General features: G+C 33.7%; 24 protein-coding genes, 3 long non-coding RNA genes and 1 pseudogene across 53 annotated transcripts in view; 11 read left to right on the top strand and 17 right to left on the bottom strand.

Annotated features, from left to right (window-relative positions):
• Window positions 1–3,477, top strand: part of LOC129308663 (cyclin-dependent kinase C-2 C-like) — a 4,767-nt gene extending 1,290 nt beyond the window's left edge. The window contains exons 3-9 of the mRNA XM_054949951.1: window positions 397–708; window positions 813–1,040; window positions 1,252–1,349; window positions 1,592–1,703; window positions 1,789–2,289; window positions 3,054–3,186; window positions 3,342–3,477. Of these exons, the coding sequence (XP_054805926.1) occupies window positions 397–708; window positions 813–1,040; window positions 1,252–1,349; window positions 1,592–1,703; window positions 1,789–2,289; window positions 3,054–3,186; window positions 3,342–3,349 (1,392 nt within the window). The 3' untranslated portion in view covers window positions 3,350–3,477. The remainder of the gene's footprint in view (window positions 1–396; window positions 709–812; window positions 1,041–1,251; window positions 1,350–1,591; window positions 1,704–1,788; window positions 2,290–3,053; window positions 3,187–3,341) is intronic.
• On the bottom strand, window positions 1,676–4,942 carry LOC129308682 (uncharacterized). Of its 9 annotated transcripts, none has more exons than XR_008592703.1 (4): window positions 4,374–4,942; window positions 4,146–4,241; window positions 3,377–3,506; window positions 1,676–2,293 (listed from the first exon to the last, which is right to left on the bottom strand). XR_008592703.1 is itself a non-coding variant. In XM_054949984.1 (2 exons), exons 1-2 carry the CDS (start codon window positions 4,602–4,604, stop codon window positions 3,387–3,389), a joined length of 348 nt encoding a protein of 115 aa, XP_054805959.1. In that variant the 5' UTR covers window positions 4,605–4,942; the 3' UTR covers window positions 1,676–3,386. The 9 variants fall into 9 exon arrangements, 1 of the variants encoding a protein (XP_054805959.1); XR_008592702.1 differs by having other exon boundaries at window positions 3,377–3,503; XR_008592696.1 differs by having other exon boundaries at window positions 4,186–4,241.
• Window positions 4,943–5,754: 812 nt separating this feature from the next.
• On the bottom strand, window positions 5,755–9,463 carry LOC129317836 (uncharacterized; annotated as a pseudogene).
• Window positions 9,464–21,916: 12,453 nt separating this feature from the next.
• LOC129308646 (U-box domain-containing protein 44-like) lies at window positions 21,917–26,254 on the bottom strand. 5 transcript variants are annotated; one of them, XM_054949913.1, is made up of 4 exons: window positions 25,931–26,254; window positions 24,768–25,519; window positions 24,370–24,670; window positions 21,917–23,868 (listed from the first exon to the last, which is right to left on the bottom strand). In XM_054949913.1, the coding sequence occupies exons 1-4, from the start codon at window positions 25,950–25,952 to the stop codon at window positions 22,415–22,417; spliced, it is 2,529 nt and encodes an 842-aa protein (XP_054805888.1). In that variant the 5' UTR covers window positions 25,953–26,254; the 3' UTR covers window positions 21,917–22,414. The 5 variants fall into 5 exon arrangements, with proteins under 5 accessions (XP_054805888.1, XP_054805907.1, XP_054805898.1 ...); XM_054949932.1 differs by having other exon boundaries at window positions 24,768–25,608; window positions 25,935–26,254; XM_054949923.1 differs by having other exon boundaries at window positions 25,935–26,254.
• Window positions 26,255–34,357: 8,103 nt separating this feature from the next.
• On the top strand, window positions 34,358–43,443 carry LOC129308671 (SNF1-related protein kinase catalytic subunit alpha KIN10). 2 transcript variants are annotated; one of them, XM_054949962.1, is made up of 11 exons: window positions 34,358–34,605; window positions 38,328–38,522; window positions 38,828–39,012; window positions 39,359–39,541; window positions 39,665–39,796; window positions 40,340–40,525; window positions 41,016–41,105; window positions 41,173–41,256; window positions 42,260–42,400; window positions 42,584–42,820; window positions 42,977–43,443. In XM_054949962.1, exons 2-11 carry the CDS (start codon window positions 38,336–38,338, stop codon window positions 43,088–43,090), a joined length of 1,539 nt encoding a protein of 512 aa, XP_054805937.1. In that variant the 5' UTR covers window positions 34,358–34,605; window positions 38,328–38,335; the 3' UTR covers window positions 43,091–43,443. The 2 variants fall into 2 exon arrangements, with proteins under 2 accessions (XP_054805937.1, XP_054805945.1); XM_054949970.1 differs by having other exon boundaries at window positions 34,358–34,610.
• Window positions 43,444–45,599: 2,156 nt separating this feature from the next.
• On the bottom strand, window positions 45,600–47,163 carry LOC129308636 (ethylene-responsive transcription factor ERN1-like). Its single transcript, XM_054949904.1, has one exon. The coding sequence runs from the start codon at window positions 47,031–47,033 to the stop codon at window positions 45,861–45,863; it is 1,173 nt and encodes a 390-aa protein (XP_054805879.1). The 5' UTR covers window positions 47,034–47,163; the 3' UTR covers window positions 45,600–45,860.
• An 8,165-nt stretch (window positions 47,164–55,328) lies between these two features.
• LOC129287621 (CSC1-like protein HYP1) lies at window positions 55,329–75,443 on the bottom strand. Of its 7 annotated transcripts, none has more exons than XR_008587762.1 (12): window positions 75,286–75,437; window positions 73,204–73,574; window positions 72,748–72,897; window positions 71,884–71,947; window positions 71,573–71,782; window positions 70,010–70,189; window positions 68,969–69,264; window positions 66,450–66,726; window positions 64,146–64,421; window positions 63,157–63,390; window positions 61,463–61,633; window positions 55,710–55,842 (listed from the first exon to the last, which is right to left on the bottom strand). XR_008587762.1 is itself a non-coding variant. In XM_054923850.1 (11 exons), exons 2-11 carry the CDS (start codon window positions 73,482–73,484, stop codon window positions 55,681–55,683), a joined length of 2,130 nt encoding a protein of 709 aa, XP_054779825.1. In that variant the 5' UTR covers window positions 73,485–73,574; window positions 75,327–75,443; the 3' UTR covers window positions 55,329–55,680. The 7 variants fall into 7 exon arrangements, 5 of the variants coding, with proteins under 5 accessions (XP_054779825.1, XP_054779818.1, XP_054779840.1 ...); XR_008587760.1 differs by lacking the exon at window positions 55,710–55,842 and adding an exon at window positions 60,151–60,707; XM_054923850.1 differs by lacking the exon at window positions 61,463–61,633 and having other exon boundaries at window positions 55,329–55,842; window positions 75,327–75,443.
• Window positions 75,444–83,036: 7,593 nt separating this feature from the next.
• On the top strand, window positions 83,037–84,938 carry LOC129306529 (uncharacterized protein At5g39570-like). Its single transcript, XM_054947174.1, has 2 exons — window positions 83,037–83,560; window positions 84,372–84,938. Exons 1-2 carry the CDS (start codon window positions 83,093–83,095, stop codon window positions 84,612–84,614), a joined length of 711 nt encoding a protein of 236 aa, XP_054803149.1. The 5' UTR covers window positions 83,037–83,092; the 3' UTR covers window positions 84,615–84,938.
• Window positions 84,939–96,646: 11,708 nt separating this feature from the next.
• Window positions 96,647–98,005, top strand: LOC129317700 (transcription factor MYB114-like). Its single transcript, XM_054962059.1, has 3 exons — window positions 96,647–96,764; window positions 97,101–97,198; window positions 97,872–98,005. Exons 1-3 carry the CDS (start codon window positions 96,647–96,649, stop codon window positions 97,914–97,916), a joined length of 261 nt encoding a protein of 86 aa, XP_054818034.1. The 3' UTR covers window positions 97,917–98,005.
• Window positions 98,006–107,411: 9,406 nt separating this feature from the next.
• Window positions 107,412–110,519, bottom strand: LOC129306726 (transcription factor MYB16-like). The gene is made up of 3 exons (XM_054947456.1): window positions 110,202–110,519; window positions 109,950–110,079; window positions 107,412–108,685 (listed from the first exon to the last, which is right to left on the bottom strand). The coding sequence occupies exons 1-3, from the start codon at window positions 110,332–110,334 to the stop codon at window positions 107,878–107,880; spliced, it is 1,071 nt and encodes a 356-aa protein (XP_054803431.1). The 5' UTR covers window positions 110,335–110,519; the 3' UTR covers window positions 107,412–107,877.
• Window positions 110,520–112,215: 1,696 nt separating this feature from the next.
• On the bottom strand, window positions 112,216–115,015 carry LOC129309435 (uncharacterized). Its single transcript, XR_008592913.1, has 3 exons — window positions 114,877–115,015; window positions 113,488–113,659; window positions 112,216–112,866 (listed from the first exon to the last, which is right to left on the bottom strand). It is a non-coding gene; the product is annotated as an uncharacterized LOC129309435 (long non-coding RNA).
• Window positions 115,016–131,893: 16,878 nt separating this feature from the next.
• LOC129286920 (NAC domain-containing protein 92-like) lies at window positions 131,894–133,556 on the bottom strand. Its single transcript, XM_054923027.1, has 2 exons — window positions 132,770–133,556; window positions 131,894–132,654 (listed from the first exon to the last, which is right to left on the bottom strand). Exons 1-2 carry the CDS (start codon window positions 133,205–133,207, stop codon window positions 132,145–132,147), a joined length of 948 nt encoding a protein of 315 aa, XP_054779002.1. The 5' UTR covers window positions 133,208–133,556; the 3' UTR covers window positions 131,894–132,144.
• A 6,438-nt stretch (window positions 133,557–139,994) lies between these two features.
• LOC129323151 (pentatricopeptide repeat-containing protein At5g15280, mitochondrial) lies at window positions 139,995–145,724 on the bottom strand. Of its 3 annotated transcripts, none has more exons than XM_054969733.1 (2): window positions 144,380–145,724; window positions 139,995–144,158 (listed from the first exon to the last, which is right to left on the bottom strand). In XM_054969733.1, exon 2 carries the CDS (start codon window positions 144,071–144,073, stop codon window positions 140,333–140,335), a length of 3,741 nt encoding a protein of 1,246 aa, XP_054825708.1. In that variant the 5' UTR covers window positions 144,074–144,158; window positions 144,380–145,724; the 3' UTR covers window positions 139,995–140,332. The 3 variants fall into 3 exon arrangements, with proteins under 3 accessions (XP_054825708.1, XP_054825714.1, XP_054825722.1); XM_054969739.1 differs by having other exon boundaries at window positions 139,995–144,151; XM_054969747.1 differs by having other exon boundaries at window positions 139,995–144,101.
• A 258-nt stretch (window positions 145,725–145,982) lies between these two features.
• Window positions 145,983–152,080, bottom strand: LOC129323167 (KH domain-containing protein HEN4-like). Of its 3 annotated transcripts, none has more exons than XM_054969770.1 (8): window positions 151,943–152,080; window positions 150,391–150,980; window positions 149,345–149,773; window positions 148,969–149,226; window positions 148,568–148,834; window positions 148,401–148,465; window positions 147,967–148,038; window positions 147,377–147,798 (listed from the first exon to the last, which is right to left on the bottom strand). In XM_054969770.1, the coding sequence occupies exons 2-7, from the start codon at window positions 150,964–150,966 to the stop codon at window positions 147,990–147,992; spliced, it is 1,644 nt and encodes a 547-aa protein (XP_054825745.1). In that variant the 5' UTR covers window positions 150,967–150,980; window positions 151,943–152,080; the 3' UTR covers window positions 147,377–147,798; window positions 147,967–147,989. The 3 variants fall into 3 exon arrangements, with proteins under 3 accessions (XP_054825750.1, XP_054825745.1, XP_054825736.1); XM_054969761.1 differs by having other exon boundaries at window positions 150,391–151,007; window positions 151,943–152,074; XM_054969775.1 differs by lacking the exons at window positions 147,377–147,798; window positions 147,967–148,038 and adding an exon at window positions 145,983–147,225 and having other exon boundaries at window positions 150,391–151,007; window positions 151,943–152,074.
• Window positions 152,081–158,276: 6,196 nt separating this feature from the next.
• On the bottom strand, window positions 158,277–161,076 carry LOC129297227 (uncharacterized). The gene is made up of 3 exons (XR_008590155.1): window positions 160,624–161,076; window positions 160,451–160,522; window positions 158,277–158,479 (listed from the first exon to the last, which is right to left on the bottom strand). It is a non-coding gene; the product is annotated as an uncharacterized LOC129297227 (long non-coding RNA).
• Window positions 161,077–165,618: 4,542 nt separating this feature from the next.
• LOC129287172 (expansin-A10-like) lies at window positions 165,619–167,154 on the top strand. Its single transcript, XM_054923357.1, has 3 exons — window positions 165,619–165,845; window positions 165,935–166,223; window positions 166,333–167,154. Exons 1-3 carry the CDS (start codon window positions 165,704–165,706, stop codon window positions 166,640–166,642), a joined length of 741 nt encoding a protein of 246 aa, XP_054779332.1. The 5' UTR covers window positions 165,619–165,703; the 3' UTR covers window positions 166,643–167,154.
• A 4,138-nt stretch (window positions 167,155–171,292) lies between these two features.
• LOC129289762 (probable calcium-binding protein CML46) lies at window positions 171,293–172,353 on the bottom strand. Its single transcript, XM_054926519.1, has one exon. It carries the CDS (start codon window positions 171,983–171,985, stop codon window positions 171,368–171,370), a length of 618 nt encoding a protein of 205 aa, XP_054782494.1. The 5' UTR covers window positions 171,986–172,353; the 3' UTR covers window positions 171,293–171,367.
• An 18,958-nt stretch (window positions 172,354–191,311) lies between these two features.
• On the top strand, window positions 191,312–192,975 carry LOC129285824 (uncharacterized protein At5g19025-like). The gene has a single exon (XM_054921739.1). It carries the CDS (start codon window positions 191,774–191,776, stop codon window positions 192,482–192,484), a length of 711 nt encoding a protein of 236 aa, XP_054777714.1. The 5' UTR covers window positions 191,312–191,773; the 3' UTR covers window positions 192,485–192,975.
• Window positions 192,976–194,430: 1,455 nt separating this feature from the next.
• Window positions 194,431–197,444, top strand: LOC129319924 (pentatricopeptide repeat-containing protein At5g50390, chloroplastic-like). The gene has a single exon (XM_054965036.1). It carries the CDS (start codon window positions 195,104–195,106, stop codon window positions 197,177–197,179), a length of 2,076 nt encoding a protein of 691 aa, XP_054821011.1. The 5' UTR covers window positions 194,431–195,103; the 3' UTR covers window positions 197,180–197,444.
• Window positions 197,445–198,436: 992 nt separating this feature from the next.
• On the bottom strand, window positions 198,437–199,628 carry LOC129319933 (E3 ubiquitin-protein ligase MPSR1-like). Its single transcript, XM_054965048.1, has 2 exons — window positions 198,672–199,628; window positions 198,437–198,577 (listed from the first exon to the last, which is right to left on the bottom strand). Exon 1 carries the CDS (start codon window positions 199,461–199,463, stop codon window positions 198,720–198,722), a length of 744 nt encoding a protein of 247 aa, XP_054821023.1. The 5' UTR covers window positions 199,464–199,628; the 3' UTR covers window positions 198,437–198,577; window positions 198,672–198,719.
• Window positions 199,629–219,110: 19,482 nt separating this feature from the next.
• Window positions 219,111–226,766, top strand: LOC129311073 (defective in cullin neddylation protein AAR3). 2 transcript variants are annotated; one of them, XM_054953044.1, is made up of 10 exons: window positions 219,111–219,392; window positions 219,869–219,998; window positions 222,019–222,070; window positions 222,987–223,062; window positions 223,206–223,288; window positions 224,383–224,465; window positions 225,222–225,247; window positions 225,370–225,415; window positions 226,081–226,172; window positions 226,262–226,766. In XM_054953044.1, exons 1-10 carry the CDS (start codon window positions 219,335–219,337, stop codon window positions 226,558–226,560), a joined length of 945 nt encoding a protein of 314 aa, XP_054809019.1. In that variant the 5' UTR covers window positions 219,111–219,334; the 3' UTR covers window positions 226,561–226,766. The 2 variants fall into 2 exon arrangements, with proteins under 2 accessions (XP_054809019.1, XP_054809028.1); XM_054953053.1 differs by lacking the exon at window positions 225,222–225,247 and having other exon boundaries at window positions 219,113–219,392; window positions 224,383–224,479.
• Window positions 226,767–227,149: 383 nt separating this feature from the next.
• Window positions 227,150–234,274, bottom strand: LOC129311048 (granule-bound starch synthase 2, chloroplastic/amyloplastic). Its single transcript, XM_054953004.1, has 8 exons — window positions 233,648–234,274; window positions 232,517–233,087; window positions 231,893–231,957; window positions 231,380–231,457; window positions 230,772–230,882; window positions 230,449–230,493; window positions 229,543–229,716; window positions 227,150–228,402 (listed from the first exon to the last, which is right to left on the bottom strand). Exons 1-8 carry the CDS (start codon window positions 234,008–234,010, stop codon window positions 227,446–227,448), a joined length of 2,364 nt encoding a protein of 787 aa, XP_054808979.1. The 5' UTR covers window positions 234,011–234,274; the 3' UTR covers window positions 227,150–227,445.
• Window positions 234,275–234,410: 136 nt separating this feature from the next.
• Window positions 234,411–237,932, top strand: LOC129311054 (ATP-dependent zinc metalloprotease FTSH 6, chloroplastic). Its single transcript, XM_054953016.1, has 4 exons — window positions 234,411–235,875; window positions 235,989–236,529; window positions 236,897–237,210; window positions 237,306–237,932. Exons 1-4 carry the CDS (start codon window positions 235,283–235,285, stop codon window positions 237,886–237,888), a joined length of 2,031 nt encoding a protein of 676 aa, XP_054808991.1. The 5' UTR covers window positions 234,411–235,282; the 3' UTR covers window positions 237,889–237,932.
• A 1,193-nt stretch (window positions 237,933–239,125) lies between these two features.
• LOC129311061 (protein NDL1-like) lies at window positions 239,126–244,026 on the bottom strand. Of its 2 annotated transcripts, none has more exons than XM_054953028.1 (11): window positions 243,842–244,026; window positions 241,814–241,913; window positions 241,535–241,632; window positions 241,343–241,431; window positions 240,987–241,047; window positions 240,813–240,899; window positions 240,657–240,734; window positions 240,497–240,553; window positions 240,287–240,342; window positions 240,039–240,174; window positions 239,126–239,781 (listed from the first exon to the last, which is right to left on the bottom strand). In XM_054953028.1, the coding sequence occupies exons 1-11, from the start codon at window positions 243,899–243,901 to the stop codon at window positions 239,560–239,562; spliced, it is 1,044 nt and encodes a 347-aa protein (XP_054809003.1). In that variant the 5' UTR covers window positions 243,902–244,026; the 3' UTR covers window positions 239,126–239,559. The 2 variants fall into 2 exon arrangements, with proteins under 2 accessions (XP_054809003.1, XP_054809009.1); XM_054953034.1 differs by lacking the exon at window positions 243,842–244,026 and adding an exon at window positions 242,985–243,821.
• An 11,683-nt stretch (window positions 244,027–255,709) lies between these two features.
• On the bottom strand, window positions 255,710–257,787 carry LOC129310348 (uncharacterized). Its single transcript, XR_008593095.1, has 3 exons — window positions 257,642–257,787; window positions 256,524–257,537; window positions 255,710–256,394 (listed from the first exon to the last, which is right to left on the bottom strand). It is a non-coding gene; the product is annotated as an uncharacterized LOC129310348 (long non-coding RNA).
• A 2,180-nt stretch (window positions 257,788–259,967) lies between these two features.
• On the top strand, window positions 259,968–262,478 carry LOC129310338 (thiamine phosphate phosphatase-like protein). The gene is made up of 4 exons (XM_054952162.1): window positions 259,968–260,234; window positions 260,788–260,909; window positions 261,010–261,211; window positions 261,916–262,478. Exons 1-4 carry the CDS (start codon window positions 260,094–260,096, stop codon window positions 262,276–262,278), a joined length of 828 nt encoding a protein of 275 aa, XP_054808137.1. The 5' UTR covers window positions 259,968–260,093; the 3' UTR covers window positions 262,279–262,478.
• A 5,922-nt stretch (window positions 262,479–268,400) lies between these two features.
• On the top strand, window positions 268,401–282,989 carry LOC129314273 (mitochondrial carrier protein CoAc2). Of its 2 annotated transcripts, none has more exons than XM_054957663.1 (7): window positions 268,401–268,804; window positions 270,009–270,094; window positions 270,180–270,387; window positions 270,556–270,682; window positions 270,781–270,965; window positions 271,051–271,173; window positions 282,731–282,989. In XM_054957663.1, exons 1-7 carry the CDS (start codon window positions 268,646–268,648, stop codon window positions 282,869–282,871), a joined length of 1,029 nt encoding a protein of 342 aa, XP_054813638.1. In that variant the 5' UTR covers window positions 268,401–268,645; the 3' UTR covers window positions 282,872–282,989. The 2 variants fall into 2 exon arrangements, with proteins under 2 accessions (XP_054813638.1, XP_054813646.1); XM_054957671.1 differs by lacking the exon at window positions 282,731–282,989 and adding an exon at window positions 271,257–271,713 and having other exon boundaries at window positions 268,409–268,804.
• On the bottom strand, window positions 271,988–274,028 carry LOC129314264 (pentatricopeptide repeat-containing protein At2g15690, mitochondrial-like). The gene has a single exon (XM_054957653.1). The coding sequence runs from the start codon at window positions 273,751–273,753 to the stop codon at window positions 272,338–272,340; it is 1,416 nt and encodes a 471-aa protein (XP_054813628.1). The 5' UTR covers window positions 273,754–274,028; the 3' UTR covers window positions 271,988–272,337.
• Window positions 282,990–287,274: the final 4,285 nt, after the last annotated feature.

Raw genomic sequence — 287,274 nt, 5'->3', positions numbered from 1 at the left:
AATTATGCACCAATTAACATTGAAGAGAAGTCCCTGGTAGCTGTCATCTTCCTTTTGTTTCTTTAAAATGTAACTAGAACCGTTTGGCCAAATTGCATCTAATTTCCATGTTTTCAAACCAAAACATCTAGTTTAAGGCACCTCCTTATCTTACTTCATAGAAAGCCAACATGTCTTATGTTTTAGCTCATTTTGTTTATATGAACAATCTAGCTCAAAATGCCTGAAATTTCTGGCAAGCAAAGCTGAATGATTCTGATACTTGCGCTGAAACCCTGCTCACAGTGGATGAATTGCACTTCAGAGTCAAGCGTTTTAGGCTAGTGTAACAAGTGTCTTTCTTTTTGCGTTAGCTCCTTCTAGAGGTTAAATACTATATATATTTTGGTCAAACAGGTTAAATGTTACATGAGGCAATTGTTAAGTGGACTTGAACACTGCCACATCCATGGCGTCATGCACCGTGACATCAAAACATCCAATATATTGGTGAATAATGAGGGTGTTCTCAAGATAGGAGATTTTGGATTAGCAAATACCCTTAATAACAAGAACCCATTAACCAGCTGTGTAGTGACTCTATGGTATCGTCCTCCTGAACTTTTGATGGGATCAACAAACTATGGAGTATCAGTGGATCTGTGGAGTGTAGGCTGTGTATTTGCAGAACTTTTTCTGGGAAAGCCTCTTCTTAAGGGGAGAACTGAGGTACTTATCTGGGTCTGTCAACAAATCAATGCCCGTTCACTTGTTGGCGCTAGCTTTACAGTTAAGGGGCTGCTTTAAACTGATGCATCCTTTTGATTTTACAGGTTGAACAGTTACACAAAATATTTAAGCTTTGTGGCTCTCCACCTGATGAGTTCTGGAAAAAGTCTAAGCTTCCTCTTGCAACAATGTTTAAACCTCAGACTCATTATGAATGCACTCTAAGGGAGCAGTGCAAAGAATTTCCAGTTACTGCTGTAAATCTAATTGAGACTCTACTTTCCGTTGACCAAAGTAGGCGTGGGACTGCCTCCTCTGCCCTAATGTCTGAGGTTAATTCCACTAAAGTTTTGCATACGTCCTCCTAGATTCATCCTTTTGCGGAATGATTTATAAATGCATTTCTTTCGCATAACATGTACTCCAAAAAACTTATTCCTTTTTTTGGTGTATTAAAAATCTTATTCTATTATAATGCTCTCACGATGCTATCTGATTGTGTACAATTAAGCTAGATTATTGATATGATCTTTCATCTTTCAGTATTTCAGCACCGAGCCTTATGCTTGCGATCCATCAATTCTGCCAAAGTATCCACCTCACAAAGAAATGGATGTCAGGGATTTGGAAGAAGCACAAAGGTAAGAAAATTGTCGCAAGACACATTCTGGAAGTGCTGGTGTTCTAGCTATTATCGCTCGTTGTGCTTGTTGAATGGAAATAATAGGTTACGTCATCTTCTGGGACTAGTCAATTTTTCAAGTTCTCGTTTATTTAAAATTAAGTATATCTGATTTTGACTTTAAAAAAGCAAACAAAATATTTTATATCCATTTTCGGTGACAGTCAAAGCATTTTATTTTATTTTTTTGGGTACTCTCAGGAAAAAAGCTGGAGGTAAAGTGCAAGATGCTGCAAAACCAAGAAAACAGAGGCGAGTCCATAAAATTTTGCAAGAACCAACAGATGTCAATAATTCAGCTCAGAAGAAAGAGGTGCTCTCTGAGTGTATTATGTTATATATATTCTTTGTAAAAGATCACCAGTTCTTACTCCTATAATCTTTCCTCCTTGACATAGGAAGTGCAGTACATCTCTCGAAACGCTCGTAAAGACGATAGAAAAGCACGTCTTCCTAAGGAAAAAGGAGGACCTATGCATAGAGGGGCATCAAAGCCATCTTCAAATGCAATGTCAGGGACTACCCGCGTAATGGATGTTTCTCATGGCTTTAGTGTACCGGTGCCAGTCTCAGGATCCAATGGCTTTACATGGGCAAAAAACAGAAAAGCAGATGCTACATCTACTTTATCAGATGGCTCAAAAAGCAAAATTAGCGCTCTCGATCCATCCTTTGCAAAAGGCACCTATGATTTAACCAAACAAGGGACAGATGTATCAGAAAGAAAATACATTGGCAATGCAAGCCATATGGACAGGACTTCCAACCATCGACAACAAAAGCATCAGCTTCCACATGGTACGCCGGCCTCTCTTAATGAAGCTGATGAGTACAATCATATAGATGTGTCCACAGATTTTGATCCATCAGAACAAACAGATGTTGTGATCAATACTCAGGTAACTGAAAAATCTCAGGCAATTATAATCAGATGCTTTTAATCACATGCTAAAGTACAATGTTATTGAACAACAACAACAAGTCTTATCCCATTAGATGGAGTCGGTTACATGGATTGCACGATATCATTATGCTCTATCAGCAAATCAGCCTTTGAAAATATTGTTAACTAAAAGGTTTCTTTCAACAACTTTTACAAGTGTTATTTTTAGCCTTTCTCTACTCCTCTTTATAGGACTCAAGACTATCTGTTTCATTTTTCTCACTGGGGCCTCTCATAGCCTTCTTTATACGTGTTCGGACTATCTCAAACAATTATATACCATCTTCTCCTCAATGGATAGTACACTCACTTTTTCTCACATAAGCTCATTACAAATTCTATCTTTTCATGTATGGCCGCACATTCATTTTAATATTCTTGTTTATACTATTCCAACTTTAAGCTCTTAGTGTCCCTTTAAAACCCAACATTGAAGATTATAATAAAATTATCCACAAGTATTCACTTAATAACTTCAAACCTCTCAGATGTTACTGTCAATAATAGTCGTCATTGTTGACTAATCCTAATGCCACTTGTTAGTCAGAAATAAACTAGGACTCCTGCCAGCTACTTCAGGACTTGGCTACGAACACTTGATATGATGACTATTTCTCTGTGTGTAAAACTGAATATAAATGTGGATTGATGATCTCACTTTGCTTCTGGCTTATCACAGGAAATAACATCATTTTACTTTCTTTCTTGAAAACCTTACAGAGCCACAGAAAGCAAGGTGATCTCCCTGAATTATCAGGACCCCAAATACCTCGACCAAATAGAATCGTTGAGTCGTTGCAGAGGAATGAAAACGGTATTTCTCGATCAACTCGCAAATCAAGACTAGGAAGAGGTAAATAATTTGTTTTTTCTATGGAAGAAACTAATGTTAATGCGTTGGATGGTCATATAATTCTTGGGACCCACCTCTTTTTGTTTGAGAGTAAATTTGAAGTTAACCCACGAATCATTATGAGTACTGATAAATCAATGTATTTTCTTTTCCAGACAACTGATATGAGAATTCTTAAATTGGAGCTAACCTCAACTTTATTATAAGGATGCTTTGCTAAGCATGGCATCCACTGCTGAACTGTGGCACAGCATGTCTGCATCTGAAGCACTGAGACATCTGACATGATCTCTTCTGACATGTTTGGCCGCGTTACCCTGCTTCAATTACAAGAGTTTTATCAATTTATCATAATCAGCAGGAGTAACACTGAGATGTAGGATTGCAGATATAAATGCCCACATTGAAGATGGTCTATTTTAACAAGAGCCGTTTAATCTCCGGATAAAAATTTTGTTAATCGATTAACCCAGTTCTCTTTTTTAAACATCACTGCAGGTTGGAAGCACACTTGATGTTTGGGTGGGAAAGGGCTGGGGGTAGTTAGTTACACTGCTCAGATTAGAGAGTATCCTATTTTTTTCTAGGAGAGTATGCTCTCGTCTTCTAAAATCTAATTTTCTTTTTGATAACATGTATATAATAAAACACGCTCCGAGTCTGAAACACAACTCTCCTACAAAATGGCACAAAAAAACTTAAAAAACAGAGAAAACTTCGAATCAGATACAACATTTTTTTTAACAGAAAAATAAGATACAACATGAAACCTGAATCTTCGAAAGATGCTATCTTTATCTTAATGCAAAGTAGCTATAGAGTTGCATGAATTCCCCTATCACAATATTTATCAATATGATCCAATATGCTGCATTGACAAACAAATTCGAAAACATGCCCATACAACAACAACGACAACAAAGAAATATTTGCTAGAAAGTTAATCTGCAGATTTGTACGTTGGAATCACCCAAAATATTGCCACAAATAGTCAGCTACCTCACAATTGAAAAACTTTGTGGTGCGTGATCAACGATCCAGTTTAACTAGTCGTCCTGGGTATACATGGCAATTAAATTTTCAGTGGGAGGCATACCTTTTGAATAGGTGCCTACAAACTGCTAACTAAACTAGTCTAGTCGATAATCTGGATACCGAAACTCATTTAAAAAAAAAAAAAAAAAAACCTCATGCTTATCTGAAGATTGGGATTCCATGTAAACAGCCCTTAACGAATTCTCAGTAGCCCAGGATCTATATAATAGAACATCCCTTAAATCTTCGGCTGTTTGAAACTTGATGACGTAAAACTTTCGATCACAAGTGAAACCATCTGTCACTTGAAATTCAACTTGAGGATACCATGCAGGTGAAGAGGAGCGCTGGGAAGAAATTTCGCGCTCAGATGAAGCATGCATTCCGAAATTCCCTTCATCAGACTCTTGATCGAAGGTAATATCTGGACCTTTTTTTTTTTTTTTTTTGATAGAAAAGAGGGGACAGAGCCCACAAACAAAGAAATTAAGAAAATTCTGGGGATTTTGGTCCCATGCAATCCTTTCGCACTAAGTCCCTCAGAAATGGGGGAGCTGAATCAAAAAGAGCGGAATTGGAAATGCCAAATTTTGCAAGGGACGCTGTTACCATGTTTTGCTCACGAGGAACAAAATTAATACAAACGCTCCAGCTATATTTGAGTAGAAATTGGATCTCCAAGAAGACAAGGCTTCCACTATAGCTCCGTTTGGTTCGGGGGGAGGGGAGGGCTCCTCTTTAGGGGAGGGAAGAGGAGCCCCTCCCTCCCCTCCCCTCATTTGGTTAGGAGGAGGGGAGGAAATTTTTAAAATTTCCCTCCCCTCCAAAGCCTCCCCTCCAAATTGGGGGGGAGCTCCCCTCCCTCCCTTCCCTCTCCTTCCCCTCCCCTTCTCGACCTCCTCTCCCCTCCCCTCGAACCAAACAGACCCTATATGATTGTTCAGGATAATTATTAATTAAATCCACCAAATTTTTTAATATCTGGACCTTTTGACAACGAGTACTTTGTGCTAAAGCTAGCTTTCTCCCCGCAACGCCACTTTCAGATTTCAGACAAACCAAACTCATACGAACCACACTATTAAAAGATGAGGCCCAACTTGATCACAAAAAATGAAAACAGATTAGGCCCAACAAATAACATTACGGCGGCACCACCTAAAACACAAAATAGAGTTTAGAATGTGGGCTTGCAACCTTTTCGCGGCCATGCAGGAAGAAGGCTAAACTTTTTTTCTTTTGACCAGCCTGGCCCGTTTATTTCTTCTGCAGATATCAGAGGAGGAGCCCTCCCATACTTCTTCCCCTTTCTTCTTTGTTAAACTTACTAGATATTAAATTTTTAAGGATACATGATTTTAAAAATAAATTTAATTACAATAAATTTGATAAATATAAGTGCATGACATCATAAAATCAATTTATCATAACCTACAAGCCAGCAACTATAATAATCTTTAAAAATTAAATCAAATAATACGTCAGAAAATTTTAAGTTTAAGCTTGAATTAGTTATAAATTGATAATCTCATAATTGGTTTTGCTCTGCATGTATAACAAGCCCATTATGCATCCCAAAAAAGCAAGGTCAATTGAATCATGGTAAGAAATGGGACATGCCTCTTACATGACACACAAAATATTTAAGTTTCTATTAAAAAAAAACATAGCCTAACTGTAATACATGGAACTTTGTCTTTTACTTTTAACTTGGAAGAAAAGTTACCTTGCGTTCCTAGCTATAGCATCTACATAGGATATGACAGGTATGAAAGCTTGTAAAATGAAATGTTAAGTGCTATACAATACAATTGATTGAGGATCAAGAGTCCATTAATGTGGGTATTAGGGCATTGCCACCAAAATCAATCTTGTTCAATCTAATGCAGCACATCTTGCTCTGGCAATTCTTGTGGCTTTTGCGCCTGTCATTTCAAATTTTAAACTGGTCAGTCCTAAGTTCAATTACATCCCTCAAAGTCACCAATTTAATCTCTCATATATATGTATATGGTTTGTTATCAATATGAAAAAGGGTCATATAACACAAGCCCCTCTCAGGGGATTGCATGAACACTGAATCCTACATGTTCAACATGACAACATAGTACCTGAATGGTTAAACCCAGATCAACAATGCCATCTTTCAGATGTTCTCGAAATGCTTCAAGCCCTTTACTTGATATGTAGCTGAACCGATGAATGTCCAGATCAATCTCAAAGTAGTTAGTGCCCTGTCAGCGACAAGACCAACAATGTTAGAATTTAGGGCTCGCGAATCAATCCCTCTCCACAGACATGGTAATGGGCTACGCGCGCGCGCTCACACACACACTCTCCTTCCAGTCCTTAATGTAAGGCAAACTTAACCAACTTCATGCTTAATAAAAAAGGATAGTTGTATAAAATTGTTTTAAAAATGTAACTTTCCAATTTTTCTCTTCTTTACAATTAATAACCATATTAAATTGCTGTCTTGGAATTCAAACCGTAATAAATAAACAAAGGGTAAAATTAAAAATTTACAATTAATTACTCCAACTTTCCTTAATTAAGGACAAAAAAAAGCTTTCAAAGTTTACCTTATTAACTATCGGAAGGAATATATATATGTAGGCATGTTTTACCTTATAAAAGCTGTGTTGAGGGCATGAGAGTACACGTTTTTCATTGTATGCATGCACCAGCTTCCTTTCAGCAGAGCTCAAGTTCATATCCTGAGGATTGACTAGTCCGGCCATGATCTTTAGCCTTTCTCTGAAAGGAATACTTGAATCTTTTGTGAACCCTTTGATCTTTTCTACCTCATCAACTAATTTCTGCACAAGCTTATAACTGTTTGTAACATTACCTGATGAAGTGTCTTCAAAAGATAAATGGTCAATCCAGTATAAATGGAAGACTTTTCTTTTTCCCATTTCCAATTGATACGTTTGATTTTGTTTGGACCTTATATAGTATCATTTAACTCAATGAATAGCAAAAGAAAACATTCAAAGTACCTTTATGCTTTCCTGAAATTGGGAAGAAATATGTTGGTCCGGAGTCTCAGGAACCTTGAAATATAGTACAAGATTCATCCCTTCTCCATCACTATCACCAAGGAACATTGCAGCTGGATATGTAGGCATCTGCCACATGACACAAAACAAGGTAACATGATCCATCACAGCCCATTCAGCAAAATCCAATCTCATACTAAAAGATAACCAGCACCATAATTATTATATATAGACATGCCAGGATATTTACAACCAGAAGTGGGGGGATTTTTCCGGCAGATTTCAGATTTGGAAGCTCAAGTTTTTGGGCCATGTGGTTTATCTTTCGCGGGCAGACAAATAAATCAACACCAATGGGAGCATATGGACTGTGATTTGGAGAGCAGACTTGCACTTGTCTCTGGAAATTGAATCATCAGATCAGACAATCATGTAATTATGTTATTCTGTAACAAACAAATATGAAAATTAATTCCAAAGTCTTTATTCCATACTTGAAATAGTTTTCACTGCGAAGTTTGAATGTCGATGGTGGAATTTCTGACCAACATCCAGAGGATGGCTTCTCTCCTTTCTGGCAAGGAATTATGCATCCTTCTCTGGGACGATACAGATATCTTTTTGATTGACCTTACATGAAATTAATTATAAGATCAATGAGTTTAATCCATAATAAAATATCGATGCCTCATCTAAAGATTATAATTGTGGATAAAACCCACAAACTAAGCAACTAGTAGACATACTTGTGTTTCATTTTAGATTTTATGCATGACTCTCAATACTATAACAAGTTTTCTACACTGATAGTTAATTTTTTTTTCATTAAAAAATCATATTTTGGTTATTGACAGATAAGTATACTTTCAATTTGGTTCTGCATGCATTGTTTTATTCAATTTAATCTTATAATCCAATATATATAAGCTGTAGAAACCTATACCTTTCATAAATAAAAACAAACCTATGCAAATTCCAAAATTGCCTACCAGTGACCAACTGTGAAAGTTTTTCTCCATGGAATGAAAAATGAATGTCTTAATAATTTACCTTATTCAGTTATTTCTCTCTATCACAGGATCTTTGCTTGAAAGAAAGCTTGAAAATCGTTGTCTGCATTTTCTGACATTGGAGAGCCTTGCTTGGCGGATATCGAATTTTTTCATTGGAACTTGCTGAAGGAGAAAAGCTCAATTTGATCGTATCATCTTGAGTTTCTCTTCCACTTCATGTTTCTGTTCTTGAACACCTTTGAAACTTCCATGACTTCTTCCTACGTGAGAAATTTCACACTTACTTGCATCAGCTTTAACGTAACTTTCACAGTACTCTTTGCACATAAACTTGTCACCTCCATGTATGCTAGCATCGTCATCATCTGAATCAGATTCCAGAACACTGACAGTGTCAAAATACGATTCCTTCTCAGAAGTCTCTGCAAGTCATGAAATAACTAACAAGTCAATATCATTCCTAGGTACAAAAGCAAGTTCTTACGAAACATTCATTCCTTAAATGTATGAACATGAGTGTCAGCTGTCAAGTGCATGAATAAACACATGCTTTCACAAATACTTCTATACTAACAGTGACGCTACACATAACCTGACAAATTGAGGACCGATTTGGCTAGGCTGGACATAGCCCAAAAAAAAAAAAAGTGTCGGGCTGGATCACAGACTTGGGTCAACCCTTCAGGTTAGCAAAGCCCAACCTGGCCTGGTCTTTTTCAATATCCCAACCCAATTCAACAGGTGAACATCCCTAATAGATAGTGAGATCTATAATTTGAAAGTGCAGAGCTAAGTGGACAAACATGCATGAATGATCAATGTATACCTTCTATGTGTTTCCTAGCTCGGTTGTAAGGAGTTGACTGACGGAAGAAAAGGATCATAAAGATTGTTGCATCATATTGAGTGTGTTGCCATTCAAGCTGAGTAAGTTGAAATGCTGAATTGGACACTAAAGATCGCCTGCAAGTAGTAGTCGAGCCATTCTCAAAGTCCATATGAAGAAATTCACTAACAGAACAATAATCTGTCACACATGTCCCTGCATCGCTATGCCTCTTCTTAACACCAACATTAAACACTACAGAATTTGAGACCTTTCCACTACGTTTCTTGATCCAGCGCAGCTTCTTCCTTCTTCTATTATTTCTTGAAGGTACTGGCACACAATGACCCATTGTATGTTGTTAAATCACTCAACTTTTCCAGACTTTCCAAATCTGTTTTTGTGTGGATAGTGAGCCTCAAAAGAATCTGTATACCAGGTTACAAAAGTACCAAGGGATAATTTAGATCAAAGCATGACAGCATCCAATGTTTCTGACATTTTACATTTTACTGAATACAAGAAATCTGCAGACATAAGTTCACGCAATACTTGTATTGTACAATAGCTTCCAAGTATAAGTTATCAAGCTGAAAGATAATTATTAAAACATAGTGAAAAAAAACTTTTGAAACATGTATGTAGTGTTTTAAAATATAAGAGCAATAGTTTCTGCTTATCCCATAAGAAGTTATCAAAATGTTACACCTTCTGTGATTCAAAGTGACATAATTTCATCATCAAGTTCAAATAAAAGGAAGTAATAATTTTCATGGAATGTATATATATATATATATATATTTGTTAGCATCAGTTGGAAAATCATAGTTTGAGTCGTGCCTGTGGACACTGTCCTTAAGAGCTATTCCGCCGCATTGGATTGATTGTACTATAGCTCTCCAAGATTAAACAGCCTCTTTCTGAAAAATGAACAAGGACACAGAACAACAAAACTAGTAGAATAATACTTAGGCGGCACAAACATAGTGTAGAGATGGAGGAGAGAATAGAAACTCATGAGTCTGGCACTGGACATACTTGGCACCTTAGGCTATATATGTATAGGTGTAGCTATATGAATGACTTTTCAACACCAATTAAGCACCAGTTTTAAGAAAAAATAATCCATAAAGTCACTTTATGTTTTGAACATTGAGGATGGAGTTTGCAACAATAAACAATCAATGAAAGTTACTAAAATTTGATAAGTGCTGAATAAAACTCCTCTTGGGCTGTAACTCAACATTTAAACACAACAAATTTGTGTTTTTTTCCAAAAAGCTCAAAATACAAAATTAATTTAACAATTTTGCAAAACAAATCTGGTAAAAAGAACCGTGGTTCTACAACTCACGTATAGGGGTTGCACAAGTTCACTTCTCTTTCAAGCCCATTTACTAGCCTACTTTCATTCTTTAGCATATATACACTAGGAGCTCTTCTTATGTGGGCAATTGGGACTTCTTCTTTTGAAATAACTACAACATATATGTATACACCAACACACACACACACAAAGTCACATACCTCCGGACCTGGTAGGTCGAGATCAATAGATTTCCCATTCCACAAACAGAAGAAAGTATTGCTTCTTAATTTTCAATAGACAGAGGAGGTTTTATATTGGCAAAAGAATACAAAAGTTGAGCGAATAGACATAGTGAAGCATGTGATTCTAGCCTCATCTAATTGATATTTTTGTTGTCTCTTGAGAGACTCCCTTTAACTAGAACACGTCGCTACTTAAATTAGGTTGCCTGCAATCTAAATATGGAGTTCATACATTTCAAGTTGAAAGTATAGCACATGGAAATGCCGCACTTGTTGATGAACTTCAAGTTCAAGGGGTTTTTGAGCCTGACATATTTTTTTTGGCCACTGACCTTGATATATTGAAGAAGGTTAATCGAGATATATTTCTCAATATAATTTTCTCTTTTATTATTACATATATGATATGTTTGTGACTGACTTATTTATAATCAATTTCTTTGCTAAATAGAGCTTATCATATTATGTCATCATGGTTCTTATTATATTATTTCACATTGTACTACCAAGTTACTAAGCATGAAAAAGATCATCTCAAAATATTTCAGTTATCACTAAAACAGTAAAATTATTGTAAAAATAAAAAAAGAAAAGTTGTATTTTTTTCCTTACATTTCCCCCCTTTTGGATGACAAGTTTGTGGTTTGTCCATATCATCATCACCTTAGAGCTGTACTTGCTTTGCAATCATGAACTGGCACTTTAAGGAAGCACACTTGAAGTCTTTCGCAAATTGTTTGATAGGTTAATTGGGAAATCATCGCTGGGTAGATCGCCTCAAGTAGACAAACTTCATACAAGAATAACTTGGGCAACCATTATATCAATCTGCATTATATGAAGAGGAGGATTCTTCTTTTTCTTTTTCTTTTTTTTTTTGGTTAAATATTTTTTTATGTATTTTAACTTGTATATACAATATTGTCCTTTTTTAGGATAATTCACAATCCACGCTCATTTTTCCTATGGATTGTGCGTGCATTCCCATGAACTGAACCGGAGTGGTAAATAAATGTTACTATTTGATATGAAGCTGTTAATTAGTACGATGGTTTCTTCTTGTATGAATCGAACTAGAGAAGTTGTTAATTCTGATTTCATAAAGGTTTGCATTGTTTCCCTTAATCAGCATCTTATTGTAACATCTACCTAAGACTGGGACAGATAACCAAACAAAATTGCACTGCCATGATTATTTATATTGATACTCATGCATATCTGTGGTATATGTGATGGTTCTAGCTCTTAAAAAGAGTTGCCTTTATCTTCAGTTGTCAAGTCCATTATCCATGGGATCAGAAAATGTTTAGCTTCAAGATATTGGAGGCATAATTCTGCTATATTTCTTGTAAATCTGTTACTTCTGCTTTGTCTATAAGAATTTGATTATTGGCTTTATTCTATTTGGCTTGGCAAAGGAATAAGATCAGCAACCATAATAGAGGTCGACTGTGGATGTCTTGCTTCACCTAACCTTTGACCATAGGAAAGAATGACGGCACAGTTGCTTTGGTAAAATCTGATCCTGAGAAAGTTAAGTCAACCCCTGCAGGTGAATATCTAACTGTTGTACTGAATGACTTCGATCCTGAGCAATATGAAGGCCTTCCTTCTATTTTTGATGGCATGAACAAGCTTTTGATGCTGCTATGCATAATGCATGATTTATTGTTTCGTTGGCTGAAGTAGTGTATTCTTACATGCAGAAATGTTGCCCTTTTCATTTATGCTATTTTTTCCCTTTTGGCAGATGATTATTGCTTTCAAAATCCTGATCTTTCATGTATTATTTCAATTTTTTCCGATATTTTTTTGTGAAATGTTCATAATTCTGTAACCTCATACTGAATTTTAATATTTTTCTCACATGATAGTATAAAATGACAATGTTGCTATTAAAGGTATTATTTAACTTTTAGTGACTATCATGACTTTGCATGTTTATAATCTGTCTTGACCAAGTTCAAATAGTTGCATCTTGATAATATTCACTTCAGCCTAGAAATTTATTAGTTGCATTTTTTAAAATAGCAGGTTCTAGCTGCTATCATCAAAGTTGGTGCATCTAGAGAACATGAAACACTTGCTGGAATGCAAAATTATCCAGAGTCAATATCCACTTTGATTCGATGGAGGCACTATCTCTTATTAACCGCACCTATTCTAAAAGTTATCCTTTAGCTAACACTATCAGGAAAATCAGAGAACTTGCTATAAGAGATTGAATGGTTACCTTCGACTACATTTATAAGAAAGCAAATAGATGTGATGATTTCTTAGCCCACCAGACACCTCATGTCACCTTTGACATTATGATTTCTCATGTTCTCCCACATGGTTGTAGAAACCTCATGTGTCACACCCCCAATACTAAAGGTATGACCGGCACGGAATATGAGATAACCTCACATTCACAAACCTTAATTAACTAAAAATTTAGTCGAATTATCGATATATAGTTTATATATATAAAGTTTGTAAAGTTTTAAATATTTTTATAAAAATTTCAGCAAAGTCTCCTTTGTAACTTGAACCTCCCCAAATTCTTATAATAATAAAACCAGCAAATCATTCCAGCAAAGGAAAATAGATTTACACTAGCAGATTATATATTAACAAAATAAAACTAAGAGCTTATTATGGATACGTGGAGCACTAAGTTACAATTTCATAATATAAAATATATTTACATCAAATCAAAGTAATTAACACATACTTCTACGGTTTCAAAAAACAATTGTGTCCTTCAGTAATCAACAGGAGATGCAAGGTCAATTTCAATATCTGAGACCAAAGAAATTTTTTCCAGTGAGTAGCGTCCCAATTCATAGTTGAAGGAAATAATGAAAAGAAATCAATGAGCCAATTATGAATTTACTAAAATAATCAATTAAAGATAGACTTAATCAAAAACAATTAACAGGCGTGGACACATAGTCCACGAGAGTAAATAGCATATCCGGCGTGGCAAGAAGCCACGAAAAAGCAGGCACAAGCACAAAGCTCACGAATAACAAACGTGGATTATTTCCACGAAACTACATCTTCCATTCCACGTGTGTTGGCCCGTATATGGGGCTAACACCTCTCCAATGCACCCTGCTAGCTAGGTGTACCATAGCGCGCCAAGGGCTAATGAAACTGTCGTTAGCATCCAGTATTTTGAACTCAGTCCCTCTAATTAAATCAAACGTGCATGAGTTTGAAACATTTATTGAAAATCATTCCTTTCAAATTATAATACTCAACTGTCAAATTTTTTTTCCATTGTTTCTCCATGCACAAATCACCATATTAACAACTGTCATATAAATTATAAAATTTAAAAAGTAAAATCTTTAGAATAAATAATCAGGTAATAATGTATCAAGTCTAAACATTTTTTTTTAACAATAGCATAGTTCGTAATGAAATAAAGCAAATTCCATAATAAACCAATTAATATAAAAGTGAGGTAAGTAAGAAGAATTGCATAAATCATAAAAATAAAATTGACAAGAATATTTATACAACTTATAAAGAAATGCTATAAAAATTCAAATAAAGAAATTTTATAAATACTTTGCAAGAAATTATTTGAGACACTACCCACTCACCTAAGAGTTTTTTAAGAATTCTAAAGCTTGCTTCTCTTATTTTCACTTTAATTCTAATGATGCCATTAATTCCCTGACATATAAATTATAATTCTAAAATCATTTATCAAGTAATTTTCCAATCACTTAGTGAGAATTTAAATTCACTCCAAATAATATTATAAATAATACTCTAATTATTATGTTCCAAAATGCCTTGAGTTAGTTAAAACCATTTGACAAATCTCAATTCATTCTTGTACCTCCTTATGACCCATTCACTACAAATTCAAATTCTCTTAGTACTGATTTCTCCTCATCCTTTAATTTTTAAGTCAAACTTGAGCTCAAAGGAAATATTTGAATTAATACAGCTTCCCATGATAAATTCCTTTAACAAAAATCAATTTTTAACTCTAAGGATACCAAATTCATCCATCTTATCTTACTCTTGATTCTAAAATTTTCAATTTGAAATCAACTTGCCCTCCCCATTAAATGCACACGGTAATGAAGAACAAGGAAAAAATTTTACAATCTCTACCTCTTAATTATACACACAAATCAATGATGAAGGGAAAAATTTGAAGGTCCTCACCTCGATCAACCACCACAAAGCAAGAGAAAAATTTAAAATTCATTCAAACCATAACAGCATCACGAACAAGGAAGAGGAAGGGTGAATTCCACACTCCAGCACATGAATGACACCATAAAGAAGGAAGAAGCTTACATCGTTGAGAAACGAGAAGGAGAAAGGATCAGCAGTGAAGCAAAGAAAAAAAAATGAAAAAGAAACAGGGTGGTGGGCAAGGCAAGATTCCGGTGACGGCACTCTCCTACCGGCGGACGCGACGGCAAGGAAGAAGAGAGCTGACTGTGGGGGTCGAAGGAGATGCGACAGGAAAGAGGAGAAGAGCTGTGAAGAACCGACATGATCCCTCCCTCTCTCATGCTCTGTTATTTGAATGATCGAGAAGAGAGGGAAAAATCTGGACAAAATGGAAAATTGGGAACATGCCAAAACTGGCACAACTTTTTTTATTATTACATAAAAGACACAAGTACTTTAATAATTTTTCCAAACTTTAAAACAAATTAAAGCCAAACTTTTGCTCAATATGATTCAAACTCTGAACCTTGGGATAAGCTTCTAGCATTGATTTCACTAGGTCACTAATCTTTGTTTATCATAGAACTAAAACAATTAAATAAAATATCAGTTGAGATAAAAATTTGTGTAATTTAAAAATTAAGGTCATTATATCATAGTTTTAGATATGATTAAATTTTAATCTCTTTGCAAGGTTTTTGCCATGGCCTTGTAATAATAAAAAAATACTGGCTGGAAATAGGGACGTTGTTTTCTATTTTATCTAAAAAATGGAATCAAAGAGGGTAATGGACACCATGTTTATTCTTTAATAATATTTTACTCATTTACATGATTACATGATTGATCTCTTAGCTATAGGACTTTTCTACTCTTAAAGGAATTTTAGTTGGTATTCTAAAAATTTCTCAATATTGACTTAAATTTCTTATATTATAGATGGGTCATAGTGTATCTTTTTGCTGCCTTAACGATCCCATGATAGTAGTAACAATGTTGTCAAGTCAAAAAGTTTCCTCAATTTTTTCAGGGTACTTTTCAGCTGGCTTTAGAATATAGCATAGATTTGTAGTCCACTAAAAGCTCTGGATATAGTTTAGATTTGCGGCTACCATCAAGATCTCATTGTTAGATAATGTATTTTGATGATTATAAAATTAAGAGAAAAGATGTTTGTTATGTGTGCAGATATATAAAGAATCATGGATGAAAACAAAACCTTAAGAGTATTAAGAATCAAGAAAAGATAAAGATTTATAGGATAAGTTATTTAATTCTCTTATATTTAATGTGAAAACTTTAAGAGCTTAACCACAAGTTGTTATCTTTGAAATGAATGCATAATTTTTAACTCATAAGTCTCATTTGTACATCTTAAAACTCATCTTAGTATATTCAAACTTGTGAGTTATGTCATTTTAGCTTATATTCGATCATAGAAGTTGAGCTTTTCATTGTCTGATGATTCATGCGTGATTCAATATGGTCACACGTGTGATTTGTCATGTTAGGTACACCAACTGACATTGCACACTTGAATTAAGAGTGATCTATGCGTGATTTGTCACTTCTATTTGTGTGATGCCTTGACAAAGCTTCCATGCTCCATTTCAAGCAAGTTACCCTTAGGTACGTACGCTTGAATTGTCATCTTGTACTCCCTTACATTTTGTGAAGTGCCATTTTACGCTTGAATGAGAAAGTATCTATGTGTTATTTGTTACTAAGTCTATTGAACAATTTTGTCCAATTGAGTCTTAAGCCATTTCAAACTTGTTTCAACTTGTACACTTATGTGATTTGTCATTCATTATTCTATATGCTTTCAGTCATGCAATTCTTGCTCGAATGCATATTGATTCAATATGTGATTTGTCTTTTATAATGGCTTAGTTTTGTAACTAGCCATTTCACGCGTGAGTCTTAGAGTGCTCTATACGTGATCTGTCTTCCTGAATAGTCTAGGTTTTGGAATTAGCCATTCCATAAGTGATACAGAGTTGGTTCCACATGTGATTCGTCTCACAGAATTGAGCTTGGTATTCGGCTAGCCAATTCACGCATGAGAACCTAAGGGTCATATGCTTGTTTTGTCACACTTAATGGTTTACATATTCTTATCCTCCAAAACACAAGTGAGACACCTTGATGTTCACACTTCAACTGTCACATGTGCTTGACTGAAACTTGGCTAGCTCTATTTCATGCGTGAAATGTGTGGTTGCATGCAAGAAATGTCACCAATAGCTGGAAATATTGTTCCAACAGTCTATTAACTGCCAAAACTATATATGTGATATAATTTAAGTCTAGAACAAGAATTTTGATCTTAGAGTGAACTATTTATCTTTTGAGCATTATAAAACGCTTTCAACTGTGCTTTAAAGTTTAGCAGTCATTTATTATTCTTGATAAAGTTTGTGAAAAAGCTCTCACAAGTTTCTAAGCTTTCATTTGTAATCAATCTACTCTTCAAAAGAGTTTTTCTATGAAAATTTTGTTTTTCAGCTGAAATCTTGAAAATGTGTTTTTCAAGTAATTTATAATAACTTGCTACTTGTAGCTAGGTTTGTTGTTGAATCAAGATAAGTTAAATCTTAAGAATTGTACTGTGGTAACAAGCACCCATTAAAAGTTGTGAGTTTAATTGAAAACCTCAAGTGTGATTTTAAAAACTGGACGTAGGCCAAGTTTTGGGTTGAATCAAAATAAATATTGTGTGTCTTATCTCTTCTTTCCTTGCTCTTATCTTCCTCATGTTTTAAGTTTTTCAAAAAAATTTAATGTCACCCAATACACCCTTCTCTTAGGTTCCAGCCTATCCAACACTCATTACAAGTAATCTTACTAGAAGTAATCAAGCCTATTCATTGTAGTTGGTAATGTACAATGTTTGTTTCATTGAACACTTCACGGTTGTCATAAGCTATTGTGAACACTTATATGCTAGGTGGTTGGTGGTCCATGGTTACTTTTCAGTCCTCTCTTCTGGTTTTTTTTTTTTTTTTTTCAGTGAAATCCTTCTTGGAATAAGTAACATCCACTGGTTTATTATATTTACCTGTGGCTTAACTTGTTACAGAAATTGTAGTAGGTATTCTAAAGATTTCTCAATATTGACTTAAATTTCTTATACTGTAGATGCATCAAAGTGTATTTCCTTGAATGTCTTTCTGCTGCCGTGATAATCTCAAGTAAAAAGTTCCCACAAGTTTTTTGGAGTACACTTTTCTTGTATCTAAGAAAGTTAGATTTTTAGATATTGAAAGAAAAATTATTGCCTTATATTTTACTTGAACAGGAGATGTAGGGGTGGAAAAAAAAAAAAGGAATTGTTATAAGGTCTTAAGTAGATTGAGGTTATAGAGGCAAGGTAGCTCAGTTGCTTTTCTATCTACCACTGTATTGCTTTCTAGCTTGGTCAACATATTTTAGAGAACTAGGTGATTTATTGACCTATCAATCAACTTACAAGACTTAAACTTTCTTTATAACTCCTTGCAGGGAAATGTTCTCAGAGAAATTGCCAACTGACAAGACTTCTACTGTGTTTCTGCTAAAAAGAGTTGAACAATTGAGTTCTTAAATAAATGACAGCAAAGTCATGCTAAAAAGATTTAAATTTAAAACCTGGACTATGCTCATATGCTGAATTATTTAAATTTCACTTTTCATTTGTTATGCAGTTTTGAAGCTTTTTGTAATCAGTTGACAAGAAGTATACCTACACAGCTTGGTGCACTGAAGAAGCTTGAGTTCTTGCTTTGCAGTCAAATTTTTCAAGCCTTTTTTTTTCCCCCAACTCTTTGTTCAGCTGTTGGAAAAACTCAACAGAAGAAAGCTTTTGTCAAGACTTGTTTAATGCAGTCGCATCAATTCTGGCCAAAATATTTCCATACTGATCTATTTATGTTTTATGAATTCTTCATCTATGTACTCTTGAGAAGAGGCCATGACAGCATGTTTTGATTGCTTGAAACCTATTTTAAAAACTATCATTGCCCTTAAGCTATTTGGTGGCTCTTAAGCCTGAACTTGTCTTTATTTTTCGGCATATATATATTTTTCGCAGCTTTTCCCATCTATGGATGGGAAATGAAATCGAGCAACAAATCGAAAAAACAATCAATTTCTTAAGATCAGTATGCAATAGCAATTTCTTCCTACATTTAGTGGTTGGAATCTGGAGTTTGTAAATAATTTCTATAAAACAAACAACTCTAAGAACATGACCTTAGGGGCGAATTTCTTAAAATTAAAAATATATATTTACACATTGAATATTATTTTTAAATATGATTGTTGTGTGTTTGAGTAAACATAATAATTTGAGAATGAATCATTGGATAGAGTTTAAAGAAATGCATTGAAGTTTATTATAAAAAATCAATTGTTGGAGATTATAACCTTCGAACCATTTCTTTCCAATTCATTGCGTACATTATTGCATATCTTATTTGTTTAAATCGCAATGCTATATATACCTGTGATTTACCCTGTGAAAATTTTTATTGCATTAAAAGAGATGTACCATATAGCGATTCTTCATGCTGTGATATAACAGTCCCTTAAATTATGTTATTAACCAAAGATATTAATAGCTATCCGTAAAAGTTATTGTCTTAAAAGCTTTTCTGTTATGTTGTAGTAGTCAAGTTTTGTTACAAATTACTATAGCATGTATTTACTTAATCTTTATTTTTCTCCTTAATATCAATCATTAGTATAACATATTTTATTGTTTAATTACTATAATACTATTAATGCTTAATCCGTGAGACTGTGTGTTTGGGCTAACACTATGATTAACATCTATTATTTTTAACAATATTAGCAAATATATATTTAGTTGGCCATTGATTTTAAAAAAATTATAATGTTGCACAGGGAAGGTAAAGCTATTGCAAAATAAGAACTTCAAAACTAAGTCTAATTAAAAATATAGTGTGTAATCTTTTTGTATTGCTCTTCTCTTGAGTAATTAAAGAAATGCAGCCCCTTGTATTGCAATATAATTCATGCTCCTTGTATTGCCTCTCATTACTCATTATCTTTTTTTTTATTTATTTATCTAAATGCAACCTAAAAATGATAATGTGGATAGTTGACGAAAATTCATTGCAAATTTTTGGGGAAAACATCTCCTAAAGATTAATGCACCTTATGTTTTAGACTACATACATCAACTAATGATAGTAAAGTCTTAATATTTAAAATAAATAATTGAAATTAAAATTCTTTATATTCCACTACTATTTTTATTATTTATTTAATAAATGGAAAGCCATCATCCTCTTTATTTTAATTGACTTAACATTTAATACTTTATTCTCTTCACTATTTAAAAATAGCATATCAAATAAATACAAATGTAATCACTCCCAAGTAGAAGAACTTGTCATTATATTGAAATTAGTAAAATTAATATTGGTATTTGGAGAAATTTTATTGATTGCAATAATTTTTAATTTTCCTTTATTTTAATATAATGAAAAATGAAACTTCAAATCGCTGACCATAGAAAACTTATTTTAATTAATGATTTTGTTATAGCTATTTATTTAATTACGATGCAAATCTATTTTCCTATGCATTGCATGAGGGAGTAAATGTTAAACCTTGCATTAGTAAAGAAAAACATATTAAACAAAAACAGATATAATCATCTCTAAAAGAAAGGATTTATCTTTACATTCAAATTAGTAAAGTAAAAATTGGTATTTCCATATAAAAAACAACTAAATTTGTATGATGCTCATTAATTTCAGAATAATTTCACTGAATGCAATATTTTTTTTATTGTAATATAATTAGTGGATAAAACTTCAAATCACTGATAAAAAGAACTCATCCATGAATTTTGTTGTTTTACCTTTATATTATTTTATATATTCATTTCATGCAAACAAAACTAATGAAATGAATACTTTCATAAATATTTGTGGGAGAGTTTTTTTTATAAAAAATAAATAATTTTAAAAGTATTTATGTGATATAATTTTTTGAAGTTAATGCTCCTGTGCATCACTTGGGAGTCAATGCTAGTTCTCAACTAATGTATAAATAATTTTAAGTATATTTAGTAGATTTTTAAATGATTTATTTATAAATTAATGGAAAAAAATTATAAATAACTGTCTTATGATTCGTAATTAACTCCTATAAATTTCCAACTAACATTATAAATAATCTCAAATGTATTTATTTGATTTTTAAATAGTTTATCTATATATTAACATCAAAAAATCAAAATTTACAATTTACTTTTATAAATTTTCAACTAACATTACAAATAATTTTAAATTTATTTAATAGATTTCTCAATTTACTATTCACATTTTATTAATTGCAAGTGGTTCTATTGGGATTTTAATAATTTAAAATTTATAATTACCATTAATATTTTTATGAGGTCAATTGGAATTTTAACATGTATTTTATTATCATGGAATCAAAGTATCAATATTCATCTGTACAATAAAATGTATAATGAGTCCCAGAGTCCACGAGCTATAAACATGTTACTATTTATAAATGTATGAAAATTTGTCTAGTAAAATATTACAAAGCAAGAAGATAGCGACCAAGTCATTTTCAAATTCTCTACTTATTTATTACATACTTCTGAATAATTGAACAGTAGAGGGATAACGTTGCCTTTAACAGAATCAACAGCACGTGCACATTATCATTGTAGTTTATAGACAGATAAAGTTCAGTGAATGAGAATGGGTTGAAAAGGGGAAAAAAAATTTGAGAATGGGTTGAAAAGTTCAATGTATGAGACCATGTTAAATGCCTCGCAAGTCACAAAGACACAAAATTTAAGGCCGATTCACTTACATGATACAGTGCACGTGGGAATGGCTTGGAAGAAGCCATCTTTTTAACGACGCAAACTTCAGTTTGTCTTGTTATTCTTGGCTTTCTCATTCCCGCCCCTTTGATATTATCCTCAAGTTACATTCTCCCCCGGAAAAATCAAACCTGGGCTAGAAGCTAGCTGTTAGATGTCTTGAAATGGGACTCATCATGCATAAAAATCTAATCTGACAGTAAGAAATGAGTGACGAACAAAAACACCATTCGTGAAGTAGCTTATTTCCTAAACAAAATTAGATAAAAAATAATAATCGATTCCATAAGATGATGAATCAGCCATAATCGAATATTTTTCGCCAATCTTGCCTTCTAAATTAATATCAACATTGTTCCACTCATTGGATTATCCACAGTGGTAAAAGTGCACGCATGTACAATAAAGAATTTAAATGAATGGGGCAAAAAACAAAACGAGAGAAGACAAATACACGATCTGGCCCAGCAATAACCCTTCATAGCTACTGATGTGGCTGCATTTGAGTTCCACCAAACATCAAAATTAGAGTATCTTGGAGATCTGGGCCTTCTAATGTCGAACAGATAGACACGGTGTTCGGCCCATCACACTTGTTTGTTGAACATGTTTCCCAAATTTAACTCTTGGGTAAGCAGCAATACACAGATGCAACCACATCAGAAGTTGTACACTGTTTTTGCTAAAATAGAAGTGTAAGAAGCATCACTGAAAAAAAATCATGGGAATAATGTTTGCTGAAAGAGAATGAACCGTTCTAGAAGTAACTTGATTGAACTTGTAAGAGCTCTAGCTCTGCCAATACTTTTGCAACTGCTGACTTCAATCTAAAATCACTCTTCTGAGCAAGATCAACAAGGACAACCTGAGCAGATTCTCCAAATTTAACTCTATGTTCTTCAACCCTGAATATCCTCTCCAACATCCAGAGTGCTTTCTCTTGAATCTTTACGTCCCCCACTTCTAAAATCTTTATAATAGCCTGAACACCTGAGGATTTAACTATGAAGTTGACACCACCTTCCCATATTTCATCTTGCAAGAGAGTTGAAAGGGCAATCAAAGCAGCTTCAACAGCTTCCTCCTCTTTATCTTCTAATATTTGGATAAGTGGAGGAACAGCACCGGCTTTGACTAAACAAAATGTGCTTTTCACAAAGCAATTACTGTCATGAACTTCACAATGGGCATCGGCTGAGGGAGGAACACAAAACCATCTTGATTTTCTAGACCTCCCAAGAGACACAGAATTCTGGGATAATTGAGCAAGTGAGATTGCAGCCTTGGATTTCGTGATTGGTGAGCCAGTTGAGAGCAGTTTTATGAGCAAAGGGATTACCCCTTGCTCTGCTGAGAGAAGTTGTAGTTTCTTGTCAGAAGGATTTGTAAACCGGATTATAACACCCACAACACTCTGCACTAAGCCACTAGTTGCGGGTGAATTACTTCCCGTGCTTGAAGACATAATGGATATTAAAATAGGGAGCAAATTCGCCCTCTTCAATACATCTGTCACTTTCTTATCACTAACGGGAAGATTACTCAGTAAACCAACAGCAACAGTCTTTTCACTCTCAGATGTTGATGATGAGATAACATTGACAATATTAAAAAGATGGGTGTCATCAAGATGTTCTGTCAACTCTTCTGTTAGATCTTTGGAAAGAGTGTACAGCAATTGCAAGGCCCTGCTCCGTATTTTAGGGTTTGTTTCCATCAGAAAAGGTAAAAGAAGCTGAAGTGCACCTTTTTCCTTCATTTTTTTTCTCACTTTCGATGCACCTGGATGAGCAGCAATGCTATCTAGTGCTTCTAATAAATGACTCTGAATTACTGGACTGGAAAGATTCAAAAGTGAGAGGATCTGCTGAGCTGCTTCTGGATTAATAAGTAAGGGCTCTGACTGAGCAATTCTTGCAAGAATAGCTGATACAGGCTCCCGAAGAGTCATGAGCACAGATGTTACAGAGAAAAGAAGTTGAAGCAGAGATACCACAATTCCAGATCTGGTTAAACGCTGTGCATTTTCTGTCAAGCTTGACAAATTTTGCAGTGCATTTAGGGCAGACAACTTGGACTCAAGCTTCCCAGAAGTAAACATGTTGACTAAAGGTTCAATCACCCCATCTTCTCCAAGTGTGAATCTGCTGTGATCGGTGAGCTCTAATCTAGACAGTGCTGTTGCCATGAGGATCTTAGTCATGTCAGACCCTGCAATAATTTGATTCAAAATTCAGGGTAGGGGAATTGAGAAAACTTTTTCTTCAGTTCTGATCAATGTCAGAACCATACACAGAAAAACTAAAGACCAATTGTGGCCCGCTGATCTCATTAAAATTTTATACGGATAAAAGAAGCAGTTTACACATTATCAAAACATTTATGTAGCATATGGATAAAAGAAAATACATCCACATACACGTTCGGACAAAAAACGTACATTTTAGATACAAATAATGGTGTAACTAGCCAAGATTATTAAAGCTAAATAAGAGTTGAGACTTGAGTGCAAATCATGTTTTCCTACGCATTGTTATTTTCATATATCACAGCCCTACTTATACCGGACTTGAAAAATCCAGTATATATATTTATTTTTATCAAATATCATGAATTCAATAACTTACTCCAATTGTATAGTTATCAATGGATATTCCAAGCCAATAGAAAAGAAGAAAAGAAACCAATCAGTTAAGAGGAGTTCTACATTACCTTCCTTCAAACACTGCACTAGTGGCTTGAAGTAACCGGCCTCTGCCATATGAAGGGCATTTTGAGAATTACTAGACAATATATCCAACAATTTTGATGAATCATGTGAAGCAACAGGATCATCTCCATTAAGAATAGAGACTAGCATAACAATACAACCTTGAATTCTTCCTATTTGTCGCTTAACTGAAGGAAGCTTAGAGAGGTCTAGTAAAAGCCCCACTGCTTCTCTCCTTTCTTCTGCTTCCCTTGACAGAGACTTCACCACAGTTGATAAAAACTCAATATCTGCCATCGTCTCCTGCAAAGTACTCTTTTATGACTTAACATAACTAATAACTAGAAGCGCAGACAGAGCCGGTGTTTACAATAGACATAGCCTATTTGTAATATCTTACCTTCTTTTCATCATTGCCAAAAGCTATGCTTCTTAGTAGTTGAAGGATGTTCAGCCTATTGTCAGCCTTACTTGAACCTAGTCGATTCATTAGAATGGCAACAAGCACCTCCTCATCAATTAAATCATAATCTGCTTTTCCATCTCTGATGAATTCCTTTAGTCTCAAAAGTGCAACTGTGAATTCTCGATCATTACCATGTTTAAGTTGCAATATAATATCGTCAATAGTGAAGTTGACTATTTCTTCTTCTATTTCCCCTTCAAGCTTCACATCACTGACAAATTCTGATCTTGAACTCGAAGTTGAACTTGTATTTCCACCAAATCTTGCACTCATCAACTTTCTCTGCAAGGCACTGATCTTTTCTCTAGAATCAGCGGACACCTCAAGGCTGGACACAAGTAGCAGCCCCAATGATCGACCAAGATCATGAGTTATGCCCTCAATCTGTTTAATAAGATGTTTCTGATTAAGGCTTATTGTCAAAGCCTTAGCACGCCTAAGCTCATTCTTAAGAGATTCCAACGATTTTCTAATAGGTGGCTTGTCCATGATCGTGCTTTTGTCTCTCAAATCACTGAAAATTGGTGCCAATTCCTCTACTAAGATGGCGAACTCAGGAAAAGCATTCGTCTCAATTTCGCAGTTCTGAGCAGAGGAAGCAACCTCATCAGCCAAACCTATTAGCTCAGACAAGAATTCAGAAAAGTTTACTTTTTCTGTGTTATCCATCTGTGCGTGAAACTGATCTGTGGGGGTAAAAGCAAACTCCCTATCAGCTATGGAAGAAGATAAACTCCAATAGATAATACGAGAAGGGTAATCAGAAATTAAACCACTGGAGAAAATAGAAACAGCGTCAGACTGATAACGTAGAAAAAATTAATCAAACACAGAACAAAGAAATTGAGTGAGAGTATAAACTGAACCTACAAAGCTAATGCAAAGATGACAGACAAGGAAAACCAATATAAAGTTATAAACTACGATAGAAGGGTAATTAGAAATTAGAAGAAAGAATCAGAGTCATACTAACAACGGAGAAAAGATTAATCAAGTAGAGAACAAAGAAATTGATAGAGAAGATGAGCTGAATCCGCAAAGCTAATGCGAATATGAATTGAGTGAAAAAACTGATAATTATACTCCTCAGCTCTGACCTACATGGTGAGAAGTAAACATTTACAGAAACGAAGTCAGAGAGCAGCGACTATGGTCTTCTTCTTCTTCTTCGACTTTGAACAATGTGAGGGAAGAGGTTGAAGCTTGATATTTGGAATATAATGAAATGATCCCCTCAAGGTCATTGTCAGACGGCTATGAAACCCATTAAATTACATCAGTAAACTGTAATCTAGTGCATAACCTTCCTCGGAATTGCCGTCCTGTCCTTGCAGTTTCTTCAGAAGCGAAAAAAATATGGACAGACCTAGTCAACCATTCTCCACCTGACTCCTGCATTGTCAAGTCAAGAGTCCTTCAAAAGTTGTGTCTTTTGTGGTGCCAAGAATTCAGGGTGCTTCATTGGAAGAGTAATTTGCAACGCAATTGAAAACTAGGTCAATCTAATGGGTTGAACTAAAAAATTGTTGAACTCATATTTTGATAGGTTCAATGTGTTTATGATGAATGTGACCACTATTCAACTATAATTTTATCATTAATATTTAAATCATCACGGTCGAGATTTTAATGTATTAATTGCTAATTCATCTAATCTAAATGTACGATAAAATATCCAGGTCAAAAAAAAAATCCACGATAAAATATAAAAAAGCAATTGTTTAGGAGAATTTTACTATCCTTCAATTCATCTTGCCACTCAAGCCAAAAAATTCATCTTATCACATTTACTTATCACTCCTTCCATTTTAAATTATAAAATATTTTTAAATAAAAGTTTACATACTAATAAATTTCATTAAGTACATTTAATAATTTTATTTTTTTCAAAATAAAAATATAAACTTACAAAAACATCTTTCATTTAATAACATTTAAATCGACACTTAATTAGTATTAAATAGAGAGAGAAAGAATAATATTAAAATAAATCTATTTAATGAAACCTTAATCTTTTTAAAATATTTTATATTTTAAAACAATAAATCTGTTTCAAAAATGTTTTATATATAATTTGGAATGGAGAGAGTGGTATATTGGTGATTAGATATAGAATATATTTTAGCAGCTACATAAAGGTATTTCTAAAATTGGCAGCCATGAAACTAATTTTTTAAATATTTGAGTGCTATTTAAAGAATTGTCTTATTTAAGAAGTACATTTCTATACACATCTCCAATGTTTGATTATGATGATAAGTTTTTGTTGTATGTGTGTCAAAAGTGTGTGTGTGTGTGTCAAAATCTCACATTGATTAAAAAAAGAATCTCCTAGTGTATATATACTAAGGAATGAAGTGGGTTAGTAAGATGGACTTGGAGGAGAAGTGGCCTCACGCACATGAGATAGGCCAACTCAGGGTAATCGCAGTTGAAATCAGCCGATTCACCCCCTGCGTGCCAGTTTAAGAGGCAATGGGTTCCTTTTACCGGGTTATTGTTACAAAAATAATTAAATAAATAATTATTTTTAGCTTACCCAAAAATTAATATTTTAAACGTTTTGTCTGCCAATGTTTTCAGACAGAGGATTAACTGAGATTTACGTTTGCGTAACTCCTAGACAAGTGCTTAAACGTGATTTATGAGAATGTAACCGAAGCTTTAATCCGGTGATTATGAGCCAACGTTCATGTCTCCTTCCCCGGGCTATATATAGCCATGGGTGCGGATAGAATAGTGTGCCAGCCTCTTGAGTTTTTGAGGCAATTCTCTCCTTCCTCTGTCTTCTGTTTGTTTATTTGTCTGTGTTTACCTTTAGTCTCTGTTACTCTATTTCCTTGCTCCACCGCAGGAAATGCTTGTTTAATTTTGGAGAACTGCCAGTCCGTCGTCCAGATGTGTCGGAATAGTTCTTAAGGACAGTGTCCTTCCGAGCACGACTCAAGTAATTTGAAGTTTACTGTTCACATCTGCCGCCAGTGCCGCCAACAATCTTAAGAACTAGTCAACCCAATGGTGACCAACAGTGCTGAGAATGTCACTCTCGAAGGTATGCCAAGTGGTTCGGTTGGAGGTCAATACATCCCTGCTACTGCTGCGGTCCCCCTACTGAGGCCATTCCCAGACATATCAAAGATAGAAGTCTTTGACGGTAAGAACTTCAAATGGTGGCAAGAATGAGTCTTCACCATTCTTGACATACATGGTGTGGCGACTGCTCTTGCTCAATCCGTGCCTCATGTTGATACTGATCAAGCCCAGAGAGTTGCATGGACTCATGCAAACAAGGTATGCTGACACACTATCATTAGCACTTTATCTAATGATTTGTTCGATGTCTACTGTGTCTACAAGGAAGCTTGTAAGATATAGGAGTCCCTGGTGACAAAGTACACTGCTAAGGATGCCAGCAAATAAAAGTTCGTTGTGGGCAACTACTACAAATGGGAGATGACCGAGAACAAGGATGTGAAGGAGTAAATCAACAAACATCATAAGCTGCTGGAGGAGCTTCGTGCTGAAAACATCAACCTTCTAGACGAGTTCGTTGCTGGGATACTGATTGAGAAGCTACCAGAATCATGATTTGACTACAAAAAGTAGCTGAAACACAAACAGAAGCAGCTATCCTTGACTGACTTGATCACTCACATCATCATCGAAGACACCAACCGTAAGGCAATCTGTGCAGCTCGAACAAGAGAAATGACATCCAAAGCCAACTTGGTAGAGACAAAGCCTTACAATATGATTCTAAAACTAAAGACAAGAAGAATAGGAAATTTGATTACAAACCTAATGCTTCTAACCCCTCTTTCAAAAAAAAAGGAGACTGTTTTGTCTGTGGTAAATCAGGATACTATGCAGCACAGTGTAGGAAGAGAGCAAACTGTGATAAACCTCAAAAGCTAAATGTAAATTTGGTACAAAGAGATGGTGATAGTGATGATGGCATCATTACTGCAGTGGTGTCACAAGCTCTCTTGATTTCTGATGTGAAGAAATGGGTGGTAGATTCCGAGGCTACCAGGCACATATGTACTAGCCAAGAGATGTTTACCACCTATAATCCTATAAAGGAAGGGGAAGACCATGTTTACCTTGCTGATTCTCAAACTGCTAAAGTTCAAGGAAAGGGAAAGTGGTTTTAAAGCTCATATCAGGAAAGACTCTAGCTCTAAACGATGTTTTGCATGTACCTAAAGTTAGAGCAAACTTAGTGTCAATTGCTCTTTTAGGAAAAGCTGGAGTTAAAGTGTCATTTGAATATGACAAGATTGTAATGACAAAAAATAATGTGTTTGTAGGCAAAGGGTATTGTAATCAGGGACTGTTTGTTTTGAATATTGATGAAATGAATAAAACTGAATCTTCTGAGTATATGCTTGTTTATATGGTTGATTCCTTTGATCTGTGGCATGCTAGACTAGGTCACGCTAGTAAAGGTTATATAAATAGGATACGAAACTTGGACTACTTTTTGAAATTAAAAACAATGATTTTGAAAAATGTGAAGTATGTGCAGAAACTAAACAAAGTAAAAAACCTCATTTTTCTAGTCAAAGAGAATCTGAATTACTATTTTTAATTCACATAGATTTAAGTGACTTAAAACAAACCATGTCTAGAGGTGGTAAAAAAATATTATATCACTTTTATTGATGATTTTTTAAGATATACTAAAGTATACTTGTTAAGAAACAAAGATGAGGCTTTTGAAAAATTTCTTTTATATAAAGCAGAGGTTGAGAATCAGTTAAACAAAATAATTAAAAGGGTTAGATCGGATAGAGGAGGAAAATATGTTTTGTTAAATGACGTTGTGAAAAAGAAGGAATTATACATGAGATAACACCTCATTATTCTCTCGAGTCTAATGGTGTTGCAGAAAAAAAATAAAACATTAAAAGAAATGATGAATACTTTGCTTGTAAGTTCTTCTGCCCCTAATAACTTGTGGGGTGAAGCTATTTTGTCTGCATATTTTTTACAAAATAGTATACCTCATAAAAAAATAAAGAAAACACCTTATGAGTTATAGAAAGGGTTTACTCCAAATTTAAAATATTTAAAAGTGTGGGGGTGTCTTGTAAAAGTTTTATTACCTGACTTAAAAAGAGAAAAATTGATTCTAAAACTTCTGATTGTATATTTATTGGGTATGCTGAACAAAGTGCAGCATATCGCTTTTTAGTTTTAAAAAGTGATATTTTAGACCAAAATACAATTGTAGAGACTAAGAATACTGAATTTTTTGAACATATTTTTTCCTTGAAAATTAAGCATGTTTCTCAACCTATTAAGAATTCAAAGTTTGAATAAAATTTAAATGAGGATTTGGTTTTAAGGGAAAGTAAAAGGCAAAGGAAAGAAACAAGTTTTGGAGATGATTTTTTACACTTATCTAGTACAAGATGAACCGTTAAATTTTTATGAAGTTATTTCTTCTCCTGATGCCAAATTTTGGAAAGAAGTAATTAAAATTGAAATTGATTCTTTAAGGAAAAATAAAATTTGGGTTTTATCAGATTTGCCCCAAGGAGCTAAGGCTATTGGGTGTAAATGGATTTTTAAGAAAAAATATTTTCCAGACAGTTCAATTGATAAGTATAAAGCAAGGCTTGTGGCTAAGAGTTTTACTTAAAAAGAAAATATAGATTATTTTGACACATTTTCTTCTGTGACTACAATCTCTTCTATAAGAGTTCTTATTACTTTGGCTTCAATTTACAAACTTTTTGTTCACTAAATGGACGTTAAAACCGTAGACGGTAATTTGGAAGAAAAAATTTATATGATACAGCCTGAGGGATGTGTGATTCCTGGGCAAGAAAATAAAGTTTGTAAATTTATAAAGTCTTTGTATGGCTTAAAACAAGCGCCTAAGCAATGGCATGAGAAGCTTGATCAAGTTTTAACAACTGGTGGATTTTCTACTGTTGAAGTAGAAAGATGTGTTTATACAAAGTTTGTGAATAATAATTGTATGATTATATGCTTGTGTGTGGATGATATGCTAATTTTTGGCTTTAGTATGTGTGTTGTTAATGAAACAAAAAATTTTCTTTTTTCAAATTTTAATATGAAAGATATGGGTGAAGTCAAGGTAATCTTGGGTGTAAAAATCATAAGGAATGAAATGGAATCTTGTTTTCCTAAGAACATTATGTTGAGAAAATTCTCAGAAAGTTTGGATATCTTGAAGATGCTCCTTTGAGTACTCCTTATGATTCGAGTGTATAATTAAAAAAATACAAGGGTGACTCAGTTGCTTAATCTGAATATGCACAGATTATTGAGAGACTGTTGCATTTGATGAACTTTACTAGGCTTGATATAGCTTATGCTGTAGGCAGATTGAACAGATATACCCACTATCCAGGCAATAAACACTGGAAGGCTCTGGTGAGAGTCTTGAGATATTTGAGAGGTACCATAAATTATGGTATATTATATAGTGGATTTCTCGCTGTATTGGAAGGATATAGTAATGCTAATTGGATTTCGGATTTCAAAGAGACAAAATCCACTAGTGGTTATATATTTACTCTTGATGGTGGTGCAATAACCTGGAAGTCTGTAAAACAGATAATCAACACAAAATTCTCAAGGGATTATGAGTTCATTACCATGGAACTGGCTGGGATTGAGGTTGAGTGGTTGAAAGACTTCTTAGTAAGTATTCCAATAGGTGAAAAGCCCACACCATCAGTGTCCTTATATTGTGATAGCCAGTCTGCAATAACAACGGCTAAAAATAAGACCTTCAATGGCAAAAGTAGACATATTCAATTGAGACATAATATTATAAGGCAGCTACTCAAAGACGGGGTCATCTTAATCGATTATGTGAGATCAGAGTTAAATCTGGTGGATCCATTAACTAAACCCTTAGGGAAGAAATTTATTATTGAAACGTCGAGGGGAATAGGACTTAAGCCTGTTTGAAATTAACGGTGATGGTAACCCAACCTTTGTGATTAGAGATCCCATGAAGAAGGTTCAATGGGTAAGAACAAGTCGCTTGTTAGTTCTACTAGCATTGAATTTTGTCCCTTCCTATGGCTTGAGAAAGTGCTAGAATGCATTGAAGGGAGGTTGAGCGAAAGCTCTTAATGTTTTCATAATCCTTACGGATGGTGTATTTATTGCAGATACACTTAATGAAAACACCTATACAAATGTGGAGTGGGGCCGCTCCTATGAGATCGTGGCAAAATTTCTAGAGCATTTGTTAAAACCAGGCATGCAAAATAGTCATTAATAGCAGAGACTATGGGGGTATAATCTGATTAATAAGACCTCTAGCACACGCTCAAGATCTGTTAGTTCAATAACGAAGTTACACCAACTTTTCTGTGTGCTAATTTTATTATTAGTCTAGGTTTGGTTCAAGTCGACAGACACCAAATTCGAAGTAATTATCTTCCGTGTGAATAACACAGATGAACATAGATCCTTTTGACACATGTGGGGGATTGTTGTATGTGTGTCAAAGTCCCACATTGACTAAAAGAAGGAATCTCCTAGTGTATATATACTAAGGAATAAAGTGGGCTAGTATAATGGGCTTGGGGAAGAAGTGGCCTCGCACACATAAGATAGGCTAACTCAAGGCAATCGCAGTTGAAATCAACTGATTCGCCGCCCTGCGCGTGAGTTCAAGAGGGAATGAGTTCCTTTTATCGGGTTATTTTTACAAAAATAATTAAATAAATAATTATTTTTAGCTTACTCAAAAATCTCTGATTTTACTGTTTCAAATTTAAACTTGAAGCCTTGGCAGTTTTTCAGCATTAAACCTCTTCTAAAAATCGATTTTGTGAAGTTAATATTTTAAACGTTTTGTCTGCCAACGTTTTTAGATAGAGGATTAACTGAGATTTACATCTGCGTAACTCCCAGAAAAGTTCTTAAACGTGATTTATGAGAATGTAATCGAAGCTTTAATCCGGTGATTATGAGCCAACGTTCATGTCTCCTTCCCCGGGCTATATATAGCCATGGGTGCGGATAGAATAGTGTGCTAGCCTCTTGAGTTTTTAAGGCAATTCTCTCCTCCCTCTGTCTTCTGTTTGTCTATTCGTCTGTGTTTACCTTTAGTTTCTGTTACTATGTTCTCTCGCTCCGCCGCAGGAAGTACTTGTTTAATCCTAGAGAACTGTCGGTTCGTCATCCAGGTGTGTCGGAGTAGTTCTTAAGGATAGTGTCCTTCTGAGCACCACTCAAGCAATTTGAAGTTCGCTGTTCACGTCCGCCGCCAGTGCTGCCAACAGTTTTCTCACGTCATGTTAGAATTTTTTTAATTTTTTCCATTTCCATTTAAGTAACTGTTTAAGATTGGACTTTTTTGTATTTAGTAAAGCAAATGTTATTAATTGAAACGAAACAAGGTTCGCACTCCACAGCATCAATCAATCTGTTTAGAAAACCCACATAACCTTTGCAACAAAAACAATAGAACAGCACAAGATCTAAATATACCAAGAACACAACCAAACAAATCTCAAGACAAAATATAACATTTTCACATAGCAATTTTGAAAACTCATCTTATAATAAATTTAAAAAAAAACTTCTACAAGTCATCTTCATATGAACTTTAATAAACCTAAACTAGTTATCAACAAGCAAAACAAACTTATTGGAGGAGCCATGAGCCCAATAATTCCTCTATATTATCATTGCAGTGGCTTATGAGCTTGCTACTCAACTCAAGCCTTTAGCAAATTCATACACTACCTAAGCACTATTATAGTCAAGTTATCTTTTTCATTGAACCAACAAGCAAAACCAACATATAGCTCAATATATTTAGTAATTTTAACACTTTTTGTAAAATCATCACATATCATAAAAGTTTTACACTCTTCAAATCAGTAACTCTATTAATTAGAAACTCATTGTGTAATTTAATACTGCACACATCTCAAACCTTTATATCCAAATTTCTTTTCCTGATGCCTTGTTACTGTAAATTTGCCAATGATCTAAAGGTTATCATTGATCATGAGCTTTTGATCCATCCTTCGATTTCCTTGATCACCACATTGCCAATTTAAAGATCCTTCTTTCGTTTTCCAATCCACTGCTTCTCACTTTCCGCTCATGTTCAATAGGCTTTAGACAATTGGTTGATGCTCATATATTTAAAAAGAGTGACTTTAAGTTTGATTTAACTTCAATAAATAACTAACTCGACTAATGTCTGAATTTGATACTTAAACTAATTTTTTTTTTTAAAGAAATCAAAATAAATTAAATTATCACTTTTTTATAAAATTACTGCTTGCATTTCAATAAACAGAAAGGCTGATTTAAAAAAAAAAAAACACTAGTCAAAGTAAAAGCATAAAATTGAATAACAATATATACGTGACAAATCAGCTGGCGCAGCATGGCAGACATGTGATAAAGATTCATATTTTATTTTTCTACATTACAATATGACCTTTTTTTTATTTTTATTTTTATTTTTCCCATTAACACAGCATTGTAAGATTCGTTTCATGAGGAAAGCTTTTTGTGTGAGAATTGGGAACCTATTTAAATGTATCGTCTGTAACGTAGTAGCAGTCAGTCCAGTGATGCGTACAACGAAGAAGGAGAAGCCGATGGTTTCTTGGTTCCCTTTTGCTGTTCCCAACCCTCTGGTTTAGGGTCCTCCACTTGCCCATCAATCTCAGTTTTCTCACCTGTCGCATCGTTGCGGTTCGATTTCGCTGCTGCATATCTAAGCATCTTGTAATATTGGTCGATTCCCTCGCCAGTAAGGTTTCGGGGTTCTCTTATTCGATTACCAAAATTGATTCTTTATTTTGTACTTCTTTGATTCCGTCTAGATTATTTACTGCTGAGATTCTTCACATTTCTTCCTCGTTTAATATAAGTTAAGGTTTTCAATCGGAAGGTTGCGTTGGAAATTTAGGGGAACTGGGTTGCATTCTATTTAGGAAAGATGGACTGTGATTGCAAAGATGATATTGGATTGTTTCTCTTCATTTATATTCCGGAAGCTAGCTAAAGGAAAGATGATTTACTTTGCTTTCCATTTCTTAATGCTTTTATTCATTACTCTTCCCGTATGGAACTTTCTAAATTAATCGTAATCTTTTCTGAATCTGTTTTGATGATTAAGGCCCCAATGTCCTTAAAGGGAATATTCTGATAACAATAAATTCAATGTTAAACACTTCATCCTCGTTAAAAGTGATGGGCAAAAGTACAGTTTTTTCCCGTCTTGCATGGACGCTGGTACAGCAACCTGACAAAAGTTTAAGAGTTACGTTTGTTGCATTGTGTCTAATATGAGTGCTGACACAGCGACATGCCAAAATTTGAAGTGTTGCGTTTGTTGCATTGTGTCTGATATGAATGTCTGACATGTTTAAACATGAACATGGCACCCTTTTCAAGTGTCTGATCTTTATTTTTGTACCAAGTTTTATTTATTTCCTAAGCTCTAACACTGTTACAATCATTGAGATAATTTGATGATGCAGATCCTATATGGGGACCCCTGTGTGAAGACAATAACAAACTGGAAAATAATACTGGAAATCAAAACTCTGTTTAACCCCTTTGCGTCCTTCAAATTCCTAGTTGCAAAACAAAGGGTACACAATTGGTTGTGAACTAAGCATGCCCAAATTGTACTATAGGATCATATAATTGATAAGCAGTAGCAATCATGGTGTGCGGCAGACTGCTGTGAGATTCATGCACTTTACATTCTAAAATATGGCTGGCACTTTTGAAAATCCTGGTTCGCATTCTGGAGTTCAATCTCATGGAATATGATTGGTTTTTGATTAAACACGCTGAAATTTTATACTAGTATCATATAATTGTTAATTTTTTGCCAGAGCAATCATTGTATGTGGCACATTGCTGAAGTTCTGTTCCATGTGACGTTGTCACACAGGACTCTCATTATATGCCACTGTGCTGTGTGGGGCATGAGGCATTCTCTATAGTTCATTGTGTATGCCATATCTACTACATGACGATAAGGCCAAAAGAGAAACCCTATGTTGTGTTCTGTTTTCTCCTTTCTGTTCTCTTCCTTTTGCTTTGTGATAACTTATGTTGATCTGAAGGACTCGCCCTTCTTTTTTGTCTTTTCTTTGAAATGGGACAGAAACTTAGGATTGTTGAGATTGAAATGGGTTTTGTCAGATTCATGAGGGAAGTACTAAAATATTGTTAACTCTATCTTCTACTGTGGATTCAACTCGCTGTGTCCCCTTGACTGATTTTTTTTTTAAATAATGTTAAAAAAAATTCTGCATTTCCCAGAAAAAGGGGGAACAATAACCTCAAAGTAGGGGACTTGTTCACCTCTCTCTCCATCTCCTTGATTCTTCATTTAAATATAATTTCTTAATTAGCAGAAGAAAGGGGTAAAGGAAATAAGAAGACATTCTTTTTTAAGTGCTCAGGACTACAAAAGCCCTTTATGCTAATTGCTCCATCAATAACTGCTTTATTGTCTTTAATTGCAACTTATGCCATGCGGATGAGAAGGAAAAATTGAGTATGAAATGGATAGGAGTATACAGAAATTTTTGAAAATATAGGATATGGTATGGGTAGATATGTCAGCATAATTCTTAAAAAATAAGTTAGTCATATTGAATGATGTTCATGCTTTGTTTGACATACAACTAATATGTGTAACACATCTTTTGTTTGAACAAGATTTTCTTTTTAACATAATCTAGATCTTTACGATCCATGACCACACAGTCACACAAACTTTTACAAGTTATAATAGTTGAAGCACATGATACATGAAAATTTATGCCTGCTGTTGATGGTCATTTCAACTTGATAGGTTAAGTTGTTTATGAAGGCTTGTAAATAATTTTGTGATAATCTCTAACATGCCCCTTCACACAAAAGCCTGTAGGGCTACAAGTTGTGGACAAAACAAAAGTTTGTTGTACCTAGTGTTGAAAGTTGAAACTTTAATTAAGAGAATGAGAGGTGATAATGATTCAACTCTAGGCTTCTTGTTTATGTAGGCTTTAATATCATATCGATGATTGTTTCAACTCAAAGCTTAGGTCTATAAGAGAATGCTTATGAATATTTATATTGTAGTCTTTTGGCACAACTTTCTAGATGCTTTATAATGCATTGATACAGTATCAGAGAAACGGGACACTGCATAAAGGATGGTTGCAGAGAAAAGAGGGGAGATGTTTGTGATCTTTTCTCTCTTGCCTGCCTCCCCCCCCCCCAACAAAAAAAAAAAAAAAACAACAGCAAGCCTTATCAATCAAGCACGTAAACAAAAACCCACATACACAAACAAGCACGTGTGCGCATGCATTTATTACTTTCCTACAATTATATCTTGCTTCAATTGATAAAACCGGATAAATTTGTAGTAAACTAGACTCACAAATGATACAAGTTACTGCCGAACTCATCAAATTGAAATACTACAAATGAATATACTCATCTCAAAATGAGTATTAAGAGAATATAAGGTATAGTTGAATGATAACGTCAAGTGAGATTGAAGAGCCAATAAAATCCAAAAAATGGAAGATTTATACCTCATCCAATGGAAAATTTGAAACCAAAGATATTAAATGCTCCTAAGATAAAGGACTATATAAGAACAAGATGATGAAAGAAGGTAAAATAGAAATTTAAACATGCAACAAAATTTCCTAATCCTTAACATCTCTTAAGGGAATCTTTCCTTGAAAAAAAAAAAAGTTGAGGCTTGAGCTAGCATCAAAGAAGTCACTAACGTTATCCTATCAAACCTAGCACATGATGCATCCAAGGCATGGGCCATCCTTGAAAAAGGATCAATTTGCTTGGACTAAATATTTCAATTTGCGACAAAAACTGCGCATTGTCACAAAATACTACCCTTTATCATCCCTCCAAACCTTTTAACTAAATAGGAAAAGTTTCCCTTGTTTGGGCTTGGGAAGTTGATTATAATCCTTGCTAATCATGAACAAGAAGTAAAACATCAAGTCCCATCCTACTTTTGACTGCAATTATATATGCAAATGAGACAAGGCCAGTTGCAAAATGGGAGTTCAAGCTTAGAGTTATGTTAAATTGGGCTTATCCTTTTGTTCAAGTCTGGTTCTTGAAATGAAATATGGAGTCCAGCCTGAATAAATAAGGCCTTGTCCGGGTATCCCAATGGACCAGGCCTTAAAATCTTGCTTGGCTTTAATGCAATGTGAATCTGCCTTGATATGCACATTTATTGCATTAAATTTAATGTCTCTTGAAGACTTTGTATCTAAGACTTTATATCACTTGGCAATTGGGATTCATATTCAAGTTCTGTGAAAACCCCAACAGAAACTTGATGTAAGATTTCATCTTTAGTGAGTGCATGTAATATCTAATGAAATCTTGATTTCGTTTCTTCTTTGTTTGTATTTATACATGTACTGTCGCACAAAGACATGTTCAATTTTGATCTTGTTTGTTTCTTAACCATGCCTCTAGATTTGAGAATGGATGGTTCAACTGGTCGTGCTAGCAGTGCAGATGTGTTTTTACCAAATTATAAGTTGGGGAAAACACTTGGGATTGGATCCTTTGGAAAGGTGAAAATTGCAGAGCATATATTGACTGGCCATAAAGTTGCCATTAAGATCCTCAATCGGCGCAAAATAAAGAACATGGAAATGGAAGAAAAAGGTTTGTGATGTCTGCTCATGAATAATCTTCAATTTTCTTAATGAGCTGAGATTTTTATCTTTCTCAAATTTTCTGCAATTCTTGATTTATATGTTCAAAGATCACCAGGGTATGCAATGTTGTGATATCCATAATTTTTGTAATGGTACATATTGTTGGGGAAAACATAATTGATTTCTTATGCTTTTGTTTTCAAATTCTGCATGTCTGCTGTAGGCCTTCATGTTAATTAAATATGCTTATCTGCTTTTATCATTGTTTGATTCTTTGCCCCCTGCTTTGTTTTCCTCCATACCTTGCTGCAGTGAGAAGAGAAATCAAAATTTTGAGGTTGTTCATGCACCCCCACATTATACGACTTTATGAGGTCATAGAAACTCCAACAGATATATATGTTGTTATGGAGTATGTAAAATCTGGTGAACTCTTCGATTACATTGTGGAAAAGGGCAGGCTGCAAGAAGATGAAGCCCGTAATTTTTTCCAGCAGGTAGGATTGACATCTATTTTGTGGATCTCATCAACTAATACTTTTTGTTTGAGATATGAATAAAAACAATCATGGGCTTTCTCTTAATAGTTTAAGCTTTGGGATAAAGTGGTCCTTGACACAGAGCTTCTATGACCAAGTGATCTAGAGTTCAATCCTTGTTGAACAAAATATTTGGGTCTTTGCTTTGTCTTGACTTCAAACCCAAAGGGTATTTCCAATAGGTGGTGTTTTAGATTAATTAATAAAACTAATCATAGGCCTTCCCCTAACAGCTTAAGCTTTTGGAATGAAGTGGTTGTTGACACTCATGCCAGATTAAAACTACTTTTTGTGTTGGAGGCAGATAATCTCTGGTGTGGAGTACTGTCACAGGAATATGGTGGCTCATAGAGACCTTAAGCCAGAGAATTTACTTTTGGACTCCAAATGCAATGTCAAAATTGCTGATTTTGGTCTAAGCAATATCATGCGTGATGGTCACTTTCTTAAGACAAGTTGTGGAAGCCCAAACTATGCTGCTCCAGAGGTTTTGTGTTCTTTATATTCTAATGCAATGAGTTAGCAGAACTATATGTTAGAGGATTACAGAATGTATAATTTCGTCCTTTGTGATTCCATCTTTTCTTGGTTTCACTGCTGTGTTTCTCAGGTTATATCTGGAAAATTGTATGCTGGACCTGAAGTAGATGTCTGGAGCTGCGGTGTAATTTTATATGCTCTTCTCTGTGGTACCCTTCCTTTTGATGATGAAAACATTCCAAACCTTTTTAAGAAAATAAAGGTATTGCTGATGTGTATTGTGTAGAGAACTGTCTGACTATTAGTTTTGTTCATTACTTATTTGCACATTGCTTAATTTAGCTTGTGCAAAGAAGTGCATGGTTCAAAGTTCAGGGAGATTTTGTATAATTTAGGCTTTTGTTGGAGGGGAGGGGCTCCCCTCCCCTTGTTTGGTAAAGTGGAGGGGAGGGAAATTTTTTTAAAATTTTCCCTCCCCTCCCCTCCAAAACCTCCCCCCCAAATTGGGGGGCTCCCTCTCACACCCCTCCCCTCCCCTCCAACCAAACATAGCTAGTCTCTTTCTTTTTGATGGGTTTGAAAGAAGTGATGCCTAATGCTACTTAAAGTGTTTGGAGGCTGAAAATTTGAGTTTAGGCTGTTGCGATGAGACAAAAAAAATGGATGATGTTCTATTTTCATTGATCCTATTTGAGAACTCTCCTTCATCCAAATAGATTTGTCCTTTCCATAGTTTTATCTTGAAATGAATCAATTTTGCTTCCCAAGTGAACCGCCCTACTTTTTTTTTTTTTTTTTTTAACAGGGTGGGATCTATACTCTTCCCAGTCATCTATCCGCTGGTGCTAGAGATTTGATACCAAGGATGCTTGTGGTTGATCCTATGAAGAGAATGACCATACCTGAGATTCGCCAACACCCATGGTTCCAAGCTCACCTTCCTCGTTATTTAGCTGTGCCCCCACCAGATACAATGCAGCAAGCAAAAAAGGTTTATTTTTCCTACATTGGTTTTGACATTGCTTATTCTTTTTCAAGTAAGGTTTTGGTTTGTTCCCACTTCCCATCTATTTCACCATCAAGATCTTTGTAATTGGTCTATGCCTCAATGTTATTCACCTTATTTACATATTCTACTAAAAAGCCTTTCTATTTGCAATAGGTGTAAATGCTTGCATTTGTATTTGGTTTTCTACTTAATTTTCAAACCACTAGTTTTATGAAAAAGAGGCATGTAGTAGTAAGTTGTTTTCTAGTTTTATAAATGCAACATATCTGGAGTTTTCAGGCTTTCAGCTGCATGCTATCTTGTCTCCCCACTGCCCTGTTCCCCTCCCAAAAAAAAAAAGGTCATGCTCATTATATGCGTGCGCGAGAGCTTGCAGACGGAAAAGTTTTGCATATATCTATTCTTGTTACTTGATATAGCCATTGTCAACATTAAAACTGAAGTTAACCTTTGTCTGTTTTTTAAAAAATAGATTGATGAGGAACTTCTTCAGGAAGTGGTTAACATGGGATTTGACAGGAATCAACTGGTTGAATCTCTGCGGAACCGGATGCAAAATGAGGTTTTCACTCTTAATTCTCTACTTATGTCACTGCTTATTTGTCTTGTAACCCTATCATGTTTTTCAGGGTACTGTAGCATACTATTTGTTATTGGACAATCGGTTCCGTGTTTCCAGTGGCTATCTTGGAGCTGAATTCCAAGAGACAATGGTTGGTTTATCTTCTCTGTTGTTTCAATTTCAGTAGTATTACATCTTTGTAATTACTATCTACTGATCCTGTAATATTTGTTTTCCAATGTGAACTGGAAATGTTGCTAATTATTTTCTGTATTTCAGTTGTGTAAAAGGCAAGGCTTTCAAAACTGAACCGAACCAAATCGGCTGGTTCAGCTAGTTGGACTGAGAACCAGCCTAGTGTCTGATTTGGTATTGGAGGGTAAAATTGGGAACTGTTTCGAACCAATCCAAAACCATTCAAACTGGCAAACCGAGAAACAGTTTGAGCTGGGCAGATTTTCTTTTAATTTTTTAATTTTTAAAAATTCAAATCATATTTTAAGCTATATTTTATGCATATTTATACTTTCTAAGCATTGAAAAAGGAAAACTAGTGGGAAAACGTGCAAGAAATATGTATATATATTATTATAAAACTATAAATTTTAAAATAATTATATACTTTATATAAACATTACATCTTATAATTATTTTATTTTTATTTTTTAATTATAAAGTATTTACTAATTTTCTTACATGATGTTTTTGAAGAACAATGACAATATTTTTGCTAAATTGAAGAGAAGGCAACCTCTCACCTTCTTGCCTTCCAATTTTCATATACTAATAAAATGATATTTAATAATAAAAAAGTAAAAATTATAAATGTTCAAATGATATTTCATAAAATATTTCCTCTAATGTTATATTCAACACATAACAATAGAAATATATTAACTTAATCATATTCGATCCAATCATGGTCTGGCCTTTGACTTTGCCTGGTTCAATAACTCGTTCAGTTTTTAAAACGTTGGTAAAATGTAAATCATGTAAGTTGATCCAACTTTTCCAAGCTTGGAGATGGTTTCTTATGGATGATGTAATCATTTATGTTATATATCTAGTGATATTATATTTTCTTGTTTCTTTCTTTTTTAAAACAAAGCTCGATGTACGGCTAATTTGTTTTCGTATTATGATTTGACTGTTAGGACTCTGGTTTTAACCGTATTCATCCTAGCGGAGTTACTGCTCCAGTTGTTGGTCACCGCTTTCCAGGGTTTATGGATTATCCAGGAGCAGCATTAAGATCCCAGTTCCCTGTTGAGAGAAAATGGGCCCTTGGGCTTCAGGTACACTCTTTACTGAGTTTGGGTTATTGCATTTGTTTAAACAATCCATTGATTGTGAACTCCTCTCAAAGCATGATCTTTAACCTTTGGTATAAGTATAATGTTCCTTTTGAGCGGCATCAGAGAGATTGAATTTTGATGAACTTGTTTGGTTAATGTTGTTCTATCTGTTAACTAATGCAGTCTCGTGCTCATCCTCGTGAAATAATGACTGAGGTCCTTAAAGCTCTGCAAGAATTAAATGTGTGTTGGAAAAAGATTGGACCTTACAACATGAAGTGCAGATGGGTTGCCGGCAATCCTGGTCATGACGGAATGGTAGACAATACTTTGTATGGTAATCATTATTACAGAGGTGATTCCACCATCATTGAGAACGATTCTGTTTCTAAGCCAAATGTGGTTAAGTTTGAACTTCAGGTAATATATTATAAATCGGTAAAGGTTCTTAAGATTATTTTCATTTCCCCACCTCTTGAGTAATGCACTCGTTGCTTATATTCTCCTGTCTATAGACCAACTCTTGTATCAGCATGTTGACATCCCAGTTTCATTCATATCATGGGTTTTTGACAGCTTTACAAAACTCGGGAGGAGAAATATCTGCTTGATCTGCAAAGGGTCCAGGGCCCACAGTTTCTGTTTTTGGATCTTTGTGCTGCTTTCCTTGCACAGCTTCGTGTCCTCTAAGGTGAAGAGGATAATGCCTTCAAGGGAGATTGACTTGTGCCCCGTGTTGCCTTGTTAATAGGAAGCTTACATTGTATATAAGTGGCGGTGCGCTTTCTATCCAGAGTCTCTCTTGAGATCACCTGTTATAACCCCCAGTTTTTATGTGGGTGATTGCTGATATGGGGCCAATCTTATTGAAATTAATGGCTTCCTTAATTATGATATTTGACTGTATTCTGCTTTTTGCATTGGGAATTGAATTTTCTTCATGTTTGTCTCCGTTAATGTTGTGAGATAATTAGGCCTCCGAACAGAACAGTGTTCTACTACAATATTCTGGCATTCTACCGTTGCCGTGCTTTAAACGACTTTATGACTCTCTAGAAAGCTTGCTGTTTAGCCTGTATTAACTTCATTCCACGGTTAGCTATGGTTGAATTGGAAAGAAGTGGAGTGTTTGATTTGATACTGGTGGCATACTGCATGTAATTGAATTGCCAAAAAAAAAAAAACATTTAGATACCTCTAACATTAGGCAGTTTTCTTATTTAGTCTAAAAATTTTCAAACAAATATAAAATCACACCATAAAATTAATGAGAGAAATTGTACTATTACTAGCACAAGTGTTTTCCTTCAGTTCAGCGGGACATATTGCCACTTTTTTTTTTTCACATTTATATAGTAGTAATAACTTGATCGAACAAATCATGTTCAGCTTTACAAAATCATGGTCCTGAAAAAAAAAAAAAAGAAGTTAACATGACCTAAAGTACCAAAAAATTTAACTACACATCAGAGACTTATGATAAATCGGCCACCAACTTCATGCCAAGGTATGAGCACAAAAAACTAAGCAAAAACCTTGACAACAACAGTCGTTATATTGACATAGCAATGAGTGTTTGCCTATATCCACCAATATGGAGTGGGAAAAGTGATGTCTCTAAATCTTGCGAGTTCCACAAAACTGATGTCTTCTAGGTCATCTTTCTGAGAAGTCTCCTCTGTTAGAGCTTTCAATACATCAAAAACAAAGCTAGCAGATTTTCCATTTTCATTTTTCCTTTCTGCTATATCCTTCAAACATGCAGCCATTGAGGGTTGAAGCACCCTCAAATTCTGTCGCTTATCACCCCCTTTCTTCTCAGAAGTTTCAGCAATCTCATTCACTGTCTGGTTCCCTCTACTACTGCATGCCAATTTCTCAGCTTCACAAATCCGACCTCTGCCTTCAATGTTTTCAATACATTCCTCAGTATTGGTTGCAATTTCCGATTGAGTGACATGGCATCCCAGATTCTTACCAGAGCCCAAGTTTTTCTCTACAGGATTCCCTGCGAAACCCAAAGGCACTTCCTTACCAATTTGAATGTTTTGTTGAGGCCGAGGCTCAGCCCCAAAGTTGCAGGGACTCTTTTGGTCAGACACCAATTTCTCTTCGCAAGTCCGCAACTTATCTCCAATTTTCTGTGGTTCAATCCCGAAACCAGCCTCTGAAGATTGAAAATCCGGATTTTGCTCCGAAGTCTTCATTCTTTTATGGGGCGACTCACCTATGCTATCCTTCGGAGACCATTCTCTCCTCGAAATCTGAATTTTGTCTATTTCGCAGTTGAAAATCTCGATACTACTATCTTCATCGTTAACGCGCGAGCAACCCGCCACAGCTGCATCTGGATCATCACTCAGATCAAAATACACAGCTGCATCTGCATAGCCAGTGAAATCATCATCAGTCTGAACCCCCTTATGACATCTGCAAGGCCGAAATTCGAATGCGGACGATTGCTTCTCAGGCGGGACAAGAAAAAGGTCTTGGGAACCCCTATCCCTACCAGGACCCAGAGCAGTCCCCGGAAGCGTTGGCGGTCCTCCGTCGTCGGGTGAGTCAACAGGCTCTCCGAGGAAAGGACAACGACGCAGGATTTCTTCCTGAGACGAAGATATTTGAGAATCCTTGATTACAAAGGCAAATGGATCGACCATCTCAGCTCAGGCGCATTGAACTCCCTCTAGTTAAAGTTTAACTGGATTATATGTAAGAGGGCAAAGGGGCTAAACGAAAATTAATGTTGAAAACTTGACAGAAACCCACGAAAGCCAAGACCTAAACAGCAAGGCAGAAACAATGAGAATGAAGCATCAAAATCAGTTTGCAACGTAAGGTAAAAAGTAAAAACCAGCAAAAGACGGGACGATGTGAGCGAAGGTGAACCAGTTGGGAGAGTGGGTGAACCGGGATAAGATCGCGCCGAAGGAGCCCAACCGGCGATCGCGAACGCGAGAAGCCCAGAATGGGGATTTTGTCTTGTCAAGCTGACGACGTCGTTTTCTTTTTTATGAAGAGCTCTCGGTACTTCCACTTATGTTAGTTAACAGATTTTTTATGGAAAATAATCAATAGTTCTTTGTAAATATTATCATAATGGTGACTAGATTTCTCCATCATCGTAATTTTCTCCCATGTAATATACAAAAAAAAAAAAAAATATTGTCATTGCATTTCTTTCACGAATCAGTTATGGACTAATGAATTACAAGCCACATGCTAAACACATGGGTCTTGGGTTGCTAGAAAATGGAAGTCATTCCAATTAGCCAGTTACTATAAAGTTTAACATTTCATTCTACATCGCTTACCACAGCATGCATATTTGTTTGAAGAAGCACCAGAAATGAATACCACTAATTAAGTAGACATTCTTCAGCAGCCTGAAAATAGTACTCATTCCACTCGCACATTTCATTCTATATCGCTTGAACATACATATCTGAAGTATCAGCAATTAGCTAACAAAGCAGATCGGAGGAAGATCCAGTGAATTCCAAATCAATTCATTATCATCACCAGAGGAAGAAGAAGAAGAAGAAGAAGAATGGTCAGAAATATCAATTGATGCTTGTGGGCTTTCTTCTTCGTCTTTGGTGTTGATGTTCTTATTCTCAATTTTGTCGTTACTGGAACACGCCATCTGGAGATTAGATAGTTGTTCAGAAATTGATCTTCCCTTCAAGTTTGACGATCCAAATTTCAACTTCAAGCATTCTGATATCCCATTGAAAGCATAGAGAGAAGCAGAGAACTTCCTCTCATACTTCATCCTCTTCATGGCCGCTCTCAGCATACAAGGCTCATCCCCACCATAGCTCTCTCCCTCTTCCTCTTCCTCCTCCTCCTCCATTCCTCGAGCCATCTCGAATGGCGAATAGGAGCACCATGAGGATGGCACAGCGCTGTCGAGAAACTCAAAATCCTGCAACCCCATAACAACCTCACTACCGCTTTCTTCCTCTTTCTCCTCTCCTGAATGGCCAATCATCTCTGCTCTTTCCTTGCGCTCATCGTTCTCTGTCAAACACGACTCGAAACTACGAGTAAGGAAATCAAACTGTTCGTTGTTATTGCTTGTTGTGGTGTAATCATCAGGATCATTAAGAAAGTCGGTAAACTGGTCCATTGAAAACTGTGTTTTTTCCTCTACTTCTTGGTTCTGTTGCTGATTGATGAGCAGAGAAGAAACAGAGGAGAAGGAGGAAGCAGAAGGCAGCGAGTTATGGATTTGGTTATTTCTTGCTTGGAGCCTTTGAAGGAGGAGATTGGTGATTTTTGAGGAAAGAGCAGGAGTGGAAGAGTTGGATTGAGATTGACAAGGCCAGAAATTTGTTCGGGTGTTGGCTCCTCTAAGCAAGCAAGCAGCTTCATCATAGGCTCTTGCTGCTTCTTCTGCAGTGTCAAAAGTGCCAAGCCACACCCTTATCTTCTGTATGGTGTCTTTTATCTCCGCCACCCACCGCCCCGAAGGCCGCTGCCGGACCCCGACGAATCGCTTCCGGGCTCGGTGGAGGCCTCCCAGCGCGGCAGCCTCCTTCACCGCCTCCTCCCATCCCATGCTTCCCTGATTGCCACTCTTCTCTTCCCCTGCTTCTTCAACATCAATGGTCTTTCTCTTTCTGGCCATTTCTGGGTGATTAATTCTCAATCAATCTCGATCTCAAGCTTGATGGCAGTGATGGTGTGCCTGAGTGTGGTATTTATATGACGAGATTAGAGAGTTGAAGAGGTCATTGGTTTCGTTAATAATAATTTGGGCCCAAAATCCAAACATTTGGAGCATTCTCTCACTTTGTAATTGGCGATTTGTTTTTTCTCTTTGACTTGGACAAACTGTACATTCGGTTTCCATTGTGTAATCTGGTTTGGCTTGGTGTTAGCCAGATTTGGTCAATGTCACAGGTTGGGTTTTTTTTTTTTCTCTCTCTCTCTTTCCTTCAATGTCTCTTTAAATGTGACAAATGTTTTAGTATATCATCAAGAAGGATGAGATGTAATTACACAAGAGAGCATTTTCCTCCTGAATGAATCAAATCATAAGCTCAACTCTCAAGAACAAAATAATATCTATAACTTATCACACTAGACTATTTCTCTTTGATTCATTACTTTCATGGTTTCCCTCCCATCCTCAAAGAACTATAGATTAGCATTTGGGGTGAACTTAAGAAATATAATAATTTAGTGAAATAGATTCCATTCTTCTTAAGTAAGATCAATGATATAAATCTTGAGAATGGGGGAAAAAATCACGTTAGAAAAGTTATTCCAGTTAAAATTGATGATATTAGAATCTATCTTAATAATATTTAAAATTAAAATGTACCTTTATCCTTAAATTATATCCTAAAATATCCAGAACTTAAAACTCTTATTGTCTTATTTTTGTTTTTAAACATTTTAGAACATTACAATATGTCCCATCTTATTAAATCAAGAACATGAATCATTAAGTCAAATCATTTTATTGAGAGACAAAAATGCGTTAAAAAAGTTTGGAGTTTTACATGCTACTAAACTTATAATTTAAGAATAAAATTGCTGTTTACTCTTAAACACAAAAGTTTTGACTTGAAAGAGCTAAAACCAGGCAAGAAAGCTAATTACATTTTTGACCCGATCAAAGATTCTGATGAAACTAGCAGACAAAGAAAAACTTTTTAGGGTTGATGATTGAAGTCTCTTTCAGCAAGGCTGCTCATTCATTTAAACGAGTCCTCCAATGCCCCCACTCGTGACCTTATCAGCATTAAATTAAAACTAAAATTAAAATTATTATCCCTATATCGTTATTCTTATCTTATCTTTTAGGAAAAATGACAAAAAAAAATTTATTTAAATTATCTAAATGACATATTGATCCCATAAAATGGCATAATTCTCTTGAAATCTCATGGAATTTTTATGTCATTAAAAAATTAAAAAAAATAATCAAATTGCGCTCAAATAAAACGAAAATCTCAAGCCTCGATACAGAATAATTGACATGCATTCTTCTACTTCATTGTCACGCTGATTTGGGGAAGGCATTCTTTGTTGGGGATAGTACGGGTGCTAACATCACTCACCATATATCGATTCGAGTTAGTTCAAAAAAATCATTGAACTTGATGCTGGAAACTTTAATTTTGGTGCAACCTTTTTTCTTAGGCGAGGAACAAACAGAGTCTGAATGGAATCAATCCACATTCGCATATGCGACAAAGTTGGATCGTCTATGGAAGTTTCTCTATCCGAGTGAGTTAAGGGGAAGTGATTCGCTAGTTAACCCAGAGAAGGATCCAAACTTGGGAAAGCTAGATTGTAAAAGAGTGCTAGTGTGTGTTGCATAGGAAGATTTGATGAGGGACAAGGGCTTGAATTACATAAAATTGCTAGAGAAGAATGGATTTTCAGGAGATATGGACGTGTTGGAGACAAAAAGGAAAAACCATGTGTTTCATTTATTGAAGCCATGATGATTTAGTCAATTTATAGAAGGTATTGATAAATTACAATTCCTTATTGCATTGTTACAAATTTAAGGACAAAAGTTATTAATATAAGAATGAAAGTTGTGAATGTTCAACACCTGATACATATCAGAACTTATAGATGCAGAGTTGTGAATAGTTATTGATTTATTGCGAATTTAAAAACAAAAGTTGTTAATATGGGAAAAAATTGTGTATGAAAAGTTGCAGATTTTCAATACTTGATGCATATCAAAACCTGCAAATGTAGAGTTACAAATGGCTATTAAATTATTGTAAATTTTGAAACAAAAGTTGTTAATAAAGGAATAAAAGTTGTGAATGAAAAGTTATAAATTTTTAACACATAATACATATTAGGACTTGCAGATGCGAAGTTGCAAATGGCTATTAAATTACTGTGAATTTAGAAATAAAAGTTGTTAATATAGGAACAAAAGTTGTAAATGAAAAGTCACAAACTTTTGAGACTTGATGCATATTAAGACTTACAAATCAGGAGTTGTGAATGGCTATTGGATAATTACAAATTTAAAAATAAAAGTTGTAAATATAGGGAAAAAAAGTTGTGAATTTTTTTAATTTGAATAAAGAAAAAAAGTGTCATTTTTAATAATTTTCTAATGATAAAAATATCCTTTGAAACACTAGGGGAATTATATCATTTTGTAGGATCAATATGTTATTTAGTTAATTTAAAGAAATTTTTCTATCATTTTCTCTATCTTTTAAATATAATGTAATGTCATCATCAATCTTTGATTGATTATTGTACAAAATTTTATGGGATCTTCGTCACTAATCAGGCTGAGATTGTGACTTTTCTGGACCAACTTAACCATTCATCGATCTTGTAGATGCTCTTAGTATTTAATTCATGTGTCAATGAATAGATGAAGTCCTCTTCCAAGCTGACAAACTCGTATTTATGTTTTACAAAGTAAACCAGAAAAATTCCATGTCTTCTTTTCGCAATTTAATTAATGAAACTATGAATAATAAAATTCTTATAAATTTTATATATAAATACTCTAAAAGTTCTATAAAATTTTCCACTTATTCAAAATTTTCTTGACCTTGGAATTATTTAAAAAAATCTCATTTAGATGTTTCCAATTAAGCTTAATAATGTTTGAATATAATCTAATACAAATTGTTACTTGATATGAGATTGTATTCAAAAAATATTACAATTATTATCGATGCAAAGTAAAGAAGTCAGAAGAAGATACAAATGCAAATAAAATAAAAAATTAAAGAGTTAACTTAGATGCAATTTTACTTGAGTTTTTAAAAGTGTCTGAAATTTTAAATTTATTTTTAATACAATTTCTTCAACTTTTAAAAATAGTGTAATTGTGCCTTTATTGTTAACTAAAAGTTATTTTAAATGTTAGTTGATAAAAAAATTATAGAAAAAGACTTAAAAATTACACAAAAAAATTAAAAAAAATTTCAAAAAAGGAACCCAAAAATTAAAGAAAAGTACCAAGGAATTTTTTTTGGTTTTTTTTTGTAATTTTTGAGATCTTTTTATATATTTTTTGGATAAACTAACAATGAAAATTAATATTTATTAATAATAGGGATAATATTACATAATTTTAAAATGTTGAAAGGAAACATTTCATAAAATAAGAAAGGCTTGTGAAATAAAACCAAACTGTAGTGCGAAATTTCTGTTGATAATGCCTGCATACCAAAGGTAGAATTAGACAAACTTAGCCTTTCGGCGTTCACAGCCCAAGAATGAGACAAGGTTTGCCTTTCGCTTAGTATTCCAATGTTCATCTCAAGTCTTCATCATCGAACCCGCTACACAATATATATATATATATATATATATATAACGGATGCGTACGTTTTAATTAATGATGAAATTTACGTTTTTCAAAGTAAATCATTGAATTTCCTTCAAGATTTGAAATAATTATTTGCACACTTTTATATTCAACTTATATATACTTTAATTGTATTTAATTTTTTGTAAATCGTTAATCTAGTACCTTAATTGGTTTAATTAAATGCTTACAAATTTGACCATAATTTAATTATAATTTCAATCATTAACTTTTGAACAGTGTTCTTCCTTCCCTTCTCTTCTCCAGTTTGCTAGTGTGAGTGAGTGTAGTTGCCAATTGAATACCGCTACCATGGGTTTCGTTAGACCTGTGACTTCCTCCTCCCCCTTCTTTCCATGCGTGAAGGCCGGGTTGTTGAGTTGCTGTTACTGAAGGTTTGCTTGATGATTTCTTTCTATTTCTTGTGTGTGCTGTTGATTTCTTCTCCCTTCCCTTGTTCCATAGGTGTTGATTTAGTGAGTTCAATTCTTCATATTCTTCTTTATGCTGTTAGTGTGTGTGCTGTGTGAGTGTTGGACATTGATGTTCCTCTTATTTTAGATGTTAAATTTTAAACTCTTTCCTTGTCCTTTTGAATTAGAGCTGTATGTGTAAGGGAAGGGAAGGATTGTTCATTTCACTAATGTTAAATTAAAGGCTTGAGTTTTGTTGCTGTATAGGGAAATCACGATATATATTATTTATGTTGATCCTTGGCAAAGGATAATTGAGAAGCATAATTAGGATTATGTTATAACAATACAATTAGTTTGGCTAAGAATAAAAATGAAGAATTTGGAGGCATAAATGAGGATGCATGCTAAGAATAAGGATTCCAGAAGAAGAGAAGCTTGATTGAAGTTATGAGAAAGAAATTTTAGGGATTTTGGTGATATATCAGGTAAGTAAATAACATTTTTCAATAAAACAAGTGATAATATTTCTCTTATTTACTTACTTTATTTATTTATTTATTGATCTATTTTAATTGTTATAAATATATCTTTTTATTGTACTTTATGATTAAGCTGCTTTAAAGTATATAATTAGCTTATTTATTATTTGAGTTTAATTATGTAGGTATTTTCATGATATTATGTTTTCTTAAAAATATTATACATGCATGGATTGGATCAATGATAGATGAAAAAAGTTATTTATACTTTACAAGTCAAAGGAAAATTTTAAATCACAAGGATTTCTGAACTCCATGCATGACAGAAATGTTTTATAGGACTGGATATAGAATGCTGATTGTTAATGACAGTTTTATTAGCCTTTGGTGCATCATGATATACCTAGCTAACAAGGTATATTGAAGGTGTTAGCCCTGTGTGTCGGCCAATACATGTGAAAGAGGGGATGTAATTTTGTGCATATAATCCATGCTTGTTATTCGTGAGCTTTATGCTTACGTTTGTTTTCCATGGCTTTTAACCACGCCAGATGTTACTTACTCTTGTGGACTATATGTCCACATCTATTGTTTGTTCTGTTTAAATCCTGACAAAATAAAAAAAAGAAGTCAAGTTATATTTTCATTCTTAAGAATTATATTTTTATGATTTGTTTTATATAAAAGACATGTTCATAATTTGTTGATTATGATTCTTTACTTTCTCTTTTTTATTTCTGTTACTAAATTATTAAAGATAAATTATGCAGTTATTTTCTAATATCATTGGTAATTAGATTAATCACTTGTTTTCTATTTTATATGTTTATAATTATCATTTTTATTTATTTTTATTATTATTTGGGGACATTATTTACTAGAAGAATTTTGGTGTTCATTCCACAAAAGTGGACCTGCTATTTAGTAGATCTCATGGGACCCTTGAGACAATAAGTGTTTTGTTGCTCCATTCACATTGTGAATTAATGTAAATATTTAAGTATTTTGCTTTTGCTTTAGAGTCACTTCACGAATCCTATGGGCATGATCCTTATTTAAAGTATTTGGTTTATATATATATACACTATATCGGAGTAAAACTTTGAATGCTACTTGGATATTCTTTTTGGTAGGTTTTAGAGATTTCATGTAGTCCAACTTATAAGGAAGACTCTACTGAATTTTTTACAACAAGCTTGAATAATTTGTTGCTATTAGTATTTGTTCAATACAAATGACAATTATATGATAAGGTTGGGCAATTAAAACATTAGATATTATATGAATTTAAGCTTATGGAATATGAGTTTTTTTGTATTCTAGTCGGTTATACTTTAAAAGTTCAAGGTGTGACAAATGATTCCTCTTTCATTAAGGTATTGACAATTGGAGATTAAATTTGAAGCATCTTTTGATTAGGATTTTTAGTGTATACATGTCGCATATGATATAACTTGCTATGATTACAGACTTGTGAGTATTAATTTTAAGTTGAGACTCTTGATTAATTTGACCATACCCTCTCTTAAGTCTTGCATATTGGTCATTAGCAAGCATGTTGATTGTTGATAAACACCTGTCATTATTATCACCAGCCATATATTTAAATTTGGAAGGACAAAATTATACTTCATTCATTCCAATTTAAATTATATAGTAAAATCCAATATATTGATTTAAGTAAAACAATCTTGAATACTCTCTAACTAATTTAATGGAAAGAGGTAGATGACGAAAAAAATATAAAAAAAATGTTTCATTAAAATTATAAATAACAATCATTTTGAAAAGTTATAAGAACTTTGAAGTGAACAACATATTTTTCATAAAACATATAAATTGAAGTAGCTGAAAAAGGTTACAAGTTTCCACCCTTGTCCGAGACAATTTGGTGGGTTTAAGGAGATTCTTACAATTTGCAATTACTGCCGGGGCAATTATAAAAGTGATACTAACATTTCACACTAGAAAATGATTCATATCATCTTGGTCTTGAAATAATCAAAGTTTTTACTGAACTTCAAGGTCAATGGAACAAGAAAGAAGGAACCCTCCATTTGGATTGGTTTCACTTGTTCTGACTTGGCAAGAATTAGAAATTAAAGCATGTATTGAAGTCATCAGCAAGCGTTAAACACAATGTCTCATCTTTGAGTTTATATGAATGCATAAGACTCATTTAAGGGAGTTACTCCCAATTAAATTTCACAATACTCAAATCTAACTCAATTGAATGGCTATATTTAAAAAAACAATTATGTTGAATTCATATAAAGAAATAAACACATAAAAATCAATCATTTCAATTGGCGATCAACTACCGACAAAATTTGCCTTTGAGCCGTTTACTATTTATTTATCCATTATTATTAATTTATTAATGATGATCTCATTGATCTTAACACCCATCGCAAACTCCCCAATTTATCTACTCCTTTACTACTCTATCATATACAAGTCCCTATCACCAAAAGGTATCTTTGAATAATGCCAAGTTGGAGACATAAAATATTGATGCGTCTTGAAGGACTCAACCTTGTTTTGTATTTTACTTTTTAATATATCCATCCCCAAATTGAACTTTAAAAAAATTAGCAGAATAATACAAGGAATATGCTTTATTATCCTTTCACGACGCCCTCCAAATGGGAGTCATGTTGTTGAATGCATCTAGAGGAAGATGAGCTGCGCAATTTCCATCTTCCGCCAAGTGGGATGTCCACACCAATTTAATTGTCTCTATATCATTTGACACTTTGTTAATACATTAGTTAGTGCCTAGTAATTGTCATTAGAGTTTGAGTTTCTTACGGAACCATGTCTTCAATTCAAAACTCATGTTCAGCGTTTAACTAATTCCCTAATATGCAGATCATCTAGATTAAAATTCAGGTTTCTTACACATGCATGCAACTAAGGATGGATTTCCTGTTAAGTACAAACAAATATTTGCTTAATAAATTAAATAAATTATACCTATAATTACTTCTAAATCATTTACAGGAAAGATTTCTCGATCAGGTTTATCAAGTGCCACTCTGAGACAACCGTATGTTATTTGTTCCTCGCAAGAATATCAGCAAACAAAAGACCTTTGCCATCTCAATCCAATGTATTCCCTCAAAAGGAAAGTGATCCTCATAATTCAATTTTTCATGCAAATCATGAAAAATGCAAATCATGTATTCCCTCACTAACATGTCAGATGTGATATCATCTATTAACCTGACTTGTAAAAAAGAAAATGTCATCATAAATGATTCCAATTATCAACAACTACAATTAAGTACCAATTACTCTGTTTCTATATATAAGGTATCCTTTTAACCGAATTATACAGATTAAAATAATGTTAATGACATATACATGAGAAACTGAATCAAGGTAGACCTGATTGAGAGGGCGTCCTATTGGCAGATGTCAGCTTTCCTAAATATCAGGTTGCTATTATCAGAATCAATGCAATAATGATATAAATGATACAGGTAAATAGCTTTAAGAATTTAAACCTTACTTGGAACACCATGACAAAAATGAGGAGGCCTCTATCATCAACCCTAGGGATGGAAAACCTTTCAAATTTTGTGATCATTGGATCTTAATTGTGCTAAAGTTGACAGTCATGCATGGGAAATATCCATGGTAGGATCAAAAGGATGCATGTTATCAGTAAATTGAAGCGAGTAAGAAAGGGGATCAAGAAAGACTACGGATTGATAAGAGAATAGGAATATTCATCGAAATTGTTACAACACACATTATGGTCACGTGCTTCAATAAAAGCTTGCTACTAACTAAGGATTAATTAAAAGGATCAGTTTTTAAACTGCAAGGACGACTAAATGGTAAATATATCGCAGTGACACACAAGTTACAGGAAACAACTGACTAAATACAAGTTCCTTTTTCATGCAAAAGAAAACCCATTACAACAAGGACCACTAGCTTACATTTGAAAAATAATTCATAAATTGAAGACACATCACCTGTAACAAACAACCCATCTGACAAACTCTGTACATTGTAAACATTAGATGCAGCCACCATAGGAAGATAATCATGGGTTTAAACATCAGAAGTGTGCAATAGAGGAGAAGCATGACTATCATTCCTTCCTGTATAATTCTTTGGCATCAGTGCTGGATCATCATACGCCCTGGTTAACTTCTCATAGAATTCAGATAAGTGAGGATCATTTTGGTCTTGTCTGTCTTTCTTTATCAAACACTGCAAAAGCATGACATTCATAAATGAGACTTCATTAAGTAAAAATGGAAAGCAATATTCCACAGGTAAAAGAATGATCAGGTTAAATCTATGACCCTAGTTTGATCCCTCATAATATTTCTTAATATTCTTCCTCGTAGAAGCATCTTCTCACTTGGCTCATTCACAGATTAGCTATTTTTCAAATTAGTGTTTCGTAAAATTTCCTTCTCCCTTTAATTCTTCGCAAAAGGGTATTTCTAAATTTAATCCCTATAAAAAAGACATTAATAATATCATTCCATAAGTTTCAATCAATCGTAAATAAAATTAAAACTACGTTAATAAGAGGGCATAATTTATAACGTTTGAACTCCCTTCAGTCTCCAACATAAGACACCTGTAACTACTTTACACATATCAAGAAAGTTAATTACAGTTAGTTTTGCTTGTTAAATATGTACCAAAATACAATTATTTTTTTCAATTTACCTCTATTAAATGGTTAACTTTCCTCTATAATAAATTGGAACCTTTTTCATAAAAAAAATTTCTCTCTCATTCATGGAGACCAAAGCTTGTTTCGTTTTTGTTGAAGAATGTTAATAAAAGGTGGGGGGGGGGGACTCATTAATGAACCAGACAAATTAGAAGAGCATCTTATATTTGAGACTGGAAGGAGTACATGCCATCATATCTCTTAAATTCATTTATAGTATATTAATGAAAAATGTCATTGATAACTGTTTTATTTGCAGGAGACCAAAATGAGAAATACCCATATGTTAGGGACTTGCTATAGAGTTACCTTATCAATGAAGGACCCGATTGATAATTTTATGAGGGACTAGACTTGAAAAATATGTCATACAATTTTACTTCACAAATCCACTTCGGATCAGACTGTACAGCCAAAAAATGTCATGTTTTAATCATTATACTGTACAAGCAATTACGTAACTGCCAGCATTAACGGGTAGCTTAAGTAAACCTAGGAAGAAAATGTAGGAGACTTGATGCAATTTTCTAAACAGGTAACGACCACCCTCATGTGTAATAGAATCAAAGTATGAACATACTCTAACTATAGCCATTGTTAAGGTTTACCAGTATATATTGTGTTGAAATTAAATTCCACATCAGGCTTCTTTCCAAGATGTCCTAGCCATTTCAAGTAAACCCATAAATTTCTGATAGTATAATGTTGTCTTCCGTAACTAGTTCATATAGAGCCAACTTAGAATCTTGGTATTATTATAAATATTATGTCATGGATATCCATAACTCATAATCCTTAGGATTCCTTTATTCTCAATGTCCTTATCAATGGCATGGAAGGAGTTTCTAATCTTAATAGCTTATAACCTTCAAATGTTACATAATACACCATTACAGGCCTCATTATATCTTTGTAACATCAGAGTAGGACTTGAATGGTTGGAGGCCTATAAATAGAGGTCATGTCCAGAGCATATGTACACTAATGAATAAGAATTCTCCTCCATTGTTTTTTCTCCATTTCTTGTATTGTCTTGTCCTTCTCTACTCTTCATGTTGGCTATATTTTACAACATGCTATCAACACGAATTAGCTCTGAAAATAAGGTACGAGCTTTTAGTTAGATTGATGTGTTCTTATATTATATATATAACTATATTTTATATTATTATTTTATTAACGTTCATGGTTATGTTGTTCTTATATTTTATTGTTTTATTTTCCTATCATTTCATTTTCTTAGTTATGTAGTAATTTTAAATTTCTCCATTTTATTAATTTGAAAATAATCATGTGATTAGTGATTTAATTTAATCAAGTCTCATTCGACATCCATTGCTTTATTTTTATTATTTGTTGTTATATATTTTTTATGGAGATTGATATACTTATTTTTCTTTCTTTATATTTATGTATTTGATGTCATCATCATAATTATTATTGTTGTTGTTGTTATTATTCATTTCTTTATTATTTATTATTTATTTTTTTATTATTTTGGTCTTCCATTAAATTAATATTATATATACGTATTATACATTTTGTGTTTGCTTATCTGTATGTATTGATCAATTTATGTTGTTAATATAATTTATTTTATCATATAAATTATTTGTTTTATCCATCAATTTATTTGCTTTACTGCATTTCTTTATATTTATTATGCTTTATTTGTTTTGTAAGTTTGGTTATTTATATTTGTGTTTCTTTATATTGTGCCTCTTTTTATTGTGTTTTATTATAAATTATATTTTAGCATGTGTGTCAAATAATTTTTTTTACTATAATATTTATTTATTATGCTTTATTTATTAATTTTGTATAATTCTAATTGTTATTATTATTTTAGTTTGAATCATGACAAATCTTACCAAACTTGAATTTACGGCCCTTGATATTATGAAAAGAACTATCTATCATGAGTGCTAGATGCTGAAATTCACCTAGACGCCAAAGATCTATGAAATGCAATTTTACCTAGAAATCAAGCAAGTAGTCAAGATAAGGCCAAGGTAATGATATCCCTTCGTCATCATCTTCATGAAGGACTAAAAGTTGAGTACCTTACAATAAAAGATACACTAGAATTGTGGATTAATCTAAAAGAAAGATATGACCACCAAAAAATGGTAATTTTACCTAAAACCCGATATGAATAGATACATTTGGGGTTGCAAGATTTTAAAATTATAAGTGAATATAATTTAGCAATTTTTAAAATAAGTTCTCAATTGAAATTATGTGGTGAGAAAATCAATGATGAGAACTTATTAGAAAAGACATTTTCAACTTTTCACGCTTCAAATGTGCTCCTGCAGCAACAATATCGTGAAAAGGGTTTTAAAAAGTATTTTAAATTAATTTCTTGTCTTCTTGTGGCTGAACAAAATAATGAGCTGCTGATGAAAAATCATGAAATTTGGCCTACTGGATCAGCTCTATTCCCTAAAGCGAATGTGGCTATATGTAGTAATTACTGTGGTCATGGCAAGGGACGTGCTAATTACCATTATAATAGTGGTGGTGGTACTAGTTATAATCCTAATGCTCACCAAAAGAAGAAAAATAATGAAGGACAAAAAGAGATAAGAGCAGCCCTTCAAAAGCTGTTGAAAATAAGTGTTATCAGTGTGGTATGAAGGGGCATTGGTCACATACCTTTCGTACGCCTGAGCATCTAGCAAAGCTTTATCAAGCCTCCATCAAAAGAAATTCAAATAATGTGGAATCAAATTTTACTTTTCAAAATAATGATGTTGAGGCACATTTTGCATACAAAAATGATGCTGTGGCACACTTAGAGGTGGCTGATTTCTTTGAAAATCAAGATTAGACAAGTTTGGTTGAAAAATAATTAAAATAATTTGGATTATGTTTCATTTATGTTGCTTGTTTTCTTATAATTTAGGTTATGTTTCATTTAGCTTTCTTGTTTTCTTATAATAAAAGCATTGTTGTTATGAATAAATTTTATTTTATTAAGTATTTATTTTAATACATTCTCTTTCTTTTGTTGAAGAATATGGATATTCCCTTTTCTTTCATTAGACACAAGAATGAAGATATATGTCTCGTGGATAGTGCTACAACACACATCATACTTAAAGATAAAAAATATTTTACTTATTTAACAATAAGAGATGAAAGCATTATTACTATAACAGGTAATACTAAATTAATCTATGGCTCTAGAAGAGCAATTATAATATTATCTGAAGGAACAAAAATTATTATAAATGACGCATTATATTTATCTAAGTCTCAAAGAAATTTATTAAGCTTTAAAAATATCCGCCAAAATGGGTATCATATTGAAATTACAGATGAGAAAGATATTAAATATCTATATATTACAGATTTTAGATCTAGAAAGAAATGTGTCCTAGAAAATTATCCACGTTTTCTTCTGGTTTGTACTACACAACTATTAGTACAGTTGAAATAAATCCAATAGTCAATAAGAAGTTTACCAATCAAGATACATTTATCGTTTGGCATGACTGGTTAGGCCATCCCGATTCAACTATGATGTGAAGAATTATTGAAAATTCACATGGACATCCATTGAAGAACCAGAAGATTCTTCAATTTAAAAATTTTTCAAGTGCTACTTGTTCTCAAGGAAAATTAATTAAAAGACTTTCAATTGCAAAAGTGGGAATTTAATCTCCTGCCTTTCTTGAACGTATCTAAGGGGATATATGTGGACCTATCTATCCACCATGTGGACCATTCAGATATTTTATGGTTTTAATTATCTATAAGATGGTCACATGTGTGTTTGTTATCAACACGTAATTTAGCATTTGCTAGATTACTTGCCCAGATAATTTGATTAAGAGCACAATTTTCAGATTATGCAATTAAGACAATTCGTCTTGATAATGCAAATGAATTTTTGTCACAAATTTTTGATGAATATTGTATATCAACTGGAATAACAGTTGAAAAATTTGTTGCTCATGTCCACACTCAAAATGATTTAACAGAATCATTCATTAAACGCCTCCAATTAATAGCTAGACCAATGCTCTTAAGGACAAAACTTCCTATTTCTGCATGGGGACATGCGATTTTACATGCAGCAGCACTTGTGCATGTCAGGCCAACAAGTTATCATAAATTTTTCCCATTACAATTGGTTTTTGTTCAGGAGCCAAATATTTCCCATCATAGAATTTTTGGATCTGCGATGTTTGTTCCTATTGCTCCACCACAACGCACAAAGATGAGATCTCAAAAAAGGTTGGGAATATATGTTGGTTTTAAATCTCCTTCTATAATCAAGTATCTAGAACCATTAACTAGAGATCTATTCATGGCACGTTTTGACGATTGCCATTTTGATGAAACAATTTTGCCAACATTAGGGGGAGAAAATAAGCAGCTGCAGAAAGAAATTACATGGAATGAATTATCATTATTTTATCTAGATCCTCATATAAAGCAATGTGAACTTGAAATTAAAAGAATAATTCATCTACAAAATTTTGCAAATCAATTGTCAGATGCATTTACTGACCTTAAAAGAATTACCAAATCTCATATTCTAGCTGAAAATGTTCTTATTAAAATTGATGTCCCAATAGAACAATTAGAAAGTGCAAATGAATCTAAGCCACATCTAAAACGTGGTAGACCAATTGGTTCCAAAGATAAAATTCCTAAAAAGAAGAAAGGGACACAAAATAAAGATGGTATTATAGAGGAGGCCGGTACTCTAGAAGAGTATGGAAACATAACTAATCAAAATACCCCAGAAGAGGTCCAGGTACGTGAAGATAATGAAGATATCTCGATAAGTTATGTCACCATAGGAAAAAAAATGGAACCAAAAAAATATAGTCGTTGACAACATATTTTCATATAATATTGCTGTGAAAATAATGAATCAAAATGAGGATTTAGAACCAAAATTGGTTGAATAATGTAGACATAGAAATGGTTGGCCAAAATAGAAAAATGCAATTCAAGCAGAATTAAGTTCACTTTCAAAACGTGAAGTTTTTAGACTTGTAATTCGAATACTTAATGGTGTAAAGCCAGTTAGATAGAGATGGGTATTTGTGCGAAAATGAAATGAAAAAAATGAAGTCGTTAGATATAAAGCATGACTAGTAGCATAAGGATTTTCGCAAAAACCTGGTATTGATTATGAAGATACATATTCTCCTGTGGTGGATGCAATCACGTTAAGATATATAATTAGTCTGGCAATTCACAGAAAACTTGATATGCGCCTAATGGATGTTGTTACAACAATATCTTGGCGTTCAACAAAACAAACTTTAGCTGCTGCCTCATCAAATCATGCTGAAATAATTGCAATTCACAAAATAAGTAGAGAATGTGTTTGGCTAAGGTCAGTGATCCATCATATCCAAAAGATGTATGGTTTGTTGTTGGAAAAAAAGATTCCAACAATATATTTGAGGCTAACACAGCATGCATAGCTCAATTGAAAGGAGGATATATCAAAGGAGATAGAACAAAACACATTTCTCCAAAAAAATTTCACTCATGACCTTTGGAAGAGCGATGATATAGATGTTCAGTAAATTCGCTCATGTGATATAATCTTGCAGATTTGTTTACTAAGACACTACCAACTTCGACATTTGAAAAGTTAGTGTATGGAATTGGAATGTACAGACTCAAAGACATAAAGTGATGACGTTATCAGGGGGAATGGAGTGATATTGCTACTAGGGGGAGACTATTGGGAGTAAATATTATGTTATACTCTTTTTCCCTTTCTAAGGTTTTGTCCCACTGGATTTTTCCAAGAAAGTTTCTAATGAGGCAACATTAGTGAATATTTAAAATATTGTGTACTATTTTTCCTTCACTAGGTTTTTATCCCATTGGGTTTTTCCTAGTAAGGTTTTAATGAGGTACAATGTTTGTTATTAATGTCCAAGGGAGAGTATTATAAATACTATATTATGGATGTCCATAACTCATAACCCTTAAGATTCCTTTATCCTTAATGTCCTCATCAATGGCATGGAAGGAGTTTCTAGTCTTAATAACTTATAACCTTCAAATGTTACATAATACACCATTATAGGCCTCATTATATCTTTGTAACATTAGGGTAGGACTTGAATGGTTGGAGGCCTATAAATAGAGGTCATGTCCAAAGCATATGTACACTAATGAATAAGAATTCTCCTCCATTGTTTTCTCTCCATTTCTTGTATTGTCTTGTCCTTCTCTACTCTTCATATTAACTATATTTTACAACAGGTATATGATTATTTTATTATTAGATTCAAGTTATATTGTTGTCAATTATTTCCTGTCTTCCTGATATCTAGCTTAGCTGAACGCTTCAGCAGCAAAGAAAGAAAATAACACAGTTCTTCCAGGGGATTAGTCCTCCCTTCTTCCTTTCTCATCTATTCTTTTCAACATAACTAAATCTTATAGAGCACCCCTATTTATGTGGTTTTCACCCAGAAACACCTTCCACCATCCTCTTATTTTGTCCCACATACTGGTCATGCTCTCTTTTTTCTAAAGTATCCCTTCACCCTGAGTATCTACTTAGTAATTGGGTGTCTATCAACACCTAAGCAACTTGCAGGGTTTGCTAAGAGCACTAATTTTTGACACTGCCAAAACAATCATGTGAAGAAAACATTAGTTAGGAAGCTCAGTCTCCAGAGTTAAGCTTCCCACAATTCCTCTTCAGGGACTATATGAGGAGGAAAGAGGGTCTATATGAGGACATACGTAGTAATCACAAGTTCAAACAATAATCTAGGGAATGTTTAAAAACATATAACCAACAGAATACAAAACCAAGGTCAGATGATTGTAAAAAATTGTACCTCGGCAGGGAAATCCTTGAACAAAGGTAAGAATCGTTTCCGGCAGTAATCATCAAATAAAAGTGTCAGAATTGGAAGAGGTATGGTGAGGCCCGATGCTAGAGGAAGCTTCTTCAGACCAAATATTCCAATAGCGATGACATGCATCAGTACCAGGGAAAAAATTGTGGAGTTGTGAACTTTAGACCAAAATTCTCCTCCAGTGTCGTACTTTGGCACATAAACATTCAAGAGCTGTCACCAAAAGATAATTAAGAGACCATAATGAAGGAAAAAAAGGAAAAGAAATTTTTGGGGAAACCATTAGATATTTGATAAGAAAGAATTTTTAACAGATAATTCTGTTCTATAAGACCATTCTCAATTTAACATTGTGGGATGACACAAAAAAAAAAAAAAAAAGATAACAATTCATCTCATGAACAGGTTGTATAATATTCTGAAATGGAGGAAACAAAGAATAGTTATTGACTTATTGTACAATCGATAAGAAAGACAAAAACCTGAATGGACTCAAAAAGACCCAAATTGAACTATACAGAAAATCTTTTTAAATTTACAACCTACCAACCTCTCCCTGTGACCTTCCCTACAAGTAAATGATCGTACATATTGGAGGCTAGAGCAATTTGCTTGGAAGTTACTACAGGAGGCCGTGTGCAACTTACAACAAGTCAATGATTATTACATACAAATTATTTTTGTCCATAACTTTATATACATACAATTTTTTTTTGCCTATAACTCTATAAGTTCTAATTCGAAAATTAAGTGCATATCATTATCTCAATGGTGCAGGGAACCTTTCAAGAACCAATATTACATATTGGGGAGTGGTTGGTTGGTGGAGCCTACTCCTATGCTAAACAAAAAAAAAAAAAACAAAGAAAAGAAATGCAAATGAAAATTATGCAACTATAATTATACATTAATAAGAAAGGAAACATAAATGCAGATACTGAAATGCAAGAAATTAGGGATTTGCAAACCTGGTTGCGATAAATGATGTATCCCCAACAAAAGTACACCAAGAGGAAGGGCAGTATCAATGGAGCAAGGAAGAAGTAAGTGATGCCAAGAAGAACAAATAAAAGAATCCTGGGGATTTCACTGTGATAGGGGATTGAAGGGGCCTCCAATTCATCAGCACTTTCCCCAGAACAAATTCTATTTTTCAAATTGCAAATAAATCGAAGCAACTGAAAGAGTTCTGATGCTATATTGGTCCATCCAGACGTCACAACATATGCTATGAAGAATGATGCCTACATCAATTATAAAATAGAAGAAATGAACTTCATATCCTCTAATGGACGTGATAATATCCTATATGCAAGATAAAAGGACGTCATTTAAATGAGTGATGTGACGAGTAGTAGCAACTAAAAGATCCATTTATGAACAGAAATGAATTGTATTCCCTCTTTTGCTTGAAATTATATCCATTTCAAACTGAAGTAGCAGATCCTCGCCCCTGCATCTTTGCAATAGGATAGTTTTCCAAGATCCTTTATGGATTGCAGCTCATGATCATTTTTTTAGGCTGAGGACCCAGGAAGCTCCTTGTAGTTAATATACAAGGACAACGACAAACCTTATCCCACTAGGTGGGTTTGTAGTTAGTATATTCTTAATATATTTGCTTCCCCCTGACTTATTTTAGGATGATTCCTCATCCTTTTCTGATATAACTTTCTATAATTTCCCCTAAATGGATTTCTTGTACAAAGAATTTAAGGCTAAGCTTCTGTGAAACTCAATTAATTCTTCAAAGCATTCTGAAAGATTGTATAGCTTGTACGAAAAAGAACCTACCTCCAGGTGCATGTCTTACATTAATAAAAATACACAACTATACGTAAACCAAGTAGGAAAAAGAAATCAATTAAATAGGAGAATAAAATGACATCTTCCAGTAGGAAAGCTCTCTCAAGTACCACTCTGATATAACAGTATGTTACTTGTTCCTCACAGAATATCAACAAACTAACTGTGATCCTCTTAATTCAAATTTTCAAGTCACCAATGCCTTTGATTTACTAATTAGGAAAAACGCAAATCATTCTTGATTGTCTCACAGACATGTCAGATTTCGGTTCATTTATCAACTTGACTTGTAAAAATTTTGAATAAGATGAATGCATTGATTGATTCTCGAGAATGATTACATGGCTATTTATAGAAATGTCATCTTAAATGATGCTTCCTACCAGCAACTACAATTAATTAATTTATCTACCAAGTACATAAATACAAGATCAAATCTACCAACCACCTGTATTAATTATAATTAACAATTACAATATTAATGACAGATAAATAACAAACTACATAATATATTCTAGCAGTTGCTTCAGGATAAAATTCAATTCTGAAATAGTTGTAAACTCTCCCAATAGTTTTATAGAATATGATCCTATTCAATAATCATTTTGACATAAATAATCATATAGACAACCTTTGCTGGTATATAATACTTTAATATGCACAGTATAGTCTTCCCAATCAGCTGTCACTATTTTTAAATATGGCAGAATAGATACCTTTCTTATAAAGGTGAGGGGTTGGTCCATCTTGATAACTATACTTTTTTTTATTAATTACTACAATAATTCAGTAATAGATTTTGGAGGATCTTCATGCTCTGATTCATTTGAACACAGGAAAAAAAATAACTTTGCACACAGGAAAAAAAAGTAGTGTACCATTTGAACTTAGTTTGGACAGCTTAGCTGAATGATTCAATTAGTCATCTTCCTTAAAACTATAAAAGGTCTTTTCAGAAAAACAAATGTCAGCTCCAAATTCAATTGTAAGTTCAAGTCAACAAACCGGATATGCTAAACTTTCACATTTTCCTTCACAAAAATCCTTTAGCCAGATGAGCTTAATAATCCCATTCCCATTCTCACCATGCTAATCCTAATAACAATGAAATGACTGAGCTACAGAACAGCTGGATACTGATAAGTTAGAATCAGAAAGCCAGATAGTGGCAAATTTTATGCAAAATTACTACTTCAAGCGTCAATATCAATCTTTCAATCATGTTTTTAAAGACTTAACTGTATTACCTGAACAACTCATTTCTCTCATACAATTTTTATATTGATGAAACTTTATTTTGAGAACTAGGCCATCAGGCCATTGGCATATAGAGAATATAAATAAAATGCAATTGACAAACATAACAGACCACCAAGAACTAAATCTCCCTCCATAAAATATTGGAACACCTTTTGAAACTTCATGCAACTATTTCGTCAGGATGAAAAAACATTAAATATTATCACCTGTGCAGGTACAGCTTCAGCCAGTATTGTGGGAATCTCTTTTGGCTCTAGAAAGACATTCACCCGGTAGAGAGCAGACCCTGATAGCACGTTTGCAAAGAATATGTTCCATATGGTAAACCATAATACTTTAGTGCATGCACTTTTCTGTATCTGACTCCATGAGATGTATCCTTGCAAGGATGAAAGCACAATCATACTAGGTGGCACAACAGACAGAAACAATTGCAGAATCAGACTGGGAAGATATCCTGTTATAACTTGGCTCACAACTGCCCTGCAAATAAATAAGAAAAGCTCTACTTCAATTGCAGTAGTTATCCATGATGGGAGAAGAAAAAGTGATGCTAACTAAAACAAAACAATAAACTATACTCTCAACTCAGAATCCAACCTCAACTGGTCACCTGACAAGGGACATAGCACACTCATGTAATCCAACAACAGATACTTGCATGCACTCACTATTAGCTTGGGTAATAGATATTCTATGTAGGATGAAATATTGATGACAACATAAATAAAAAAATAGATATATTCTGTGTTCTTATGGTGAAATGAAGACGTGAATATCATTGATAATAATGTTATCTAGACATAAACTTTAACAATAGTTATTATACTATTGGAGATAGTCATTTGATTAACTTTTGGTGCCGCAAAACAGTACAGATACTACTTGGATTATGTTCTACTTTAATGTATATCAGGTGAGATTTGAACGATCAGTTTTGCTCTGCCACATGAGAGTCATAAACACTGGAGAGAGTTAGCGGCAAAGAGCGAATCATTATAAATGTCTCTACTTTGAGTAGGTGTTATAGAAAAGCCAGTAAGAAGAACAAAAACAAAAAGGAGAACAGTTCCTCAGGAGATCACTCCAGCTTCCCTTAACACAAATAAATAAGCCCCACTTGAGAAAACCATAACAGTAAGGCAAATATGACGGAAAGAAGTCTGCTAAAAACATATTGTGCAGGCTATAAAAGCTTCCTTAAGATTCAAGCTTAATGTATAAGAAACTGCAAAGGGAGCGCAACTTCATAACAACCTACAAACATTTCTTCAGACAAATTTCTGCTTCAAAAAGAGGGGTAAAACCTCCAAGTTAGAAGGAAAAATTCAAAGCTACTTAGAAATTTTGGACAGACTCCAACTTGGAAGGAGAATGGTGGACCAACCGCCAAGCCTTTCCCACTTTCATCTCAGATGCGTGTCTATTAAATGATAATCCATATGATCACAATCTTCATATTATCATGGAAAATTGGAGCTACTAATCTACCTCTAGCAGGTCATTTGACAATTCTTCAAAGATTCTAAGAAAAATGGGATATGTGATTTTCTCAATATATTACACTGGGGCAGGGGATCTGCAAAAAACCAAATTTTCTACGTACAACTAAATTTCTATAATCTTCTGATTCAGAAAACAAGGAAACCAAACTCTAAGGAATTGAAAACAAGAGCCTCGAAGAGACAGACAAATAAAGAGACAAGGTGGGAGACGAGGCAATAACTCAAGGAGAAGGTAAAAAAACATAATATTAAAAAGAACTTTTTCTGACGTATTCATTTATCACATGCACAGTTTCTCTATATTCATTTGCTTAACCCCCTTTAGAAGTTGGTGACCACTAATAAATTTCATGTATATGGTCTGTGTATATGAATTGTTTGCTTGAAGTTTTCCTGCATTTTGGTTTAGGTGCCATCAGGAAGGTCAATAAAAAAGAAGTGCATTGTGCTTGTCACTTGATGTGTTGCTCCACATCGCCAAGATATCAATCACTAGTTGATATATTAAGTTAAATATCTGGACAGAATTTGAAATCCATCTATCATATGGCCATTCATATGCAAACAACTCTTAGGTAGTATTCAAGTTGCGTGATGGATCCTGTAACAATTGGTAGGAACAGAACCCTTCAAGGAGAAGGCCCATATAAGCAAGATGTAAGTAAAAGAAACATAGGGATCTAAAATATGACTGTTGTTCTTCATGCCAGACAAAGTAGGTAGTCTCCAAAATGAATGAGAGTAAATTTGATACATGGGAATTAGGAACAATACCAAAATTCCCTATTATTCCTAATTCCCATGTACCAAAATTACACAAGCATTCCCTAACATTTATTGAAGTTACACAGGCCCCCGTTTTATTTTCAAAGTATACATGGACCACTTCTAAAATATGAAGTTGGACTTCATTTTAGTCCAATTTAAAATTTTTAAACTAAAATACCCTCCACTTATCTAAAAGCACATTAAAAAATAAGTAAACTACCCTCTTAAATATGTTCTAATATGGAGGCCATTTTAATCAAGAAATTTAAAACTGAATTAAAGTGTGCATTGTGAAAATAAGAGGGTATATAACTAAAGAAAATATGGAGGTCTATGTAAATTACTCTAAGTAAAAAATAGACCTCCATAAAAAAAATAGAGTCAGAGACAAAATAGTGTATCAATGATGATGAAAATATGACTTGATCAAACAGGTAAAACTTCCCACTTACATTCTTAGTATGCTTTTAAGAAAAGGGAACCAGGTTTCCAACTGCTCCAGATTGGTAAGACCTTGTACTATTGCCACTGGGATGAAAAATAGAATTGTAAGTGCAGCACAGGCAAAAATAGCCACAAGCTTCCCGATCCATCTTTTAATGAATGACTCAGAAAAGAAAGGCCAATGCACATCAAGGGGCTCAGGAGCTTTCTCAGTAATCCATTCTGTGGGATTGACACCTTGAATGTTTAAAGCTATTGCAGCTCCAAATCTAGACTTAAATGAGACAAAGGCAGCTGGAACTTCCTTAAAAGTTGAAAATGGTGATCATCCTCATATCAGCTTAATTTTCAAAAAAATAGATCTATTGTAGGACAAAATGTTCATGGAATAAAAGTTAAATCTAGAAGTCAGAGATCAAATTGTATGTGCTAAACTAAGCTATCTAAAACCCAATCCAACCTCACACTGACTAAGCTCAAAATTATTTAATGTAGAAAATGCGTTGATTCAGTTAATTCATTTATGATACATTGCTCGGCCAATACAGCATATCCAAACCATGTGCTTTAGTAAGAAATTTATACTTTCTTTTCTGGCTCTACTTCCATTTATTTGATGTCAGCATATAAGTGTCCGCATGCTCACTTCTTCTGACTATAATGTCTTGACAGAATTTCTTTTGCTTTGACACTTCGCATCTTGAAATAGCAAGAAAACATCATAAAAAATGAAAGGGGGAAAAAGTGTAAACATCTTTATCATTGTTATTCTATTTTTCTCCTCTTTAATTTCTATCTCCAGCTTCATTTCGTTTAGAGATGGAATATGAAGATGTATATCCCTATCTATTGTGCTGTCATCACATATTTCAGCAATCAACCTGATCTGTAACACAAACGGCCTTCATCTTAATGACCCAAATAAGATTAAAGTTGTATTTACATTTTACAATTGATTCCATTTATATCAATGAAAATGATAGCCCAATAAATACTATAAATTTATCATCACTGGAGTCATATAGATTATGATCAGCCATTGAAGATACCTTTGCTGATAGTGAAGACTGTTCCATTCTCAAATTATCTTCTATGTCTTGCAGCCTCCTTTCTAAACGATCAACTTTATGCCCAAAAAGTCCAAAACATCCATCACACCTTTGCCTTTGAGAAGCTTCACTTTTATCCTTTATTTGTGCAAATTTTTTGTACAGTTTCTCTGCATCATTCTTCAAAACTGAACTTTTAGCAGTCAAAAACACAAGAAAGGTAACGTTATAATAAGATTGAAGATAAGTACAAGATTATATGTTTTAGAAGATCAAAACTTCATTACAATGCACAATGCGAACGTGAAAACCAAACCTAACCTCACTCCCAGGGAAAAAAACATTAGGTAGTGTACATGAAAGGACAAAGAAACTCTAATTGAAGAAAGACTAAAAGCATCCCTGAATCTAAAAGATTTGTCCTTAATCTAAGTAAATGAAAATTGATCCCTAACAAACCCCCTAATACTGTAGCAGTGAATTTGAAACCAGTGGATTATAATTATAAGAACAAGATGCATAGAATCCAATCACCACATTACTTGATAAAAATATGCAACAAAAGATTTAAATGTTATTTGATGGCCAAAAAGAGGATTTTAGTCTCCAACAGACTTGATATTGAAGATTCTATGAAAAAGCATTACACTTAAAGAGCACCTCCAGGGCAATCACACAAATCATTGAGGTTGAAACATAAATTGGATGCATAAAATCATTGAACAGAACAGGTAGAAAATGCCACAATGTTACTGACATGGTAGTCAAATAGTAGTTCCTAAGGAACCACATCCCATCCTCCACTATTTCTCCATGTAACTAGTGGCTTTAATACCCCTGATGCAAAATAGAGATAAGAAAGAGAAGGATTAAGGAAAGGGAAAAGAGGAAGAAGAGAGATAGAGAACAGAGATAGAGGGGAAGAGGAGAAAGAGGGGCAAGAAAAGGAAAACTTGTTACTACTATTGCATTAGTTCAGATCCAATTATTTACGTGCACACACCTTATACAGCTGTTGGCTTATTAACATTCACTAACTGCCTCAACTTGCTCAGGAACCACACAGCCACCTAAGTAATTCATACTCTCCCATTTATTACATAATAGAACAGCATTACAGCAACCATGAAGGCTATGAGGTAGTGAACAGTAACAATGAAAGCTGCAGCAAAATTCCTAGGCTCTGATTCAAAATGGGTTTTAATTCATTGATTTCATTGATTCAAAACTCATGTACAAAGACAGCATATATACAGCATGAAGAAGAAAAGATCAGGTCCAAAGATTCTATTCTATCCTACGTAATCTGCCTAAAATGGAAAAACATACCAACATAATATTTGACATATCTACATTAAATAAAATTAAATGCTAAAATCGCATAAATCTCGCAAGTCGTCACAATCATCTGGTTTAAATGAAAATGCAAGAATCCTAGACTATTTTTCTTCACAACTTTGACAAATACGCTTGCTTCTTTGCCTCATGGGTTTCTTTTATGTTTCTTGTTTAAGATGCAGAGGGGAGAGATTAAAAAAAATAGAACCCCAGAAAAATGCTTACTATAAGACTTTGGAGTTTGTTGCTTCGCCGTATTACAGAATGTGAAAGATAAGTAGAAGGATGATACTCCTTGAAAAACCTCTCAACAGTTTCATTGCAGGTGCTTCCAGGAGGAACAGGAATACCACGGACTAATATGGTAAATTGATGGGGCAGGGGTTCAGATGAAAAAAAGTGAGCAAGTCTTTTTGATGAAATATGGCCATACTCCTGGTGGCAATATAAACATCATGCATGAAATTCAACCACTGCCTTTATGTAAGAATTGGAAAAAAAAAATTATGACATTAACAAGATAGACATGAACTTACATAATAAAGAAGATAGCAGACAACTCCGGTGAAAACATAAGCAGCACAAAAATGAATCCATAACCTTGAAAAAGACAGTTCTAGTAATTAGACTGTCTAGATTACAGATTAGAAAATCAATACATAAAAATCAAAGAAATTTCAATGATATTCATGAAATGTATCTTTCAATTACAATTTTAGTGTAACAACAAGCTTTATTTCACTAGATGAGGTCAACTACATAGATCGCATTACACTCAACAACCAAATCTTTTTGCTAAATAATAAACAATGTAAATACAAATAATTAATAAAATTTTTCAGTACTTATTAGGATAAATTTCCATCCATCAGAGACAAAATTAGTTCTTTAAATCCAAAAATTCACTATGTAAATGCATGACACCAGTAAATCAGGCTAGTTATCTTAAAAGAACCTCAACTGCTGTTTTCAGGGACAGGAACAGAGGACTGAAAAATATTTGAAGCCAAGACAAGATTAATATGTTATCTTGTTGAATATACACTTACAGCATAGAGCTTTATTAGAGAGGGGGGAAGCCGAAAAGGTCAATTTTTCAACAGAACCAATGAGTCAAAGCCATTTAATCAAATAATTATAGAACAAAGCAAACCTACCCCCTGCCAGTAATTTTTGCTACTGATAAAGTATCCTTAAATTCTGCTCCTCACAAAGCACATTTCAAGCAGCTTTTTTAATATAACATATTTCCATGTGCGAACTTTTGGATATTAACTTAAAAAAACTTTTTAACTTTGGCATATACTCATAACAGTAATCAAGTATCAACACTTCATATATCTACTAATCTTCTTCATCAACAAATAATTCCTAAGATCAGGTTAGCTGAAGATATTCACCTGTTTGAGCCATTGTTGACATTAGAAATACTGAATGAGTCCAAAGACTTATTTTGAAAGTCTGAATGATCACTAAGCTGACTTCCCATATAATTGATTGGAAGAAGAAGGAAGATCCCAACAATTCCACCAATAGAAAATACTCTCAAACTGTATAATTATCACAAGAGAGTAAAATGTCATCTGAACCGAGTGAAACACTAAACAAGTAAAGAGAATACATAAAGTAGGTGGTCTTAGACAAGAAAAGGAAAAATAATATCAGTAAATCATATTAAAGCGACTCAGATAGCAGAGCTATTGAACAAATAAACACCACTTTCAAGAAGCTAAAACTTAAGTGTCACTTCAGGTAGTTCATATTTGCTGATGGATAAGTAGATAATAGATTTGGGTAATTAGAGAAACAGCATGATTTAAATTCAAATTTAGAATCAATAAAATGATTTCAATTACCTAAATATAAACATGCGCATGAAGATAAAAGCATCTAAACCAGATTTCGATATCAATTCTTCTTCAGAGGGCTCCCATGCTTTTTTCACCCAACTAGCAGAAGGTAATAGCTGTTCCAAGTTAAAATGATCTCCCTGTTGAAATTTTCCTTCAGTTACCAAGCGTGGAGCATAGACAGTGATATTACCAGGCTGCTTCCTCAATATAGAGTACAGGGTGAAAAATAAAAAACAGAGCCCAAGGTTGATTCCAACAGAAGTTAAAAGAGCAGAAAGAATCATTCTTGAAATTTGATTTAAAACAAGCAGATCAGTTAATCAAAGACAACTGAAGTAGCAGAACTGAAAAAAAGAATTTCATAATAGTTGAACCTGCAAAAACAATATGATATACATTAATACCAAATTTAGGACAAAATTCATGAAAATATCTTATGTAAATATATACAAAGTCACGCAGGATAACCATCAAGCAACGTTCATGAAGCAAGCCTCACTCATTTTAGCATATGATAAATGAGAATGAGTGTGGTTTCCAACAAAAAGGGAGGATTAACAAACATGTAGCAAGTTGCAAATTACTCAACCTCTTGGACTCCCCTCAGGACGAGGAATACAATTCTTAACTTTTCTTGGTTATCTCAAAGCTAGGTATCTTCATTAGGTTTTGGAAGAATCTGTGGGCTGAGTATATTTCTTCCTCTAAGACCTATTCCCTTCTTTTTTGCCCCAAACTCCATAGGTACATTTTACACTTACAGATTCTGGTTTTTCCTCAGATCTTGACGATTTACCAGCTAACTAATTTACAATATCTTGTTCTTTCACTTGTCTGTTCGATTTTCTTGAAAAAATGGAAAGTGTCTGGACCTTCGATCCTTCTTGTATTAATACATCTCAGCTAACCATCCAATACTTACAAATTCTATGAAAGTTTTAATCCAGAGAAATCCGTCTTGCCAGTCCTCTTTGCAAGCAAAAGTACTTCTAGACTCAACTCTTCCATTAAGACTGCAGGTCTCAACTTTTTTTTTTTTCCTTTTAAATATCAATTCTTAGTAGTAAAAATATTAAAATACATAAGGTCCTTTTATGATCCACGGTGAACAACTAAAATCAGAAAAAATAAGAGGTCGTCGACTGCAGTGCTTAACTGAATTAATGCTGGATGTTTAACCATCCTTTTCTTTCTTTCTTTCTTTCCTTCTTTCTATCTTATGCAGTATCCTGTTTCCTTGGGAAGATACCTAATCCTCCTCATTTGTATCATTCTTCTCTTGATATAAGATTGTTCATTTACTTATAAATAAAAAATCCACTAATTTACAATTCAGAAATTTTAAGCTGGTCACTGTTGAAAAACTGACATTCATTGAATTCAAGTGGATGCCTAAAGTTATGAACTGTCAAAAAGGTACAACTTTAACCATGACACTAGTTGTCTAGTTCTTATGGGCACCATGAATTGGTGTGTCTTTACTCCTTAAACATAAACTACACAGTATGGAAGCAACACAGGGGTCACCAAATTCAACTTTCACTTTGACTTGAAACATAATCTACAAAGAAAAACTTTGATACTTAATCATCCTAGGAAAGCACCAAATCATCAGGAATCAATAAAAGGCAAATTCCACGATATATCGACTTAAGTAAGAAAGAAAATGTATATTTTATAGCGGGAAAATCCTTCAAGTCCTTTCCGTCCCTTTTCGTTGCTAACCTTATTTCAGCTCAAGTATTTAACCAAACATCAAACATCAAACATCGTTTGGAAACGGATAAAATTTTAACAGCAAATTGATAAAGTCTAACCATGAATCTTGACATTCAAGCATGCAGTCTTCGCAATTCCTTTCCAGAGATGATACATGCATAACATATCAAAACAAACAGAGAATTGTGCATTCATTTGCAAAACAAAGCAACTGTGAGCCCAATCAATCATGGAAAAGGACAGAAAGATTAACAGTCCAACTCACTGCAACCAGCTTCCCAAACATCAATGGCAAACAGATCTATTATGGAAATTAACAAACAGTGCAGGCAATGATAAAAGTGTAAAAGCATATCCAGAACGAACCAAAACAAAAACGGAGAGAAGAATGGAAGAGTTGCGAGAACCTCGCGAGGGAGGAAATGCGGAGGAAAGGGTGAGGCACCAGAAGCAAGCGTAGCAGAATGGGAAAGCAACGAAGTTTCGATCATGAAGATGTTACAGTACGAATCCCGAGACAGTTGATTTTGCTGGCTCCCGCCTTTTTAGCTGGCGTCGCAATTCAGCAGCCACGTGCACAGTGACAGGCTTATTCCGACAGGCTTATTCCGTAACTAGATTTTGACCGTGTGATGCACGTTAATATTTTTTTTTAACTTGTTTACAAGTATTGTAAAAGCTTATTAAAGATATTTTTTCGAATGTTTGTAAAGATCTTTTATCATTTAAAGGGTAAGAATAAAATAAGAAAATTAAAATTTTAAAATAGCTTATTTTTATGTACTTGTAATATATTATTTTATGTAGATTTAAATTTCAATAAAAATTTATTCTATTATAAAATTATTTTACTATTCATTCACTGTATATGAACAGTAACAATTTAAAAGATAAAAATTAAAAATAATTTTTTTATGTACTCAAAATAACATATTTTATTAATTTACTTAAATTAAAATTTAAATAATAATTTATTCTATAGTAAAAATTGGTTTGACCATACATATTAAAGTTTTAACTATGCCTGTTAATTGTGATATTATTAAATTTAAAACTGAAAAATCATTATAGTATTATTTTGTATATATAAAAAGTACAATAAACTCATAAATAGGTCTTTTACCTTTCATTTTTACCATAAGCCATACATAATCTTTCAATGTACGATTTTTTTTAAAAAAAATAAGCCAATATTTATCCCAGTTTGAGAGTATATTTTGAAAATAAAATTAAAAAGTATTTTATATAGAATTTTTTATTTCATGTGAATTAAGATTTGAAATAATAAAAATTATCATCTAACTATACATGCATATTTTTTATAATTTATATAAATTGAGTTTCTAATTTCATTGCAATAAAACATTCTATTTTATGATTTATTATTTAAATTTATATTTTATAATATAATTAATTATCTTATACATATATACAAAATACAAGAAACAAATAATATGTAGAGTTCCTACATTTACCAAAAATATTATGCCTTGTATTATTGTTTATTATGAATCATATATTCACAAATATTTTTTATTATGGGTACCACGCTTTTTTATGGGCCTCATATGAGATTTTTTTTTTTTTCGACAACCCACATTAGATTTTAGTTTACAAGAATTATTTTTTAAAAAATATATATGGTTATTGTTCATTCAACTATACATGAACAATAACCATTATGCACTCACATGCACACACATATTATTATATTCTTATTCACAGATTCCTGTGAACTTATATTAATCGACAAGTTTTTATATATATGTACGGAAACAGATCTACGTTCAAGGAGATGGGGGTAGCTGTCCCCATTAAAGTCGCCTCTTACATGTAATAAATGGAAATTTTCACTTGCCCCTCCAAAAAAATTGTCATTTGCCACCTCCCAAAATATTGCTCTTGCATCACTTAAATTTTTTAAAAATCTCAGTTTTCACCACCTAAACATTTTATCAATCATTCAATCATGGAAGTTAATGTTATTTATCTGCTAATTTTGTAGGAGATAGGGATATTAATTCGAACAGCTAAAAATAATGCTGGCTCACATTATATAAATGTAAGAATATAATAAAATATTATTAAATATTTTTCAACTTCTCAACTAAAATACTAATCTTTATTTGCTAAAAGATAAAAAGGTTAGATTTTTTTCATTTTTAATTTCTACTCATTCAATAATACCTTCTAATAAAATAGAAGATAATTCAAATTTTTGGTAATAGAGAGTATTTAATAGTGCCTCAAGCAGGATTGCCTAACCAATAGAAGAATATTTATAAACAATAAAAATAAAAAATAATTTTTTAATTGTTCATATTGAAGATATTTATTCTAAAAGAGTAGAATTATTTTTACAACAAAAGAGCATACTTATTCTATCGTTTTCAATACAATATGCTTTTTTCTTATATCAAGATAATTTTATTTTTAAATTGTTATAATTTTATAGTTGTTTTATTTTTATGTATTTACTTTTAAATAAAATATTTTTATTTTTATTGGCTTAAATAAATTATAATTTAAAATTAATTTAATAAAATATTTAGAATTATATTTCAAAAATATTAATATTCATGTTATATAAAACTTTCTCCCACAAACAAAATTTGCTAGGTAAGTCATTGTACATGTATAGTATAACATTATATAATATAATATATTGTGTGATAAATACCAAATTCACTTCCTACTAGCATTTTACTAGAATTAATTAAAGCTAGCTAGCTAGTTAAATATTTTTAATTTATATATAGATTCGTTAAAATTTTGAACACAAAATAACTCACCTAAAATAGAGAGAAGTAGGAAAATAAATTAAAACTGACATGCAAGATTTATTACCTCTTTTATTCTCACAAACAGAGCCAGACAAAATGTACCGCCCTTTTTCTCTACCCTTTTCCGTGCTTTGAACTAAACACCTTCTACTTGTTAATTACTAGTTAGCCATCTAAGCTTATTTAAAATGGGCCCAAAAATAGGCGCCGTGTGTAGTTCCTTCCCGCCATCATTATAATTTCAGTGCATCTTGATAATATACTGTTAGCTCTAGATCCAATAATAATATAACTCTTGTTTCTTCTAAATGGTCAAGAGGTAGTAGTGTAATAATTTTTTGAAAAGTTATATTATAAATTTCTAAGTTCTTTATATATATAGAGAGAGAGAACCACCAAAAAACATTAGTTCTAGTAAAATAGGTTATAGCTGCATAACTACAAATTATTAAGTTCAAATCCATGTAAATGTTAAAAAGACTTTTGGAAGAGTTATCTTCATGAACTGGGCTCAACAATACTCGCTCAATAAGATAATCATATAAAAAAAATTTAGAGCCATCTTGTTTAATATTTAAAAAAGATCATTTTAGTAAAGCTGTCAAGGGTATGGAAGAGTTGTTGAGAAATTTAAACTAATTAAATAATGAAGGGATGTATTGGGAAAAAGAATTTGATAATTTTTAAATTAAATTTTAATTTGAACAGTGGACGCCGTAAAGAAGAAAAACCAAGTCCGATGATTACTGCGTTCGGCAGCTTGAAAGGGTGCATACGGGTACGGGGAGCTGTCAACAGAGACCAGTGATAGTTGCCGAGGAATCCCGCCCAAAAATGCGAAACAACGAATCTCACCAATAGCCTCTTGTACTGTCCAAAGTCCTACGTGTTGTTTCTTCCAGAAACCACCTTGGTAAAAAATTTCACATCATCAATATCAATATATCTATAATCTACATCTATAATAACTGTTCCCCGTAGTTTCCTTAGCTACAGTAACTCCTTTGTTTTTTCCTTATTTTGTCAGCATCTGAAATGGCATGCCACCTATACAATATTATTGTTGTGTACGCATTATTTGAAATAGAAATAGCTGTTAGAGTCGAGAATATGGGCTGACTTAATGGACTGTCCATTTAAGCTCGTTTTAATAAGGATTTAACTTAAAAATTTAATATTTTTTGGGGCAACTGAGCTTCGAAGCTTGGCTCTTTTAAACTATAGAAAAACGAGCTCGGGCTCGAGCAGCCCGTGAAACCCGTTCTACTTTTTTCTCCTTAACTAACTTAAAATACACCATATGAAGTACAGATCAAGAAAATTTATAACATTTAGCATTAGCTCCCGTATTCTCACAGAGTATCGCTTTTACCTCTTTTCAGATAACGTGCAAACATTGATTTGTACTCGCAATTGATTGAATTGTTTGGTGCCATTTTATGATAATTTTTATATTTTATCTTGTGATATATGTATAGATATATATTTGATAATAACACAATTTAATTAATAATTATTGTAGGTGACGATGAAAAAGCTGCAGAAATAATTAATATTGAGCCTCCGCCTCTATCTTCCACAAGTGGACCTACATTTGAGAATTTTAATATTTTATTTGTAGATGATGATGAGGGAGATGTTGATTGGGATTGATGATGATGTTTGCCTTCATCTTATTTGGATTTTTAATTTTTTTGTTCATTTTTTAGATTATGTGAGACTTTAGTTTGGTGTATGTTAAATTTTAAAATATTTTAAATAAATTTTAATGTTAAATTTTATTTTATTTTATTTTTATCCGGGCTTACGGGCTTGGCCCTGAGTCCTTTGAATAAGGGCTAGGCTTTAATTTTAAAGTAAAATTGAGGTAACTGGATTTTAGGGCCTAAGCCCATAAGGGCCGAGCCCATATGGGCTAAGCTCGCCCGTTTACCAACTCTAATGGCTGCACATCAAATATAAGTTGGATTCAAAGAGTCTAATAAACCCACTTGACTAGGGACCCGATTTCGGTGCTCATCTTATCAAAACACTGCTGTTTGACAGTATTTTTTTCTTTTATTTTTTAAACCACAAATTTATTATAATAATAAATTATTATTGTAAAATTATTATTTTAATATTTAATAAACTATAAAATATTAAAATGTTAAAATTAAACCTAAATAGTTTAAATAAAAATTTTGGTCTGAACATTGAAAACTATACTGAAAAAAATAAAAATTAATTTGAACAATTTAAAATAAGAGTTGAATCTAGCAAAATGAACCAGTTTCATGCACTGTAATAAATCAATGTTTAAATTCCTATTAAGAAAAGTACCTATGTTTAATACCTAACTATACCTTGAATGATATTATCTTTCATAGATAAACAACTGTGCAAAATCAATAAAATAAAAAAAATATTTTTATTTTCAATTTTAATATTTTCAATACAGTTCTAAATTGTTCAAATCAAAATTTATATATGAACTATTCAAGTCAAATTTTAATGAGTTAATCTATTCATATTTAATTTTAACATCTTAATATTTATTTATTTATTTAATATTAAAATAATAATTTTATAATATTTATTTATTATTATAATACATTTGTAGTTTAAAAAACAAAAAAAAAAAAAACTGCCGTTGGGCACCGAAACCGATTCCCTTGACTGAGATATTTTTTTCCCTTCCCACTCCAGCATTTTTTCACCAAAAGCTCTCCACCATGGTTGAAAAAAAATTTCTCCTTGTCCAGCCATTATTGCACCTAAAAGGGCATTCATGGCTTGGGTGTTATTGGGAACTTTATTTTACTGGTTCAGGCATTCTTGCATGAAACTGGCAGCCCCTGAATTCTTCTATTATTTCGATTTCTCCCGTCAAAAGCAGGCCCAAAAAAAGTTGTTCCATAAAACGAATTCGCCTGCTTCTTCACTCAAGTCAGTAGCATATGCCCACTCTCTCCCTCTCGCTTAGTCGTTTCTTTATGCGTTCCTTTCCCTCTTTCTTCTTCATCACTCCCTTCTTTCCCTCCTTCTCTCTCTTCTTCGTGACTCCTATTGAAGGAGGTTTTCACAGGAAGCCACCGACGAGAATCCGAGAGGGAAGTCGCGAACGACTACGACAAGACATTAATCTCTGGTCCAGAACGACTACAGAAAATTCATTGGTCAATCCCTCACTAATTTTTTTGTTGTGAAAATTCGTTGCCGTTTTTGTTCGAGATTAATCCACCACAATTTCCCACCCAATTACTAACAAGTAACAAGACAAGTTTTCCTTTGTTAATAAGTTTTCCCACTTTTTCTTCCTTTTCTTATGATCTACCAATAATGTTTCGTCACCTGCCTGCACCTTTTCAATATGTTTTCTAAACATTACCACATTACTTTGCATGACGAAAGTAGCATTTTGCTTATGTCTATCTTAACAACTCCTCATGTTGACAGAAATAATGCCATGGATCAGGATGAAGCTTAAGATGAACCACCTTTAGAGGGTGATAGGGATATGGTTGTTGAACCGAGACGGTCCCAAAAGGTTCGCAAGTCTGCTATTCTAGATGATTACATGGTGTATTTGCAGGAATTTGATTCAGATGCTATTGATAGCTTAGACCCAATATGTTACCAAGAGGCTATTTCTATCTCGCATTCTTCTAAATGATTGGAGGCTATGAGTGAAAAAATTACTTCTATGTACCGCAATCACGTATAGGAGCTTATAGAGCTACCAAAGGGTTTTAAACCAGTGGGTTGTAAGTGGGTCTTTAAAACAAAACGAGAAGCTAGAGGTGAAATTGATAGATATAAAGTCAGACTCGTAGCTAAAGGCTACAACCAGAAAGAAGATATTGATTACACAGAAACCTTCTCTCCAGTATCCACTAAAGATGCTTTTAGAGTGATAATGGCTTTAGTTACACAGCTTGATCTTGATCTTCACCAGATGGATGTCAAGACTTCATTCTTGAATGACAATTTGTATGAAGAAGTCTACATGACACAACCTGATGTTTTGTTGAATCTGGTAAAGAACATCTAGTATGCAGATTGAAGAGATCCATCTATGGGCTAAAACAGGCCTCTAGACAATGGTATCTAAAGTTTGATAAGTTATCACCTCGCTCGGTTTTGTTGAGAATGTCTCAGATCAGTGTATTTATCATAAGTTTGATGGTTTGCCATTCTTGTTCTCTATGTTGATGATATCTTGCTAGCCAGCAATTCAATAAATTTCCTCAATGAGATAAATCACCTATTGTCTTGCCATTTTAACATGAAGCCTCCTTCGTTCTTGGGATACAGATTCATCGTGTTAGATCTGTATATCTCAATTCATATAAACAAGTAAAGTAATATATGCGTACCTGAAGAATCCATAAGCGCTTGAGAAAGCTCGATTATCCTCGAGTGTAGGCAAATACACAACCCACAGGTCTCCAGAGCCTTCAGAGAGTTCAGAGATAATAGAGTAGAAGAAAATGAGTCGTGTGTCTGCGGTTATCGACTAATATAGATCAGATATGTAATCGCCTTATCAAATAATTAATAATTATATTATCTATTATCTCTGACTCAGTCAATTAAGAGATAGAAAATAACTAATGGGTACTGGGTTGTGGATTGGGCCTCTGCCCATTAGGCTTACTTGTGTGGTCCACCTATCACGGTCCATACAAGATTATAAAAACCAAAATATTGGACCTATTAATTAATGCTAATTCGTAAATAATATTCCAACAATTTCAAGAAGTGATTGTTACCAACATGATATGCACATTGAAGAAAAGCATACATGTTAATTCAAGTTTCTCGTCAAATATTAAATAAATTCATTCAAGGATCCTTCATTATTGGTATTCTCTCTTTACTTTAGTCTTTACTGCTAATAGATTTATATTTGCATTCACCGACTTCATTATTTTCTGAATCAAAAATACTACTGTACTAAACTAAATTTAACAAAAAAATTTGTAAACTATTTAAGAGTAGTAAGACATGTTCGTATCATGCATGCATTTTACTGGATGATTATCTTGTGGCAGTGACTACAAGACTTTTTCATCTATTAAAGGCACTCTTAAAAAACATCATTAAATTTAGATGCAATTCCCTAGTCTTCTAATTAATAATACATTATCATTGACCATTTCAAGGAAGAAACTTTAATATTCTATCGTGTCATATTTTGATGGTGTAGAACTAATCTCAGACATCTACAAAACGGGATCTCTTATTTTCCAAAAAAAAAAAAAAACAGAGGGAGAAACATATTACATATATGCGTGTGGGTGTCTATATATACACATCCAACTAAAGCAATTGTGATCCCATATCGCCATCAATATTTTTCAACATCAGCAGAAGCAAAACTCGATCGCGATCGAACTCCGAAAAGAATGTCGTACAATGACGAGGTTGACGATTACGATGAATATGATCCTACGCCCTACGGTGGTGGATACAAAATCGATGTCACCTATGGCCACCCCATCCCTCCCTCCGATGAAACTTGTTACCCAATCTCCTCCTCTGGTTCAGGTTCACAATATGGATCTAGCCATGGTTACAAGCCTAGCTATGGCAGGGAGGAACAAGATAGTGGATATGGCTATGGAGGAAGAAACGAAAGACCTAGCTATGGTGGAGAGGAACAAGATAGCGGATATGGCTATGGAGAAAGGAATGAGAGACCTAGCTATGGTCAAGAGGAACAAGAAAGTGGTTATGGCTATGAAGGAAGGAATAATGAGAGACCTAGCTATGGACGAGAGGAACAAGATGGTGGATATGGTTATGTTAGAAGGAACGAGAGGCGTAACGATGATGATTATGGTGTAGAAAACCAAGGATATCGTAAGAAATATGTAAGTAGTGTTCTCTTTTTCTTTACCCAATTTGATGTCTGATCTTGTTTATCAGCTTTCCTTCATAACAATGCATGTGGGACTTGCTTGCCTTTCTAGTTTCTAGCCCTTTTATGCATGGGTTTTTTTTTTTTTTTTGGCTACCCATATTTTAAAATTTGATTGTATTTTATTGAATTCTTTAGATCCATATGAATATATAGGATTCATTAGTTTTTGACATTAATGGTTTTAAATAGAAAAAAAGTTAGGTGAAACTTTATCTTACATTTTTTATATATATTTATATCCTTATTAAATACTATATATAAGTATTTTAATAATAAAAATTTAAATTTTAATGCATCATTTTGTCAAAGAATAATAAATAAAGTAGGAGTACAGTTGAAATACAATTAAAAAAAATTTATTCAATGTTTTATATTTTAGATCAAACAAAACTTTTAAAATATTTGCAATATTATGGTAAGGAAAGATTAATTCTAAAGCATTTGGAAAATAAAGATATGCAGTTAAGTGAATAATTATGATGTATTATAGATAATATATTTATATATATAAACACTATGTACATTCACATTATTTTTTATATTAATATTGAAAGGATATAATTTGTTACCAACACACGCGAGATGATATGTATATATAGAAGTTACGGGACTGTATGGTTAAATAATAAGTTGGATTTTGAGTGAAATATTTCTTTTTCTTTTCCAATGATATATATATATATATATATAAAAGCGAGTTTTTACAAGTGATTGATGGATTTAATGTTGGATTAATTATTTTGATTGTATAAATGATATAGGGAGATGATAGTGAGGATGAGAGTAATTACGAGAGAAGGAAGCATCATTACAAGGATAATGGGGAGGAGGATGAAAGGAGGAAACATGATCATCATCACAGGAAGAGATACGATGAGAATGAAGAAAGAAACGAGGAAGATGACGATGACAGGCAAAAGTATCATTACAAGAAGAATTACGACGACGACGACGATACTGAGAGGAGAAACCATCATCGCTACAAGAATTATGGCGATGAATAATCATAACACGTACACTTCATGACTGCTTTGTCTTCATTCGTGAATGCAAGAGCGTCATTTATCCCTTTGATTAATAACGGCAGGAATAAGTCAAACATAAATTAGGGCATGTTTTTCACTTGTTATTTGAGTCTTCATTTTTCTTCGCATGCTGTTGTTGTTTACGGTTCCTGAGTTTTAGGTAATGAAAAACCTAATATTCGGGTTGCTTACTGATACGCGTTATGTATAGAGTATTGAACTCACTTGGAAATTGGAATAATATATATTAACTGGCCCTGGCATTTATATTTGTCTAGGGCTGAATCTGCCAGGTTTTTTTTCCCTTCTGTGTGGCTGATGTGGATTAGTTCTTTCATAAATAGCATAGCAAATTAAATGATTATATAGTTAAGTTGTTCCCGCTTCATAAAAATCTAATTGATATTACAACACTGATTTAGACAAATTTGAATTCTATAAATGTCCCAAATCTTCTCACTCAATGAGCAGACAATCTAAAGGTAAGATTATTGATGCTCGTAATTTCATATTTGACAATAAACAAATGAAATAGTGATTTAACTGACAGTTTTATACATTTATATTCGAGGATAGATTTTAACCATAATTTTTTTGCAACCATATAAATTGTTAGATAAAAATATAGGGTATACAAAAAGAAAAGAAAAGATGAAGCTGTGACTTGATGTTCTCTTGAATCGACGATCTTTATACAGTGCCCATGCACGTGAGACACACTGTTGGATGAAAAGATTTAAGTTGACATTCATTGGGTGACCGGATTTAAAACACTCACCAAATCCGGATTTGTGATTTACACCTTCCATGCTTAGCGGGAATTATACTTACATACGGATAACGCAGCACTAATAATCAAAGATGATCTCAACTAATTTTCTTGTTGAGAATTTAACAGTGAAAGCCTAATGTAAATTACACACCCAAATGGATTTTTGATGAATTTTCAAATGGATTAGAAAAGCAGTCAATAAGGTAATAAAGAAAAATGATAGGGAAGAAGTGAACTAACAATGGAGGGAAGACACGCTCATGCTCTTTAGACAACCTGCGAAGAGATCCCGACAACAAAAAATGAATGACGATAGCCATATCCTATCGGCCTTCCCATAAGCATGCATGCATCTGTTTCTTGCTCACCACTTTAAAGACATAGCAGCGCTGCGACTTGTCCCCAGCAACTCTTTCCTTCATATTTTCATCGTGTTTATAAATTATTTTTCATTTTAATTTGGTTTCTTAAAATAAGGAAAATTTTAAAAAACTCATTAATTCTATTTAAAAATTTAAATAAGTTCTTGATTTTATATATCCTTACTCAATAAACATACATTAAAAATATATTTTCACTCATCAATATTTAATAGAGATAAAATAAAAATTGTGATAAATTAAAAATTAATGATATCACTTAAATATAAAGTGTACCAAAAGATTTTTTTTTTTACCTTATAAATATGACCGAAGAGATAGAATATATCGGTACACACACATATATATACGAACAAAAAAATTGAGGGAGGAAAAAAGAATCTTCCTTAAATTTACTTTCATGTTGTAGTTACTAGCTTGTGAACTAGTTAAATACCATTGAGTTGTATGATTCATAAGTGCCTTCATCAATCCAGCTATGCAGAAATTGGTTGTAATATCATCCCGGCCTACAATGACCATCTTCTATATTCTTGTGGGTTTAATTGTACCATTCAATTAATCAACCACATAGTTCCTTCGATCCCTTATTATATAGGGTGTTCTCTAGAAGGAATTGATGGTTAAGTCAATTGGTGTCTTGATGGGTCGTTCATTAACATTTTTCAAATATTTGTTATAAAAAGAATTAAAGTCGTCTAACATTTTTCTATATCTTTGATAAAAAAAAAATTCTACATATATTCTTATATAGAGGTATGTGAAATTGGAAAACTTTTTTCATTTCCAAACAAAGTTACTGAGTCAACCACATTTTCTTGATTTGCATTAGGTGTGATGACTTAGCTTATAATAAAGATGATATATTGGCACAGGAGAAGAGTGTGAGAAGTTGTTTATTTATTTATTTTTACTTAGAACCTAAATTCTCGCTGTTTTTACTTTAATTTTTTTAGTTATTGATTAAAAAAATCACATTCTCGCCGTTTTATTTATTTTTTTTAGAATATAAAGAAGTTCACTTTTATTGGATTTATAACTTTGTATCTTACCTCGTGTTTCTTGGAGCAAGTTGGTACAAACACTACACTAGACATTAATAATGGTAATTATAGTTAAGTATTTAGATAATAGTAGTTAAAATATTATTAATTATATAACCTCTTGATAGACATGCTTGTGTTACACGTGTATATATACCCTGGACTCATCAGAAGTAATGTGACATTAGATCATTCTGCACACTATACTTTCCTTCTTCCTCTCCCTGGTTACTTTTCCCTTATGGTATCAGGGCAAAATTGACTCTAGCCATGTCAAGTTCTTTTAAGTCTACCACTTCTGTTGATTCCTCTAGATTTCTCAAGCAGGACATCATCACGTTCAATTATCTTATCTCCATCAAACTTGATGAGAGTAACTCTCTGACCTGAAAACACCAGATCGTCTCTGCCATCTGTGGTCATGATCTGGAGAAATTTATTGACAAAGCAACCAAGCCACCGATGAAGTATCTTTTGAGCAATGATTCAGATGGATTCACTGTTAATCCTGATTTTTAGATTTTACATGAGCAGGATCAACTCCTCATGTCGTGGATGTCCTGCTCTATGATCGATGGCATTCTCACTAGGATTGTCAGATGCAAGACATCGCTGTAGATCTGGGAGCGCATTCATAATCACTTTGCTTCTCAGACTTGAGCTACGATGCGTCAGTTGAAAGCACAGCTCAAAAGTACCAAGAAAGGACCTCTTTCTGCCAATGAGTATCTTCTCAAGATCAAAGGAGTTACTGATTCCCTTGCTACAATTGGACAACTAATCTCTGAGTCCGATCATATTGACTTCATTTTTGAAGGTCTACTAGAGGAGTATGACCCTTTCATCACTGCAATGATTACACGCCCTAATCCTTATACAGTCGATGAGGTTGAATCGCTTGTGATAGCTCAAAAAGTGAGAACTGAGAAGAATATGAAAGCTACAGTTGCTGTTATCGCTAATCTGGTGCATACAAAGTCTTTCTGAGGTGGAGGACGTTCTAGTCGTAGTGGTCACCACAATAATAATTGTGGTGGTCGCAGACGTATGAGCACTAGTAACAGGTCGGCTAAAATCTTAGTCGACTGTCAAATCTATGGAAAGAAAGGTCACATGTCTAGTGAATGCTGGTACAGGTTTGATGAAACTTTTCAGGCACTTAGTGTGAATGTCTCTAAGAAGGAGTCGCGTTTTCTTATGGCTACTACAGATTCTGTCTACTATAAACCCAAACTGGTACCTGGATTGTAGGCATGCTCTTCAATATGTCACCATTACAAGACTTGAAGTATGTTTTGCACAGTTAATAAGGTTCCAATTTATGCAAACTCCCTTAGGAACTCATTGGAAAATAGTGAAACGTATTCTTAGATACCTAGCAGATACTATCACTCATGGCCTCAAGTTAACATCTTCTAAAGACCGGTCAATAGTTGCCTATTGTGGTGCAGATTAGGCTACAAATTTTAATGATAGAAAGAGCACTATTGGCTATTGTGTTTATTTTGGGAAGAATCTTGTTTCATGGTCATCCAAGAAACAATCTACAGTTGCTGAAGTTTTGTGGATCAAGTTGTAACATTCAGAAATTTTAAAACTCAGATTTATAAAAATAAAATAAAATATTTATAATTAAATTAAAATTTAGAATAATTTGACAGAGGTCCAGAGTTTGAATTTTACTAAGCAAAAGTTTGGTTTTATTTGATTTTTAACTATGGGAAAAATTATCAAAGTTGACCCGAGCTTTTGTGCAATAATAAAAAATGTTGAGCCCTTTCTTGTAATTTTCCCCAAAATTTTTGACCAGCATTTCAAGAGGCAAACTGGACGTAGAAAACGCAGAAAAGAAAGAAGAACAAAACACACGAGAGAGAGAGAGAGAGAGAGAGAGAAGAAAGGAGAAAGTGAGGGAGTTAGGCTTAGATCTAGGAGTCTTTGCGACCGTTGCGAGCTCGGCTACACGATAGGTAAACTCCCTACTTCAATTATCTTCCCTTTCTCTTGATTTTCTTCAATTTTTGGAAGAGGAGATTTTTGGATTTTGATCCTAAAGGCTTTATTCTTGTAAGCTTTTGTTTCTTTGGATCCTAGGGAGCATGTTTTGAGTTTCTATATAGTGATCTAATGTTTTGAGTGGATAATTGAATAAAAAGAGATGTTTTGGGCACAAAATAAACCTGAGAAATTGGGTTTTTGCTCTTCAATAGTTTGAGCTTATTGATTTAGTTATAATTTTACTATTTGAGCCCAATAAGATTTAAATTAAGGTTTGATTTTCATTATAAGAGCTAATGGTGAAAGTTGGTGGCACTAAGTAAAGGTTTTTAATTGATTAAAAATTTTATATAAATTGAAAATTTAGCCTAATGATGGCTAATAAATGGTTTTGGTGGTTAAGTGATACTATGTGAATAGTTGGTTAAATATATGGACCATTGAGATGGATTATGGCTCATAGATCCAAGTTATGTGGTATGAGTTATAGTCTTTATTAATGCTATTTGACATGATAAGTGATGTGGATCACTTATATGTTGTAAGGATTGTTGGTGGAATTTGTTCGGAAGTTAAGGAACAAGTTAAGTTCTATTTTATACAAAAGGAACCCTTTTGGTGCCAAAGGGTTGAGGTAACAAGGAAAATTTATATTTTTTATTACTCTGTTTTAGCTATTTTTGAATACATATTACTAGCTATCATGCATTACATGTTTTAAAAGATTAAATGTGATTTATAAGGGGTTATAGGGTACTAATTTGATTATAGTGCAAATATGTTTTCTAATTGTTTAACAACAATGTTTTTATGAAAACGAGATTTGTTTATATGTATTTTAATCATAAGGAATAGAAGTTGCAATTAAGGAAGTGTAACTAAGTAAGGTACCTTAGATAGGCTAAGGAACCGTTTAAGGAAAATTTATAAATGTTATACTACCTTAGAGTGTTGAGGTGGTCAATACTCGGGAAAGATAGACATGAATAAAAGGCATGATCTCGGTGGGAGTTCACCAATGAGAAGGTGTGTACTTTTGATATCCTATGGCACACTGCCAGTACTTAGTGGGGGAGGAAATCCGACATATGAAGTGTGAGATTGAGAGCTTAGGCCAAGGTAGCCCTCACATGGAGAGTAAGTCGGGCTGGCTCTGGGAGGGAGTTAACTTTGATTGCTCAGGATTCACGTCGAAGGGACATAGGCGGTTTGGTGGATTAGATCATGCCTTAAATTATGTTTTGTGCCTGTGAAGGTACAAGTAGGTATAAGGTTTACCTGTGAGTTAAAGAGTGTCAAGGGGCATTCTGTTGGTCATGAAAGGCTATACCGGCCTAGGTCATACATTCATACATTTTAAATGGCTAAATTATATATTATGTTGAATTTATTATTCGCTTATTTGATTATGGCTTGTTTTGTAATAATCAATGTAGATTTCTTTGTTACTGAGACCGTGGTTGTCTCACCCCTTTCTTTTCAATATTCTAGGTCCAAGCGAAGGATCCAGTGGTGGACGGGGAAAGGAGCAAAGCTAGGGGTTTGCTTGTGATTTGTAAAGAACTGCAACCCCTTTCTTTTGAACAAATATATTGTAATGTATTTAGGATTAGGGTGCCAGTAGGATATGATTATGTATGTGTGTGTGAATATGTGTGGATTGTGTGCTTGTGTATGAATTTTTGTTTGTTTGCAGACTTGTGGCTAGGAAACTTGGTTATGGTGTGTGGTTTTGATGAATTTACTCAGTAGACCAAGTTTCTATTACAAGCAGATATTTATTTTGATATATATGTGATTTTATAAACAAATGCAAAGTGGTTGCGTTGCAAATGATGTGCTATGGGCAAACATACACCTTGGATAGAAAGAGTGGGTGCGTGGGCCCCACAAGGAGCTCTAAGCCAAGTGAAAATGTTTAGCATATGTATTTATATAAATGCATGGTATTTAGATTGATTTGTGACCACTCTTGTATGATTTGTGCATTTTGGGGATTTATGGTCCATTTTGGGAAATGGCACCCGGGTGGTTAAATTTTGATGTATGGGGGTTTTTCATCATTTGAATGTTCTATCAGGTGTTTTTAGTCTTATTTGATGTGTCCAAAGTGTTTCCACAGGTTTGTGACCATTAGGATGAGATTTGGACAATTTTGAAAATGGTTTTTACCAAAAAGCTGCACTTTTGCATCCAGGTATCTAAATCTTAATCCGACCGTTGGATTTCTCTAAAATTTGGATCACAAGTAAAACTTTTTATAAGTTTCGTGTGGGATTTGGAATCACTCTGATCGGAGGTCGGATGATGAAATGGTGCACTTCAGAAGTTGGTCCGGAAGTACTGTCATGATAGCTTTTTAGCTGTCATGACAGCAAAATTGACCAAATTTGTAACATATCTAATTTTTAATCCGACCGTTGGATCTTTTTGAAATTTGGTACACTTATAGTACCCTTTGAATGTGACTTGTGCGCTTTAAAATTTCTTCGATCGGAGATTGAAAGATAGAACGGTGCCTCCCTGAAGTTGACTCGGGAGGGCTCATGACAGCAATTTAATACTGTCATGACAGCATATTTTTACCCTTCTTTCGCCTAACTTGCTTCCGTGCTATAGGTAGAACCTATAAATTTTTTTAAAGGCTTTACATGTTTACTTTGCAATTGTGTATTTGTTTAGTGATTTAATGGTTTGTTTCCTAAGTTGATTTTAGGATTAATTCCTTAACCACACTTAGTTTATTTGAATTGTGTGATTTTTGGATAACACTAGGGGCAAGTGTTACAAAGTCCTTATTAAGAGAGTTGAATGTCAAGACTGTCACTCCTCTACAAATCTTGTGCGATAATCAGGGAGCTGCTCTCATGATAGCAAATCAAGTACTTCATGCCCGAACAAAGTTCCTAGAGATTGATCTTGTAACACTTGCCCCGAGTGTTATCCAAAAATCACACAAGTCAAATAAACTAAGTGTGGTTAAGGAGTTAATCCTAAAACCAACTTAGGAAACAAACCATTTAAATCACTAAGCAAATATACAATGGAAAATTAAACATTTAAAGCCTTTAAAAAAATTTTTTTTTTGGTTCTACCTATAGCGCACGGAAGCAAGTTAGACAAAAGAAGGGTAAAAATATGCTGCCATAACAGCATTAAATTGCTGTCATGACAGCCCTCCCGAATCAACTTCTGGGAGGCGCCGTTTCGCCTTCCGATCTCCGATCGAAGAAATTTTAAAGCTCACAAGTCACATTCAAAGGTTACTATAAGTGTACCAAATTTCAAAAAGATCCAACGGTCAAATTAAAAATTGGACATGTTACAAATTTAGTTAATTTTGCTGTCATGACAGCATGAAAAGCTGTCATGATAGCACTTCCGGACCAACTTTCGGAGTGCACCATTTCATCATCCGACCTTTGATCGGAGTGATTTCAAAGCCCACATATCAATTTTTAAGAATACTATTAGCATACCAAATTTTGAAAAGATCCAACGGACGGATTGAATTTTGTGCAGGTTATAATATAACTACTATAGCTGTCATGACAGCAATTTAATACTGTCATGACAGCACCACCAGACCAAATTCCGGAGTGCGTCATTTCTTCGTCCGATATCCGATCGACGTGATTCCAAAGCCCACACGAAGCTTATAAAAGGTTTTACTTGTGACCCAAATTTTAGAAAAATCCAACGGTCGATTAAGATTTGGACACCCGGATGCAAAAGTGTAGCTTTTTGGTAAAAATCATTTTCAAAATTGTCCAAATCTCATCCTAATGATCATAAACCTGTGAGAACACTTTGGACACGTCAAATAAGATTAAAAACACCTGATAGAACATTCAAATGATGGAAAACTCCCATACATCAAAATTTGACCACCCGGGTGCCATTTCCTAAAATGGACCCTAAACCCCCAAAATGCACAAATCATACAAGGGTGGTCACAAATCAATCTAAATACCATGTATTTATATAAATACATATGCTAAACATTTTCACTTGGCTCAGAGCTCCTTGTGGGGCCCACGCACCCACTCTCTCTATCCAAAGTGTATGTTTGCCCATAGCACACCATTTGCAATGCAACCACTTTGCATTTGCTTATAAAATCACATATATATCAAAATAAATATCTGCTTGTAATAGAAACTTGGTCTACTAAGTAAATCCATCAAAACCACACATCATAACCAAGTTTCCTAGCCACAAGTCTGCAAACAGACAAAAATTCATACACAAGCACACAATCCACACATATTCACATACACATACATAATCATATCCTACTGGCACCCTAATCTTAAATACATTACAATATATTTTCTCAAAAGAAAGGGGTTGCAGTTCTTTACAAATCACAAGCAAACCCCTAGCTTTGCTCCTTTCCCCGTTCACCACTGGATCCTTCGCCTGGACCTAAAATATTGAAAAGAAAGGGGTGAGACAACCACAGTCTCAGTAACAGTGAAATTTACATTGATTATTACAAAGTAAGCCATAATCAAATAAACGAATAATAAATTCAACATAGTATATAATTTAGCCATTTAAAATGCATGAATGCATAACCTAGGCTGGTATGGCCTTTCATGACCAACAGAATGCCCCCTGGTACTCTTTAACTCGCAGGTAAACCTCATACCTACTTGTACCTCCACAGGCACAAAACATAATCTAAGGCATGATCTAATCCACCGAACCTCCTATGCCCCTTCGACGTGAATCCTGAACAGTCAAAGCTAACTCCCTCCCAAAGCCAGCCCGACTTACTCTCTATGTAAGGGCTACCTTGGCCTAGGCACTCAACCTCACACTTCATATGTCGGATTCCCTCCCCCACTGAGAGGTGTCGAACACTCAATACACTAACCACTTTAGTGCACTGAGCCCACAATACGTAAGACAACACTGAGTACTGACAGTGTGCCATAGAATATCAAAAATCCACACCTTCTCATTGGTGAACTCCCACTGAGATCATACCTTTTACTCTTGTCTACCTTTCCTGAGTATTGACCATTCAACACTCTAAAGTAGTATAATATTTATAAATCTCATTTCCATAAAAACATTATTATTAAACAATTAGAAAACATATTTGCACTATAATCAAAGTAGTACCCCATAACCCCTTATAAAGTACATTTAATCTTTTAAAACATGTAATGCATGATAACTAGTAATATTTATTCAAAAATAGCTAAAACAAAGTAATAAAAATATAAATTCTCCTGTTACCTCAACCCTTTGGCACCAAAAGGGTTCCTTTTGTATAAAATAGAACTTAGCTTGTTCCTTAACTTCCGAACAAATTCCACCAACAATCCTTACAACATATAAGTGATCCACATCACTTATCATGTCAAATAGCATTAATGAAGACTATAACTCATATCACATAACTTGGATCTATGAGCCATAATCCATCTTAATGGTCCATATATTTAACCAACTATTCACATAGTATCACTTAACCACCAAAATCATTTATTAGCCATTACTAGGCTAAATTTCTAATTTATATAAAATTTTTAATCAATTAAAAACCTTTACTTATTGCCACCAACTTTCACCATTAGCCCTTATAATGAAAACCAAACCTTAATTTAAATCTTATTGGGCTCAAATAGCAAAATTATAACTAAATCAATAAGCTTAAACCATTGAAGAGCAAAAACCCAATTTCTCAAGATTTATTTTGTGCCCAAAACACCTCTTTTCATCCAATTATCCACTCAAAATATTAGATCACTATATAGAAACTCAAGACATGCTCCCTAGGATTCAAAGAAACAAAAACTTACAAGAATAAAGCCTTTAGAATCAAAATCCAAAAATCTCCTCTTCCAAAAATTGAAGAAAATCAAGAGAAAAAGAAGAGGATTGAAGTAGGGAGTTTACCTATCGTGTAGCCGAGCTCACAATGGTCACAAAGACTCCTAGATCCAAGCCTAACTCCCTCCCTTTCTCTTCTCTTCTTCCTCTCTCCCTCTCGTACGTTTCCTTTCCTTTCCTTTCCAATTCAGTTTCTACGTTTCTGCATCAGTTTTGGCCTTTAAATTGTTGGTCAAAAAGTTTGGGGAAAATTACAAGAAAGGGCCCAACATTTTTTATTATTGCACAAAAGCCCGGGTCAACTTTGTTAATTTTTCCTATAGTTAAAAAATCAAATAAAACCAAACTTTTACTTGGTAAAATTCAAACTCTGAGCCTCTATTAAATTATTTTAAATTTTAATTTAATTATAAATATTTTATTTTATTTTTAAAATAAATTTGAGTCTTAAAATTTTTAGAATATTACAGATCTTCATTTTGTTAGAGAATGGGCTATCAAGAAAGAGATACAAGTCTTGCACATTCCTGCTTGTAATCAAATTGCAGATGGTTTAACCAAACCAATTTTTAGTTCTTTATTTGAAATTTTTAAACAGTACGTACTTAAGGGCTGATGAGTCCATCCAATTGTGGCAGGATATTAGATAATAGTTAAGATATTATTAATCATGTAACCTCTTAGCTTGACAGACACACTGGTGTTACACGTGTATATATACCCTGTACTCATTAATTAGAAGTAACATGACATTAGATCAGTCTACACACTTTACTTTCCTTCTTTCCTTCTTTCTCTCTCTGGTTACTTTCCCTTTAAAGTACGTAACCCAACTCTTGAACTAGCTAAGGACCACTTAGATATATTTAAGAATTAATTTATATAAGAGCGTGTCTGAAGATGGCGATAATAACGTGGACACTATTTCGTCCGAAGAACCACAAAGATGATTATTTATTACATCAATGAAGAAGCAGTGAAACCAACACACTAGTTTGGTTTCTTGTGAATGTTATTGTAATTAATTCATTAGAATATAGAGTTTCAATCACACACACACACACACACTTACTTCATAATTCAAAAATCACACACACACACACACTTCATAATTCAAAAATCACATAATTAGTCACAAAACACACAATATAATACCAAGAAGTGGTTGCCTCTATTTTTTAATAGTAAGGTTCCTCAAACATAAAAGTGATCACCTACAGTGTTCACAATATAATCTACTGACTACATTTCAGCTCAATTTAACGATTAACAAATTTGTAAATGTTGATTTATTGAAACTACCTTATTGACCAAATTCCAACCCTATCCAATAGTTAATATTGCAAACACTGACTTACTGAAATTGTTTTGTGAAAATGCAAAAATTGCTTTCTCTTTTTCTCTCTCTCAAATGGTTGTAACTCAATCCTAAATATAATCTCTCTTTCATGACCTAATCTGACATCTCTTCATTTTACTTGATGAGACTCACAATGGGCTTCAATATAAGCTAGGTCTTTCTTCACATAGGAAGGGAGTCCAAACCATTAACCTCAATTTTCCTCAAAACATAATTTAATTCTCAATTAAACCTCATAATTTATTTACTTAAATTCATGAATAAAATTAGGATATTACACCCTGTGATATTGTGAAGAATCTTTTCGCATGACAATTTCAACACTTATAAAGTTAATTCCAGCCTTAATTATCCTCTTTATGGTTCTGTGGACACAAAGGTGGCTACACGTTACGTTCCTCTCCAAGTAATTTGCACATGCTCGTTGGGCACATGGTAGCCTAGTATGGTGATTCTTTATAACATGCATGTAATTCGCAACTTAACATACCTACCTAATTAAGTCTATAAGAAGAAGAAGCGAAAGTACTCATTTTTGAGCTTATATATTTTATGATTCTTACCTTTTATATATATATATATATATATATGTATGTATGTATCTATATATTATGGAGATTCCCTCAGGACTAAGAAAAGGCGCATGGTCCAAAGAAGAAGATGATCTTCTCAGAGCATGCATCCAACGTTATGGGGAAGGAAAGTGGTGCCTAGTTCCACAAAGAGCAGGTAAATCTTCCTATCTATCTACACACGCGTAAACACGCACACACACATATATCATTACTACAAAAAAGCTTATAATACCATCTTTATATGTAGAAAATAATTTTTTATAAATAGAAGTGGAATCTACAGGAGCGTTTATTAAAAAAAAAAGTTTTCATAATCTTATCGATGAGTGCTTTGAAAGCATTCTTGTGCATATAGAAGCACCCATATACAGAGTGCTTGTGCTTTCAAAGTGCTTTCATAAGAGTGCTCCAGTGAACCTTTTTGGTAATAGTGTATATAATATGCGTATTAATTAGATAAATGTATTTATTCCTTGCTATACTTTTGCAGGCTTGAATAGATGCCGAAAAAGTTGTAGGTTGAGATGGATGACCTATTTAAAGCCAGATATCAAGAGTGGGAACTTTATTGACGATGAAGTGGATATGGTAATGAGGTTCCATAGACTCTTAGGAAATAGGTTTGCGACATGCACTCAATCATGACAACTAATTTTAATACTCATCATACAAATGAATGCTGAGAGTTCATTGTGTCTGAACTGTTTAGATATAATCTAAATAATTCATATTTACAATTTTTTACTTTTATTTTCTTAAAAAAATATTTTGATGGATACGGAATTTAAAATAAAGACAATTTCTTAATTATCCATTTTTTCAAAAATAATTTATTTATTTAGAAAACACTTTGTGAAATTATAAATCTAGACTATGAAAATTAGATTTGAATGGTCTAGAAGTGATGAGATTTTAGTTCTCATCTTTATCATGAGCATTAAAACTGGTGCCTTTGATCATGTAGTTTTTAAATAGAAAATAGAATATTGACTTGGTTTTTTTCTCTTTTCTTACATTTCCAACCACCGTTCAATTAAATCAATGATCTTCATAGTATCACATGAGAGGTGCTAGTTTCTTTATATTAAGTACAGTTAAGGATATTCTACTTCACTGAAATAACTTAAACTATTTAGTTATAGCATCCAAACTTAATTTATATTCCTGATTTATTATAATTTCTTTATCTCGAATAAAGGAATCGATATCTATATTGATTAATACCAATTTGATCTTAGATCAACCGTATATATAAATGCAGATGGTCGTTGATTGCGGCGAGCTTCCCTGGAAGAACATCGAATGACGTGAAAAATTACTGGAACACCCACATAAGGAAGAAACTGGGGTGTTCATCTTCTTCCTCAGAAAATAAGAAGAAACGACAAGAGAGAGGCATGAAAAGCCACCGAGTAATAAGGCCCAAACCTGTAACTTTGTCGAGGCCTAGGAGAAAGGAAGCACATGAATTAGCTGCAGAAAAAAAACAAGAGGCCTATAATTGGCAATGATGATAATGACAGTAAGAAGAGTGAGAGTGGCAGTGAAATGGTAGTAGGTGCAGACTCAGGGAAGGCGAAGGAGTGGTGGGAAAGCTTGCTGGATGACGACGTTAACATGAATGGGAGTGAAGGTGACAGCTTATTATCGTGTTTGGGCGGTGAAGAGCAGCACAAGTTTCAGGATCAATTCTGGGACCAAAATATTGATTTCTTTCAATGTTGATCCCAAGTCCCATCCCACAATCTCGCCTACTCGTATGTATTATATTGAAAGTGATATTATATGCATATCGACAAGTCTCTCCATATTTTCATCCAAAAACAAATAAACAAACAAATAGCGAACTGCTGTAGAACTATGTACAATTATTCTTTAATTAAATATAATTCTATTCAAGACATGTGCTACACTACAAAAAAAAAAAAGACTTTCAATGGCAACTTTCAGCAGCGACTCTAAAAAGTTGCCGCTGATTTTTAACTTTTAACGGTGACAGTAAAAGTCGCCACTGAAAATGTGACATTATACGGTGACATTTGAAGTCACCGCTGAAATAGTGACTTTCTGCGGTAACAAGATGTAATCACCGCTGATTGTCAGATTTTCAACTGCGATAAGTGCATGTTACTGTAAAAAATCACACTTTCAGCAACGACTTTTATTGTTAGTCGCCGCTGAAAGTTGAGAATCAACGGCAACTTTTTAATATCATCACTAATTGTTAACATATTTTAAAATATGTTATAACTTTTTAAAAGAACTTATGTTGTAAGTTTTAGCGATGATTTGTATGTTACTGCTGAAAATTGAGAATTAACAGTGACTTTTTAGTGTCGTCACTAATCATCAACATATTTTAAAATATGTTATAATTTTTTAAAAAAACTTATGTTGTAAGTTTCAGCAGCGACTTGTATGTCACCGTTGAAAGTTGAGAATCAGCGGCGACTTTTTAATGTCGCCGTTGATTGTTAACATATTTTAAAATATGTTATAACTTCTTAAAAGAACTTATGTTGTAAGTTTTAGTGGTGACTTGTATGTCGCTGCTGAAAGTTGAGAATCAATAGCGACTTTGAATGTTGTCGCTAAAAGTTTAATTTTGTATTATCATCATAATTTTTTATTTTTATTTATCTAATATTTAACATTTTAAGACATTAATTTTGTTATATTATTATAATTTTATAATGAATATATAAAATAACATAATGAGTTTTCATTTAATATATTCTATGGTTAAATTTTAACTTCAAAATAAGGTTAAGGTATTATTTAATGCTAATGAGCTAAAGTAAAGAATTAAGCCAAACCATATTATTTTACATATGTGTTTGTATTAAAAAATTTACAACTAAGGTTAAGATTCAACTGAGGTTAGTAAAATAAGGTTAGAAAAAAATTAATAAATGTAATATGATTTATGTTTGGATATATTTTTTTTTAAAAGTCAGTTAAATAAACTAAAATTTGTTTGAATAATTTTATTCAAAAGCCAGTTGAGATGTTTAATAGCCAAAATAAGCATAAATTTTTAATATATATTTTTTGACTAATTAATAACTAAAACAAATTAAATTTAAAACTATAATGAATAAGTAAAAAATCTTAAATATTCAAGATAGAAGAGAAAAGAGAGAAAGCATAGGTCATCGGATTAATGTAGAAGTCAATAACACTACTTGTTTATAATAATTAAATATTTGGTACTTAAATTTATTCATTCATAGAATGATATTTCATCTAATCTAATTTTTTAATTCAAATTTTGCATTTAACACCAATAACTTTAAAACTTGATGCTAGTTTAGAAACATAAATAATTATAAACTAATGTATAAATATCAATATTTTTACTATTTATTCTTAGATATTGTTTATATTATAATTATAAATATGAATATTAAAATAAATAATATAACAACTTGAAGGAGTAAAAAAATTAAAATAAATAATACAAATGATATTATATCAATTATATTTATAGTTTACTTTAAACAAAATAAGTGATATAATTTGCAATTTTATAAATTAAAAGAATTAAATTGAAGTATTTAAGAACAGTAATGATATTTTATAATATTTAATATTTAATATATGTGTGTGTTTGTATAGTTTAATAATATGTGTGTGTGTATATATATATATATATTTAATTATGCAATAATAAACTATAAGTTCATTTTAGCTCAGTGGCAAAATAGTTGGACACAAAAAGAGGAGGTCATGAGTTCAAACTTTGAAAGAGACAACTTTCAAAATGGAAATATAAATTGCTGACATGACCACACGTGGTATGTGGTGAAAGCGACATATGGAGAGTGACATAGTGCCACGTGGTACGAGGTGGGGCCCTATATGGAGACATGGCACCATGTGATGTGAGGTGAGGCGCCACATGGACGGTGACGTGGTGCCATGTTTGCAAGTATACTAACATTACTTTTTAGCGGCGATAAAAAAGTCACCACTAATTGGTAGCTTTTGCGATGACAAATGTCGCCACTGATACATAACATTCAGCGACAACAAAATAGTCACTGCTGATTATTTTTACTATTTATTCTTACATATTGTTTATATTATAATTATAAATATGAATATTAAAATAAATAATATAACAACTTGAAGAAGTAAAAAAATTAAAATAAATAATACAAATGATATTGTATCAATTATATTTATAGTTTACTTTAAACAAAATAAGTGATATAATTTATAATTTTATAAATTAAAAGAATTAAACTGAAGTATTTAAGAATAGTAATAATATTTTATAATATTTAATATTTGATATGTGTGTGTGTTTGTATAGTTTAATAATATGTATATATATATATATATATATATATTTAATTATGCAATAACAGACTATAGGTTCATTCCAGCTCAGTGGCAAAATGATTGGACATAAAAGGAAAAGGTTATAGGTTCAAACTTTAAAAGAGACAACTTTCAAAATGAAAATATAAATTGGTGACATGATGACACGTGGCATGTGGTGAAAGAAACACATAAAGAGTGACATGGTACCACATTGTGCGAGATGGGGCCCTATGTGGAGGTGACATGGCACCATGTGGCATGAGGTGGGGCGCCACATGGACAGTGAGGTGGTGCTATGTGTGCAAGTAAACCAACATTATTTTTCAGTGGCGATAAAAAAGTCACTGCTAATTGTTCTATAATGACAAATGTCGCCGCTGATACTTAACATTCAGTAGCAACAAAATAGTCGCCATTGATATGTGGTTTTTGTGGCGACAAAATGTCGCCGTCAATTTTCAACTTTTAACGACAACTTTTGTTATCATCACAGATTGAATCGGTGACAAGAGTTTTCGCGGCGACATTGTGGCGACTTTTTGTCGCCATTAAAAACTTTCAGCGGCAACTTTTTGACTTTCAGCGATGACAAATGTCACCGTTGAAAGTCAATTTTTTTATAGTGCTGAGCATTAAATATAAACACATTTTTCAATAGAGATTTGAATCATGTTATGATAGACTAATTCCTTCTATACTATAGACCCAACTCCGATCCCTTTAGTTAGCATAATTTTGTCTCTTTTTATTGTTCATAAATATCCCTATTAGAGGCAATAATCCACCTCAAGATATAAACAGGTATTAAATGTGAGTACATTTTTTAACAAAGATTTAAATTTCAATTTGTTATATGGTGAGAAATTAGCCTATGTTATTAGATTTAACACAGTGGTAGTAGAACTGTGTATTTGTTAATAAAGATGATAACTAAAGAGAAATTTTTAAGCTGTATTTATTACACTAGTATATTTAACACTACATGAACAGTTCCACCCCTCATGTGTGTTTAGGTGTTTAATTATTCAATATAGGTAGACGGTGATGATCAAACTACCTTGAGCCTCTCTTAACCAAGAAAGTTGCATGTTCTCTGCGGATTACTGCAATATCAAGTTATGTTAGTTTTCTATCACACCCTTTTGTTGCTATACTCAACTAATTAATCTTCCAGTACCATGGCCCTGAAAAAAAAAATTTAAGGTACTCAGTTTTAATATTATAAGATATTTTTATTAAAATATCATGTGAAAAGATATAAGATATTTTGAGTTTTTTCAAAATACAATTAATAATTTTTTATAAATACCTTTGATTAGAGAATGTAATTAATAATGTTTTCTAATTGAAACATTTTATTAATATGAATAAATATGGAATGAATTTGAAATTTTTAATGTTACTAAAGCTGAGAATATGAGTTTGATTATGTGAGTTGGCCTGAATAACTACTCATAAACATTATGTTGAGAAAAATTTGATCCAAATAAAAATGAGTTTTTCTAGTCCAAACCAAATAACTTGTTAACTATATACGTTAAACTTGATGTGTTAGAATTGGCCCTTTAACCCATATTATTTTTCAAAGAAAAAAAGAAAAAATGGTTGAAGCATATGACTTTTGATAAATTGATGGGCAAGATTTAGTTTAGTTAATTCAATTCATATATTTTTGTATAACCATTATGTGTTAATATTTTTGATGCTTATAGAATGAATCATGAAAGAATAGAACTCACCATGATTTAAGTGTTTTCTTTTAAAATTCTTGAAAAAAAACAAATGGGTTAATAGGTTAGCTCATTTAACCCGCCAGTCCTTTAAAAATTGTGTTAGGTTATGATTTTTATAATCCATAGGAAAATGAATCGAACACAATCCAACTTATATTTTTTTCAACACATAATGATTCGGATTGGCCTATATTATTAGCTCTAGTTATTAATTAACTCATTGGACAGTGTGAATTAGTTAAAATTAAAAGTGTCTAATAGTTTTAAATGGAAGAATACAACAATGGGATCAAAGAGAGATGCAAGCTTTTAAATCATTAATATCAAGATAAAATTTTGGTGGTAGTCATCAAACTGTCGTTTTGAACTAATAATTGTGATTATTATATAATCAATGCAATGTGGCAACAGTTTTTGACACCATACTAACAATCCATGCTAATACTAGATGCGCTTGTGGAAACAAATATAAGATAACTTTATAAGAACATAATTAATTAAGGTTTATTTTAGTGATACTTTGAAATTTAGTTAATATGCTTTTGATTATAAGGCACTGTTAGGTTCTAACCATATTTCAGCATATACCAATAAAAGAAGGGGAAGTTGCTTAAAAAGACATGACCAACATATTTATTGTTGAAAAGGACTTCGGACAATAGGTCTTTCGTTGTCAATAATTTCAAAGGATAAATGATTTAAACGTCTTTAATGGTAAAAAACAGAGAGAAGATTAAGTAAGGTCTTTCATTGTTAATATGTCACCCAAGGTCTTTCAATGACAATTTATTAAACACTAAAGCATAAGGTCCTCTCTACACCTAATGTTTTGCATATGACAAAAAAAAAAAACATTACATATTGTGGAAGAAACTTGCATCTGCAATGGAGTATTGCATTTGAATGAAGAGTGTCACATATGATGAGAAAGATCTGCATTGAGTAGAGAGTGTTGCATATAATGGTACAAATGTTGCATATCATAAAAGAAATTTGCATCTATAAGGGAGCATTGTATATGACAGGAGATTGTTGCATATTTAAGGGAGTGGTTGCATGTAATGAAGGAAATGTTGCATGTAATCAAAGAAATTTACATTTGTGAGAGTGTCGCGTATGCGGAAGAGTATTGCATATAATGGAGAGTGGTTGCATATATACTGCATATCATGAAAGAGATGTACATCTACAAGAGTGTTGCATATGACCAAAAAAAAAAATCTTACATATCACAAAAGCTTATTGCATGTGAACAAAAATAAATCATAGCCTATGTTTCTTCAATTTTCATGAAAATGCAATTGGATATCTTAAAAATTTTCTCTATTTTCATGAAAGTGCAAATGGATATATATTGCTAAAAACACAAATAAAAAGAAATCATAACTCTATTTCTTCAATTTTTCATGAAAATATAAATAGATATCCTGAAAATTTTCATGAAAACACAAATGGGTATTTTGAAAAAAATATAAATAAAAAGGAACCATGATCTTTGTTTCTTCAATTTTTATGACAAACTGCAAATAAATATCCTAAAATTTTTCTCAATTTTTATAAAAATGCAAATGGATATGCTCAAAATAAAAACATAGAGAATCATAACCTCTGTTTCTTCAATTTTTATGAAAATACAAATAGATATTTTAAAAATTTTCTCATTTTTTATAAAAACACTCATGAATATTATAAAAAAAAACACGAAAAGGAACCATAGCTTCTAACTAAATCGTTTAATTTTCATGAAAAATTTATATCATATCCTAAAAATTTATTTAGTATGACAAATATACTCACGCAAATTTGGAATAGTTTAATGGGATGGCAACTAAATATTAACATCATATCATGGAGCATTTTTTTTTTATTTTGGATTGAAAATTGAGTCTAAAACAAATACTATACAAAAACAATGCTTTCTATGCAAAAACATTCCAACTACATTACAATTAATCCTTACAAAGTGTTATCTATAGAAGAAGTGAATGCTTTTGCTCAACTTCTTTTGCTTTAATTGGATAACATTCTTCAATACATCTCCAACGAGTCATTCTTTTGCTGTGATCACTTCATTAAAAAGATGCAAGGACAAAATAAAGGCTATGAAATTCTTCTCCAATTGTACAAACAAAAGTCATATTCATTAGTGTTAGAATAGTAACAAGCATTCACAGATTTCTTAGTGAGAGTTTTATTTTTCTTAAGGGGATTATTAAAGAAGGTAATTTTTGAACCACAGATTTCAATGAGAAAAAGCTAAAAAGAGCGTGAAATTATTACAAAAATGGCGCCAAGTTGTCAATGAAGAAAACGTTAATTCTTGTATGCATAATATTTAAATAAATATTGATTATTCTTGATACAATGTCCCAAGGCATTGCTTAAGAGCAGAAAAACACTAATAGTCAAACATATAGACATTGTCCAAACGACAATCTATGGTAAGGAAATTAAATGGAATGCCATAGAGGAAACAAAAACCAAAACATAAATCAGGAAGAAGTGCGCATCCAACTTGGCACAATTATTAAGGTTGACAAAAAAATTTCGAGGAGTCAATCCAACTTGCATTTAAGGATCCTTCTGAAAAATAAGATCCCAATTACTAGATTGACACAATGTCAAGAAAGCCTTATGACTCTTCACCGTTCATAATGAATCCAAGAAAATGAAAAGAAAAGTAGTCAAAGTCTCTGTTATGCATCATAAACAAACGCCATTGCAAAGACAAGAAAAAGAAGCAAAGCAAATCTACTAAGACCAACTGCATCAGTAGAAGAATTATTTGCATCCATCTCAAGTAGGAGTTTCACATACAGCTCTGGGCTACAATACACGAACTTGAGAGATGCCCAGACAAGGCAGCATTGGGAAAATAGGCCAGTAGATGAAGATCAAATTAGACAAGGCAAAACGGCCACTATGTTAACTTGGTGGCGGTGGCACCAATCTCATCAGTCTTCCTCAATCCAAGACCTCTCATCTTTCTGCATTTGTTGAGGGAAACAAAAAAGATGACAACTTCTCCACTAGCATCATCTCTCAACGATGAATCAAGAAGAAAAGGGAAGATTGGGAGGGATTTATGGATAGGGTTGCAAGAAGAATCTGGGGAAAGAGGGAAGCAAGAAAGAATAAGACGCAACTCGAAATGAACAGCCATGTGTAAGGTCATAGGTGATGGTGAAGGAAGAGGAGGATCCATATGCGAGGTCAAGGGGGCGACGGTAGAGGAAGATGATGAGCTATGTGTGAGGTTGACGTTGCGCAATTGTGGTGGGGGCATTTTGGTAATCTAACTATCAATCTTTATTCTTCTAAAGGATCTACAAATTTCAAGTTCTTTAGCACAATAAATTTTCTAGTCAAGTTTTTACATGCAATTTTCCCATAGAAGAAGCTATTTATTTACTTTTATGAAAAAGTGATACCTCTCTCTCGTTTTGCCTTTAACCCCTCTATTATTAGAAAAAATGATAGAAAAATCTTTTTAAAATATGCAAATGACAATAAAGTCTTATAAAATATCATAATTACTCTCAAGTCCTTATGGTCTAACATTAATGATTTTTGGTGAACTGATTAAAATACTTCCAATTTAAAATAAAAAGATAAATATTAGTTACTATGTTAGTTTAAGCAATAATTACTTTTCTTTTGAAAATGATTAAAATGGAACAAGAAATTATAACTATCTTTGTGCAAATTTTTGATTCATTAAAGTCTAAGTGTTGTAAATATCATGACTATTTTAGTTTAAACAATGACTCTTTTTTCTCTAAAAATAACTAAAATAGAACAAGTAATTACAACTTCTCCGCATTTGCACAAGAAAAATTATAATTGCTTCTTTCATTCTAATCATTTTTAAAAGAAAAAATAGTCATTACTTAAACTAAAGTGGTTACTAATATTAATTTTTATTTTAAATTGAGGATATTTTAGTTATTTTATAAAAAATTATTAATATCAAAAAGGTTTTAAAGGACTTTCGAAGAATTATGACATTTTATATGACCTCATTGTCATTTATATATTTCACGAGAATTTTTTTTTGGTCATTTTTCCTTATTATAAAAGGTGAGAAGAAGTGATTAGTCAAATTATATTTCTCACACCCACATTAATTAATACAAGGATAAATTTTAAAAAAATGATTTCAAAAAAATATTGAGCATGCTCTATTTTGGACCAAACTTAGCTAAAAAAAAATGTTTTATAATTTGGATAGGAGGGAGTAATATGATATAATCATGGATTCTTTTTTATTGCTTATTAGTATCTTTCTATTGCAAACAATTTTATTTGAGGCACGGTTGGCCACTAGATGAAACTTAGCTTTATAGTATTTTTTTTCTTAATTAGGATAAGTTAATAGGTGTCATTAATATTTTTATTGGTTAAGAAAAACAGTAATGGAGTTAGAACTCCAATTTTAGACAAAGGGCTAAATTGAGTGGGCCTATAGGATATTTGAAATATTCGGATTGGATTGGCCCAAAATCTATCTGGACTGTGGCTATATTAGGTTTTTTTTTTTTTAATTTAAGAATTACTCATTCAAGAGCGATCAAAATTTTCCCAAGCAGAATTATTGCCCCCAACTTTCAGCTTTGGTTCCTAGGCCAACACTAGAAGTAGCTCAACTATGATTGCAAATATGATGATCAGGGGAAAATATGCATTTAACAAAATGCGTTCATCTTTTATTGGTGGCATGATCAACATGTATAGAGAAAGACCCAAATTGGCAAGTCTGTACTAATTGAAAGTGTTTTAAATGCCAGAATATGACGTGGAACTATCAGCAATAATCAATAAAGTCTGCAATAAATACTTCTTCTATGAGACAAGATGAGTATCAAATCGAATCTGGAAATTGCTTACGGGTCACAGCAGAAGTCATACAATACACGCATGATCGACTCTAAGTTTGTCTTAAGAAGCACACGCTAAGCTCAGGGAATCCAGACTTTGATGTGAACACACAGAAACAAAAATAAAATGGGACCAAAACAAATTGATATGAACATTTGGTGATACTAAATCGACAAGTGTGCTGGATAGAGCCCTGGTCGCTTTCAAACAATAACAATCTCATGCATTCCTAAGAAAAGTCTGAAAGCAACGGAAAGTCGAAAACCACTATGCAAGCTTACCGTTTTTCTGTAAAGATTCTGATGCATGGGTCTCCCACACTTTGAATCAGAACATGGGGGAATGAGAAGGCGAATTAGAGTTAACTAAATTAAGAATGCTGTTCCAGTAGTTATTATTATCTTCACACAAGATGCCACTGCCGGCACCACCACTACCATCCCAATTTTCAGACTCTCCTCCGCCCTCCTCCGACAAGCTCCGGTCGTCGGAGTTTGTATTAAGCAACAGATTGGTGAATCCCTGGTCCTCAGCAACAGCATCTCTACCAGTACCAATCCTTAGAAGAGGCTCTTGGGAGGTCCATGTGGCTTCCATATTGGAAATTGTCAACTCATGATGCAGGCTGGACGTATAAGACATTGAATTCTCCATACCATTACTATGATTCCACTCTCGCTGATCACCCTCGTCTTTCACCACTCCTGCCGCCTCACAAGAACCAGAAGTACCCACAAACTCAATGATAGGCATAGTAGGTGGGTTGTTCTCGGAGAGAGTTAGAGTAGACTTGGGAGATTCAAGGTCACGACCGCTGTTCCAAGGCTTGAGAGCTGGAAGAGCAGTAGTTGAGGCAGAGGATGAAGATGTAAATGATAGCGATGAACGTAGTTTGGATTCCCTGGCCAGCCTTGCTTCAGCTTCAAGTCTAGCGCTCTCCCATTGAGCCATGTGGCTAAGGGTGGCGGCAGTCTTGGATTGGCTGCCGTCGCTTGAGACAAGGGCATCGTTCTTGGGCTTGTGAGTCACCGGGTCGATTCCCATTTTGGCTAATCTTTTCTTCAGATGCGTGTTCCAGTAATTCTTGATCTCATTATCTGTTCTCTTTGGCAAGTGCGTGGCTATAGCCGACCACCTGGAACAAGGCACGAAGGACACCCACAACAAAAACCAAAGCAAAACCTGGAATCAGTCAACTCCGTACTACTACTAAAGTTCTTAAAATTAGATTTGATTTTGAACTAATATTATTAATTTGATATTATGAAAGAACCGATGGAAATCAAAAATGGGCTAAATGTTATTTATATTGCTCCGTTGGACTTTATGAGTAGATAATCACTCTATTCTTATAAATTTGATTATAAGACCTCCTAAACTTCTATCTTTATATAACTAACCTACTGTTAATTTGTTTGCTGTATCCATAACAAATTATTACATGACTGAGGTTCATCTACCTATGATTTAAACTTTAAGAGGTTATCTATATAAAATGACCGGGAGGTATATTGCCAATGACATATCATTTTTTTTTAAGTTAAATAATAGATTGATTGATGACAGAAGTTATTTACACGAATTTGCAATTTTAAGAGATTATATGTCAAATTTTAAAGGTTAGGGAAGTTACTTGTACATTACTCAAAATAAACCAATTCAAACCATGTTCGAATTATCAGTTCAGTCAATGAGTTATCAAACTTTGCAGAGCAAGCACCCATTTACCAATTTTTTGGTCGAGCTCATTAGTCTGATTTGATTTTTAATTACTAGAAATTTTTTTTTTTGTCATTTTGTCTGACGTGTAAAATGCCAGAGGAGGAATAAAAGTTGTGTGACATGTCAATTAAGAACATTAAAGAATCACATGCATTCGTTTTCGCATTTAAAACAGTCTCAAACAAACTTGTTGGGTGTCAGAGAGTAAATTTATGGATATGGCAGAAAGCAAACTTGATCTCAAATTATTGGGGATTGGAGATGTGGGTAATTGGAGAAATTGCGAGACCAATGCGACATTGCTATACTGCACAACAAAGAAGTCGAGAAAACGCAGAAATTTTAGCGTCCAGTTTGAAAGTCAGAAGTATATTTTACCAGTATCAACAAAGAATAGGAATATAAACCAATGTTCATCTGTCAAACAGTAGAAAGAGATTCAAAAGGAATATAAACCAATGTTCATCAACGATAATTTAAGGGACGATCCAAAGGGGGAAAAACTTGATGAATTTAACTTATATCTGGAATCAGTTTATTGAGAAACAGAATGATAAGAAAAACTATGGATAGAGAAACCTGAAGATCGGAGCGAATTACTCAGGGAAGAAGAGTGAAAATACATCACCTACTAGACATACAGATGGATAACTTCGTAAGGGTTAAGGTTACAAGACCTGTTTCCTAGGAGAGCATGAAGTTGGATGATGGTTTGCTCTTCTTGTAAACTGAACTTTCCTCTTTTAATATCAGGCCTAAGATAATTGGTCCATCTCAGTCTGCAGCTCTTGCCACACCTCTGAAGGCCTAATATAGTACGAGATGGCAGGAGTTTCAAGTTAATTTACAACCTTAAACTACACTCCAAGCATCAAACATTTTACTATAATGTATGACCAAAAATAAATCAGCACAAAATCAAAGTTTACCTGCTTTTGCTGGCAAGGCTCGCCAGCTTCCATGGCCATGTTCTTCAATATAAGCCAAGAGTTTCTGATCTTCCTCGGGAGTCCACGGTCCTTTCTTCAAGCCAACCTTGTCACAGCATGGTGATCGACCCATTCTTAAAAGTGGACACACTAAAGATTGTAGTAGCTTCTCTTCATCTTTTTATAGCACGAGAGAGACTGTGGAAAGAGAAGGACTTGGACTCGTAAAGGACAAGATGGCCGGGCAGAGGAGAAAAGAAAGGTTAGAGGCAAGGTATTGAAAACCGAACCCATCAAGTCAAACTAACGAATTATGGGTTAGTAGTTTAACGAGGGTCAACTCGAAAAGTAAACTAATCATGATTAAAATAATATAATTTAAATAAAAAGACATCAATCATGAAAATATTCAACCAAATTCAAGATTAATCTCTACTATAAATACAAATACAATAATAATTATAGAATTACAACCACCCAAAAGTCTAACAATAATAAAATACAACTTTCTAAATATTCATTCTTACAATTACAATTTACAACCCTTCAATCATTAAAAAAACCAAAACTAATCATCACTAACACTAAAATCATCAACAATGAAGGTCATAATTCATAAATGCTAAACAATAATCAAATAAATGAACAACAACAAATAATGAAAAATTAAAACAAATAAGGCACAATTAACTTAAAAGAATACTAAATCTTTTAAATTTGAACTTACAATTAAGGCCCTCTATTCAAGTTTAGACTGCAGACAGTAAATATAATTTAATCTTTTTTACTTTTTATTTAGTTTTTATAATTTCAAAGAAAACAAAAAAAAAATTAAAAAGTAATCCGACTGACCTAACAACCCGGCTATCAGGTTATCCAAGTTATCTTGGGTTGACTTTGGGTCAACTAAGTCATACCGGGTTAATGACTGTCCTCCGATTTAGGTGAAAACCCAAACTGAAAAAAAAAAAAAAAAAAGGTCACCGGTTCAAGAGCTGAACCGATTCGGGATTCCATACAATAATTAGAGGTATAGACAGATGCGGAATTATTTTGACAGTGTATATGTGGGTGGTCCGTAATTACCGAAGTACCCTTAACTTCCAGCTCAATTTTCTGTAGCATATGCTCTGGTACTCTACAATGATTTTGATAAAAATATTAAAAGAAGAAGAAATGAAAATATATATATGGTGGTACCAATGCTGAACTGAGCTACCAAGTTATAGCCTTTAATTCAATTGATACGTCACCAACCATTTATGGCAAAGCTAGGTCCGGTTTTAATTTTTATCATCGCATGGGTCCATCGGAGTTTCCTATTCACTCATCACAAGCATTGAACTTCTCTTTTACAACAAGTAGGAACACTTTTGTGGGTTATTTTTATAGCGAAGAACGGTGACGTGAAGCAAACTAAAACTAGGATTCACTTTAAGAGAAGCCTAACTTAGATTCATTTATTTGGCGCTTCAAAGGTGTAAATCGTATAAAGCTATTTCTTACTGCATCTAAGCTTTTCACCTCAAGTTTAGTTTGCATGTTCCCTGCAAGCTTTGACCGAAAAGTTAACTGAAACTTTTGACCGCTGAATCCTAAGCCTAACTTAGCCTTCCAAGCAATCTAATATTTCTACCAACCACAAGATTGATCCACCGGACCTCCGCTACGATCAAATAAGAGAACAGAAATCATTTCCAGGCCTGGCATCGTGGCTGCTATTTGTATGTAACATTGTAGGCAAAGAGTGGGTGAATCAAGTTAAATGTCAAAGCTAATTAGATCAAGAGATGATGTCAGCTAGAATGTCAAATCATCTCAAAGCACAGGCTAATTGGTCTTGAAAAGTATAAGATACTGAGAAAGACTTCATTTGACACGCTTAAATGTTAGGATCTTTTTCTAAAGGGGAAATAGAAAGAACAGACACCAGAGGAGGAACTTCTATCGTGAGTGCTACAATGGCTTAAACGGCTCTTGTTAGATAAAGAAATTAAAGGTTATCGAATATGCCTTTCCTTCCCAAAAATTCAAATCCAGAACTTCTGTAGTCACAAATTTGTTGCCCACAAGAATTAATGTAAGGAGAAAAGGTAAGTCTTCATATACACTCTTACTCTATATCATTCTATCTCCAAATATATGATCAACAATAAACAATCCAATTTCCGAAACTTCACCCAAACAGGAAAAATTATCACATAATTTCTTGTCAGCCTTCCTCAACACAGCCCTGTTCTCAGCACCAGTTGGTGAAATCACTACGAGAAGAGCGGGTCTCGATGCCAGCCTAGTGAAGGGAAATCAACCGGTTCCATCACACCAGGGATGAAGGAGATGGAGCATGATTACATTTAGGTCCTTGCATTACTTAGTGAAGGCCTCAAAATTTGCTGACTGAAAGGTTAAGGCATATCAATCATCATAATATCTTTAACTGCATCATTTATTTATCTCCATTGTCCAATAATGTCACATAAAGGCGGTCCCATTCCAAAGCATCTAAATGAAAGAACACCATCTAATCTAACATTAGGATGAGATACCGGATAGAGTCAAAAAGCTTAGTTACGAAGTCTTAAGCTTTTGATGATGTAGTTGATATTGTAATAAAGCACAAATGATTCAAAGTGCACTGTCCCGGATCAAGTAAGGCTGTATTTTCCTGCAATTCATTTAATTACATGCAGTACAATTAGAGAGACAGAAAAGAAGATCACCAAGATAAACCAAACAGGGAAACTTAAAAGATGATGATCGCTCCGCAGTCATTAGTTACTCAGATCAGTAACTTGGGCTGCTGAAAAAAGGTGGACGAATAGAGTGGTCACTCCAGTTAAGGGATTTCACTGAACACTTTGATAACATTTAAAGTGGGAGGGCATGATGGTAATCTGAGGGGAACAAGAGAAATTTATTGCGGTGGGGCTCTGAGGTTGCAGAAGGGCATTTTGAATGATTTGGAGCATGGAAGGACAAAAGCAAGGTTTGGTGATGAGAAAGGGCTGACGTGTGTGTGGGTGTGGGTGTGTGCACTGCAAATTTTTCGTGGATCCAAGACCCGCAATGGCTAGGGAGGACAGTGGGGACACCTCCTTAAATAATCTTTGATCTCTGCCAGCTCTAGGCATCGCAATGGTCCAACATAGTCTAAATGATCCCATTAATTGTGCCCATTACGCTTGCAAACACAGACGACTCCCACGTGATCAATTACAGAAAGATATCAAAATCAACGACAAAAACCACTTAATAAATATCACGCACAATCTCACTTGCCTTTTACCTTTACGTCAAGCCATTGGCAATGATCTCGAGTTATTTCAGCATACGCCAGAAAAATCCCGAGTTTCACTGGATTTTGGGATGACTCTTCCCACCAAATTAGTTTTTTCACATGGGCTGTGTTCAGGGTTCAACAAGTATCACAAGCCACATTCAGCAACATTAAGCGGATACTGCCAGTTGAAAATAACATCACAGCAATATTGATGAATCAATATCACAAATTACTAATATGAAAGGAGTGGGAGATTTGAAATCAATATTGCAATAGATAAGAGTGAGCATTTGAAAACTATGTTCAGTAAATTCTTTCGAGTACTTTAATCGTACATGATCTGTTCTGGCAAGGGAAATTTGATGCTTTGGAACATTATTTCAGGATTAGTGGAATTAATTAATATCAAATCATAAAGTGTTCACTTTAGCAGGAAGGCAACCAAACTACTGAAGAATCGTCACTTTATCATACCAGAGAAAAAAAATGCATCAATTAAGAGAAATAAATGAATTTAAGCTTCATACACCAGGGTCAATAAGGTAGGAAGCATAGCTTAGGTGAGTCATGAATTCATTGAATATCATGTGAAAGAAAAGCAAATCACCCCTCTCTTTCGGAGACGTTTTTAGCAGGCATGCAAGTTTGTTAATTGTCATAGCTCATCATAACACCATGCCTTTAGCAAAAACGTCATTTTCACAAGAGAAAATAGTTTCCACCATGTAATGATGCCCACACATCTGATGACACCGACTTTCTAAAGTTTTTAAGCTTAATCTTGACTAGGTTCAACCTTTTGCTGCATTAATGGGTATGATTATTACCGTGCTTAATGTGTTTCCAAATTTGGGATAGATGCTCTTACTACTAATGAAAAGCTTTAGGCATGCATTCAATATCTGAAAATGATCTTCAAGTCTTGAACAAATTCATACTAGGTTCACGTATACACACAGCACATGCCGCATCCGAAAATTTTCCATTTTAATGAAGGAGCTGTCTAATTCAATATCCCCTAAATACAGCTCCCTGAAGTGTTCGCATGACCCATTGGACAATGCTGCATGATAATTACTTCTGTCAATTATTTTTTCTCCTTTAATTATTTAGCTTGAATAACGATTCTCTTGTTCAAAGTTTAGTCAAAATCACAAGAGGAATCCATTAATCTTCACTTTGTACAAGTTCCAGGGCTATTAAAGAAAACCATTGCTTAAATCAGTCTTATAGAGCAAGAACCATTCCATGTTGATGTTCATGGTCTTTGTTATTCAAGAAAAAGGAGAAATCCAATTAACCAAATTAGTAAACAATCGTATGGAAACCTGGCAAACAGAAAGAATCACAGCAACAAGCATTTGCGACATGGTAATATCAGGGTTTCGATGTTACTTCTACTTCCGAACTTGGTCCCTGAGACTCTGACCCATCCACTCGTAATTGCTCAAAGAAAAATCGAAATCCCGGTTCCGCCGAGCCTATGAAGGTTTTCCACAACTGTTTCGCCCGCCAAAGCATCTCTTCATCTGGAATCTCCTCTTTGCGCTCAGAACTATGAATTTCGGCAATTTCATATATTGATTATTTGGGCCATATTAGCACCAAGAGGCCCAATTTTTGCCACCATTGTCTACGGAGTTTCCCAACCCGTTATTAAATGGGCTTCCAACGGATCCACAAATATGATTTTAGATTGACTTTTCAATTTAGTTTTTTGCAATGTAATTTTTAAAATTTAATCCCTTAAAATTTTGAGAAAAATTGGTAAAAAGGATCTTGTTGAAAAGAAAAACAATTCCAAAGACCAAATACAATTCAAAAATTAAGGCTAATATTTTATTCATTAAGCAATATGAACAAATGATCAAAATATTTTTTTTATTTAAACCAACAAAATTGATAAAAAAACAAAAAACAAAGACTGGCGGTTCAACACGTGCACTCCCAACCAGAAGACTTGCACCTCAATCCACAAGGCTTGCCATCCAACCAGAAGCCTTGCACCCACGCCAGAGACTTTACACCCCAAGCCAGAAGCCTTACATCTTAAGTCTTTTAATTATCTTGAGTACAAAACTTTTAATTTGGGGTGTAAGGCTTTTAACTTGGGTGTAATGTCTTTGGCTTAAGATGCATGTGTTTCAATTTTATTAGTTTAAACTGAGGGATATTTTGATCATTTGTTCATATTGTTTAATAAATTAAATATTAGCTTTAGTCCTTGAAGTGCATTTATTTCTTGGGATCAATCTTCCTTCCAACAAGGTTCTTTTCACCAATTTTCTCTCATAATTTTTTTGCATTAGAAAATCAAATTGAGGAGTTAAAACCATTAGATAATAGAACATGATTGAAGAAATGAGAAACAAAACTTCCAAGAATTACACAATGGAATATCAAGTTAAAATGTAGTGATCTTTTTTATTTCTTTTCAATTAATTGGTTTATTTAATTTGAACATACCAAATAATTGATAAATGAATTCAAAACACGGAAGAACAAAGAAAAAGGTGCATAGTGTAAGAGAAAATATTAATCAAGAATTATTGAAAAAAATTTATATCAGTCAAAAATAATTTGTTGTCAAAACTTGAATGAATGCTTGTCGATTCGAATTAGTTTTTTTATTAACAAGTATTCATTTAGATTTTAATAATATTTTATTTTAAATTAATAACAATTCATTCAAGCTTTTTTTATTCAAATTTTAACAATAATTAATCTTTAATTAATATAAACTTTTTCAAGCGGTCCTTCATAGCCAATTTTCCTAGTTTTAATGCTTACTAAATATGACCACCTAACCTAAAACGTACCAAATGAATGAGGGAGGAAAACACAGTATAGTTTGAGGGTGAAACACCAGAAGTTGTACTTTTTTACCAAAAGGAGAGAAGTACATAGTACAAGATAAATATAAATCGGAGGGAAACATTATGGGAGTAAATTGCCAAAAGAAGGTGGCTGGGAAATCACCATTAATTCACAAATAAGGTTATCTATATGTTAAAGCACTGAATTCATATTAATTATTAAATTAGTTATGGCATTAATTCAAGAGTTAATAATTAAAACTATAATTAAATCATGATTAGGTATCAGTCATGATCAAAGCATTTAATTTATTACACCAGTCAAGATATTAATTCAACGATTTAATAATTTAACCGATCAAGTTAACATGGTTTTCAATATTATGGTTTGTGTTTATAAAATCGCACAAAGCTAAGATATATAAACAAAAATGAAGTGCAAGAAGATAAGGTTGAGGTAACGTTGGACAAATGATAGATTATGTACTACAGTCAGTTCCTTCGTTCATCCATCCGTAAAAGACACTCGCTCGCGCAAGTATGATCTTTCTTAGGTTAAAATCATGAATAACCAACAAAAGGATCAATAGTTAAATAATAAATTAAAGGGGTCAATTCAAGAGGTGAAACCGTGAAAGAGTTTGCTAAAGAATATATTGAGAATGCAAAATTATACTGTTGATATGTTTGGTTAAAATGGAAAGCAAAAACACACATATTCTGTAACAATTATTGAGGCTGAAAGATGAATAAGAAGAAGAAGAAGCATCCATTACGTATTGTGACATGTCACCAACTCCTCTTTCCCACTGCTTTAATTTTCCCACACTATAATATTCTTCTTCTTTTTTTGAAACTCGTTATTATTCCAATTTGCGCGTCCCCTTTTTACGTATATTTAATTATTTATTCTTTCACACATAGTCTTCTTCCATATAATAAGAAAATTAAATCCTTGCAGGACATATATTCAAACGTCAATTATATATCATTTAATTAGGTGTCAGTAATTAAGAACATGCACATGCTGGATATTTTTTAAGAAAATGGAACGGGTTAAGAGGGTACCTAGAAGCACGATACAACAACTTAAGTTGATTTGTTCATGCGTTTTATGTAGGTATCCAACAACAAAACTGCATGTGTGATATCTACAATATACAATAGAGGAATCATTAACGTTAACAAGAGTTGAGTCTAATAAAAAAAGTTAATCATTCACAACATAATAAACTAATATTTAAATTTTTGATGGAAAACATGCCCATATCGTCTGTGTTTTGAACAAAATTATTTTTTATAAGAAAACACATATGAACAATAAAAAAAAAAAAAGTATAAAACGGGACCAGAGAGTGTGACAGTTTTCATTTGTAACGTTAATTTTGAAGCCAGTTGATCTATCATGAGAGGAAAGCAAAGGGAAAGGAATCGAATTTTTCTTTTCCCCTTTTTTGAAAAATTTCCACACGCGTTGAATCTTTCTCTGCTAATTTTCACCTCTGGGGACAATGACATTTGGAATCTTTATTACCACATTTCCCCTCTATTTCCTACTTTCACGTTGATCTCTTTATGTTATATTATGAGAAATAAATTATAATACAAGAAAGGAATCCGCTTTTAGTTCTTTTAAATACTAATTTTGCTCTCATGCTATTAATATTTGAAAAAAAAACGTGGCCTTTTTAATCATTGAGAGAAGAAATAGCCCAAATAAAATCTTTAAACTGATTATTTATTTATCTTGCAGAAGTATGATTACAAATACAAACAAGTGTATGGGACTAATTTCTAAACTCTACTGAACCCTTGCTACTGTTGGTATCAGTATCATAATTTTTTGGGTAGAATGTAGTGAATTTTAAAATATTGAATAAATAAATTTAGTGCTAAAGATATACTCTCTTCAGTCCCAATTATAAAGAATTTTAACAAGCTTGTTGAAACCAATAAAAATTATTTAAGTCATTAATTTTATTTGAAAAAAATAAACATTCAATTTATCCATATTTAAATGAAAAAAATTTAAATTTGCATTATATTCTTTCTTATAATTAATGAATTTAAATAAATGTAATATTGAAACAAATGCAATTAATACTCCACTAAATGTCTTATATAAAAAACCAAATAATCTTTATAGAAGGCTATCTATAATAAGGAACGGAGCAATAATAATTAAGTGGCTGACCACTGAAAGTTCAGTTGAATAGAACTGGTGGACTTGTTGCGTTTTTTCTTTTGGCCAAAAGTGCAATATATTTTGGGAGTTTGACAAATGAATTTTGTAAAGTTCACCAATATATAAGATGAGATAATTATTTTGAAGTTCTTAGATGCTTATCTGTTCGTAATTTTTTGTGAAGTTCCATTTCTGACCCTCTACAAAGTAGAAAGTATAGTTGAAACCTAAAATAAAGCAACCTGTGGTGAATGGAAATTGAGAGATGATCTAGCATGATTCCAGAGGAAATTGCTAACTGTACTGTTAGCAACATGGTGATTGGAAATGAAGGCTGTAGGATGGATATCTCAAGTGATTTAATTACTACCCTTGGGAGGACATTCTTCTTATTAAAGGGCAACCTCCTCTGTTGAGAGATGATGAGAATGATGGGTTCACATGGTTGCTTCAAGCTAATGGTCAGTTTACAGTGTCCTCTATGCACAATGTTCTTCAAAGTGTGCCAGTTGGAGCTTAAGATCGGATATGGAACATTGTGTGGAATGGAAGGGGCTGAGGAGATTTAAGTTTTCATGTGGATGGCTTTACACGAGAGGACTATGACTGCTCAACAACGAAATAAAATTTTTGGCTCTTCAATGGTGTGCAATATATGTTCTTTTGAAGTGGAAGATGTTTTGCATGTGTTAAGGGATTGCAAGATTGCTCGGGCTATATGGAAGAGGCTACTCCCTAGTGAAGATTGGACTTTATTTTGGCATTAGAACAAATATGACTAGTTTTATTGGAATCTCAAACACCAAATGCATTACGAAGTTTCTCCTTGGGATACTATTTTAGGACTGCAATTTGGGCTCTTTGGAAGCACGGCAATGATCATATTTTTGATAATGCTAATTCTAATCCTCTTGAGTTAGTTAAGCATATTACTAGCTATGCAAGTTTTGCTCATCATAGCTTTTCTATGAGTGATTCTTATGGTATGCTCCTGAAAACAGAGGTTAGGTGGAAATGTCCACTCCATGGTTGGGTGAAGCTTAAAGTAGATGGAACAGTGAAAGGCCAGCTCAGATAAGTAGGATGTGGGGGCATGTTTTGAAATGAGGACGGCAAGTGGTTGGCCAGCATCAAGTGGGATCTCAGAAGATGCTCTCCCTTCGATGCCTAGTTGAGGAGCGTCTACCATGGCCTCAAGATTACAAAGGATCTGAACATGAAGAAACTCATTATGGAAAGCAATTCAGTCTTCATTTGTTAACATCTGCAGGACCTCCTTGATATGGGTCAAGCTGAATATTGGAAGCTAAAACATGGCATTCATTTGTTGGATGACGAAGTGGAGATTTTGGTCAAGCATGTCAGCATGTGTTTAGAGAGGATAATGCTTTTGCAGATTGGTTGGACAAGACAAGCGTCAACCAAGCTGATTGATGCTCGATGATTATGGAGATGCCTCCTAGACACATAATGAGATTGTCTCTTTGGTGAATCGAGATGCTTGGACGATTTCTGTAACATCCTGATTTTTATATAGTAAAAAAATTATAGAATTTAAGTTTTAAAAAAAAAATAATAATAAAAATTTATATTATTTGAGGTTATTTAGAAATAATATTATGGTTAGGTGTTTAATTATGAATTTAAAAATTTAAATTTATAACCACATAAGCAATATTTAGTTAAGATATAATACATAAATAATTTTTTTATGTGTGTGTTAAAAAAAAAGAGAAGGTAGAAGGAACAGAAAAAAAGGGGGTGGAAGGTTGTTTCTAAGTCCCACATTAGTTAGATGAGGGAAGAGAAGAAGTGCCTTCATGTATAAAAAGGAGGGGGCGTGTACATTAGGAAGCATGAGAGGCTAAGATGCAATTTAGAGGAAATTGTAACTTATGGCTCAAAGGTTTGAATAATTAAATTCAGACCAATAGTTTTTTTTAATATAATTTTGGGACTCACAATCTCATTTTTATATTATTTTTCTCTCTTCCTCTCACGTTGCTCGGCGTTTTCTCGCAAGGAGGGATTATTTTCTTTTTCTTCAGGTATGTTCTAACTTTCCTGTTTAGATTAGCATTTAAAAATTTATTTAATTACAAAATTAATTTTATTGTTATTTTCTAAATAATATTAGCTTTCTAGTGATATGATTATCTTGTAGGATAGAGTAAATATTTTGATTAGGATTTTTCTATAGGATAGTTAATCTGATAATATGATGGATTAAAAATATAGATTAAAACTCTTAGAGATATAATAAATATTATAGAATATTTTCTTGAGGTTGAAACTCATGTTTAAGAATTTTTGTGTTAAAATCTAGATCTATATGGTTGAATTTATGTGGAATCTGAGATGTAGGGATAAACCTATGATTATTAAATATTTATTTAAGTATGAATAGATATTTTTGAGGTTATAGAAAGGTGATTTGAGGCTTCAGGATAATTCTAAAATTTTTAATTTATTTTTGGACGAATTTTTAGAATATAGAAGGATGAAATTGTGATACTAGAAGTGATTTGAGGATAAAAAAAATAGTTTATTAGGGTACGAGAATTTTAAAAAAGAATTTGGAAGTTAAATGAGGCATAAATCTTAAATTAGTGTTAATATGGATTATAGATCTAAGACTTTCTAACTCTTTAAATTAGAGTTATTTATTTTAATGTAAAATTAATATATAGTATTGTGAAATAATTATGTAGATTATATTGACAAAGATAGTGGTGAAAAAGGAGTTGTGAAGGGAAACTTGTTATTCAAGACATAAGGTAACCATGATTAATGTGTTGTGATAGGTGTGTTTGTGAATGGTTATGTGTTGTTTTATTGTTTGAAAAAATTATGAATTAATGAAAATAAATATTGTATATATATACTTGTTTAAAATTATTGCCAAGTGGGTCAAAAATTTATTTTTGTTTATCATGATGAGATATTATTGTTCGGATATATTCCTATTTGGATAATGGAATGATGCATGACTTGTCAGGGTATTTTAATATATGGTGTTAATGGAAATTTCTGTTCAGTTAATTATTACCACGTGGTAAGCCCTCATTGGACTCAATGAGTGGCGTGTCGCTTAGTCCAACTCACCTTTGGCCGGGTGATTTGGCGTCCGAGCATGGTGAAAGAAGGATATAAGGTGCAGTCATGCAATTAAATACTTGTTCGGTTTGTTTGAAAATATTGTTCGGTTAAATGTTTTGTGTGCCCACTTAGCAATCGCATGATTAGTTACATCCGCATGCATAATTACATATTAATTTTTGATTACTGAGACTTTTAAGTCTCATTCCCCGTGGTTAATATTTTTACAGGAGCGAGTCCGACCGAGAAAGCACCAGAGGTGTAATTATGGTGTATGAGACACCATCTTTTACGTTGCCTCTTATTTTGGATTATACAATGTATCTTGTGCCAACTTAGGACATATTTTCTTTGTGGAGCATGTAAACTCTAATCCTTTTTATTAAATGTATTTATATATTCAAGAGAATTATGTCTGTCCCTTTTAATTTATGACCTGATTTGAATAACATGCTATGAGGATCATGTCTGTCCCTCATGGTTCTAATTGCTTTTTGAGATATTTTAAAACCTGTGGTATATTGTCTTGGATGTATCATGGTAGAAATTTTTCTACCATGATAAAGGTATGATAAGGGTTTAATGAAAAAAAAATGATTTGTTGAATTAATAATTTATAAAAAATCGGTTTGTAAATTTGAGGGTGTTACAATTTCAGTCCCTCATTTTGTGTATTAATATTAATAATGTTTGGGCTTAGCCCCATTTTAATACAAGTAAAGTTATTAATATAGAAAGTAGAGGTATTCACGGGATTATGACACCCTTATCCCATATCCAATTCCAAAAAAAAGATTAAGACTGAATTTTTGACCTATATCCCGTCCCACCTTGAAAGTTATCCCATCTCGTTAGGAATTGGGACGGGATAGGGACTAGATCAAGACATCCTGCCATCCTGATAAATTGAATAATGTCAGAGAAAGATCTAAATAATAATATTCATTAAAATTTTAAATCATATAATTTATTAAGTTTAAAATCAAAACAACACAAGTATAGAAATCATAACAATTTAAAGTTAATTATTGAATTACATCAATCACAACTACACATTATGATAGCAATTATAAGTAATCTCTAGGTTATAAGAATAGCAACAATAGGCAACCCAAGTATAATATCAAATCATTATTTTTTTACTTTAGTTGAGATTTGCTAAGCTAATTACTCTTCCAAAAATAAAGCAAGAAATATGATATAAATAAAAGTTATTAAATAGATAGATATAAGAATAAATTGTATTAATATAATTAATATATTATAAAGACAGATATTGCATTGTTTACTTTATGTCATTAAAATTACCAATATAAAAAACTTTAGTTTCAAAAAAGAATTGTATGTATTGAAATTATAATTGAGATAATTAATATAAGTATAAATTATAGTAATGTAATTAATATTTTTGATATATTTTTTAAAATAAAAATAATATACATATATATAAAATATTCAAGACGAGACTGGACATCTCGATTGTAATTCATGTCCTGTCCCATCCCAAACTTCTTCTTATCCCGTCTCGTCCCGCAAAATTTCATCCCGATTATTTTTGAATTGGAACGATACCAAGCCAATTGGAACAAGTGCAAGCTGAACACTCCTAACAGAAAGTATAGTTGATATTGCATGACTAAATTGAATTTATGATCATATGTTAACACCTAAACTAAAGTTGTCAATCAATAGGCTAAAGTTATTAAAATAAGAAGTGTATTTATTATATCAACAAAGTTTGGTTTAGCTGACAAAGAATTAACTTATAACTTACAAGGAATTCATGCTGAAAAGAAAAAAAAAACTTCAACAAACTATTTGCTGCATTTGCTCATAAGACATAAGGGTAATTTTCCTTTCATAAATTTGTTAAATTTTTAATTATAAATAAAGACCGTGCTCTTTTAAAGAGATTTCACTTTTTTAAGGTTTGAAATTATTTTTATTACCTTTTTAGGTTCTCTAATTATCATTTTCCCAAAGATATAACAGCAATAAAAATTCATTTAAATGAAACTAATGCATTTTTTATTCAAACAAATGAATTTTATATATTTCACCTCTATACAATTTTTTTTTTACGGAAAAATGAGTTTTGCATGTTATCATAGCAGGACATGGTTCTCTCATCTCTGCCCTCTTCTCAGGTTCGTGGTTCTACATCTCCCCCCCCCCAAACCTTTCTTTCTTGTCCATAAAATTTTAAATTTTATAAAATTATGAATAATAATGTGCTTTAATAAAAAATAACAATAAATTTTTTTTGAATTATATAAATAATAACTTAATCCCTCAAAATATCATAACATTAATGAAATCCTTGTCGCACCCAGAAATGAGACATTGACAATGCACAAGAGCAGAGGCTTCAGCCTTAGAGGTAGAAATCGGTTGAACAGGAGTTGCTACCAAAATTTTGAGATAAATTTTGAGAAACGGTTTAAAGGAGAATAAGGATAGTCTGCGAAATCAGAAAATAGGTTTGGAAGTCGACCAACACCTGTTCGTCAGAATGATTACCTGAAATTTGTTGTGCTATATTAATATAATTTTAAAATTATTTTAATTATTCATTTTATATTCATGTGTTTGATATAAAAATGATAAGAATTAAGTGAAAAATATGTATTTATTTATAAGGAAAGACTTGAAGAATCAAACTCTAAGGTCTATCTACCCTATGATGGGATCAAAGTTCACATAGTTCGAGATTAAATATTATTGATAAAAATATTTTTGAAAAGAAATTAATTAAAAATAATCCACCATTTTAAAAATAAAATAATTTTTAAAATTTTAATATGTGTGTTTTAAATTACAAAAAGTAATTTAATTTTAATTATTTTTTAATTTTTGAATTTTTGAAATAAAGAAAAGAAAAGGGTTTAAAATTATTTTTTATATTTTATAATTGAGAATTTAACCGCTATATCTACAGAACCTTATTGATTCATATGGTAATGCAATTGTTCTAAATATCTGCAGAGATTCTAAAATCTCACACAATAAAGAGTTTAACGACTTAATTTATTTGTTTATATTTATATATATATATATATATATATTAAATGTGTGTGTATATATATATATTTTTAAAAGACTTTTAATCATTATACCTATAGAGCGTTATTGACTTACACGGTAATATGATTATTCTAAATATCTGTGAAAATTTAAAATCCTCATGCTATAAAGGATTAAATAATATACATTTAAGTAAATTTTTAATTTAATTGATTTAGTATATAACTTATATATATTTATTTAAAAACTTAATCGTTATATCTGGAGAGTCTTAGTGACTCATATGATAATACGATTATTTTAAAAGTCTACAAAGATTCAAAAATCTCACATGACTAAAAGATATAATTGGTAAATGTGATTACAATTTAAATACATTAATTAATTAATTAATTTTTCTAAATTGTATCTTATATCATTATTTACAAAAATTAGTTATTTATTATAGAAATTAAGAATCACGACATCTGCGAGGACTTATTGTCCCACACGATGATGTGATCAATTTAAGTCTCTATGAAAATTCTTAAAATTTCACATGAGACTTAAATAAATTATTAATTAAAATTATAAAAAGGGAGTTAATTTTAATGATGGGCCTTTTGAACTCATATTAACATGAGTTTTACCCTCATATCTGTGAAACCTTATTGATTTATATGATACAAGATTATTCTAAATATATGCAAAGATTCAAAGTCTCACACAATAAAAGGATTAAATAATATTCACTTTAAATATATTTTAATGCATAATTATATAATGTATATTTTTAAATATAAAAATCTTAATTGTTATACCTATAAAGCCTTATTTACTTACATAATAGTATGATTATCCTAAAGCTCTACAGAGTTTTAAAAATCTCACGTGACCAAAAGATCTAATTAAACAATATAATTTAAATTTAAATTTATTAATTTAGTTAATTAATATTATAAAAAATTTTTATTATTTTATTTATAAAATTTATTTATTTATTTACCATATAAATTGAGAATCATGATATCTGTGATGATATATTATCCTACACGATAATGTGATTAATTTAAACCTCTGTGAAGATTTTTTGAAATCTCACATGAAACTTAAATATTTATTATAAAAAGAGAATTAATTTTAATGATGGGCCTTTAAAACCCATACTTAATGTATACAAAATTGATCTTCACACTTATGAAATTTTATTAATTTATACAGTATGAAATCATTCTAAATGCCCATGAGGATTCTCAAAATTTCACATGATAAATAGGCAATCGAAATATTTGAATTTACAATCGGTGCATAATATTAAGGTTGGCTAAATGATTTATACAATAAAGGCAATGGAAGGAATTTGAGAAATAAATTATTTAGATAATTCACTATTCTTTTGACTTGAGGATATAATCTTTAAAAAAATCCATATTTGGCCTAATGCTTGGCTGATGTTCAAAGAGGAAATAACGTGAATAATGGCACCAATATATGCTTAAACTCAAATATGATATTCACATGATAACACTGCCACCAATCACCCAATTCACCTCTAAAAAAACAAATTGATATCTTAGCCTAAAAAAAAGAAGAACGAGATGCAAATCAGGTTTAAGTTGGTCTAACAATAGGATTTTCTTTAATATTTGAACCAAAGTCATCATGGAAATAAATCAAAACAACTCAAACATAATTAGAAAAGTTGCAAGAATTGTATTTAGGCTTCTTTTTCCAAATTGAACACAACAAAGTATGTATGATACATACTTTACAGCTATAATGAAAAACATCAATTGCAATAGTACAACTTAAAATTTGGATGAAGAAAATAGGAACATCTATCCTAAGTGAAGATCATGCCCATCCCCTTACAAGTTTTGAATAGATTAATCACATCAAACAAACCTTTGAAACAAGATCACAGCATTTCCTCAACAAAGTGCTAGATAATACACTGTGAAATCAACCATAATTATGAACAAAAGTATAATTTGAGACTAAATTTCTTCTACCACATAGCAAGGCAATTAAATCATATGAACAGAGTATTTAATCTAGCATTGTTCTTATAGCAACTGGCAAAATCAACCCCACAATAAAACCTTTGATGAACATTAAACCAATTATTCTTAACACTTAATCTATATATCTGATTAAGTCCTTATGAAGCATATCCTAAAAAAATTGCTTAAATAATGCAGACCAATTTCTGACCATTAGAAATCAGGCTTACAAACAAATTAGTACATTCCAAAACCAATCAAACTTAAAATCAAAAACCAAAATTGAAAGCATGTAAATTGATCTCGAAATTGTTACTAAAATGGTGTTAACTTCACTTTTAGTTTTTAGGTTCGATCAGTCCTCCCCTTCCACTTCTTCGATCTTTGCTTTAATCTCATTCCCAGTGCTCCTTGTTTCAACTCCTGATCTCAACTACATCTATCTCGTTCTTGGTCTTTTTTCTTCCTCCAGAAAATCACCCTCAATCCTAAATTCCTTAACCTCTAGATCCTCTCTTGGTTCTCTCTCTGTCTTCAGTTTTTTTCTCTCTCGATCATCTCAGAAAACCAAAAACCCCTAAAAATCCCTCCATCTCTGATCCCAGTCTCCTCTATTCTTCTTTTTGTTGTTTTTGTCATTGGTCTCCCTTTGACTCTTGGTTTCTCCTCTTTCTCCAAATCGCTCAATCTCTCTCAACTCTCAGTTCTTCCCCGCTCCTTTAAGCTCTTAGACTGTCTCCCTCTTTTTAGCTCTCTCGGTCTAATCTTTTCACCTGCCATCTATTGCACTGCATTCTCAATTTTGAATTTCTATTGGTTTTTTTTTACATTAAAAAAATTAATAAAACTATCAAAAATGTATTATTGTGAGTAGTTTGATTTATTGTAGATTTGTTAATGCCACAGTGAAGTCGTTAATTATTATATGTGTTCTTTTTTCCATAGGAACATATGTGTTCTTTTATTATAAACAATCATGTTAGAGGTATTATTAAATATGAAATTTAGCTATTTCGTTTAATTAGGATTCAAATCTTTATTCATTATGAGACATTAGTCTCTTTTTATTCAACTCAATTCCTATTGATAATTCACTTATATTTTACACTGAAGAAAAGCAGGTCTCAAGATCTTCTAGGTGCAAATGAGCTATGTACATCAATCAAGGGCAAAAAAGTATGTTGAAATATCTAAATTCTTTATGATTAGTCTTGTAAGTGTACAAGATTGACATAGTAATAAAATTCTTGAGTATTCCAATAACTGTATCTAGAGGAAAGCAATGATCTTTTGTTGTTTTCCCAGAACAATTAGTGATTATAAAAGATATTTGCTTTTTTCACCTAATAAAAGAGATTTGTTTAAATTTGATTAATTAAAATTGAAATAAACAAACACAATGAATAAACAGTGATCCAATCAATCAACAAATGTCAGCGGTTGAGTTTCACCTACCGAGACTCATACTTTTACCCAATTGAGATTTCTGAGCAATTATAGTGACGATCATTGCTAAACTATCTTCCTTATCTCTCAATAAATTAAGGTGTGTCTCATCAAAGTCAAATTAGCTCTCACTATATTCTGAAACCTCTAACAAAACCCATTAAGCTACAATCAAAGCTGTCGTAAATACTTAGATTATGCCTAACCTAGTTATTTATGTCTACTCTCTTAAGTCTAAATCTACTTTTCTCCTCTCTGTGTATCAAGTGGATTTACAAACAGAAAGCAAGGTGGCTAGCTAAACAATCCACAATGAAAGCAAAGAGAATAGATCAAATTGCATAAAACTGCAAATAAGTCTTTCAAAAACAATAGGAATCAAAAGCCAAGCGAGAAAAGAGTAAGTTCATCCCGGTCAGGCTACACCATATCTTGACACATGATATACACATGTATAATCATCATAAAACAAATAAACCTCAGGTTAAAGAACAACATCAGATATAAAGTAAAAAAAGGAATAGAAAAGCAACCTCCAGATCAAAACAATAGTGCTTTTGCTCCGTCTTCATATGTCTCTTGCTCCAACGCGTGATTTGTAAGGTCTCCATTACTTAATCATGTTTCTTGCCAAAATTAAGGTAATAAAGAGATTAACCCTCAAAAGATTACCAAAGTTATAAAGTTTTATAAAAAAAAATTTCTCAAGTCATTTACAATGGAATCCGAAATTCAACATTTTAAATCTCAATTAATACTTATAATGTTTAAATCAGTTTTGCAAACAGTATGGAAGTTTAAAAATCAAATGGGACCTAAAACCATGAGTTTTAAAAATCAAAAATGGATTTTGTGTAAAAAACAACACGTGTGCCATGGCTCATCTTTCTTTGTGTCGTACGTCGCAATGGATTACAAGAATTTAACAACATTAGTGCTGTCATTTGATAGCACATAGAGCAAATTTTTGACGCGTTCTAAATCTCCATTTGATATCCGATTGAGATGATTTCGGTGTTTACATGAAGCTTTCTCCTAGCCCTAACTCATGGCACCAGTTTCATATTCAAATTCTTTTTTTTTTAATAAAAAGTTTGAGACCCATATTTATCACTTTTCACACAAAACCCACAACTTTAGTGTCCCAACTCAATCACAAGTGCCAAAAGCCTATACCAACTACCCGACCACACTCAATAGATTCTAGTGGACCTGTGTAATGCACCACACATAATCAAAAACACATATATTTTAAAATCATCACTCAACCTTGAATTTCACAAAAACACAAGGGGGAGGAAACTCATACACAAAATCATCATTTTAATTTCAACTCTTTCAAGATATACATGTTCCTACTTGTATAAGTATTTTGGCCTTACCCATGGGTTTACAACCAAAACTCATTAACTCATGGCACAAAATACACAAGTTGCATATGATAGTAATGCAAGTAGTACAAAAACAATGACATGTGATCCTAGTTGACAATTATACAACATTAATACCCAAGTAAAGTTAAGAGGCATGAAAGTAGAATTTCATTACATGCCACCCTTATTAGTCAATCCCCTCATTTAAAATTTCCTCTCCCCTCCCTTTTCCTCAAACTAAACAAACTTTTAGTCAATCTCATTACACGCCACCTTTATTATTATACCCTTTCAACTCATCTACTCCTACTCAATTGAATCATATTCCGTGTTGTTGTTGCATGTCCCCCTCTTTTGAGATTTAAGTGTTTGATTTATTTGTGCTATGAGCGTATTGAAATCAAAACAAGGTTATTTAACGAAAGAAATTAACCGCTAAGGGGGTGGCATTTGCTTCATTTGATGATCCACCATGTTTAAAAATAAAAATGTTATATCCAGTCGAAAATGGTGCAAGATCATCAAATAAAGACATAAATGATTTAAATTGAGTAGGAGTGGGTGAGTTGAAATTATAAAGAAATTGAAGTAGGATGTGAATTTAGATTTGAATTAAATTCAAATTCATACATTTTAAATTCTCTAAAGAATGAATTTTGTTCAAATCCAAATTTAAATTTAAATCACATATGTCCAAACATAGCATTAATTTATTCTTGATGTGAATGTGTGAAGCATCTGTATCTCTAGATTTTCTCAGCCTGCATCACATTTAGAATAGATATATGGTGCAGGTTGCATATGATAATCAAATAAGCTTTGTTTTGAAAATTAAGAATTTACATGTATAAAAAAAAGAAAATTAAGAATTTACACACACATACACACAAATTTGTAAATAGAGTTACAGAATATTGATACATGCGTTGTATATATATGACAGGGAAAATTACATTGGTTTCATATAAAAAAATTTATTATCAAGAAGTCTCATAAAATTTATAAAATACTCATAAATTTCAAATCCTGTACATTTATAATTTAACTAAAACATTGATAATCGGACAACGGTCATTTACAACTTACAATTACAAGTTGTCATTTTTCTTTACAAGTTGTAAATGACCATTGTCCAATTGTTAATGTCCTTAATTAAGTTATAAGTGCATAAGATTTGAGAATATTTTATAAATTTTATGGACCTTTTGATAATAAGTTTTTTTATATGAAACCTAAATGTAATTTTTCCAATATGATAGCTAACTCTGCCTTGGTTTTTCCGTGACGAATACTAGCTAGCCATACTTGATTTTTATTTCTTAAAACAAATATGAGATCCGACGCTGTCTACCTGGCCATTTCTACCAGTTATTGAATTAAAATACTATCTAATAATTACTGTTTATCCCCGAAATAAGAGTAATTGGCCTCCTCCTTTTTTTTTTTCCAAGTTCGCTTCTTGAAAAAAAAAAATGCGCACTACTGCACACAGGCTTATCTTTTTATAAGATACAGATAAAATAAAATAAGGCATAATTCTGTGAAGAAAATAGAAATAAAATGCTGGCTCTCCCGAAAAAAGACAGGTATCAAAATTATGTATATATTTGATTTGAAGTGTTTGTGAATGACACGCCATTCATCACCATGCAACTATGGGTTGGTGGCCTAATAAAGAGGCAGGGAGACTAAGATGACGCATTCTATTGCTAATCATTCACTAACTAATCTACCAAATCAAAGTCTCCTTTTCAATTATATTCTTCCATTTGCTGTATATTCCCACTCTTTCCACTAGTTGGGTTCCTCTCCTTCGTCTTTATTTCCCTCTTCACATTGTCATAAAATAACCTTTTATATGGCTTATATTAAGGATTGACAAAATCCTTCTAGAACTTGTCCTGGGACCAGAAGGAGTATTCATCTAATCCTATTTGAATCACTTCTAACATGTTTTCATAGAATTAATGAAAATATTAAAATTTAAATCTCATTAATTTTATTTAAAAATTTAATAAGTTTTCAACTTTAATTACTCTTGTTAAGTACATATCCTTTTTGATAACATATTTTCTCTTATTACTATTTAATAAAGCAAAAAAAAATTAATCACACGACTTATAAATGAAGCAAAAAAAAAAAAATCTCTCCCTTCATCTTATAAATATCAATAAGACCGGAGGGAATACTCAACAGGCTTAACCAACTTCTTGATTCTCAATCCTTAAAGAATAATATTTGATATATAAAAAATATTTAACTTTTTTTTAAATTTTTAAATTTATTAAAATTAATGACCACAATAAAGTGTATTTGGGAATCCCAACTTGGTGTACTTAAGAATGGGGAACATGGAAAAAAAAAAAAATCAACTAGTACACTTTTAATTACCTTATGTTTAGGACCAAATTTAATAAGATTAATTTTAAAAGTTTGCCTCAGTAATCAGTATAAGAGGGATTGCTATTTATTTTTCCAAAACGAAGGTTAATCATAAGACGGCAACCAACAAATTATATATTTATACATTCACTGCTATATATAGGCAACCACAAATTTAAGATCAACAAGTTCAATTTCTAATTCCTAGTAATATGCATGCATTTCCAACCCTTTACATAACCTTTTATAATATATATATATATATATATATATAGATATGTGATGCAGTCGCAGGCAATTTATGTACGCCAATCATTTTTCTTTTTTAACGATGCTCCAAAACGCCGTTGAGTTCTCTAAGTGGAGTAATCCAAGAGGCAACCAATGTTCAGGGCCCCAGCAGCAGAAGCTGATGACGAGTATTGTTGATTCTGAAACGATCTCTGGACCATCCCATTTCCATTGCCGTTGTATCTCACAGATGATATATCTCCACCCAAGTCTCTCCATCCATTGTTTTCCACCGCCGTCGTCATCCTCATCATCACCTGCTGATCTTCTCCCAGAAAGCTGTTTGGGAACAGCGACGAATTCGAATTCCCTACTAGGGGCGCCATTAATGGCGCGGACTGGTCTGAAGAACAGGACGAAGAGCCCAAGAATATTAATGGCGTCTCCAGGCTATCCACTATGTCGTCGGAGAAGCAGGTCACGTGAGATGATTCCCCAAACTCTGTTCGATTCGGCGAGGCGTCCATTAACGGAGGCAATTCAGAAGGAGCGGCAGCGCCTCCAATCTCCATCATCATCACCTTCTTCATCAGCCCATCAGTCTTCTGAAATACTCTGCACAGAACCCACTCATTCTGAAAGGAAACAGAGCATCAACTCAGGGTGGTGTGGGGGGGGGGGGAAGAAAGATGTATAGAATCACATGAATATATAATAGAATCGGAGTTGAGAACAGAGGAGAGAGTTGACCTTGGCGGGGAGGACATTGGAGCGGTGGAGTCTATATTCATGCATGACCCAGGAGGTTTTTTCACCTTTGGGGGCTCTGCCTCGGTAGAAAACCAGAGTTTTCTTCATCCCAAGAAGAGCCTTAGCTTTGAAGATCTGCTTGTCTTTGCCGGTGGCCTTCCAGTAGCCGGCGGGGGTGGCCCTGTTTGTTCTAGAACCAGTGGGGTATTTGCGGTCGCGGAGGAAGAAAAAGTAGGAGTGTTTGTGAGGCATGTTGAGGGTGGAGGGAAGATCCCAAGGGTCGGAGGAGTTGAAATCGGCGTGGGCGATGGGGGCAGCGGAGAAGGAGGGGTCGAGAGCCTTGGGAGAGAGGTAGTGGAGGATGAGCTCTTCATCGGTGGGGTGGAATCTGAATCCGGGAGGCAATTCAATGGAGTCAGAAGGAGGAGGGATTTCCATTTCTTGGAATGAGAGGGATGAATTAATTGCAGGAAGTGAGCGAAGGATATGAATGAATAGAGAGAGAGAGAGAGAGAGAGAGAGAGCGGGAAAAGAGGAGGAGGCTTGGGGGAGTTAAAGTGGGAAGGGAAGAGAACAGAGATAAGCATGAGGTGGAGAGAGAGAGAGAGAGAGAGAGAGTGGTTAAATAGAGTGATTGAAGAGGAAGATACAAGGAAAAGGTGGTGGGGGTGGCTTGGGGCATATTTGAGCTGATCATCTCTGGTCTCTGTGCCTCTGTCTCTTCACTTTTTCATGTCATCACTACTCTCATATCATAATTTGCTGTTGCTTCTCTCCTCTCTTCACCACTCACACCCCACCTCACCTCTTCCGCTTTTCTCCTCCCTTTCTCTCCGCTTTTATTATCTTTCCAATTGATTTAATTTTTAACATTTAATTCATTTTTGTTATCAATTCACTTTTTATTATTTGAAGAGCAGGTCATCTCAATAAAATCTGTACTATTGAAATGAATAACGTATTATTAAGTTGGCAACCATGTGAATTACTTTCAAAAATATAATTATATTGACAAAAAAACTCAAATTTTTTTTAAAAAATAAAAGAACTAAGCAAAATTTTAAGAGACTAAATTAATAAAATTTAAATTAATTTAAGAATTAATTCATTTTTATTAAATCACATATATATCACATCATCAATCTACTTTATATATATATATAATGAACTTGAGAGCCAATTTCTGTTTCAAAACTTAAAGAATTAGTGCAATAACTTTTAAAAAAATAAGAAAAATAAATTAATAAAAATTAAATTTAATATGGAAAAATCAATAACAGAGATAAATTTAAAAAACTAAATTTTTTATTATCCTAACCATAAAATAATAACTTCATTGACAATATAATTTTTTGTATGAAATTATTAATTTAAGAAGCTTTATCATTGAATTTTTTAGATAAGATATTTTTATGGATCAGGTGGTCTTACGTGTTTGCTAGAATCATGTTACGAGAAGCCTCACTATTCAAATAGTCAAAATTTATAGTTGAAATGTAACTTTGAAGATTGGATATACTTATTTTTTATGTGAATTAAAGTTTAGGTTTTACTTAGCAATTCAATCTTTACAGAAACGAACTTTTATTATTAATTTGGAATTTCGGATTCCATATTAATTTTAAAAATTATTTTCAAGAAAAAAAATCTTAAGCTCACCGAATTATTTATATAGGAAAAAAAACGCTTTCACAGTCACGCACGAGAGACTTGATCAGCAAGAAGCAAAAAACCATGTGACCCAAAGAAGAAGAAAAAAAACGCGGATACAGTTTGTTATTCCTATGATTAGACAGGGTTGGTATTATATTTATATCATTATAATTAACAACAAAGTTAAAAATTGAAACCAGCTGTGTTGTCATTTCTTTCCTTTTAAAAAAACAAAAACTAAAAAAGGGATTTGGTGATGATATTTGTTTAGGGCCAGATTTTTCCCGTTAGGCACACAATGTTTTCAAGTGACAGTGCTCTGGGGGATAGGGACCAAGCTCCGCCATTTATGTCTCTTTTGAATTTTGTCAAGTCCACGTGTTCCCAATGCCTTCGAGTCCTTGATGATGATGCGCTTTTACTTCAATCATTGGGCAGCTCGACCATGTCTGTCAAATCATTTCAGTAATTACATCTAAGAAGGATTTCACCTATGAGATATAACGTCATTTTGATGATATTTTTTAAATAATATCCTTTCCTCTCAAATTATAAAATAATTTAATATCATGTTATACATATCAATAAAATATAATAATAATATTTTATAAATTTATGTTTTTCAAAACAAAACTAAAAATTTAAAAACTGTCCCTCACACACTGAATCATTATATTATATCATTTTAATTATCTCTTTATTTAAAAAATAATATTAAAAATATATTATTAATAAAATTTTATTTTTTTCAAGTTCTTTCACACTCTGACATAATAAAATTTTTTTAAAATTATCTTATAATTTAAAATAAAAAAATGTTTTTATTGTTTGACAAGCAATTAATAATAGTTTTAAAAGGTCTGCATTCAATTCCATGATTCTCACTCAGTTTGCTAAAGAGAGAAGCAGTCATGCACATTGATTAGCTTTTGGACGGCCATGTGTCCTCTTGATCTCTTACGCCGGGCTAGGCCCGTATAAAAAAAAAAAAAAATAGTGAAGAGCAAAGGTAGAGAGAAGAGAAAATTGGATGGATATAATCTTTTCTTCCTACACTTGATTGAGTGAAAGAAAATGAGAGAAAAAAAAAATTATAATTTCATCTAGACAATAATAACCTCATTATTTATAGGAAAATATTTACATATAATAAAATTTAATATTTTAATGTATTATGTATATAATTTTCGTTATATATTATTGATCTAATAAAGATATAATTGTAAATTATTTTATCTGATGCTGCCAAAAAAAATTATTTTGTTCAATTTTAAATTTTATTTTTTAAATTATTAAATATATAATAACTTAAATTTTAAAATAAAAGAAAAATTAAGATGAAAACGAAAAAGATTCATGAGTATAAGTTTGAAAACTGAGTTACCTCTTTAAAATTTCTCCACATTTAGAGAGAAAAGTTGAAAGTAAAAACATATAAGTCTTGCATAGTATTTTTCCTTCTAATTTCTTCTCCCTTTCATTTTTCTCTCATTAGCCAAGAAGAAAAAAAATATCATTTTCTCTCCACTTTTTTCTCACACTTTTTTCTATTTCCCCAGCTTTTCTCTCCCAAGCACAGCATTAATCCCTCTCCCGGAATTATTCCTTGTAGACTTCAATTTGTCAATTCACAACTGAAACTAGCCTCTTTGATAAAATAATTTTAAAGAATATTCTAATTAGTTTAACTAGAGTGTTTTTTTTCCCGTTAAAAAAAGACCGGTTTGTTTTCACAAGTTGCAGGTCAAATGATTCAATCCGCTTCTAAGTTGAAGCTTTTCTAACCCAATAGAAGGTGGGCTGGTTGGCCGGCCTGCTATAAGATCGGTCGGTCGAGGGGCCACTTTTCTTTTTTAATTATTTAACTAAAAAATAAATATTAAATATTGATTTGATGTATTTAAAAGATGAGAACATTACATGAAATGAGTATATGGTGATAATTCAAAACATATTTTTATTAATCAAGATGGTCTATTATTTATATTAATTTTCAATATATACATATATAGTATAAAAGTTCTAACAAATTATATTATTTCTGAGTTATGATGACTTATATATAGGAAAATATGAATGAGTAAAAACGTTGGATGGGCACACGTGCGTGTCGAGTAGATTCATTAGTTGTGTGTCGTGAGGCTGAGAGATGAGAACCGCGAGCAAACGATGTTTTTGTTGTTGTTGTTTCTTCCAAAGATACTTGAAATTTGCATATGAAAAATGTGTTTGTGTTTGAAGATGCTAAAAGTCGAGCTGCTTATTATCAAATCAATCAAATAAATGGTTTTGACGATTAATGACAAAATTATAGTCCAATTCTATTAGGTCACACTGATCATAAACAAAGCAATTTGTTGAACATATGAAAGCACCTAGTTCCAATGACAGACCCGAAAAATTTATCAAGGAGGGCAATATTTAAACTAAATATAAGTATTGATATTTTTGAAGAAAATATAATTCTAAATATTAATTAAACTAATATATAAATAAATTATATGAAAAGTTTAAAAATATATATTAGTTTCATTTGTATCATAAATTTGTTTTCATAATAAATACAAGAGTAAACAATGTTTTAAAATATGAATACTTGATAATTTAAAGATAGTATGGGGTAATTAATTTTTTTAAGGGGATAGTAATTTTAAAAGGAAGCAAGTGTAATGTTAACTAAAAATCAAATGCAATTTTTTCTTTTTTCGACGGGCTTGCCTCATCTATGCTCAATGTGAATACATCTCTGTCTAATTCAATGAGTTAACTACTCAATTGGTTGGGTTAACTTAGTTTTCAATATCTCGGTGGTGTGGTTGCAACAATATCTGATCCTCACATTGTTTATCTCAACATGGAATTAGTATACATGAAATGGCATAGCGGCTCAATTATTGGAAGCTCAAGTCTCTTGTACTGTTGCCCAAAGCTAAATGCCTAGTAACTTGCATTTATCATCCAAGATTCCCGCCACTTCCCCACCCACAAACTCTGATATTCAAGCACGTACCACATCAATCCTCTGACGTCGATTCTTCAATATTAATTATGAATATGATCGATTCCCCGCTTTTGTAAATTATTAATTATTCAATTTGGTTTACCCATTACTAAAACATGCGACTCAGTGAGAAAATTTAGTAAGGGATGTTTTATTCCTCTATGAAAGATCAAGTTAGTGAGGAATTTAATTTAGTGAGAAACTCTATTGAGGAAGAAAAATTAAACTCTAGTACTGTTACGCGAACGAAGATACACACACATGTTACAATAAACATTGATTGTCATCAATATGAGCAGTTGAGCACAATAGAAAAGGAATGAGGCAAGACTAGGGGTATTCAATCTGGACCTGTCCTGATTGGCCCGATATCATCCCGATCATATCGGGACGGGTCTTCTTCCGACTCGAAATAATCGGGATGAGACTTTACGGAACGGGACACGGGATTACTATCAAGACGTCCCGTCCCGTCCCGTCCCGAATATTATATATATTATTTTTTATTTTAAATATATTAATTATATTAATATAATTTATACTTATATTAATTATATCAATTATAATTTTAATACTTACAATTCTTATTTAAAACTAAAGTGTTTTTATATTGATAATTTTAATAGCATGGAGTAAACATGGCGATATCTTTTTTATAATATATTAATTATATTAATATAATTTATTCTTATATCTATCTATTTAATAACTTTTATTTATAACATATTTCTTACTTATTTTTAGAAGAGTAATTAGCTTAGTACATCTTCACTAAAGTAGAAGAACAATTATTTGATGTTGTATTTGACTTGCCTGTTATTGCTAATCTTATAGCATAAATATCACTTGTATTTTTTATTATAATATGTCGTGGTGATTAATATAATTCAATAATTGATTTTAAATTATTGTTATTTATGTACTTGTGTTATTTTAATTTTAAACTTAATAAATTATATAATTTAAAATTTAATGAACATTATTATCCAGATCTTTTTTCGATATTATTTCATTTATCGGGACGGCGGGACGTCCCGATCTTGTCCCGGTCCCGTCCCTACTCTTAACGGGACAGGATGACTTTCGGGACGGAACGGGACACAGGACTAAAATTCAGTCCCGATCTTTTTTTCGGGACTCCTGGTCCCGTCCCGTCCCGCGAACACCCCTAGACAAGACAAAGATATACAACTAGCATGGTATGCAGAGTAACTTTCGCCTGATAAATGCTTCCTGGACTTCACCAAGGATCCCATCTAAATTAACGCAAGCTTTAAGAAACCTGGCCTCCCAAAGGGTTTCAATTTTATGAGCAATGTTAATAAATATGAATGAACAAAACAGAGTTTGCTGAATATTTGTCATGTCTCCATGTGGATTGGCATGTAGATCAATCAAACTTCATTCACTCGAGCACAGGTAACCTCTTGTGATATTAACCTGCAGACATATATAGAGTAATTCCAAAACTGATTTAGTCAAAACATCTCTCAACAAATTCATCACTTGACTCAACTATTGAACTAATATAACGCGATGCAATAATTGATATATATATATATATATATATAGGAGCTAAACCATTAAGAGTAATGGAACAAATACATTCCTTCCCTCTGCTGAGCTATTAAGTTAAAATGGCACTAGATTTCTGACTTTTCGTAAGTGAACACACACACAAAGATCCCTGCAAGCAAAAACCTAGTGTAGATATCTGCTTCATACCGTCCAACAGCTTTCAGGATAATCTGCAGACTTGGGATGTAACCTGTTCTTCGACTTGGATATATCGAACTTGTTCAAATGAGAATTCTTGTCGACGGTTTTGAAATTTGGAAATAGTTCTGCTGCATCTGAATGCAAGTCAGAGAAAATTTTAATGAAAATATAGTAGGATTGTGAAAATACATCTGGTAATGCTTGATGCTAAATTTTATGTTGTTATTAAAAGTGCAGGATCGGATGTATTTTTATAAACAGTGTTGGCCATCCGGGAAGACATTAAAATATTTAATCAATATTGGAGTTTAAGTTCATGTTTGGTTATTAGAAAAGAATAAAATGAAATATATTAAAAAATTGAAATAAAAATGAACTAAATCACCTTTTCCTTCATAATAAGTATGATAAAACTTATTAATATATACTATAAATATGAAAATCATTACATCTTTTAAAAATTTCATGAACCATGTTTCCCAACCTCATAAATTAAATTACCCTTCTTCCTTATTAATGTGCCCACATATCTCCTTTGATCATTTTATTTTTACCTTTATTTTTTTAATTCATTACATTCCATTCCATTCCTTTTTAATACGCAAATGAGACCTTAGATTAATATATTAACAGCCGAGACAGCAACTTTGGGTTCATGCCAAAGTTTTCTGATTTTCTGATTTTGGGTTGAGCGGAAGCGGAACTATAACAGCAAGTCAACAATCTTGATTCCATTTTAACATGGTATCCTTTGATAATAGAATTTGAAAGAAGTATCAAGGAAAAATGGAGATATAACAACTCAGATATAGCAAGTTATATTTAAAAACAAAAAAACAAACGAAAAAGAAATTGCAGGAGCAAATCAATTAGATAGAAACCAATTACGCCAATTGCTTGGCGATATTGAGGGTAATTTTTCACTCCATGATTGTGGGCCTTCTATTAGTCTTAGCATTCAAATTCTTTAAGCAGAAAAATGAAAACAAAATAAAATTCGAATCCTATCCCAAGGTAAACTCTGAATTAAGCTGACAAAAATATTTGCTCAAAACTAGTTCATAACAACCTATATATGTAGCGAAGACTAAACATGTAGAAGGATTGAGCAGAACTACTCCTGCATTCACAACACAGCGCTGCTAAAAGATAACGATAAATACAGTCAAACTGAGATTAATACAGCCAGCCTAGGACTTGAATCGTTTCTTCAGAGCAAAGCCACTTTCAGAAAGAAGCCTCGACAAAAACCTCTTGCTTCTATTATCAGTGTACTTTCTTTGTTCATCACTTAAGTTGCTTATCAGAGACCAATGTGTCTCAAAGTCAGGCTCATAGCCGACTTGCTGCATTGCCTGCATCATCTCCGATGCCTGGTTAAGATTCTTTTCCATGCGGAGAGTGTTGATTACAGAGCAAAACATATCTCTCGTTGGAGTTTCACCATCCTGAATCATGTCCATTAGGAACTGTTCTGCTTCTTTTGTTCTTCCATATTGGCAGAAGCAATGGACAAGCATTTCCTGCGTTTCGAGTTTTGGTTTGAGATCATGGATAGTCATCTCAGAATAAAAATCCAAAGCTCTGTCCAATTTATTTTGTGCACAGAATCCATAAATTACAGCATCATAACTGGTGGAGATTGGAACGTTATGTTTCTTCAGCATGATGTTCATAAGAGAAACCGCCTTGTCCAGTCTTCCATACTGGCAAAAACGCTTAACCAGATTATCGTAATTGATATTATCTGGGGTTAAAAATCTCTCCTGCATCCTGTCCACAAAATTTTCTGCTTCATGTATCTTACCATGAGAAAGAAGGCCTTCAGTTATTGCATTTTGAATGGCTGAACCATGACTCCATCCCCTTAATTCCATTTCTTTACTAAATTCCAGGGCTTTTCGCAGTTCCCCAACATTACACAGGCTACTTATAACCACCCTCAAGCTGCGGCTGGCAGGTTTGAGTTCCTTCCCAATCATAGTAGTTAAAAAATGCGCCGATCTGTGAACATCCTTACATTGCAAGAATCCGTAGACAAGAAAATTATAAGTGACTTCATTGGGATTGAGTTTGCTCCCATCCATTTCATCTAGTAGCATATTAACAAGAGAATTGTTTCGAGATGACAGGAGATAAAATATAAGTATGTTATATACTACATGGCTATCAAATATACCTTGTTCAAGCATAAGGTTTTTCAAGCTTAAAGCATCTTGGACTCTACCTGTCAGACACATTATTCGCACCAAACTCCGATAACTTGAGAGGGTTACCAAGTTTTTTCTAATAGCAAATCCAAGTAGTTCCCCGACTTTCCTCAAATCATAAGTTTTCCAGTTCCCTTGAATAATTATATTGCACACTTCAGAATTCAAAATTAGTCCCTTTGACAAAATATCCTGAAATAAAGTGTCTGCTTTCTCAGTGTTCCCAGAATTATAAAACCCATGGATCAATGCACACTGAGCAGAAGTAGAAAATGCAGAGTGCTCTTTCAAAATAATATCCTTCAATGCAATGGCTTTGTCAAACAAATCAGCCTTACAAAGCTGATTAATTAACAAGACAGAAACATACAGACAGGGTGCCAAATTTTTATCCATCATACCATTTAATACAGCAAAGGCTACATCAAACTTCCCCTCCCTAAACAAACCCCTTATAAGATGATTATAACCAGCACGATCCAAGACAAACCAAGGTTGTAGCTGTTCTAAGAACACGAGGGCAACACCAGAAAAACCAGTAATACAAACTACTTCAAGGAATGTGTGACAAATGTCTAACCTTCGGGAAGGGTAAGAGAGCAGCATGATTTCAACAAGCTGCAATGCTTTCCCAATCATTTTTTGATCACAGACATAAGTAAGAAGATCTCTAAAAACTTCCAATGCTGGTGACCAGCTATCTTTTTGAGCAAGATCCCAGTAATTATTAAAGTCCCTCATGTTTCCTTTCTTACATAAACTCATTAGTAGGGCAGTATATGTCTCATTCTTGACACAAAGTTGACTTTGAAGCATTTCTTCCAGTATAAACTTTGCTTTGCTCAGAAACCCCTTCTTGCTGTACACCTGAACAACCAAATTGAGCGTTTCCAGGTCTAATTTACATGCCAACTGTGGCATTTTCTCCAAAAGGTTCGTCATCGACTTGATTTGTGACCTACATGAGCAAAGTTGTCTCACTAGCTCTGAAAAGTCAGACAACAGCAATTCCTGCCCCCACCTTAGCATTTCTTCTACCAAAATAAGGGCACCTTTTAGGTTGTTGTTGATGCATTCATTCCTGATACATGAATTGAAATTAGGTACAGTGGAATCTTCAAGAACCCCATTAACGTGGTTCTCATACCAATCCAGGTCAGTATCTAAATAAAGTCCATTTCCAATATCATCGAAAAACTCTGTTTTTGAAAGTTTTACATCATTGTCTCGTTTCAACCTCACAGTCGATGGATCCATCCCCAAAATCAGAAATGCCTTGGAAAGTGGATCGTCAGACAAAGAAAGTTCGATTAAGCCACGCCTCTTCATCTCTAAAATCAAACTTCTTATTTCATCAAATTTTCTAGCCATACAATATCCTGCTAGGAAAACTCTAAAAGTTGACATATCAGGTATTGTTCCTCGATCCATCATCTCATCAAGGATGTCACGAGCATGCTTCAACATTCCAACCTTAAACAACCCACTTATAAGAGCATTGTAAGTATATATTCGAGGTGAAATGCTTTTTGACAGCATAATTGACAAATAACCCAGTGCATTCTTCAAATTCCCTTCACGACAGTTCCAACCAATTAAAATCCCATAGGTTAATTCATCAGGACAAAAGCCTATATTTTGTAGTTCACGCATAAACATTCCGGCCCTTTCTGCACCATAGCAGATGCATACAGAATTTATAACTCTATTGGCAGCCATTAAGGTCGGGGTTCGTTTTACTTCAACGAAGAATCTAAGAAGATCTTCAAAGTCCTTCTTCTCACAATAGCCCATAGTAATTTCATCAAGAATTAAGCCACTAATCTCAAAATTGTAAGGTAAGACCTTCTTGACCAAAGTTCTAGCTTGGAGAATATTACCATTTCTGCAAAGTAGTCTTATGACATCCTCCAGCGTATTTATCTCATCAACACTCCATGAGGGACCCAAATCCACCAAATCCAGTGAAATTCGAGATGCAAGTTTTATTCTCTTCATTTGCACCAAAGCATCTAAGAAAGCACAATAGCAGGACCTAGAAAGAATTATACTCCGTTTCCTCATACAGTCGTATATTGAGACGGCTCTCTCTAACTCGTTCATGCCAACATAACCTTCAACCAAATTACTGTAAAACTCATGAAAATCCAATGAAACTCCACAACCCTCCAATGTAGAGAGCAAGTTCTCAGCTTCTTGAAGTAACCTGACTTGAATAAGCATGGAAGCCATGACTTCATGCGACATAGAAAGATGCTTGGACACCCTATTCTGCTCGTCAGCCCGTCTGAAAATTTCCCACAGACATCTGACCTTGTCCACCTGAAATCCATCTTTGAGAGACTCCGATTGAAGACCTAGTAATATTTCCAGTAAATTTTCGGGTTGCAACACAGACAACCTCCACAATCGACGAGTGATTTCTGGGATTACATCAGAAATCTCCAAAAGTAGATCTTTAAGAGAAGCAGTAGTATAGTCCCTGGCTTTATCATCGGAAAAGGAAGATTTGGATAACACAGACCGAGAGAAACCACGAAAATCGATTGAAGAAAAATCTACCTGGGTCGTCCAATTTTGGTTGCTTAAAGAAGATGAAGGAAAAGTAATGGCAGCGGATTGAAAGTTGAGTAGAATCCGTGGGAGGTAACGGACGGAAGAAATAAGCGGTTTGTATGAAAACTTGAGGGAGAGCAGAGTGAAGCAAGAATGGAGGATCATTCGTTGGCAACTGGCATCGAGTCATCGACTATGAAAGGCAGGACAAAACAATGTCGTTTATTAGGCTAAGACTTTGATCTGCAAGCTAAAATAATGTCAAGTTTCAATTTCAATTTTCAACACAAATAAAACAATTTCAGTAAAGTCAGACTCAATTTTTAATTCCAAGACAATATATTTCAAGTTTGAACCTAATATAATCAACAATCAGGCAGAGTAACATCATCATCTCATCAAAGAGTGATTTTCAGCAGGAATAATCAGTGATTCAGTGAAATATGGGAGTGAATAGGAGGGAGAGCAAACCGAAACGAGGGACGAGCAGCACTGAAGTGAACAACAGCTCCAGCGACGGCAATAGCAGCGAGAACAAGTGCACAACAGCAAGGAAGGGAGAAATGCGAAGCAGAGAAAGATAAGCAACAACAAAACAGAGACGAGCAGGAAAACGAGACAGAGCAGCAACACCGAAAGGAAGAGGCACTGAAGCAGGAATCGATTTGGGAGAGGGCGACGACGAGCAGCAAGCGAGAGACACTGAGACAGAGCAGCGAGCCCGGCGACAGCGAACGAAAGGGGGTGGGCCAGCCAGAGGCACAGAGGCAGAGATGGATTGGCTAGCGATCGATCTGGTTTCAGTTTCAGACATCCATTTAATTTTTTTTTTTTAAACCTGGCTTGGGATAAAGAAAAAAAGGGGAGAATGAGGGGGTAAAAACTCTAAAAATAGACAAATAATAAATAGAAATCTGATAATTATTTTATGATCAGGATTTGACTGTCAATTAATTTTAATATGAAAAGGATTATTTTATCCCTTAGAAAAAAAAAATATGGTGCGTTCCTGTTTTCCTCTAAATTCAAGATCAAATTCTCCTCCTGTTCTGCCAATTCGACCACACCCACCGGATCATCAGCTTCAATTTCCGTTCAGAAGACTCCATTTTGTGCTCCAACAAAGTTCTGTTCCTTCTTTGGTATTATCCTTTTTGCTTTTTTCTTGTACGGTTAAGAAGATTCTTCGGAGAAACTGCCACAGAGAAGCACGTCTTTTTGCTAGGGAAAGAAGATACCCTTCATGCCTCGGCCCAAGCTACCCAAAACTCAGCATTAGAAATCGAGTAAAGGATGTCCTCAATGCTCACCACAATTAACTCATTCACCTATTCTCCAAGTGCTTGATCGTTTGATTCAACGAAACCTAAAAGAGAATCACCATTTACCTTCTTTTTTATTATTATTATTATAATCACCATTTACTTTACTCGAACTGCACTTACAATTTGATCGGATGTAAAATGGGGGAGAATTGCTTAACAAAAGGGTACCTTGGAGCTTGTGCTGATTTAAGGCAATATTCAAGAAAGAATTTATGGGAAGAAAATATCTTTATCATTCCACCCATAATTGATTGCACTCGCATGATTGTCTAGAAAACCAAAACCCGAAAGCAATTTTATGTACAAAAAAAAAATTAATCAGAATGAAATTCGCTTAATCATCGCGATATTTCCACCATGACAATTTAGGAGTCGAGCACTATCTTCGTAAAGGCAAAAACGGCCTTCCAGGTTTCAGCAAATTTGTTTGCTACTAACCGTGGCTTCAACGAGGGAGATCAAGTAGTCAACCACGAATCATCAAAGTCAATACAAGGCTTCATTTGTGACAAATCTGTTCCTACTTGTCAATGTTGAAAGTTCGAGACGCTGCCAACAATGTCACTGTTGTCCCATTTCTCGCTCATTACATAAAAAATGTTGAAGGAAACCCAGAGTGCTACTGCTAGTGCTACTTTAATATTTAATTACTATACTGAAAATAGCAACCAGTCGAGGTGATGGGTGACGTAAAACTAACGCAACAGTATTAACAGATTAGCTCTAACATGTTTGGCCACAAGAGCATGTAATTTTGAATAACACTTCTTGCTTCTTAACTAGGCAAGCAATAAGACCGCCAGAAAGGCAGAAACCACATAACAATGCAGAGTTTCAGGAGATTACATGTGAGATGTTAACAGTCACCTATTTTAATACTAGGGAAAAATATATTCAAAATAAAACAAATAGTCAACATCCCATGAAACAAGGCTTATCATATTACAAAATGCAGTTTTATTCACCTCACAAAGCCGGAAGACGTTTCACCCATGGTTCACAGCAAATTCAGTCCTCAGGCAAAGCCCCCCCCTTCCACCAATCTCTAACGCCATTCAGATGTCTAGAATGACTGTCTTCGGTAGGTAAAACACGCTATAACAACCCCAACTATAAAGAAGTTCTCAAAGCCACGAAGCAACTTACGTTTAACCAGGTTGTACGAAAAATTAACACATTATCCGTGACACAAGCACTAGACAGGCCATTAACATTTATTTACTACTTTTTACTATTATACTAATAATGCACGAACACATTATAGTAAAAAATTCCTTCCCAATTCCAATGCCAGTCACATGAATAAATTTCAAATTTTTTACTTTTTTTTTTTTTTACTGTAATGCATTTGTGACACAATCTAGAAAGTCAAATTGCAACTGACGTCACATAAAACCTTATGAGCCTACAAGGAGTAAGCCAATGAGCATGTGTTCGTTATACTTAAATAGAGAGCATGCGAGAAGAGCTTCACAAGAGATTAAGTAGCATTTGGATAGAGAAAGACATTAAAGCAAATTTTATCGGAACATTAATCTAACACAGCATCTCCAATCTTGGACAACATCAGAGGGCACAAAAACCATCTGAACTATGTTAAATGACCCTTACCAGAAACATGCTGCAAAGTGAAAAACACCAATCTGAAACAATCCATCATAACAAAATTAAGCCACACTTTCTTAAAGGGAGAAGGGAAGAACATCATAAATTCAAGATGCAGCTTGGAAGCCAAACAAACTCAAACAAGCCCTACAAATCCAGTTTGACATATCCATGCATACATAATGTTGCAAATTCATAGAATAGGGCACTACTTAGTACCACATCCCAATAGCGCCTTCTTTGCAACCGTAGATTTCCACTATATGGCTTATATTAAAAATTTAACAGCATAATGAGAACAGTTTCTTACCTCCCATCAAACTAAACCCACAAGCATGTCCTTAACCAAGAACGAGTTTGTCCATACGAGCTTCAATTATGAGTCTTCTGCATAATGAGAATAGCTCATACCTATAGTTCAACAAATGCTAGAACCTAAACCCATAAGCACATACCTTAACGAGAAAAATAGTGCTACGCAGAACACGTTACCTACTTATGGAGTTGCAGTGATAAATAAAGACATCAATACATGAAATTCAGACAACAAACCACCATCAACTTTTTATGTATATGATTGACTTAACCAGAATTAACATTAAATTCAAATGACCACAAGTCTGTACTACAGATGATTGTAAACAAAAGGGAGAATAAAAAAAGAACTAGTGAGCTTATACAGCTTCCAGAGGATCACAAAAACATCATGTTTTAGTTATAAAGACAGGAACTAGTATTGGAAAGCAGCAACAAAGGCAGGCCAGCTTTATAGGTTCTTGGTAGCAGAAGTTATCAAGCTTGGGGAACAAGGTAATTTGAACATGGCCAATTTCAATAGTCTCCACATATGGTTGGTCCTCTAAGTAGAAGCATCAAGGTAGGCCATGAGTTTGTCAAACCCTGGTTCATCTGATCTTCCAGTTTAAACAGTAGGCAGGCTTCAGGCTTCACATATCTCAGCTGTATAAGTGGGAAGTGAGAGGCAACAAGGTAAAACAAGAGCATCAGAATTCTACACGGGACAATGGTTAGGTTAAGATACCAGACTCTTAAACACCAATGTCAGGGGCCTAAATTATAGGTAGTTGTCAGATATAAGACAAAAGAGTCGGTGAAACTGTATTCTACCTGCAGGTATCCATGAACAAGTTTTAGTAAGCATGGTTTCTCCTCCGAGAAACACTGTGATGACTAGACAACCTGGTAACAGATACTAAATATCAGCACTGATGAGCTTTGAAACAGCCAGAATATGAAATCAGTCAAGTGGCCTCTCCACAACAAGGACAGGGAACACCAAGGAGTCTCAGAGAACATAAATCAGACCAAACCTACGGTTCCAAACAGGTTTCATGTTCATGGCACAGAAGCTTCAAACAAGGTTCCTAAAGAAGCTTTAGTCTAGAAAATGACTTCATAACCGTCTAAAAGAAAAACCTTTAGTGCTCATATAACATCAGAATTATATTACGCATTCACCCAGAGAGAGTAGCACAAGACAAAGCACACTAAAGAAATTCTACAGATAAAGAGAAAAGAGCAAATATGGTAAAATTTGTTACCCAGAAGTGCCAGTCCGTCCCAAAGAATAACTTCCATAAGCCCCATAAGCACTGCTACCACCAAACTACACATAAATGGCACAATTTTGCAGTCATTGAATCGGAAATGAGTGAACATGCAGAACTCATAAGTTACTTCTTCACAATTGCCTGTGCCTGGAAGGTACCTGTGATCCACCGTAGCTTCCATAGCCATCGCCAGCAGCTAAATCACTTGAACCCCCATATCCACTTGAATAAGAATGTCCACGTCCATGCCTTTTACCATCTCTAACATCATAGCTTAAACCATCCGGGCCATCAGCTGGAACAGGAAGATATGGCAGAACTGGAAGAAATGCAGAAACAGCCCCCTCCCTGTCAAAAAGATTTGCTCTTAATCGTGAAAGTACCTGCACAAGAGCATCCTTTGCAAGATCGAGGTCTCCTGAAATCTGATCACCAAAATATAAATAAATAAATAAATAGAGGAAACAATTTTATTCAAAATTATTGAAGATTAAAAGCAACTATAAATGACAGAGAAACTCAGTAATAATAAATAAAGAAACAACTATAATAACTTTACCTGAACCATTTCATCATCTTCAGATGCTATTTTGGGAAGACTTTCCTTTGACAGGATACGGATGTTTGCTTTTGTCAGCCTTCTCATCTCAGTTATAATAGTTCCTCCTTTACCAATAAGGCAGCCAATTCGTGAGGTTGGCACCAACAATCGAGTTGTGAATGAGATAATTCCTGAATCTCTTTCAACTTTCTCACTGCACCGGGGCTGTAAACGTACAGCTGCTTCGATGGTCGGAGAAAAAGTATCTTCAAAGAACTGCATGAGAACAATTTTAAGAATCTTGCAACTAAAGCAAAAATCTGGAACCTATATTCCATATGCCCATAACAATTAAAAAACAATCCCGCTAAATGATCAATAGACAACAATTCACCTCCTTTGTTGAAATAATTATTAAGCAATCATCTCCTTCTGTTGCAGAGCTATCAACTTTAATTGTTGCCCCAGAATCCTGCCTAATTTGATTTATTATAGCACCACCTTTGCCTATCACGCCTCCAATGTTTCCAGTTGGACAAACCAAACGAACTGAAAATTCCTTTGAAGATGTTTCATCCCTTGGAGCTGAGTACAAGGATCGAGGCCAGTCTCCACTATCACCTTTATATCCCCCATAATGACCCACAAGAGGAGCTATTCCCACAATTGGACCTCCTGCAGTTGGGCCAACCAGCGAACCACCAGTAGGATATGCACTAGGCACTGCAGAGGCAAGAAGACTCTGAGACCGCGATGGGTTGTCATGAAGTCGACTTGCAATCTGATACAGAGCCTTCTTCACAGTTGCAGCATCACCAGATATCTGCAGTTCCACAAACAATGCAGCCATAAGGGAAAAAATATATATATCACATAACAGAAGCAAACTAAAAGTGAGATGTGTCAGCCACATCCATAACATCTGAAAACAGGACAAAACCACAGCATGCAGATTAAGAAACATGTAGTAAAGATCAATAGAATTAAATCAGAATATCATCATTTAAGACTAACATACAGCTAAAAGGTCTGTTCTACCAAGAGAAAAAAGTTTTCAATGTCCACAATGACGAGAATTATCATAGTTAATAAAAACAGTGAGATAATTATTTCACTCATTGGTAATGATGATACACCAGCCATTTAACCTCAGAAGGGCAGGAGTAAAACTAACATTAAACTAATGAAATATGTGAAAATTATAATTACAGCTTTAAAAACATTAAAAAAATATATATAAGGGAGACAAGCTCATTCATCATGTACTAACATGAGTAAAAAAATTATGAAACTTTTTGCAATTTACAGGGAAAGTTCATTCCAGTCCGGGCAACACAATTACAAATGATTATGGAGAACAGTTGAAAGGATCGCATGTCCTTCTATGGTTAACATCAAGATGTGGAAAAAACCAATATTGAGAAAACCTATCCAGTTTACCTGCACAAGTTCATCAGAGTTCAAGGCACAAGGAGGCAAATGGTCATCCTTTAGTATTCGTATCTGGGCCCCAGTATCACTGCGGATGCTCTGAACAATCTGTCCGCCTTTTCCAATCACACAACCTATTTGATCAGAAGGTACAAGAAGCTTGGCAGTGGCTTGATGACCTCCTTCAGTGTCCTGATCACTGTGCCACTCTTCAGCAACCACCCTGTCATGCACTTTAAACAGAGCATCCTGTGCTGGTGATACAAAATTACCACTGTCCTCAAAAGCATTAGTCTCGTCACTTGAGCTGTAGATTGTAATAACGCGCTCTTCACATCCAGGCACAGTCTCACCAATCCTAATTTTTGATTTAGTGTCTATCCTTAATTGCTTAACAATCTCACCTCCCCTACCAATAACACTACCAATCTTTCGAACAGGGCACAGATAACGGTACACAGTATCTTCTGCATCAATTATGAACTGCTCTCTTTCCTCTCCTGGATTTCTCCTTTTATTTCCTCCATTATCATAGTCAGATTGAGTGTGGGAACGCTTTCCATAACTACTTCTAGGACCCGCCATCAGGTCAAACAGTTCTGGAGAAGTCCAGATAGTCAGATACTCTACATTGACCAAAGAAAGTAAGAAACCCTATAAAGGTTCACAAACCATTTACAATAGTTCATAATGATCTGTACCATAACTAAGAGATGAAACAAAATTCTAATGCATTAGTGGAATATCTATCTAATCCACTATCATGACGATACAAATTAAAATGAAATTTCCAAGACTCGCTTACTCAAACTAGCATTTGAACAACACTTGTACAGGACATTTCAACGCCATTCTAAAAGAAGACTTGGATCAATCGCACACAACATACTCCATCGCCCTCCACTTCCCAAAAAGTTAAGCTTTAAAAAATATCACTGCTCCGGACTAAAACTGCGACTACTCCAATGGCAAGCACAAATAACACATACAGATTAAGTGGCGACGCAAAAGTTACCAGGGTAACCATTCATGAAAATGTGAATGCAAGAATGCCGCAACAGACGAAATACCACATAGCATATAAACTCCAAACGCACTAATCACACAATCCCATCAAGCAGAAAAAAGATAGTATTTTAAATACTTCGGTCCAAATTTATCATGGGAGAATGACAAGGACGGACTTGTAGGAACATTAATCCAAATCAGGAACTTTAATATCGAAACATGGTAAACGCAGTACTGAAATTTGGCAACGCCAGTTGAAAAATTCTAATTTAACATCAATATTCTTACAAGGTTCTTATTTGTCATTCTCCCATTTATCATTTATATCAACCCAGAGACAATTTTATATCAATGAGACGCGAGTAAACAGAAGGGAAAAAAATATCAAATAGAGAGAAAATAAACAGAAGGGAAGGTAACTTATGTCAAGCTCGATGTTATAGAGAAATCTGAGGGTGAATAAATGGTAAAAAAAAAAAACAAACAAACAAACAAGGAAAGGTAACCAGATCTGGGCGTGGACTTGCGCAGAAGGGGAAGGAGAGATGCTTACAATGAACAGATTGACAGCGTCGAATATGGAAATTCGATAATCGTCCACAGCAACCTGGAGGGTTATTTTTTTTTTTTTTTCTTGTTTTGACCAACACAACCTGGAGGTCGAACGATGAAGAATGCGCTTGGCATTAGGGTTGGCAACCTCCTATATATAAAATAAAATAAATAATAAATGAATCATCACCGCCTCAATCAACCCGACCCGGTTCTTTAAAAAAAAAAACGAAACTTTTTCCGTGGTTCGAGAGGAAGATTGCTAAGAAACGTCCCTTTTTCTTTTTGGACGACAAATAAAAAAATCGAGATTTTAATTAAATATTAGCTAAATATCAATTTTAAATTTTTATTCAAAAAATAATTCAATATTTTTGATGAAATAAAATACATCAATCAATATTAAATTCAAATCAATCAAAAATACTTTTAAAATTTAATAAATATTATTAAAAAAATTCCAATTTTTGTTCTAAAACTTTCTACATGATGACATGTAATATTTAAATTTAACTTTATGATTTGATTAATAAAATTATTTTCCCATTAAAAGATAATTGTCTCATATCTCACTTAACAAGATAAACTTAAATTTCAATGTAAATTTCAACATGAGGGCAAGGGTCTTTTTTTTTTTTTTGCCAACAAGTGCTAAATATTATTGCATAAAAGCAGAGAATAAAATCTTAAAGAAAATAATGTAAAATTGAAAAACCCAAAGCAAGAAAAGACTAGACAAAAGCAACAAATCAACCTTTATTACTTCAAACAATGGATGAGTTATGATTTGTTGTAGATGAATAAGAGTTTTTGGCATCCTTAGCTAAAATAAGAGATGAAAAAAGTGATGGTATATTCACTCATCTTATCAAATTCACGTTCTTATAAGCAATAGCAATAAGAGAAGCAATGAATCAACTGTAAAATTACCTTTGCAATGAACAAAGGAACTAAAAAGCTTAACAAGGGGAGAGGAGTTTGGTAAGGTGGAGGAAAATTTGCCCTCCCCTCCCCTCCCATCTTTCAAACCAAATAAATTTTAATCACTCAGATTAGGTTGACCTTTAGATAAGAGGAAGGTAATGGCTTTCAAAAATGACTTTTGCATTGCTCGAATTCTGTGCCAGTATGAAAGCCTGAAGGAGGGCTAAGGCTAACACTTCAATCATGAAAGCTGAGATGGATTTAACCTTGTCAACAAAACCATAAAAAAATCAGCCATTATCATCTTGGCTAATGATGCCAATTGATGCACTGCCATTTGTCTCAGAAAAATAATCACTATCACAACTTATGTTAATGGAATTTAAGGGAGGATCAACCCAGTTAGTGAAAGATTGTTCTTGGTTGGTGGTACAGAAATGACAGTTGGAACAAATTATTGGCTTTCCAAAACGCAGAAACAGCCCTACGAGATTCCTCAATTATAAGGGTCGAATTGGGTTGAGTATGGTTAAATACTTTAAGATCATTCCTTGCTTTCTAAATAAGCCACAGCATCCAACATAGCAGTGCAAATGAAAAAAAATATGCACAATGGTTTCTTTCTCAGCGTCACAGATGGGACAAGCCATTGAGAAGCCTTGTCAATTGCCTCTTCACACACGGGTATGTTTGGCACTGTTCCAAATTTCTGTAGAAATTACAAAAGAATTACCACCTGTGTTTTGAACTTCTTCTTCTTTCTGGCTCTCCATAACCTTAATGCACCCAAGTTTGACCGTATAGAACTAAAGATGCTATTTTTTGTGCCATTCAAGAAATTTTTTGCTCTCCGTACTCACTTAGAAAGGTAAACTTAAATTTCAACGCATTTTTTAAATTATAGAAAACAAAATTATAAATTTAATTTAATTTAATTGTTTATATCATTGACAGTGAATATGGGAACGAAAAACGTAAATTTCAACGCATTTATTAATTAATTATTAATCATCGTGATATGATTGAATAACAGTGCACGTCTGCACATACTCCCATTGGGTCACACCAATAAAATTTGGCAGTTATGCCATCATTTTTTTAGCACAATCCTATCAATAATAGCTTGATTAGATCAATACATCATTCTTCTTTGCTTCAAAAATCCAAATAAATTATTCTAATCTTTTCGCTGGATAGATTCTCGCATTAATTTGAATTAATACAGAGGGGGATAAAAATTTTTAATTCTTTTATAAACAGATGCAAATGAAAGGCTAAAAGCTGAATTGAAGGGTGTGTCATGTGCATTTAAAGTGAAGAAATTCAGAATGCTAACTGTAGACGACTGAGCTATAAGAAGGTTGGGGAAGGTGAGGCACTGGGCAGTTAACTCGGGCCAGTTGAGGTTGGTGGTGATTGCAACTTAATTTTTTTATAAGTGTATCTTAAATATTCTTGATAATCCCATCCCTCCAGTCATAGAGAAAAGATTCATGATTGATTTTTTTTATCATAAGTTTCGCCTTTTTATTTTCATTAGACGTTGGAGAGAAAATGTATGTGATTAAAGTGCATGTATTTATTAGAGGAAACGTTTCGTCCAAAAAAAAAAATTAGAGGCAACGTTAAAATCTCGTTAAATTTTTAAACATGATTAATACTGGTATTTTAAATTTTTTTTACTTAGTACAACTAGTATGATAACCGTTCCGTGCACAATGTATTTTTGTAACTTAAAATAATATTATTTTAGAATATTAATTAATATAGATGAAAAAAATTTACATGAAATATATTATATTACAATTACATTATTAAATAAAAGATGAGTGTAAAATTATGAAAATAAAATCTAAAAAACTTATTATGAATCTTTAAATTCCCAAAATGATAGTGGCCTCCCTCTTTATACCTTTGGCTTCCTTTTTCCAACTCATTCACAATCTTCTTAATTTTGTTTTGTTTTAACTCTCATGAGGAAGCCACCATGATTGATTAGGTCTAGCACTCCATAGTTGTTGAGAAGATTACAAGCCAACTCCATTTCCGTCATGATCTATCTTCTTTATAAATCACAATATTATTTATTATTTTTATTCTGGTAATATTGTGATTTTACATTTTTTTTATCATTTATTGGTGCATCTAATAATTAGATAGTTTGCAATATCTTTCTCATGTTCAATTCATGTAAAATTGAAGCTCTTGACTTATATCATATCACAATGTATCTACTTAATCAAGCAGTCAAAAATAGACAACTCAAGTATAAGATGTTTCATTGAATAAAGGAGATGAAAGATAGATGGTGACTGCTAGTGTCGGGTTATCTGAGATTAGATGTAGATGGATTGATCAATTAACGAGGTCATGCCACATGCAGAGGAGTTGTTAGAGATTCATTGGGTAATTGGATTCTAGGATTTCAAAAAAGATTGGGTTTCTTTTCCCTTGCTGTAGTTGAATATTTCGCTCTTATCTCATGTCGAAATTTAAATTTGTGTAAACAATTCTAGTTAGATAAAATTCAGTATCATAGAGACTCTGTAGAGGCAATACATCGGCTTCGGATTGGGAGGATTAGCACACCCTCTTTGATAAGATATTATTGAAGCACATAACTTGTTATACTCAAATTGAAAAGTGAAGGTTTTTTATTCTAACTGAGAGAATCTATAAGTGGCCAACTTCCCTCAACAAAGGCAGAAAAATCTCTACATTCCGATGGAACCTACCATTGGCTACTCTACTTTCTATTGGGCCGATAAATCCCGTGTTACTTACTTGGTGAATTCTGTCCAAGCCGTAGCCTGTCATTTGTATGCAAAAACAAAAAAAAAAAAAAGCACACTTTGGGTTATGCTAAGCAAGATGTATCGTAGTTTCTAATGTTTAATTATTCATGTCATTTAATCAATCTTAATATTAAAACACTTAGAATAATGTGTGGTCAGATGACTCAGATCCACTGATGTTATCTAATGTCTATGGCGCGTGTTTTCACGGAGCCTGGTGCTACAGGATGTAGACATTGAGGACCCCAATATCTAAGTCCTGAGATTCGTCGTCCCCCATTTCCCAACAAATTTAACTTTCTTGGCCAAATAAAATTATATTAATACAGATTCATCTCTCTCTCTCTCTCTCTCTCTCTCTCATGCACGGCATAAAATCTAAATTGTAACCAAGGCCATAATTGCGTGCAGACCAAGTTCCGTTCTATCTAGTCCACGTTAATTATAATGACTAAGAACTTATTTTCCAACTCCCAAATCATTACATAAGAGTGTAATCAACCAAATGATGTAATATTAATTGGTATTTATTAATTAGGAAGGAATATTCCTGAAGAAACAAAGGTCACTTTTGGTTACTAAAAATGAATAGAATGAAATAAATTAAAAAAGTAAGAGTAAAATAAGATGATTAAATGAGATAAATGAGTATATTCATAAATGAGAGGAATAATTTAATTCACAGGGTTAGAAATTATGATTCGTGAGATTTTTGAAGGATATAAAGATTTTCATATTTGTAGTATATATTAATAAATTTTATCATACTTATCATGGGAGGAAGGGTAATTTAGTTCATTTTTATCTTAATTTTTTTAATTCATTCCATTCAATTCCTTTCTAATAACCAAATAGGACCTAAATCTATCTATTTAAGTATACAATAATTTTTTTATAAAGATAGAAACTAACTAAAGTAGGGGAGTTCAACTTATACTTGTCCTGATTGGCCGACTTTCATCCTAATCATATCAGGACGGGTCTTGTTTCAACCTAAAAATAATTGAGATAAAACTTTACGAGACAAGATAAGAAAAGACTTCAGGATTGGACGTGACACAAGATTTTCCTATATTAAGAAAAGGCTTCTTATTTAAAACTAAAAGTTTTTTATATTAATAATTTTAATGACACAGAGTAAGTAGTACAAGATAATATTTTTCTTTATAATATATTAATTATATTAATGCAATTTATTCTTACATCTATCTATTTACTTTTGTTTATATCTTATTTCTTGCTTTATTTTCAAAAGAGTAATTATTTTAGCATATATCAACTAAAGAAGAAGAAGAATGACTTAATGTTGTGCCTAACTTATTTGTTGTTATTAATCTTATAATTTAGAGATCACTTGTAATTGCTATTATAATGTGTTATATACTTGTAGTTGTGATTGATGTAATTTAATAATTAACTTTAAATTATTGTGATTTATGTACTCATGCTGTTTTGATTTTAAATTTAATAAGTTATGTGATTTAAAATTTTAATAAATGTTATTATTCATATCTTTTTTTTCACATTGCTCGATTTATTGGGACGGTGGGAAGTCCCGATGTCGTCCCAATTTTTAAGGAGACGGGAAGGAAAATAAGACAAAAATTCAGTCTTGATTTTTTTTTAAGATGGGACACAAGATAGGAGTGTTCCGATCCTATGAACACCCCTACCTGAAAGAATAAAGGACAAGTTGGCAAAGATATAAAGCTCTATCAAAAAAATACCCAAGAAAGATTAGTTTTGTTAAAAATAATGCATTAAATTCTACCATCAATGTGAGAATCTTGCCAATGAATTAGCCATAAAATATACATTTTTTATAAGGGAAAATCATTCTAAGGTCCTATGGAAGTATTCAAAATACGCTGAGGTCCTATGAATTCATTAAATAGCTGCCAAATCTCTAGAGACTTAAGGGTGAATAAGTCTGAAAATAAAATTACTAATTTGTCCTCTACCATTAAAAAGAAAATTTTGCTTAAATGCATATCTCACGAAACTCATGATCAGCAATACTGAAGATTGATGCATATCCATGATTGTTGATCATGATAGGGTAATTTTTACTTCCTCATATCTATGATTATCGCCCTTGTCTTCATCTAAGCGAGGTGGGAGTGTTCATCCATTACTACAGTATTTCATCGGCAGAAAACAATTCAGTGACTGTTGAGCTAGTAAATGATTTCTTATGCATTAATACTTTCATTATTGTTTAAGGGTAGGATAATGCTTTCTGGGTACGATCATTTGATTTGCATAACTAATGGGTATGAATTTATCTGGTGTGACATTGATAAGTTGAAAAATATCTGATACGAATAACTCTAAATGTTGTCAATAGTGTATTCTTGTCATGTGAAAAAATTAGATGTGACTGGCATAGGATATATACACAACCACATATCCCTTAAGCCTTAATCAAGAAAATTTTAATTTAAAATCTTAATTCATTTGAAATAAGGTTAGGAATTGTAATAGCATTTCCCATATAAACAAAAGGTTCCAAAAATTTTTGTAAAAATTTTAGCAAAACTTCCTCTATAAATGAGACCTCCTGAAATTTCTATAACAACCATTTATATGCAAATCAATTGTATGGAGCACTGCCCCTCCACAACATACAACCGATATAAATTTTTAGATTAGCATCCTACCGATGGTTAATGTGCAGCACTTAAAATATAATCTCAAAATAAAACATATAATTGAATATTTACATCAAAAGAAAAGGCACTCTTAAAAAATAAGTAGTCAACCAGCATAGTGGTAAGCCTCTCAATGATTGGCAGGAGGTTTAGCATCAACTAGTGGATCTGAGACCAAAACATTTTCCAGTGAATAACGTCCCAACAATAAATAATTGAACATGAATAAAAAAAATAAAGTTGAAATAATTATCCAATTTAAAGAGGCAACGATCTTCATAACAATTTAGTAGACTTTTGAAATAAAAGAATTCTATAAAATTTTAAATAAAAATCTCGAACCATTAAAATATCATATCAAATAATATTATTACTTGATTGCAATAAAGCAATAAAATAAATAAATAATTATACATAACTTATTATTTAAAACCAATGGGATGTAAAATTTCTAAACAATCAAATTCATATAATAGGGACTTATCAGAACAATAAATAAATGTAAACACACAGTCCACGAGGGTAAATAATCAAATGTGACTTATGCCACAAAAACAAACGTGGACACACAATCCATGAGGGTAAGTAACCAAACATGACTGAAGCCACAAAACAAATGTGGACACACAATACACGAGGATAATGATAACCAAACGCAGCTTAAAGTCACGAAACAAATGTGAGTACGATGCTCACGAGTAATCATCCCTCCATTCCACGTGCGTTGGCCATCTCACGAGGTTAACACCTCTTATAAACACGCTGCTAGCTAAGTGTACCATGGTGCGCCAAGGGCTAACGAAACTACCGTTAGCAACCGGTGTTCTATATAAAGTCCCTTTTTAAAACCATTTTCAAACATGCGAGAAAATTATCACTTTCAATATACAATTCTCATTCTCAAAATTAAACCCGCATGAATACGCATTAAAACTTGCCAGAACAAAATTGTATATCCAATGCTCATGCTTGCATTTATTGAATAATAAAAAAAATTCAAAATCAAACTCGCATAAATCATTTTCATAGCAATTCAATAATTTTTAGAATGAAAATCCCATAATTAGAATCTGAACTTGTATTTATTGATAAACTAAAATTATCAAATCTAGTAGAGATAACTTCATTGTTGTTGTAAAAAGTACTTTAATTAACAAAATATTCAATAATTACATTATTGCTGTAAAAAGGATTTATAAAAAATGTAATATTTCAATAAAAAAATATTATTATTATATCAGTTAGAACGCTATCCACTTTTCTGTAAAGTTTTCGAATATATAACTTACTACCAACTGGTCCTTTTTGCCACCATGATTGCTCTTGAATCCTAATACCAAGTTAATACCATAGTTAGTTTCTTCCATAAATTTTATTTTATTTATTTATTATTATTATTATTTTAACACTATCAATTCAAAATGATTGACAATGATGACGTAGACATTCTTAAATTCAACATTTCTCAACATTTATAGATATTCCAAAGATTAATATATAAATAGCAAATTAGTCCTTGGATTATCAAGTAAAGAAACACTCTTTCAAAACATCTCTATCTCTAATTCTAACTTTCTTTATGGAGAATAGCTGCCTCCTATAATAATTTTAATTATCAATAATAAAATCATCATATATCTTCCACCATCTAATAAATTCTTCCTTTCAAGCATTTTATCGAATATCTTATTATATTTATCAAAGTTTAAACAAATACCAAGTCTCTTCTTCCTCACTATCCTTTCCAAAATTTCTCAATATTAATATTTGAGCTAATCAAATTTCTATCATCTATTTAAGAGAATTTTCCTCCAATTATTATCTAATTAATAATAAAATAATTATCATGTATATCTTGTCATCATAAGCCTAATTCTCCTAATAAGCACTTTATCAAATATCTCAGGTATTATCCTTAATCCATAATTCCCTCCCACTTTCTCTTTTAATTTCATTTTTCAAAAATTTCACAAAATTAATATTGATTTCAATTCACTCAAAAGATAAAGCAACCATCATTATTTAAATTTAATAATGCTTCCCAGCTTTAATTCTTTTCCACTAACCAATCTCATCTTAAAGAACACCGACCTCATCTTCCTCTTACAATAACTACAGCAATTTAAGTAGGACACTTACCTCAAATGAACTCCTTAACCTTTAATTTCAACTTGAAAATGCATCTTTATTTTCTCCACTCCTAAGTTGCAACTAAAACAGAGGGAAGAAGAAAAATTTTCAAACCTCCCTCTTACCATCACGTGCACACAGCAAAAAAGAAAGGAGAAGAAGTAAGATTCAACTACACTCACATGATCAACACTGCTGCAAAAGAATAAAGAATGAAGTGGAAGATCAAAACTCCAACGTGCACACCCAAACCAACACGTGGAATCACAGAACAGGGGAGGAGATAATTTGCAGCAGCACAAACGAACAAGAGAAGTAGAAATTCTGCAGCGAGAGACAGTGGAAGGAAGAAGGGGATGATGCTGCGAGTAAGGGTGGAAGAAACATACTCGGACTTCCAACAACAGCTCAAATCTTCACGTGCTTGCCACCCTTCGTCAGACAGAATGGAGAAGGAAAAAGAAGGGCTCGGCGGTGAGAAACAAAGGAAAAGGAAGAAGCTATGAACTAGGACAGCAACGACATGCTCGTGGGCGCAGCGATTAAGTTGAAGATGAAGGAGGAGGAAAGAGACGGAGATGGCATGTGTTTTCTGGTTCAGCTCCTCTCTCCCCCACTCTCTTTAGAAAAAAAAATCCAAGGGAGAATGAAGAAGCTGTGCTCGCCCGTCTCTCTATCTTTTATTTATTTATTTTAACAGAATGGCATTTTTGTAATTCTACCTTGACCCAAAGCTAAAAGATGAAAATGACACTCTTGGCCTCATGAAAAATGGAATTTAAGACCTATTAGTTATGTAATTTGCATAAAGTCCACTAGACCACAATTCCCCCTTGACCTATTTTTACTCAAAAAATAATGAAAATACACTTTAAACACTTTATGATAATTTAATTAATTTAATTTGGTTATTATTATTTTATTATTATTGTTATTAATTTTTTTTGGTCATTACAATTCTTGTGTTGTCAATATGCTATCGATAGTTGTCGATACATTATATTGTGCAGGATGACTTGTAAGAATGCTTATCACTGCTGGAAAACATGTATTATATTATGTTTTTTTTTTCATATACGAGACATTTTATATATTATTCTCAAGCATTTGATACAAGCTTTTTTTGTTGAAAAATCTCTATTATGAAACAACACTGCTTCTTGTCAATAGTGGATGAATGTGTTGTCATTATGCTGTGTACAGTTGTCAATACGTTATGTGTGGTGTAAATTGACTTGTAAGATGACAAGTTCTTTTAGAAAACATATAATATATTTTTTTATATAGGAGACATTTTCAAAATTATGACCAAGAAAGTATGTAATATGTTGGGGGCAGTATTAGAACAAGAACAATAAAGGAACGGACAACAAATAAAGAGTTGACAAAAATGATATCATCGAATGAGCACACACATGCTCTTGTTTAGTATGGTAAATAAGTGGAATACCTTGTGCACATGCATGTGCAGCAATCAAGCTAGTTTTTAACAATGTGTATAATTTTGTAGATGAATGTTACAAGTTTACCGCTCAATAAAAGATAGATGCTAGCAACATGAGGCTGGTAGCCGCACATGATTGTCCATGTCCATAAGCACTGATGGTGACAAATTTATTTACCCAAACCTGCTTGAAGCTATCAATGACTATAAGGCTTTTGGGTAGGCCAAAGCGTAAAAGAAAGGAATCTCAAATCCAAAACAAAAGGGTTTATCATTGTGTAAGATGTCATGAGATTGGTCATACCTCTAAGACTTTCAAAAATCCTAATCCATGCTAGAAAATATCAGAGACAAGTGTACATTTTTATTCATGTATCTGTAATTTATTTTTTTATTTATTGCACCTAATGTATCAACACTTGTCAATAAAGAATGCATAGCTTGCCAATGAAGTGATAATTTGTAGTCAATGACTAATGGTAAGTAGTCAATTGATTCTTGTAACTAGTTGATTTTTAAAGGAAATTACTGCACCTAATGTATCAGCACTTATTAATGAAAAATGCATAACTTGTTAATATAATAATAACTTGTAGTCAATGGCCAACTGCAAGTAGTCAACAGGTTCTTGTAACTGGTTGATTTTTAAAGGGAATAACAGCACCTAATGTATTAACACTTGTCAATGGTGAATGCATAGTTTGTCAATATAGTGATAACTTGCAATCAATGGTCAATGGCAAGTGGTCAATAGATTCTTATAACTAGTTAATTTTTAAAGGGAATAACAGTACTTAACATATCAGCACTTATCAATAGTGAATGCATAGCTTGTCAATATAGTGAAACCACTTCTCAATTGCCAATAGTAAATAATTAATAGGTTCTTGTAACTTGTTAGTTTGTAAAGGGAATAACAGCTTCTAATGTAACAGCAATTGTCAATGGTGAATGAATAGCTTGTCAATATAGTGATAACTACTTGTCAATTAACAACGGGAAGTAATTAACAGGTTTTGTAGTTTGTTGATTTTTAAAGGGAATAACAGCACCTAATATATCAGCACTAGTCAATAGCAAAAGCATAGCTTATCAATAAAGTGAAAACCACTTGTCAATCACAGTTGGCCACTTGTCAACATTTAATTAATAAAACAACCTATTTGCCACATTTACAAACTTATAATCATCATTTATAATAACATTGTCTAAGTTAACTATATGAAATGGGCTAACTATATAAAAAGACATGATTATCAATAAAGTTATATCCTAAAATTCTATCAATAATCTTCTATTTCCTCTTCTTCCTTTCTTAAGATCTTTCTAATAAGGGTATGGCTTCATGCTCCTTCATGTTGTTATAATGACTCAATAGTTACCGTAGAAATTCTATCTTCTTCCTATAGAGGTCATCCTGCACCACAAGTCAGTCTTATAAGGTATAATAGAAATTTTTCAACAAAAAAAGCTTGTATCAAATGCTTGAGAATAATATATAAAATATCTCCTATATGAAAAAAAAACATAACATAATACATGTTTTCCAGTAGTATAAGCATTCTTAAAGTCATCCTGCACAATATAGTGTATCGACAACTATCGATAGCATATTGACAAAACAAGAATATACTATTGATAATATGTAAAGTTATTCGTATCATATATTTTTCAATGTATTAATGTCGCACTAGATAAATTCATACGCATTAGCCTTGCAAATCAAATGATTGCAGGTATACCCAGAAATCATTATCCCATCCTTAAACAATAATGAAATCATTAACGCATAAGAAATCATTTACTAACAATCATTGTATTGCTTTTTGCGGATGAAATACTGTAGTCGCGGATGAACACTCCCACCTTGCTTAGATGAAGACAAGGGTGGTAATCATAGATATGAGGAACTGAAAATTACCCTACCGTAATCAACAATAATAGATATGCATCAATCTTTAGTATCGCTGATCATGGGTTTCGTGAGATATGTTTCAAGCAAAATTTTCTTTTTAATGGTAGAGGACAAATCAGTAATTTTATTTTCAGACTTATTCACCCTTAAGTCCCTAGAGATTTGATAGCTATTTGATGAATTTATGAGACCTTAGCATATTTTGAATGCTTTCATGAAAACTTAAAATGATTTTTCCTTTTTATAAGCATTTATTTTGAAGCTATAGACTTATCCTGACCCTAATAAATCTTGAAATAGAACACAACTTTAGTATAAAAAGAAAAAAGAAAGGTGAAAACAAAAAGAGGGTACAAGAGAGGTTATAAAAATTAAGTGGGGTATGTCCTATGTACGTAAGGGTAGTCACTCCCATGTGAAATACTAGTTTCCAAATTATCATCTGACCCCACTCCCCCTCCCATTTGTCATTTAAACCCCCACTCTTGGTCAATTCTCCACTGTCATCCCTGCCGACGCTTTGACATAGGTATTGGACCGAAATAATATTTCTTCCAAGCACATACTCCCTTTAATCCCACTTATAAATTATATTTTAAAAAATTTATTTGATCTTATTTATAAATTACGGTACAGCTTTTTGGATAATATTTAAAAGATATTTTTAAAATTACTCTTCATAAAAAAAAAGTAATATAATATTATTTTTTGAATTTATTATATAAGAGCATATTTAAAGTTTTATGCACGTTTATTCCTTATACTTTTTTTATATTAGTATTGATGAGTTTGGTAGAAATAACTAATAAAAATAACCCAAGGAATATTTATCAATTTATAGTTTAAGAGGGAATGTGAAATTCTCTCATGAATGAATAAATCATTTGGACATTTACTTTCTACTTTAATTTGCCCAATAATTGTGACTAAACAGTTTGAATATCACAGAGACATGTATAATTGTATCCTGGAATTGTCAGTTGTCTCTAGCAATTGGATTGTGAGAGTAACTTTATTTTACGTTGATGAATAATGGATTGAAAAGAGAAGAATCTATCAAGCACAAGAATTGTTATGGGTCACTGTGTAAGATGTGAACGAAGAGTAGAGTACTGTAGGTGAGAAGAAGATGGGTCATAAGAAGTATAACTCTTGGGGCAGCGTGCGAGTGAGCATAATAACTAGGTAGGTACTTGGTGTCTGCGGTTAAGAACAAATATCACATGTTTGTATTTAATGGCGAAGCAGCCCTTGCATGCATGCCAGCCAAACACGCATGTTTTGTTTTCGCCAAATTCTAACAAGTAGGTAGCTATAGGGCAGTCTTGTGCATGTGCACATTCCTATCATTCCCACAAATTCTACAAAACCATCCTTTCAGTATATGCACAGGTAAAAGGCCCTCTAAAATGATGTTCGCTTCCCAAAAAAAAAAAATCAATTAGAGCTTGCTTAGCATTGAATTTACTGCACCAAGGAAAATAACCAAGAAGCTTTTTTATCATCTTACCTTCTCAGGATTAGGATATAAATAGAGGGGTGGAACCAACAGATCAGTTATTTGAAATTCACATGGAATCTACTTTTCATTGAATTGGATTAAAAAAAGAGACTAGTTTTCATAAAAACAGAGTTCCTAGACCGTTTACTGCCTCGCGCACACACAAACATACATAGATATTACTGCATTTGTATGGTCCCAACAGCTCAAAATGCCTCAGGTCATCTCTGTCATGAGGTTTGACGTTGATTGGCCTCTATTTAATCTCACTCCAATCCCCCCTTCATCTCATCAAAACACCACCTTTAAAGGTTCACCCTTCTTCCTCTTCCTCTTCCTCATCTTCATTCTCTTCCTTTATTACTCTTTGTTGCTCTGTACCAATATTAAATTCCCATATTTATGCGGGAAACAAAAATGGGTCATCTTCATTTTGGTTTTCTTCTCCTGGTATTTGTCTTCTCTGTTCATGGATATGGCTACGGAGGCTGGAATAATGCTCACGCAACTTTCTACGGGGGCAGTGATGCTTCCGGAACCATGGGTACGTTCAGAAGTTGTTTCTTTCAGCATTATTGACAGATAAAAAGGACGAATAACATGTTAAGATGTTGATGTGAAATTATACTGCAGGAGGGGCATGTGGGTATGGAAATCTATACAGTCAAGGATATGGGACAAACACAGCAGCAGTGAGCAGTGCTCTGTTCAACAATGGACTGAGCTGTGGTGCATGTTATCAGATTAGATGTGTGAATGATCCACACTGGTGTCTTCCCGGCACTATTATTGTCACTGCCACTAATTTTTGCCCACCAGGTGGTTGGTGTGACCCTCCCAACCTTCATTTTGATCTTTCCCAACCTGTTTTCCAGCACATTGCTCAGTATAAAGCCGGCATTGTTCCTGTCAGTTACAGAAGGTACAGCTTCTTTCATTTGCCCTCACAGTCACAGTCACAGTGATTTTCAGAATAAACATGAGTAAATAACAATGTTTTCTTGTTTGGGTGTGATTGAATGGGATTGAAGGGTAAGGTGTAGAAGAGGAGGAGGAATAAGATTTACCATCAATGGTCATTCATACTTCAATCTGGTGCTGGTTACAAACGTTGGTGGAGCTGGAGATGTGCATGCAGTTGCAATCAAAGGGTCAAGGACTAGATGGCAAGCCATGTCGAGAAATTGGGGCCAAAACTGGCAGAGCAATTCTTACCCCAACGGTCAAGCCCTTTCCTTCTTAGTCACCACTGGTGATGGTCACTCTCTCGTCTCTTACAACGTTGCCCCATCCACTTGGTCCTTTGGCCAGACCTACACTGGACGCCAATTTCGATATTGAATTGAATTCACCCTAAGCTCATTTTAGCCTTCACAGAAATTAACGACTCTGCATGTTTGTTTGTCCTTAAAAGTCATCATTCCCTGGCTATGCTGCAGTGGATTTGTTATCTTTGGGAGCAAATTTGTACGTCGATTAACTTTTTTTTTTTAAGGCTAAGATTCGACAGGCTGAGAAATACGTGGATGGAAGTATTAGTTTGGTAAAAGAAATCAGAGTAATAAGAGAAGTAAATCAGATATTGTTGGAGGGTGTGGTTGTTTCTAGTATGCCTCCAGAGTGGTTCTAATAGGGGGGGGGGGGTTTCATGTGCTCCTAGATACAGCTTGTGATAATGATTTCATGTACTATGACGTACAACTTGTGATAATGACAAGTCGTTTATAAGAAAACCTCTCCAGCGAGCAAGTGGGATCCTTCTTACTTTGATTGTAACAAGCTGTTGAGCATGCTTTAAATGTTGTTGGGCTTCAATTATTTATGAATAAGAGACATCACGATAATTATAAATACCTGACATCACTTGTGCTTATGAACAGTACCTCCTTTTTAAGATTAAGTCCATACATATATGTATATATTATTGACTTCTTGATATCAGCTCTAATTTCAATAAGGAAGTACGAAATTCCATGAAATGAAATGTAGCCTCTTCCTTCAGTTTTACTCGTGGCATGGCAGGGTCTTTATTTTATTTTTTATTTTTTTATCCTCTTTTATAACCTTTTTGGTGGGTTTATTTTTTTTTTATTGCCATGGTTAGAGTTATTTTAACTAAGTCTTATATTAAAGTCTTGTAAGAGAAGCGAGGTTTATAAATTCAAAAAGTTTTTTCACCAATATACTAGTCTTATAAGATGAATTTTTCCTTTAATTTTGTGCTAATAACATGGACGCTTTCACTAAAAGATCAATCTCACAAAAAGGTCAATTTCATTGAGTGCACATTGAAGTTTTTTTTATTAAACTTGTACTCATGACAACTATCTTATTGTCATTTTTCTTTTTAATTGTTTTGGCCTTTTTATTTTTTGACTCGTTTGACCCACCATTTTTGTCTCCGCTTCATTTAGTGGCATGCTTGAGGTTGGGCCAAATGAGAACCGATTTCCTTTCGTGTTTGCCCTCAATATTAGGAACATTTCACTGAGTGGGGAGCCAACTGTTCCTTGCATAGAAAACATCTGCTTTGCTCAAGACAAGAGTGAATATAAATTCCATTTGACATAATATTGTGGCCTAAATGTTCTTATCACACATCATCTGCAACAAATTCAATTTCATCACAACATGCAGGACAAAATATCTAGTCCCTTCGCGTTCGTGTATGCGTAAATCAATCAAAATTTAGAACTAGTTTCTGATATTATTTATGTTCTGAGCTTTCTGTGTGGACACATAAACTTTCCAGATTTGATATCTCCTTTGAATGAACCCATAAAAAAACTTTAAAGTAAATCTGTATTAATAATTTATAGCAATATTGATTTAAAGAAATGAAGTGTTATGATTAATTTACTGCCTAACTAAAGTTTACTTCATATTAAGGAGGGATAAATTTGAGCCCATCAACGTGATAACGATCAGAGTATGGACCCCTTAGTTGGTAGTTAGTTATAATCTTAAAATTCCTTGATTGTATAATAACACATGCAAGTGGAGCGCCTTTTTTAAAATAAGTTGTTAGGAAGGATTTTTTGACTGGATTTCTGATAAAATATGATTATGTTCCTTTTAATCATTTTGAAAGCAGTTGCTTCAATTATCATTTATTAGAATATAGATCTAATAGCAAAATTCTTTGAACATGGCAAGATCTTTGATTAGCAACTTCAAGGGAAAAGGTTCACATCAGAGTTGCCTCCATCATGTTATACATTGAGCAACAAAGCTCTAATCTAATTGAAGTACATATATAGCTCGTCTAACTACGTACAATATGTTAGGTTTAAGAGAATTTTAGACACTATAGACATGTATGGGAAAGGTGGAAAAGTCCAAACGCATGAAAGTTTTGGATGGCCTGCAAAATCCATATGATAAAGAACAGCGCTTAATTCTAGACCTGAAGAATTTAGTATAACCTTGGAGGTAAAAAAGAAGGAGTTACTTAAAATGAACCTAAAGTGTAATGACTATATGTTTAGACTATAATTATCCTTCAAAAACTTGTTCTCTTTGGCCCTTCCTGTTCTTCTCAACCTATGCTTTCTGTAATTCTATGTTTTCTCAACCAATGATGGTTCTGCATATCAACCAATTGGCATAAACTCCTAACAACTAATACTAACTGCAAAAAATATAGTTGAACTAACTTAGTTATAGCCTCTGTTGACCTCCACAAGCTGGAACATGTTGTTTGGACTAAAATTGAAATGATGCCTATTCAAAAAGACACAATGATTATAGCAAGAATTGGGCTGAGAGAATGAAGCATTAGGCCCAGCAAGTGATTCAATAAGAGTAAGGTTGGTCCACATCATGATAAAATGACTTAATCAAGTAAGAATAGGTCCTTGAATCTTTTAAAACTTGAAACCACCAAATACCGTTGCCTCGCATGAAACCATGATTTTAAGGGGCCTAGAATCTCACAAGATCGTGACCCTCGTCTATGGATGTTTCGGCAACATGGGTTGGTAGCTCATCATCGACATCACTCAGAAGCAATCTAAAACTTTCACAAGCTCTATGCCAGTCTTTATCCTTTGTTTATTTTACAATTTAGTTTAGTTTCATAATTTTTCCATTGTAATTTTGCATTCACGTACATACCAATTAATCAGACTTAATCCTTTCTATCTCAACTTGCATCTTTGTATTTGGGTGAATTAAGGTAAGGAAACTTGAAAACCTAATTTTACTTGAGATTCAGCATCTCTGACATGCTTAGTATTTTAATTAGTTTGGTTGATTTGTTTTCCCAAATGCAAACATATGTATATCATGCAAATTCAGCTATTGGCTTTGTGTAGACAACAGCGAATTGAGTAGATGAAGAAAGGGGCGGCAAGTGAATGACTTTTGCTTGAACCTTCCACGCATCAGGTGTAAGACAATTTTCTATATGCTTAGTCCTTTCATGGAAGGTGAAATTGGCTGCTGTCTGAAGTGCAGATTTGTTACCACAGTTTATCCAATTAGAAATCCATCCTATTTATTACACAAAAACACATACTTGTGACAAAATATTGTGTGAGATGCTAGAAAATTGCAAATGTTTTTGTAAAATATTGATCCAATCATTGAGTTTATATATTATGATTTGCAACTGGTAAAAATAGGGTTGGGTGTTATTTAAAGGATGTCTTGTTGCAGCCAACTGAATGTGTTGAATAAGAATATAAGTACTTCAAATCTATCAATTTTTAACTGAGAATCGTAATTTGAATCCAGTGCATAAAAAATTTTATCTTAAGGCTAATTTGTTGGTCTGTTGGGAAAAGCAAAATTAAGTCTGGTTTAATTTGAATACAGTGCATAAAAATTTTTATCTTAAGACTAATTTGTTGGTTTGTTGGGAAAAGCAAAATTAAGCCTAGCTAACTAATCAACAAGTTTGGGCAAAGAGGGTACAGGGATTTGGATCCTCTTAAAAGCTGTCCCCTCAACTTCCCTCAGCAGCAAGAAATTCCAACCACCCTACAATTTATATATAATGTCTTACATCTTACCATATCATCTCATATTAAAATAATTTAATTATAACAATAATTATTTCACAATTTATTTTATCACTTTAGATATATTTTCTATACTAATGAGTCAAAATGATTTTTTTTATTTTCAAAAATTTGATTTGAAAAATTACTCTACAAATTTTTCTTAAACATATATTTGTTAAATAAGTTAGTTAGAATTTGAATAAGCTATATTGTAGGTCCTTACAAGCTTCTAGGATTATTCAGATTCAGATTATTTGTAAGAATCTATCATCTAGTTTATTTCTAGCTTAACTTATTTTTTGAATAACCCAAATTATAGGTCCTCACAAGCTTTTAAAATTATTCAGACTATTTGTAGGGATCTATCATCTAGCTTATTCAAATTTTGGCTTAATTTATTTAATAAATACCTGTTTAAAAAAAATTTGCAGAGTAATTTTTTAAAACAAGTTTTAACTCATTAGTAAAAAAAATATCTCAAAAGTGATAAATTAAATTGTGAAATAATTATTTTTAAAATTAAATTATTTTAATATGGAATGATATGGAAAGATATGAAATATTATATATAAATTATAGGGTCAGGATTTCCTGCCGCGGACAGAACGGCTTTTGAGAGGATCCAAATTCGAGGTTACAAGGAGGTTACAAGGAGCAAGTGTTGAACCAGATGTCCCAAACAAGCAAACACAAGCTTTTATTTAACTGAGTTTTTTTTTTTTTTTGCCAGTATTTAACTGAGTTTGTAATAACAATCATCATTCAAGGCGATCAAGTTCCATTTTACCTTGCAGCATTATTAAAAGGAGGTTGAAGTGAGACTAAAAACAAATACAGGGGAGAAGGGTATTGATTCTTTCAGATGGGTTGGTTTGTTCAGGTAGCATTTATTTTGTAATTCAATTGCCAAGTGTGGAGTTTGAACCTTCATCATGAATACGGGATTCTGTTTAACCTTGATGATGACACGCGCACGCACAGCGGAGATAGAAATTGGTTGCTTGATCAAACAATATGAATGACTGATTTTTAACAAATGTTTAGACTAAAGAGGAAGAAATCAGCAGAAGCTGTTCTCCATGATCTTTACAAATTCCTTAAAATCTATTCTTCCATCTCCATTCTCATCGAAGTTCTGGATCATTTTTTGGCAGTTCTCTCGTTCTGCTGCTGCTCCGTTGATACCCAGAACACGCAGAACTCTCTGCAGCTCCGTTTCATCAATAAAGCCATCTCTGTTCTCATCAAACACATCAAAAGCTTGCTTCAGCTCCTCCAGGCTTGGCTCCTCTTCAAACACCTCAGAAACTTCACCGAAACTATATTTTTCCTCAAGTTCCTCACTTTCTGAGCTGCAAAAAAGCCCCAAATTTCCCATCACCATTTTCACTTCGTCCCTCCCAAGAGCCCCATCCTCTCTGCTTCCATGAATCAAACTCTCTCGCTGGTTCCCCACAGAATCTGAGACCCGTTTCTCTATTCTAACCTTTGAATTAAGTTGGGACAGAAGGAAAAGCCAAAATTTGGGAAAAAATCTCAGTATTTCGTTAAAAACTAAAACTGTACCTAGAAGAAAATGGTCTAACATGCCAAATAAGGGGTTGGAACTGGAGGTAACATCATTCTGAGATGTTTTTTCGTCTAATTGAATCATGCAATAAAGTTGGTCGGTAACCATCGCTACAGAAACTCTTCAAAGCGACGTTTGAGTTAAAATTGTCGGGTCCCTCTATAGGGGTGGAATTGTTATGTTGTTAGAAGACGAGAAGGGTATTGTATGATTTGCCGGAATGGATTGAAGAACCCAGGGAGGGTCAGTTGTATATATAAGGTATATGAACCTGGGATGATCCCAGAATTTGAAGTTTGAATCCATCAAGTAAAGGTCAGCTTTGAAAGGTAGAAGAAATTGCTCGAGAGAATGGGAGGAAACTTCCTCGCCGGCTCCAACGAGAATATGCTTAAATTTTATAAAAAACGAGGTCATTTGGAAGAAAAGTTGGGGGAGGATGACCTACTTTTCGGTGTCTGTTTGTGGTGGATGGAGTCATGGAGATTGTGTTTAGAATTTTCCCGAATGACTGAGAAAGGCGAAGTCAAAGAATGAATAAAAAGAAATGCAGTAGTTTCGTGGAAGGGAGTGAGAATATTTAAGCGTAGGTCAAAATTTCGCGTGAATATTTAATGGAAATATCACGTTCCACGTTACGCATTTTCCTTCAAGTGGCACAGTGGGGTTCCTCAACTAATAGAAGAGTGAAATTATGTTAATCTTATCAAATGAGCCCCATACACTAACGCCGTATATGCGCCAAAGAATCTTCGCTCTCCGCCTTTGATTTCTCATGTCCAAGATCGGACCTGTCAACGCGGCCAGCCGAATCCTGAATCCTCAACACGATATTAGGACGGCCATTGGAACTAGAGGAGAAATTGCTCCTCGATGCTGTCGTCACCCATTGTATCAATTTTAAATTCTTCTTTTTTTTTAAATATAAAATATTTTTAATTAAATCTCACAATAATAAAATAATTATTTATTTTTAAATTTATTTTATATTTTTATATTTTTTTATAAAACGTTTCATCTTAAAATAAATATAAAATAATTCATTCAATAAAAATATTTTAAAAAAATTAATAATTACATTTTTTAAAAAAAATATTTTATATTTATTAATATTTAATTTTTTTAAAAAATATCTTACATAGAAAACACATTTATAATTATGTAAACAAACTTTTCTATCTAATAGCTTTTATCGGAATTAAAAAATAATTAATTTTAACTAGTATTTTTAATTTATGTAAAACTATTAATATGCATTTATAAAAATAATCGATACTCTGACAAAACAAAAGCATTATTTTGTTTTGCGGCCCATCAAAATAGCTTTGTTCATACGGAAACATCATCGGCCGAAAAAATTGAAATATAGTCAATATGATCATCACAGTTTAACAAACAGTCCATGAGACTTGTCAGACCTGTAAATAATTACATCTTATTTTATTGAATAATTAATAATTAATAAAAATATTTAAAATAAATTAAATATTATATTTATTATATTGAATATACAACTGTAAATTTATATATTTATAAATTTATAAATTTTTGCCAAAAAAATATAACTATAAAGATATAATTTTTTTTTAAAATTAAAATAATAATTAATTTTTCATAAATATAAATTAATTAATAATAATTTATATAAAAAAAGGGAAACAAATAAATTATAAATTCATTGGATGGGTGACGTGACCTCTGGGCAGTGGAAAGGAATTTGCAAGGCATTGAATGTTGGGCTCTGCATCGTTGACGCGACGCTCAATTTATTATTCCATCCCGTGGGCCTTGGGAAACCCCAAAAACTCAAAACAAGTTAAAAAATAATTCTCAGTATTCCAAAGTCTAGTTAAAAAGATTGGGCTTTTTATTTTTTCAAGTTTACAGCGACCCCATCTTAAAAATACATAAAATGTTAAATAGTGGTTGACTGAAGTTTAAGAAATAATCTACCAATACAAGTACTTGATTTAATTGGCAAAAGAATTATTTCAATTTAACTAGAAGCTTTGAATTTGAATTTTAGAAATATAACCATATTTCCCAAATTGGCTCAATTTGAATTAATTGAAACTACTAATTTTGAGCTGCAGATGATTTAGCGCCAACAAATTTTAAGAGACAATCTATACATAAAATGGAATGAGGTAGGGTAAGCTTTGGGTTACTGTACATGAAGAGACCTTTGTTCGGAAGCTGCATAAGAGGAGAGAAAATGATACCTTGGAGATCAAAAGTAAGATCCCATTCTCAGCCGATGCTTGTTAATTAAAGAAGGGAAAATTGCAAGCAGACAAAAATGGGTTAGGAAGAGAGAAAATTGTAGTTGGGCTCATAAAGAATGAGAGTTAAATGTAAATTGAATTGACCATGTCCTTTGCATTGAAATGAAAGACACCATTTGTATCTTTAAGAATTAAGAGGATGTTCTTTTGATTGAGTCACACTACTGCCTGGAATAATTTATTCCTGACAGAGTCATATTATCTCAAAAAAAATTTATCCATAATCTATTGATGCAGCGCAGTCACCTTGTCTAAAATAGGGGGCTTCTTCTTCCTCTTCTTCTTTCCGAGTAAGAGACACAACTTATTCAAAACGTTAAAAGTCCATATAAACGACGGCCCAATCCAAAATAGGGGGATGCTTTCATGTGTATGCATTGTATGTAATTTGGAGAGACTTGAGGCTATACGAATACGCATAAATTTCAAACTTTAATGTGAAGTAGAGTTATGATGAATAGAGTGTAAGGGGAGAAAGGCACACATGTTATAATTCTCTACTAATTAGATCTAAAACTTGAAATTATTATTGGTGTAATACACATCAAAATACTAAAAATTGAGTAGGTCACTAAATTGATCAAAACATTGATTTAATGGTCAATAGTTAAAATTATAGATGAATCGTGATCAAATCAATCATAAACAAATCATTTATTAAATTGGTCAAGACACTAATTTAACAGTTTACTGGTTCAATTCGGAGGGTTGATTTGGATTTTCATACTATAATACACATAATGCCTAGTTTCTCCTATTCAAATTATAAGATACTTTCAAGTTTCAATTATATTTTACATACTAATAAAAATAGTTATTTCCTTAATTTCTTGCAAGAAAATTACATCTCCCTTCCTCTCTTATCGCTTTTAGCTCTTTTCTTCCTCCTTCTTTCTCATCGTTCACACTTTGACCCTATTCACCTATTCTTCATCTTCCTCCTCTCTGGCTAGTCATTGTTCCTTCTCTGATGGGAGATTTTTGACACTCTCTTGTGCCTGATGCTTGTCTATGAAGATTTTTGGATCGAGGAAGCTACCTTCACCCTGGTGAAGCTTTAGGCCACTGTTATATGTGGCTCAACAGCAAAAACCTTTGTTAGAAGGATTGGAATGACATGGCTAATGTTGTTAATGCTCTTTATGGTCATACCATGAAGACACATCGACCATTTTTATTTTCTATAATTGTTTTAATTTTCATATTTTTTTCAGATCCATTTTCTCCTTCTTTAATTAGACTTATATGCTCACTACTCATCACTGTCTCCTCTCATCTTGCCTCCTCTATCCTTCTCTTCATTTAAAAAAATCTAATTGACACACACATTCAAATTAGAACCTCCATCATTAAGAAGTATAAGGTTGAGAAGAATAGAGAGGTAGAACAGAAAGGAAAAAAAGAGTGAAAATGGCATGGCATGCAAAAATGGGATTGAGAGTTTAAGGCAAATTTTTTTATTTAAATTAAGGGTAATATAGTAATTTGATCAAAAAAATTAATGTCAAAAGAGTCCCTTAGGACTTCAGTGTAATTAGATTGTTTTGTAGGATTTATTTATCATGTGCTTTTTCAGCAGTCCTTATATGACATTCTCCCTAAATGGATTTGGTTTTGTCATGTCCTTTTATTACAACTAGGAGCAATATGTATTTATGGCACTAGTTATGAGTTATTTACTCATTTTGTTTAGTATGAAAGAAATAATGCCTTGTGAAAAGTTATATAAAGCTAGAAATATGAGTTAACTTGTAAGTTAGGAAAGAAATATTAATGGAGGTCCAAACCTTAGCTTGGATCTTGAAAGTTCATTTTGGAATGACATATCTTGTTTAGATAAAAAAAAATTAGAAGAGCTTTGGTTATAACACTTCATTCAAATGAAAGCTTGATTTTATGGGTTCTGTTTTCTCCACACCACAATTTAGAGCCTTTTCATCATCATTTGTGATGGACACCATGGCACGAATGACATGGCATTAATGACAAAGAAGTTTGAGGATATTAATCATAAGCATGGTAACTTGAAAGGAGTCTTAGGCAAGGAGTAAGGACCTAACACTTTCAATCCAACGTGCCTAAAAACCCTTTACAATATATTAGAGATCCAATGACAAGAGTCTGAATTAAAGCCATGAAGTAAGCCTTGTTTAGTCGTATGCAAGAAGTCCAAGAACTTGGAGAGCATTAGGGCACTCCTCTCAAGCCTAAAGGAGAGCGTCTATACATGTATAATATGCTTAAGATCCAAATCCATGAAGAGTGAAACCCAAGAGATGCAAACTCTAGCCCAATGTAAGGAAAACTACAAGTGGAGCCTCCTGCAAGCAAAGAGGCATGAAACCCTAGTGAAGAAGTTAAGGGTGGCGTGATTTTGAATCCTTTATGATCCCTTAATTGTCTCCTTAATTGTTTTTTATTTTAGTGATCCATTGACTTGACTCCCTTTTTTTAAGGAGCAAGACTAGTCTTAGTTTCTTATTTTTAGTCTAGTCAAAGATTATGGTTAATTATATTATTAATTTCTAATTTTTGTAATCCGATAATTTTAGGATCACATCTTTTAAATTATGTGGCTGAATATTTTCTCCTTTATTTATATTATTTTCTTTCTCCTTTTAGTATTAAGAAATAGTTTTCTGTATAAGCCTATGTAGATTAGACATGCTCCCTCTTGTAAAAAGAAGAGAAGTTAAATGAAATTATTCATTTTAGAGTTTATAACTCTTGTGAGCCTTAGTGTTTTGTGGTGGCATCCCGTGTGAGAAGCAGACATGATGAAGAGCGTGATCAACTCTTGTGGTGTCTTCGAAGGTTGAGGTTCCTCGAGACAGGTGCTCTATAGGATCTTATCCTTGATCATTATCTCATTATTTATTTTATTTTTTCTTTATTTTCATCATAAATTTCGTCCCTTTCTTTTTTTCCTTGTGTTTTTATTGTATTTCAGGATTCTGTCCTTAAACTAGCATGATTCTGCTTCCGTGTCCCCTATCAAATTGGTATCAGAGCTTTAGTTGCTAGTTTGCTAGTCCTGGTTCGAATTCTTATCCTTTTTTCATCTTCTTCTTCATTATTTGTCAATTTCATCTTTTTCTTTATCTTGAGTTATTTCTTTTTGTGATAATCTCTTATCTACCTTATCTACTTCTATTTTTTAGTTTTTCTCTTCTTATCTTTGTGACTTTTTAATTTTATGTTAGTTCTCATTTTATTAGCCTAGTAAAAAAAGAAGAAAAAAATTATTACCTAGAAATTTGTGCAAAAAAAGGCAAAAAAGTATTAGTATGTTAAAAAAAGGAAAAAATTCAAAAATTGAAAAAAATTATTACAATTTTATATATATATATATATATATTGTTGTGAGTTGTGATTGAAGAAAAAAGCTATTCTTGAATTCCAAGTCACTAAGAGGTTGCTTAAAGAGAAAAGTCAACTTAGGTGGTAAGAAAGTCTTCTATTTTGGTCACTTTCTTATTTTTAATTTTTGGTAGCACTTTGTAAATTCTCTACTCTCTTATTTTATTATTTGTGCTACTCTTCTATTCTATTTGGCTTCTTATTTTTGTCTTTGAGTATTTGACTCTTTGACTTTCATTTCTTTCTTTCCTATTTTTATTTGTCACGTGTGATTTTCTCTTTTACAAGCTTGATTTTATTTGAAAATTTTGCATTCCTATTTGTTTCAAAATTTCAAAAAAATTGCAAAAAAAAAAATCCTCTTTTCATCTTGTGCTTGTTTTCTAGTTTTTTTAATTTAGAAGATATTCACTTGGTTATTTTTTAGTTTCTTGATTTGTGTTTAGTTTCACCATTAGATTCTATCCACAAGCTTAGTGAGTGGCAAAAAGCAAGTGTATTTTTATCATTAAAAAAGCCATTATTTTGTTTTTGTAAAACAAGGGTGACTTTATTTCTCTTGAGAGTAAACACGTGAGTTTGTATGTGTGAGGATCCATTTTTAACTTATATGATTTCTATTGTTTTTGTGAACATGAGTAACAAGGATGAATTTTCCAGTGTCAATATGAACTCTATTTTAGAACTTATTAAAATACAGTTGCAGCAGTTTGGCTTAAAACTTGATCATTGGTTTCATAACGAGGATAAAGATGAGCCAGAGACTTTCCCTTCTAAAGGGAAGAAGCATGAGACCCCTAGCAATGATGAGCAGTATGAAGAAACCCCCTTCTCTTAAGAGAAAGAAATCCTCAAAACATGATGTTGACTTACCAGACTAGCTAGTAAGTATCCTTCATTTAAGGGTAGCAATAATCCAAAAAAATACCTTGATTGGGAAATGAAGATGGACCAAATCTTCATGACTCTTGATGTTTGAGTCAAGAAAGGTAAAAACTATTTCTTTGAATTTCACTTACTATCCTATTTATTAACGACAAAATTTACAGTATAAAAGAAGTCAACTTGGGAAAAGGCCCATTAAAATGTGGGAGAAGCTTAAAAGATACTTGAGAAAGACTTATGTCCCCAGCTACTACTACACAGAGCTGAATAAAAAATTGAGGATATTTTCTCAAGGATCTATGACTGTGGAGGGGTATGTGCATGAGTTGTGTAACATCCTGATTTTTATATAATAAAGAAATTGTGGAATTTAGGTTTTGAGGAAAAAAATGATAATAATAGGAATTTATATTATTTGAGGTTATTTAGAAATAATATTATGATTAGGTATTTAATTATGAATTTAAAAATTTAAATTTAAAACCACATAAGCAATATTTAGTTAAGATATAATACATAAATAATTTTTTTTATGTGTGTGTTAAAAAAAAAGAGAGAAGGTAGAAGGAACAAAAAAAAGGGGGTGGAAGGTTGTTGTTTCTAAGTCCCACATTGGTTAGATGAGGAAAGAGAAGAGGTGCCTTCATGTATAAAAAGGAGGGGGTGTATGCATTAAAAAGTATGAGAGGCTAAGATGCAATTTAGAGGAAATTGCAACTTTTGGCCCAAAGGTTTGAATAATTAAATTCAAACCTATAGTTTTTTTTTAATATAATTTTGGGACTCACAATCCCATTTTTATATTATTTTTCTCTCTTCCTCTCACGTTGCTCGGCGTTTTCTCGCAAGGGGGAATTATTTTCTTTTTCTTCAGGTATGTTCTAACTTTCCTGTTTAGATTAGCATTTTAAAAATTTATTTAATTATAAAATTAATTTTATAGTTATTTTCTAAATAATATTAGCTTTCTAGTGATATGATTATTTTGTAGGATAGAGTAAATATTTTAATTAGAATTTTTCTATAGGGTAGTTAATCTGATGATATGATGGATTAAAAATATAGGTTAAAACTCTTAGGGATATAATAAATATTATAGAATATTTTCTTGAGGTTGAAACTCATGTTTAAGAATTTTTGAGTTAAAATCTAGATCTATATGGTTGAATTTATGTGGAATTTAAGATGTAAGGATAAACCTATGATTATTAAATATTTATTTAAGTATGAATAGGTATTTTTGAGGTTATAGAAAGGTGATTTGAGACTTCAGGATAATTTTAAAATTTAATTTATTTTTGAACAAATTTTTAGAATATAGAAGGATGAAATTGTGATACTAGAAGTGATTTGAGGATAAAAAAATAGTTTATTAGGGTACGAGAATTTTAGAAAAGAATTTGGAAAGTTAAATGAAGCATAAATTTTAAATTAGTGTTAATATGGATTATAGATCTAAGACTTTCTAACTATTTAAATTAGAGTTATTTATTTTAATGTAAAATTAATATATAGTATTGTGAAATAATTATGTAGATTATATTGACAAAGATAGTGATGAAAAAGGAGTTGTGAAGGGGAACTTGTTATTCAAGACACAAGGTAACCATTATTAATGTGTTGTGATGGGTGTGTTTGTGAATGGTTATGTGTTGTTTTATTGTTTGGAAAAATTATGAATTATTGAAAATAAATACTGTATATACTTGTTTGAAATTATTGCCAAGTGGGTCAAAAATTTATTTTTATTTATCATGATGAGATATTATTATTCGGATATATTCCTGTTTGGATATTTGAATGATGCATGACTTGTCAGGGTATTTTAATGTATGGTGTTAATGGAAATTTCTGTTCGGTTAATTATTACCACGTGGTAAGCCCTCATTGGACCCAATGAGTGACGTGTCGCTTGGTCCAACTCACCTTTGGCCGGGTGATTTGGCGTCCGAGCATGGCGAAAGGAGGATATAAGGTATAGTCATGCAAATTAAATACTTGTTCGGTTTGTTTGAAAATATTGTTCGGTTAAATGTTTTGTGTGCCCACTTAGCAATCGCATGATTAGTTACAATCGCATGCATAATTACATATTAATTTTTGGTTACTGGGACTTTTAAGTCTCATTCCCCGTGGTTAATATTTTTACAGGAGCGAGTCCGGCTGAGAAAGCACCAGAGGTGTAACTATGGTGTATGAAACACCATCTTTTACGTTGCCTCTTATTTTGGATTATACAATGTATCTTGTGCCAACTTAGGACATATCTTCTTTGTGAAGCATGTAAACTCTAATCCTTTTTATTAAAAGTATTTATTTGACCAAGAGGATTATATTTATCTCTCTTGATTCATGACCTAATTTAAATATCATGCCATGAGGATCCTGACTGTCCCTCATGGTTCTAATTACTTTTTTGAAATATTTTAAGACCTGTGGTATATTGTCTTGGATGTATCATGGTAAGAAAATTTTCTACCATGATAATGGTTTTAATAATTTATGAAAAATCGGTTTGTATTTTTGAGGGTGTTACAAGTTGAATATCTTGAAATTTCATGCAAACATTTAAGAGAATGAACGTGAAGCAATGTCAAGAATTATGGATAGCTTGAGGCCAGAGTTGAGAGATAAGCTTGACTTGTACACTTTTATGGACAAGGAAGAGTTCATACACAAAATTATAAAGTTGGAGCAGAGAAATAAGAAAAAATGTTCCAAGTCTTCTTAGAAAGACTCCAAGGAAACTTTCAAATGGAAGGAGTCTAAGGCCAAAGATACATCCAAGGCCAAGTAAGAAATGAAGACCAAGTATGAGGGTAAAAATTCTAATCTTAAACCTTCTTCTTATTTATCTAACACTTTTCCTATTAAGTATTTCAAGTGCCATGGTGTGGGCCACACAGCAAAAGATTGTAGTAATAAAAGAGCTATAATCTTGAGAGATGATGGTGGCTATGATAGTGTGCATGAAAGTGATAAAGATGATGTTGTTGATGATGATTTTACCTCCCATGAATCAAATGATGAGCTTGAATGCAATGGTGTTGTTGACTTTATCTTGATGGCAAGAAGAGCTCTTAATATTCAACTAAAGGAGGATGATGTGTAACACACCAAAAAAAATTTTTTTTAAAAATAATTTAACTCAACCATAGTTGGGTTACAGCCACCCATCACATTTTTATATCAATAATTTCAATATAAAATATTTTATAATTGGCTTCAACTCATACACTATAACATTTCAGATAAATTTTTACCCCCCACATGCCATTAGGCTAAATCACATTTGTCCATCCTTATACTCCCAACAAGTAAACTAAATCACATTTGTCCATCCTTATACTCCCAACAAGTAAAATAAGCAATTTAGTCATTTTTCAACATAAACCAGTTATTTGGCCTTATAATCATGCCATTTTAACCAATCCAAAGTAAACCAAATATTAAAATTACAGTCATCCAAATTGTACCAAAAATAGAAATAGTTTGAAAGGCATGATTACATTTATATATTCATATAATTGACAATAAACAAAAAGCCCTAATATTGGCAATATAACACATTATAAATTATAAATTAAATACCCAAAAGAGACAGTGGATCTATACCACTAAGCCTCTGGGACTCCTCCACGTGTCACTCGTGGCTCTTCTCCTGAAAATTGTTAACCACATAATGAGACTCAAAAGTCCCAGTAACCAAAGCCAATTTATGATAGTGTATACAAACAGTTAAGTGTGTGCTTACTAAGTGAGAATTAAAAATAATATAATTCCAACAAATATAAGAAATATTACAATACACACAAACAACCATCCTTATATCCCTCCATTAACCTCGAGCCGTAGCCCTCACTCGGTGCTAAATTACCCGGCCAAAGGTAGATTAGCCCGAGCCCTTACAAACCACCTATTGAGCTCTAATAGGGGCGTACCACGTGTCACATAAATACAACAACAATAGCAAGTCTTCCAACATCTCCCACAATAATCAAACAAATTCATAATAATATTGCACAATTATATAATATTACAACATTTATAATTTTCTTAATAATCACCCAATTAATATGAAGTAACACAAATTATAAATTAAAAGCATGGTTACCTTGTGGCTTTTTCAATAAATTATTCCTTAAAATTTCTCTCTCACCACAATCTTCACCAGTAATACAATCTACAAATAACATATTATTTATAAATATTAGTTTCAATTTTTGAAACTAATAAAATAATTCTAATAATAGAATTAAAAATATAACATAATTCCTAATCTCAATCTTAATACAAATCTATAGTTAATACTATTAAGTAAAATTTTTAACTCCTCTTTTAATTATCAATAAACATTAATAATCTAAAAATCAACTTCTAAACTAATTTCTATTATTAAAATTTTCTTTTTATTTTATAAATTCGTACCTAAAATATCCAAAAATTAAAAATTGAGTCTCTAGCTTAGAATCATAATCCTATAACCATAATAATTCATTTCTCATCCCAAATAATCATCTAAACCTCAATAAATCAACATATATTTTTAGATCTAGTTTAGAATTTGATCCATAAGCCACAGATTCAAAGATCATCAATAAATTTATACTCTAGAACATTTATTATACTACTGACAACCTCAAAAATTATATTTATTCAACATAAATTCATCCCTCTTCCAGATCTTAAATTTTTTACCACTACAAACTCAGAAACTAAAGAAGAAGGATGACTAAGAAAAAATTTTAGAACACTTACTTAGTCTTGAAAAGCTTAAAATTACACCCTAAATATCCTATTAAAAACTCTTACCTTAAAACCCAGCACCGGTGAACTTGGCTCACAGATGCTCTCTCTGCCTCAGCTCACGCACGAAAGAAGGAATGAAGAAATGAAGGAACAGGTGAGTTTTTATAAAAATTCAATGGATCCCACATCTTTTTTTATTATTATTTCTTCTTTTCTCTCTCTTTTTTTTTATTATTTTATATTACTATTGATGCGGCGGCCGAAAGCGTTCACGTTTTCTTCCTTCTTCTTCCTTTTTTTTTGCATACCTTTTCCCCCTTTTTTTATTATAATAATAATTTAATAATATTTTATTATTATTATTTTTTTAATTAATTTTTTTTAATTTTTTTTAATTTAGAATTATATCCTAAGTTAGATTTAATAATCATTTTCTACTAATTTTCTTACCTCTAAATATTATTATTATTTTTTTAAAATTTCTATTAACCCAAATTAACTATTAAAATTTAAATTGGGATGTTACATGATGAACATGCACAACATGAGCATATTTTTCATACTAGATGCTTCATCAAAGAGAAAGTGTGTAGCATGGTAATTGATGGTGGTAGTTGTACTAACATAGCCAGTACTTTACTTGTAGATAAATTATCTCTACATTTAACTCCATACCCTAAGCCCAACAAATTGCAATGGTTGAATGATTGTGCTGAAATTAGGATTTCTAAGCAAGTGTTGATTACTTTCTTTGTTAGGGTTTATACTTGTGATGTATTATGTGATATAGCCCCTATGCATGCTGGACACTTATTATTAGGTAGGCCTTGGCAGTTTAATAGTAAGGCTACCCATGATGGTTTCAAAAATTATTATAAGGTGGCTTTTAAAGGTAAGACCATTGTATTAAATCCTCTTAGGCCTATCCAAGCTTATGAAGATCAACTGAAGATTGTTTAAGATTACAAGCAAAGGAGAGATCTCCTTGATTATGGCATGAGTGAGAGAGAAAAGAAAGAGAGTATTACTTTACTTGAAAATCAATCAAAAGAGAGGAGAAAGAGTGGTGAGAAGGTGAGAAAAGAGAAAAATAAAACTGTGGGAGTGAAAGAAAATAGTGAAAAGAAAATATTATTGTGTGAAAAAAGTGAGATTCAAGAGGCTTTGATAAATGAGCAAGCTCTTATTGCAATTCTCAAGAATATTTATTTTTCTATTAACACTCTTGACTTTACTTTGCCTTTTAGTATTATCTCTTTATTGCAGGATTATGGAGATCTATTCCCTGATGAGGTTTCTGATGGACTTCTTCCCTTAAGAGGAATTGAGCATAGGATAGATTTCTTGCCCAAAGCTATTATTCCAAACAAGCTTGCTTATAGGGCTAACCCTGAAGAGACTAAGGAGATCCAATGTCAAGTAGAGGAATTGATAATGAAAGGCTTTGTGTATGAGAGCTTTAGCCCTTGTGCTATCCTTGTTATCTTGGTACCTAAAAAAATGAATCTTAGAGGATATGTGTTGATTGTAGAGTAGTCAACAAAATCACTGTAAAGTATCGTTACCCTATCTCTAAACTTGATAATATGCTTGATAAGTTGGATGGTGCTTCTATATTTTCTAAAATTGATCTTAGAAGTGATTATCATCAAATTTGTATGAAAGAGGGTGATGAATGGAAAATTGCCTTTAAAACTAAGTTAGGATTATATGAATGGTTAGTTATGCCTTTTGATTTGACTAATGCTCCTAGTACTTTTATGACATTAATAAATCACATTTTTAGAAAGTTTATAGGCAAGTTTGTTATGGTTTACTTTGATGATATTTTGATTTATAGTAAATCTATGACTAATCATGTGAATCATCTTAAAATTGTGTTTGACACCTTGAGGGAATATAAGCTATATGCTAATTTTCAAAAGTATTTCTTTTGCATAGATTCTGTTATCTTTTTTGGGATTTATTATTAGATCATAGGTGACAAAGAGCTCTATACTTTAAAGAGGGCCTTAGAAATATAGCAACACTATTTATAGCCCAAGAAATTCATCATTCATTCTGATCATGAAAGTTTAAAGTTTTTCAAGTCTCAAGGTAAGTTGAACAAGAGACATGTTGGCTAGATAAAATTTATTGAGACCTTTCCTTATGTGATTAAGCATAAGCAAGACAAAGAAAATGTGGTTACTGATGCCTTATCTTGAAGATATACATTACTTTTCTATTTGTATGCTCAATTATGTGGCTTTGAGATTCTAAAAGATCTTTATAAAATTGATTTTGATTTTGAAAATATTTAAAAATCTTATGAAAATTATGGATCTAGTGATTTCTTTAGATTTGATGGATTTTTTTAAGAAAAACAAATTATGCATTCCTATTTGTTCTATGCGTGAGTTGCTTACTAAGGAAGCACATGATGGTGGTTTGATGGGATACTTTGGTATAGAGAAAACTTTAGCTATTTTGTCTGATCATTTCTTTTAGCCTCACATGTGGAAAGATGTCATATTTGTTTGTGACAAATGCATTAAATGTATATAGGTAAAATTTAAGGTCTAACCTCATGGACTTTATTCTCCTTTACTTGTCCCCTCATACCCTTGGGAACTTGTTTCTATAGATTTTATAATTGAATTGCTTAAATCTTCTGTAGGTAAAGATTTCATATTTGTTATTGTTGACAGATTTTCTAAGATAACACACTTCATTACTTGTGCTAAGACTAATGATGTTGTTAATAATGCTGACTTATTCTTTAAGGAGATTGTTCGTTTACATGGTTTACCTAAGACTATTGTGAGTGACAGGGATGTGAAGTTTCTTAGTCACTTCTGGTATACCTTATGGCATAAATTAGGGACTAAGTTATTTTTTTTACTACTGCCCTTCCACAAATTGATAGTCAAACTGAGATAGTCAACGGAACTATGACTACATTGCTAAGAGTAATAATTCATAAGAATTTGAAGAATTGGGTGAATTGTTTACCTCATATTGAATTTGATTACAACAGAACTGTTCATTCTTCTACTTCTTATTCTTCATTTGAAATTGTTTATGGTTTCAATCCATTAGCTTTTATTGATATTTTACCTATGCCTTTTTTTAAGCGTACTAACACTCATGGCAAGAGAAAAGCTGAGTTTGTGCAGGACTTACATGTTAAGGTTAAACAAACATAGAGAGAAAGAATGAGCAATATGACAAGCAAGCTAATAAAGGCAGGAGATGTGTGATCTTTAAGCCTAAAGATTGAGTTTGGTTACATTTAAGGATAGAGATATTTCTAATCAAAGAAAGTCCAAACTTCAAGCCTGAGGAGATGGACCTTTCTAAGTTTTAGAAAGAATTAATGATAATGCTTACAAGATTAATTTGCCTAACTCTTATGGCAATGTTAGTGCCACATTCAATGTTTCTGATCGATCTTTATATGATTCTGTAGATTTGAGAATGAATCCTTTTCAATTGGGAGGGAATAATGGATCCCATGACACAAATGACATGGCATCAATGATAATGAAACTTGAGGATGGTGATCCTAAGCATGGTGGCATGAAAGGAGTCTAAGGCAAGGAGCAAGGAGCCCAACACTTTCAATCTAACGTGCCTAAAGACTTTTACAATATATTGAAGGTCCAATGACAAGAGCCTGGATTAAAGCCATGAAGCAAGCCTTGTTTAGTCTTATGCAAGAAGTTTAAAAACTTGGAGAGCATTGGGGCACTCCTCTCAAACCTAAAGGAGAGCATCTATATTTGTATAATATGCTTAAGATCCAAATCCACAGAGTCAAGCCTAAGAGATGCAAACCTTAGCCCAATACAAGGAAGATTACAAGTAGAGCCTCTTACAAGCAAGAAAGTATGAAACCCTAGTGAAGAAGTCAAAGGTAGCGTGATTTTGAATCTTTTATGATTCCTTAATTTTTTCCTTAATTATTTCCTATTTTAACGGTTCGTTGACTTGACTCCCTTTTCTTAAGGAGCAAGGCTAGTTTTAGTTTCCTATTTTGAGTCTAGTCAAAGATTATGATTAATTATATTATTAATTTTTAAGTTTTGTAATCTCATAATTTTAGAATCACATCTCCTAAATTATGTGGCTGAATAGTTTTTTTATTTTATATTATTTTCTTTCTCCTTTTAGTATTATGAAATTAGAGTTTTAATTTTAGAAAATAGTCTTCTCTATGAGCCTATATATACTAGGCATGTTCCCTATTGTAAAAAGAAGAGAAATTGAATGAAATTATTCATTTTAGAGTTTAAAACTCTTATGAGCCTTAATGCTTTGTGGTGGCATCCCGTGTGAGAAACAGACGTGATTAAGAGCGTGATCAACTCTTATAGTGTCTTCAAAGGTTGAGATTCTTAGAGATAAGTGCTCTATAGGATCTTATCCTTGATCATTATCTCATTATTTATTTCATTTTTTCTTCATTTTCATCATAAATTTCGTCCCTTTCTTTTTTTTTCCTTGTGTTTTTGTTGTATTTCAGGGTTCTGTCCCTAAACTAGTATGATTCTACTTCCGTGTCCCCTATCAATTTGTTTTGTGGTCCGCACTGTTAGGTGCACCCTAATGGAGTCCCTTCTTTTCTTTTATTATTAATTTCTCTTCTTTTCCTCTCATCATTTTTAGACCAAAGTTTCAACAGTTCAAACTTAATCCTTAATAAAATTATCATTTTAATTTTACATAAAAATATATAAAGATATTTGAACTATTAACATTTGATCTAAAAAATTTAAATATATAATATTTTATTTATATATTTTATATAAAATGATAATTTTATCAAATATTAAATATGAGCAGATGAAAATATTTGATCTAAAGGTGATGAAGGGAAATAGAGAAAAATGGAGAGTAAGGGAAACGGAGATGCCGTGGTCCTACTTACTCTTCACTAATTTAATTTCTCCCTCCCTCTCTATTTTTTAATATTAAAGTTCTTTTTTTTATAGTTTTGTTTCTATTTAATTATTTTATATGGTTAATTTAATGTGATAATTTTTTGGTTCAAATATGTTTATATTTTTCTGGCTTTTCTCCATGTTTTATATTTTTAATGTACAAATAATGCTTAATTATTTATGGGACTATTTTAAAAAATGTAATTTAAAGTTTAATATTTTTCCCTAAAAAGTAAAATTGGTTGCAATATATATATAAATAATAAAAATTATGTTTTTTTTTTTTATATACATCTAAACTTGGTTTTAAATTATATCACTTAACCAAGTTTTAGTTTATCAAACCAACTTTTAAGAAAAAAAGTACTCTCTTGGATTTTAAATATAAGAGAAACTATTATGTGCCTTTTTGGTTTTATTTATAAACAAAACTAAATTTCAAGAAGCATTATTACATTTTTTTCCAATTTGTCTCTTGTAACATCCCAATAATTATTCCCTTGATTAATTAAGATAATGAAGGATAAATAAGTAAATTTAAGTATAAATGTGTTCAAGGATGGTTAAAGATGGCTAATAGGCCTATTAAATTTGGTTTTAGTCATTAGATTATGTTCAAAAGTAAATTAGGCCACCTAGGCTCAAATTATAAAGAGAAAATTGAAATTGGGCTCACTATGCATTATGCTGCCACATAATGAATTTTTGTCGCAACGTAATTTCTAGAATCAGGTCTTTTTTAAATGCAAAAAACATTCTAATAGAGGGAGGGACACCTAAAACAAATAAGAGGCAACAGAGAGAGAGTATTTTCTTCGTTAGAACATCAACTTTTGAGAATTTTTGAAGTTATTAAAGCTTAATTTCACCTAAGTATTCCTTCTTTATCTCTTTTCCTTCACTTTACATGTTTTGAAAATAAGATTTTAGGTTAGGATGAGAATTTTTTAAACCTAAGGCTATGGCTCTGAACCTATAACTCTACATGAGACTAATGAAAGTTGTTTAAGTATTTTACACATAGTTTAAAAGTTTTTACAAGGTTGTGAACTTGGGTCATCCATTTTGGATGAACCTTAGACCTCTAAAGTATGATTTTAAATTGTTGGATATTATATTAGTGATAATTTAAGTTAATAGAAGCTAAATGGAGTTAATGAGAATTAATAAGCCTAATGGTTATGCTTAAATGCAAGAGATTAAAATTTTGGGTAATTTAAGTGTTGATTGATGAAGTTGGAAGAGTGTTTATGTTGACATTAATGATGATTGATATGATTAATTATAAATCAATTATTTTGTGCACCATTTACGCTTTAGTATAGTTTATGAAAAACTTTTATTAAGGGTAAACCCTTGACCTATTACAGGTTTGAGATTATTGAGAAAAATTTAGTTTGTGCATTTTTTTATTAATTAGTTATAGCTATTTATAATTGAATAGAAGATATGATTATGTTTTTAAATGTATGAAAGAATATAAATTGTGGTATACAGTTAATATTTAAAGATTTTGTCATGAAAAAAGAATTTAATTGTGTGAAATTATGTCTTATGCTTTGTTTAAGCATGATTTAAAGAAAACATGAATTTGGAAAATGATAAAATCATGATGAGAGTGTAAGGGAGTATGAGATGTAGTGAGTATGATAAGTGTATGTCATGTCGAGAACTTTATTAATAATTGCATATATTATGTGTTAACCATGATTTCATTGCATGATCATATGAGATGGAGGTTTCGCCTGTAAGGAGAGGAGTAGATAATGAAAATTCACATGGTAAGGTCGTCTTCGAAGCTTGATAGATTGTCTCTTTATTTTATTGTCCCGCTTGTTTTTCGAGGGATTGTCCTACTTATTCATCAAGAAACTCAAATCTAACTAGTCTTCACCGATTAATGAGAATGCTAGATTAGGAGTACGACATCCTATGATTGTTAGTATTGAGGGAACTCGTGACTCACAAGTGGAAGGCTTGGGTAGTCCAATGATAAGGATGAATCCCACTACATAGCTATCAGTTTCATGTTGAAGGTATTAGGAGGATATAAGATTGGTATTGATAATGCATATCGTTATATGGCCACATTATTATTTTTGTGGTCTTGTACATCTTATAAAGGGCACATAGTTGTTAGTTTTGTAACTCTTGCATGCTAAATAATCTAATGTCACATGGTTGTTAGTTTTGTAACTATATGAATTAGCTAGATTAACCTTAACTATTGAGTAGTTATTCTTATCAGTCTCTCTTCAATATTATAGGTGCTAGCTTATCAAGATAGGACCAAGGGAAACAGTCAAAGGCTTATTCTAGGCCTTGTTTATTCAAGAGTTGATGTGTATAATTTATTTTGGTAATGCCAGTTAGGAGATTGCATGTTTTTGCTTACTTGAATTATTTGATTCTTGATCCAAGTTGTGTATTTTGGATCTTAGATTATATGTGAATTAAATGTGAAACCTAAATAGGATTAAAATACTTGTACAAGTAAGGAATGAGTATATTTGTGAATGATGATGATTTAAATGTGAAATTACATAATTGAGACCTCTTATCATTTTGAGATTAAGGGATTGAACATTGAAAATGTGTTACACATGTTATTGAAGTGCTATAGTATGTTGCACAGGTTTTATTGAGTCTATTGAGTGTGATTTAGGTTTTGAACTCATGACACTTAGTTGTAATTTTGGACACCTTAGTTATAATTTTAAAGATAAGTAATTAATTCATTAGGAAATGTAATTTAGTTAAAAATAACTTATAATATTGAATTGAGAGTGTACTATATTAAATGTCAATAAATATTATGGTGATTATTTTTAATTATTTTTTTTAAATTAATTTTTCATATTAATTTTTGAAGTTATTAATATTTATTTTTAAATTTATATGATATTTTGAACCATGAAATTAAAAAATATTAATTTAATTATTACGATTCGGTAAAAATTAAATTATAATGAAATTAATACTTTTTATACCATTCTTTAATCATTTAAATAATAAATATATTTTTTTAAAAAAAAGTAGAGTTAGAAAGGGTATTTCCATATCATTATGTAATAATTTGGCCAAAAAATATCATTATGTAATTGATTATATTTAAACCGAAGATAATATGGCCCACCAAATCATTTGTAAATAATAATTTGAAATCTATGAAAAAAAGCAAATCCAAGCCCAGTTCCGAAGCAGCCCACGACGTGACTCATCCTCGCGCGACGCTCTTGCTTTCCGAATATTTGATATTTGTCACAACTTACAACATCTGTACGATTCGTTTGCGAAATGGTGAACCGTCATGACGTTCAAAGACTAGTAATGACTCTTCTTTGTCGTCTCTGATTCTTCCTCCGCTTCGGAACTCTTCAAGCCGGCCTTAAACCCCATTTTACACTTATATCTGTTTTGGCTTTTTCTCTGTTCAATTTAAAGTAACTCTTAGGTTGCATCCAATATTGGATTTGAGCTGTGAAAACTGCCTTGAGCCGTGTGGGAAAAGGAGATTGATGCATCTGGTCACCGACCTCTTTTGATCTTCTGGATGACTTCAATTTCTTCTCTTTTTAATTTCAACGATTTGGATAGATCCGATTCTGGTCTAGATTGATTGTTTTAATCTGTAATTTTTTCTGGTGGGGGTTCAGTCGTTGATTGCATTCAATTTCTGGGTTCTATCTGAAATGTTCTATTTCGATAACTCTATCTCGCTCTGCAAGTCCGTTGACCAGCCCCCTGCTATGGCGAATTCTAGTTGTTCAGCCGACTTGGGTTCTAAATCGAGGCGAAGCAATAACATCCTGCGGAATAGGAAAACGCCCACTTCTTTCAATAGTCTGCAAATCCCACCTTGCGATCGATCTCGATCTCGATTTGCGGTGGTGGATGCTGTGATATTTGTCGCTGTAATTTGCGCGTGCGGATTCTTGTTACTTCCCTACATTCAGATTTTGATAATTAAGTCTATTGAGATTGGTGGGACAATCCTGCACGCGGTGAAAGAGGAGTTTTCTGCGGCCCCTTTGATCTACATCTCTATAGGACTAAGTGTCTCTTCTGCTATATTGGCTACCTTTTTAGTCGTAACTTGGACAGGTAGAAAGTGTGGGAATCCCAATTGCAAGGGCCTTAAAAATTCTGTTGAATTTGACATTCAATTAGAGACAGAGGATTGCGTGAAGAATTCAGCTTCATTGGGAACAGATGGAGATGAATTCAAGAAGGGCTTGTTTGAACTGGCTCGCCATCAAAACAGGGAATTGGAAGCTCAACTCAGGAAGATGGCACCCCCTAATGGAAGGGCTGTACTTATTCTTAGGGCGAAGTGTGGGTGTTCTATTGGTAGATTACAAGTTCCAGGTCCCGCCAAGAAGCATCGAAAGATCAGGAAGTAGTATCACACATGAGATGAGACCCGTTAACTTTGTAGGTGTTCTCTGGTCTATCTAATGGGGAATTAGCCTAGGTTGTCTTTAAATAAGCCCTCTCGGCAATAAGTTGTAAGCTTGTGATGACTGACGAAATATGGATCATAATGAATTTGTTACACCTTGAAATATAATAACCCTTAATTAAATTTGCTTCTGGGGATTACTTTCCTGTTTTAGGTTTATTAGTTTCATCATTCATGGTCGCAGTAATAGCAGTCTGGGAATCAATGTCCACAGTATCTTATGATTTACCTGTTAGAACAGAGAAAATTGTCATTCTGGTTATCTGGCATTATTATGAACATACATTAAAACCTTGTCAAGTTCCAGTCTCGAGATGTTATGTGAAGGCGCAATAGTTTGCTTATATTTAAGATCTTTGTTTCTTCACTTTACTGTAATGCTTGTACACTGGTGGACATTCTAAGCAGAATTTGCGAATTTGACTATCATTAGCTATGCAAGTTGTTTCATTGCCTGATTTGCCACTTATACCAAGGTGTCCTACTTGAATTTGCCATGAATTTAGTCCCTGGTATGAATTGAACGACAGGGGAATAAAATCGAGGCTAGTGTCTCGCTCAATATATATATGCGCGAGCGCGCAAGTGTGGCTCATGATTTTTCTTTTCAATCGTGTCTCCCACTGTAGTTTGATGAGTCTGGTGTGTTGTGCAAGTTTATTTAATATCTGCTGTTGGCATTGTTTTCACGTCTGTGTCCTGCTCTCGTTATACGAGCATTTTCTCTAATCATCATGAGTTCATAACTTCATATTGTGCGAATACATCATTACAACTTTGACCATCTATTTCCGGAATCCACAAAAAATTCTCTTAAATAGACTTGGCACTGTACCAGAACAACATTGTATTGATGTTTTTCATTGGTAAGTGAAGCTCCTCATTATTGGTGGACAACTAAAGGGACTATAATAAACTTCTCAGTGGGAATGAGAATTTTTTTTTTTTACCTGAAAATAAGAGTGTACCATTTGAGTAACAACTATTTTGGCTTTGATTGATAGATGTTGTCAAGAACAGAAATTTATTGTATCATATTATCAATTCTGCCTTGCCTGCCTTTATTATTGTAGGTCCAAAAAGTTCACCACCTTTACCCTGGGCAAAACTTGTGTTTTCGTAAATAACATTGGTATTAGACATACTCTAAAATATAGCTCCATAATCATAATGGAGCTCAGTCGCTTTATATAAATAAGGACAATGAGAAAAGTTGTTGCGATTATTAGAAGTGCATTGCTCTCTCAAGGGCCCCCCTCCCTCGTTTGGTAAGTGAAATAAAATGGATGAAAAAAATATAAATAAAAATAAATTGATCAAAAGAGACAGTGAATCATATTTACAAAAAAATAATAATAATTTAATTTATAAAATTAGAAATAATAATTCATGAAATTTTTGAAGGGCGTAATGATTACTACATTTATAATATATATTAATCAGTTTTATTATATTTATCATAAAAAAAATAGTGATTTAATTTATTTTTATATTAATTTTTTCAACTCATTCACTTTCATTCATTTCTAGTAGTCAAATAGAGTTTTAGTTCATCTTTTTTTTCAGTGCCATTTTCCCTTTCTAATTTTCCATGAAGCCAAGGGAGAACAGGAGTCCAAGCACGCACTAGACTGAAAAATCCTCCAGCAGCAAATGAACAAAACAAATGATCTCATTTGGTGTTGGCAAAAGAATGAAAAGAAAGAAACATTCATTTGGGAGGCAATCAAAGTAACAGACACTGATAAGCATCTCGTTTGCTTTATTCATTAACCAACTGCTAGCATGTACTGAACCGCTCCCTAATCCCTATGCGTGTGGCCTCAACCTCTATTGAAAGAACTGGCGATGGCCATAACAGAGGAGGACACAATGAAAATAAAACAGAACAAAACCTTCTTTTTGCTTGCCCGCGTAACCTATCATGATGATCCCATCAAGAATTGGTCTTATTGTTTTCTCGACAACGTCTAATTCCTCGTACTCTTTTTTATTAATAAAAATTATCTGCCTCCTTTGTGTTTCTTTACTTCCTCAAATTCTGCACTCACTCGTTCAATCCCTGCGACACTTCCTCTTTTTTCCAAACCCACGTCTCAGTCTCTCTTGTTCATTGCAATTGTAATTTCGCGTGAAATTTTGAAGGGGGGAAAAAAATCTAATCTATCTGTCTATTTTTGTTCACACGCAATGTATCCCACGACTACAATCGAATTGTGGAAGGCAAATTTATAAAAAGAAATAGCAGAAAGCATTTCATTGTGGGGCTTCGGAAATGAGCATAGGAAATATCGACGTGATTTGATGTCATCACTTTTACAACCACCAAATCTGGCGGATTCCTCGATGCCGAATCTTCCCCACGCTCTTCTCTTCTTGACTTCCCTTACTTCCTCCTAACCCATCATGAATCACGTTCACTCCTCTGCCCTCTCCATTATCATCACCTATTCACCTTCCTGCTTATTCTTTTCCAACTTGTTGACCACTCATCTCTCGCTACTCCCTCTTCTTTTCCTTTCTTCTCGCCCTTTTTTAGATTCGCTTCTTATCCGGAGCCATGATAATCCCCTTCTCCCTTCATCAAACTTCGCCGTTCGATCTAATCGAAACGCCTTGTGGGCTAGCAGTTTTGTCCAATAAATGTATGTTAAATGGAGGGAAATGTATGAAACCGTCTTCGCGGATCCTTTGTTCTTCTACGGAACAAGGGCTTCGACCCCGGCCCATGCCCAAACCTTCGAAAATCGGTTTTGATGAAAGACAAGAACCGGTCTTAGAGAGATCCCGGATTAAAAAACCCCCTTCAGGACTATGTAGCCAGATAGAGAAGCTGGTTTTGTGCTGTAGGTACCGTGAGGCGTGGGAATTGTTTGAATTTCTGGAGCTTCAAAGTGGTTATGATGTGAGTAGCAGCACATACGATGCGTTAGTAAGTGCTTGCATTGGTCTGAAATCGATAAGTGGCGTCAAGAGGGTGTTCCGTTACATGGTTACTAAAGCGTTTGAACCAGATCTATATATGAGGAACAGAGTGTTGCTGATGCACGTGAAATGCGGTCTGATGGTTGATGCGTGCAAACTGTTCGGTGAAATGCCTGAGAGGAATTTGTTGTCCTGGAACACAATCCTGGCGGGACTTGTTGACTCGGGAAGATGCACGGAAGCCATTAGATTATTTCTAATCATGTGGGAAGAGGTTTCTGATGGTTGCTCTCGCACTTTTGCTACCATGATTCGAGCATCTGCTGGATTGAGTCTTATTCATATTGGAAGACAGTTTCATTCTTGCGCTCTGAAAATAGGTGTAGGCGAAGATATTTTTGTGTCTTGTGCACTGATTGACATGTATAGTAAGTGCGGCGTCATTGAAGATGCTCAATTTGTGTTTGATTTAATGCCAGAAAAGACAATTGTAGGATGGAATTCCATTATTGCCGGTTATGCACTTCATGGCTACAGCGAGCAAGCTCTGGAAATGTATTATGAGATGCGCGATTGTGGTGTTAAAATGGATCATTTTACATTTTCAATAGTCATAAGAATATGCGCAAGATTGGCTTCACTAGAACATGCGAAACAAGCTCATGCTGCTTTAGTTCGTCATGGTTTTGGTTCTGACATAGTGGCTAACACAGCTCTTGTGGACTTCTATAGCAAATGGGGAAGGATGGAAGATGCTCGACATGTTTTCAATAGGATGCCTTGCAAGAATGTTATATCTTGGAATGCATTGATTGCTGGATATGGCAATCATGGTCAGGGTGATGAAGCAGTGAACATGTTTGAGCAGATGCTTCGAGAAGGGATGATTCCCAACCATGTCACTTTTCTTGCTGTCTTATCTGCATGCAGTTATTCAGGATTATCAGAAAGAGGCTGGGAATTTTTTCAATCTATGAGTCGAGACCACAAGATTAAGCCCCGAGCAATGCATTATGCGTGTATGATCGAATTGTTGGGTAGACAGGGCCTTTTAGACGAGGCTTTTGCATTAATCAGAAGTGCACCTTTTAAACCAACGACTAACATGTGGGCAGCGTTGCTGACAGCATGCCGTATGAATGAGAATTTAGAGCTTGGGAAGTTTGCGGCGGAAAAACTATATGGAATGGAGCCAGAGAAGCTGAGTAATTACGTGGTGCTCTTGAATATATACAATAGAGCTGGCAAGTTGAAGGAAGCTGCTGGTGTTGTTCAGTCCTTAAAGAGGAAGGGTTTAAGAATGCTTCCAGCATGTACCTGGATTGAAGTTAAGAAGCAGCCATTTGCTTTCCTTTCTGGAGATAAATCTCACCCGAAAGCAAAAGAAATATACCGAAAAGTGGATGATCTGATGCTCAAGATATCAAGACATGGTTACATTGTTGAGAATAGAACTTTGCTTCCTGACGTAGATGAAGACGAACAACGCGTATTGAAATACCATAGTGAGAAATTAGCAATAGCTTTTGGATTGATCAGCACTAGAGAATGGACCCCTTTGCAAATAACTCAGAGCCATCGCATATGTAGCGACTGCCATATTGCAATTAAATACATAGCAATGGTTACCGGACGAGAAATTGTATTGAGAGACGCTAGCAGATTCCACCATTTCAGAAATGGGACTTGTTCTTGCGGTGACTACTGGTAATGAGGAGGGGTGATGAAACTTACCCATAACGCGCAAGCATTTTTCTTAGTGTCCATTCAATTTGCATACTAGACCGATATATACGAGGGTATTGCCATGTGGGATTAGTGCAACACACGATCTTACGTTATGCGTGCTCAAGTATTTTGGCCGTTGTAAACATTTTTCTTTGTTCAGCTAGGCAGGTACTGATATATAGATATGGTTGTGAAATTTTAAATTTCTTTTCCGAGTTACACTAATCAAAGCCTGATTTCTTCCGTCACTCGACATTATTGCATTTGTGGAGGAACAGTATTTTTTCGTTTTTCTTAATACAAGCATATATGAATTTATTGTAATTAAATTTTAGCTAGGTAGTAAAACATAGTTAAAAGTTTTCAGTCTTTAGCTCTAATTGGACTTTCTTGGAGTTTTGGCGGTCATTCAAAGCAACCTTACCTCAAACAGTTTCCTCACAAATACAGCAAATAAAATCAAGAAATTTGTCATGAAAAATTAGACGGTCATCTTCAAGTATAGGTATATAGAATGTAATAGATGATATTATGATTTTTGAGGAGCCTCCCTTTAGATGAACTGAAATTGTATAATTTTTTACATGACTTGATCTTTCTTCCTTGCACGATTTTCTGTGACTTAGCATTCCCAAAAAAAAAAAAAAGTTTTCAATCTTTAAAATTTATTGTTCAATATTTTTATATAGGTCACGCCAGATGATAATAGAGAAAAATATATTCATAGACCTTGATGGATAATAATATTAAGATCTGATTAATGGTAAAATATTTTTGTCTTGGGTTTATTAGAGTGGGGTAAATTAATAAATAAAATGTTTTAAAATAAATTTCAATTAAAAATATGTTGTTAGGAACTAAAAATGTTGCCAGAGTAATTTATTTCCATCCCTTTTACTAATAAGGATATTTTTATAAATTTATAAAAAAAATTAAAAAAAAGCATAATTATTTATCTTTATAATTTCATTAAATTTTATTTTTAATCCTTATAATTCTCCAGTGTTTTCAATGAATAATGTTTGATACTTAGGATTTTAAGAATATTAAATTATAAGAATTATGAAAATTAAAAATACAGAAAATAAATTATAAAGATTAAAAATAAAATTATAAAAATTAATGATTATATTTTAATAAATTTTATCATGTAATAGTATAATTTTGTTAAAAAATATATCTTAAATTGAGAATGACTAATTTATTTGCTAATTAATTAATTAATTAAACGGCTTGCTTTGGGATGCGTCCTCAGTAATCCAGCTCACCTCATTCTTGCTGCAATCTCGGAAATCCATGAGGAGAAAGCAGCTCACTTCATTTCACGCCCCCTTCTCTTATGAAGCAATCGCCCTCGTCAATGCAAAAATGTTAATGGAAACTGCAATCAGAATCAAACATGACTAACATCCAAATCATCTTTACATCAACAAAACAAATCGCAAAAAGACAACAACTTTGCTGTAATTGCATACACCATTAACTCCTACGAATTCTTCCTATTTCCAGATTTGATCCCTCTTTCAGAATTCCATATCTTGCGGCTCTTGATCCATCATCCAAGAGTCTTCATCCCCTGCAGAATTCCCTTCTCCTGAACCACTATTGGATCCCCCGGATCCGTGATCCAAGTCTGAATCCACTTCCATTGGATCGTCGTCGTCGTCGTCGTCGTCTTCGTCGAGGGACCTAACCCATACACTCACGGATACCAGCCCCTCACCGCTCTCCCTCCTCTCGGCACCATCTTGCTCGTCCTCGCTGCCGGCGGTGCTTGTGTTTTCCTCCTCCGCCGGCATGGCATATCGGCAGATTGGGCAAGACCCGTGAAGCCCTAGCCACTTCTCAATACACCCAGAGTGGAATTTATGCTTGCAAGGCATTTCCCTAGCCTCACCGCCGACTTCGTAAGCTTCCAAGCAGATCGAACAATCCGCGCCTTCTTCGGTCACCACCACTCTCGGCATGGCCTGAATCGAATCCTTGGACGCCGGCAACGCTCCAGGCTTCCCCGAGAGGCCTTGAAGCACGGATTGGAGATCCCCATAGCCTTCGATCACGATCATAGCTCCAGCTGACGGGTCAACTATGATGATCCGGACTCGACCACGGTGGCTTGCAGTATCGAATTCTGGGATGTGGCGAGGAGGTGCTAAACTGAGAAGCAGAGGGAGAAGCGTAGACAATCTTCGAATTTGGGGATCGTCTAATTGCAATGGAGTCGAGGATGATGAATTGGGGAAGGTGGCATCAGAATCTGAAGACATTTGTAGAGATGGAGAGAGGGGAGAGGAGCTGCCGTGCACACAGTGTTGAGTTGAAGAATTCTCGGATGAAGAATGAAAAGAAGCTGCAAGTTATTGAAAAAGAATAGGTCGGCCATAACGTCGCCTCGGAGGGATCAAGGACGTTTCGGAGAAACTTGTTCCCTGCTGTCAGAAACGTTTTCTTAGTTAGTTTGAAGATACAGATTAGGACTTTTTTTTTCCCTTGGAAAATTACGCATGATATTTAATTGTCTTGAGTTAAAATAGTTTTATTTTTTCTTTTGGCAAAAAATTCAATATATTTATGGGTGTATTCTATAATAAAAAATTTTATGAGCAACTATTTGTTATATTTAAAGGGGTGTTCATGAATTCCTGATTTCGATTAATTTTAGAGGCGATAATTTAGGAGAACCGGGTTTATTCGAATCGGGCTCAATTCGAATCGGGCTTATTCGTATCAAGCTTAAAGCATCCTATCCCTTCTAAAAAGCCCATATAGCCAAGCCCGATCCTAACACCTTCGGGCTTCGGGCTGGCCCAAATACCCAAAATTTTTTAAAAATATTTTTTCTTTACTTTTTAAATCAATTTTAATTTTTAAATAATTCTATTAAGTGTAAAATATTATCTTAATTTTAAAAAAATAAAATAAAAAATAACTTATCAACTTTATATTTAAGTAACTTTGTTATTATTTTGTTGTATTATGTATAATTTATTCATGAATGTTTTCTTTAATTGTAAATTAATGTCTTAATTATTTAAATATTGCTCTTATCATAGTTATATATAAATATTTTATATATTTTAATTAAATTATATTATTTTAATTATGATTAAGTTGATCTTAATTCAATCATAGTTAGACTACTAACTTAAAATTATTATCTCGATTAGTTTAAAGTTTTTAATAACTTTTAGGTAAATTATACTTTTTATTTTTGTAAATATAAAAAAAATTGTCATCATTATATTATATAAAAAATTATTTAATTATGAATAAAATATTATTTTTTTGAAATCATTTTTTTAACTTTTTATATTATTTAACTCTTACATAAAAGGAATTCTTACTCAAGAATTTATTCTTAATTTTTAACCAAATCTAGCATGAACAATAACCAAGTAATTATTTAAAAATATTATTCTATTTATTATATTTATCTAGTAGTAGAGTCAGAAATTCGTACATGCCTAAATTTTATTTTTAAAATAATTTTTAATTTTATTTTTACTTTAAAATTAATTATCTTAATTTATAAAAAATATGAAATTATTTTTTTATATGCAAATGATTTATAGGACTCAAAATTTTTTTAACAAAAATTGGGTCTTAAAATATTCAAATTAATATTAAAATATATTTTAAATACTATTTTGAGATATTTTATTGATTAAAAATAATAAAAATATGAAATATAACTATTTTTAATTTTTTTTAAAAAATAAATACATTAAAACACTTATATATATAGTATTTTAGCATAAAATGATATAAAATTTAAAAAATTAATTAATATTTATCATATTTTATATATTTTTTTAAAAATTTATTTTTTTATTTAGGTATTCAGGCTTATTCGGGCCACTCGAATAGGCCCGAATAATAAAAAAATAATATTTTTTTGGGCTTGGCTCTAAATTTTTTGATTAGGTTCGGGTTAACTCGTCGAACTCAATCCAAATCATTGACTTTAATTAATTTGTCACCATCCCAATTATATTGAGCCCAATCTAAAAAAAGTCAAAACAGGGCACATTGGAGCTACAAAAACAAAAAATATATATATACAAGTCTACAAGATAAGATGAGATATGAGTTGAGTATTGAAATACTTTGTCCTGCCTCATGTCTAGAGATGGAAAAGCAAACAGGGTTGATTTTTAATAGCCTAACCCTTATGGGCTTGATTTTTAAAGGTGGGCGTTAAACTCAATTTCTCAAAATTTTGATTAAATCTTAAAACTCAACTTTTATTAAAAGTACTCAAGGTCAAGCTCGAAAGTTTAATTTAAAAAATAAAAAAAGTTAATGTTATAATTTAATGTCATTTTTAAAAAATAATTTGATTCACATCATAATATTTAACATTATAATTTAACTCTAAAATTTAATATAAACTAAATTAAGGTCTTACATCATCTAGAAAATAAATAAAAAATTTAAAAGTCTAAATACATGTTAGTTGATGCTATTATAATTTACAACAAAATTTCAAAAGTAAAATAAATGAGGCATCTTGATATAATCCTTACAAAATAAGATGAGAAATCAAAATTTTCAAATCAAATTTAAATATTAAAAGTGAGCATCAAATTAAAATTTTAGATATTTATAGCCTAAAAAAGGTCTATGTAGGAAGAGGAATTACCTGAAAGTAAGAAAGCTAAAAAGCCAAAATAACAGAACGTTGAGAGGAAGACACTGAGTCAATAGATGCTGAATTAAGAGATGAGAGCGATAGGTGAGTTGAGAGATAAGAGAGCCATAGGGCAAGCAGAGCAGCAAGAGGGAGAGGGGAGAGAGAGAGGTTGAGTTAAGAGATGAATATAGCTAAAGAATTTGGAATGATAAAATGATTAGGGTTTTTCTCATTTGTTAAACGGTGCATTTCAAAATAAAAGGAAAAAAAAAGAACAAGGCTTGGAAGATTGCCCAAACTCAAACCCTTTTTTCAGGGTTTTTCAAGACTGGACGCAGAAACCATATTACCTTAAAAATCCTCTATTTTTAAACTTAAATTCTTATTTAAATAAGGCTTTCAGGTTTGGCTCTTATTGTTTTTTTTATAATTTTATTATTTTTTATCAATAATAAATTTATTTTATTTTTTTAAAAATTAGTTGGTTTGACATTTTCACTTTTTTAATATTTTATTACTTGGACACTTATGATTTTGCATTCGTATTAATTTGGACTCAAAAAATCACATGAGGTAATTTAAGTAAGTTATGTTTGTTTAAATTGGGTTCAATTTAAGCAAGTTTACTCTAACATGTCCAAATAAGCTTGGGCATAAAAAAAAAATTGTATAGTTAAGTTTGACTCTTATTCCCACCAAAAAAGAAAGTTTGACTCTTACAAATTATAACTAATGTTTTTAAGCTAGCTGAATGCTCTTTTTCTTTTCCTTCCAAGTCCATTTCAATTTTTATCTTAAAATTAATTATTATTATTATTTATAAAATAATTATTGTTATTATTATAAATAATATATATTTGGACACTTAGAGATATAAAAGAAACAAAAAAATTTAAAACTTACGTAACATTTAAAAATCAAGATTAAATGCATTTTCGAGATTATTTTAAAATATTTTTCATATTAAAATTGTGGGAATATAACAATATTGATATTTTAAAAAAATAATCTAAAACAATGTACTCGAATATACATTTAAAGTGGAGTTAAAAGTTTTTGGCTTATTCTGGATGGCCTAATTTTATGTAATTTGGTCAATGTTGTATTGGAATTAAGTTATGTATTGGGTCTATGGTAGTTGTGTTAGTTTAATTTTATTACACCTTTGTAAAAATTTTAATTATTACTCCTATATCAAGTATATTGGAGGTTTATAAAATAAATTATATTTTACAGTAGATATATGAAAAGTCTCGTTATTTCATAGCATGTTAAGATAACGAAGAAAACTTACAATTAGTATGACTAAAATGCCGCGAAAAGTCGTGGAGTGAATAATTAATTTCAGTTGGAACGTCCAAATTCCATCCTCTCGTAGGAACGTGCAGTAAAGTTTTTCATTAAGGAGTTTCTTTTTTTTTTTTTTTTGGTCCGGAAAAAAAATCTTGGAATGAGAACTCGAGAGTAATTGTTCCAAAAGAAGCAAGAAGGAAACAGCGTTGGGATGCCAAACGAGCAGCGCAATGTGAAAAAGTCTCGGGGATAATGGCTCATGTATTTTCATTTATATATCTTCATATTACTTTTTTTTTTTTTTTAAGATGCAAAATCATATATTAAAATTTTATAATTGAGTAATTCATATATTTCATCTTCAATAAATAATATAACTAATTCATTTAATTTATTTTATAACATTGTTGATAATTAATTAAATTTAAATAATTTTAATTTTAAAAAATGTCATTCAATAGTAGTATTGTTGCTGATATTATCAATAATATTTTATAAGCAATATATTGAATTGAAAGGGCGAAAGACCATTGGGTCTAGTAGTACCAAGTCGTGCTTTCGTAGCACAACGTTCCCATTGATCTTGTGCCCGGGCATTGTATCTACCTTTAATTTTTTTTTTTTAAAAAAAAAAGTAGTTGAAAAAGAGTATAAGTGTGCATTTTGGAGGCAACGGCCCTGTTTGCCCAGTAGGATATTCGGCCTTGCAAACAAGCTCTTGGGTTTGGTGTTCGTGGTAGATAGTAGATAGAAACCGGTCTGGTCTGCATGTTTGTGCAAAGGGTAGTTCGTAAGTACTTGGCCTTCATTCCCATGGTTTCTAATCACATTATTTATTATTGACAAATTTGATATATTCGTTCATTTTTTTTTTACTCGGAAAGGACTGCGAATTTGCCCCTCAATTCCACAAGAAAAATACCATTCACCGAGCAGTTGACTATTTTCAAAACATAACCATTGATTTTAAAAATGCCAACAAAAAGAAATTTGAGTTGGATACTGTCTGTGTACATAAGCAATACATTTCTACCATCGAAATTGAAAGTAGGCTCGAGTTTATATTAAATTTCAGCCATACAAATTAAAGAGTAGAGGCTGAAGCAACGCGATAGTTTGCTTGCCGACTTGGCCCCTACCGACAACGGGATTGACTGGTTTGTTCGAGAGAACAAATGTAAAAAAGAATAAAAAAATTTATCCTTTTTTTAGGTTTTACTCTAATTTACTGTTTCTCCTTTAACGCGATAACGTTTGGAATAATATGAGTATTTTGTTTTTTTTTCTTAAGAAATTATTCAATACATATTTGTTTCTGGGGAGAAACAATAAAAAAAGACCTCGTTGAGAGACAAATTATGCCTAAAGAGCAAAGTCAATTGGAGGACGAAACTATATATTTTATTCATTAAACTAAAATGCTTCTTTGTGTTAATTAAAAAAATGTAAAAAAGGCACAAAATCCAGCTATTGAAGCTCCAACCCCTTCTCCAATAGGTAATGGTGTGCTTGCTAGAGCTCGCTCTGTTTGGTGAAAGGTCACCTAAAAAAGTTAGTATTCCTTAATTACATATAATTTTCAAAGATTGCATGTAAACTAAACAATTAGAGGGTGTAAGAGTTTTGACTTAGGGTGTAAGTTGCAGGCCACAAGGTGCAAGGGGCTTGGCTTGAGTTGCAAGGGGTTTGGCTTAGGGTACAAGGGTTCTGACTTGACTTATAAGGGGTTTGGCTTAAAGTGTAAGGATTATAGCTTAGGTATAAGGGATTTGGCTTAGGATGTAAGGTGCGAGAGTTTTGGCTTAAGTGCGAGGTACCAAGCATGTGTTATACCAACGTGAATTACATGTAATCCACTAGATATTACATCAATTCAGGTGCACTAACAGTGGCATGCTTCTATGTATTTGATTTATATGTAATATAATATGTGTTACATATAATTTCTTCTCATGTATGTCTGTGAATTTCTTCATCTATTGAATTACATGTAAATAAGGGGCATTGATAGTGCTCTTTGTGTGCTTGATTTACATGTAAACTGGTAGATATTACATGTAATTTTCACTCAGGCATGTTTACGGATCTCTTCATTTGTGGAATTACATGTAATTCGTAGTTTACATAAAATTTTGGGGCTCTTGACAGTGATGTACTCTCTATGTGTTTTTTTTACATGTAATCTATTATATACTACATGTAAATTTTTGCACACTAATTTACATGCCCTTTGTATGTTCAAATGTCATGCCCTAAAAATTAAACATGATCAGTACGGGATATATACACAGATATACCTCCCTTAAGCTTTGATCAAGGAAACTTTAATCTAGTATTTTAATTCATTTGAAATATAATGAAAAATAATTGTGACATTTTCATAAAAACAAAAGATTGATAAACTTTTGCAAAAGTTTCATCAGAATCTTCCCTCTAAACAAGACCTCCCGAAGTCTCTACAACAGCAATATACAGTCCAAATTAGAAATGTAGGGCTTTGCTCCTCCATAATAAATAGACAAATAGATTATAAATTAGAATCCTATTTATAGTTAACGTGGAGCATATCTAATCATAATTTCAAAATATAGCACATAATTAAACATTTACATCAAAAGGAAGGTATCCTCAAAAGGTCTTCTCGTCAATTTAACAATAAGCCTTTTCGAGTTCAACAGGAGGTAGATCATCGACTATGCCATCTGATAGATTCTTGAAGATATAACTTACTTCAAGTCAATTGCTTACACAATATGACCGCTCCTTAATTCCCAACACATGCTCGGCTCATATTTCAACTTGATTAAATCCCTTCTACTCTTCTATTTCAACATCCACTCACTTTAGTGATAATAGAAGTAAGAAAGAGGAGAAGGAGAGCACCCTTAATCTATGACTTGGATTCCCCACATACCACCGACGTACACAAGAGTGAAAGAGACAGAATGGCAGACAGAAAGTCAACCTTACAAGTAGCTGGAAGCACTCCATGATCATTGGCGACGAGGTAGGCAATGGCAGTAGAGAAGTGAATGAAGAGAATTGCTCATCAGTGCTCTCTTAATCAATCTCTCCCTCGCTCTCGATTCTTCTAATGCTGCAGATCAAGGAAAGGAAGAAATGTAGGCGTGCCATTTCATATCTGATTCTTTCTTCTTCTTTTTTGGGGCAAATTGGTAATTTCATGCAAATGAAATAAAAATAATTATATATATTTGACACTACTAGGATTCAAAGACTGGACCTATAATAGTCACAAATTGTAATTACCATTAAACTAGCCATTCATCTTGTTAAATTGCTCCAAAATTTAATAAAAATATTTATCTAATTATAGTTTTTAATGTACTATTATTTTTTTTAGTCCTTACATCAAATTAATGTAATTGTTTATAATTATCATGAAATTTAGAGTTGTTGTGATGAGCATGCACTCCATTTGTTAAAATTACATATAATTGTCTATAATTATCATGTAATTGTTTACAATTACTGTAATCATTGGAGGTTATCATGAAAGAATTTTGGGAACACACACAATAAGTCCCTTCTTTTTGAAATACTATACATTATATAGCAAGTTATATTGACCTATAAATGATACGAATTCAACAATGTAATATGGAGGATGATTTAATTGTCCCTACAAAATAAATAAATGTAAAGAGGGAGAATGAACAACAAAATACTCAATGAAATAATAGTAATTTCATTAGGTTTAGTTTGTCTATCTATCATTAAGTACAATCAAAATTATAAACAAATATCATAAGGTACTCCATATCAAAACATATACGAGGGGATAAAAACAATATCATGTACATGTTAAATTACATCATACCCTGTACCAAAAAAAAAAGAAGGATGGCCATAAGTACATTTTAAAATACAATCACATTTTCATTTATTTTCTAAGGGAATTCCTTGATCAGTATTTTCTTATAGTTTACTTAAATTATGAGATGCATGTAAGAGTTTCTTGACTTGAACTTATTTTTTTTCTCTTCAGACAAAACCTTATGCTTCGATGTGTCTAAAGCATTATGCTTGAAATGAAAATTAGTAGCCACCACAAGTAGGTCATTTTAAGCATTCATACACAACACTTACAAAATTACAACTAGCAATTCAAAAGAACATCAAATAGGCTGTTACAAATTAAGCAAGATATAACAAACATCCAGTTTCTTTTGTGCTCATCAATCTTCAAACATTTTGTAGCCAATGAACAAATTTTTCAAAAAAGTCAAAATATGTACAAAATTAAGTATAGACTTATCCAGAGAAAGACTAAGATTTACACACAATAAATTCACTCATGCAAACGAAAACTGAAAAGTGACAAGTGCAAGAGATCATTACAATTACAAGCGCATATAAATAAATAATCAGGCACTCCTTACAGGAAGGTATAGGTCTTCACCAGCACAAACAGCATAGAAGACTGAAGTATGTTAAAAGCTGGATGCTTTAATACTAGAAAAAGAGAGCAAGATTGAAACTACCTAAAACTAAAAAAATTGTTCTAAACAATGGGTGAGCATATAATAGACTAATGGACATATATTCGCATCAAAATGACAACACAAAAAGCTCTTAGCTTGATCCTTTCCATGTCTTGAAAAAAAGTGTTGTTAATACCTATCCTTGATCATAACAACTATGGCCATAAATGCCTGTTCCACATTTGTAATATCATTCACACTTGTTTCTAGAAAAGTTTTTTTGATTTCATTAGCAAATGCCTACAAAAGAATAGCAAAATAAAAATGCTTTAATATAAGGAGTGGTAGAATTTGCTAGACAAAAGGGTTATGTGGGAAATTACTTTAAGTGTTGGTTTAAAATTGCAATAATTGCATTAATTATATTTATTCCCAACAGCTTGGAAGAATAATAATTGCCAAATTCTAATTTTAAGGAAGAATATAACTGTAATATTAAATTGAGTATTTATTTTATAAAGTAGAAAAAGGATTTTAAGGTAAAAAACTCATCGAGTCTAACAAGCCAAGTCAACTGACTTGGGTCAATAAAGCTAAAAGCCTACTCATTTGTTCTCTATTTTAGCCATACTCTTAGTGGATTAGATTATATCATTAACCATCCACACAAGTATTTTTGGTTGGTTAAAAAATCCTACAAATTCTCACTAAAATGTTAAGAACAATGTAATAACCATATTACCAATATTTAGCAGAAAGACAAAAACTATGTAATTATGAAAGTGCAAAGTCTCACTAATTTATAGCATTGTTACCTAGTAGGGCTATAGATTGAGCAAATTCAAATATATTTTTAAAGTTATGCTGTCCAATTACTTCTTTATCAAATATGGCATATGATAGAACTATTGATGATGCTTTTTGCCTAATATATTCCCCAATTGAATCTACAACCATTTAGAAAAGTCATTTGCATTATACACACATGGCATATGACAACAAATTAATCTACTAATTAAGATGCGTGCATACATTCCTGTTTATACATAGATATTAGTCAAAATATGATATAAAAAGCTTCTTTAATAATGTTGCATATATATATATATATATATATATTTACATGTTTGTAACCTATGAATACTTATTCATAAAAAAAATGAACTCACATGCAATGAAGATTTGGTGGCATGCCACATGTAACATCTTAAATTTTTAATTCTGAAACTAGTTGCTAATTAGGTATAAATTAGTGAATTAGTGAGTGATTAAAATTTTGGATGGTAGTTTGGTGTTTTGACTCCTGTGAGTGTTGAATAAGAAACTTTAGGTGGAAGCATCGCATTTTGAATTGAAGCGTGTTCGTGTAGTGAGGATTTCCCTCACTGTGCCATGTGCAGTGGCATAAGCTGCATGCGTCTCAATGTATGACACAGATTAAGTAATTGATATGCATGGTTAGCTCATGGTTTTCAAAGGAGAGGAAGATGAAACATGAGAAAGGGGAGAGAAGAGAGCAAAGCTCTATTAAGGCAAGAAGATTTAAGGCCTTAGGAGACATTTTTTATTGATAGCTTATCGAGTGAGTTTCATACCGTCCTTAGTTACACTAATTTCTCTTAATGTAAGTTATAGAGAAATTGAAGCAAAAAGTTTTAAGGGATTTGTTTCTTACCTTTTGGTAATGAAAATATTCTTCGAAATCGAATTAAAGTTTTTTGACTAGTTTGGAGTTTAACAATAAAGCTTTGAGACTCTATGCTCAATGATAATGGAAATTGAGAAAAAGGTGCGTCAGGATTGATAGAAGTAATAGAAAGGAGTAAAAATTGGTGTGAATTATTTTGGTAGCTGTAGGAGAGATAGAAAGAGGTCATTAGGTTGTGATGAACCTAAGTTGACCAAGTGAAAGAAAATAAATCGTTAAATATGATTTTAAGTGATAATTAGTACTTGTGATCAATTTGATTAATTGACTAATAGTGCTAATTGTATGTAGATTGTCTTGTTGTGTGTATATCTTGAGAAAGAAAGTGTGTGGGGACGTTAGTTATTGAAAGAATCCATGGGTAATCCTTTCTTATGATAGAAGTGTTGAGGTAATCGAATAATTTACTCTATATGATTATCTAGCTTAACTATTTGTGAGTATGGTTATTATTTATGAATTTGTTTTAGACTATGCATGTTTGAAAAGGAAATGATTGTAGCATGAAAATGGTTTCAAAGGAAATGAATTTATGAAATTATATGGCTATATGACTATATATATATATATATATATTTGAATACAAATTAGTGGTTTGTATGTGAGCATGTCAGAAGGGGTGAAATTTTACTTATAGGAAGAAGTAGTGAAGTCCATATAGTATTTATTCTCCTTAGTGTTGGATTGGGGGGTGCAGTAATAAATTAAAATTTAAAATCCCAATCACGATCACGGATTGATCAAATTTGTTTAAGACAAGATGGATAGAAAAATACCTTTTAGATGTCAAACTTTTAAGTTTCTTACAATTATTTGTACCTTAGGAGCTAACAACGCAGCTCTGCTTTCTTTACCGGCATCCACACGAATATCTTTCAATATGAATAGCGTGCTAGCGCTCCTAACGTTTGTCTAGCTATGCAAAAGCTCAGTCAAATATCATTATTCTTTTTCTCTAGGTTTTTTCATGGCTCTCAATAATTTTGCCATCAAGAAGTCTGTCTCTCACCCTTAGGAAGCTTGTCATTCTCTATATTATATAGATTAAGATTTTTTTATCCTCCCTTATGAATTTTTGAAAAATAATCACAATTATTTCAAAAATCATATATTGAGCCAATGAAAATAAAATTTAATTTATTTCATAAATTAAATTTATGATATTATATCTAATTTGAGTTTATCTTATAAATTTAAATTATAGAACTAATATAATGTCCTCTCATATCATGTTAATTATTAAATTTAATCTATCATATAAAATTAAATTTAAAATTAACACAATATAATATAATATAATACATACATACATACATACATACATATATGTATGTATATCTATGTATACACACACACACATAATATTATATTTTTAATTTTATATTCATATATATATATATATACATATATACATATATACATATTTATTAGATAAATATTTAAATACATATATATATATATATAAAAATTGTTCACTCTATATAAAACATTACATTCATTGAATCTAGACATATTTTAAATTCATTGAACTTGAATACTAAAGCTTCATTTGAGCTATTCTTGTGTACAATCTTGTAAGCCTATATAAAGCTAGTTGTAGGCTAATAACACTACCAACCTATAAGTCACAAGTGACTTTTAGTAAGATATTGCGACTATCCAATTCATATAGAAATCGATAATCTGATGTAACATATCATATAACTGTATTATATCCCTTTTATCATCTGATATTATAGTCAAGTGTGAGACATGAAATTGTCCTTCTCCTTTACCTGACCATTACTTTCTCGATCTCTGAGTAGATTGACTATAATAATGAAAAAAATTTTTCTTAGTCTTACTTGTTAAGGGGTCCAGTAATATCTTTCAATTAATGTGATAAAAAAATTCTATCTTGATCGCTTATATTTCTATGCATGAATATCATTAAACTCAATCATAGCCTTTATGATCACCTTGTTAATGGTGACTTTTGATTAGGTCAAAGTTTAAAGTTTATCAGGCAGTAGTAATATAGTTACATATGAGACAAGCTTATAATTTGTACCATGTAACTTTTTCATAAAGGGTCAGTCTAACAACTTGTACTCTTTTAAGTTCCTATGAATTTTATTTATATCTCTATAGTTAATCAAAGTCATACTAGTTAAAAGATATAAGGTAGTTGCATTGATTATGCGGCATACTATCTTGTGTTATAATGTGATTAATGTGTGATTGACCTATGTAATATAAATTTCCTATTTATTTATATATGGCACATTTTAGTATGCTTTAATTTAGTTTCTTAGTTACTGAGATTGTTTAATCTCACTCTTATTTATTAATATCTTACAGGAGACAATACAGTTAAGGAAAAGGAAAAAACATCGATGCCAAAGAACTAGAGCTTATCTTGTAAAGTCTTTAGTTAATTTATGTGTAATTGACATTATTTTACTAACACTAGGGGTTTTTTATATTGATTTATGTTTATTTAGAATCTACTTGTAATGGTAGCCTTAAACTTTGATTTTAGGCATTTTTGGATTGTTTTGGCCATAGTAAGGTCCCAACCCCAAACTGACTATGGTAGTGAGTCAAGATAGTTTGAATAAGTATATTTTAACAATTTAAATGAGTTTTACATATTTTAGGTGATTCTTTATCTTGAATACAAAAAATTACATTTTTACCCCCTCATAATGTGTCTTATAAAGATTGAGTGATCAATTCTTGTATTAAGAGTTGTTTGTTGCTTGTGACTATTTGGAAAAATATATTATGAATTATTGAGTGTGGTTCAAGTCCTTGTGTAGGCTAATGGCTTATGGTTTTGAGAGTTGGACACTTAATTGATGGTTTAGAGAAAAAAATGTGAAGTTTTGCTTTTAGGTGTCTAAATTCTTCATCTAATATCAGATTGATGTGAAAAAAAAATCATTAGCTAGATTATGAAATTTTTGATGTGTGAGCGCTTAAATCACCTCAATTGGAGGTTCAAGTCAAAAGTTATACACATCAAAAGTTCATGATTAGGAGTTGTCATGACAGATACTGTCATGAAGTCTTAGCTGCGGCTTAAAGATTGTTGGCCATAGCTAAAGGTGGCCAAGAGCATTTGGCCACAGCTAAAAGTGAATTGGTTGTAGCTAAATCTTTATTGAAAGTGTTGGTCGTGACTTACTATGCTCTAGTTGCAGCCAAGTACTTCTATTAAGCGAAAATGATTTTTTTTACTTCATTTTAACTTGTTTTCAATTCTACTTAATATTCATGCTTCCCAAATACTTTTTACTTTGATTATAATGTTTAAATAACCTTTTAAACTTGGTTTTTAGATTAAATAAGTAATAGGATCCTATCTATTCAAGATTTTCCTTATTTAACCTTTTGAGTTTTTATATTGCCAAGGTTAATCTTTTTCTCTCCATGATATCTTTTATTATTGATTAAACTAGTTAGAATTGTCATGAAAGCTTTACCTTACAATTAATTTTTGTGCTAGTTATGTGTCTAAATGTTAGTGGTATCACACCTATAGTTTTATTTGGGTTGATATGAAGGCTCAAATGGTAGTTGATTATGCTAGTGGTGATTATTTTATGTGAAGTGATTTCATGAAGTGAAATAGGAAATATACAATTTTACTTATTGATATTTATGCCATACTCATTTACAATTATTTGTGATAATTAGTAGTAATGAGTTATTTTATTACTAAGATTATTATCTCACCCCATGTATAACAAGCCATATTTATGACAATGGAGAGCCAAACAATGCTTGAAGATATAGAAAATATAAAGGCAGCCAAAATTAAGCCACAAAAGAAGATGAAGCTCTTTATGCTATATGCCACGACGTATGCACAATATGATATGGCATGTGACGCAAAGACAAGGGCTTCTAGGCATTGCACATGCATCATGGCATAAGGACAATATGTTATAGCACAATTCACAATTTTGCACATGAGCTGTGATGTAATGAAAACATGCCACGACTCATGTCTTAAATGCTGCTGAGTGTTTTAAGTTGCAAAAAACAAACTAGGGTTAAATAAGCTAATTTCCATGCCTCCAACAAAGGACATATGATTTCCAAATGTCCTTTGAGGCTATCTTTGTCAGGGTTTTTAGTTTTTAAGGGAAATTTGGCCAAAGATTGAAGATTTGAACAGAATTAAGTTGATTTCCTTTTGTTTTTCTACTTCCCTTCCCTTTTCTCTTTATGTTTTTGAGATGGGTGCTAAACAATTTCTTGTTTGTTACTCTAATGAACATGAGTAGATAGTTTCTTATTCTAGAATTATTTCGAACCTTTGTATAGATTAAGACTTGATTACTTTTCTCCTTTGATATTTAATGATATATATTTATATATATGTTTATTTTATCTTATGCTTAATGCTTCTAAGTGTTTGGCCATCATTTAGATTGTTGTGTTCATATAAATGGTGCTTGAGAAAGCTTACTTAGATATAGAACTTGGATAAAATAGTGTTAGACTTAAAATTTATAAAAATAAATGGATGGCTTTGTTGGTAAAATATAGATATTTTATTAACCATTCACAATCACATTGAAATTGGTACTTAAAACTTGTTTTCACTAATTATTTCTAAGAGATTGTGAAATTTTAGGGTTGGAAGATATATTGGATTTTGAGTTGAGAAATATTTTTCAAATACCCAAAAACACATAAGCTTTAAGAGAAGAATCAAGAAACAAACCTGAGCTTTATATTTTACTTATTGATAGTAAAGAAAATGCTGAGGGCCGTCGTATGTTGCAATACTCCATGATGTCTTGGAGAACAATGTTCCTTCCACCTAAGAAGAACCTCCCATCTTTAATGCCTTTAAGTAAATGACAGAACACAAGCTTATTTACCTGATTGACCTGATTCGAACTAATTTTTCAAGGATCGTCTGAATTTGAGCTATGCTCCTAAACTAGAGCTGAAGGTTACCGCACTTCTCATTCCATCATTTAAAGCCTGAGTGAAAACCTCCTTCCATCATAGCAATGATCCACTTTCCCTCCTCGATTGTCTATTTGGTTCTCTAATTATGGATTGTCTGTTTTATTTGATCTCCATCTATGCTATGCAAAACTTTCAATGGTGCTTAGATATTAGTTCTAAAGAAGAGTTTTCTGAGAGAAGAGTTGCACAATTGTGGTGATGCACAGTTGCATGCGAAGAGATGAAAGGTCAAAGTCATAACTCGTGTCATCAAAAATTATCTTTGATTTATTGTATTATTTACTCCCAATAGCAAAAGGCATTTTGGTCCATTCACCTTATCATTTTCTAAATATTAAAATGAGTTTGGTCCTTTAATTGTATTTGGTCCCTAAGCATAATTTTCCTTTCAACTAGGGTTTTTTCACCAATTCTCTCTTATTTCTTTTACCAAATGCATTTCAATATTCAAAAGCAAAAGTGGCTTTCACTTTCTTTTCCTTATGTGTCTATACATACATACATACATACATACATACATACATATATATATATATATATATATAATCAAGTTAACCTGTATGTCGAGAACATTAGAGATAGAGGTTGAATGTGCTCTCAGGGGAAAGGGTGATTCCTCAAAACTTGAGGGTGATAGAATTCGGTTGACTAAGAAAGTTAGCATATATGATGTTATTCCTCATTTAGAGGATCAAAGTGCAACATTGGGAAAAATGCTAGATGTTAATAAGGAAGAAGATGATGGTTTTGCATGTCTCTCATATAAGAACAAGTTATTGGATAATGGAAAAGTAGAGTCTTAAGGAGAAATCAAGATTATTGATTAGGACTATAGAATTAGAAAGAAAGGTATAATTCCAACTACTGATTTCTTTGAGAGGGTTCATGATCTAGTTGTGAAGGGCATAGAGAAGACATTAGTTTTGAAATCATTAGGGAAATTCATCAGATATAATGATCTCTTGATGAAACTTTTGAATATGTGGAAACTAAGGGGTTTTTTTTGAGTTAATGGATGTGGAAGGACATTTCTTTCTGGCCACCTTCACAACTCATGAAGACTATCTGAAGGTTTTAATAGAGGGATCGTGGATGACTTTGGTAGGCTACCTTATCATGCAATCGTGGTCCATTACGCTAATACAAAAAATATTACCTTAATAGGTTTAAATAAGGGTTTTAGAAATGAAATAAAGTTTTTTTCCTAAAAAAATTTGTTTCTAAATCGGTTATGACGTCATAATTGTTTCAAATATAACACATATCTAAATCGATTATGATCATAATCGATTTAGAAACTATATCTTTTTTTTTTACAAAAATTTGTTTGATTGTTTCTTGCATTTACCTTAGTTTTGATAGGCTGCAATTACTAGTAAGAAAAAGCTCTTTTAAACTTGTTAAAAATGCTCAGCTAGACCGGTTCATAAATTGGTTTATATAAGAGAGGTTGGGCTTTCTGAACCGATTAAACAATTGGTTTAGAAAATGATTTTCTAAATAGTTTGGAAAGTGACCTAGAACAAAAGAAATGAAAATCATATTCTAAACCAATTATACATTAATAATTGATTTAGAAAGTCATCTTTTAAATTGGTTAATGTCATAACTAGTTTTAAAAAAATATTATTTTTAAACTGGTTAATGTTATAATTGGTTTTGATAGTTTTTTTTTTACTACTTTGTTTGTTTTCTTTATAACCCCTTCTTTTCTTGGGCATATTTTTCATTTAACCTGCAAATAAAAATCGGCCATTCTAGTCCATTACAACTAATATAATATAATCAAGTACTAATATAAATGAAATAAGTGAAATAATATCCAATTCAAATATCTAATTCAAACAAAACTTAAAGCCTAAACTATATACAATTAAACATTGTAATAAACTAATCAAACTAAAAATTCAAATTAAAAATAGAGCTTTATAGCTATGTACTACCCTATACGAAGCTTTATAGAAAACTCTATTGATTGACCTTATCAACATCCTCTTCAGGGAATAGCTCAGTAAGCTTGAACATTTAAAAGTAGAAAGTCAAGTATAAGTAAATTCTAAGGGAGAATAAAAAACCAAATTAATAAATTTACTTCTTGGGTGAATGGAGTCATGCCATATTTGATGTTGAAAATGTACCGCATGACATACAAGCCGCGTAATTAAGATTTCTTTAACTATCTATGACTCTATAAAAGAACAACAGAACGAGTATTTTTAAAAATTAAGTAGGCTTATCTCTAAAAAAATATGCTCTTACCTTTGGTGTGATCCATATAAGGTTTTTGATTTCATGGGTATGCTTCCTCAACTCGGCATAGTAGGATGTCCTTATAGCCTTATTATCAAAATTACAAAGTCAACTATGACTAACTAAACATGACAAATAATGTTTTATAGTTAAGGGATATGTGTTAGTCCACCATCTTCTTCAAATATTTTCCCACTTTATAGCGAAGGAAGCATAAGAAGAGAATGATATTGCTCTTCATAGTAAAAAATGCCAATTGCCAATGGCTGCTATAGAAAAACATTAATAGGAGTTAGAAAAAGTAAATTCAAAGCAGAATGAGAATGAAATACAAAGTTTTTTTTACTCATGGATATATGGTGCAATGTAACACTCCTTCCCTTCGATGAACCTTTGAAATATACATGCATGTCTTAGCTTAAGAGTGTTCCTAAACTCTTAGGTATGAATCGGGAAAAGCAATCCAAACCTATTATCTTTTCTCGATAACACCAAATCATGATGGACATACTTATAATGTTGTAAGAAAATTAGTTAAATTGTTTAATTATGTTAATTTAAGACAAGATACTTACATTAACCAAATTTGAATGTGTGATAAGGTGAGATGACAATCATTCCACATCCACATCAAGTCCTCTCTTTCAATCTTGACATTCACTTCCTTTTTTTCCTGATAATTGTTAGATCCATTAGAAAAATTGCTATCCTAAAGGACTTGTCATTCACTGTCAAAATATGCTGCTACATCTAAGTCAACTGCAATTGGGGAATCACTTGATTGGAGGGGGCAATCTGCAAAATAATTTCAAGTCAATAAAAAATATTTAAAAGTAAAAAATCCAAGTTGAAAAATATAATTGCACTTACTTTAGCTAGAACCATATTAATAAGTCTTTTTGGCCAAAAGATAAATGCCTTCTTGGCCTCATCAATAATCTTGACCTCTTTAGTAGGGAAGTAGGACATGGGCATTAGTAACTACAATCTCCTTAACTACTATTCTAATTTGGTCATCTTGTTTTGGCATGTGGTAGACAGTTGGCCTCAAGTTGTAGATGTTACCATGTGCTACTAAACGTTTGTCAGGATTTTCCATATATAGCTCACAAGGATCACTCATGGCAAGACTTATATTAACCTTTGATAGACACTTAGCAGCGTAGCAGCTCCCTTTCGTGTTTTAATGAGCAGTAAGAAAGTAGGTCTGTGAACCAGATATATCCTGTCGTAAACTCAAAATATTCATCATTTTTCTCCTCTATTTGTTTCATCCTTCCATTTAACTTGGTATCAAATGATGCTTTTGCCTCCACCCTTATAGTGGTTGGCATTGATTTTAGATCCTCCTTGGTGACCGCTCCTTGGGCATGTCATGTAGATGCTCTACATATGTCCTTTATGCTTGCCCCACCCCCAACTCCCCTAATACAGCCAAGATGCTCTTGTTTCCCTACAATGATAGTCAATATGTCATTCCTTTCGTCTGATGTAAAGGATCTATTGGCTTGCTTATTTTTGAGTTCATCTTGTAACACTAGATCACAAATAATAGTAATTAATATTTTCCTAAAGCAAATAAAATAAAGAATAATAATACTCATAATCTTTTCATAAATTACATGAGCCTTGTCACTTGTATAGGACTTGCTCCTTGTTTGGTGAGCATACTTCCATTTGTCTTCGCGATGCATCAGAGATGGTGGAGAAAGAAGAATGAAGGGTTGGATTAAGCTTATTCCTCAAACCTCTTCCTTTTTTGTGCCATCAAGTCTTAGTCAACTTTGGCATAACTACACGAGACATTGTGTAGGAGAAATCGTTCCTCTTACCATTTGTTTGTCCTTGTGCCCATTTTGCTTGTAAAAAAACAACACAATAAGTGAGTTAGAATAAACAAAAGCAAGAATTAATAATATAATTGAAATGACTTAGAATAATTCAAAATAAATCAACTCACCAAAGGTGTTGATATCATCCAAAACCTATAGAATTTTTTTTAAGTATCTTTATCAAGAAAGGAATACTTGGAGCATGGATTAGGACGTGGTTCACCATCTTCCATATCGATGCACACATATTGGCGAGCCAAGGTAGTCTTGAATGACCTCCAAAAGAGGCAATTCACAACAAAAGGAAACCAAAACTATGCTAGCTTGGACAAAATGAAAGTTTTGATACACAATACGCACCCAATCATTACTCAGGCCATTGTTTACTCCACCCTTAATCGACTGCAAGGCATTTTAAAGTCGCTCAAAACTCTTCTTATTAAGGCACTATGTGAAGAGATGATGTTATTTTTTTCAAAATTTCTCGCTCACAAATCAGACCACCATTGATACTCATTTGAAAAAATCCCTCACCATCGAAATTTGGAGTCCTCCTTGTCTACATCATGTGAAGATTTGAAGAAGTAAGGGTGATTTTCTTTTAAGATGTTGTCGCTTAAGTCGAGGGCATTCTGGTCAGCACAATACTAAATTAAATAAATAAAATAATAAACTCGGTCTTTCAATAATATTTGAGTCCTAGATTAATTTTCTTTTTAACGCGATGTTTTTGACCAATTTTCTCAATCTTCTATCATTTTCTCAATTTTTTTTTTATATTTTATTTTAACTGGACGATATCTTTGCTTTTCGCAATCTCGCAGCACTGGAAACCCAGACGCCGATAAGACGATGAACTGAAACATAACGCTGAGAGAGAGATCAGATACTGTCTGGCTCCCTCCGAAGCAGCGTGCTTCAATTTCAGCACAGGGTGGTTTGCACCTCTCTATATCTTCTTGGCCCTTTGCTGCTAGCTCCGACTGCTTCGTAGGCGAGTTGATCCATGGATCCATTGGTTTCCACTCGGATCGACATCTTTGAGATATATCGTCGATACCGTGGTAAGTTTCTTTTTAAAATGCTTGACAACGTTTTTATCATTTTTCAGCTGTTTCTTGGTCTTAAAAGATTATGGAATTCGGTTCTAGATAGCCTATTTTTCCGTTGAGACTCAAAGATCGTATTGGTTTCATGGCATAATTAGATTGTGAACCCCATGTTTAGTTTCTTGGCTATTCTGAAAATAGGTCTTTTTTAGCTCACCATCCGTTGGCAACACCACGTTTAGTGCAATTCGTGGGCAACTTCTAAAACAGAGTATTGTGCTACGGCGCATGCAATTGGAGATGTTTTATTTCTAAATGAATTCTATCTTCTTAAAAGAAATCATAAGGGCTGAGGGCTTAATTTTTACAGTCCAATTTGAAAGCAAAGCATCATCTTTCATATTGCCGGGGGGATTTGGGTCCGAGACCTAGAGAGAGTAAGTGCCTGGAGCTTTGTGGTCATATAAGTGATATTTGAGCATCTTCTGCAGACATCAAAACAGGAAATACACATCATGCGGAAGAGGGCTACAGGCAAGACTGTGACCTTCAGAAGGCTAGACACTCAAGGGAGGCATTGGCACAGCTATTAAAATTGGCGGAGTCCAGAGTTCATATAGGGTATGGACGTGCCCTTTTGTGCAGCTTTCTGGAAACTTCAAACTTCCAATAGGAGTTGATATTAAAATCATGCCGAAAGTTTTCACTGACATAAGTTAACTGTCTCCTTCAATTTTTCAATTTCTATGCCCAGTCTTTCCCGTCCTTCTTTGAGCGATGCATAACTTGCAGATGTCGGCTAGTTGTTGGAATGTATTCTTATGTCTGTTCTAGTTTCCAAAGTTTGGGAACACTATTACTGAAACTGTTCGTTTCGTTTCGTTTTGTTTTAATTTAGTTCATTGGAAATCAAGGTAGGGCATGAATGATTTTTCATTGATTCTCTAACAAAAGAGGAAGAAACTTTTATCTAAGCAACTCACCTTCTTTAGTGGAAAGTTAAAGAAAGGTTCCCTCTTGATGCTAGATTTGTAAAACCCTGCATGCTAATGGTGCTAGAAAGGCACTCGCTTGAGTAAATCAAAGTGCTAAAGTAATAAAAGAATGTGATATAAGAAAACCCCCCTCCCCCAGAAAAAAAAAAATGTAATTTGAAATAACTCTGACGTCATTTACTTTTTCCAGCAAACTAGAACTACAGAAACATGGTTTTTCAGATAGGGCATCCAGGACAAACGATTGTTTAATTAATATTGAGATTTACTATTTTACCCTATTATAAAAGGTTGGCCTGGATTTGTTTCCTAATTTATGGGCTTACGATGCTTCACATGAGTAAGTTGCCTGAAGGCACACACCTTTCATGACGAAAAGGCCCACAAGGTGAGAACCTTTTGGCGTCTTAGTGAAGGCAGTGCCTCTTGAGGTGTATCATCTTATGCCTTGCCTTACTGCCTTAGGCATTAAGGTGAGTGCCTTTAACCCATGTTGGGAAAAATATTTCCTTGTGTTACATTGTTTATTTGTGATATCAACCGAGATTTTTTGGTTAATGGTATATCAGAAGGGTTGGATGTGAATAGAGTACAATGGTGTCATGTGATCAGTAGCTTACTTGACTTATTTGGATAAGACTTGTTCTTCTCATTGTCATTTGCTATAATTGTATACTGTGGTGAGCTTGATATTTATATACTAGTTAATTAACTAGTAATGATTAACAATTACTAAAAAATTTAAGTTAAAACTATGTTTCTAAAGGAAGTTTTATTACTTATGATTTAAATTTATTTTCCTTCTGAGTTCTATCAATAAAATAAGGACTAAGAAACTTATCACGTGTCTTGTAAAAAACCTATGGCTACTTCGTTGATTGTTCAATGTGCTGAATTGAATATGTGTTCAAGTGCAAGTTAGAAATATGGGGAAATAATGCTATTGCTCCAAGGAAAATTTATCTCAATAATAGTTTTTATGTAGAAAGAGAACATGGGATGGATGTCAATAATTTATATTTTAACATCTATTTATTAATAAAGGTAAATTTTTATGATGATATGAGTTTACAAGACAAGTCTATATCTCCCATACAAGTTTTCTGATACTGGCAAGTGTGACAACTTGCTGAAATAAAGGGAAGAGAGAAAAATCTGGCATAGGTTGAATTCAAATATCCTTTATCTTGGGATGAACTTAATTATATTAGTAGATGGGTAGTAATTCTGTAATGATATGTGTTTGTTTTAGCCAAAATAGAAGGGTATGAAGCTATGTCTAATAAATAAGAATTTGTGGAAATTCCCCTACAATCATTTAATCTGATTTCAAATTTGATTCTGTTCCAAGACAGTTTATTAATCATACATTTTTAGTAAACATTATTTGACTAGCCAATTGTAGTCTCTTGTTCTTTCTTGCCTTAATTGCATACCAAATCAACTCACTCAGTCATTCTTCATTATCCAACACTCACAAAATGGAGTATGGTTTTCTTGTATGCCAATCTTTTATGATTATGCATCTTGAAAAATATAAGAACATGATAAATATAAGAACATATTATATGAGCTTAGCAAGCATTGCATTATATGGGAACTTTTCTTTTCTAGTTCTAACTATCTTGAAACACTATACTTGCCAGGGTAACAATTTTTGATGAATTCTTAATGCTAATGGCAAAGCTTGACTTGACGGTAAGGTTTGCTCTGACATTATTCAGCTCTGCTTTTTCAGATATTTTGCTCATTAAGATAATGTTTCATTCTCTTTCTGCATGTATTATCACTACATTGGTGTGTCCTAGATGTCATTTTGTAATTTAAAATGAGTTTTATTTGGATAAAAGAAAGGGGACTAGCATCGCTGTATCTGCAAGAAGAGGAAAGTAGACAACAAAACTGATACTGCATAATTTTAGTCTTTATGAATTTCAATACTAAAAACACTTGTAACAGTACCCTCTGTGCGGCACTAAGGTTTAAAACTTTCCTATAATGGTATTGGCGTTTCTTTCTCTCTAAATACTTTGCCTACAGAAAGGATGGTACATCTTCACATGATTTTGCCTTCTCTCTTACTACTAATGTCTTAAGCTATAATGGCAGTCATTAACAGATCTTCAAGATTGGAAAGGTATACCCGCACCTCTCTAGAAAACAAAATCAGCTGATATCATGAAAGATAGGTGACAAAACAGTCGGAGGAGAATGATATTTTTCGTTGTTTTTTTAGATGATGTAAACATCTAGGAATAATGCTTTATGTGCGCCCAGCTTAGCTGCAAAGTTTAATAGAGTTAATATGTCAAGCACTCCAGAGCAGACTAAAGCTTCAGTTTTCGAACTGAGATCCTTTAATCTTCAAATTAACATATTAAGGTAATAGCAATGAAGACCAGGATAATGTATAGGCTATTTTTCTTTTCTGCCTGAAGCATGGATTATTAAGACTGCTTGTCTAACCTATATGGAAAATGTCCTATTTTGTAAGTAGAAAGATACACTGAACAAATAAAGAACTATAACAAGACTAGTTTAGTAGCCTCTCTTTTATCTTCTTCTGGTTTTGTTTGGTAACTTTAATTCTCTAATTCAGACATCGGCTTTGTAGGTGGATTTTTCAGAATTCTCTTGCTTCTATGATTTTGTTTTCTTCATGTGTCGAGAAAATGGTCAAAAGAATATTAGTAAGTGTTCAAGTTTATTTCACTCTGCTCAAATTTTTGTTAGTTTCACAAATTGGTGAATCAGTAAATATTATCCACCGGTTGTTGCATTTGTTTCTTCTTTTTTTTTCGGTTTTCATTTTCATTAACTTCATAATTTACAGCTGTGAGCAGGGCAATAACTGCCTGGAAATTGGTTCTAGCTGGGCGGTTTCCACTACTTAGCCAATGGTGTGACTTTGTTGAGGTACGTTAATGCTTATATGCTAAAAATTAATGTGTTCCATGTGTGCCTATTTATATGATGTAGTGTACTAGTTGTTTTCTTCTACCGTATCCAAAATGTTCCTTGATATTTTTTTTTAAATATTAACATGAAAAAGTAAAAGTAAGAAAAACTTTTGGTTGTTCAGGGCGCATAAGTTGTACGTGACAACCTTCTATTAGCAAAGTTGTTAGACTGCATGTTATTATCCCAAATCTAGATCACTTTGGTTGCATGTCTTTTGTTTAAATTAATAGACGTTGCCCAACTATTCTTGTTGGTGTCTTTAACATCATTACAAAGTCGTTCTCTTTGAGACTGAGGTTAATAGGGTAGTATTTCCAAACACCAGAGTGTTTTTGTGGCAGGAAAGAAAATTGTAGACATGGCTTTGGTGGTCAATGAAGCTTGGATGGTGTTAAACACCAGAAGGAGCAAATGATTGGTGTTCAATTTGGATTTGAGAAGGCCTATGATAGGTTTAGCTTCAGTTTCTCAAATAGGTCAAAATAAGATTGATGGTTGTCATTCTTTTCCAGCTGCTGTTACTGGTGAGCTGGAATATTGATTGTTGTTTGGTTGAAAGGGGTGGACTTTTCACATTTCCAGTTTACTTTATGGCGATATTCTTAGACTATGAGAAAACATGAATAACTTGTTCAATGCTTTGTCTTTCCTTCAGTTTCAGTTCTCTGAGGTGTTGTCAGCTCATGCATTGGCTATCGTGATCTTCTTGGAATCTTAATTATTAATCCATTTCGTGATGTTGTCCCAAGTGACCTTGTCTGCAAAATTTTGCTTCAGAGGAATCATTTAGGGTTATATTGAGTATGTGATGGATAATTTGGATGCCAATTGTTATGTTTGTTCTGGTTTGTGATCTTTCCTTTCCAGTAATTCTGGAGTAGTTCATATTGAAGACTGTTGCGTGCCAAACTTGATGTTTATATAATATGATGCCTTTATTGTCCCACTTGGTGAACATTCTTTTATGAACCACCAACTTTGTGATGAAGAATGTGGCTGTGCTATTTAACTTTTCTTTTGGAGAAACTGATCTATGGAATTCTATTTAGAAAAATCAACGGTACAACATCTCTGAAGATACCTGGCAACAACTGCTAGCTTTCAGCTTGTGTACCCAAGAAAATCTGGAAGGGTATGATCCTGAAGGTATTGTTATGATGTGCTTTATTGCATTTAGCTTCACATTCAGATTTATATACCTTACACTGCTCTTTCTGTGCAATGCATTTTCATTTTGTGACAATACTTGCACGGTTTATTAGTTCCTTTGTGCTTTTAATGAATAGTGTCTATGCTAATCTTTGTCTTATCTGCTTCATGACAACAAATAAATGCAGATACTGGCTAAATTGTGCAAGTCTCTTGTTTTAAAAAAAAAGGTGGTTAATGGGAATAACTGAATGCTAAGTATTTTTGGCTAAGTTGTTATGGTAGTCTCTACTTTTTCCTTCCCCTGCTTCATGTTTGTCTTCTGTTCTGGATAGTCAACATCACTGAAGTTCTCTGTCTTTTGCTATAAGTTTGCGATTCTGCTGCGTGCATAATTAAAAATTAATTTTTTTTATTTTAAAAAACTAAAACCATGACGGCGGCACAAAGTGACTGTATGGAGTGTGAATGTGTTACTTTTTTGTATTCAAGATCTGGATTCTGTACAAGTTGATAGCAGCAAGGACTGGGCAGTGAGGGTGATTATTTTGTCAAAATAAAATCTTCACATGCATTTCACCATAGAAAGAACTCTACCCAAGCAGATATTCTTTCATTTCCCCTTCCTACTGACACCTCTTTCTATCTTACTGTTAATTCATGCAAGTTGCGATGACCACCTCTTTCTATCTTACTGTTAATTCATACAAGTTGCGATGACCATTTTTATTTCATGCAGTGATGAAGATGCTTGTATCCGACTTGGTGACTCTGCATTAAAAAGGCTTTTTTTTTTTGGTTTTTTTTTTGGGGGGGGGGTTGGGTGGCTGCACAGACATGTTATTTTGATCACTGGTAAATGACCATTTCTTTTCTTTTCCTTACAGGTGCATGGCCTGTTCTAGTAGATGATTTTGTTGACCATATGTACAGGTTTGATTTTTCTTTTGGTCGCAAAGACATCATTAAATTCTTGATTTATTATTATTATTTTTTAAAGTGCAAAGTGAAAAATGTCTGATAAATTCTACTTTTTTAGAAAGATGGTATCATTCTAAGTTAATGTTTTGTCAATTGGTTACCACCTTAGTCTTGAAGATTTGTCCTTACACCCTCCATACTGCTGTCTAAGTGCCTGCGCCTGGGGTGGGGATGTGGTCACTGACCATAATTGAAGAACATTAAATTCTGCAAAATATTAATTTCTGACAGTGCTCCTCCGGGTGCATTTTGGACTGTCTAACCTTGTAATGCTGTCCTTTGGTGTCTTTGATACATTTGCACAATTCTTCTATTATATCACAATGCAGTTTCTTCTTTCCTAATCCTTTGGATTGATTGAATATTTTTTTGTTGTATTTTATTTTATTTTTAGTGGAAACTACTTCACTGTCAAATGAGAAATGATTTTCTGAAAATCTTTTATTGTTTGATTCAATTTGTATTTACACGAGACAGTGAACAATTTGTGACCGCAGTTATCACCCGGTATAATTAATTCTCACTGATCCACCATCCCTTGAAGGCATCTTTGCAATGCGACATTTTTATTTTTATTTTTTAAGTAACGATTATATTATAAATATATCATTGTGCAGGTCCTCAGGATCATCTTATGATAATTGCAACTTACAATGTAACTGCGGTGATCCGCAATCACAATCGTGTATTTTTGAAGACTTAGTTCCTGGTGGGTTGAATGAACTTGTGAGTATTTCTGATCTTATGAATTTGAGTCTGGGTGGCTCATAAACCAGTATCTGTATGGTTTTCTCACAGGAATGAGAAATTTATCTGGTTTAAAGAGGAAGGTATCGCATGGCATAGGGGAAGACGACATGGAGGCCATATATACTCCCATCTCTGTCGCAGCTGACTTGAGCCCCTCAAAAAGAAGCAGAGGGAATATTCAAGGTGCAATGAATTCGGAGGAAAATCCCGTGGGGGATGCTATAGAGGATTGTAATGGAATTGCCAGAAATAATAGCCCCTTGTGTTCATCAAAATCGCCATGTGCAGTTGAGCGCTGTCTTTCAAAGGGCTTTGCAGGGCTTCTCTCAACACGTTCCTTTGTGTAGTACTGTTAGTCTGGTCAGGAAAAGAGGGCGTTCTTTATATGAAGCACCAATTGTGGTTGAGGTATATAAAATATTCATACGCGAAATGATATAAGTTGTTTTTTTTTTCCCCTTTCGAATTATATTAATATGGCATGTAGCTGGTGTGTTTGATTGTCCCTTCAATCCCATTTGATAAAATCAATAAAAAGCTTTTACTTTCTTCTTTTTTTGAGTCTTTAATTCAAGTACATGTTTAATATGTTCGTTTTGCTCAGAATTTATGTTAAATCCTCTGTGGCCAACTAAGATTTGTATTCAATCTACACGATAAAAATTCAAATGCCCCTATGCGCGAAAGCTTAAGCGTCATTTTGTAATTTTATGAGAGAATATATCTGGCAACTGCTATTGCAGCGTAGTGTATTGCAATGTTCCCTGAATCTTGCTGAATTATAATCTGACTAGTTTGACAGTATTTTAAGCCTCACCATCCTGGTGTTAAGAAACCTGCGTCCACTGTCCACATCACTATACCTATTTCATGGAACTGGAAGGTTATTAAACTTCCACAAGTATTGGCCAAAATTCGAAGATGACTAAATCAAGATAAAATAATGAAAAATGAACTTGATGAAATCATTAAAAATGGGCATGAGACACAAAAGTGATATAAAGAACTGTGTTTCATTATCCGAGTTACAGCAGAAAATTTTGGCGTTCAGGAATAGCATCCTGAGGGCTATAACTGCAACTGATTGGAGAAATTCTTCAGAAATATGTACCTGGAAGCCTGGTCGGTTTCTTTGACAGAATCGCAACCCTAAAACCACTCAAGCATGATTGAACTCTTCATTGATTCCTAGCGCTAGATGGAGGATGCAAAAGATTCAAGTCACTGAAGGTTCACCATTGGTATTTGGCAGCAACAATGACTTCCTCATACTGCTGAGCAGCGTTGTCCCAGCTAAGATCTTGGGCCATCCCTCGTCTCTGAAGCCCTTCCCAGCTCTTTTTGTACTCCCTGTAGGTCAACAAGCAGTTCCCTAATGCATTTATCAACTTATTTGAATCTGCACTGTCAAATGTCCATCCAAGGCCTGTCTCTTTAAATGGATCAAAAGGCTGAACAGTATCTCTCAGTCCACCAACAGCATGCACTACAGGAACAGTTCCATAACTCATAGCATATAGCTGGTTCAACCCGCATGGCTCAAATCTTGAAGGCATGAGCAATATGTCTGCACCTGCAGTTATCCTGTGAGCCATCTTCACGGAAAAACCAACCCATCCCCTAATCTTGTCATGGTGCTGGCATTCAAATTGCCTAAGCATTTGTTCTAGGTCAGACCTCCCAGTGCCCAACATGATTAATTGAACATTTTGGCCCACCATCCAGGGAACTGCTTCAGCGATGACATCAACACCTTTCTGGTGATCTAATCTTCCAATGAAACAAATTAACGGGATATCCTCACGAACAGGCAAACCAAGCTCCTTTTGCAGGGCAGCTTTGCACTGAGACTTGCCAGGCTGCAGCGTCTCAAGGGAGTAGTTAGTGTAGCCATCGGATTTCAGATGAACATCAAACTGAGGGTTCCAATCTTTGTTATCAATACCATTCACTATACCTTTCAACTTCCAGTCATTCTCATTTATGATTCCATTCAAACCCCAACCACCTTCAGAAGTTTTAAGCTCCCATGCATATCCATGACTAACAGTAACCACACGGTCAGCAGTCGTTAAACCAGCTGCAAAGATATTGGAGTGATCACCTCCAACGGGATCGTATAATTTGAAGAGGTCTATGTAGTGTTCAGGTAAATCCATATATGAGAAATCATCAACTGGACCACGGCCCTGCACAGAAAATAGTTGTGTGAATACTCCTTTACAACCGAGAGAAGGCCATTAAAACTCTGATCAATGAGATTTTAAAATAAGATTGAGTCTGCCTCCACTGACAGGAGTCTCGACAGAGATTTGCTTTAAAACTCAAAAGTATTACGATAAAATAAATTCTGATGAGTAAAATTGTTTGATTTCTGCTAAACATTTGCAGTAATGAGAGCGGAGCCCTTTTCTTGATCGTTACATTCTAAGGTTTGAGAAGGATATTCTAGCATCCACTTTCAATAGCCTCGTGATGCTAAAGATACTCAGGATGATTATGGGTGATTTTGTCTGGCGCAAAATGAAAACTAATTAGCAGCAGGACATTGCATACTCAATGCTCAATTATGGGACCTTTATCATCAGATGAAGGGGATACATTCAAACATTTGGCAATTCCCTCCAGTCAATCACAATAATTTGAATCACAGTTATAAGATTTGAGGTTGGAGCAACATTTCGGAGCATAGATGAACTTTCTCACAAGTGCAATAATCAATTTTTATCCTTGTTTGCCAATGTTTTATTTCCCGATAATCCTAATTCTGGGGTTTAGGGGTGCATAGATTGGATTGAGTGGCAGATCTGCTGCAATTTCTCCCTTTCATGTACTCGTGCCTTCTACCAAAAATTAGCAAGCAATTAGAGGACGGTTAACTCCGATTTTCTTCATGACCTATCGAGATTAGCCATAGACCTGAATGTAAAGATTATTGATGGCCCACATCCTAGCATTTTTTTTCCATTTTTTTATTTGCACAATTACAAGCTTGTATTTGACCTTGAGATAAAAGGTGGCCTCGGAATGCTGATCAATGTTAGATATATCAAAGACAAGATTTTGTTATGTCTATCTATCCACTTTTTTTTTTTTTTTTTACTTCCATGATTTACGCTAAGGAAGCTCACAACATATACTCTACTGAGAAAATTAATAATATAAGTCTCTATACATGTCATAGAAATTACCAAGTATGTCTATCTAGTTCAATTAAAAAAGTACACCAGATGTGCTGGATAAAATTATAAAACTCTAGTTGCTCTCTTCTTCACTGCATAAAACAAACAAAAACAATATTAAAATCATTAACAAGACAGAAAGGTCACCTGGTGAGCTATGTTATGAATCACAAGAACAGATCTTGTATACTTCATCAAACCAAGGTCACGATAATATGCCTTAAGATAAACTGGCAGCAAAGCAGTATGCCAATCATTTGCTATGAAGACCAAATTTCCATCTCCATAACAAACACCACCGCATGGAACATACCAAGGAACCTGAAAATTATTTACTGTCATCACTCTAGTCATCAGTATGAAAAGTCAACTGATATATAATTTGATAAGAAATTATCTAATATTAGCTTTGACTTTTGCTAAGTGTAATTTTGACAAACCACTTAAACCATTCTGATCCGTGAGAAAATCCAGTTAACATAATTTTTAAGATGCATCCATCTTTGCAGGCGGGATCATTTTCCTTCAACAAATGCTTACCTTAAGCATTTGCTTGGGGACCAGATCATAGTGCTCCTGATGAAGGTACATCATATATTTCCAGAATTTTCAGTGTTGACATTCATATGAAATCAATGGTAAGTTCAATGGGCCAGAGAAACAGTTTCTAGCAAATTTGTGCGTAACATATCCTTCTGGGGATAATAGAATAGTCAAGGCAGTAGTCAAAATTAAGATGGAAAGAATAAATGTTGTAGTTATTGGAAGTTTAACATGACAGGGCATGCATTATGACATGTTAAGTGTCACCGAACAACTAATTTATTAGAGCCAAATATTATTTCATATATTTCCCATTGTAATGTAGAGTTATGAGATCAGGACAGACTATTTATGATCCACAATCTGAATATCCAAGTTTGTTTGTTTTTTTTTTAACAGACGTGAAGTATTACACATAATTCACTATGAGACACATTAGATACAATAAGTGTTATAACTAAGTGACCCGTTTATGATTGATTTAATCATATAGCCACTGATTTCATGTACCTCAACTGCTGCCTTGCAAAACAGCACCATGCGTTTTAGAACATCCTGTTCCATTAAAGGACAATAGTCAAAAGAAATGCTAAGTGCGCAAAAAATTACAATGGGGTAACTGAGCAGTTATCAATTTACGAATGCAATGAGTTACTGGGAGAACAAAAGATTAGAATAGCATAGTATTCTGGTTATCCCTGTCAGAATCAATAAAAGAGAACACGCAGTTCAGAAAGGGAGAAGATGATCAGTTAACTTATAAAATATGACAAACCAAAAAGTTTCTTAATTATAGATCCACAACATAGAAAAAAATATGTTTGTTACATTACCAATCGGTTTCCTCCGTAGATATTATTCTCTATATGGCGAAACATAGGACTGTCAATAAACACAAAGTCTACACCATCAACATATGTCTGGAAATATCTTACTTCTACATCCTGAAAGTGAACATGTTGGAAGGTCAAGTCACCATCAATTTTAATGTAATTTTTTATTAAAAATAGGGAGAATTACATTTAGGTCCCTCACAATATAATTAAATACCACAAGGTTCATTGACAACTAAAATGGTTGTCATTCTTTTATGCTCAATTATCAATGGACTTCATAGTATTTAAGAGAAATTTTTAAATAGACCCGGTGTGCCAAGTCATCTATAGTCCATCTAATAAAATTGCACCAATTCAATTAATCTTATGTGTCATTATTTTGAATAGTTTTTTGTAATAGAATGCCTATTTAATTTTTTTTCCTTTATCTCTCTCTTATAATTAATGTCATAATTAATTTATACTTAATGCCATTTGAATATTATGTTTTTATTGGATGGACCATAGATGATGTGATACACCGGATCCATTTAAGAATTTCTAAGTATTTAATTGTGTTGCGGGAAACTTGAGTGTAGTTCTCCCTAAAAAAATATGATACGTACCTGGCCATCTACTTTGTACCTTCTGATTACTCCTGTATCTTGGGCTTCAGCATAATTACCATAACGAGGAACCACAACCTAAGAGGGAGACCAGAGATGTGGATCAAGAAATGAGAAAATGGACATACACAATAGTAAAGCATTATTTTTCTGATAATATGAGCCATTAAATATTATCATGCATTGATAATTTGATCTGTTATATGGTACTCAAAACATTGGATAGAGACAAAAATAATTCTAAAGTTAACATAAAACCCCAAGCTTCTATAAGAAAAGAGATACTGATATCAAATTTCAGCATTATAACGTGTTTTGGGAAGATGAAATAACGAAAGATGAAATCAGCAATAAACATCAAAAAGATGTAAGAAGAATATGCTCCACCATCCATTTGACAAGTAATTACAAAGTTTACAAGGTTCAACATTGAGCTAGCATATAAACTCTCATCCCTTGACACGATTTAAAAAAAAAAAAAACAGTTCATTAGGTAAAGGAATAAATAATTACCATGACTCTGTGCCCACGCCGTGCCAAAGCTTTTGGTAATGACCCAGCAACATCTCCAAGCCCACCTATGATTTCATGCGCAAGTCTTAAGATTGCTTTTTTTTTTTTTGGGTTGTTGGGGGGTGGGGTGGGGGAGCAGATACAGAAGGGAAATAAGACTTAAGACATAACAAATGATTTGCAACAGAGTTCCAGGGATTCATTTGATTGTAGAAGTAGCAGCCGCCTGTGACATGCATACGCCTGGTTATACAGCCATATTAGGCTACTGTAGTAGCATGGATTTGCAGTGACAAATATATGAAGTCTAAATGAAAAATCTCACAGTATCTGTTTTCCTTTTGTTTATACTTCAAATTCTCAAACACCCCAGAAAAACATGAAGGTTTAAAAAGATTACAATTAACACGTAGATTTTCCAAATCTTTATTTTCCCCTTTCTCTAGTAATTGAATAGGTTGGCTGGAAATTTGACTTACAATTTTCAACTAACTCCGTGGGTTTAGCCCATATGGCAATTAAACAATTAACTTCATTCTTACACGTGACTTTCAATCAAGCAATGTAAAGCTCAGAAATTCCAACAAGGAAAACCTTCTCTAGACATGATGAAAGATGGAATACCTGTTTTTGACCAGGGAAAGCATTCTGCTGCTACCAATATGACATTCATGACGTTGGCCCCAGCCAAAGGTATAGATTTTTCACCTTCACTCTCAACAATGTCAGCTTCAGTAGTGGCCCTTTGTAAACTTGGCTCCGTCAAGCCATCCTGATTTTTGACTTTCAAAGGGGAAGTTCCAGTGCTATTTGCAAGATAGGTTGGCAGGGTATCTGGAGTAACTGTCTCATATTTACCATCTTTCAATTTTTCATTAACACGTAACTTGGAGGGAGCCTTTTCAGGAGGTGAGATGTTATCCTTTTCCTCCTGACCTTTATCAAAACCTTGATAAATGCCTACAGCTGAGGCTTCTGGTAACTCCTCTTCACTTGAATGGATATAATTGCTTGAAGGCATACCACCATTTTGGTATTCAACAGCCTTGTCTCTGCTGACAAGAGCTTTTTGAGGATTTGAGTTATTTGACAGAGAATTGTCATCAGTAAGTTCATAAGAAATATTGCCATCCTTTCGTGGTTCAAAAATGTTTTCCTTGTTCATAGAAGAAAACAGTTTCTTTCTCTCAGCAATCTGTAATGGACAAGAAAGGCCAAATAAGATCATCATAACAGTGCTTAGAGTGAGAGAGAGAGAGAGAGAGATAGAGAGATCAAAGAAAGCTGACACAGAAATAGAGCTGTAACTTGCATTAACTGCATAAACATAATGAAGAAACTTCATAACTTCTTAGTCTGGTAAAAGAATCCCCAAATTGACCTTATAAATCAAGTTCAGATCAGTGATTCATATCATGTAACCAGTCTACATCATGGCCCATTTTGATTGCATAATTATGATACAATGAATGCATCGCTGTTCAATGACGACCGTAAAAACCGGATGAACAGAAAAATGCCGCAGCTACAGCATGAAAGTAATTTGCCCGAGACTTAGCAAACAACATTCGATTACAGAGTGATGCATATTAGCGATCGCTTAACTTCCCCAAGGAAATGTGTTCATCATTAAACAGTTTGATTTCGTGTATATTAACAAACCGATCAACATACTGCTCGGGCTAAATCATTCAGCCTATCTGAAGAAATTAACACACATGCAAAACACATTGTAGTGCGTAGGTAGAACAATACCCGCTGAAGAAGATCCCTCTGCATAGCAAGAACCTTCTTGCTCTTTTCAATGGTGCTCAGAAGCACTTCATCTGTCCCTCCGTCGTCCTGACTCGTTCCTGTACTCTTCCCTATAGCCCGTACGTCTTTCGTCCGCCATAGCAGACCCCTACTGCGCCCATTGACCAGCCTTCCATAGTTCAGTCTTGCACTCTCCGAACGCCCAAAACCCGAAGCACTTGAGTTGCTGAATTCAGCAGACTTGCCGGGCCGATAAACGAATAATGGAAATTTAAGAGGACGATTAATTTTAGTTTGAAGTAGCATGGAAGTGTTGGCACTAGGTTCAACAACAAATGGGAATGACCCAACGGATGATGCCATGGAGCCGGAGTTGGGCGAATCACCCAGAGTCGGCGAGCTCAGCAGAAGCAGTCGTTGGAACTGAGAAATGAAAGAGACCCCAAGCGAAGATGGAGTTGAGGAATTTTGGTAGTGGAGAAGGAGTAGGTGTATGGATTATAGAAAGAAGAAATACGAGGAGAGGGCGTGGGCGGGACCCACGGAAGGAAAAATCATGGAGGGGTTTGAGGTGGAAAATGGGAAAACGAGAGAGGACAGATTTAGCCGGCCACGGCGAAATTGGGAAGAGGCCTGCATCCACCGTGAGAGTATGGACGGGCATGAATTGGATTGAGCACATGACGGGAATGAACGGGTCGGGACCACACTGGTGTGTGCGTGTCTTAAATTTCCCCCTTTCTATGATCTCTCTTTTGGACTTTTAGGCATGCAAATTGCAAAGCTTATCCCCATCCTTTGTCAACTTCTCTTAGCTCCCCAATAAAACGACCACTATTTCGTGGGCAGTGTCACCAGTCACCACGAATGTTGTTTCAATGAGTTTTCTTTTTAATTTTTGCTTAGCGTTCGAGTGAGTTTTTAGGGCACGTGAGCAGGTGCTTTGAGCCGTTTCACCGAATCCAAAGTACAAAAGGCAAAGGAAGAGGAGTTGAATGCAAAAGTCCCCTCCCCAATTGCTACAGTCAAAAGCCTCCGTACAAAGGTCTCCTCTGAGGCTCTGACACTTGGCCCCGGGGTTTCCTCTCCTCGTATTCCCGAAAACAGGATCAGCCTTTGGCAAATAAAATTAAAGAAAATGCACTCTCTTTGTGTATATTTTATACGAGTACTACATATGTTATAACGCAGCGTCCATTACTCCTGTAGTTTTCAGTTTAGAATATGCCCCTTCTTCGTTTCAACTAAATTAACGCTTCATTTTAGTTATTAACGAGTGCATCCTCGATCAAAATTACAACACTGCCACTCCAAACAACCGTCAAAAAAAAAAATCTCCAGGTTAACATTAAACACCCGCTCCATGTTCCTCCACGTGTGTGGTCCTCAGTGTGTCAATCAATGTCAACTACACATGCATGATTTTCCACTTCCAACACTGGAAAACTCTAAAACGGGACAAAAGCAGGGGAAAGTACGAATCTAGACCCTTCTTGAACTGCACCAAAAACAAAGCACTAGAAGCCTCCTGTCCTATTCCTCTTGTACTATATTATAACCAAACTCTCTCCTTTCTTGCATGACAATTTTCGCTCCGCTTCTAATACTCAAATCTCGCACTTTGAGAAAACTCTAATGTCGTCCTCTCTCTCTCTCCCTATTGCACCCCCTCTAATCTGCAAGTCTCGAGACTCGTCGAAGGATCATCATGCTTATGCCTGCATCCCAAAATGGAATAACAAAGAGAGTCCACATTCACAAGCTGGAATTTTAGACCTGAAACTTAGCAGGAGAAAGCTTCTGCTTTACACTAGTGCTCTGGGACTGTGCAAGCCTGCAAGGGCAGAGCCAGAGAGCCCAAACGCTTCCAGTTCAAGCAGAATGACATACTCCAGATTCTTGAAGTACTTGGACGAAGATGATGTGAGGAAGGTGGACCTCTTCGAAAACGGCACGGTGGCGATCGCCGAGATATACAATGCAGGCTTGGACAAAATTCAGAGAGTGAAAGTCCAGTTGCCGGCCGGTGGACCGCCTGTGGAGTTACTGAGAAAAATGGAAGAGAGGAACGTGGACTTGGCGGCTCATCCCGTGGAACTGAATTGGTGGCCGGCGGCACTTGATTTGTTATCCAACTTTGGATTTCCTTTGATATTGCTCGCATCCCTGTTCTTCAGGACATCAACCAATAATCCTGCAGGCCCCAACTTGCCCTTTGGACTTTCAAGGTATTACCTACATTCTACATTCTACCACGGAACGTAAGGAACATGTAATGAATAAAAATATTATTCTAAATGAGGGGAACGTGGGAATTTAATTGGTTGTAGATTACGTGCAGGAGCAAAGCAAAATTTGAGATGGAACCAAACACGGGGGTAACATTTGATGACGTAGCTGGGATTGATGAAGCTAAACAAGACTTTCAAGAGATCGTCGAGTTTCTAAAAACGCCAGAGAAGTTTTCTGCGGTTGGTGCAAAGATTCCAAAAGGGGTCCTCCTAGTGGGGCCGCCTGGGACGGGGAAGACATTGTTGGCTAAGGCCATAGCAGGCGAAGCTGGAGTGCCTTTCTTCTCTGTATCAGGCTCAGAGTTCATTGAGGTGTTTGTGGGGATTGGGGCTTCACGGGTCAGAGATTTGTTCAACAAGGCAAAAGCCAATTCTCCTTGTTTGTTGTTCATTGATGAGATTGATGCTGTGGGGAGGCAGAGAGGCACAGGCATTGGAGGCGGCAACGATGAAAGAGAACAAACACTTAACCAGTTGCTCACTGAAATGGATGGCTTCACTGGCAACACTGGGGTCATAGTTATCGCTGCTACCAATCGACCTGAAATTCTCGATTCTGCATTGCTCAGACCTGGCAGGTTTGACAGGCAGGTATGTTTCTTTAGTTACGTATTGAATTGAGGTCCAGTACTTTGATTGCATTTGTTTGCACTCCTTGTTTGTAAGCACTAAAGGGGGGAAAAACCTTTCTTTTATATTTGACTTAATTATACAGAATGTGGGAGGCTCATGCAAGATTAAGTATATGTCAGCAAAAAGGTTAAAAGAGTTAAATTCTTGTCAGCAAAATTAACTCCTTCGGTGGTGACAGCTCATGATCCTTGTGATTACATGGACTAATAGCGTTGCACAGGAAAAGGCTAGGAACAACGAAATAAAATTGTAGGGACTAAAAATGACCTGCTAGTGTATCATTCCCAGTTTAATATTTTGAATGATTTTGGGAGCGGTGGAATAGGTGAGCGTTGGATTGCCAGATATAAGAGGGAGGGAAGAAATATTGGAAGTTCACAGCAACAACAAGAAGCTAGACACGGACGTGAGTCTCAGTGTGATTGCGATGCGTACTCCAGGGTTCAGTGGTGCAGACTTGGCAAACCTGATGAACGAAGCTGCCATTCTTGCTGGAAGGAGGGGCAAGCAAAAGATCAGCATGAAGGAGATTGATGACTCCATAGACCGTATTGTGGCTGGCATGGAAGGAACCAAGATGACTGACGGCAAGAACAAGATTCTCGTGGCTTACCACGAAGTTGGTCACGCTCTCTGTGCGTAAGTGCATAAATCAAATCAAATTCCATCCTTATCGTCTCCAACAAGAGAATGAATACTCATCACGATTCACGAGCCTATATTATAATGTACAGGACATTGACACAAGGTCATGACCCGGTGCAAAAGGTGACTTTGATTCCAAGAGGACAAGCCAGAGGGTTAACGTGGTACATGCCAGGTGAAGATCCAGCTCTGATCTCTAAGCAACAATTGCTGGCAAGAATAGTTGCAGGCCTAGCAGGTAGAGCAGCAGAGGAAGTCATATTTGGTGAATCAGAAGTGACCACGGGTGCGGCTGGGGACTTGCAACAAGTCACCCAAATAGCAAGACGGATGGTGACAACGTATGGGATGTCAGAGATAGGACCGTGGGCTTTGACTGATCCTGCAGTGAGAAGTGGTGACGTGGTGCTGAGGATGATGGCTAGGAACTCAATGTCAGAGAAATTAGCAGAGGACATTGATGGCTGTGTGAAGCAGATAATAGAGACAGCGTATGAGATTGCTAAGGATCACATAAGGAAGAACCGTGAGGCCATTGATGAATTAGTGGATGTGCTGATGGAGAAGGAGACTCTCGCGGGTGACGAATTCAGGGCCATCTTATCTGAATTTACAAACCTTCCTTCCCTTCACATAGATAAAACCCCTTTCCGCCAAATGATTGGAGCTTAAACTTGAGTGTATAAGGATTTAGATTTTATATATTTATGTCGTTGAAATTTAAATTAATAGTGTTAAATTTATATTTCATTAAAAATTAATGAATGAATAAATTTATATTAATCACTGATATGAATTTTAACAATTTAGATGATATAAATACTTAATATCTATAGTTATTAAATTCAAATATGGAGTTTATAACTTGCTTATACATGTGCAATCGTCAAAACATAATAGACACGAACACAGAATTCGACATCAAGTTTTTTGTAGCTAGAAACATGGATTACGCATACATGTGCATTCTGCCTCTATAGAGATGTAGAGTCTTGAATCTCATCATAATGTAACAATGTATTGTGTTCAAAACAAAATCATTAAATTATAAAATCTATTAAGTTTACTTGTAAGTTATTTCAAAACTGATATAATTAACTGTTAAAAAAGATGAAATCACACGTAAGTCTAAAATAAGGTCGTGTATCAAAAAACCACGCGATTGCATCATAACTCCAAACTTATTCAATTGTAAATTACAATATTTCAATTGTAAATTCATGAGAACTGCTTGTGCATATGAAAGAATAATGACATTTTTTAGCTTGTTTACAAAAGGTACTCAGAATTTCCAACAGGAAGGGTGTCCTATACTCATGAGAGTATTTTTTTTATACTCCCTCCTTTAAAAAAAATACAAAACTTTTTTTTTTCAAAAATAATCCTAATAAATAAATCACTTTATATTTATTTTAAAATAAAACACTTTAATAAATAAGAGTATATATAAAAATATAATGTTAATTTAAAAATAATCAACTACTTTGTTAGGGTAAAATTTAATTTATAATACTTTATATTTTTAAATAAAAGGAGAATATCATAAATTATAAGATATAAATTATGAAATACAAGAATTGAAACCACAAAAATTAAACTTATTGATAGCCAAGTAAGTAGTAATTCAGCATCAATTTAATATCAAAGGGATCAAAGGGATTATCACGTGGATCATTTAATTTCGATTCCTTCCAAACATGAAAAATGAGTAATTCACAAGGCATATTGCATTAAATTTTAGGTCAACTTCACCATGGCAAAACAGAGTGGCACTATTGACATGGCAATTACGAGATTCTGTGTGTAATACATAGACTAATTTGAAATGCTGGCGGATGCACATGTCCATTTTTATTATGAGCTGTCAGCAACATAGCAAAAGCAGCATGAAGCATCCAAAACAAGCAACTGAGAAATCAAAGCGACAGCTGTGGCCGTGCATCAATTTAAAAAGACGAGATTCCGATCATGGCATCATGGAAAGCATGTCTCTCTCTCTCTCTCTCTCTCTCTCCCTCTCTCTACCCTTTCGGCGGCCACTGATTGCTCGTCACCTTGTATACATTTTGAGTTCGCCGGTCAATTAAAGAGACAACTCAATGATTCCTTTATGACTAAACACAAATGAATGAATACAAGTCTACCTTCGGACCCCAAAAAAAAAAACATACAAGTCTCCCTATTTGTTTTTTTTTTTAATCAACATACAAGTCTCCCTATATTCAGATATATTTCCAATAATTCCCGAGTCCCCTTTATATCTACAATCCTCCAGCTTTTGAGCCTTTTCTCTACCCTTTTAAAGAACCAAAATAAGGGATTTAAATTGCAAAAGTCAGCCGATCAAACTTGTAGAGAAACCCTTGTCTTTATAGGCTTTAGTTTCAATCCCATGCTTTCTGGAGAAAGAAGCTGTGGCGAAATGCATGACGGGCTGAGCGGACTCCGAGGGCTCCCGCTGACCTGGCACGGCCTATACAACCCATACCCCATGAAAAAGTACTCCAAGGGAATCAGCATCGCATGTGGCTGTTCCTCTGTCACCATTGAACCACAAGCTTGGACCTGCAGAATCAACCAAAGTCTCAAACCAAATACTATCAAATTTCACGTACTAACCTAGGCCGGGCCATGCTGCCTTGTATTATCTTTCTCTCTCTCACACAGTTTTTTAGTCATCCAACTGTTGCAGTTATAAACAAGCAATTGTCTTGAAATAAGGCTGTTCATAAGTATGTTAACCCATTAAGCAACTTCTAAACCTGATTAGAGAAGTTTATACATGTCATGTACATCCTTGCACATTACTTTACACCTCATACCTCCACTAGGGCACTGTATCTCCTATCGAGTTTTGAGGTCATGTACAGAGCCTCAGAATGAAAAGGAGAGCTATCCCCGACAAAAATAAGTGTACGGCATCTTAGCCCCTTCAGTCCTTTTGTAATGTCAGGCCTCCTGCAAAGTGAAGAAACAAAGTGGAAACACATAAATATGCCAACTCACTAAGAGGACAAGACACAAACAAACAAATTTGAAGTTAATGAAGCAATTCTTCAGCATAAATTACCCATTAATTGCATGAAGAAACCGCAAGACATTAGTGCTCTTTCTCTCATCCAGCAACTAAAAACAAAGCATCAAAAGTATTCAAAACCAAAACGATGTGAGGCTAGTCCTCCTGCCCCCCCTTTTTAAAAATAAAAGTGGAGAGAGGAAAAGCAATCAGATATCAGCGACAGGGCATATAGAGCAAATAAAGAATTAGCTTATTACTGACTTTTCTGCAAGCTTGAACGATCTCTGATTCTGGAATTTCAGCATTACCACGGACTTCCTGTAAGTCCCCAAAGAAAAGCACATCAAGTATTGAATAAAATACAAAATGATGGGGAAAGAGAAAGACTTGAAAAAGGGCTAAAATTCTGGGAACACAATACCTTGCTAAAGTACCGCTGGAGCAAACACTCCTTCAGCAAACTACACATGCCATAGAAATATAGCAAATTCGATATGACCTAAAATTACATTTGATATTAGGTGCCGTAACTAAATTTTAAAACACACGAAAAGGTCAGAAGGTCTAGAAAAGGAACCTTGTTGTAAAACCATTCAGTCCAAGAAGGCGCTTTGCACAAAGGAGATACAAGTATTAAACCAAGAACACGTTCCCTGTACTTCATCTGTAATAAATTATCAAAGAACAAATCTATTAAACAAGATTTACTTCATATAGAAACCTCCATTCATCATTTACATAAGGTACATACTGCAAATAGAGTAAGGATATATGCACCAGCCGTTACCCCCATGCACATCACTGCACCGAGCCTGAACAAGGAAATAGGTTGTAGCATTAGTAAATTAGTAATTATTAGTAATTAGTAAATAGTTAAATACAGGGAAACACTCTATTTGAATCAATATATGTCAGCTGCCCTTCTCCCTCTTGATCTAAGGGCCACTGACAAGCTGAGAGAAGTACAGTTAGAGATTGCTTTTCATATTATTTGAGTACAAGAACAAGAAGCTTTATTTGAGTGTTCAAAACAAATGGAAGTGTTCTTACTTACAAAAACATCCAGTTTAAATTTAAGCAACTGTATGATCATCGTATTGTAATTACCCAAAATAGTTGAGAATCTCAACAATTTGATCAACTAAGTCATCTGCAGAAGGCACTGGATCATCAGGACAAATTGCTGCAGCTCCCAACTGCAAGAACTCTTGTGGAAGTTCCAGAGGAGGCATTATGTAAATAATACTATTCAGTCAAGAATGCAATAAATAACACATTCAAATCAATCAACTTACAGACCTCATGCCCTGGAGGACTTATATGATATATGCAGAAGTTATGAAGCAACAAAGAAGCTGCCTCAGGGCAGAAAAACAATCCTTGGAAACATGACATATCTGCCCCAAGACAAAGACAATTAAAAATTTTCAGATTAAAACAAGAGAAAAACATGCACATATGAAATTGTTAATGTAACATAAGAACAATATAAACAAGTTTTAGAACATCGCAAGGAATAAAAGCTGAATGTTGACATTTCAGAAAAAGAAGCAATGAAAATGAGAAAATAGCACTTACGATTTAGTGCTAAATCTGGATAAGTGATGAGAGCTGGCTTGTCCCAATCCCCATAGACAATGACAGACACAGAGCCACAACCAGTTTGAATATGATGTTCCTGAAGTAAGAAAATACAAAAACAAGTGTAACACAAACAAAGCCAAAATCGAGAGAGAGAGAGGGCAGAGAAGTCAAAGCTTTAACTTTGGAAATGAAAAGGAACCTTCCCCTCAAGAAAATCATAATATATAATTCTTATGCAGTCCATGATAAAGAATTTTGTAATCATGTCTGGTTTGGTTGGAAGGTCAACCTCAAATCAAACTAACCAAACTGGCAAACTGGATCAAACTGGTTTAATTTGGTTCCAATCCCAAAAAAAATATTTACATAGATTATTTGATGTTTTGGGGGATGAAACTGAACCATGTGAAGTGAAAAGATATCATGTATAAATATAAATGCTAAAACACAGCCACATATTTGTCTTAAAATGTAAAGCAGGAACTGTTATTAAATCTACCGTCACTATTAGACATTGCAAAGGTCGGAGACTTTTAGCAATGTACTTCTGTTAATACAATTTCTGTGATTTTGATTGTTACTATTGGAGACTGCCTTTCGAATTTGGTTATCCAAGAATTAACAAGGCGGCATTGGAGGACTTGAAACATTATGAATTTCAGTTTGGAACCAAACTAAACTGAGAAAGGTGGTTGATCTCTGGTGGTTTCATTAGGATCTTTGGTTTGGTTTCAAATATCTTTGAAATGGGAAAAAAAAAAAAAAAACCTTCAATTTGATTAATGGAGTAACACTTATAATTCCAACTTGTGCAAAAGACTATGTATTCCCTGACATGCTCCCCGTTTGCCCCTACTCCTTTTGAACAACTCAAACTTACAAGTGACAGCATGCTAATATCACTTTTGGAAAAGAAAAAAGAAAAAGTGCTACCAGATTCCAATCAATATATCCTCTGGAAAGAAAACAAGAACAGGGATATGAACAAAAGGCATGGAATCACATATTCATAAAAGGAGTAGAATGACTTATCTGATCTAATAACCAATATGTAACATGTAAATAAATTTGATGCGTTTACAATACTCGGTGGTACATTGATGAGATATAGAGGAAGATATACAAAAAAAGATATAGTAAGGTTTGTATTGTATGCTTGCCATACATTAAGTAAAGGATCCAATTCCTTTAAAATCAAGAGTGCCAAATGTGAAACAGAATGATAGGCCTCCCCTGAAAACACAAAAAAGAGAGCAGGCAGAAGAAAAAAGAGGAAGAAACTCAAAACAAAAACATAAGTGGTAGGAGGGGGTAGTTAAAAATCCTCCATCACTCAAAATGCATATAATTTTACACACAACAAATTCAGATCTTCCAAGATCCACATAAAAATATTTCTTTTTCTAAAAAAGGTCCCAGAGACAACATAAGATGACTGGAAATCAACCTGAACAAAAGATGTCCATGAAATTGTAAATACCTGTTATATGAAAGTAATAAACTTCAAAAAATAACAGGACGAATCATGGAAAGAACCCAAAAACCAACAATATTTGGTTGACAGAAGGACAAAGAGGAGGTAATAAATAATGTGCAGATCCATATATTGCTATGTCCAAAGATTCACAATACGAAAGGCTTGGCTGGGGAAATAAATGAAAAGGAAGAACAGAAAGAAAGGAACTGAGCAAATAAATCCACCTCAAAATTAGTTTTTAATTATTTCTCCACAAAGGAATACGCAAGTGAAACGGTTACTGCTCTTGTTCCACCCCCAAATTCGATCCCAATACAAGATATATAATCATGAATATTCAGTAATGCAAAATGGCAATGAGGCAAACTGTTGACTTCCAATTAAGTTTACAACATATATTGTCCAACAAATTCACATGGTTCTATCCGAAAATTAAAATGCAGCTCAAAAAATTGCTACTGAAATTGATCCATTTTTAAGCTTCATCCTTCAAACCCAAACCATAAGAGCAACGAAACGATCGTAAAGGGAAGCAAGAGGGGAACCTTTCCGCCGAGATAGATCTTCTCCATATCAACCGAAACGGAATCATTTGCCTCTGCCATGGCCGAAGCTCTGTGTGTCCGGAAGCTCCCAAACCTCTCTCCCTCTCTCTCCCTCTCTCTCCCCCCTCTCTCCCTTCTCTACCCTCTCTCTTCCTTGCTCCCCCGTTGCGCCAGGTTGAAGAAATATAGGCCCCTGGTATAATGGCTTATATACAAAGCGATTATTTCTCGCTTTCCTTTGAACTTCTCTCGCTCTTTTCTAGTCTTGTGTAATTTTTTTCAAAAAGATGGAGAAATCAGCAAACAACTGGATAATTATAATTTTAATCGACCAATGTCGAAATACACACCAATTTATCATGTAATCACTAATCAGTATGGGATCCTTACATTAGTCTAAAGTAACTTAGAGTGCTACTTGTAATTGTAATATGCAAATGGGTTGCCTTCCTAAATTTTTTATATTTTATATATTAGTGAATTATTATAAAATGTAAATATTATATTATATAAAGTTTTAAAAAAATAAGCCCATTCATAATTTGTAAATAGCATGATTTACTAGATATATTATGTTTTTTAGTGCTTTAGGAATGATACTAATACTAATAAAAAAGCATATAAATTTACTTTAAATAAATATCTTTTTTTGCCAACAAGTTTTAAATCAATATCTACATAGGTAAGATAATAAAATAAGCAATGTTTTTATAATAAACCATTCAATATTTAGTACTACTTCCTCCCTTCTAAATTATAAAATACTTTTAAATAAATTTTCACATACCAATAAAATTAATTAAATACACTTTATAACCTTACTTTTTTAAGACAAAAATATAAATTTTTAAAAATACCTTTCATTTAATGCTCCATTAATAAACGAATATTGAAGAGAGAGAATACATTAGAAAAATACTATTGAAAAAATATCATTAATGAAACTTTATTTTTATCAAAGTATCTTATATTTTAAAATATTAAATCTTCTCTAAAAATATTTTATAATTTGGGTCAGAGAGAGCATGAGCATTAACTAATTCATGCCATTTGCTGAAAACTGCATGCACCATCACTAAAATTGCAAACATCATCAATATCATGGATACTAAATATGAAATTTATTAAAAACCACTTTATTCATTTAAAAAAAAGTATAAATAATATGTCTTCTTTTTTATGCAATTCATTTTTTTTATTTTTTTTAAAAAAATTTCACATATTTCATCAGCATAACTTTTTTTATTCATTCAATTTTGTTTACGCATTTCAATGGATTTTAAATATAAGAAGAAATTGATATGACCAAATTAAATTATAATTCTTTTCATGGGAAAACATATCCAATTTTATCAATTTTGCTTTGCACTTGTGTATAGTGTTCAAATCGATGTTATTTGTTTTTTAAAGTTTATATTTTTATAATAAAGTTGAATATATTTTTATAAATGATTGTAAAAAAAAAAAAAGGTAGAGTTTAGCATAGTTTAAATAAATAAAATTTTGGCAAGTGGCATCCAACCTGCCACTTTGGTCAGATTTTAAACGCGGCCAGCGACGTCGTTTGATAATTGCAATGGGGATCACGCTATCATTGATATTAGTTTGACTAAGACTGTATTGGTATTTCATGAAACGTGTACACGTGTCATTGGCAATCAATGTGACCTTCTTTTTTCCCTTGCTTTTTTCTTTTTTGGTCTCTCAGGTTTAAACATTTGTAATGGACAGAAATGCACATTTTAGAGATGGACCGGTCAGATGAGGGACCTTAGAAGTTAAAAAATGTCTGGTTGCTTGCCTTTCATTTGACTCCAATCATTAATCACGCCCCTCTAACAATCTCTTTTTTTGCTGAGTGCTTATTCATTTCTCAATACTTTTCATATTTCACCAAATTATTTTTTTTTATTATATGAAGAAAGTTCTATTGAAAATATCATCAGAGATTAAAAATAAACATATATGTTTAATAAGAATTCAATTTAGATTCATTATGTTGTAAGAGATAATTTTTATTATGAATTATGAATCTAATATCAAAAAAACCTTCCAAGATCAATGAGAATTATAAGTGAGAAGAACTATCCTCCAATGATCTGTTGATATGAATTATTTTTTTAAACTTGTATGATTTACCAAATCATGTTTCATCACATTAATATATCACCAACAAATGATATAATAATAAAAAAGGCACCATCATGAAGTCTAATTTGATGGCACCCTTTGCTTTTAGCCTAATTAATTGGTTGCACTTGGCCCAAAAAAAATTTTGTTTGCAAAGAAAATGCTAATGTAAAATTGGATCGAAAAGATGAGAAGGTGGATGGATATACAAAATTAAAGTCATATACTCTTTTTATTTTAAATTATAAAATATTTTTAAATAAAATTTTATATATTAATAAATTTTATTAAATACACCTAATAATTTTTTTAAAATAAAAATATAAACTTTTAAAAATACTTATCTTTTAATATATTGAAAAGAGAAGGGATGAAAATTAATTTTAAAAATAAAAAAATAATATTAAATATAATATATTTAATGAAACTTTAATTTATTTAAAATATTTTATATTTTAAAATAAAATTTTTTAAAAAATATTTTATAATTTAAAATGAAGGATGATTTTTTTTTTTTCCTGTTTGACGGGTTTTATCAATCGATGTGACTTTTTACCTCAATGGTCAATTCCCTTTTTGACATCGATGTATATGTAGCTGTGACAAATACTTTTGTTCTTACGTTGTTTTCTATGTAGTTTCTTCCTTTAAATATCTGAAATGACACAATTTATTATAATCATTTAATTTAATAAAACCAACCTATAATTTGCTCCTTTTCTACTTAAAGTCGTCGACAGCGATACGCAAACCACGACTGCATTGCATTTGATATATGCTATATCAACTTAATTACAATGACACAACAATATTAAAAAGCAGTTATAACGAGATTTAAATTATTCTCTACTTGTTGCTTTCTTTTTGCAAAACTGAAAATTATTCAATAGTCTCTCAATTATGATTTCCAGGCATAAGTTTTCATTTGTGTCTGAAAATAATTATTGTGCGCTCACATCAAATTTGAAAATTACATGATAAAAGCATGCGATACCAACAATATTCTCACGTTAACAGGGAGGGCATTGCCGCATAGGCATAGCATTAGTTTCGTTGAAAATTTCCTTGCAGTCGCCTACATATTATTATTAATACAATGCTTATTGTTATGTCACCATTATAAATTAATTTTAGATTATATAATAAGTGGCAAGTTGCATATTTCTTCCTTTTCGGTAATCATTCCAAAATAGAATAAAATAATTATTGAATTTTTAGTCATGCATATATTATTGCGTGTCAATTTCAATTCTTCTTTTAAGTAATGATAATTTATTTGGTTCGTAAAAGGAAGATGATATACAGTAGAAATAAATTACTTTCATATAATTATCAATCACAACATTAATGACATGCACGTTTAATGCGATTTAACTTGAATTATATAAAAAGCAACGCAACTGGAAGATGCTTTTCCCTCAAAAATAGAAAAAGAAAGAAAGATTGCAATATGGTAAGATGTATTTGAAGAAAAAGATTCATCCAAATCCAAATATTAATTGGACATTCAAGGATCCTATAGAACACTTGGTTCGAAATACTTGTCACAAATTAAAGATTTGATATTTTTCACACACACACACACACCCAGAGCACAAGTATTGAAGAAACCGATCTCTTGATAAAAGATAGTTGGTATCCCCCCTAAAATGAATTGGGTTTGGCCTGATGTATATTGTCAAACTTTCAATCAATCGCCGGTTTGATAGAAAACTCTCGAGTAATTACATTAGGAGATTCATGAGGAAGCGTGGTGCCACTAATGTAATCAGGACAAAGTAGAGTACTATTCTTCACCGTCTCAAGATTTGTTGGAATGATGGATTTTGGAACGTGATGAATGCTAGCTATTGATAACAGTTATTTACTGTGCAAGAGGTCGATTGACTTGGATCAACAGTAATTAATATCTTCTGTTTCGTTCTCCATGTAATTCTATGGCCTGGCCATAACCTTCTTAAAGAAGAAGCAGCAGAAAATGTTTTATGATATTACTTGAATGCTTGAGGAGGATGCCATCTTTTGTCCATGACAAATTGTTGGGGGGTATTGCTAGTAAGTCAGTTGTTTATAATGTTATTGGTAGTAAGACAATAGGCACTGTCAGAAGGATCCCAGTTACCTCTGGACGAAGAAAAGACTGATCTGGCCGGTTCAATGTGAAATCTATGTTAAATCTGTATATCTCTATTCATATATAACTGAATATGATAGAATGAAGTAATTCATGCGTACCTGAAGAATCCATGAGTGTTAGAGAAATCTCGATTACCTCGAGTATAGGCAGGTATACAACCCACAGTTCCACTGAGCCTTCAGAGAGTTTAGAGATAATGGAAGTAGAAGAATGAGTCGTGTGTTTGTGGTTATTGACTGATCGATTTATATAGATCAGATATGTAATCATCTTATCAAATAATTAATAATTATATTATCTATTATCTTTGACTCAGTTAGTTAAAAAATAGAAAATAACTTATGGCTATTAGGTTGTGAGTTGGGCCTCTACCCATTGGGCTCATTTGTGTGGTCCACCTATCACGGTCCACACAAGATCATAAAGACCAAAATATTGGGCCTATTAATTAATGCTAATTCATAAATAATATTCCAACAATCTCCCACTTGGATTGCATTAATTAAGCAAGTTGTACAAACAAGTCACAAACAAAATTTAGAAAATGAAACTCCATAAAATCACTGAATCTTATGGGAAAACAAGTGATATGATATCTCATTATCTGAATAAAATATGTAATTTTATTTCAAACACAGCTCAGTAAGATACCAACATAAATCTCTGATTCTTATGAGGAAACAAGTGACATGCATAGCGTACCACAACAGAATCATTGAATCCTATGCGGATACAAATGATATAGATGCATCTAATTGAACTGAACATAACTCACAAAAAAAAAAGCCTAAAGAAAAATTGCAACATAAAAGATTCTCAAAACGCCCACTAAACCAGGGCATCAAAGGAATTCACAATACCCATACAAGTTACATGATTTTGAAAAACTTCTACAGGTAAGCCCTTAGTCAACGGATCTGCGAGCATCTGCGTGCTAGGAATGTGTACCACACGGGTTTGAGACTCAACAATTTTCTCTTTTACAAACATAAGTTTGATATCAAAATGCTTTGTACGGCTGGAATTTCTATGATTATTAGCATAGTATACTGCAGATTTGTTATCGCAAAAAATGGTTAGAGGACGTGATATTGACTCAACTAAGCGCATGCCAGATATCAACTTCCTCAGCCATATAGCGTGACGTGTAGTCTCAAAACAAACAATATACTCAGCTTCCATGATTGAAACTGCCGTAAGTGTTTGTTTCACACTTTTTCAAGAGACAGCTCCTCCAGACAACATGAAAATGTAGCCGGTCGTGGATTTACGATCATTTAGGTAAGAAGCAAAATCTAAATCTGAAAAGCCAACAATTTCAAGATCTTCTGATCCCTTAAAGTCATAATCAGAATACCCAACAACCTCAAAAGAATTTGACCTTCTGTAAGTCAACATATGATTCTTTATACCTTGAAGATACCTCATAATTTTCTTAGCAGCCTTCCAATGATTCGAACCTGGATCATTTAAGTATCGACCTAGCACTCCAATGGCAAAGGCTATAGCTGGTCGAGTACACACTTGAACATACATAAGGCTGCCGACAGCAGAAGCGTATGATATCTTTCTCATTTCAACGCTCTTCTACAGCTCACCTTTCTATACAGGAGCAGGTGAAGGAGAACATGAATCTATTCTGAATCTCTTAAGTACCCGCTCAATATAAGTGGCATGTGATAAACCAAGAATACCACGAGATCTATCACGATGAATCTGTATCCCAAGAACAAAGAAGGCTTCACCCATGTCCTTCATATCAAAATGGCAAGACAATAGGCGCTTTATCTCATTGAGAAAATTTATTGAATTACTGGCTAACAAGATATCATCAACATAGAGAACAAGAATGGCAAAATTGCTCCCATCAAACTTTTGATAGATGCACTGATCTGAGACATTCTCAACAAAATCGAGCGAGGTAATAACTTCATCAAATTTTAGATACCACTGCCTAGAGGCCTGTTTTAGCCCATAGATAGATCTCTTTAATATGCACACTAGATGTTCTTTACTGGATTCAACAAAACCATCAGGTTGTGTCATATAGACTTCTTCATACAAATCGCCATTCCAGAATGCAGTCTTGACATCCATCTAGTGAAGATCAAGATCAAGCTATGCAATTAAAGTCATTACCACTCTAAAAGTATCTTTGGTGGATACCAGAGAGAAGGTTTCTGTGTAATCAATACCTTCTTTCTGGTTGTAGCCCTTAACTACAAGTCTGGCTTTATATCTATCAATTTCACCTCTAGCTCCTCATTTTGTTTTAAAGACCTACTTGCAACCCACTAGTTTAAAACCCTTTAGTAGCTCTACAAGCTCTTATTCTTGATTGTGGTACATAGAGGCAATTTCTTCACTCAGAAATAGCCTCTTGGTAAGATATTGGGTCTAAATTATCAACAACATCTGAATCAAATTCCTGCAGATATACCATGTAATCATCTGGAATAGCAAACCTACGAACCCTATGGGATCGTCTTGGTTCAACAACCAGATCCCTATCACCTTCTAAAGGTGGTTCATCTTGAGCTTTATCCTGATCCACGGCATTATTTATGTCAACATGAGGGGTTGTCAAGATAGGCATAGGCAAAATGCTACTTTCATCATGTAAAGTAATATGCCTAGGCACAGAGCTCCCACTGTCTAAGGCATCTTCAAAGAAATAAGCTCGGTCAGATTCAATTACCCTAGTAATGTGATTTGGACAATAGAATATGTACCCACGAGATTTGATGCAATAGCCAATAAAGAAACCATCAACAGTTTTAATATCAAGCTTCATCTATTGTGGATTGTAAGGTTTTACCTGTGCTTTACAACCCCAAACTCGCATATGTTTTAGTGCAGGAGCCCTTCTAAAATATAACTCATATGGAGTCTTTGGAACTGACTTGCTAGGAACTTGATTCAAAATGTAAACAGCAGTTTTAAGTGCATTACCCCACAAGAATTCCGGCAGTGAAGAGTGACTGATCATGCTTCTAACCATTTTCATGGGAGTATGATTTCGCCTTTCTGCAACCCCATTTTGTTGTGGGGTCCCAGGCATAGTATACTGAGTTTCAATGCCATGCTCTTGAAGGTACAAAGCAAATGGCCCAGGGTTCTTGCCAGTCTCAGTATATCTCTCATAAAATTCTCCTCCTCTATCAGATCTCACACACTTGATCAACTTGCCAAATTTTAATTCGACTGTTGCTTTAAAGGTCTTGAATGCATTAAGGGACTCACCCTTTTCACGCAAGAGTTCAATCCATCCATGATGAGAGTAATCATCTGTGAAGGTGATGAAATATTTGAAACCACCTATAGCCGGAGGTATGATAGGTCCACAGATATCAGTATGGATTAGGTCTAAAGTGTTTTCAGACCTCTTTGCCCCTTTGGTTCTAGCTCTAGCAGGGAATTTTCCCTTTATGCAGTCAACACAAGTCTCAAAATCTGAGAAATCAAGGTCTTGTAAGACACCTTACTTGGTCATGCGCTCCAATCTCTCTCTAGAGATATGACCTAAACGATGATGCCATAACATAGAGAAATTATCATTGGGCCTTTGACGTTTATGCCCAATAGCAGCATTGATATGGAGATTAGGAGGTTCAAGTGACCAATCATTCAACCGATATAAACCATATATCAAGGAAGTAAGATCAACATTAATGGAATCAAAACAAATGTCAATTTTTCCTTTTCCTTGGAAGAATGAATAGCCACAAATATTCAATGCAGAAGTTGAAATTAAATTCCTCTTCGTAGAAGGTACATAAACAACATTGTTCAAATGTAAAATATGACCAGAATTTAAATACAAAGAAACAGTTCCAATGCATTCAACTGATGCCTTGCTCCTTGCTATGCCAAAGACTGACCTCTGTGCCTCAATTGAAACCTTTTGGTTTCTTAGCCCCTGTAGAGATTCACAACATGTATAGTGGTACCAGAATCCAGCCACCATGAGTCAAAGGAAGTTTCAATGGTGTTAGATTTAAAACAAACTAGATCTAGAGGGGCAGTTTGAAGAGTTGTACCTTCACTTTCTTGTTTGTTCTTCAATTTGAAGCAATTAGCTTTAATATGACCTGATTTCTTGCAATAATTACATAACCCTTTAAAGGGTTTCTTCCTTGACTTTTCATTCTTATCACCATCCTTCTTAAAGGTTGGATTATTAGGCTTTGGGGCATCATGTTTCTTCTCCTTTTTCTTATATGACCCTCCAGATTTGCTGCTAGAGCCATGAGAAACATAGTTTATTGAGTAAGAGGAATTCTTCTTTATAGCTTCCTCTTCTTAAGTGACTATCGATATCATCTGGTCAACAGACCATTCAACTTCTTGTGAGTTGTATGAAGTCTTCAAGAATGCGTACTCTAATGACAGTGATTGAAGAACACGGTAAACCAAGGTATTTTCACCCAAATCAATCCCATATGACTTAAGCTTGTTGTAGTAATGAACAAGCTTCAGAATGTGCTCCCTGACACCAGAAACTCCGTCATATCGAGTATCGTCAAGAAGTGACAGATAGTAGTTCTTTTGAGTCTTGTTAAGCTTCTTGTATTCGTTACCAGTAGCTTTCAAGTACTCTACTGCAATATCCTTTTCAAGAATGCTGTCCCTAATTCCCTTTTCAATTGTGTACTTGATGATCGCTAGACAGATTTAGTTGGACTCACTCCATTGTTTATGGAAGGCTATTTCAGAAGCAGTGGACTCGGAAGAGAGATCTGCAGGCTTGGGTTCTCTTAGAGCTAAATCTTTCTCAGAAATAGTCAGATACATAGTCAGGGACTCTTTCCAATCATCATAATTAGTCCCATTGAGAGCCTTCACAAAGGATAGTTGCGTAAAAGCAGAAACTGAATCACAAAACAGAAAATGGGAAATATTAATTATGCGTGCACAACATAATTATAAAACAAAATTCCCCAACAAGCGATTATCCATTATGAAACTATAATCATGCATCAAGAAGGCTCATATACCATAAAAAATTTAGCTCATACAAAAATCCATACAAAATAATGTATTAAATATTTTCATACCTATAGGGTACAACAAATATCTAACACATTAAAGGAGTGCTATTAGCCTATCCTCAAAGCCAACCATTAAAATCACATTAATAATGTCACACCTATGGGGTATATCCATTATCAATGCTACAAGATCCTAAGCATCATCAATAATTCACAAAGTCACAAATTTTATGACCTTAGAACAAAACAAAATAATTTTAAAAAGGTCCTTAGGGTCTTTTGAGAATTAGAAAATAAATTTAGGATTTAAGTGAAATTTTGAAAGGTAATCAAGGGCAAATGAGTAATTTTGGAAGAGATTTGGGTCAAAATGGCAATTCTAGAAGTTAAGGGACTGAACTGTAATTTGTAGAAGTATCCTGGGGTCACAGTGTAAATTCAATAATTTATGGGCCAAAGGAGGTAATTTAAACTGAGGTCGAAACGCAATTATCAATCTTTTTTTTTTTTTGCTGTAATGTGCTGCAGTGCTGGGCCCAGTACCAGTCCAAAAAAAAGGGAGTAGCCCACTAGAAATGATTTTTTTTGCAACCAGATCTGGGCCTGTACGAAAATGGGCCCAGGATTTGTGTAACCGGATCCTAGACCCTCATCCTGGGTCTTCTCAGCCATAAGCTAGAAATTCAGGGAAAGAAGGGGAGTGCCGGCGTGCAGCGGTTGCCGGACGCCGGCGAACCAAAAGCAACCAGTTTTCAGGATGCTGGCACTTCCACAGCGATGGGAATGTGAGCCTAATCCAACGAATCTGCAGCTTTCCGACGATGCAAAACCACGTTGACCTGCACGAGACGATGCTTGGCCAAGAGACGATGCCGTTGCTAGCCATGGACTTTGCTGAACCATGTCTCTCTCTACCAGCCTCGCGTTGTGCAGCTTCTTGGCCAGTTCTGAGGAGAAGACGCCGGTGAACGTGGAGACGTAACTTCGTCCGTTGACACGTGAAAGAGGAGGAAGAGGAGGGTCGTGCAAAATTAAAGAATATATATATATAGAGAGAGAGAGAGTCAAATATACCTATATTTAATCGGAATTCTAATGATCTTACATTCACTTTCAATGATAAGGATTTCAATGATAAAGATAGACTGAAGAATTATCAAATGTGAGAATTATCATATTCACTTTCATTAACACACATATAGAATAATGAATTGAGATATATAAATTAATGTTTGTAACCAAAGCTCTGATGTCACATGTTAAATTTGTATATCTCTATTCATATATAACTGAATATGATAGAATAAAGTAATTCATGCGTACTTGAAGAATTCATGAGTGCTAGAGAAATCTCGATTATCTCGAGTATAGGCAGGTACACAACCCACAGTTCCACTGAGCCTTCAGAGAGTTTAGAGATAATGGAAGTAGAAGAATGAGTCGTGTGTTTGCAGTTATCGACTGATCGATTTATATAGATCAGATATGTAATCGTCTTATCAAATAATTAATAATTATATTATCTATTATCTCTGACTCAGTCAGTTAAAAGATAGTAAATAACTGATGGCTACTAGGTTGTGGGTTGGGCCTCTGCCTATTAGGCTCACTTATGTGGTCCACCTATCACGGTCCACACAAGATCATAAAGACCAAAATATTGAGCCTATTAATTAATGCTAATTCATAAATAATATTCCAACAATCTAGGTATTGTATGGCTAAGCATATAGCAAGTAAGAAAGTGATTAGGAAGCTGAATACGTTTAAAACTGTACATATGAAGATGCGATCTGTTGTTTGGAAATTAAACAGACCATACGCGGAGAGCCAGTTCTGATGCCTTGGCAACTCAGGAGGCTTTATGGACAAGGAAATTAAAAGTTTCATAGATCCTGTGTGCCCTATTTGTAGATATAGGAGGAAGTAAATAAAGCATTTGTTACTGATATGTGTCAACAAGCCAAGGCTACTTGGTTTGGCTACCCTTTGATAATCGTGATTCATGATTTGTATGGCTAGTGCCCAGAGCTTCCGGTGCATAGGAAATATATAGCATTGTACAAATGTGTGAAGCTTTTGCTCTGAGGAAAGTGTGGGGTTGGCTTTTGAATTTTAGGGAAGAAGTATTTGCCAGTGGCAGGAGCTGTTTAAAGCTGTGCAATATAGGATTATGGCCATGGTGACTGGCTGATGCCATACTAGGGTAACAAGTGCTATAGATTATTTTAGCAGCGACGGTCATGAATGACATGTTCTTTTGGAATGGTCTTTACTCTTTAGATCATTACTGCCGTCTTATTATATATGTAGGCTTTTAGATATATAATGTTTATATAAGGTTACATGTGTCTTTATGTTTAATCAGTTAAGTGTGTGTATGCTTATACATGCAGATGCTGAGGGCTATATATATCCAGCCCATACCTTGTAAAACTAACTCTTTGGTTCTAATAGATTTTTTTATTCTTTCATGGATTGTGGGTATCAGTGCTTCACGTAGTGCCAGTGTGAGGGTGTAATATCCTTGGGCCCATAATGCCAATAGCATACACCTTTTGTTTGAAGCTTTATTCAAAGGCCTTAGGCTTGGCTTCACTTTTTTATCTTCAAGGCCGAACAAAAACGTTTTCATCAGTTAATCAAGAAATGGCATCGTAAAAAAAAACAAGAAAACAAAAATCAAGACAGCTTCTTGAGTTTACTTTCTTCATCGAACACAATGTAAAGTGTCTCAATCCAAAACCATCGTGTGTTGATGCCCTGGCCTCTTTCTCTTTGTGTGTATTTCCATCTGTCTCCTTGCAAATCACTATCAATCCCAGTTCAAAATTTGTCCTCAATTCGCCAATCATTCTCAATTCTCCACATCAGTGAAAAATTGTAGCCCAAGTTTAAGCCTCCGTTGAAATGCCCCATGAAGAGAAAGATTCCTCCTTGTCTTCTATTTTGATTGATTTCAACCAGCCACTTTACCTTCACCCTTCTGATGCACAAATCTCCACCTTGGTCTCATAAATCTTGACTGGTTCCAACAATTACACGGTTTGAAATGGGGCCATTTGTCTTGCTATCCTTAGAAAGAATAAACTAGGATTGCTTGATGGCACCTGCATCAGAGAGTCCCAAGCTGCGTGACCAATGGGACCAGTGCAATGCCATGGTGATTTCTTAGCTCTCGGTAGATAAGCAAATAGCCAACGAGATTGTTTTTTCTGAGAATGCTCATCTTATTTGGATCATTTTGCAAAATTGATGGTACACGGATTTACCCTCTGCACAAGGCTCTATCTTCCTGCACCCACTGATCACTTAGTGTTTCTAGCTATTATACAAAATTAAAGGAGATGTGGGACGAACAGAGTCTGCTAGTACCACTTCCATCTTGTCAATGTGCCACATCCAAGGAGTATGTTACCATTACCTGAACAACAGCCTCCATGTGTGATTTTCTTGGCGCACTCAGGAACTGACTTAGGTTCTGCACAATAAAGCTTGAAGCAGGCCTAGTGGTAGTTGGGTAAGATAAGCTCCCTACCAATTTCCTGTATGAACTTGAGTTCTGTAGTAATGGATCCTCCTTTTTCTTTCTTTCTTCTTTTTCTTGCTCTTGGGAGTGACTTTGCCTTCTGCACATAATCACTAACTTTGTTCTATTGGGACACTTAGTGGCTTTGCTCCACTAAGACCCATGTGAGATATTAAATCCAATGCATATTTTCTTTGAGTGAGAACAATACATTTGACCTGGCTAGTTTAATCCTTAAGAAATACTTCAAATCACTTAGGTCCTTTATTTTAAACATGTAATGTAGATGTTGTTTAATGGCATTTATATGCTGCGTATTATTTCCAGTGACAACCACATTATCAACATAAGCCAAAATAAGAGTTATATTAGATTTATTTTGTTTAATAAACAAAGAGTAGTCATATCCACTTTGCCTAAACCCTCTTGGATTAAAACTTCAGTAAGTTTTGCATTCCATTGCCTTGATGCTTATTTGAGGTCATACAAAGATTTGGTCAATTTGGCATCTTTATTAGTTCCCATACGATCAAATCCTTGTGAGATATTCATATAAACCTTTTCATGCAAGTCTTCTTGCAAGAAGGTGTTGTGAACGTCCATTTGAAAAAGAGGCCAATTATTAATTGCAACAAGGGCAAGTACAGTTCTTACTACAACCATTTTTACAATGGAAGAAAAGGTTTCAAAATAATCAATTCCCTCTTGTTGGCTATAGTCCTTGGCTACCAACCTAGCTTTACAACGTTTTAAGCTACCATCAACCTTATATTTCTTTTTATAGACCCACCTACATCCTATGGGTTTCTTACCTTTAAGCAGGTTTCCCAGGTTTTGTTGTCTTCCAAAGCCCTCATTTCAGCATTCATGGCATCAATCCATCTAGAATCCTTAATGGCTTCCTCATAACTACATGGCTTAGGGAAATCATCAATTTTCAATCGATACTGTTTATAATCTAGAGAAATATTGACATATGACACATACATATGAAGGGGATAATGACATTTTACCTCTTTACCTTGTTGATTTGTTGTTCCATGACAGATGTAGTCATTTAGCCAAGATGGAGGTCTTCTTTCACGCCCTGAAGGTGGCTGTAGTAGGTGTTCTATATCTATTTTAGTTTGATTTCCTTCATCTTCATTTTCCAGATTGATGTCAGGAGAGAAAACTGGCTGTTCTGGTATGCCGTTAGGGATATCAATGGTTGGTTATCTAACTACAATTGTTGGCTCATTCTCATATAAAAAAGGGTCAAGCATAGTAGATGGAATAGATGGGTTTTTTATTGGAATATGAAATAATTAATTATTTAAATGGAAATTTCTTTTCCATAAAAGAGACATGTCTAATCACAAAAATATTCTTTGTTTTAAGATTATATAGAATAAACCCCTTTTGATTGGGTGGATACCCATACACCATGAAAATACATGGCTTAGAGCTGGATGAGAACTTATCATGAGTTTGCAAAACAGTAGCAAAAGCCAAGCAACCAAATGCTTTAATTGAAGTCAAATCAAGTGGCTTATTATAGAGTTTTGTATTTCAGAATTTTTACCTATTTATTAAAAAAGTAGCAATTTTCACACTTTCACCCTAAAATCTCAAAGGAAAGTTAGAATGAAACATTAAACTTCTGACAATCTTAAGCAAGTGCTTATGTTTCCTTTCCACCACCCCATTTTGTTGAGGTTTGTAAGGACAAGAAGTTTCATGAATAATACCTCTTTCATTCAACAATTGTTTTACTTCGTTATTTTAAAATTCAAGCCCATTATCAACTTCTTAAAGGACATCCAAGATTGGGAATTATTTTTTCTGCAACAAAAGAAAATCACTTGGAATGTTATGTTTATTCAGACTGGGGTACTTGGGATACATGAAGATCAGTGACAGTTTATATTGTCAAATTTGTTAGGTAATTAGTGTCCAGTCCAAGAAGCATAATACCATCTCTTGGTCATCTTAGAAGTAGAGTACAGGGCTCTTGGATTAGCAGTTTTAGAAGTTGTTTGGCTGTTCAGAATGTTAAAAGACGTAGGTCTTAAGGATATAGATCCTGTAGATGTGTTTTGTGTTAATAAGGCTGCAACTTATATTGCAAGCAATCTAATTTTTATTAGAGAACTAAGTGCATTGAAATAGATTGCCATGTCAAAGAAAAATTGCAAGGTGTAATAAATTTACAGCGTGTAAGATCTAGAGATGGCAGATGTACTCACTGAATCTCTAGGTATAGATGATCATACGAGGCTGATACGCAAGTTAGGCACCAAAATTTGTATGGCCCCCAACGTGAAGGGGGCTGGTAGATATATAATGTTTATATAGGGTTGCATGTGTCTATATGTTTAGTCAGTTAAATGTGTGTATGCTCGTATATGCAGAGGCTGAAGGATATATATATATCCAGCCCATAACTTGTAAAAAAACTGACTCTTTGGTTCTAATAGTTTTTTTATTCTTTCATGGATTGTGGGTATCAGTTCTTCACATAAGTCATGGTAGTTTTTGGTCTGGCATTTCTTTGTTGATTTGGTCACTTTCCTTTATGCTTGGAGACTAATTCAGTTTTGATGTAGCTGGGGAGATTGGAATGGAAAACTAATTATGGGATTGTAGGATATGCTATTTTGGTAAATTCCAAATTAGAATAAACATTAAATTCTATATGTTCTATTTCTTTGCCTATCCTACTATCTCAATTCAACTCTTTGGTAAGTGAATACGAATAATTTCCCAAATTTTAGAGAGTAGTTGTGCAGGATATTTCTTAGAAAATTAAATATTTTGATGGAGACTCCTTCTCCTTAAAATTCAATTCAATGGAATTGTTACATATTTATTATCAAAATTATGAATAAATTATAAAATTCGTCTGTCTTATTAATTAAAAATATAAAACTAAATTTTGGGTTTCTGTTACTGTGAAATTATATTTAAAAAACAATGTGATTTTTTATTATATATGTAGACTATATTCTTGAAATATATTAATAAATATTTTTTCCCGAATATAAACTCTTAAATATATAATACCTCTGTTAAAGGAGGTTATTATTATTATTATTTTTTTGTTTTCACTATCTTGAGGCAAATAATCTTTAATTCTTTATTTTCATCTCCTTATGCTTACCCAAAAACAGTTTATGGCATGATTCTTGTATGTGACGTGATATATTAAATAATAATTTTTCTTAGTCCTGAAAAAATATACAAAACTAATTTTTCTCATGCCGGCCATGTCTTTTTGGGCCAAAGTTCAAACCATGTAACAGGATATTCCCTTGCAAAGTTCAAACTTCGAAGTGCTGGGCTTCCGCCTTAAGGTACTTCTTGTTATTTCCTGCAGTCTTGCTGGATGGGCTGCTTCTAGAAATGTTGATCCCAAATCCGCAAACATTTCTAAATAATTGTTTGCTGGAGCCTGGAGGATCGCAGTAGGGAGTCGTAGGAGGAATGGCCGGGAACATCGTCGTGGTTTTTGACTTTGATCGCACGATAATCGACGATGACAGTGACAGATGGGTCGTGAAAGAGATGGGCCTCACGCAGATTTTCAACGAGCTTCGCTCTACCTTGCCTTGGACACCTCTAATGGTTTGTACCTACTCCCCCCGTTTCAATTCGTCGTTTAAATAAGGATCCAAGTTTCACGTACGAGTGAGAAATATACTTATAATTTTAGTCCTTCTTTACCGCAAAATGTTGGAAGAAATTAAATGTCAGAGAGGGATTCTTGTTGCAGCCTATGAATAAAGTCCCACGTTTCAGTTTTCATGTTGAGTTTTTCTATAATTTTCAGCTTAATTGTTTATTAACCTGAATCACGTTTAAACGAACTCAAAGTCTTACCATATACTCCCTCGGCTCCTACTTATATTCTAGGAAGTTTATTTGGTTTCGTTCATGAGTTACCATGTGACTTTTTAAATTCCCTTTTATGATAAAAGAAAAAGTAACATTATATCACTTTTTAAATTTATTATATAGGGATATATTTGGAGTTCTATATATTTTTATTCCTTTTGTATCGGTATTGACGATGTTGTAAAAATGACTTGCAAAGAGAATAGTATTTGGATTTTGAAATTGGATCATCTTTATATTTATTCAATTGCTTCTTTGATATTTAAAACGTCTAATCCGATAGGATACGATGATGAAAGAGCTCCACTCGCAAGGGATTAGGACGAAGGACATTGCAGAGTGCCTGAAAAAGGTCTTATTGCATCCAAGCATCATTGCAGCTATAAAATCAGCCCATGCTCTAGGGTTAACTTCTTGATCATAGTCATTGGCCCTTGATTTCGCCTTTGTTTTAATCATTGTGATATTTGACTCAACTATTATGTTGCGAATCTGTTCATTTCAGATGTGACTTGTGGATAATTAGTGATGCTAATATGTTTTTCATTGAGACAATATTGGAACATCATGGTATATTAGGATGCTTTTCGCAAGTCAATACAAACCCAACTCATGTGGATGAAGAAGGACGTCTTCATATCATTCCATTCCATAATTCAAGCATGGCTCCTCATAATTGCCATCTCTGCCCTTCAAATATGTGCAAGGTATTACTTAAGCATCATTGTTCTTCACCATTCTGCCTTGTTGCATATGTAAACTTCTGCCTCTGAGAAGAAATTGCGCTGTGTCTCAGCAGTCAACTGTTTTGGTGGAATGGTTTCTTGTCCCATAAGAGCTAGAAGTTTATGGAGTAGATGTAGTATAAATATAGGTTCAACTAACTTATTTTTCATTGGAATTGGTTTCTGGTTCAAATTTTCTCTCATAAGCACAATCAGTAATCAATAGAAAGGTTATCCAACATTTGAAATAATCAATTACGTACTTTTACATATGGAAGATGTCAATTGTCACGACTTCTATACGTGGAACCAGATTGATTCGTAAATTTCCTGTATTGTGAGAGGGACTGTTTGCATGGTGAAATTGTGTGACAGTTGTAAACTTTTTCTTCTTCCCTCCATTTTTTTAAGAGAAAATTATCTGTGCAAAACTAGTAGGTCGTATGGTCAAATCTTTCTGTTTTCCTCGTTCAGTGAGGGAAACAGCAGTGACTAGCTGGCATTTGAAAGTAGGTGTTGTTGATCTGATTTGCAGCCTTTGGCTTAGCAGTTTTGGTTGGTTAGTGATAAAATTTGTCTTAGTTGCTGCATCCTTACAAAATTGTTAAAGCCGAAGACTGATTTCACTTCTGTTGCTTTCTGGTTAAATCCATTGCCATTTGGCTCTTATGTGATTTTCATCACAGGGTTTAGTGATTGACAAAATCCGAGGTTCTTTACCTGAGAAAAAGAGGAGATTGATCTACGTTGGAGATGGAACAGGTGATTATTGCCCAACATTGAGGCTGGAGGGAGGTGATTTTGTGATGCCAAGGAGGAAGTATCCTCTGTGGAATCGGATTTTCAGTAACAGAGAACAAGTTAACGCGCAAGTTCATGAGTGGAGCAGTGGGGAGGAGTTAGAGGGCGTCCTATCGAGCCTTATCAAGAAATTAGCAGTAGACGATGCTGTTCGCGATTCTTGTTTGGTGTACTCATCTGAGTGCGTTGAGAGTGCTCAGTTCTTGAGTCAAGATGCATTCTCTCAGACTCTTCATGTTCCCATCTAGCAATTTTAAGATTCATCCTTGTTAGATGAAGGCTGTTTAGCACTTCTAACAGGATATACTAAGAACTTCTAGATAATCCCCCCTTTTTCCTCCCTCTGTAGTGCTTTCACTTGAGAATGGAGCATTGGCAGGCCATTTAAACAATTATGGTAATATTAAAAATCATAAAAGGTATATAAGATGTGGTGCATGCATTGTTATTCTTGGGGGTGGCCTGTTCTGTAGCAATACAATGAAAATGAATTCAAGCATGGCGTTGTGCAGCCATTATTCTATGATGAGGTCTGCTGCTTTCAGATGGGAATGGGCATGGCAGAGTAGACCTCAGCATGAGCTGGCCGATGCAAGGGACGCCTACTTCTACGACGCTCTTCAACTCCGCGCGTTTTTCTTCCTTCCTCAGCCAAGCATATTGTAGAAAAGTACAGCTGCCAAGGACACATACTTTAATGCTATCTTTAGATGCATAAGGATTTAAATTTGAATTTAAGTCAAATCTATTATTTAGGTAATTAAAAATGTACTTATTTGAATTTAAATTCAAAATCTCAGTTTTACTTCAATCTTTATATAATTTAAAATCTTTTTTAAACTTTTACTATTTGAAATTCTATCTCAATTTTTTTGTAATTTGACTAGGCCATTGGCAGCATCGAACAGGATTATATTACCAGCGGTGATCAGGATCAGACCACCATCATTGATTGGGATCAGATGATTGAATTTTATTGGGATCGAACTGTCGGTATCAACTAGGAGTAGACGGCTAACTTCCATCAAGATTGGATTGTCGGTGCCAACTGAGACTAGAGTGTTGACATTGACCAGGACAAGACCATTGGCGCCAACCATGACAAGACTAACGGTGTTAGCTAGGACTGAACAGTCACTTGCAAGCAAGATTGAAGGGATGGATCTCACCGTGATCGAGACCAACAACTTTGATGGGGAAAGGACTTCAGGTGTCGGCCAAGATCGAATGATCGACTTCTATCGAGACTGGATTGCTCGACGTTGATCGAGGTCAGAGTGCGGAAGACTTAGATTGGATGGTTGACTTTCACTGAAATTGAACTACCTGCGTTGATTGTGGCCAAAATACGGGTGAAGGTTGGGATCAAACAACTGACTTCTATCAAAATTGGACCGCCAACCTACACCAATCCTGATCCCAGTCTTGATCAGCAGTCTTGTCTCGATCTTCCCCTGTAATTTGGTCTTAGTTTGCATTGCAGTCCTATCTCAATTAGCGCTGACAGTTAGACCTCGATCAATGCCAACAATCCAATCCCAATGGAAGTCTGCTGTTTGGTAGCAATTGTCACTAGTTGTACAATCTCGGTGGAAGTCTATTGTTCGATCCAAGTATGCATTGGTGGAAGTCGGCTGTTTGAAGGGCCAACTTTGACTAGAGCTTAATTGTCGACACTGTTCGAGTTGCTTATAATTCAAACATAGAATTTAAAATTTAAAATTTTATTTAAAATTCAAACAAAAGATTTTAATATTATAATTTAAAATTTTTTATATTATCTAAATAAAGAATTTAAAATCTATAAACTTTAAATGTGAAATTTTAAATATGAGATTTCAAACTCAAATTCCTAACCCAAATTCACCCATCAAAATTCAAATTTCCAACCCAAATTTTCCTATCTAAACACAACCTAGAATTATGTGATGGATATGTATATTACATGAAATTTGAGAAGTGAATTATGTCATTCATATTTTATTGAATTGTTTGGCAAACTATTAATTTTATATATTGTATTGATTAATTGTACTTCATTCCTTTGTTTTCAGTTTTCACTACAAATAAAAAGTGATCGTGATCTTAAGCAAAAAGTGTGTAAAGCTATGTTTTTTTTTCCCCACATTTTATTACTTGTCGTGGATGAATACTTGATAGTAGAAGATTAGTGTGAATATTCGTTAATCAAATATAAAATATAGAATGTTATGGGAGCTGCATGATTCATAGAGCTGTAGGTCTCATTTCATGCTTTGCATAAAACATGTGAAGGTTAGTTGAATTGTGACACATAAAAAACATTAGTGTGGTAGTCAATGCCTAGGGTTGCCTAAAAAAAACGTAAAATTAATTTTTCAAAATAATCATATTTATTCTTTGCAGAAACTTTTTGTTCTAAAAGGTAAGTCCTCATCAAATAGTGACTTTTTTAATTAATACAGTTAGACATGAGTGGGCTTGAGGGCCAACACAATTGGCCCGTTCAAGTGTGACCATCTTTTGGGTGTATCACTATGACTAGAGGGTTACTTTTTTTTTTTTTTAAGCGAAATAGTAGCCAATTTTATTAATAACAGAAAAAAATATTACACTCACTAAAAGACTGGGAAAGAAATAAAAGCCTAAAATACAACCTACAAACAGAAAACAAAGCGACAATAACAAAAAGGAAAACAAACAGTCAACAAACAAAACAAATCAAAAAAATCAGCCAGTACCAATTCTATCACCTAAAGCAGAATTCAAATTACATAAGTCCTCCAGCAATACAGTCAATAGAGAGGATGGTGGCTTAACAAGCCATCCATTAGGAACCATATCCCTAATGGAAGGAGTTGCTAAACTGTCCGCAGCTTTATTACCCTTACGAGCAACCAAGGACAAAGAAGCCTCGCTGCAGGACCTCCACAATTAAAAACAATTCTACAAAATGTCCACACAACCCTATTCACATCCATTCAAATCAAAAGAATTCAATCTTCGAAATAAATCCAAACAACCAGTTTCAAAAATCAAACCCTTTCCTCCAGAACCACTACATACCTCCAAAGCCTTTTGCAAACCAACACATTCAACCATAAAAGGGGAATTAGCAGCAACTTGACAGGACATGCCACCAACAAACAACCCTTCACATTCCTAACAACTATATCAACAATAGCTTTCATACTTTCTGGACAAAAAGCAGCATCCACATTAACCTTGATTTTGACCAAACCTGGAGGAATCCACTTCTTAGCCCTTTTTGGCTTTTTAACAGACATGTTGCCATTCTTACTACACACTTCAACCTTACAGAATTCATTAGCAAGTCTAATAGCATGAGATAGGCAACCCACAGCATCCACATCCTTATGCTCAAACACGAACTTACACCTGACTTTCCAAATCTCCTAATGTATACTGGCAAACAAAGCTACATCATAATTCTCCACCCCATTTTTGCTTACCAACCACTCCTCCAACCATTTATCAAACCTGTTCATACCCAATTCATCAAATTTCAAGCCCAAAGGTGAACCAAACCAACACCCTCTAACCCAAGGGCCAAGAAACAGCATGTGCTCCATATTTTCAACTTAAGTCTTACAAATTTCACAACTAGGTCTACTTGCTCACTACCTCTTGTATAATGCTTCATTAGTAGCAAGCACATTATTAACAACATGCCAAGTAAAATGATTCACCTTTGGTGGCAACTTGATCTTCCAAATTCCCTTCCACAACAAATTAGAAACTGAGAAGGATCCACCTGCAACATCCTTTTCAACTTTCTCCAATTTTTCACAAGCCACCCTATACCCCGCTAAAGGGTTATTTAATTTTAAGAACTCTTCATTTTTTTCTTAAAAGAAATGGATGTTATAATTTATTATGATTTTCACAATAAAGTTGAAGGAGTTAATCTTTGATTTGTTCATAATTTGGAGAAGCTTATTAAATCTCCAAAATACTTGAAATATCAGTGTATTTGCTGAAAAACAGTTTAAACTTCAATCCTTTAGGAAGTATTTGTAGATTTTTTATCTATTGATAGACATCAAATTCAACAAGAATATCTTTGGCTAGTAAATCACTTCTAGGAGTTTTGTCCAAACAATATATCTAGGAAAAAATATCGATTTTTCTTTTGGTAATAAGATTTATTTTGAAGGGTCTTCTATTAATATTGGTGAAATATTTATTATGCAGAATCCATTCTTCTTCAGAAGTATATAAGGCTTCATGACACTTCTGCAGGAACCAATGTCAATTAAGGCAATAGCTAAAATGAGTTTATCATATTTGTTGGGCAAGATTTGGACTTGCTAAGGAATTTCAAACTACTAAGAGAATTGACTACAAGTATCAGCCCAATAATATACATAAACGAATACTGTTCATGATGTGGAGAATCAGAGCTTTCTTCTGATATAGGAAGGGTATATTGTATGCCCTCATCTTGCTCAGATCATTCTTTAAGAACATATTCAATGTCTACATTTTTATGAAGATAAACAACAATTTCAAAGGATTGATATAATTTCATGTCTTTTTTGCACTTATTAGAATATTTATTAACATAATATCCCTTTTGTCGACATGAGAAAACATTGATTTGACTTTTTTTTTTATTACTTTGGGGATCTTCTTTTAAAAAGCTGCCAAGGCTTCTTCTTTCTATAAATAGATTTATTCTCTCTACACCCGTATTTGTAAAAATCAGGAACTATGATGAGGGTTACGCTTCTATTACTAATAGTAGTTAATAGAGTTCTTGAGCCTCTCAAATAAAAAATAAATGAAATAATATGTTCAATGAGTTTTTTTTAACACTCTTGATAAATGAATCAATCAGCTTTTTATTTTAAGGTGAGACGCCTTATCAAATAAGAATAAATATAAAAAAAATGATATAAATTTAAAGGTCATTAACTAACTTATTGAGAAATGCTATTAAGTTAAAAATGTATTATATTTTTAAATGAAGAGAGTATAATGATTGCATTGTATCTTATTGGAGTGAACTGTCCCAAATTATTTAATTACTAATTGTTGGTATGTCTTTAATTTGTATGAAATTAAAAAAAATAGGTGATATTATTTATAACTTATAAATTATTAATTTTAAACATGTTTATATGTAATTTATTACGTAAAATATTATTTTTTGATTTCATATATCATATCCAAAAATGAATTTTTTATTCATGGGTTGGGGTGTTCATGGGACGAGATAAAACTAGGACACCCCTATCCCATCCAAAAAAAAAAAAATCAGGACTGAATTTTTATCCCATGTCCTGTTTTATATCGAGAGTCATTCAGTTCGGTTAAAAATCATGCCAGGATCAAGACGTCTCGCCGTCTCGATAAATCAAAAAATGTAGAAGAAAGATCTAGATAATAACATTTATTAAATTTTTAAATCATAATTTATTAAGTTTAAAATTAAAACATCAAAAGTACATAAATCACAATAATTTAAAGTTAAATACAATATCAAATCATTAATCACAACTACACATTATGATAGTAATTACAAGTGATCTCTAAGCTATAAGAGCAGCAACAATAGGTCAATCAAATACAATATCAAATCATTATTCTTCTATTTTAGTTGAAATGTACTAAGCTAATTACTCTTTAAAAATAAAGCAAAAAATACAATATAAATAAAAGTTATTAAATAGATAGATATAAAAATAAATTATATTAATATAATTAATGTATTATAAAAAAAAGATATGGCATTGTTTACCTTAAAATTATTAATATAAAAAATTTTAGTTTTAAATAAAAATTACACATATTGAAATTATAATTAATATAATTAATATAAATATAAATTATATTAATATAATTAATATATTTAATGTATCTTTTTAAAATAAAAAATAATACATATATAATATTTAGGATGGGACGTTCCGCTGATAATTTCATATCTTGTCTCGTCCTAAACCTTTTTTTTATCCCATCTTACAAAATCTCATCCCAGTTATTTTTGGGTCGGGCTTGTATGATCAAGACAATATTAGATCAATTGAAATGGTTACAAACTGAAGACCATGGAATGAGATGTAAGAAATATAAAAGTTGTTATGAATTGAAAAAAATTTTAAAAATCTTGTTACACCCACGCACATATTGATATGAGCATACGTTGATAAGCATTTATATTATAATGAGATCTTGTTCCAAAATTAAACGAGTCATTTCTGCGAGGCTTATTATTGGTGTCTGAAAACACTGATTGGATAAGAACAAGATGCTCTTCCACGATCTCGGGGAAAATCTTCCTAGATTCTCTCTCCTTCCTTACGTAACTGAACCAAGTAATCTGCTCTGGCAAAAAAAAAAAAAAAAAAAAGGAACCAAGGAATCTGCGAAAGGGGTCAGGAATTACCGAGCCGTGCTTCTTATTTTGCTCATCCATCCAAAATGGAACATGAGTGCGCAGACTTTCTGTGAGTCGTTTGAAGCTTCCCAAAAAAAAAAAAAAAATAACGCGCGGCCCGCTCGAAAAGAACCTTAAATCTCACGCGTCAGTTCCTCTTGGTCTTTTTTGTTTCTCTCCCTTTTACCCGTCTCTGTTACAACTCTCGTCGCTTTCTTTCCGCCATTTGTTGAATGGGAAACAAGAGCGAAGACGCAGAGAAGCTGATGCTGTTTGATGGGCTATTGGAGGCTATGCCCCTTTTCGCCAAGGAGCTTGTTGCCGGAGGTGTTGCCGGTGGCTTCGCCAAGACCGTCGTTGCTCCCCTCGATCGGGTCAAAATTCTCTTTCAGGTATTTCATTCATCTTCCCACTTGCCATTTTTCTAATCCTCAACTACTGTGTTCTGGATGAAATTCAGGCTCATATGGTTCCTCAATTGCAGTTTATTGGCTTGTGTGCTTTGACATTTGTTGGCTGTTTTCTGTTATAGCCTCTGCTAGAGTTATTAGCCATTATTTAGGAATTTAGTGGGGAAGTGGGTTTTGCAGAAAATGGAATATGTCAGACTTCTCCTGCAAATTAAATGCCAATGGTTTGTCTGGAGGCATATTCCTTGGTAAGATTACCAGGCACATATGAGGAATGCCTTCTTCAGATTACTTTGAAGAGAGAATTTAACTCCAAAGAACTTTGAGGTGTACCTGACTGGAAAAACAAATAGACGGCGATGTCTTGCTTTGTATAAGATTTGGATGCCGTAGTGCCAAGCATTGGTTTGATTATATCATTCTTTGTCTAGCCTGCGGAGTTTTTCCGATTTATTAATTCCCGCATTCACTCATGGAAGGGAGAAGTTACGAATGTCCTGTTTAATTCAAAATCTAACACAATTTATGCTATCTGGCTGGTTGATACTGCTGTTGAACACGTTTATACCAAACAAGTGACTTTGGTGGGTCAATGAGTTCTTTTCTTTTCGTATTCACTTGTGGCAATGGCAAGGATATGTACTTTTATTGACTATTACATCACTCTTCCTCGAAGCATTGCGCTGGTTGAGGTTTAATATTTTTCTGTTTGGGTTAAGAAAAAATTTTCCCCATGCAATTTCAGCACGAACGCCAGAAACCGTGACAATTGTTACCCATGTTAACTAGCCCCTTCATTCCTGAATTTCTCAATAATATATCAGCAGTAGTTAGAACGTCTAAATCAATCAAGTTCAATTAAGGGGGCAGCTACAACTGTAGCAATGACAAATTCAGTTCAATGAATCCCCGAGCTTTTTTCGTTCATTTTTTTTTTTATTTTGATCAGCAAACAGTAATTCCAGATCTACTAGTGAAGATTTTGCTAGGTTTTTGAAATCATGTAATGAATAATTAGTCTTAGTTTTCTCCTTTGATTACATGCAGTTAACTAATATGTGCTCAGTTTGATTACAGAAATAAGTTTGAGAACCATCCTATGCTTGTTTGATAATCCATTACATCAGCGACCTTAAAAATCACTCATTCTCTCTCTTGTAATTTGCACTATTATGATTCCTTGCAGACACGAGGAGCTGAATTCCAGAGAACAGGGCTTTATGGATCAGCGAGAAGGATTGCTACAACAGAAGGCTTTTTGGGATTCTACAGGTGAATGAATGATGAATTCTGAATCCATTAATGTCTGCGCTGCCTTGATTGTGTGACTAAACCTCTCGGGCCAAATTATGTACAGAGGAAACGGAGCAAGTATTGCAAGGATTATTCCTTACGCAGCCCTTCATTACATGTCCTACGAGCAATACCGCAGATGGATAATGCACTCTTTCCCTGACGTCTGGAAAGGCCCTACCCTTGACCTTGTGGCAGGCTCATTATCTGGAGGCACAGCCGTACTTTTTACTTATCCCCTTGACTTAATTCGGACCAAGTTAGCTTATCAGGTTAGTATCTTGTGTCTTTGATTGCTACTGTGAAGTTTTCAAGAAATAAAATCACAAGGGGAAATTGTTTTATGCTTTTGAAAGAGTTAATCAGGTGGTTCTGACTTGAAATCTGACACCATTTTTCCCCTTATAAAAGTGTAAACTTAAGAGTTATCTGAACTGCAGGTTGTAAGTACAACAAAGCTCAACGCTACAAGGATGGTTGATAATGAACAAGTTTACAGAGGGATCCTAGATTGTTTGGCTAAAACTTACAAAGCAGGTGGCATTAGAGGTCTCTACCGTGGAGTGGGTATGCCTATAAAATCTGCTCATACTACTAGTACCAGTATGATTGTGTTTAAATGTTGGGTTCACATTGCGGAAATTTTTGCATTCAAATGGCAACAGCTCCATCATTGGTTGGGATATTCCCATATGCGGGTTTAAAATTCTACTTCTATGAGGAAATGAAACGCCATGTCCCTGAGAAGCACAAACAAACCGTTGTGGCCAAACTTACGTGTGGATCCGTAGCCGGTTTATTGGGACAGACCTTCACATATCCTCTCGAAGTTGTTCGGAGGCAAATGCAGGTAGTTCATTTCATTTATTTCTTCAGATAAATGGTTTGTGGATATCACATAGCATGATACAGTATGAACAACCATACCTGGCTAGGTTCAAAAACTTGGGGCATCTGATAACGTACAATTGAAGGGCACTCTCAAAACCCTTTTTATGATTGCTGAAAACCAAGGTTGGAAGCAGCTATTTTCAGGTCTGAGCATCAACTACATAAAGGTGGGAAAGCTGAAACCTTTTATTTAAGAAACGAACTCTCCGGAAACTTCCTGCTTAGTTATTGCTTGCTTTGTGTGATTCAGGTTGTCCCATCTGTGGCCATAGGATTTACAGTTTATGATATTATGAAATCATGCTTGAGAGTTCCGTCAAGAGAAGAAGCTGCAGTTGAAGTGTTAACCAACAAAAGACTTAGCCAGCCATCCCATCCGTAATAATAATAATAATAGGAATAAAAATTCCCTTCTAAAGAGTCAGAATGGCTTCTAGTCTCATTCTATTTCAAAAATCTCTTGGCTGTACATTGCATTCTTTCGAGGTGGACATCATATACCATCTCCAAGTAGGTCTTACATGTATTCTTGTACTCCCTCCTAGATAATGATTGGTTGGCAGGGCAGATCTCATTGATTACATCATTTCCTAAGAAACCATGTTTCTTGGAAGATTGGACACATATCATGTACACAACAGCGTTCAGATAAATTAGACTTGCAATGTGCAAGAATAATGAAAGGATTAGAAATTTTAAACTGATTATATGCCTCTACTCCATTTGACTTATTACAAGCAGCCACCTGTTTGCTATTACCGTCCTTGTTTCTTCTGGGCGATTCTTATTCTCGACATATGACTAATAAATCTGATTTACCATTATACTAGAGACTGGAGGTACTCATGTAAAGGAAAAACGTCTAGTGTACATCCTTTGTCATGTGTTACATGAAAGTTGGCAAGATTTTCCGCATTATACTGACATTTCTAAGCCACCTCAAAGAATGACAAATCTATATATAAAGAGAAGACATCTGCAAGAACTCTCTACAAATCCAACCTGGTACCAATAAATATTATGCAGCACACGAAATGTTATTGTTGTTAGATGGAAAGTGTGACATACAGCTGGTACCTTATCCAAAAACTTACTGTGACCCCTAGTCCAACAACAACAACAACAACAACAAGCCTTTATCCCACTAGTCCAACGAATAAGGATTTAAATTCTCTGAAGTTGGGATTGGTTATTTTAAGTGAAGTTTTCCTTTTTAAGTATTTTTCATCATTTTATAATGATGTACAAGTTTTGGCAGCACAAAATACAGAAAAGCACTACTGCTGAGGACTGAGTATGTACGACCACACCTGCTTGCTCTAATACAATCGCTACCAATAATCCCCGCAGGAGCACTCGCCATCTTTGAAATGATGGAATCGCTTGTTATCCCTTACGATGAGCTCTCTTCCAACAATCTTTGACATGATTTTTATGGCATTGTGGCAATCACCACAGATACGGAGATTCTTGATAATCCTAAGAGTAGTCCTTGGGGGAGTACTGATGAGACCATAAGCAATAGCCAAACGCTCACTATGATATTGCAAAGCCTTCTCTTTTGCTTCCTCATCAATGTCATGTAGAACATATCTTGTATCAGGAACATAACCTGCTTCCCTTATTTGCCCACTCAAGCCTCTCAATTTCTCATTTGCCTCTCCTCTGTAAGATATGTTATGCCGATATTCAGTGATTTTATTTTTCTCCTCAAGCATGTTGATTGCAGACTGTCTCTTACTTGAAGGCACAGGGAGTTTATTAGAAAAGGCTTTTGCTTTTGAAGGATCAAGATCTACCAACAACTCTTGTGCGTGATCTTCAAGATCTAGATCTCCATGATTTTGTGCCAGGGTTTGAAGAGCCTCCCAAACCTCCACTGTAGGTTCAAATGGCATTTTCTCAATGAACTCCTCGGCTTCTTTCAAATGACCAGCATTGCCCAGAGTGTTAATAACCTCCAAATAATGTTCAATGCCAGGAACAATTTCATACTCATTCTTCATAGATTCAAAATGCATGAACCCTTCTTTCACAGCTTCAGCTCGAGCACATGCAGCCAATACCAATGCAAAGGATTCCCTACTAGGCCTTATTCCTTCCTGCTTCATCTTTGTAAAACACAATAAAGCGTCATCTCCAAGACCATTCTCCGTGTATCCATCAATCAACAAATGCCACGAACTGATATCTCTCTCCCGCATTTTATCAAACACTCTGCGCGCATCGTTCATACTGCCACATTTTGCGTACATTCTTGTCAATCTGTTATTCAACTCCATGTCCGCGCGAAACGGCGAGCGTCTGAGGAACTCGTGAACCCTTTTTCCTGACTCAAGCGATTTGGTATTCTCACATAAATTCAACAGCGCAAGAAGAACAGCATAATCAGCAACGGCAGCACCTTGAGCCATAAAATCTAACACTTGATCGAGCTTACCCTCTTCGCACAACCGCATCAAATCGACATTGACGGGGCTTGCAGCCAATAGGACGTTGTCATTTTGCTGCTTTATTTGGTCACCGTTCAAATTGTTCTCATTGCTCCGGAGAGGCGGGGTCTTGTAAGGGGAGCGAGTGTTAGAGACATTTCGTCGGCTAATAAGCTTGTTGGTGTTGGTGGTCGAAGAAGACGAAGATGGGGTTGCGAGGGCGAGAAAGTAAGGATATTTCATTGGGATTCCAGATTTTAAGTGGGAAGAGAGTGCATTGCTTCCAGGGGGCGGAAAGGAGGCCAGCGAAGCCATTGATACGTGAATTCGAAGGCCGGCGCCTATAGGTGGTTAACACTACCTCGAAGAAGACTCAGAGATCGATATGGTATCATTCGACAGCGAAACGAAGTTGGAGAAGTTTCATTCTAAGGATGGCCAGAAATATCTCCTGCGGATGAGGGCTGTGTTCAGATTCTTCTGGGAAGATAGGCAATCTTTGCCTTATGTTTTAGCCGCAGCCTAGGTGTTTTCTTGTTTGTACTAGTTTCTTTTTTCGTTTTCTGTTTTTCTCAAGCCGATGCTTGCCTATGTATTGAAGGCATTTATAACTGATAAAGCATACTCCTCTCATTTTTAAATATAAAAAAAAATTATGTCTAAAATTAAAAATATTAGATTAAATTATTCCTATAATTAATTAAATGAATTTATCTAGTAAAAATAAGTATTAACTTTGTGGGGGACAATTTAAAACAAATGTAATAAATATTTCTTAAAATTTATAGTTTTACTTATAAATAAAAATAAAAGACTCATGATAGTATTTTTTATACTTGAAAATGAAGAGAGTATATACAAAGAGCTACACTATTTATGACTTGTAATTGTAAATATTTTTGTACAAAATACTATAAGGTCCCATACGGTCTAGTTAAAAGTTAAAACTACCAAATAGTATGTTGTATTATTTTTAAATATGAGTTCTCAAACTAATTTGCAAACCCATGCCTTACACAAAAGCCTCAATCTTGTGGTTCATATTTTAAAAATAATGCGATTTGCTTTGATTTAATTCAAAGTTAATACAAGAAGCATATAACTACTTGTTTCTATTTGAAAAGCGAATCAACTAAGGAATCAAAGTATTAGGAGTGTCAAAAATGCTGAGTTTCAAATAAAATGGGTTTTTGAGTTCCCTTACCTCAGTTCACTTGGATGTAGAGATGCCAGTTGAGATAGAATGGAACAAGTCTAATTAAATAGTATGCAAAAGCAAGAAATTACAATGGGTAAATTGATAAGATAAACAAACGGAAAGGTAAACTAAGGCAAAAGACTAATGATTGATAGAGCTCTTGAGAATTTTAAGGTGTTTTTGCATGTCCCCTTTTCTTTGTTGCTGTTCTCTTATTTATAGTGCGTGTAGGCTGTGTTGTTTGTTTGTAATTGCCAACCCATGTTCCTAAAAAATTCACGAGTGAAGGTCAGAATCTTGCGAGATTCATGGCTCGCTTAGATCATGATTTTGTTTAAGGCAATGGTCCAAATAATACTTTTGAGTCTTAAGGGATTCAAGAACCTGTGCTTATTTAGTGAAGCCATTTTACCATGATGTGGACTAGACTTGTTGTTATTGGATCCCTTATTGAGCTTGATGCTTTACTCACTTGGCTCAATTCTTGCTATAGCCATTGTGACCTTTTGAATAGGTATTATCTCAGTTTTAGCTCAAGCAATACCCCCTGCGTACTAGTGGTTGGTAACTGTAAGCCACGTGGCACATTTGAATGAGAATCAATATGTCATTTCATTCACTCAAGCCTCTTGGGACTATAAACCTCTCTGTCATCAATCATCCCTTCAACTTTTTCATGCTCCTAATTTTCCTTGCCTTTCAAGCTTCTTTACCCTGTCTTCTTGTTCTTCCTCTATTTCTTTTCAACAATGGCCTCCCCTATTAATGCTACCCAAAATGCCTCCCCTATTCTTCTTGATCTTTCTATTTTCTTTTTCTTGCTTTTAAGTTATTTCTTTTTTGAACTAGGTCTCTTTTGCTTAACAGGAGCCTCCGACTTCTCTTAGACTTCCCGCTTCCCTTCATTTTCAGTAAGTATTTCCTTCCTTTGTTCTCTTTGTTTTCCTCATTCCCCTTAATCTTTAAAAATTTTCCATTGGCCTATAGTGCTCCTCCAAATAGCTTCACCCTAGCTGTGGTGACTAACGTCATCCACCTATCCATAGCTTTGGAGGGTGTAAAACCATCAAACCCTACAATCCCCAACCTATGGCCAGTTTCCTCTATTAAGGAGTTATTGTTAGCCTGGGAGATCGTCTCTTTCAAGGAGACTTCTTATAGAAAGCTTCACAACTGGTCCTGATTTCCTTCTTTCTGGACCACATAGGTAAAATGTTTCTAACCCATTTATGAGGATCATTGGAAGGAGGTGGGTCTGTATGACCTAATTCAACTATCTTTAGTCAATATTGATGTCCTTATCTAACTCCTTGAGTCTCTCCTCTACTTCTGGTCCCCAGGTTGTAATACTTTTATTTTTAAATTGAGCCTTATGATCGTCACTCTGCTTGATGTTTCTATGTTCTTAGGGATCCCTATTATAGGCAAAGCAAATTTTTATAAAATTCCTTTTGATGATTCGGCCTATGCATCTTTAAGCGCCAAGGTAGAAGTGACGATCAAGAATGCTAGTTCATACACTTCTCTCATCGCCAAGTATACAAATCGTCCCTTTACCCAGGCCGTCATAGGTAAGAGCAATTAGTCTTCCTATAGGTGCTATTAAGTCAGCGAATTTTTTCACCGAGTATAGGCAAGCCCATGACTCAACACCTCCCTTTAATTAAGCATCTTAACTGCAAGTAGCCTTAGGTACTATGATTTTATGCCGCTTGTATGATAGGATGAGGGAGTTTGTAAAAAAAAAAAAACCGTTCAACAATTTCCATGAGCCCATATGGTTTTTGAAGTTATAGGCCATGGCTTACTTCCCAGAGCTCTCTGTGACTCCTTTCCCCTTAGACCTTGAGAAGGAAGTTTCCTATACCTTGCCTCTTGCCCGCCATCCCCTACGGCAATTCGATTTCTTTAAATTCTTTTGCTAGCAAAAGTGGGAGTTGAACTGCAAGTTGAGTGTGTTACCGATCTGTGATCATCGTCTCCCTGAGTGGTTTAAGTTCAACTTGTCCAAAAGGTTTAAGACCAACATATGGGGTGGCATTTTTATTTTGACCACTGCCCCTAAGAAGATGTGACTACCTATGACTATTGGTGCTAGCAAGGCTTTAATAAAGAACTATCATGCTTAGCTAGTGGCGGGCCAATTTGGTCTTAGCTAATGCATCCCTTACTGTCTAACTCTAAAGTTCAAGTTGGAGACCATAGAGAAGGACGGTATCCTACCATAGCTCTTTTATGTGGAGTGAAAACACCTTGTAAGGTGGAGTTGGTACCCTGGGATGCCTATCTGTGTTTTAATAAGTGGTGGCCTCAACGTTTTAAACATATCTTAAGGACCCATACTGTTAAGCTATTTCAATTTTGTTTTAACTATTTTTTACTTTTAAAGCTATGTCTAATTTTAACAAATGTTCTTTTATTTTGGCAGAGTGTAATTGGACTTAGCTACCTTGATTGCTTACCTCCTTGATGGGTAACCTGAACGCCCCCATGCCTTTTGAAACCTTTACTACTAAATCTCTATTCATGGTGTTAGTAAAGGTAGATGAAGAAGTTGCCTCCCAAATTGTTGTCATTGCTGAGGCAGCAAGAAACTAAGGTCTAAGAGGAAACTTATGGGGGACATAGCTTGAGAGAAGAAGAAGAGCAAGAAAACTAAATTTTCTCCTCTTAGGGTTGTTTTTGACTCAGTAGTTGCAACTACAACTCTTAGGATTGTTTTTAACTTGACGTCAGCAACTCTAACTCCTAATACTGTAACTCAGTCAAGGCACCATCGACATGGCATCTTCTTGGCTAGCTTTCATGAAGAAGAGGATGATGATGTGAGGATGCCTAATCCGCTTCCTCTTTCAAGTGAAAGATTAGTGGTTCTAGAGCCCTTAGAAGACCCTCTAGCCCTTTTAATGGTAGAATCTACTCTTATTACTTCAGAGATTAGCTTAGGTTTGGGTCACAATATAGACGCCATTCCTTTTGATCCTATACCAGTGGATTCTCTATCCTTATAATGCCATGGCTCAGGTAGTAACTACTAGCAGTAGGATTGGGAGTTTTCCTTTCGAGTGAATCATCTTCACTCTTTACGGGCTAGGGTGGCTGACCTAAGACAGCAACCGGCTGTTATTGAAGAGGAATTGGCACAGGTTGAAAAAGGTGCTATGGAGTCCAAGCTTTATAATCCTGAGAAGGAGCTAAAGGCTTTACAGGTCAAATCTAAATGAAAGTTTCAATCAGTAATCTAGTTAAATACGGCCTTAGTTTAACATCAATCATTAACCATTAAACTGGAGGTAACTTTGGAGGTGTGGGACACGATCTAATCCTAGGTCCCAGAGTAACTAGTTTTTTTATGTATTGTGCACCATGACGTAACAATTACTATGAATATACATGTTTATTTATCAGATGGTTTTTGTTTATTTGTGTACCCGAAGGCTGCTCTAGGCCTTAGATCTTTCAAGTTTACTTTCTTTGCTTGAGGCCGCTCTAAACCTTAGGTCCTTATGATCTCTCTTGCGACGGCTAATACTTGTTTAAGTATTTTTTATTTATGGTTTGTGAGTATGGTTTCCCATCAAGGCTGGCAAACCAATATTTGTTCTTTTCTAAAACTTGGTGTACCTTGAACGATCTTTCCCAATTAAGAGAGAACTTCCCTAGTGCAGTCCTTAGTTCCAAGAGGTAGGACTAGTTTCCACATAAGCTTGTCAGATTGGAATTTCTTTCTTTGAATCCTTTTGCTATAGATTCTTGAAATCTTCCTCTTCTAAGTGATCATAAGGTTTAGTGCTTGAAGTAATATTTCATCTAACTAGATTAACTTATTTGTTATCACCTTATTGTATTCTTCAAGGCTAAGATTTAGGCTTCTAGAGAGATCCTTAGGGAAGGCACTGCTATCTTAAGAGGTAGCATGGCCTTTTGCCTGTGGCTTCTCTTTTAGAGGTTCTATATGCCTATAATGTTTTTGGGAGCTTTTCATTCTATTCTATAGGGTTATCTTCAATTATTTTCTTTAGGATGCTTAGGATGACTTTGTTAGATGCCTCTACTTGCCCATTTGCTTGTGCATAATAGGGTAATGATGTGAATAGTTTGATCCCACTCTCTTTAGCAAACATCTTGTAGGTGTTTCCCGTGAACATTGTGCCTTAGTTAGTTGTAATAATCTATGGAATCCTAAACCTAAACACAATTCTTTCTCCAATAAAGTTTACAGCGTCGTCCTGTTCTACCTTTTTATTGGGGGCTTCCTCTTCTTATTTGGTGAAATAGTCCATAACTACTAGGATGAATGAATGAACCTTGGAAAAGGCTAGGCAGATGTTTCTTATAATATCTATCACCCATCCCCTGAAAGGCCATGGCTTGATTATTGGGTTTATGTATGAGGCTGGGGCCTTCTAGATTAGCCTGTGCACTTGACATTTCCTCATTGCTTGGCATATGCCATATAGTCCTGGACCATAGTTGGCTAATAGTACCCATCTCTTGTAACAAGCCATTGTATTTTTAGCCCTGACTGATAAGCCTGTAAACCTTTTTATGTACTTGTCTCAATACCTCTGTGCATCCTGGGCATGTAATGCATTCTAATAGGAACCCATTTAGGCCCTATTTGTATAATTCTTTATCTATCAGCATAAAGTTTATGCTCGAACCTTAGTTCCATAAGGGAAACTTTGGTTGGGATTACTTAGATAAACCTTGAATTCAGCTCTCTAGTCTACCTCAAAACTTTCTAAGATCGTTTGGCATTCCACGATTATTCCACACTAAGTTACTGAAGGCTGCTCTCTCTTCTCGACTACAATGAGTTTCCTTATGAGGTCTGGTGAGAGTCTTAGCCCCAACCCTACTTGTGCCAATTCATTAGCTTCATAGTTACGATCTTATGGCACGTGCTTAAGCGTTATCTCTTTAAATTTGTATAAAATTTACATAGCAGCCGTGTAATACATAACCAGGGCTGGGCTTGTGTACCCATATTCGCCAAAGAGTTATTTAATGACCAACTAGGAGTTACCTTTAATATGGACTTGTCGGGCCTTAGCTCTTGAAGTATCTCTAGCCTAGTCAATAATTCTTCATATTCAGCCCGATTATTAGTGCATTTGAAATCCAATTGAAGGGAAAGTATTGTTTTGACTCCTAGTAGGGAGATTATCACCACCCCTACACCCGATACTCACTCTGTTCTTAAGCCATCAAATTTAAGGACCCAGGGGCTTGGGTCTGTTGAGTACACGTGGATCTCATCATTCATATGGGAGTAGGTGGCTGAAAGGTGATTAGCCAGGAAGTCAGCAAGTGCTTTCCCTTTAATTGACTTTTGACATACAAAAGTCAACATGAATTCAACTAAGGCTGAACTCCACTTCCTTATATGGCATGTTATGATAGGCTAGTCTACCATGTACTTGATTAAGTTAGAATAAGACACTACTCAAATAATAGAAACTTCCTTATATGGAATGTATTTGGTACAAGCATAATACAAGGCCAAACAACATATCTCAATAAGGAAGTATCAAGCCTCTGTTAGGGTAAGACATCTACTCAAATAATAGATCACCTGCTCATGCCCCCTTTCACAACCTAGGTAACATACATCCTATGGATGCGGCCATAGTTGCTAAATATAACATAAAGGGTGAATTTTCCTTTAGGGCTATAAGAAGTAAGGGTCTTATCAAGTATTCCTTAATCTTGTCAAAGGCTTCTTGATAGTGGTTGTTCCATATAAACTCCTCGGCGTGCTTGAGCTTCAAGATTTTTGAGAAACTTTGAAGCTTTATTTTACTATTGGGTGCCTCTACTTTCAAGATAGCTCATGTCTTGTTTCGTTCTACTTCTATGCCCCGTTTGTGGACCAAGAAACCTAAGAAGTTTCCTACAAGTACACCAAAGGCACACCTAGTGTTCTAAGGAAGCTCGTCCTCAAGTATTCTATATGATCTTTAGTCTATTTGGATTTAGTCATGATGTTGTCTATGTAGATCTCTAGTTGTTTACCAATCATATCATGAAAGATGGCATTCATAACCTGTTGATAGGTGGCCCTACTGTTCTTTAGTCCAAAAGGCATTATTACCTATTCAAATATACCTATCAAACTAAAGCACCTTAAGGCAGTCTTACGAATATTTTTGTTCGCTATGTATATTTGATTATACCCACAGAAGCAATCCATAAACTAAAATAAAGCATTACTAACCCTTGCCTCTATCAACCTGCCCACTTGGCGATGTTTAAATTTTTAAAATCCATACAAATTCATAGTTTCTTATTTTTCTTAATTATCAAAACTAAGATGGAAAGCCATTGAGAATACCTGTAGGGCGATATGAATCTGACCTGAAGGAGTCACTTGATCTCCTCCTTCATTTTAAGTTATAGATCCGTGGGCATTCAGCATACTGACAGCTGACACAATCTAAAATTTAGCTTAATGGGAAGCTTGTGTAACATTTTAAGTTTCCAAACTGGGAATTTATTAGTGTTTTCAAGGGTATTTTGGTCAAATTAGATAAATTATTGATTAATGATGTATATAGGAGACTAATATAGTTTTTAGATCCTTGAACAACTTTAAAAGAAGGCTAGGTTGATGTTCGAGTGGGCCATGGCATGAAAGGGAGTTTAAATTATGTTGGGGCTCTCTATGCCATACGCCACAGTGGACACATCAATGAGTCGCGGCACACATACAAAATTAGCCTTTATCAGATTCACAAAAACAGATCAAAACTATAAGAAAGAATAAAGGAAAAATGATAGAGTGACAAGGGAGACCTAAAGGCAGTTAGGACATGATTTTAAGGACATTTTAGAGGCTCATTGGGCTTACTACCCCTTGGGTAAGCTTTCCTTTCCTCTCCCTCTCCCTTTTATGTGAATTTTGATGCTTTTATGTATGGTTGAGGCTTGTTTTTTATTGTTCTTGGGTAATGGATGAACCCATTAACCTATTTAAGGTCCTGGGAAGTTAAATCAAGCCTCTAAGCCTAGGTTTATAGGTTTTATAGTGAATTGAAATTTTTATTGAGAGTTTGGTCAAACCTTAGATATAATTTGAAAGTTTTTGGATAATGTGGATGGTTGAATGATGATTTTGGTATATTTGGATGCTAAATAGGATTGTTAGAGTTTTTTAAAAGGGTTGATGTGGTTAAATAAGAATTTTGAGAGTTATGGGAACTTGAAACCTAGTGAATTCAGGATTTTATCGAAGTGATAATTGTTAATTATCACTTAATTGTGTAGATTAAGGGTTGTTCGAGTGTCATTATGTGAGTAAGAATGTGTGGAGCTAACATTGAACCACAGTAACCTCTTTTTGTGACAAAGAGTTGAGGTAACGGAATAATTTATACTATTTTATTATATTGCTTAGTTGTTTGTGAGTAGATATGTTAATTTATTACTTGAGATTTTATAACCTTACATATTGCGAAATGTAATTTTGTGCATGTAAATTTATTTGCAAACAATGAGCATGGTGAAAGTTTTATATGCATTGGTTGAGGAATTTGAAATGTATATGTGTTATATATGATGAGTGTGAGCATGATCATGCTAGGGGGTGGGAGTTCACCCATAGGAAGGAGTAGTGGAAATCCATATGACATGTATCTCCTTAGTTTCTAGTGAGGTACGGTGTTGGAGATTATCTTCTTACTATCCATACAGGATATGGTGTTGGAAAGTGATGCTTCTTAGCATTAATGATGCGGTATTGGAGTAACAACACCCTGATTCTTGTGCGATAAGGGAAGATCATAGTTCGAAAGTAGAATAGGACACCTTTAGCCGGGAGATCCTACCACTAAAGGTGAGCTCGGGCCATTGTGAATGTGCACTTGGTTTAAGAGCCTATGATTTTAGTTGGGGTGATATAGAGGCTCGGATGATAGAATGATCATGTTAGTGGTTAATGAATTGTGTTATGAAAATGATATGTTGAATATGCTAAAAGAGTATTTTTAAAGTATTTTAGCCTTACTTGATTTCGGTTGTGTATGTTAACTGATAGTAGTGAATTATTCTGTTATTGAGATATTTATCTCACCCTATGGTTTTATTGTATAGGTGAGGGCTCTGGTAGGAGTAAGGGAAAGGAAAGGACGATGGAAGAGTAAAGAGCTCATTTACATAGCTCTTTTTCTTTTGTCATTTTGGTTTTGTAATGAATATGCCATAATATTATGCCAACTTAAGAGCATTTCATGAATTTGTTATCACTTATATGAGAATATGTGAAGTGTATGTGTATCTCGGCCTAAGCTTGTATTATTTGTGATTAAATATGAGTGAGAAGCCAAGATACTAATGCAAGTGATATAATTGTGATGATTTATATGTGAAAATGACCAAAATAATATTTGTGTTAAGCTTTATCCACCCCTTTGTATTGTTAAAAATTAGGGGTTTGGTGGTTATTTTGAGTATGATTGATTATTTATATAATATGATTGGTCATGTGTGTTGTGTGTGGTCCATTTAAGGTGGTCAAAGTGATTCCAAAGCTAATAGCATTTGGTAGTGTGTTTTGGATACCTTTGAATGTGTTTTGAGGTGAAAACAAACCATTTTATGTTCGAGTGTCCATCTTTTTAATGGATGATTATTTGAGTGTGAGACTGGTGTCATTAGCTAGAGAGCTCGAATAGCTTTGTGTGGATACTTAATTGCTCAAATCGGACATCAAATGGCAAAATGGCGCTCTTTGGAAGTTAGTCCGAAGCACTATTATGACAGCGATAGGAGCGTGCCATAATGCTGGAAGTCATACCTCGGTGCATGAGCTAGCAAGGGCATGGCTCTCTATGCCATCCATTGTGACGGGTAAGGTCTGCGCCGTGGCAGACAGTGTAAATTTTGGATTTTTTAGTTTTGCTCCAAGTGTGCTTTTAAGTAGAAATTATGTTTTCAAGCTTTTGTTACTTGGTTGAACTCATTTTTAATTATAGTTTGAGTTCAAACAATATCTTTTTAAAAATGGCTTTTCTTAGGATCCCAATGGTTTAAACTAATTACCTTTTAAACCCTTGGGTTGTGATAACTTTTACTTGATATTTTAATTTATCCTAATTATCACAATAGCATGTAAGTGTGTTGTTCTGATAATGTCAAGACGGATATTACAGCCTGTGTTCAACCAATTGTCTTAACAGCCTCGGCATCTGTTTATAGTCCATGCAAAACAATCTTTGAACTCTTATAAAACCTGTGTCAAGGCCTCCTTTATTTCTGTGTTCAATAGTGAACTAATGTATGTTATTCTTAGCTCCTTTGAGGAACCAAGATTTAACTCAACTAGTGGGTCTTGCACTTCCGGGACCATATCTTTGAATTTTTGAGAGGTGACCTCTGGCTTTGTTATTTGAGTATTATCCATAGTCTCATCCTCGTATATGACCTCGACTCCAAAGGTTTTAGGTTTGAGATCTTTATTGAGTTCAAAAATTGTATGCCTCTAGTACTTCTGAATGGCCATTGTTACTACGACTTGTCTCTCCTCTAAGCTAATCATCTATTATAGGCATGATGATGTTAGCGATGAGAGAAGTGTATGAACTAGCATTCTTGATCGTCACTTCTACCTTGGCGCTTAAAGATGCATAGGCCGAATCATCAAAAGGAATTTTATAAAAATTTGCTTTGCCTATAATAGGGATCCCCAAGAACATAGAAACATCAAGCAGAGTGACGGTCATAAGGCTCAATTTAAAAATAAAAGTATTACAACCTGGGGACCAGAAGTAGAGGAGAGACTCAAGGAGTTAGATAAGGAAATCAATATTGACTAAAGATAGTTGAATTAGGTCATACAGACCCACCTCCTTCCAATGATCCTCATAAATGGGTTAGAAACATTTTACCTATGGGTTCACACCTCTTAATCATTAGAGGCATGATGATGTTGGGCTTTATTAGTAAGGATCTCTTTGTTTCTTCTTGCAACTTGAAAGGCATTACATTTGCATCGTAGTACCTTGCATCTACATAGTCTATTGGTGTGGTGAATGGCGTGTTTGGCAAAACCACCTTTACATCTTCACCCTTCCATATTAGCAACATTTGGTGTAGTGATGACGGTAAGCATTCATTAGCATGGATCCATTCATGGCCTAGGAAAGCTTGATATTGGGCCGTAGATCTCACTACAAAGAATGCTATTAGAGACGATTGGGTCCTCGCATCAACTTATAATGGTAACACTCCCAAGGCTTATGAAGTGGCCTTGTGAATTTAACTACTATCATTGTAAACACTGTATTTTGTCCGAGCATTTTCTAAATTTTCTAAAAATAATAATAAATATCTAAAAAAATATAAAAATATGAAAATAAAATTTAATCTTTTTTAGGACTATATTTTCAAAGAAAAAAATTTAATTTAATTGATAGGGGTAAATTTTATTTTAGATAAATTTTTTAGTTAGGATTTTATATCTTTTAGTTCATTAAAATAACCAAAAAACATAAAAATACAAAAATAAAATTTAATCCTTTTTTTAGAATTATATTTTAAAAAAATAATTTTAACAAAATAAAAAAAATCTTATTTAAATCTTTTAAAATCTCTCTTAAATTATCTCAATCATTCACAAATATTGGGAATCAATTTTTTTTTAGACTCAACTATTTTTAAATTTCTCTCCTTAAATCTTTTTGTTTTCCATTTAAATATATATATATATATATATTTTTTAAAATTAGACTTTTCTTTCTCTCCTTTAATCTAATTAATAATAAAAAAGCATTAAAAAAAAGAAGAATGGCTAAAAAAAGGGACATGCATGTACGGAGCTTGAGCACAGAGCAGAAAATGTAGTCACGCACACTAAAGAAGCACATATGAAACACAGCCAAAAGACTTCAACCTTTTAGACCAGACATGACAGAAGGAAAAAGAAAGCCAAAAACACAAAAAAGGTAGAAAAGATAACCAGAGATATACGCACAGCAGAAGGCAAGAAAGGAGAATGTAGAGAAGACCTTGAAAGCAAGTTGTGATCACAGAGGAGATGGCAAACAAAAATGAAGTCAGACACGCGAGCGAAAGAGAAGAAGAGAGACACACACGTACGCATGCATGAGGCTACCCCTTTAAAAATGCAAGCACAGACGAGAAAAGGAGGGACCCGAGATGGAGGATAAACAGAGGAGAGAGAACAGAGGGAGGAGAAGTTTGAGAGAGACAGAGAGGGAGAGTGAGAGAGCACGGAGAAGAGAACCTGAACAAAAGAGAGCATGAAAATGGAGAAATAAGGACGAGAAAAGAGCAGACGCAGAAAACCACAAAGAAAAAAAATAGAGCATGTAGTTGGACGAGAAAATAAAGTAGAAAACCAGAGTAGCAGACCGAGGAGAAGAGCATGAAAATGAGAAAAAAAAGACAGAGCATAGAGGAGGAAAACTGGAGAGTGAGAGAGCATGAAGGCAAAAAACTAGACAAAAGAGGAGAAGAAGTTTGAGAGCAAAAAAATAGAGAATAAGAAAGCAGAGATGGGAATGAGAGAGAGAGGGAGGTGAGCTTTATAGGAACCTTTAGTGAGAAAGTAACATGAACAGTTAGGCAATTTTCACCACATTTAGCAGCCAAGATGAGACCTCCTCTTATGCCTGTTATCCGTGGACACACGTCAGCTAAGAGAGCAATATATATTTGTGGTCGACCTCATTGGGTTTTTGTCCTAATGTTCTCATTTTTGAAGTAATTCTTGGTGACTGGAATGGAACTATCTAGGGAAATATATCAACCATTGCAGAATATCAAAAGCATGGGAAACAGATAATATCAATGTGTGAACACAGCACCAGAGAAGAACAAGAAAAGATGGGATATTTATGAAGGAAGAAGATGAAGCAAAAGTTGAAGGATGACTGGAACCGAGAGAGCAAGAAGAAGAAAATGCATAAACAATAACATGCATACACACGTGGGTTTTGGACTGAACGAGATAATCATTTTCTTCTTCCCTTAGTCACACGAGTTCAGGATGTTTTGCAAGCAACAAAGAACCATAAACACGTCCAAAACTTGAGGTTAAGGTGATGAAAGCATTCTCTTAAGAGGAAGAAGAATGCATACCGGGAATCACGAGCTACTCAGGTAATATTTAAAGTCATCTTCCTTGATATAGATTCATTGATAAACACACATGCATATATATATTGATAGATATTAAGAGTGTGGACTAATTTGGATATGTATTTAGGCATTAAAGATTTAGGAATCAAATGTTTTTATTTAGAACATATCCAAGAGGTGTTTGACAAAATAAAAAAAAGCCTATGAGAATATCGTTGATAATTTATAGGGTGATTATGGCTTGAAGCCGCATCTATCACGGTTATAATCTTACTAAAAGTTTATGTCAAATCTAAATTTTTTAGAATACATCCCCAAGTCAAAAGAATAGTGAATTGTCAAAATAGTTTATTTCTCTATTTTTTCCATTGCCTTTATTGCATGAAACACAGATTTAGTGGGATCTCCCCTATATGAATCCTTTATTCTTGGGTACACAAATACTCTAAATCTCCTTCACTGTCTTCCTGATCTTTACAATCCTCAGTGGACTATCTCCTAAATTTGTTACTTTTATGATGGGCAGAGCTCATAGG

Source organism: Prosopis cineraria, unplaced genomic scaffold, assembly GCF_029017545.1.
Source record: "Prosopis cineraria cultivar Desert tree isolate PC_DT_omini unplaced genomic scaffold, ASM2901754v1 PC1, whole genome shotgun sequence".
NCBI lineage: Eukaryota > Viridiplantae > Streptophyta > Magnoliopsida > Fabales > Fabaceae > Prosopis > Prosopis cineraria.
The sequence above is the reverse complement of the archived record's forward strand: the minus strand, read 5'-3'. Positions and strand labels throughout refer to the sequence as shown.

What these genes read in the sequence shown, in the direction of transcription:
- LOC129311054 (XM_054953016.1), top strand. Translation starts at nt 235,283, where the DNA reads ATGTCGTCCTCTCTCTCTCTCCCTATTGCACCCCCTCTAATCTGCAAG. An exon ending in CTGGCAGGTTTGACAGGCAG is followed by an intron (nt 236,530 to 236,896) that starts GTATGTTTCTTT and finishes GCGGTGGAATAG; the next exon opens with GTGAGCGTTGGATTGCCAGA. An exon ending in GTTGGTCACGCTCTCTGTGC is followed by an intron (nt 237,211 to 237,305) that starts GTAAGTGCATAA and finishes TATAATGTACAG; the next exon opens with GACATTGACACAAGGTCATG.
- LOC129287621 (XM_054923850.1), bottom strand. Translation starts at nt 73,484, where the DNA reads ATGATTCTTTCTGCTCTTTTAACTTCTGTTGGAATCAACCTTGGGCTC. An exon ending in GTCAACAATGGCTCAAACAG is followed by an intron (nt 71,948 to 72,747) that starts GTGAATATCTTC and finishes GTCTTTTTCAAG; the next exon opens with GTTATGGATTCATTTTTGTG. An exon ending in TCTGCTATCTTCTTTATTAT is followed by an intron (nt 71,783 to 71,883) that starts GTAAGTTCATGT and finishes TATTGCCACCAG; the next exon opens with GAGTATGGCCATATTTCATC.
- LOC129308646 (XM_054949913.1), bottom strand. Translation starts at nt 25,952, where the DNA reads ATGTTTACTTCTCACCATGTAG. An exon ending in TTGGCAATGATGAAAAGAAG is followed by an intron (nt 24,671 to 24,767) that starts GTAAGATATTAC and finishes AGTACTTTGCAG; the next exon opens with GAGACGATGGCAGATATTGA. An exon ending in AGTGCAGTGTTTGAAGGAAG is followed by an intron (nt 23,869 to 24,369) that starts GTAATGTAGAAC and finishes AAATTATTGCAG; the next exon opens with GGTCTGACATGACTAAGATC.
- LOC129311073 (XM_054953044.1), top strand. Translation starts at nt 219,335, where the DNA reads ATGGATCCATTGGTTTCCACTCGGATCGACATCTTTGAGATATATCGT. An exon ending in GAGTCCAGAGTTCATATAGG is followed by an intron (nt 219,999 to 222,018) that starts GTATGGACGTGC and finishes TATACTTGCCAG; the next exon opens with GGTAACAATTTTTGATGAAT. An exon ending in ACCCAAGAAAATCTGGAAGG is followed by an intron (nt 224,466 to 225,221) that starts GTATGATCCTGA and finishes TATTTCATGCAG; the next exon opens with TGATGAAGATGCTTGTATCC.
- LOC129317700 (XM_054962059.1), top strand. Translation starts at nt 96,647, where the DNA reads ATGGAGATTCCCTCAGGACTAAGAAAAGGCGCATGGTCCAAAGAAGAA. An exon ending in CCTAGTTCCACAAAGAGCAG is followed by an intron (nt 96,765 to 97,100) that starts GTAAATCTTCCT and finishes ATACTTTTGCAG; the next exon opens with GCTTGAATAGATGCCGAAAA. An exon ending in TTGACGATGAAGTGGATATG is followed by an intron (nt 97,199 to 97,871) that starts GTAATGAGGTTC and finishes ATATAAATGCAG; the next exon opens with ATGGTCGTTGATTGCGGCGA.
- LOC129289762 (XM_054926519.1), bottom strand. Translation starts at nt 171,985, where the DNA reads ATGGTTACCGACCAACTTTATTGCATGATTCAATTAGACGAAAAAACA.
- LOC129323167 (XM_054969770.1), bottom strand. Translation starts at nt 150,966, where the DNA reads ATGGCGGGTCCTAGAAGTAGTTATGGAAAGCGTTCCCACACTCAATCT. An exon ending in ACTCTGATGAACTTGTGCAG is followed by an intron (nt 149,774 to 150,390) that starts GTAAACTGGATA and finishes GTGGAACTGCAG; the next exon opens with ATATCTGGTGATGCTGCAAC. An exon ending in GAAGCTACGGTGGATCACAG is followed by an intron (nt 148,466 to 148,567) that starts GTACCTTCCAGG and finishes ATTTATGTGTAG; the next exon opens with TTTGGTGGTAGCAGTGCTTA.
- LOC129286920 (XM_054923027.1), bottom strand. Translation starts at nt 133,207, where the DNA reads ATGGAAATCCCTCCTCCTTCTGACTCCATTGAATTGCCTCCCGGATTC. An exon ending in CCAATGTCCTCCCCGCCAAG is followed by an intron (nt 132,655 to 132,769) that starts GTCAACTCTCTC and finishes GTTTCCTTTCAG; the next exon opens with AATGAGTGGGTTCTGTGCAG.
- LOC129314273 (XM_054957663.1), top strand. Translation starts at nt 268,646, where the DNA reads ATGGGAAACAAGAGCGAAGACGCAGAGAAGCTGATGCTGTTTGATGGG. An exon ending in GGCTTTTTGGGATTCTACAG is followed by an intron (nt 270,095 to 270,179) that starts GTGAATGAATGA and finishes AATTATGTACAG; the next exon opens with AGGAAACGGAGCAAGTATTG. An exon ending in AGGTCTCTACCGTGGAGTGG is followed by an intron (nt 270,683 to 270,780) that starts GTATGCCTATAA and finishes AAATGGCAACAG; the next exon opens with CTCCATCATTGGTTGGGATA.
- LOC129311048 (XM_054953004.1), bottom strand. Translation starts at nt 234,010, where the DNA reads ATGGCATCATCCGTTGGGTCATTCCCATTTGTTGTTGAACCTAGTGCC. An exon ending in GGCGTGGGCACAGAGTCATG is followed by an intron (nt 231,458 to 231,892) that starts GTAATTATTTAT and finishes TCTCCCTCTTAG; the next exon opens with GTTGTGGTTCCTCGTTATGG. An exon ending in TCTACGGAGGAAACCGATTG is followed by an intron (nt 230,494 to 230,771) that starts GTAATGTAACAA and finishes TTAATGGAACAG; the next exon opens with GATGTTCTAAAACGCATGGT.
- LOC129285824 (XM_054921739.1), top strand. Translation starts at nt 191,774, where the DNA reads ATGTTCTATTTCGATAACTCTATCTCGCTCTGCAAGTCCGTTGACCAG.
- LOC129310338 (XM_054952162.1), top strand. Translation starts at nt 260,094, where the DNA reads ATGGCCGGGAACATCGTCGTGGTTTTTGACTTTGATCGCACGATAATC. An exon ending in AAATCAGCCCATGCTCTAGG is followed by an intron (nt 260,910 to 261,009) that starts GTTAACTTCTTG and finishes TGTTCATTTCAG; the next exon opens with ATGTGACTTGTGGATAATTA. An exon ending in GCCCTTCAAATATGTGCAAG is followed by an intron (nt 261,212 to 261,915) that starts GTATTACTTAAG and finishes TTTTCATCACAG; the next exon opens with GGTTTAGTGATTGACAAAAT.
- LOC129287172 (XM_054923357.1), top strand. Translation starts at nt 165,704, where the DNA reads ATGCGGGAAACAAAAATGGGTCATCTTCATTTTGGTTTTCTTCTCCTG. An exon ending in TGATGCTTCCGGAACCATGG is followed by an intron (nt 165,846 to 165,934) that starts GTACGTTCAGAA and finishes ATTATACTGCAG; the next exon opens with GAGGGGCATGTGGGTATGGA. An exon ending in GTTCCTGTCAGTTACAGAAG is followed by an intron (nt 166,224 to 166,332) that starts GTACAGCTTCTT and finishes ATGGGATTGAAG; the next exon opens with GGTAAGGTGTAGAAGAGGAG.
- LOC129319924 (XM_054965036.1), top strand. Translation starts at nt 195,104, where the DNA reads ATGATAATCCCCTTCTCCCTTCATCAAACTTCGCCGTTCGATCTAATC.
- LOC129323151 (XM_054969733.1), bottom strand. Translation starts at nt 144,073, where the DNA reads ATGATCCTCCATTCTTGCTTCACTCTGCTCTCCCTCAAGTTTTCATAC.
- LOC129306529 (XM_054947174.1), top strand. Translation starts at nt 83,093, where the DNA reads ATGTCGTACAATGACGAGGTTGACGATTACGATGAATATGATCCTACG. An exon ending in AAGGATATCGTAAGAAATAT is followed by an intron (nt 83,561 to 84,371) that starts GTAAGTAGTGTT and finishes TAAATGATATAG; the next exon opens with GGAGATGATAGTGAGGATGA.
- LOC129306726 (XM_054947456.1), bottom strand. Translation starts at nt 110,334, where the DNA reads ATGGGTCGATCACCATGCTGTGACAAGGTTGGCTTGAAGAAAGGACCG. An exon ending in AGCCTTGCCAGCAAAAGCAG is followed by an intron (nt 110,080 to 110,201) that starts GTAAACTTTGAT and finishes GTACTATATTAG; the next exon opens with GCCTTCAGAGGTGTGGCAAG. An exon ending in CATGCTCTCCTAGGAAACAG is followed by an intron (nt 108,686 to 109,949) that starts GTCTTGTAACCT and finishes GCCTTGTTCCAG; the next exon opens with GTGGTCGGCTATAGCCACGC.
- LOC129314264 (XM_054957653.1), bottom strand. Translation starts at nt 273,753, where the DNA reads ATGGCTTCGCTGGCCTCCTTTCCGCCCCCTGGAAGCAATGCACTCTCT.
- LOC129308671 (XM_054949962.1), top strand. Translation starts at nt 38,336, where the DNA reads ATGGATGGTTCAACTGGTCGTGCTAGCAGTGCAGATGTGTTTTTACCA. An exon ending in CAAACTATGCTGCTCCAGAG is followed by an intron (nt 39,542 to 39,664) that starts GTTTTGTGTTCT and finishes TGTGTTTCTCAG; the next exon opens with GTTATATCTGGAAAATTGTA. An exon ending in AATGGGCCCTTGGGCTTCAG is followed by an intron (nt 42,401 to 42,583) that starts GTACACTCTTTA and finishes TAACTAATGCAG; the next exon opens with TCTCGTGCTCATCCTCGTGA.
- LOC129319933 (XM_054965048.1), bottom strand. Translation starts at nt 199,463, where the DNA reads ATGTCTTCAGATTCTGATGCCACCTTCCCCAATTCATCATCCTCGACT.
- LOC129308682 (XM_054949984.1), bottom strand. Translation starts at nt 4,604, where the DNA reads ATGCATGCTTCATCTGAGCGCGAAATTTCTTCCCAGCGCTCCTCTTCA. An exon ending in AATCTTCAGATAAGCATGAG is followed by an intron (nt 3,504 to 4,373) that starts GTTTTTTTTTTT and finishes TAATTGAAGCAG; the next exon opens with GGTAACGCGGCCAAACATGT.
- LOC129308636 (XM_054949904.1), bottom strand. Translation starts at nt 47,033, where the DNA reads ATGGCCAGAAAGAGAAAGACCATTGATGTTGAAGAAGCAGGGGAAGAG.
- LOC129311061 (XM_054953028.1), bottom strand. Translation starts at nt 243,901, where the DNA reads ATGGCAGAGGCAAATGATTCCGTTTCGGTTGATATGGAGAAGATCTAT. An exon ending in AGATCTATCTCGGCGGAAAG is followed by an intron (nt 241,914 to 243,841) that starts GTTCCCCTCTTG and finishes TTCTTACTTCAG; the next exon opens with GAACATCATATTCAAACTGG. An exon ending in GATACAGTGCCCTAGTGGAG is followed by an intron (nt 239,782 to 240,038) that starts GTATGAGGTGTA and finishes TTGATTCTGCAG; the next exon opens with GTCCAAGCTTGTGGTTCAAT.